This window comes from Lygodium microphyllum, chromosome 8, assembly GCF_053477565.2.
Source record: "Lygodium microphyllum isolate KBCC chromosome 8, Lygodium_microphyllum_v1.1.10, whole genome shotgun sequence".
In the NCBI taxonomy this organism is placed as follows: Eukaryota; Viridiplantae; Streptophyta; class Polypodiopsida; order Schizaeales; family Lygodiaceae; genus Lygodium; species Lygodium microphyllum.
The window spans coordinates 77,728,399-78,016,756 of NC_141142.1; the positions used below are offsets into that span (position 1 = coordinate 77,728,399).

The following is a 288,358-nucleotide window of genomic DNA, read 5'->3' on the forward strand; positions in this document are numbered from 1 at the left end:
TTCCACACTTAGATGGGAAATTGCATATAATAAAGGTGAATGGATACAAGAAATATGAATCTAGAATCATGATGGTAGTAAAAAACACTTGGATGAGGGAAGAAGAAACCATCGAGATACCTTGTATGGACAACGAAGAAGGTCCCCTTGGATATTTGCTCAAGTTTATGCCCAACGAGCATGAATTTGCTATTGGACTAGGGGGTGGCTAACTATATGAGGCCTTTTCCCAAGAGCCTATGTAGGACTAGGGATAGAATGGTGACACATGGATAAGCCCTAAAAGGCAAAGAAGGGACCGGTTTTGTGTTTTGGCAAGACAAATAAGGATGGTCTTAGCAATTACAGTTCTTATGCTTTGTAGAAGAGAGTTCTAGGGTTTTCTCCCATGACTAGAAATAGTTTTCCATGATCCATGAATACCTATTGGAAGAGTTCTAAGGGATTTAGGCTTGGTACAAAGACCATGTCTAGTATACTAGTTCAAGACTTGATATCTTGGCAATGAAAGAATGTGTATCACACCATTTTACATGATAGCATGGTAGGTTAGACCAAAGATCAATGACCTTGTGTCAACCCCACTTTTTGGTCTACGAGATAGAAGACAAGCCACATGCCGTGTTGTGGAGGCTCTGTTTTCCTACAATGGCTACCCTACATCCCACCATTGCCAACCAATGCATGTCAGGTGATGTCCTACGACTACTCCTTCCTACATCCACTTTGTCCTACATGAACGTCTATTGTGCCAGCTCCACATCTGTTGTACCTATGCCTACTATGCACAACATCAACCTATGTGAGCTTGCATCTCCAATAGCTCCTACGCCTTGATGGAAGGTTTGAAGATAACTGAGATGTATCAGGCTCTTGATGTTTTGGGTCTTGACATGAACCTGGAGGAACTTGTAGTGGAAGAATATATGGTGCCTTGCACTGAAGAGATGGCTCTCATCCTTCCTGAGGTTCGACCATTTGTCAAACACATCAATCTTCTCCATGAGCAATCTCCGACTGCCCCTGAGGCCCCTAATTTAGGTGATTCTTTGTAGTACTCCTATGCCCAGGTGGCTTCTCCTTTACAGGATTCGCAAGAACCAAATTGGAAATAATTGCTTGAGTTTGCAAATTCTCTATTAGAAGAGTATGGCGAGCACAATCATCAAGTTATTCCTGCCTACGTGGAGGAAGAGATTTTGGATACACATGTGAATGCTCAAGAGGTTGTTTGCTCCTTTCTACTTTCCATGAACGAGGTGTCATTCTTTTCTTCACTAGTTGGATATCTTTTCTCACTAGGATCCTTTTGTGGCTAACATCTCTTCTTCAAGCTGAGTATATGGGGGAGATTTTTGGTGGTCCATGTGGTTTCTATGAGCTTGTGCTTCATTCTTCTCCTTGAAACAAGATTTTCACTCCCTCTTCTTCGAGAAATAGTTGGTGCACATTGTTCATGGCATCCCATGGCAGATTTCCAAGGCTTTCTCAAATATGCATACCCAATGTGGGTGAAAGTGGAGTGTTGCTCGACGGTTTATTAGGCCCTTCTAAAGGATGCTATGGCTACAATGGGTTATGTATGGGTGCCCCCCCTCTAAATGCAACTAATAGAAATCGAATGTGCATGCTATGGGACACAACCAGAAAAAGACCTAAATGGTTGTGCCTCAATCATAGTGGTATGAAGCCTCTTTGATTTCACCTCAAGTTGGTGCCTCGTTGGATCAACCTATGGATAAAGATCAAAGCACACCCGCCCATTCTGAGTAGCAAATTGTTCGACCTACCCAGTCTAAGGTCAAGCAACCTACACCTCCATCCGCACGGATGGACAAAAGCTCGACAAAATAAAGGTAAAGAGAAGGTCCTTATGCCCACAGTACCTATTGATCCTTCTTCATCGTAGGACCCCCTTCACACTTATTCACATCATTGAGACAAGTCTTGTCATGCACCTTTTGTTCAAGTTCCTACCACCCCCAAGGATACTCAACCCCCCAAATAATAACAATCACAACATAGTGCTTGCGATCCTCCAACCTAGCTTGCTTTCGATGCTATCTGTCAAGTCATCACACCTTGGGATCGAAAGTATCCAAGCTGTGCTTCCCACCTTGCAAATGGGCCTTTCTCCTCCAGCTAAATATCAAAGGCCCAACCCCTTCGCTATGCTAGGAGACTTCTTTGATGATGGTGTATTGGAGACATTTGCAACAAAGGCTCATGTTCCTGCGGCCAAATCCCACCATTGCTTGATCCTTTCTATCTGTCTAGTTCTAGGGTGCCTTTTTCACTCTCTTAGTTTTACACTTGCTAAATCCATTGTATTTGGTTCATATATGATGGCCTGGTGCTGCCCTATACTTTGTAACATTGTTATCTTGTACTTTTTTCCATAGTTAAAATAATTACTCATTACAAAGAGAGAGAGAGAGAGAGAGTGAGAGTAGGTCTTGTAATCCTGTACCTTTTTCACTTTTTAATACAATTACCTTTTACGAAAAGAAAAGAAAAAGAGAGAGTAGATCTTGTTCAACATGTTGATCTTCTCCATAGAGAGGATTTAGCTCCTTGACATATGACAATCTCTTCTACTTCTTTGCCATGACTTTTGTATCTTTCCTATGATCCAACTTTTGTACTCCTATGATTATATATGATATAGTCTAAATACTCATTACAAAGAGAGAAAGAAAGAAAGATATATTAACCTCTACGTAAGGCCAATGTGGCCTATGAGACAAAATCCAGAGTACATCCATGTCTAATGGCATCTCATCAATAAGGTAAAGATAACATTAAAAATAAGTAGGTGGCCTATAAAACCATGCTGAGAATAACTATACAATGGGACTATACTAGGGTTGAACCATGTGTAGTGTTGTCCCATCGGTAGAAAACAAAAGAAAATGAGAACCAAATCTGATAAAACCATGTATAAAAATGTGGTGGAGACTATAGGCTAAAGCTAATCTCAAGAAAAGGAGTACCATATCTGATAGAACCATGTACGAAAATGTGGTGGAGACTATAGGCTACAGCTAATCTCAAGATCTACACATGATCTCAACTATAATGCGGTTCCTAGCAGCTTCATTGATATCCCTAGTGGTGAGTCTTCAGTGTCTCGTGATAATGGCTCTGATCCTGCGGCCTCCTCGGATGTGGTCCTAGTAGATGAGGTCGTCGTGCTTGACAAAGGAAAATGGCTCTATCCAATGTGACTCCACAGCGTGGCATTTAAAGTGTCTGGCAGGATGGCTCCATCTCTACCAAGCTAGTGGTGTCAATAAGCTCTCTGTGTGGGTCCCTCTAGATGAGTTGGCCTCCTATCTCGCAGTAGTATTGTGTCGTGCCTCTGGAGCTCCTAGAGAAAAAGACCTAGGCATCTCTGGTCCTCCTACGGCCTATTTCATCTATGTCGATCTCTTTGAACATGATATTATCATGCATATAAAAGTCACTCTATCTATCTCTAGTGCGTGCACTGAAATTTCCTACTAATAATGTCCCCAATGCTAGCATATCTCATTATATCCTCGCAAAGTATATCAAAAGGAGATCCATACTGTGTTTCATAGTTAGAGCTTGCAAGAGGAAAGTAGCATATTGCAATGCATCACTTGCACTATCCTTTTGAGGTCTTCCTGGTATAGTATGGCCACACCTCCAGAACACCTAGTGATTCCTGGTTTTCTAGCTACTAGACGAAATGCACTTTCCCACCTATATCCCTGCACGTCTAGTAATCAGCTACCTTTACATTGGTGTGTTTCTATGTGCATTGCTATATCTATGTTTCGGAAGCTATCTTCAAAGTAACCAGCATCCAAACGTAGGGCTCCATTACAATTCCATATTGACATCTGAAGTGTCGCATAGGCCTCGTACTATCATGAAGTCCTTTTGTCAGTAATGATGACTCGTCCATCCCTATAAACAGCCCATTTTCCCTCTTTGCAAGCCTCCAATACTTGGGCATGTGGTCCTAATCCAAAGTTACAAAGGTCCAAAAACTACAAAGGGAGTGGACCATGAAAGGGAAACCCAATGACTCATTGCGAATTGGATGGTTTTCGAGCTTGATTTTTACATATCACTCAGATAATCCCAGCCAAATAACTTTCCTGTCCAAGAGCAAGCCTGGGTGTCCAAATAGAAAACCACCCATCATGGCTAACCCCTTGTGATGCTGCTACAAGTCAAATTCTCATCCATCTGTAAACCCATCGTTGGAAGTTGTCTTCTCTTGCATCGATAAATACGTTTGCTGAAGCATTAGTGAAAAGAAATGATATCTAAGATCAACAATCTCCATCTAGGAAAGCCCTGTCTAGGTGCAACAAAGCATACTCTAACAGAGACATCATATTTAAAAAGCTGCTTTTCAGACTGTACAGTTTAATCCCAGAAGGCTGATAGTTAAAGAAGGCATTTGTTTTCTTTTGTCCTTTGAGTAAATATTCTACTTGAGCAATGTAATTACAAAAACACAGAGTGAAATGTGGTACTCTGATAAATTACAGGGCGAGATTCCCAGAAAAGCTTGTAGTCTGGTAAGAAGCTCAACATGGATGCAAGATAATTACTCCACAAATGTCTCATAGATGGTTTTACAATCTCTTGGGGCAAAGAATATTCGACATGAAGTTGTAGACCTGTCTGGACATCCGCATACTTCATACTTCTGGCATACTTCAAGGATCCTGTGAGGCACTTCAGCTCTCGGGTCTCTTGTACAGAGTCTTTATCATGGACAACTGGAATTTGGAGCCCATAATGAAGTCTACCTAAAAAGACCTGGGAGGACAGTTCAGGCATATTGTTTTACCGTCTTTGAATCATTTGTTTTCGGCAGATGCAGCTTAGGGTTTAGGATGCCTCCATATTTTTTAGACTGTATGTCTGCCCACTGAGAGTTGCTCGCTTCATCCGTATGAGTAATTCCTTCTGTGCAAAGCATCTATTTTCTTGCACCATAGTAAAGCTCCATGTAATCTAAAGCAGGCCGGTTCCATGACCAATCTTGTTCCATAACTTGTTTGCAAAGACTGTTAAACCAGTCTCGAGCATTATACCATGAGGAAAGAGCTCTGTATGGATCATACATTTTTATTTCAGCTAAAGCAAAGATTGATACTCAACAACTAAAATATCAACAAAAAAAAGCAGTAGAAAGTAAGAAAAGAAAGTTATTGATGTACCTGTTCAAGGCATAATCAACTCCAGGTGCATCTGTGCCATCAAAGCTAAAACCATTTGGCTCAATGCCTTGGAATAAACCACGATCCCTATCGTGATCCACATCAAAAACAGTGTCATTCAGCCCTGCAAAAAGAAGAGATCATCAATTCTATTGCTTTGCTGGTAAATGCATGGATACATGGTGATCCATCTCTGGTTGTGTCCCTCTCTTTCAATTGCATTGCATCACTTGCATGCACACACAATGCTCTCTCCCTTCTCCCCTAATTAACCACCTTTCCTTACCCCACCATCATCCTGCTGTCTATTTTATACATATCAGCACCAAATCTGGTTTATCACACTTGCTCTCTTTTCTCCGTGAAGTTTAGCACATTGTCTCTCTCATCCCATTGGCTGAGGACAGACCAGCAGATGGACAGATATTCCAATGGAGGACATGATATGCCAGCTCTCTAGCAAAGAGCCCAAGGAAGAAGAGCATTACATAAGCATATATACAGTGTGCTATGACATATGGAGAAGGTAAGGTATTATTGCCTCTTCTGTGAGGGCTTAAACCTCTCTGCTGTGTCATGAAGTATGAGGACCAAAGATGTGTGGGGTTTTTCATCCTGAAGCTCTAAAGGCACTGCCCAGCACTAATACAAGATAGGAGACCAGCTCACCCAAAGGAAACCAGGCAGAGAGCGCAAAATCACACTAGACAAGGCCATTGCACTTTATTGAGCACAACTTTGACCACCTGGTCCAACTAAGGAGCCCATATCATAGTCAGATTGGAGCCATCATTGCAAGGCACAAGAGACTCACCCCTCGACACATCAATTGAGTGGCCCTGGACCACATCATAGCCGGGAGCATGTGCTGACCTTGAGATTTATATTAGGATTTCCCAATTCTGGATAGTGCCCAATGTAATTTGTGTGGTGTGGACACTTATTAAAGTGTCAATGTAGAGTGTGTACACCTAGTGTCTTAGGACATTAAAGTAGTGACGCTAGGCTCTAAAGTAAATAAACCTAGCTCTAGTTAGTTGGTGGAAGTGTGGTTAGGTCAACCTTAGACCTAAACCTTAGTTGCACTTTCATCTTTCTTTTCAGTTCAGCAAGTACACTCTTGTTCAGCTCACACACTGTCTACTCTCTTGTTTCTCTCTCCTCCATACCTAGCAACTTGCTCTCACATTTGGTACTAGAGCACTCCATCCACATCGTCACCGGTTTCGATAGCCGAGGAGGAGCTAAGACTGTCAAGCCACCCAAGAAGGAGGAACTCGGACAGTGCCACCAGTTCAGCCAGCTGCTGCTCCACTATGCATGCTGCCTGCCTGCGCAGCTCCCAGCACCCTGTCCGCTAGCCTGCTCCTGCCTGGACTGTCTTAGCCTGCTGTGCACCCTACACAGCTGAGACAACGCCAGCGCCTCACCCAGTCCACCTCTGCCCAGCAGCTGTGCCACCTGTCATCTGCTCTATTGTGCTGCCTGCTGGCAGCCTTTGTACTGTGCTGCCCGTGCAGCACATGCCTGCTGCCCTAGTCTCAGCACCACCCAGTGCTGCCCCTCCTGCCTACTCTACCTAGGCTGCCGGTTGTAGATCTGCCATCTGCACCCTCCACCACTAGCTTGTACACAGTGTGCCCTCCCTGTCTGCCATCACAACGCTGCCCCAGTACAGCCGCCAATTGGCCGTCTGCCGTCCTTACTCCTGTGCGCCACCACTACAGCCCTCGTATCAACCAACACACTTCCAGAGGAGGAATACACGCTTAGAAATTTCGGTCCAGGATACTATGGATCCATTGGATATAGTCCCGGGTCCATACATGGACATGGAAAAAGATGCACTAGAAGATCATGGTAACTTGCACCGATGAGATGGCTTCGCCCCACCTTGATGTCCAGCCATCTGTCAAATGTAGCAAGCATCTCCACGAGGACTCTATTGCTGCTTCTAAGGCCCCAAACCTAGGTGACTCTCCACCTTGCTCATACGCTCAGGTGGCTTCCGCTTCATAGGAGTTGCAAGAACCAAATTGGGAACAATTGCTCAAGTTCATGAATCGAGCTATCCCTGCCTATGCACAAGAGGAGGTTTTGGATACACAAGCACCCACTCAAGAGGTTCTTCATTCCTTCTCAACTTTTCATGAGGCGTGATTCTCTTCTTCACCGGTTGGATTCCCGTGCTTACCAACATCCGTCAATGGCTGGCTGACCTCCATTCTTCACGCTAAGTGTGTGGAGATCTTTACTAGCCTGGGCGGATTTTATGAGGTCATGCTTCTCTCTGCTTTGACCTAGGATTTCCTCCCCCAAGAGTGGCCCCACTTCTTTGAGATACAATTGGTGCATATTGTCTCGTGACGTCCATGACAGAATTTCAATGTTTGCTAAAGCACCAATGTCCACTGTGGTTGGAAGTGGAGGATTGCACGGCTATCTATTGGACCCTTCTAAAGGATCCAATGGCTGCCAACAGCCATGTGTTGGTACCCCCCAGTCTAAAGGTAGCCAGCAGAAACAGAGTATGCATGATGTGGGATAATGCCAAGAAATAACCCAGTTGGTTGTGCCTCAATTGTACGGGCGTGCGGCCTCTTTGCTTCTAGCTCAAGCGGGGTACTTTTGCTAGACATGGTTTCTCCTACGGTCAACTAAATCACTTCATAGCCAAATGTCCAAATTGCAAGAGTACCTTGGTGAATCGGCCCATGGATAGAGACCAACACACGCCCCCTCACACCTACCCCCCACCGGGGAGCAATTGTGCCGAGCAACAAATTATTTAGCCCAACCCGCAAGCAAGCTACTCCTCCAGATTTGGAAACACCAAGATCGACGCAATAAAGAACAAGCAAAGGAGACTTCATGTCCGTAGTACTTGCTGCCCCTTCTTCTTAGAACCCCCTCCGCACCTGTTCGCGTCGCCGAGACAAATCCTCGAATGTGCCTACTACTCAAGTTCCTACTATTGCCAAGGACCTCCCACCCCCAATAGAGCAACAGCAATAGCAACAATCGACTCAGCCATCACCACACATCCAAAACCCTCCAGCTCAGCTAGCCTTTGATGCTACCAATAGAGTCATCACTCCATGGGATCACAAGTATCCACGTTCTAACTCCCACTCTGCAGAAGCACCTTCCTCCTCACAAGCCAACCATCAAAGACCCAATCCTTTGCGGTGTTGGGAGACTTCTTTGAAGATGGTATACTCGAAACATTGGCAACGAAGGCCCAAGCCCATGCGACAAAATCCCATCAAACCTCTTGATCCTTTGTGTCAATCTAGTCTTGAAGTGCCTTTTGCACTCTCGTCTTTTGTTTTGCTGAATCCATTGTATCTGATGGCTTAGAGCCTCCCTACACTTTGTAATCTCATTATCCTGTACTTTTTGTTAAATCAAAGATGGCAGCTATCAGCTTAGCACACACAGTGTGAACAATAGAGAGAGTGAGAGTGTAGACACGGCTCCACACTTAATTAGATTCAAAGTGTGTAAGTGAAAGTACAAAAGTACAACCCTTGCACTTTAGGGTTGTGTAAGTGCCTTAAGGTCCATTCACACACGAAATTGTGTAATGTGTGATAAGTGACCGAAACTGTGTAACGTAAATAGACAAATAAGAGGTAATATGAATAGGGACAAAACAATTTCTTACAGAGAGTAAAAAGTGCCCCAGTGTCCTACCGCGGATCACCGACACTCCTATGTGAGCATAGGCATGAGTAAAACCCAACAAACCCCCCCGGAGTGAAGAGTGATCAATATATAAGAATCATCCACTAGAGCATATCCAATTTAAAGCATTGCGAAATACTTCAAATTTGTCGCGAGAAAAAGCTTTGATGAAGATGTCTACCAAATTGATGTTGGAGGATAGTAGACAAGGCTGGTATCCCCTGCATGTAGCCTCTCTCTAATAAAGTGATAATGTATCTCTATGTGTTTCATGCGCGCATGAAACTGGGTTCCGTGCCACTGCAATGGCACTCTAACTGTCAATAAAAAAAGGAGTAGGCTCTGTGAGACAGATACATCAAGTTCAGCCAACAAATGTCTCAACCATACACATTGAATTGTAGTAGTGAAAGCTGCCTTGTATTCAGCTTCACAAGACAATGTGGCAGCAATGGATTGTTTCTTGCTAAGCCAAGAAATGGAAGAAAAGCCCAAAAAGAAACAATTTCCACTTGTAGAGTGTCGAGAATCAAAATCTCCAACCCAATCGAAATCATTGTAAGCATATAACTGCAATGGCACCCCCTTGGCATAAAGCGATCCAAGAGTCCTAGTGCTCTACAAGTAACAAAAAACACGCTTCACAGCTTGCCAATGTGACATGTGTAGGCTGTCCATATATCTGCTTATCGCTGAAATTGCAAACTAAATATGTGGTCTTGTGTTGCATAAATAAATGAGACATCCAACTGCTGGAGCATATGTATGAGGGTCAAACATGTCACTATCATCATGCAAGGACTGTTTAAGTCCAGTCTCCATTGGTGTGCTTACTGGTTTGCAATCTTGAAAGCCAAATCTCTCAAGGACTTTATCAATCATAGAAACAAGGGATGGGGGACGGGAACGGGGTCGGGAACAAGGGTCGGCCAAAACCAAGGAACAGGGACGGCGGCGGGGGGGGGGGGGGGGGGGGGGGGGGCGTAACGGCATATTTAAAAAATGCATTTTCACATATAAAACAGTTTTCAGCTCATCACATTGGACTCTACTACAATGAAATAAATAAAAAAGCACAGTTTGAGCTTTAAAAACATCATTTTTCATTGAATTTTATCAGCATATTACATAACGAACATGAGATGGGCAAATGACAAATACAAACCATATACAAAATGAACTTTAGCATTGAATTAGCCCAAATCTAGAGGAAATTATCATCATCTGCAACAAAATGAGCATCTACAAGCTGTGGCAATAGGTCATAACATCATATAGGTAGCTAGCAACTGGATACCAAACTATAACCAGTCATAAGCCTAGAACCAACATACAAAATGAACTCTATCAAGGAATAAGGCCAAATCTAAAGGAAATCATCATCATCTCCAACAAAATGCGCATCTGCAGCTCTTGAAGTGCTAGCCTCATGATCATGGGTACCATGCATAGTCTCCATAAAACGAGTATCTCCTCCTCCTGCTCCATCTCCCATTGGGTAAATGCATCGGCATGTGATGTAACACTTCTACAAAGCATTCTAAAGTTGGCACTCACAAAGACCAAGTCATTTGCTTTTTCTACTCCAAGGCAATTCCTCTTCTTTGAAGTAATATGACTGAATATGCTCCATAATTGCTCCAAGCAAGAGGAGCTTAAGATACGAACAATCAACTTCTGCAACTCTGGCCCATCTGATCCAAAATCCTCCCACCACAACGGTGCCCCATCCTTGCATCGGTCATGTAGAGCATCCACACAACCATAAGAGTTTTTTGCTCATCTATAGAGAGCAAGCTGATCTCTAATTTTGCGCCTAGTGTTAACATCAGGCACTATGCGCTCAAGAATTTACCTCCAATGGAGATTGACCTCAGCATCATTTTCATGATCCTTACCCTGAAACTCAGGATCAAAACAAATGTAGCTGAATGCAAAGGTGAGCTATAGGCATTCCACCTCTCAATACGCAAATCATGTATCTCCTCATATTGCTCAGCATCAAGCACTAAATCTTTTAACTTTTCAATCATCCTATCCATCGCCTCATACACTTTGCCAATACATGGCTGCATACCATCAACAAGTCTCAACAACTATACAATAGGCGCAACCATTGCATCAATTTTTTTTACATTATCCCAAAATTCATTGCTCTCTGCATTTTCTCTACATGTCATGCCCACAAGAGTGATTGCCAATGAAGAAGTACTAAACTCGTCCCTGACAAACAACTGTCTCACTGCACCCATGCATTCTTTGAGGCATCCCAACATCAAAAAGTTGTAGGCAAACCATGTATCTGGATACTTCAACAACATCTTTTTTAACCTTTTGGTAAACTCATAGCGAAGGTATTGGTGATTTAAAATAAAAGTAACCATTTGATTTGCATCATATATCACAGGGTGAACCCATGATAACTCACCAATATCCTTCAAAAGGTTATTCAAGCAATGTGCCATGCAATAAGAAAATGTGATATGCTTATACACTCCCTGAACAATGGACCTACTGCCCTATTTGTGGGCTCACCATCAACCACAAAGCCAACCACCAAATGTGGCCCAACAATCTCAATGGCAAAAATCCACTTTGTTTCAAGTCGATCTGCAAACTTCCTAGTCCCTGAAGCATCATGGGATGACATTAAATACATCTCCTCTCGAGAATAAGCTACAATGCCATGTATAGATCTCTTTCTCATGTCACTCCACCCATCAACAATAAGTGTGACACCATTTTTCTCCTAATCTCTCTTTATGCTTGCTACAGCTTGCTCCACAGCACCCTTTTCTTTATCGAGCAAGGTAGTGCGTAGAGTCTCAAAAGAGGGGGCCACATAGTTAGGCCCATACTCTCCAACCTTCTTCAACATGGCTCTAAATTACTCCAACCTAGGGATATAAAATAATAAACACAATAATTATCATGATGACATGATTTTAGAATAAGTTATAAGTTTATATTATATAAGTTATAAATTTAAAAATTATATTATTTAAGGGATAAAAAATGTAAATAGTAAAGACTCAAGCATATCAATTTGTCAAGACTCAAAACCTGGCTGTATGAAAGGCAATATGGTCATGGTGAAAAAAACGAGCCACTGCTGAATCTATCTCCTCTTTTTTTATTAGGTTCCAACTTTCCTCAAGAGAAGTCTGGCGTCTAATGGTCGAGGACGAAGGCACTGATGGTGAATATGGACTCAATCCAGCCACTCCATGTGGTGTGGATACCACACTCACTACTGTAGATGAAGCTCTAGGCCTATCAGTTGCTGCTACTGCCGCTAACACAAGTGTAGCTAGATCAACCACAACTCGTGCACGCCTCAATGCAAATAGAGCCTCTTGTTTAACCACACGATCTAGAAGCTCCCTTCTCTTCTCCGACGTGACATTGAAACAAAATTGCACTTCCAATCTTGACTCATGCAATAAATGGGCCCTTATTTTATTTGCACCACTCGTACGCCGATATGGACACAGCTTGCATGACCAAGGGCGTTATCCATCTCCACTTGATGGGCGTTCAGTATTTACCTCATCCCATTACGACCATGTGTCAGAGCGTCTGCCTCTTCCTCCGACCCGACAAGCCGGTCATGAAGAAGCCATGTTGGTTGCAAAATTGCTCACTGTGGTACTCGGTGTCAGAGGGGTTTTTGTCGAAAGGTCCTATCCACCATGGATCAGAGATAGAAGAAAGTAGAGATAGGAGATGAAAGAGAAGAAAATTAATAGACAAGAGACAAACACGATAAAGACAAAGCACAATGAATCAAATCAATATGTATTGATAGAACCTGAAATCCCTTGTATGGCACTACTCAAAAGGAATCTCCAAGCATTAGATCTCCTAGAGCTCCCACGTAGACCAAAAACGTGGATCAAACAACAGCTTTCTCTCTGCTGCTCAGAACCCAAATCTGATAGCTCCGTTGGCTCCGAAAGGGGGGGTGAGACCCTAGGACACCTGACCCAAAATCTCCTGGTTCACTCCTTCCTGTTCAAAGTGTTGTTTTCAACCTATCAACTCCAATCACGACGCGCGCGATTTCGCCCATCTTTCTTTTTTATGAAAAATCCCAAAAGTGGCTGAAAAAGCAACTTGCTTTTTGCATGCCATCCTAATCTAGAAGCTTTCCTAACTTTTTAGGATTTTTACAATAAATAATATCAAAAATAGGCTAAAATTGTCCAAAACTCTAGTATTTTTGGACTATCCATGCCAGGGACACTAGTACTAATGACTCACATCACATTGACTCTCTACATCAATTAGAAATTCGGATGATGATGCACTCCAGATTTTTTCACACTATGCCTGCGTAGTGCCACGACATTCATCCCCTTTGAACCTACACATCCTCCGGTATGTGCCAAAATCCTAGTTGTCACCAGATTTTGAGTCCTCATCATCCTCTACAACCATATCCATTGCTTCTTCATCTTCCATATCTTCATGGCTAGCCCCTATATCATGGTCACTATTTTCTTAGAATTCTGGCAACTCATAGGTAGTAGATTCCCGCCTTTTGAATAATTTGATTCTTTTCCCTACTATTGGAAGTTTTATGGCTGTCCCATCCAGCTCATTTAATGCATAAGTAGCATTATCAAACACCTATCTTACCACATAGGGTCCAAACCATCTTTTGGAAACTTTACCCATGGCACTATGCTGGTTATCTAAACTGCTATCATAAACCAATACCCAATCCCCATCTTGTATGGTTCTTGGCCTCAACCTATGTCTTTTGTTAAACCATTTCTTGTTCTGTATCCTTGTTGCCCTTAACTTTGCAACCGCTGCCTCTATGTTTTCTAACTTTCTTTCCAACTGTCTAATGCGTAAGGCCAATAACCCCTTTTGATTCAACTCCTCTTCCCAAGGTAGCACACTTGATGTGAGTGTCATCTCTTCTATCGGCATGATAGGTTTTTGACCATACATCAATTCAGCAAGCATATATCCTGTAACGGCACTATGAGTTGTTCTATCAATCCACAAAGCATAAGGGAGCAATCGTGGCCACTCTTTTACCTTCTCTCCACATGCTTTCGACGATACCTCCACAATAGGTGGATGACCTCTTTCACTTTTTCCATTTCCCTCAGGGTTATAAGCTGAAGTTAAAGCAAGATTTATCCCCAACCATGCAAAGAAATCATGAGCTTCATCTGCATCCACCTCACCCCTATCTGCTGTAATTTTTCCCACACAGGCATACCAGCAAAAAGTCTCTTCTAAGAGGAAAGTACACACTACATTTGTTGTCTTAGTACGTAGAGCTCTCCCTTCTACTTGATTAGTCAAGTCTTCAAGAGCAAATACAAGATATCTCATTTGCCAAAGACCTATAGGCATCGTAACTAAATCCACCACCCACTTAAAATGAAGAGACAATGGATATGTAGGCTGCAATCCATCCCGATGTCTCACAGATGAATACATTTGACATGTCGTACCTGTTTCCACAAAGTGAGCAACATTCTTATACATATCCTGCCACCAATATCTTTCTTTGATCTTTGCAAAAGTATCCCAACCACCTCTATGGCCAGCCCACAAGCTTTCATGAAATTCTTGCATAACATTTACTTGTGAGGCTTTGTCACCCAAAACCCACAATGGCATATCCTATTTCTTTTTATCATGTTTCCATAAGTATCCATCTTTTAAGAAAAACCCATAGGCTTTCCTCTTGATCCTGTTAAACTCCTCATCTAACCATTCATCTCTCTTTGTTAATGTACTGAGGTATTGACCAATTCTCAGCCACTCTCCTGCATATTTGTCTTCTGGTCTTCCAAAAGCACTTCTACACAAGATACAAAACATCTAAAGTGTCTTCTCTTTGTTGTCCAAGCTTCTGTTAATGTTGTAGCAACTCTTTGCATTGCTAAATTCACTCTTACAACATCATTTTCAGCCACAAGAAATTCATCTTCTTCCTCCTCATCCATCATCCCATCTTCATTCTCATAGCGTGCCCGAGATAACATGTGTGCCACTGGGTTATCTCTTCCTGCAATATGCTGAAATTCAGGGTTCAAAGATTTTATGTATGCAATCCACCAGAGCATAGCAATGTCCCGGGTAGCACAACTAGAAATCATACCCAATATCGCGGTCTCAATGACTACACGAGCACCCATAAAATACTCCTTATCACATTTAAGTGCTGTCATAATTCCCCATAATTCTCTTTTTACTTGTGGATACCTTCTCTATCGTTCAGCCAATACTTTAGCACCAAAGCAAATTGCATATCTTTGCCCCTCCTCATCATCTTACCCAATTGCCCATCCAATCCCGATTGGGCTTGTATCAACAGTAATAATGATAGACTTTCCATGTGCATAATCATCCTTTCTCAATGTAGGAGCAAATTTCGGCTGCTTCAATTTCTTCATTGCTTTCTGATGCTTCCTTTCCCAATGAAACCTTTGACCTTTCCTCAAGAGCTGATATAGAGCATCAACTACATGTGCAAAGTGAGGGATCCAAATCAAATAGAACACACATGCTCCCAAGAATCTACGCACCTCTGATACATTCGTGCATACATCTTGCATTCTATCAATCCCATATATTTTTGCTGGTGATGATCTTCGCCCCTAGGGCTCACACATATGCTCAACAATCAAAACCTCTTCAACTCCAAAGACAGACTTTTGTCCAAAAAGAGTTAAATGCACCTCTTCTAGACGCGTCAAAATCCTCTCACAATCCACAATATGGTCTGCAACAAACTGTCTGCACCCATGAGCATCCATCTCTTCATTCTTTTCATCCACTCCATACCCTTTGATTGGAACATCATCCAAGAAGGGCATTGTCAATTGTGGTATAAAATCCCTGAGTACCCTATTCATAGCATTTGTCATGTGTGCCACTAAGTTTTTTGCACCCTACGGGAGAGCACATCCGTACTAACCCCAAGGGAGTCTTCATGGTTGTAATATCCCTACTCTCAACTACAAGCTGAAACTAATTATACCTCGAGTAAAGATCACCCAAAGAATAGATTGCTCTGCCTGCAAAAGCCTCTACAAATTCATCAACCACACTACCTATACCCACATTTCTTATGGTCACTTTACGGTTGCATGTCTTGAATAAATCTCAAAGCCCCTTTTTTTTTGCATAGTAAACCAATGATTTGAGTATGAGGCTGAAGAGAGCTCCAAGATCTTCATGAGAATCTTTTCATTTAGCAAATCCATTAGCTTTGGCAAGTAAGCTTTAGGCACTAGAATAGGCCTCAAGTTCCATGGTACATGTGGCACAGTAAATATTACCATAGGAGAGACAACGTTTACATCCACACAACCTATTTCAGTTGGCTGAAATACAAATGCCTTTCCATGCCTAGTCAACATTTGCATAAAACAGTCTATTTCAACAAGCAAAAGATACCCTCCTACACCAACTTTCAATTCATGTAATGTTTCAAATGTAAACTGATGACCTATATCTTTAGGATCCCATAAGCGTGGCTGCCTTGACACTTTTTCATACAGACCCTCACTTTTTGGTGAAAGCAGCAAAGCAATTGGTTTCACCTTTTTGTCAACTGTCTTTTACTTTGTCTCCACAAGTGCTTCAGCTCATTGTAATCCTTCTTGTTGAGCAAACAATGCTATAACATCATACATGTCCAAAGAACATACTGACAACACTCTATTTTCAACCTCATTTCCTACATGTATAGTTACTGAAATTTCAGCCATAGTGTCATTAATATTCAGCCCATAAAGATGCCTGAAATGCCTTCATTTTCAACTAGCAGTCCCAATGCTCTCAGTTCCTTAGTAACCCGTTTCATAGATATGCGTTCAGTCTTGCACATAGCTTCCATAGGCTTAAACCAACATGAACTGTTTGCTGTAAACTGAGAATAACCAATAGCAAATACATGCTTCATTCCACCAAGAGGCGAGTACATCCTCTGAACAGCACTACTATAGCCCCGCATTACAGCAGTGCTTAATGAAAATGCTGGTCTTTGAATTCCCTTGCATTTGGAGCCAAAGGAGACTCTCGAAGCGTATCCCGATTTCTAGGATGATTAACACAAACAGTAAGAAATTGGACTGCTTTTCTCCCATCCTTGCTTCTGACTCTTGCATAAGCATAACCATCATCAAGCACCTTTGTTTCCATATGCACTCCTGTAATATAGGGCTATCACAAAATCACTACATATAAGGAATTATCTTGCACAAAGAAGTGTTGCTCTTCTTGTACATCACCAATCGTCACTTTTACATTAGGACATGCAGCATAAAGCTCTCCTAAAGAATTATTTGCAGCCCTCATACGCCAACCATGATCAGTGTCCACAGTCCATACACCATTTTCATGCAATCTACGCTCAATGACATTAATCTTAGACCCATGGTCAAATAAAGCAACACAAGGAGTTTCACATTCTTCTATTTTCACTACCATTTCAGCGGTAGCCCTGGCCTAATGATTTCTTGTATAATGACTTCAAGGAATAAATCCTAGAGTCTCTTCCCCATATTGTTGCATCTGCCTTACTCCACCATGCATATTTCTACAAGACAATGCATTTTCAGTCGCTTTCTTCTATTTTTCACATCCTGTCCACTGATTAGTAGCATCCTGCATAGATAATTCAATACTTACTTCATACTCATATTTGGCCCGAATACCCAACAAACCAGTTTTCTCTTCAAATTGCAGCAATGCACTAGTGGTATCACTAAGAAACTGATGCTTCCTCTTAATTATTTCAATGATATCATGAAATTCCCGCTTGGTAATATCAAGCACCTCTCCCAAGGTGAATTCCACCCGACTGTTTAGGATCCGTTCTTCAAGAACCTTCTTAAGATCTGTGGCTATCTCAATGTCAGACTACAACTTATATCCTGGCTGCTTGCCCTTCTTTTTGCCCTCTTGTTTGCTATCATGTTCTTGCTCCTGACTGACCTCTTCCATAACATGCTCGAGAGGTGGCTGATTTGCAACTTTAGGCTGATCCATGCTTCTTCTTGTCATTCTTTTAGATGTCCCTGCATTATCTTCATCTCTTTTTCATTTTTCTTCCACAAGTACATCCGTGTTTTGTACATTTACTAAATATGCATACACTGAATATGCATCTACCGGTGATTCCCAACCAGTTATGCCACGAATGTCTTACCCTGCATGAGACATTTCACTATCAGCGACCTTTCTCTTTTCAACTACATGTAAAGCATGTGTCCATATTTTAGCCTTTGGACCAACCATTACTTTTGGCCATGCATTCTATCCAACTGTAGACCAAAAGTAGAAGCATGTACAACCACATAAGCATTTCGGACAGCCAAGTCTTCCAACAACTTTTGCATACCTCCCTTTTCAAAATTCAAAGCAAGAGGTAATCTTGTTTCTTATGCATGGATCTTGCCATCTTTCCAAAAGATGAGTTGTCGTGCCAAGGCTTCCTAATAGACAGCACCATTCTTTCTCTCATACTATAAACTATCACACCACATACATCTTTTTCCTAGCTTAGAGGTTGCTGTTCGTCCCCTTTTCTCTAGTCCTTTTCCATCCAATTTTGCGACCTTTAATTGAAGATCCCGCATGCCTTTGACCAATTCATATAATACATCTTCCCTAACTGTGGGAACAATAGCAGGTACAACCATAGGTTTAGCCATAGAAGTGGGTGGCTTATTAGATACATCAACTGTTTTGCCCATAACAGTGGGCAAGCTAGAGACATGCAATCTTTCTCTTCTTCTATGTTTTTTCACAAGTGCAGTAACAGCTTCCTTGACATGCCTCCAATCTGTTTTAAGACATGTCTCTATAGTCTAATCCTCTAGCAAATCATCAAGTTTTTCTTGAAGCTCAAGATCTGCTGCTTGTAAAAACAATTCAATTTTCTAACTTTCAAGAGCTTGTTGTTCTGCAAGATCTAACTCCTCAAATCGACTTTCAAATTCTCTTAACAATTATGTAGCCACAAGACCCTTATTGGGTTGTAAAACCCACTCCTGAAAAGTTTTACGCATAATCAAACTAGTGACTTCAATGTAAAATTCTTCCCTAAGTGTCTTCTTGAAAGCTACCTAATCAACATCCTGCATATACAATTCAGTAATTCGCGCTTTTAATTCATGTACAGTGATCCAAATAAAATATTGGCTCCATGCAAGTTGAGCCACTCCAAAGAATTCCATCTTTTGAGCATAGGTATGTACATATACAGATACATTCTTGCCATACTTGTAGAGCATTCATCACAACAGTTTCTGTTTGAGCAAAAGCCTACATCACTTATTGTTGTTGTTGTACCTGCATAAGTATATTCGTATTCTACACCAACTACTACAAAACATCACTAGAAAACGTGCACGAAGGTTCTCCCATCTTATCTTTCCTTCTGATGACCTTTCACGTTGGGTTCACCAATGTTGGAGGGGCTTTTGTCGAAAGATCATATCCATCGGGAATCAGAGATAGAGGAAGTAGAGATAGGAGATTGAAGAGAAGAAAAAGAATAGACAAGAGGTAAATGTGATAAAAACAAAGCATAATGAATCAAATCAATATGTATTGATAGAACCTGAAATCCCTTGTTTGGCACTACTCAGAAGCAATCTCCAAGCATAAGATCTTCTGGAACTCCCTCGTAGACCAAAAACGTGGATCAAACAACAGCTTTCTCTCTGCTGCTCAAAACCCAAATCTGATGGCTCTATTGGCTCCGAAAGAGGGGTAAAACCTCAAGACATCTGTCCCAGAATCTCTTGGTTCACTCCTCCTTCCCTTTCAAAGTGATCTTTTTAGCATGTCAACTCCGATCGCAATGCGTCCGATTTCACCCATCTTTCTTTTTTATGAAAAATTCCAAAACTGGCTAAAAAAGCAACTTGCTTTTTGCATGCCATCCTAATCTAGAAGCTTTCCTAACTTTTTAGGATTTTTACAATAAATAATATCAAAATCATGCTAAAATTGTCCAAAAACTAATATTTTTGGACTATCCATGCAACGGACACTAGCACTAATGACTCAGATCACATTGACTCTCTACATCAATAAGAAAGTCGGATGATGATGCACTCCAGATTTTTTCACACTGTGCCCGCGTAGTGGCACGACATTGGGTGCTCGATGTAGGGAGACTGGGAGCCCAAGCTACAGGGAATAAGAAGGAAGAGAAGATGATGATGATAATAATGAAGAAGAGGAGGAGGAGGAGACAAGAGAGAAAGAAAAAGAAGAAGAAGAAGAAGGGCTGCGGGACAGGCTGTAGGACGAGAGCAGCACGGCGGCAAGCTACGGGCAAGCTGCAAGGCGGGCAGGTAGACGGGCTGCGAGGGGAGTAGGATTTGGATGAGCGAGTCCGGCAAGAAGGGCAACATGGATGCAAAAGACGCAGAAGGAAAGAAAGACACTGGAGAGTCCAAAAGCGAGGGACGGTGTTCTCTCTCTCTCGAGAGTCCCGTCCCCATGGGACCCTAGGACGAGGGGACAGTCGTCCCCTTATGACACTTCTAAACGGGGACGTCCCCCGTTCCGCCTCCACGTTCCACACAGGCGTCCCGGCATCCCAAGGGCCTGGGACAGACGTCCCCTGTTACTACGTTACCAATATATCTAAATTGTGACAATCCATTGCCTCTAATAATGCAAAAGCTCCAAATCTGACATTTCGAAAGTTTGTTGCGAATTTTTCTTAAATGCTCAAATTTGATCAGCATGTATCGTTGTGAGCAAAAGGTCATCCACATAAAGATAACTGACCAGCAAGGATCCCCCCTCTTTGCATACGTAAAGAGTAGACTCTAATGGGCTATTAAGGAACCCTTGGCTAAAGAAAAAGGCATCAATTTTGACATATCAAGCTCGTGGAGCTTCCTTTAAACCATACAAAGCCTTTTTCAGCTTGCATACCAAGTGTTCGGATCCTTCAACTACAAAACCTATGGGCTGCTAAACAGACACTTATTCCTAAAGTTCCCCATATAAGAATGCAGTTTTAATGTCAAGCTAGTGCACAATCCAACCATAATGGGCAGCCAATGCAACCATACACCTAATAGTAGTCATATGGCATGTAGGAGCAAATGTCTCTTTATAATCAATGCCTTTCTTTTACACAGCTATTTGCCACTACAACGGCCTTGTACTTATCAATGGATCCATTCGCTTTTCATTTCAACTTATAGACCCATTCAATACTAATGGCTTTCTTTCCAACAAGCAATGTAACTAAATCCCATACTTGATTCTTCATGATAGAATCAAATTCAGCTTACATTGCTGCCATCCAATGCACACTTTGTTGTGCATTCTCAAAAGAAACAAGCTCATCATCATCAAGTGTGTTTGCTACCATAACAAACTCCATAGTATTAGCATGATCATGTAGACCTACTTGCCTTCAAGTACGACCAACAAGAGGAGCATCCAAATGACTGTCTTGTAGCATCTGCAAGCACTCTGATACCGCACATCAATATGTTTGGTACATGCATGAAACATGGCATTCTTAGCCAAGCATGCAGCACTCTAGCTATCACATCCAAGTATAGGTGTTTTGGTGGGCAGCCCAAAATCCTTGACCAAACAAGCAAGCCAAACAACTTCTTTCAAAGCTTCAGTGGATGAAATATATTCAATATCAGTGGTAGAAAGTGCTACTATCTTTTATAATCTAGAGCACCAAGAAATGTCCCCACCAGTCAAGGTAAATATGTACCCGCTAGTAGACTTATGAGTATCCAAGTCATCTACCATGTCTGCATCACAATATCCCTACAGATCTAACGTATCCTTTCCATAACAAATGCATTTTATTTGTGTGCCTTTAAGGTACCGAAAGATACATTCATGCTCACAACTCCCACTGCACGAGCAATGTCAGGCCTAGTGGCAACCATAGCATACACAAGTGACCCACAAGCTGAAGCAAAAGAAACACCCCATCATAGAGCTGGCTACCTTATCATCTTTTTGGCAATCTCCTTTGCTAAGCTTAAGGTATGGTGGTAAAAGAACACCAAATGGCTTAGCATCTACCATAGAAAACCGATCAAGTACTTTGCTGATATACTTTTCTTGTGAGAGAAATAAGAGTTGTTGCTCTCTATCTCTCGTCACATGCATGCCCAAAAGCATGCCCAAAATGTGTTCAGTTGCACCCCAAGTCCTTCATGGAAAAGGCTGAATTCAGTTGTCTTTTTAGTGCATTAACCTAGCTTTTATGCTTACTAGCAATAAGCATATTATCCACATAAAGCACAATGATTATAAGGCTTTTTCATGTGTGATGTACGTGAGGACATCTGTGAGGAAATCACCGAAGTCAACCCGACTTCTTTATATATAAGTAGTGATTTGCATTGCTTCTTTTAAACCCATGTGAGAGCATGAAGGCATTAAATTCTTTATACCACTATCTTGGAGCGTGTTTTAACCATACAAGCTTCTCTCAAGCCTACACACCAAATGCTCCTTCCCACGCATAACAAACCCCTATGGTTGTTTCATATACAGCTCTTCTTCTAAATTACCATGCAGAAATGCAGTTTTAACATCCATCTGATCAAGTTCAAGATCCATAGTTGCTACAATAGCAAACAATGCCCGAAGAATGGTCATTTTGACAAGTGAAAAGACTTCCTGAAAGTCAGTCCCCTCTTTTTGTCTATAACCCTTAGCCACAAGCCTGGCTTTGTATTTAGGTTTGCCATCCACACACTTGATTCTCTAAACCCATTTGTTAGGAATAGCTTTCCTATCTCTCAGCAATGGAACAAAATCCCAAGTATCATTCTAATACAAAGATTTCATTTCTTCGTGCATAGCTAGCTCCCACTTTTTCTTTAATTCACATGATAATGCCTCTATATTTGTGAGAGTCTCACCTTCATCTGAGAGTAAAATGCAGTCCAAAGAGCGATCAAACCACTGTATAGCCTCTTGACATGTGTAGACCTCACCCGATGATCTGCGTTATCAGGTAATGGATCCACATCCAAAGGAATGTCAATGACCTCATTATTTGGCTGCTGAACTGCTTTTTCAAGTTGCTGTAATATATTTTCAGGCTACTGTAATTCACTTTCAACATGCTGATTTTGTTGGCCAGGCTGATTTTCAGCATCTCTTTGCTACCCATTTTCATCTGGCTCAATAATGATACGCTAATTATCAAAACCAGCATCAAGTGGAGCTAAATTTTCACTGGCTGATGGCAGTTTAAGTGGCTGATCATGCTAAAATGTCATTTTCTTTTTGTCTAAATCACTAGACATGGCACTTTTCAGCAGCTTTGACTCATTAAATACCACATTTCGGTTGCGTGGTACCTTTTTCATGCTTGGAACCCAAACTCCATAACCCATTTCACCTTCATCTCCATAACCCATGAAGATGCCTCTGTGGGATTTCATGTCAAGTTTGATTTTGCTATCAACATGTACATGTATATAGCATTCGCAGCCAAAGACCCTTAAGTGGTCATATGAAGCAGGTTTGCCAGATCAAACCTCTTCAAGGATGCCACTTTCAAGTGCACAATGTGGAGATCGGTTGCAAATATGCACCGTAGTTTTAAGTGTCTCTCCCCAAAATAATTGTGGGAGATTAGTTGTGGTCAGCATGCACTGAATCTTCTCACATAAAGTGTGATTCATTCACTTAGCCACACCATTAGATGACGGATTATAAGGAGCTATAAGCTCCTGTTTAATCGCATTGACATCATAAAACTTATTGAATTCTTTAGATACATACTCTCCCCCATTGTCTGTTCTTATATATTTCAGTTTTAAATCCTTTTGAGTACTAACAAATGCATAAAACCTTATTTAAGTAACTATAGGTAGGACTCTTCTAGAAGCTCCTGCCTGTCGCGCTGCTACCCCGCCATCGCGCCCAACTTTCCCCCACATTCCCCCGCTCTATTACCCCTCATTGCGCGCTGCGTCTCCCCCTCCCGCCAGGCAATCCTCCTCCTTGCGCTTCCCCCACCGCCAGAAAACAACATCTGCCCCTCCTTGCCATCGCCCCCCCCCCCCCCCCCCCCCCCAAGTTGCTCCCTCCATCTACAACAACACTCCCCCCCTCCGGTAGCACAACAATGTGATTGGTAGGTTCTCAACAAGGATGCGCAATGCAAACCTCTAGTCAGACGCCAGTGCATTCTGCAAGTGCCCCCCAATCAAACACCTTGCATATCGTCCTCTTTGAGGAACAGCTCTTAACCGTCCATGCCACAAAGATGGAGCTGAAAGAAATAGTGATCTTTGGTCAAGTCGTAGGACACTCCCCATCTAGGGTCCAGCTTTAGAATTGGCTTCACTCCATGCTACACATTGGCACAGCACAGATCGTGGAGGTAGTTCTCATAGGTCAAGGGATCTTAATGGTTCCGACTCACCTCGGCGCACGCAGCCCGTGAGCTAGTGGATAGCTCACCTTATGCCTCCATCAAGGGGGTCATCTACATGGTTCCCTGGTACAGTGGCTTCACAATGGAGGAATTCGCACTCCACAACACGTTTCTTAGACATCTGGTCACCTTACTATTCCCCGGACTAGCGGTAGAGTATCGTCCGTTAGTGGAGGACTTTGGACGGCTCTTCGGCATAGTGCTTCCTACCTCCTTTGTGGATGCAGTGACAGCCGCAGGAGTCCCAAAGGTATGAGTGGTTGTGGAAGATACAAAGAACATACCAAAGTTTCTAGAGATTGAGGCAAGCGCACACTCCTTCAGGCAACAGGTTATTGTGACTGGGCAGCCAAGCAAATGCCTACAATGCCACAACTTTGCACATCATGCAGCAAATTGCACGCACTTTGGAGCCAAGGTGGCTCCACCGACAGGCCCACAGGTGGACACTGACGGCTTTACACAGGTCCAGCGACGACAACAGAGAGGGAGACGGTAGGGGGGACCTCAGTCACCCCTCCCCCCCAAGCTCGTTGCACCCGGTAGGATCACAGACCTCCACATCCACACCGACGAAGGCATCACAGGCTTCCTCACCCGAGATCCCAAAGCCCCCACACCCACCCCCCTCCCCTCATGGATCCCCCCCCCCCTCGACCCTAGCCTACAACCTCCCCCTCCTAGGACCATCGGACCCCCCCCCCACACCTACCTCATACATACGATCAGCCCACCATCCCTCGATCTTCCTCCTCCCCACCATCTCCCCCGCCAATCAGTACCCCTGATCCTCACCCAGTACAAGTGACCCCGCCCATCCCCCCCCCCTTCCCACAAGAGGTGACGAGTCTCATACACCTATATCCTCCCCTCACCAGCAACCTAGCCCCCCCCTCCCCACACAACCACCAGCACATTTGTCCCTGCCGCCCATCACACTTTCCCGAGACAGGCACAACTGCTACCACACGACTTCTTCCGCAGTGGTCCATGGTCCTACTTGAGAGTTGTGGAGCGCAGAGAGTTTCCACTACCTCTCGAGGTGGGGATCTTCGTGGTCCGCAAGTCAAGGAGCGGCAAGGTCCATTTACTAGCACCACCGGATGGACCAAACTATGCGTTCTCCCTTCAAACCTCTCATTCAAGAGACTAGATGATAACACACATAAGGGAGGAGCTGAAGGGCTAAGTGGCAAACCACATCTCCCAGTGGATGGGAGAAGGAGAACTAGCACTCTTTTCCCAGCAGTGGCCACGTTGCATGAGGGACATTAACTCGTGGGCTGGAGCCGAGAGGTCCCACATCTGAGAATTATTTTTGGAGCCCCTTCACAGTGGAGAGCACCGATGGATGTGATTGAGTGGCCCCTAGCATAGGCTACCCGTTTCTACCAGTGTGCAGAGTCACACCTCTCAACCTGGCTAATACATGCCCTGATGGTACCGCCTAGAGCATCTATTACCCCCATGGTCCACCCAAGGGCCACCATGGGGGAATGGAGTTCGCCTTCTAGACTGCAGCAAAGCGTATTCGCATGCCCCATAGCTCTTCTTCTTCATCAACAGCTTCCACACCGAACAAATGCATGTTCGATCAGTTAGAGGCTTCCCTATGAGTCTACATTTAGCACCCTGGAATGTGATTAGCCTCCACTGCAGTGGGACACGTGATTCCAAGAAGTTGATTGTTCAGCAGGAGTTACAGCTTACCTCTGCCGGACGGATCGACATCTTATTTCTACAAGAGCACAAGCTCACCCCCCCTAGGCCCATCGAGTAGGGAAGATACTCCCAGGTAGTTCACACACCTATTGGGAGTACTCCATCGATGCCCATGGCAAGAGTAGAGACGTATGCACCTCTATTGACCGGAACCTCACTGCCTGTGTACGTGACCGCGGGACGATTGTGGCAAGGAGGGTCCTATGCATCAGATTGGATATTGGGGACTCGTGCCTTGGAGTCCTCAATGTTTATGCCCCTACTGAGGTCAAGGCACGCAGCAGATTCTGGGTGGAGATCGCAGCAGGACTCCCGGAAGTGGACTCCTGGATTGTTGGAGGAGACTTCAATAACTTGGAGGCCTTAGAGGACCAGCAAGGCAGAATAGGGCCTTGGCACTCTAGAGATCCTTTTCCTAACAGTCAGGTACAGGAATTGCATTCCACTGGGCTGGAACATTCCATGTCAGTTGTCCCACAATTCTGTACTTCAACCACGGACACACGATCCTGTCGAATCCCGGACTCAATCTACAAGAGGGAAAAGGTGAGGAGGTAGATTGAGCAGCTCTGGACTAGGGAGTGGGACAGGAGGGACCGGATCGCAGAGGAGTTTGCAGAGGTCCTACCCGAGTCGAGCAAGATCTGCCAAGAGGCAACCCTACAAGCCAGGCAGCAAAGCTAGGAGGAGGAGAGAACACTCCGGCGAGACCTAGCAGCCATGCAAAGACTACTCCAGGAGGCACCAAGGGATCCCACTCTCCACACACAGGAGGTGCGCGCACGGGCAGCCCTCACCGGTATCTAGGACAGGCACTCGAAGTTTTCCTTTCGTACCTCAACGACCTTTGGGCACGGAAGGGGAACACGATGTGCAGGGAGTTTTTCCAGGTGCATCAACCTTGCACCTCAGGAGATCAAATTCGCAACCTCTGTGATCAATATGGGAGAATTCGCTCTAGCCCAGATGAGGTGATGGAGATTGCCACTAACTACTACAAACACCTTTTTCAGCAAGAGGCAGTCTTAGCTAGAGGACGGTGCTGTAGATAGCAGGTCTGGGACCACATTCTATCCCTCGTCGCACAGGAGACGGGACGCTCCCTCCTAGACCCCTTCACAGAGAAGGAATTAGAGGAGGCTTTCCATGCATAGGACGGGCAGAAATGCCCGAGAGAGGATGGTCTTTTTAAGGCCTTTTTCATTACCTACTAGGAGGTGGTGAAGGACCCCCTACTGCTGGCCTTTCAAGAGATCTTCAGCTCAGGACAAATGCCAGGGAGTCTATCAGCAGGTCTTATCAGTCTCCTCCCCAAAGTGGGAGACAGGTTGGAGCTGTCCTAGTGAAGACCAATCACCTCGTTGTCAGTGATCTATAAGACACTCGCCAAGATGATCGGTAGGCAACTCCGCCCCGTACTTCCACGCATCATTCATGACACATAGACAGGTTTTGTCCAAGATAGGAGCATCCTAGACAATGTCTTCACCTTCTTCAAGGCAACTAAGTGGGCCTAGCACAGTGGTCAGGGACTGGTTGTACTTCTTCTAGACTTCAATAAAGCCTATGGCAGGGTTGATGGGGACTTCTTAGAGGGCACCATGGTGAGGTTGGGCTTCCCTGAGGCATGGATCCGTGGGGTTTCTGCACTTTACAGATTGGCTACCAGCAGGGTTCACATAGGTGACAAGAGGAGGGAGGAGTTTCGGCTGGAGAGATCAGTCCCGGCAGGGCTGTCCTCTTGCCCCGTATCTGTTCCTACTCTTTGCAGAGGCGATGTCCTACTTCCTCCAGTCACGTATGAGCGGGCTACGTAGCCTTCGACTTCCAATGAGGGAGGAGACGGAGTTGTTGGATTCAAAGTATGCAGATGATACCGCCCTTCATATAGAGGATGATGAGTTGATGCTAGAGAGAGTGAGACTAGTTTCTGCAGGTGCATTGGCCTTCAAGTGGGAGGTTGTTGGGATAAAGACCAATGGCCTATATCCGGATGGGAACCCCTTATATATCTATATACTATACAATTAATTATATTTAAGTGAAGATAACAAAGAACAAGGATATCATTCATTGTACCCACAAAACTCTCATGTCCTCTATGTGCGTGTGTGTGTGTGTGTGTGTGTCTCTCATCTCATCATTGCTTCCCTCTCATCTATATGGCCATGTGATTTTAAGAAGGTGTCTACATGGCTTAAGGTGTAGAGTGAGGAATGATGTTGAAATGGAGGTGGAGCATACACTAATTAGATAAAGGAGAAGGAAATAGATCTGTAGACCGTGATTAATGCTTTCACAAATGACATGTAGAATGTATGCATTGACTTTTCTTCTATTTCATGGGGAGGTTGGTTTTCTTACGGACCTGGACTCTAACACGGAGTGGGGCGTTCACTTGGAATTCAAATGGGTGTGCAGAGGATAGACCATCTGATACCTAGGATTCCAGGTGGAACTCGATATCACTCCTGCCCAGTAGTTTCTTCTAGTTCTCGACTCTATAAGACCTACTAGAGTACTACCCGACTCTCCTTAGCGGGCCGAGCCCTAGTGGTCAACGAGGTCCTCCTGGTGACAGCTTGGTACACTGCCTCGTATTGGTGCTTCTCCTCGTCTTGTGTAGTTCAACTTCGTTGCCTAGTGCAGAATTTTCTCTAGGCTGGCTCAAACGGTTCCAAGGATTCTCGGGCCAAGGTGGCGTGGGTGACCATCATCCGACATCGGTCTGAGAGAGGGTTTGGGAAGATAGACCCAGAGTTCCAAAGCCTGGCTCATTTGGGCAAGCTAGTAGTCTGCGGGCTCACACAAGGAGGGTAGACCTGGAAGGTCCTTCTGCAGGAGGGCCTCCAAGAGTGCAAACCGAGGCTTGGTAGTGATTAGAGGTCATCCTTGAGATGGATCTTCATGACGGCCCCAATCACGCCACCCAAATCCTCCTTCCTTCGCAGCCTACTTCCTGTGTGGCGGCAGGGCCTTTGTAAGGCCCTAATTTAGAGCCCCCCAGGATGCCAAGACAAGATAGACGGCTAGCCGGTGGTCTGGAATCCCCAGGTCTTCACCGTGCAAGATGGGGGGCGTTTGGACCTTGACACAAGGTAGTAGGATGAGGAGATCGTTGGCCTTCCTTGGAGGAGGATTCGTGTGGTTGGTCTCCAAGGAAAGACTTGGCGTCTCGACCCTTATGTATTCTGGGAGGAGTTTCGAGAGTGGTGCCTCTGGATATGAGAGAGCGGGCCACTTGATGAGTTGGAGTGGGACCCTGGAGAGTGGCTATGGCCGGCCATTGTGGTCGCCAAGAAGCCACTGAGGTTCTTGGAGTACACAGCAAGGATTAGCAGGCATGTACTGATGCAGGAGGACATGGACTGGGAGCCTTCGCGCAGCAGATACTGGCCGGAGCACAGCATCACAGATGCCTTCCATCGGACTTCCTCGTGCCACCTATGGGACAGCTAGAGGTTGAGGAGGGTATCGTATTTCCTATGGCTTTTGGCACATGAAGGTCTGACGGTTGGGAGTTGGCTGGCCTAGATACAGTAGGATAAAGGGTGTAAACGCTATCTACTATAGCTTTTAGAAGCTCCAAAGCAATGCCTTTGGTCTTGTGAGGCGGCACAGCTCGTGTGGAAAGGAGCCTGCTGCATTCTCCGCCGTCTGGCATCCAGCCTTGGATGTATCTCGTGGGGAGCCTTCTGTTGGTATGCAATCAACCAGGATCGTCACCTTTTGTATGAGGCCAAGATGCAAGACACAATTTTCATCATTAAGGCTGGGTCTTGCGCAGTGGTCGGTCTAGAGGCTTTACCCGGCCGCCAAGTACAAAAGCCCACAACAGACTGCTCTGAGAGGTATGGGAGATCGTAGGGAGTCTTACAGGATGGCACATCTGGAAGACACGCTATCAGGAGGTTTTTGGCGGGGAGTGCCTTCAAGTACACAGGACTTTGCCAAAGCTTTGGACTTTCATCATCCACTCCCTCCGCACTCAGTGGAACCAGCTCATCAGGAGCTCCATTTTCACTTTTTGTGCACCTGGGGCGGCCAGGACCTGTTTTTCTTGATGCTGGTAGGCAGCCCCAAACGGCAATACATCCCCTCTCCATAGCTTCTTGTCCCCATCCCCCCCCCAAACCGCCTTGAGAGGCTTATATACATGATGTATTCGTGACTTTGCATTAGCTCCAACTAGTCTGTTGAGCATGAGCACTCCGTTGTAATCACCCTTTTGAGTAATATAATTAGCCACATTTTACTTGAAAAAGAAAATGCATAAAAACTTTTAAAAGCATCCAATGCCTCACTTTTCTGCTTAAGCAAGTAAACCCATAGCTTTCTAGAATAGCCATCAATAAAAGACGCAAAATAACAGAAACCACTATGAGTTTTTATTGGCATGATATATACATCAGAATGGACTAAATCCAAGATACATGCCTTCCTAGAGGCTCCATGAGAGTATGAACTCTTTGCATGTTTTCCCAAAACAAAGTCATCACAAAAGTCAAGCTTTGATTTTTTCAAATCAACTCTTCCAAGTGAGGAAAGTGCTTGTAAGCCCTTTTGGCTCATCTGTCCAAGACGCTTGTGTCGTAGCTCCAGGGAGTGCCTTGCAGTGAAGATAATATAGAGTTCCCTTTTTATCGCCTCTAGTGACTAGCATGGATTCTTTCTATATCTTCCACATTCCACCACCAAAGATAGTGAAGTAACCCCTGATGTCTAACTGTCCTACAAAAAGCAAGCTCTTCTTAATGCCAGGTTCATACCTCACATCATGACGAGTCAATTCCTAGCCATTTTCAAGAGCCAAGTGCATGGTACCTACTCCTTCAATATCACATGTATGGTGTGAAGACATATCCTAACACAAAAACACAAATAACACCATATGACAAAGCACAGACTGATAGAAGAACTGAGTTAGGGTTAGGGTAACTCAGAGACAATAAACATAGAGAATGAATGAAGTGATATGACTATTGAATATACAATGCTCATGGAGCAAACACACTATGTAGTGAATAAATAATGTACCTCAAATTCCTGTATCCCAAGGATCAATCCAGGGGTAATGAGCTAGAGAGTATGTCGTACTTCGAACGGATCACAAATCACAACAAGTCAACCTTCGAATATCGAACACCAATTAACGTAGCCAAGGAAGGCTGAATCTAATAATGCAGACAGGAATGTAGGATAGAGAAAGACTAAAAAACGCAGGTGAGAAGAGAGAAAGACAAAACGCAAGTGAGGAGAGAGAAAGACAAAACGTTGGCTACAAGAGAGAGAAAACAACAAACACAATTTGCAGAAGAGAAAAAGACTAAACACGTAAGAAAAACTAGATGATTCGGAATCCACGTCCTCCTAATCTACACACTCTGGATGTGTCAATAATGCATCCACCTTGGTCAAACACCCATATCATCAACTCTTCGCTCATCATTGACATTTGCATTTGTCCACCTAGATCATAGATCAAAATAATTGACATCCGCACAGTTCTAGCACCACACTAAGGACCTCAACCTAGGTCATAGGCTTGAGGGTAGCTTCAAGGCTTTTGAATCTTCAAATACATACTTGAAATACATCTAGCAACATAGACATAGCAACATGCTTGCTCTTTCAAAATCCATGGTATAGGAAGCTGCTTCTGCTAACCATTTTTATGCATATCCACAATGTAAGCATCACTAACATCCACTACACTCTGAGCATCACTGAAAATATTGAAGCATCTCTAAATTTCCTATCAAGGCACCTAACAAGACATCCAAAACATTCACCACCTGTGGAGCTTCATATCCAACATCCCCAATAGGCATTGCCTCTACCTCATGAACTATCTCATAAACTACAACTTTCTCTTGCAAATCATGTGTATCTCAATCTCCCTCCTCTGAGTTCCTGCATCAAGTAATGCATAATAGCGAGTATCAAGGTTAAATATAGTGAGTAGTAACCCTTATTCAAAGCTCATGGATAATTCAATGTATTGCTAATGTACAACTAATCCTAAAAGCATAATGAAATCAGCTCCAAAGAATGTGTAGTGGGCTAGAAACAGGTGCTAGACTGTTGTAGACAACAATGGCCAACTTGGACCACAATGTCCTCCACTTCCAAGGTGTGGGCAACAAGCTGAAATACTTGAAATCTGCAAAAACGAGATTAAGGTTGAATGGAGGGCAACATACCTATTTATAGAAAGTTTGGGTCCTCCCAAGTAGATCTGTACTTATAGGATACAGACACTCTCTAAGAACACATTTCTTTTTAAATAAATAAGGTTTCTTCCTTAATTAAGCATGTTTTGGGACTATTTAAGTGAAGCTAATGCATTTTTAGCTCAACATTCCCTCTCAGGCCTAACAAAGGTACCACGAGAAGTAGATCAACCAAGCTTTTTTCTTTTTTATTTATCTTTTACCCCATGGCATCCCACCCCAAAGCAACCAAAGCATCGGACAAAGGGTGCACGTCAACTATCCACTGGCCTACTAAGACTACAGAGGCGATGTTTATCTTACCAAGGGAGCCCAAGTGATCACCCCATAGAGGCCAAGGCATCGGAAAAGGGGAACTACCTAGTGGCCTACCAAGTCATGCAAAGGTGGACGGAATCAGCTATGGACTTTTTTTTTGTTTTTCTTTTAAGGGCTTTGTAGTTTTGATAGATTTAACATTAAGTAAGGGCTTCAAATCAATTTTCGTCCTATTGAGTATCCATGCCTTAAACGGGAGAGTGATAAGGAATGGTCAAACCCAAGACCTTCATAAAACAAGCATACTATCCCTACCATTACTGGGTATCAATGAAAAAGAAAAATGACTAAGGTGTGGGTGACACAAATATAGCAAAGATATGAAGTAAGCAAGCTAGAGAGAACTGCCTTGGAGATTGTCATGTGTAATGCCATGAATATGGTGGATCCAGAGTTTACCACTCCAATAGATCAAAAAGGGATAAATGTGTATAGATGCATGTTTACATTAACAAAATACCAATGCATGGGGTGATGCAAAGGGAGATGCAAGATATCATGCTCACGCAAAATTAAATGCAACAGTGCCACTTGGACACTGCCCTCACAGGGGAATTGTTCACTTGCCCAAATATCCTTTTATAATCATGTCATCTTAATAGTGCGGATGAAGTTACAAATATCCATAAGTACAATACAAAAGAATAAATGAATGAATGAATGAATGTCTAAAAACTGTAAGCATCATCACTCTCACTATCAAGGGAAGTAGCCGCTCCCTCTCAAAATTGGAAGGGAAATCAAGAGGGAAGCACCCTCTCCCCGTTAATCTAAAGAAGTAGGGGAGGGTATACCCAAGCCGATCAAAAACTGGCCGGTTAACTACTTTGGTCAAAATGTCTACAAAATTGTCAGATAAAGACACAAACTCTAGGCACATAGTGCCTAGCTCAACTTGCTCTTTGGAAAAAGTGGAAGTGGACTCCCATATGCCACGTCTGTGGTGTGATGATCAGATTGCCCACAAGGGCAATGGCACTTTGGTTGCTACAATAGACAACAGTGGGAGAGTCACAAGAGAAGTGAAGTGCCGCCAGTAAGCTCCTCAAGTAGATGGCCTTAGTGATGCCATCGAAGAGAGCCCTATACTCAACCTGGACCGCCAAGGAAACCGCCACTATCACTTACTTACAGCTAGACCAAGAAATGGGAGTCGTAGATAGCCGCCATGGAAACACTGGATGTCCGGATCTCTTGCCCAATTAGAATCAGTATACCCCTACAAACATAAACCAAAACCATAAGTAAGGCCATAAGATTAAATACAACGTAAATAATGCAACACACAAAGACATGCAATCCAATGTGGCATCCTAGGTGCCATCAAATACTGACTGAGAATGTTGACTGAGTAAGCTAAGTCTGGCCTAGTATGAATTAACCAAAGAAGTTTTCCTACAACAAACCTATAGGTATGCGCATCGAAGGGCTGTCCTAGGGTATCCTTTGACAAGTGGACAGTAGGATCGAGAGGCATGGCCATTGGCCGTGTCTGGCTGTGTCTAATCCATAGTGAACTGTTTCACGAGCTGAAGTGCGTACTTTTGCTGTGACACAAAAATACAACTCCTAGATCGAACTACCTCCATCCTCAAGAAATAAGACAACAAACCGAGGTCTGTCATCTCAAATGTAGCACTGAGCTTTGCCTTGATTTCAGCTATGGCAGCAGAATATAAGCTTGTGATGAGTAAGTCATCAACGTGTAGCAGGATGTAGCTGACTCTCTCTGCAGTGGATCGAACATGTAAGTTTGGGTCATAAGGGGTAGAATGGTATCCATGAATCTGTAAGAACTCGTCCATCCTATGGAACCAAGACCGCGGTGCTTGCTTCAGCCCATAAAGAGCTTTCTGCAAGCAGAATACCTTATCCCTCAGATTCGCAGAAAGAAATCTCGGTGGCTACTCCACATAGACTTTCTCCTCCAGATAACCATTCAAGAAGGCACTTTTCACATCCATCTAATGTATCGGCCAACCGTGGTGAGCGGCTAGCGCCAGTAATAACTAAAAATATCTCAATCGCGCAGTAGATATGAAGGTCTCTTTATAATCAATACAATGCTTTTGTCAAAACCCTTGCACGACAAGGTGAGCCTTGTACTTGTCTAAAGTCCCATCAGCCTTTAGCTTGGTTCTAAAAATCCAGTTCGTCCTGATGACTTTCTTGTGACTCGGATAATCCACCAATGTCCAAGTCTCATTTCGGTCAATACTCTGTAGCTCCTTCATGATGGCATCTCGCCATTAAGCGTGTTGAAGAGCCACCTATCATGTATCCAGCTCAAAATACGCTATGTAATCAGCTATAAATAGCGACATGAATGATGCCTGAGGTTCAAGCCGGACACATCTTCTAGGTCCCTCCAAAGTGGAATCCGGTGGTAAGATCTCCGAATCTCGCATGGTTTGCTCGTACGAGCGAGGTAACGGGTCTCACGGAGGAAATCTGGGAGCTAAAGAATCCGTAGGTAGATCAGAAGCGGTTAGAAGACCAGGCTCACTAGGCACAATCTCCAATGATGTGAAAGGAGGAATCGGATCGGAATCCGGTGCAAAGGACTACACGAAATCTCTCTCGTCAAAGATGACGTCCCTCCTAACGATCACCTTGTTCGTCCGAAGATCAAACAAATGGTAGGCTTTCGCTTCAGAGAAATATGCGACAAAGATAAGGAGATCAGCTCAGGACAGTAAGCTTACCTATTTTATCATTAGGCGCGCCTGCACGCATGCCCGTGCGTATGTATGTGTGTGTGTATACACGACACCCGAAGACTCTGAAGTGGAATATAATAGGCCGAGAGTCAAAGATTCCCTCATATCGGGTCTTCTGAGAAAGAGCCACAGTCAAGCACCAGTTTAGCTTGCACAACATAGTGTTAGCAGCCTCAACCCAAAGGCGCTTAGGGAGCTCTGCTACAAACAACATAGAGTGTGCCATTTCCATGACTGTCCTATTCCATCGCTCTACAACTCCATTTTGAGAGGGGAAGTTGGTAGAGCTGATTTGGAAAGCGGTGCCATGTTGTTGTAGAAACTTAGAAAACTCATAGAAAATGAACTCACCAACGTTATCATTCCTCATGCAACCAACACAACGACCTGTCTGGTTATGAACCAGCACCACCCAAGCAGAGAAATATGTGAAAGCATCTAATTTATGCTTGAGGAAGTACACCCACGCTATCAAAAAGAAGTACAATGCGCCGTTCAAGACAGCACAGGATATGGACCCACAAAGATCGACATGAATCAATCTAAGAGGCACCTCAACTCTATGTGTAGATTGCTGAGGAAATGGGGTGCAGTGCTACTTCTCGAGCTGACATGCTCTACAAACATCTCGAGCTAGCTTCAGGTGAGGAAGGCCCTTAACCATCTCACGGCAAGACAACTCATAAAGAGAGTCATAGCCTCACCGTGAGCAATGACTAAACTAGTCTCAGAGTCAAGGACCTCGACTGTGGTCATTGTAAAGAAAACTACTCGCCCCAAGCGCAAAGCTATTGAACAGATAACAAGTTCACCCCTAGCTGAGAGACATGGTATACATTGTCCAAAGAAGCCAGATTTGAACCCTTGTCAGTGAAAAAACTGACACAACCTCAAGCTTGGTGGATCTTGACCGAGGAGTTGTTTCCTACGTAGATCCACCGATTACAAGGGCTTCGGCACGGAAGATATCCTCTATAGAAGTCATGTGATGTGTAGCTCCACTGTCCACAATGCAAACACATGTTGATGTGCTCGATTGTGACAAGCGGGTCTCTGCAGTAACCTTATCCGGAGGCAACTCACAGATGTGGACGAGACTCGCATCAAATGTCTCTATGAAGATGATGTGGGCCTCTGCAGACCAATTAGAGAAGCCCTCTAGAATTGAGGGCATTATCAATTGAGATGGCTGACCGATGGCACTGTAGATCTGACATTTCCACATCCCCTTGCCATCACTCTGCCTTTCCTGAGGGGGGGTTGCCCCGGTCGAGAGACGGGGGTCCGTGACTTGGGTTTTGGTACTATGCCTCTTGCCTTTGATCGACACTCATCGTCAAAATGGCCAGCCTTTTGACAATGTTTACAATACCTATTCTTCATAGATACACTCTACCACCCAAGTTTGAGTTGAGACTGGGAGTTTCCTTGTGATTTCCCTACTTGTTTTTTATTTTGATTTTGATTTTGATTTTAAGTTTGATTTGACCCTTCCCTTGCTACCCCTTTTGAGAATGAGCAACAAGAGCCCTTGTGAGAAATTATTCATATAAACTGATCAAAGAATGTGAATAATGCAATAGCTGATATTCAAATTCATAGAATGTAGATAAATTGAGCGGAAAAACCACTTGCTACACAAAATTGAAGTATTTACGTGGCAGCTTGTTAAGAAACAATGTGACCTGATCGTCAAACAACTTAGAAGTCCCTGTAGTGGAGAATTCAGCAAGGAGACGCCGATACTGAGCGAACTTAACTTTCAAGTCATCCCGGCCCGAAATTTTGAAGTTCTGAAGTTATGGTCAAGATTTATTCGACGGGTCCTATCCCGAGCCGCATAACAATCAATCAAGTGTGTCTATCGCTTTGTCACTACATCAAAATGTTGAAGCTGAGAATGAAACTCAAGCAATAAGCCCTGCATCAGCTCGACAATAGCGGAGGGATTCCTAGCCTTCCATGAGTGAATGACCTCGTATGGAACAAGTGTGGGATCGGGTAAGGGTTCCAATCCCTACACAAGATCCCATAGGTTTTGTGAGTCAAGGACATGTCTTATCAAGTTCGATCAAGTTGTAAAGTTTGATCCATTAAAACGAGTCTTGTCACTGAATGCATCCTTGGCGGAAGATGAGGTAGAACCATGAGGTGTCGAGAATGTGGGGTAAGATGGATGTGGGGAATAAGATGTTGGTGGCAGTAGTGGTGGAGGTGTTTGATAAGGAAGAGGAGAAAGAGATGGATAGGCAGAAATGTGGTGAGTATCCAACGAGTGTCAATTGATGCGGAGACACTGGAACACAAATGTTTCCATAAGGTGTCGGTGGAGGTGGAGGTGGAGGTGGAGGTGGAGGTGGAGGCACTGAGACACGTAACCTATCCAAATGTCAGCTAGAACACAGCATAATGACCATAGGGTCCACTAGGTAATGCCATAGAGGCAAACTGTGGCACTAACTGATCCACACATGAGAGAGACTGGGAAAAAAACCTAAACTGCAATGATCCCGAAAGTGTGTGAGGAAAAGGTGGAACGCCATCTAGCTGAGGAAGAGATGAGGTCCTAACGATTGTGCCTAAGTTTGAAGAACCCCTCGGTGTGGTGAATGAAAACACATGATCCTACATGAGAGGCAACATGCAATGCACTTAATGGAGGCTGAAAGGATGTGGCAATGGAATAAGAGGGTGGGATGGGAGGAAGATTAAATGGATTTATTGATAGATGTAGATGTGGAAAATAATGTGGGTCTCTTTTGTCCATTAAATACATTAAATTGAAATAATCATGATGAAGATGTGCCTACTTCATTTTGACCTTTAAAAACAAAATTGTTTGAAGGGAAAGAAGAGGAAGAAGTACTCACAGTTTCTTGTTTCAACTGCTTACCTAGTCTTGAGTTCATTAAAAAATATGTCTTCCTCATTAAACCAGAATTTTTTTGCATATGTCCTTTATCGTGAAAATCATCCATACAATAGAAGGGGAATCATCTCATTAACAGAATTGAAATGGTAGACATGCCTGACACCCGAGAGAATAAGTATAAAGGCAATGGAGTGTACTCTATGCCAATTTCCGCTTGCAGATGGCCGGTCCTAAGTAGTGATTCCACCCTTCTTGCATGGACAGTAGATCGGTGCACCGAATCTAAAGGGTGAAGTTCAGACTTACCTTCTATCTGTTGCTAGACTCTATGCATCAAAATGAGATCCTGTCAAACTACAGTAATCTCGTAAGGTCATGGAACTCCATGGTAGTCCAATGTTTGTCTCGCCATGTGTCGGGAGCTTGTGAAGCAAGTTGTGAGGCCCAATCCAACTCGTTCCTCAATGGATTTAGCTCGGATGTGAGAAGTGGTGTGGAAATAGTGTTCGAAGTCATTTGCCCTTCTGTTGTTATTGCATCTTGTGTAGAGCTTTTAGATCAAGGCCTAGGTCTCTCTCAAAGAACTCAGATCTAATACCATATGAAAAAAATACCCTAACACAGAAACACAAATAACACAGTACGACAAAGCACAGACTTGTAGAAGAACACAGTTAGGGTTAGGATAACTCAAAGACAATGAACACAGAGAATGAATGAATGATATGGCTATTGAATATACAATGCTCATGCAGCAAACACACTATCTAGTGAATGAATATTGTATCTCGAACTCATATATCTCAAGGATCAAGGCAGGGGTAATGAGTTAGAGAGTGTGTCGAACTCCGAATGGATCATGAATCGTAGCAAGGCAACCTCTAGATGTCGAACACCAGTACACGCAACCAAGGAAGATTGAATCTAATGCAGACAGCAGTGCAAGAGAAAGAAAGACTAAAGAATGCAAGTGAGGAGAGAGAAAGACTAAAAACGTTGGCTATAGAAGAGAGAAAACAGCAAACGCACGCTGCAAGAGTGAGACTAAAAACGCAAGAAAAACTAGCAGTAGCAGTCAGCATGCTGAAATCAATATAGATACTCACTCTAGGATTTGGACAAAGAGCCGAGATTATTCCCACTTTGTGGTAGATGGAAGAGACTGCAATGTAACATTGAGTGTGTGAGTAGGAGAGATGCATTTCTTTGTACTATGGATTCAGGCATGTTAATCCATTTAGGACTGCATATGGTGTGGTATTATAGCTTGCTGAACAGGCTGTTTACTCAATTGTTGTATTAGATGCCTTATTCTTCAATTTATCATTGTAGTCCTATATAAGCATTAATTTACCTCAAGGACCTTTCTCTAAGAAGATTATTTAAAGATTTTTCTCTTATGGAGAGAAACAAGCAAGTGACATGGAAAGGAAATGAACATAGTGAAGATGATAAAGAAAGATTGTGGTATGTGCTCTCAGGCTGAAAATGGGCCATTAAAGCCTAGAAAAATAGGGCCCATGTGTCAAGATACCAAAATCACTAAATTCAGTGTATTCCATTAGTTCCTATTTTGGTTTACATTTACAAGCCAAAAAGAAATAGAGAATGTCCAAAGAAGATCAAGAGTTTCAGACTCTTTTAGATGCAAAACTGTCAGCTTTACAGACTTCTCATAATACAGTGGAATCACAAGCTTCCCAGATTAAGCAGTTGCAGGACCAAGTGGCACAGTCACAGTCCATTCCTCCAAGTCCCAATGTTCCTATTATTCCTTCTATCTTTAAGTAGGATTTGGCAGTTCTCTAAAGATAGTCCACATTGTATCATTTAGTAGCGTCTAGGTGCCACCCTAGACAATGAAGTGACTTGTGTGCCTATAAATAGGGCATATGCATTCATCCATCTTCACTCCACACTTACTCTCTCATTTATTCTTCATCATTTCCCCATCACACCTTCAGTCTTAGCCTTCTTACCACTACTATCCACACCCCTACCCTTGCAGATACCTCAGTTCATGGTACTGTCCAGCTGTTCATGACCCCATACCAGCATGTGATTTCATTCCTACCCTAGCAGATACCTCAGTTCATGGTACCGTCCAGCTGTTCATGACACCATACCAGCAGGCAGTTTTTTTTTGGAGGTCTTTTTCACATCACCATTAGCTCCAAACACTCCAGATTGCCACATTTTGAATCCACACAGCCTAGAAGCTTGTTGTTCGTCATCTTCACTGCTGCTTTTGCTGGTTTCACTCCTTCCTAGACTGGTATAGCAATCATCTTCATCATTATTGTGTATTTCCAGCTCCTACTGCCACCCCAGCACCCAGTGACAGTTCCCAGCCATCAGCCACTTTACGATGCTACATTTGCAGCAGATTCAGGCCCTCTACAGGAGATTAAACCCTTTTTATCATCCCTACACTAGATACCTTCGTTTTTGTGTTTCCTTCAGTTTTGAAGGGCTGCCCAGCAGTCGCCTGTTTGCAGCCACTTACATGGAGAGATCTTCATCAGATATTCTTGCATTACTTCTCCATTGGCTGCCCAGCAGTCACACTTGATAGCAACCATCATTTTGGAGGGATTTCAGCATATCCTTCATCTCCCACAGCTCCTAAGGACTACGCTTCGCTCCCTCTTCCAATGTCTACTCCGACATTCACTACCTAAAGGACTCTGTTTCGCTCCCTCCATAGTGTAGCACTTGTCATCAAACCTTCTACACAAAGGACCACGTTTCGCTCCCTTCACAGTGCAAGTCCCTTCCAAGTGCTGCCACTTGATCAGCCAGGACATTGCAGTCATTTCCAAGCTCAACTCCATTGTATTATCATGACTCATGACTCGGTGTTTCTCATTCTTCATTCATCTTTTTCTTCGAAGTTTTTGAGTTTCTTTGTCTTAGTGCTTGCCATACACAATGTGTTTTTCCCCGCAAACCCTACAGTCTCTCGACATGCTATCAAAGCATACCGTTCTGTCTTGCAACACCATGAACACGAGACTAAAGTACCCTGACAATACTGACAATCACCTGGTATGGAGCAGGACATGCTTAAGACATCAATATCTTCCTCTATAGGCACTGAAAAATTCCAGATCCCTAGAAGATTTTAAAATAAAATATTAAATCATGGAGGATGCAAATTCAACCATCAATTATTCCAAGATTACAATCTACTACAAATAATCAGCCAAAACAGTTAGACCAAAATTTCATCAGCCTTGCCTTAAAAAGAAAGACTCAGACAACCTCACTTGCTGCACACAGCACCATCAGCAGTTTTATCTACTGAAAATAAGGTTTGCCGATTGGATTAGGCCTGGCCTTGTGAAAACAAAGATGCTACAACTTTTCCTAGGAAAAAATAACATTTTAGAAGAGTCCTCTAATGATAATGATGGTAGCAAATGAACTTTCCCTGATCAAAAGAGCCCAAGCTACTTTGCTTTGGGTAGAGGAAGACTAGAGAAGCAGAAATCAGCAAATATGATGGAGGTTGCTTTGGGATGGATCTTGGCAGCTTCCTTGCCACTTAAAATAGACCTTAACTAAACTACATTCTTTTGTCCAGCTCGCCTTTGAGTTTTTCAAGAGTTTTTAGCTTTTCACAACACTTTTCATGCACAACAATTTTTATAGAAAAAATTGCTTACATGATGTCCAAGGAAAAAATGATTACATACTAGCTATACAAGGACTAAGGTGCTTTTGTAGACCATCAACTCCAAGTTTTGGAATCATTGAAAAATGTGCTTTGCAAAATACAATTTCATGCTTGAGTGGACATTCAACCACAATAGTTAAATGAGCCTACTCATATATCTAGGTTGCACTGTCATCCATGATTAATGCTCTTGCCTAGTCATCATTAGAAACCCTAATCTTGGATGTGCAAGAAAAGGTTATATCCACATCTCAAATATAGCAAGAAAAAGATCCAAAGTGTCTCATATGCATGTGTGTGCATGAATGCAACCTGCAGGGTGAAAATCTCTGCTTCAGCGTCTTAATTATCTCATGGTTCAATACTGATCACTAAAAACATGGTTCCACATGTTCAAGTCCAATCACTAATTATGCTGCATTCAAGACCCATCATTACATAACAAAGGCTTCTTAAGGTCTTGTGCATCACACAACTCACTCCAATGTTTTGTATCTCAAGCAATTATCCATAATCACTGGTAGGGCTTGCATTTCCAGGTGATTCAAAACTACTCTATCCATAGTTCCTCTAATGAACAGTTGTATTGCTTGCTCATCCTGCTTATCTTTTATCCACAGTGGATTGAACATATCCTTGGAATACCTCCTCTATGAGAAATCTATGCATATCCAATAAATTTTGGATTGCTTGTTCAATCTTCTGATCCTGGGTTAGTAATTCCTTTCTAAGCCATAGAAGGTAACATGGACTCTTCCAAGCAGTCATACATACCCTGCACTACATCACCTACTTAAAAGAGGAGACATTGGTTGTGCATGGTTTAGGGATCATGCCAGTTGCCACCCATTCATCAAGGTTGGACATCACTTGGATAGACATTGAGAGAATGTGGCTTGCACTTGGGCCATCACTCGTATCTAGTTTCCTCAAAATGGCATCATTCTTAGACTAGGATACATGGATGTGCACAGGTCCTTTGGGATGCAATGTAGCCAACAGGAACTGACCTTGCAACAGCTGCAGATCAAGATAAAGAGAAACTCTGAAGAACCAAAGCAAGACGTGATGATATCAAAGATACTAGACAGAGGAAGAGACAATGGAGCACTGCACAGGTCCTTTGGGATGCAATGTAGCCAACAGGAACTGACCTTGCAACAGCTGCAGATCAAGATAAAGAGAAACTCTGAAGAACCAAAGCAAGACGTGATGATATCAAAGATACTAGACAGAGGAAGAGACAATGGAGCACTACAAATGGAGTTCTCCTGCCTACTTCAACACACCAGATCGCTCCTCATTAGCCTCTTGCAGGGTGCACCCACTACAACTAGACTGCCTTGAGAGGCTTTTTGGTTGGTAACCCCTTTTTATTTTTTTCAAGAAAAGTGAATTCTATTAAAAACACCTCAGAGAGAATTCAGCTGAGGTAATATACTAAGTACAAGGAACTCTCAAAAGAGTCTCTAAGTACATTGCAAATAGAACAGTTGTGTGAACAACTAATCTGGTGGGTTATAATGCCAAAAGTGTGTGTCTAAGGGGCCACATGGAAAAAAGTGTATGAGTCCCAAATCCGCAAGAAGGCCTCTCTCCTCATCAGCCTTTCGGAACCTCCCTGCATCCTGCCCCATGTCATGCAAAGAGTGTGGATAATCTCTATCAAATCCTTGAAAGGGTCTCTATTGTGGATACATCCTGGAGGTCTATAGCATGTCTGCACCTCATTGTCCAAATGTACCAAGCTATAATACTAGCAATCAGCTCCCATCTATAACAGTGTCCCCAGGTCTACTGTTCCTGCAAGTAATCTGGAGTGGGGATCCTGCTCAGATGCTGTCCAATAATGAGGAAAGATGGGCTTCCCTGAATCATTTTTTCACTACTACACTGCTGTCAAGCCCTAGATAACTCATGTTTTCCTTGTGAGTAATATAGTCATCCATTGTGTCTCACTCAAACCAATAAATAGATAATACATGAGAAAAATGACTCTATATATGCTTGATTCCTTGTAAATGAGAGAATGATTAACTAATCATGCACTTTATACTTGTTGGTCGCCCAGACCAACTTCAGATTAGCGACATCCTCCCCTCCAAATATTCCAAGAGGTGCTGATGGAGTTCCAGACATACCAAGATTGAGGGCATGCTACAGCTGCCAAATAATAGTGGAGAACCTATTGGGCAGAAAGGATCAGAAATGTGATTAAAATATACAAACAAGCCATGAATACACTTGGCTCAAAAGTGAGAATGAACACAAGGTCAAATGCCATTGGAGCAGCTTGCACATAGGAAGGTAGCATTTATACACTGAACTTATTAATGCTTAAGAAGGTAAGAAATTTTACCTCCTGTCCTTCGCACTACAGGGATAGCTCCATAGCGCATTGCTATCAATTGTGTTAATCCACATGGTTCAAACATGGATGGTATAAGGATAAAGTCTGCTGCTGCATATATCTTCAATCAAATAGAAATGTTGAAGATCAGATTTGTCAAACATTTTCTATGACAAGAAACAAGCTATACAGCCTGAAAGAATTGGAAAGTGTAAAAGCTTACCAAATGAGAAAGAGGCTCATCATAGTGCAGGCACAACCGTGCTGATTCTCCTCGTGAATTATGTAACTGATTTGCTAAATTGTTGAAATCATTTTGTATCCGAGGATCAGGAGCAGAACCGAGTAAAACAACCTGGAATGGCTTCAAATTTTAGAATTATGCATGCAAGAGATGTGTAGGGCTTCAAGAAAATAAAAATGTGGCCTAAGACACTACACAGGACATCAAACTTGCTCCTGCCAGTGTATGACAGCTTTCTACAATTATAAAACAACTTGTAAGAACATCAAGCTGCGCAAAACATCCACAACACAACTTGCACAATCAAGCAATTGAATCTAAGACACGCAGAAAGAGGACTGCAACAATTTGTTGATATCTCAGATAAGACAACACAAGCCATTAAGATCACCAATACCTAACTATTGTTAACCAGAACAGCAGTAAAGTTATGAAGCAAGCAAACCTGGCCCAAGAAGTGAAATTTCTATTTAAAGTCATCATAGTGGAAATTATAACTGAGATAAACTTACAAAGTACAAGATCCCACAACATACACTGAAAAGAGGGCAAAGGAATCATGGGACAACCTATCTTGGGCTATCTGCTCAAAGCAGATGTCAAGTACAAGGCTAATAAAAATAGCCACTCTAGCAGGCCGTAGTGCTAGATCATGTAAGGAGCCCCTAAATGAAAGGAGGAGCTAGACTGCCAAGTACATAGAAAGGCCTCTCAGGCTCTTGCTCATGCAGTTGAGATCTCCCTAGATGATCATCATTTATCATGCCATGGAGCCAGCTAGCCAGGTGAAGAGCCTATAGATAATATCATAATGTTCTGCCACAAATCTTCTCTTATCTATCTATATGTTTGAAAATATGAGAGTTTACTTTTGAACTCAGGTAGGAAATAAGAGTTATCATGAAATGTTTGCTATGACAAGATATTAGACACTCAAGGCAGGAAATGAGACAAGTGAGGAGGGCTGATGGATCCATTGCACGCATGCATCTGTGCACACACCCTCTTTTTCTTTTTTCTGGTAAAATAGACAATTTTATATCGATGTTGGATATACAAATGGATGAGCACTAAAAAATAGTCTAGCCAATAAGTATCAAAAGCACTCATCAAAAAGCCCTATCCAATCTTCTAGTGGTTATACATCGAAGAGAGATTGGTGCAAAGCTCTTCGAACATATAGTTGCTACGAGTTCAAAAAAAACGACGAAACAGTAATATGTTTCAGAGTCACAAATCAGAATTTTGGCCTGAGGCCAAAATGTCAAAATGTGGACCAAAATTTATGTGAAATTTAACAAATATTTTTGTATTATACATGTATTAAGGACTAATATCATTTTTAACTTTAATTTTTGCACAAAAAACACTTGAAATTCCTAAAGTGTGACATTATAAGAGATTTGATGAGCCCAGACTACCAAAGACAGTAAGACCACAATACATGAGTTTCAAGACCTTTCAATATCACTACTCAATATAAAAGACTACCGTGATGTCATATCAACTCAAAAAAACAAGTTAGAGGCCCAAGTCAAGACTCATGAGTTTATAGTGAACAAGTTGTGAACAGTGAACATTGAATTATCATGTCCATAATGTAAATGCATCATCTAACGATCCAAGAAATTAATCACAATCAACTACAAAGTACTACAAGAATGAGTATGATCTATCACCTAAAGACATCATCTAAATGCATCATCCCTTCTACTCCTCCATGCTATCATTCACATGCTTTCACTGTTGAACCATTAAATTTAAGGAATGTATTGATCTCAAATTTACATGCATTAATGCCTGATTTAGACTCCTTAAAACATCTCCAAAAAGCAATTAAAAGCTTTCGAGGAATAAATGGATCTATTATGCATATAAGGACATATGCCCAAAAAATCTCTATAAATGAGTATTTTGTGGCAAGCCTCTCCAATCTATCCAGATGTTGCTCCAGATTTGAGCACAACAGGCATCGATCTGTCCTGTCTGCTATCACCTGAAGAATCCTGATCCCAGGGAACTCTTCTACCCTAGATAGTAAATGGTCAGAGCTCCAGAAGCTTGTTTCTGTCTGATAGGATCCACTATGCTTACTACGCTGGGGAGATCTCAATAAAAAAATGGAAGTCAAGCTACCTCATCTGTCCAATTGAGCCTCTGGATAATCCCATTCCGTGTTAGCTTCTGGGTCTATCAAAAGCTTAACTGATTCCTGCTAGTTGATTTGTCCCTGCCACTGAGTGAAGACCTGCTATGACAAAACACACTCTTGAACATCACCAAGCTATCCTCTGCATAGAGGATTGTACTGCCAACAATGTATGTACACAGCATCTAAAAAGCTCTCATAATCCCTGCAAAGGTGCAGTGCACATAGCACAGTTGGGGGTTCTCTCAAAAGTAAGATAGTGAAAGGAGAAAACGTTCCCCTTTGGGACTATAAAGAGTTAACCCAGAGCTGTTGTCTCTCCAAAGGGTAAGCCATTATCTATAAGGCCTACATGATGGAGTAAGCTAGCCTGCACACCTGTCTAACTGACATCCACTACTGAAAAGGGAACCATGCTACTGCAAATAACATGGTATGGCTTCTCTTCTAGACATCTGAAATCACTAGCATTGTTCCTCAAGGAAGCTGGTCCATGAAGTCCCCATCAACCCTGTATTTGATTTCCTTTAACTAGAAGGGCATTACCATTCTCTGCTTGCCGTGAGTGCAAAAGGTAAAGATGATGTCAAAGCTGAATCTAGGACATAGCTCCTAAGGATATTTGGTAATGCCGGTGCACTGTGCCACTCTAGACTGGACGGGGCTTGGTAGGCCATGGGCAGAAAGGTGATACAATAAGAGGCGCTTAGCTTTTGTCCCACCAGAAGACAGAAATCTTGTTGAAGGGCTTCTTTATATCCTCCTAATAAGCCATTAAGGGACCCACTCTCAAAAAGGCATTTTTCTCTTGCCTCTTCTCAAAAGCTCTTGAAGGTCTCCAACTCCAAGCGGCTCAAGAAAAATCTGTCTTAATTGTGGGTGATAAATTCTTGGCATGAGCTTTCAAAAACTCCATTTCACTCGATTCTGGACAAAGGTGCCTCCTCCTAAAAGAGATTATGACAAATCTATGTGGATATCCCCATAATCTGATCTCAGATGTGCTCCATCTGAGTAGGACCTTTTATTTGAGATTTCCAACAGCCCCTGCCCATCACACCACGTTTGCTACCCCCCGCCCCCCCCCCCCGCCTGATCCCTCGCGCCAGCCCGCCTGCCCCCTCCCGTCAGCCTGCCGCCTGTCCCCTCCTCTCTGCCCCACCTGATCCTACCCACCGGCCTGCTCCTGCCCGTCGCCATCGCCTGCTCCCTCTCGCCCACCCACCTGTGCCTAGCTGCCGCCAGCCCGCCCGTCGCCTGCTCCTACCCTGCAGTGCCTGCCCCACCTGTTCCTGGCCGCTGCCAACCCACCCATTGCCTACTGCAGGGTGCCCCCACCTGAGTGTGGACTATCTTTGTCAAACCCCCCCCCCCCCCCCCGGTCTGTCCACCTGGCCGCTCCCCCCCGCCTCAACAGTTCGCTGTTTCCCCCCCCCCCCCCCCCCCCGGCGCCCTAATAGCCCGCTGCCCCCCCTCCCCCTTGGCGTGCTGCCTCCGTCTGCAGTGTGTCAAAACAGAAGCGGTCTCCCCCCTCGCCATTGATCCCCCACCCTCCAAGTTGCTCCCTCGATCTGCAGCAACTTCCCCCCCTCAGGTAGCACCGCAAGATGCTTGGTAGTCCTCGAAGAAGGGACGCGCAATGGAAACCTCTGGTCAGACGCCAACGCACTCAGCGAATGCCCCCCAGTCAAACACCTTGCGCGTTGTCCTCTCTGAGGAGCAGCTCTTAGCCGTCCGAGCTAAGGAGCTGCAGCTGAAGGAAACAGTGATTTATGGTCAGGTAGTAGGACATTCCCCAGCCACGGCCCAACTTTGGGACTGGCTTCACTCCACGCTGAACATCGGCACAGCGCAGATCGTAGAGGCGGTCCTAATGGGCCAAGGGATCTTCATGGTCTGGCTCAATTCGGCGGACACAGCTCGCGAGTTACTCGCCAGTTCACCATATGCGTCCACGAAGGGGGTCATATACATGGTCCCTTGGTACAGCCGCTTTACTGTGGAGGTGTTTGCACTCCACAACAGGTTTCTCCGGCACCCGGTCACCCTTCTTTTCCCCGGCCTGGCGATAGAGTATCGCCAGTTGGTGGAAGACTTTGGTCGGCTCTTCGGCACTATCCTTTCCACGTCCTTCGTGGATGCAGTGACAACGGCAAGAGTCCCAAAGGTACGAGTGGCAGTGAAAGAGGTCAAGAATATTCCACAGTTCCTAGAGATCGAGGCGGGCGGGCACTCCTTTAGGCAGCAGGTCATTGTGACGGGGCAGCCAGGGTAGTGCCTGCACTGCCACGACTTTGGGCATCAACAGAGAGGGAGATTTTGGGGGCGGGGGGGGGGGGGGGGGGGGGGGGGGGGGGGCGGGGCCAGCGTCTTAGAACTTGCCTTGGCAGCAAGGAGTAGGAGAGCGTGTGACGCCCCCTCGGCAGAGCACTCCACAGCCCCCCCCCTGCAAGACCACAGCCCCCCACATCCACCACCCGCACCACAGACTACCTCTCCTAAGTCCCCACAACCCCCACACCCACCCCCCTCCACATCCCATGCCCCCCCCCCCAACTGACCTTGGCCCACACCCCCGACTTCCAAGACCACCATCCCCCCCCCCCCAACACCCGCAATGTACTTCCGTCCATCCCACCATCCCTCGATCATCGTCCCCCCACCACCTCCCATACCGAGCATCCCCCCTGATCCGCACCTCGTTCAGGCGATCCCCCCCAGACCCACCCCCCTCCTCCCACAAGAGGTGATGAGCCACACAAGCCTACATCCTCTTCACACCACCAGTCCTCCCCCTCCCATATAACCACCAGCTCATCCACCCCTGCCGCCCGTCACACGTTCCTGAGACAAGCACACCTGTTGCCACAGGAGTTCTTCCGGAGTGGCCCATGGTTCTACTTGAGAGTTGCGGAGCGCAGAGAGTTCCCACTACCTCTAGAGGTGGGGATCTTCGTGGTTTGTAAGTGAAGGAGGGGCAAGGTCCATCTTCTAGCACCATTGGATGGACCAAACTATGCTTTTTTTCTTTAGTACTCTCACTTAGGGGAGTGGACGACGACACAGATAGAAGAAGAGTTGAAAAGTCAGGTGGCGGACCACACCTCCGAGTGGATGGGAGAAGAAGGACTAGCATTGTTTGCACAGCAGTGGCCTGGTTGCATGATGGACATTATCTGGTGGGCTGGTGCCGAGGTCCCTCACCTGAGCATTATCTTTCGAGCCCCTCCATAGTGGAGGACTAGGAGGGATGTGATCGAGTGACCCCTGGCACAAGTGGCCCGTTTCTACCAGTGCACAGTCTCGACTCTCCGCATGGCTGATAGATGCATTGATAGTACCACCTAGAACTTCTATCACCCCTATGGTCCGGCCAAGGGCCACCATGGGGGAATGGAGCTCGCCAACCAGACCGGCGGCAAAGCGCACCTGCATGCCTCATAGCTCCTCCTCATCATCAGCAGCCTCCACACCGAACAGATGCCTGTTCGGGCAGTCATAGGTTTCCCTATGAGCTTGCACCTTGCATCCTGGAATGTGAATAGCCTCCACTACAGTGGGGCACGTGGTTCCAAGAAATTGATTGTTAGACAGGAGCTGCAGCCTGCCCTTGCCATACGGATCGACATCTTACTTCTACAAGAGCACAAGCTCATCCTCACCCAAGCCCAGCGGGTAGGGAAGGTACTCCCAGGCAGCTCGCACACTTACTGAGAGCACGCCATAGGTGCCCACGGTAGGAGTGGAGGCGTGTGCACCTCTATTGGTCCGAGTCTTACCGCTTGTGTTCGAGACCACGGGACGATAGTGGCAGGGAGGGTGCTATGGATCAAATTGGATATTGGGGACTCGTGCCTTGGAGTCCTTAATATCTATGCCTCTACGGAGGTTAGGGCACATAGCAGGTTCTGGGTGGAGATCGCGGAAGGACTCCCAAAGGTGGACTCCTGAATTGTTGGAGGAGATTTAACAACCTGGAGGCTTTGGAGGACCAGCAGGGCAGAGGGAGAAACTACCCGGGCATGGTCGGGGAGGAGCAGGAGGCATGGGAGATGTTTCTACCGGCAGTAGGAGCACGCGATGCCTAGAGAGACCCTGCCTTCCACAGGAGGGAGAGGTCGCTGGACTTCTCTTAGGGATACAGGTGGCTAGGTGGAGTCCTGCTGGAGCGGTTGGACAAGTTTTATGTGGGAGAGTGGAGAGGCTCTCGCGGAGGCCAGATTGGGCAGTTGGCAGACACCACGTTGTTCGATCATTGCCCGGTTCTCCTGATACTAGATCCCCCAGCATCTGCCCTAGATACACGATCTTGTCGGATCCCTGACTCGATCTACAAGAAGGGAGGAGGTGACGAGATAGGTAGAGAAGATTTGGACTAGAGAGTGGAACAGGAGGGGCCAGATCGCAGAGAAGGTTGCAGAGGCCCTAGCTGAGTCGAGCAGAATCTACAAAGAGGCAGCCATACAAGCCAGGCAACAGAGCTGGGAGGAGGAGAGAGCACTCTGGCGGGACCTTGCAGCCACACAGAGATTATTACAGGTGGCACCAGGGGATCCCACTCTCCACCCACAGGAGGTGCGTGCGAGAGCAGCCATTGCTGGCCTAAAGGACAAGCGCTCTGAGTTCTCTTTCCGCACCTCAGCAGCTTTCTGGGCACAGAAGGGGGACACGATGTGCAAGGAGTTTTTTCAGGTGCACAAGCCTCGCACCTTAGGAGAGCAGATACGCAGCCTCGGAGATCAGTATGGGAGGACCCGTTCTAGCCCAGACGAGGTAATGGAGATTGCCACCGACTATTATAGTCGCCTCTTCCAGCAGGAGACAGCCTCAGCTAGAGGACAGCGATGTAGATAGCAGGTCTGGGATAACATCCCATCCCTCATCACAGAGGAGATGGGACGCTCCCTCCTAGCCCCCTTCACAGAGAAGGAACTAGAGGAGGCTTTCCATACACAAGACGGGTAGAAATGCCTAGGAGAGAATGGCATCTCTAAGGCTTTCTTCACTACCTTCTGGGAAGTGATGAAGGACCCCCTACTGTTGGCCTTTCAGGAGATTTTCACTTCAGGACAAATGCCAGGGAGTCTATCGCAAGCCTTATCAGTCTTCTCCCCAAAGGGGGAGACCGGTCGGAGCTTTCCCAATGGAGACCGATCACCTTATTGTCAGTGGCCTATGAGGCACTGGGAAAGATGATTGGTAGACGACTACGCCCCTTGCTTCCAAACATCATCCATGACACACAGACATGCTTTGTCCAGGATAGGAGCATCCTGGACAATGTATTCACCTTCTTTGAGGCGACAGAGTGTGCCCAGTACAGTGGGTAGAGACTGGCGGTACTACTCTTGGATTTTGAAAAAGCCTATGACATGGTGGACTGGGATTTCCTAGAGGGCAGCATGGTGAGGTTGGGTTTCCCCCAGGCTTGGATTTCCAGGGTCTCCACACTTTACAGATCGGCCACCAGTAGGGTTCTCATAGGAGGGAGGCGAGGGGAGGAGTTTCGGCTGGAGAGATCGGTCCAACAGGGCTGCCCCCTGGCCCCGTACCTGTTCCTTCTCTTTGCAGAGGCGATGTCTCACTTCCTCAGGTCACGTGTGAGCGGTTTACGTGGCCTCCGACTTCCAATAAGAGAGGAGACCGAGTTGTTAGACTCAAAGTATGCAGATGATACAGCGCTCTACATAGAGGACGACGAGTTGATGCTAGAGAGAGTGAGGTTGGCTCTTGAGGTGTTCTGTTCTGCAGTGGGAGCGAAAATCAACTAGCGAAAGTCGGTTGGTTTCCTCACAGACCCAGACTCTAGCACGGAGTGGAGCGTCCACCTGGGATTTAGATGGGTGAGCAGAGGATAGACCGTCCGATACCTAGGGTTCCAGGTATCACCCTTCCTACGTAGCTTGCTCTGTGTGTGGCAGGGCCTCCGTAAGGCCCTTATCCAGAGCCCCCCCCGGCTGCCAGGAGGAGATAGACCATCAGCCGGTGATTTGGAACCCCCAGGTCAAGGACCGGGAAGGGGCACAAATTGGCGAGCGCCCCCATATCCAGTGGGCTAGTTGGGAGGCTAGCCCGGCTCGTACCATCAGGACATGGCAGGAGGTGTATAGGATGGTGGACAAGGAGGTACTGAAGCAAGCATCAGGCTGCCAACGAGGAGTGGAGCTGAGGAGAAGGGAGATAGACGCAGCGATACCTCAGGAGTGGCTTGCTCCCCCAATCCGAGAGCCGATAGAGCTCGGGGAGGTATGGGCCGCTAGGTTTTTACCAACAGGCATCCCCCTACAGGTGGCAGGAAGAGTGGGTGGCGCTCCACCTGGGACCTTTTTCACATTGCACTAGGGGGGGCGTCTGGCTCTTGACAAAGGGCAACAGGATGAGGGGATAGTTGTCCTTTCATGGAAGACATGGCGGCTGGACCCTTTGGTCTTTTGGCAGGAGCTCAGGGGAAGACATGGCGGCTGGACCCTTTGGTCTTTTGGCAGGAGCTCAGGGAGTGGCACCTCTGGATCTGGGAAGGAAGCCCACTTGAGGAGCTGGAGTGGGATCCGAGAGAGTGGCTTTGGCCGGCCACTGCGGTCGCCACGAAGCCACGAAGGTTCCTGGAGTACACCGCCAGGATTGGCAGACACGTACTAATGCAGGAGGACATGGATTGGGCGCCATCACGTAGCAGGCACTGGGCGGAGCACAGCATCACGAAGCCGTTCTGACGGACCTTCTGGCGCTGCCTATAGGACAGCTGGAGACCGAGGAGGATATCGTACTTTTTAGGGTTGGTGGCACATGGAGGCTTGGCGGTGGGAAGCTGGCTTTGCCCAGATGCAAAAGGAGGGAGTTTGTAAGTGTTGCACACAACAGTCGATGGAAACCCCAAAGCACTGCCTTTGGTCGTGTGAGGCGGAACAGCTCGTGTGGAGAGGAGTATGCCGCATCTTGTGCCGCATAGCACCCAGCCTTGGATGTATCTCTTGGGGTGCATTTTGCTGGCAAGCGGTCAGCCAGGGCCATCACCTTCTGTATGAGGCCGGGATGCAGAACACGATATTCATGATCGAGGCAAGGTCGTGCGCAGTCATGGGTTTAGAGGCTCTACCGCGGAGAGAGACTTTCAGTACATGCGACCCTAGCGGAACTCTGGACCTCCATCATCCACTCCCTTCGAGGCCGAAGGGATCAGGTGCAGGGCAAGTCCAAGGCTCGTCAGGAGCTCCGAGGTCATTTCATGCACACTTGGGGCGGCTAGGACCTGTTCTTCGTGATGCAGGCAGGCAACCCCAGATGGCAATACACCCCCCCTCCATGCCTTCTTGCCCCTATCCCCCCCAGACCGCCTTGAGAGGCTTGTATATATGATGTATCTATGACTTTCACCAGCTCCAGCTTGGTCTGTTGAGCATGAGCACTTCTTTGTATTCAGGTTTTTTTCTGAAGTAATATAATTAGCCACACTTTATTTGCAAAAAAAAAAAAACATGTGCTCCATCTGCACTTTTTCAGGATTCTGCCATAATCCCTGAAGTGGCACGGGCCATGAGTTTGGTCCTTTCCTACATGGCAATGACACTGCAATCTGGAACAGATCATCTGATCAGAACTACAAGGACTGTTCTAGCTTAATCTTCTGCAGTTGAAACTTCCCTAGCATTGATTGCCTGAAACGTCGAATAGCTCGTGATGGTCTCTTCAACAAGCCAAGTATAAAAGTGTTTATGCAGATCCATCCCTGCCACACAAACTATCTCTTGATATCTTCATTCAACCATTGGTCCAATACAATTTGATCAATATCTCTTAGAATGCACATACAAGAAAGCACACAGACTCAGCTTAGCAAACATCTAACATGGCTGCCCTTGCAGCAAACTAGCTCCTGCCCATCACGTTACGAACGCTGCCCCCACATCACGCCTCCGCTGCCATCGCACCCACCCAGCGCCTCCATCGCACTCACCTAGAGCTCCCCCCCGCCTTCCTCAGCATTCGCCCCTCCTCCCGCCACCCAGCCATCTTTCTCCCTCCGCCCTGCGATGCTTTGCTGTAGGCACGCTACGCCCACCCCCATCCCGCCAGCTCTCGATAGCTCCCCCCTCTTCCGCCAGCGCCTCCTTTATCCCCCCTCCATCACGCTCACCCAGAGTTCCCCCCCCCCCCCCGCCCCGCCTCCCTCAGCATTCGCCCCCTACTCCTCCCACCACCCAGCCGTCCCTCTCCCTCCGCCCTGCGCTGCTTTGCAGCAGGCGCGCTGCCCCCACCATCCTCCCGCCCAGCTAACCAGGACTTACTGCATGGCCCGAAGAGTGTAATTGCCCCCCCCCCCCCCCCCCCGCCAATGCCATTGCTCCCTCCACTTGTAGCAACACCCCCCCCCTTTTTCGACAGCATAATAACGGGATTGGTAGGTCCTCAATAGGGTCGCGCAATGGAAACCCCTGGTCAAACGCCGGTGCATTCTACCGAGTGCCCCCCAGTCAAACACCTTGCGCATTGTCCTCTCTGAGGAACAGCTCTTGGCCGTCCGTGCCACAGAACTGGAGCTTAAAGAAACGGAGATTTTTGGTCAGGTAATAAGACACTCTCCATCCAAGGCCCAACTTCGGGATTGGCTTCACTCTACGCTGTGCATTGGCACAACGCAAATCGTGGAGGAAGTCCTCATGGGCCAAGGGATCTTCATGGTTCGTCTCACCTCTACGGACACAGCTCGTGAGTTAGTGGAGAGCTCGCCCTATGCCTCCACGAAGAGGATCATTCACATGGTTCCTTGGTACATCGGTTTCACAATGGAATCGTTTGAGCTCCACAACAAATTTCTTGGACACCCAGTCACTTTACTTTTCCCCAGACTAGCGGTAGAGTATAGCCAATTAGTGGAGGACTTTGGACAGCTCTTCCGCACAGTTCTTCCTGCCTAGTTCGCAGATGTAGTGACAGCTACAGGAGTCCCCAAGGTACGAGTGGCCGTGAAAGACACAAAGAGTATACCCAAGTTCTTGGAGGTTGAGGCAGGAGGTCACTCCTTTAGGCAGCAACTCACTATGACCGGGCAACCAGGGCAATGCCTGCGCTGCCATGACTTCGGGCATCAGGCAACAAACTGTACGCGCTTCGGAGCCAAGGCGGCTCCGCCGACTGGCCCGCAAGTGGATGCTGACGGCTTCACACGGGTCCAGAGGCAACAAAGAGGGAGACGACAGGGAGGGCGCAACCAGCTCCTCACACGCAGCCTCAACAACAGGGAGCAGGAGGGTGAGCGACGCCCCCTCGACAGAGCACTCCGCATCCCCCCCTGCCCGCCCCACCCGGTAGGACCGCAGCCCGCTACATCCACCACCCATGCCACAGGCTACCCCACCTGAGAACCCACAGCCCCCACACCCATCCCCCCCCCCCCCCCCCAACCAGGATGAGCCCATTGCATGCAAACCATTTGTTTTGAATATTATTGTTCTTTGTAGAATACAATTGCCATTTTTCAAGATCGTACATACAATTGTATCGAATCGGGAGTTTTCATGGTGCACTTCTAGAATCCTTTCAATTGATTTCTTGTTGAGCACAAAAAGGCCTCTCTTTACATGCAAATGTTTTATTGTTTTGTGATGTATTTTTACATCACTAGATTATGCAACATATTGAAAGTGAACACGTCAACAATGCTAGATTTTGTCAAGTGGAGTGAATGATCTATTGTTTCAAAACATTAAAGGATTATCAAGAATTGATTGTCAGTAGTCCAATGTTCTGTTCACAATTTCCTTTTTGTTTGGGATACTACATTTGACATATTGGTAACACTCAGAAGCTATAGTTGCACCAGATTTGTGCAATGATGCAAGAATGAGGTTTAAGTTTGCTCCGCGTATGGCAAGGCCTCTGTAAGGCCCTAATCCAAAGCCTCCCAGGCTGCCAGGAGGAGATAGATCGTCAGTCGATAATCTGGAACCCCTAGGTCACAAATCGAGAAGAGGCACAGATTGGCGAGCGCCCCCACATCCAGTAGGCTGGCTGGGAGGCTGGCCTGGCTCATATCATCCGGATATGGTAGGAGGTGTACAAGATGGTGGACGAGGAGGTGCTGCAACAAGTATTTGGCTGCCAGAGAGGAGAAGAGCTGAGGAGAAGTGATAGACGCAGCAATACCTCATGAGGGGCTTGCTCCCCCGAGACAAGAGCCGATAGAGCCCGGGGAGATATTGGCCGCTAGGTTTTCACCAACAGGCATCCCTCTACAGGTGGCAGGTAGAGTGGGCGGCGCTCCACCTGGGACCCTCTTCACTGTACAAGAGGGGGGGCATCTGGCCTTCAGGGGAAGACATGGTGGCGGCTGGACCCTTTTTTCTTCTGGCAGGAGCTCAGGGAGTGACACCTCTGGATCTGGAAGGCCAGGCCACTTGATGAGCTGGAGTGGGACCCAGAAGAGTGGCTATGGCCGGCCACAACAGTCGCTAAGAAGCCAACGAGGTTCCTGGAGTACACAGCAATGATTGGCAGACACGTACTAATGGAGGAGGATATGGATTGGACGCCGTCTCATAGCAGGCACTGGGTGGACCACGGCATCACGAAGCCTTTCTGACGGACCTTCTGACGCCGCCTTTGAGATAGTTGGAGGCCGAGAAGAGTATCATATTTCATATGGCTAGTGACACATGGAGGCTTGGCGGTGGAAAGTTGGCTTGTCCAAATGTAGGAGGGAGGTTGTATGCATTGCACACAGCAGCCTCTGGAAACACCAAAGCACTGCCTTTGGTCGTGTGAGGCGGTGCAGCTCGTGTGGAGAGGTGCATGCCGCATCCTTCGCCGTATAGCACCCAACCTTGGATGTATCTCATGGGGAGCTTTCTGCTAGCAGGTAGTTAGCCACGGCCGCCACCTTCTGTATGAGGCCGGGATGTAAGACACGATATTCATTATCGAGGCAGAGTCGAGCGCAGTGGTCGGTTTGGAGACTCTACCCATCCGCCAAGTTCTGGAGCCCACAGCAGACCACTCTGAGGTATGGGAGATCATAGGGAGTCTTACTGGTTGGCACATCTGGAAGGTGCGGTGTCAGGAGGCTTTCGGCGGAGAGAGACTTTCAGTACAGACGACCTTAGCAGAGCTCTAGACCTCCGTCATCCACTCCCTCCACAACCGATGGGATCAGGTGTGCAAAACGACTCCAGGGCTTGTCAGGAGCTCCGATGTCATTTCATGCGCACTTGGGGCGGCCAGGACCTGTTTTTCGTGATGCAGGTAGGCAGCCCCAAATGGCGATACACCCCCCCCCCCCCCCAATGGCTGCTTGCCCCCATCCCCCCCAGACCGCCTTGAGAGGCTTGTATATATGATATACTTGTGACTTTCATCTACTCCAACTAGTCTGTTGAGCATGAGCACTCCTTGTAATCAGTTTTTCTGAGTAATATAATCAGCCACATTTTACTTGCAAAAAAAAAAAAAAAGTAAACATCTAACATAGTAACTAACTAGAGAGAAGTTACAATTGCCATGTGTAGCTCGTGGCACATTTGCAAAAATGAATAGCAGCTATACTCAGAGAACAGCTATCCAGTTTACCACAACCCATATAGTTACCTGACCACCATGTTCCAGTGTCTTCCAAATAGCATGCTTGATAAGATGAATCCCTTTTTGTACAGTCAAACGTGTGATGATGCCTACCAATGGTCGATCAGCTTGTGCTAAGCCTAGTCTTCTTTGCAGCTCTCCTTTTGAAGCTCTTTTTCCTTCTACAACATCTTCTGATGTGTATGGTACCTGTAAGATAAGCAATAGATGTCAAAGCCAAACTGAAAACACAACTCTTAAAAATTAATTTACTCTGCATATTTGACACACAAATATCAGTACTTGTCATGCATCCCTATGTAAATAGTAGCCGAGGAGGTATTCTTACAGCAATATAAGGATCATTGTAAGGATCCCAGATATCCAGATCAATGCCATTTCTGATGCCATGAAACTTGTACAGGTAAGGGGCAATGGCTGGATTTCCTGATACTTCTTTTGCATACGTTTCTGAAACCTGCAAAACTGACCATCTCAGATCAAATATTATAACAATATGGAAAATCCCTGTATAAAAATGCAAAGCAACAAATCGTGTGGGAAATGCAAGTGGAAAAACATTTCTTACTGTTGTTGCCTTGTCAGTATGGGCCATGGCTTTCCCAATAAGTGCTGTTCCAAATTCAAGATTATGTATGGTGAAAACAATTCGTGCATTGGACAAGCCAGATTGCTTATAATGTTCCCGAAATAGCCAGGCAACAGGAGCACTCGACCAATCATGACAGTGAATGATGTCCTAATAAAGCCAAACTAAGCATTAATAGCCAGACAAAGATGTTAACACTCTTGTAGCATCTAACTCAGCACAATTCAATAAAGCAAAGAGTAATTATATTTTCATAGGTACTACATTTGAACAGGCAATAGTTTCACAATTCTTGATATCACCATTTTAGACTGTATAAGACAGACTTTGATACACCTTCCCCATCGATATCCCATCCAAAGTTCACACTTGCAAAATGATCTCGGTGGAGAAAATTAGAAGTGGTATATAACTTTTACTTCTCGGTGCTCACATTGTTGGCACTTAATCTCTCACTTGAATATCTTGAAGATGTGGACCAAATACATTTTTCAATCCCAGACATTGAGTTGTGTGCCTCTTTTAGGTCAACCTGTCAGTTTGGCAACCTCTCTTTAGTCATTCTACCACCATCCTTCCAGACTTCACAGTTCCAGCACCCATACTGTAGCTACATGCTTTGGCATGTGCAGGGATTGACTTACATCATCATCCTTCATCATACGTGCTACTTTCTTCATGACCTTCATCTTGCTCTTCAGAGTTGTACATTTATCCGATTGAACAATTAATAAATGCTGCATGTTATAACAATGCTAATTTCCTTCCTTCTTTATGAGAGAGAGATTTCACAGGAAACTGCTTTCAACATCAAGCCACGAGAAGATGTCGCGTCCAGTTGATAGCAATATGACTTTATTTCCTGTGATAACACATATCATCACACCTTTTGTCCTAGACGTCAAAGATGGCCATTAGTTCTGTTTGGTTTTCTTGGATCCCACACTAAAACATACAAAATGTACCTAATTTGCTCCCATCAACTTCAATGTTTTTGAGATATAATGTTTTGGATACATCATACCCTAAAGGATTACGCTGCACTATTGAACTGTATCACTTACGTCATTTACTGCTTCTATTTCCTTTGTTTCCATGGTCAGTCATGTCATGAACTATTGTACCACTTTTTCATATCATAGATCCATTGGATATAGAGTTCTTAGACATCCTGGAAAATTGGACATCCTAGAGAAGTTAGGACTCCTATCGACACCTTGAGCTCAAAGAGTTACCTAAGATGCAAGATGACCTGCAGGTCTGGAATGAACAACTTTGCTGAATCCATAGATCTGGAGCCAAATACGAAAAAGGACATCATTGCCCCATTTCATGAAAACACACTCTGGAATCTAGGCCACTTCTGAAGTGTTTCCTATCACACAATATATACATGCTCCTGTCAATCATTTCCAAACCCTAACTAAGAAAAAATTCTTCCCCACATATTGCTTTGTATATGATGAAAAATAGACCAGTATCTCTCAAATGGTGAAAAATGAAAATTTGAGAGATCCCTTAAATACTGAAGAACTGCCTTTTGAGGCATCTCTCAAATGGTGAAAATTGAAACTGTTGAACTATGAAGTTATAGAGGGCATTCGGACTGCTCCCCTACAAAATCTATTAAGTATCATGACTTTGCAACAGGAGACCTGATTTGGGGTGTCTTCTTAGCATCAATATCATGCTTATCACCTTGCCAAACTTTGTTTCATCCTTTCTCACCCAGGCAACCTGATTTCCATCACTGATCAGCTTTGTTTTCACCTTTCTAATGCCACCCAGCCATTTGTGCTGATTCAGCAGTCTGTCCGCATCAGGATTGCATCCCATCCCTAGTGACATATGAGATGGGATGATCACTCCTCCCTTTCAATGAGGATGAGCTCTTCCATGCTTTCCAGTTGTACGACGGGCTGAAATGCCTAGGAGAGGACAGTCTATCTAGGGCTTGCTTCTTTGCCTACTCGGAGGAGGTGAAGGACCCCCTCTACAATCATTTCAGGAGATCTTCAATTCAAGATAGATGCCAGGCAGCATGTCAGCAGTTTGGAAGTGGCCAGCACTTCTTCATACAATGAATTAGCCTCCTGCCGGAGATCAAGAGGACGCCAAACTGTAAAACAAAGAATCTCTCGCCATGAGGCAATCAAATGAGTAAGTAGGAATGACTCTGAAGTTTTAAAAGGCTGTGTTGAATTCACCACATGCCACCAAGATGCTCGGATAACCGTGCAACCATGGGAGATACCATTCTCTTGAAGGAAAAATTTCACAACATCAGTCCAAGGATGACTCTGCACACAGAGAGCTTGCAAAAGTGTCAAAATCAGAGCTATCATATGAAAGTTGACATCCAACAAAGCAGCTCCCCCCAACCATTTAGGAGTAGTAACATGCTGCCAAGATATCTACACCTCATCCAAATGATTGACTTTCTTTCTCCACAACAAAAAGCAGATGGGCTGCACCAATTCCAAGAGGGACTTCTTGGTCCAATGGAGCAAGGGTAAAAAATAGTAGGCCATACTAATCATGATAGGTTGAGCCACTTTGAGCTGCACATGAAGAGGCCAGCCTTGAGATTTCCAATACATAAAGCCCTCATGAATACAGAAGGACATCCAATCAAGCGATGCTCTAGAAGGCACGTCCACACCAATGGGATAGCCCAAGTGCCAAGTAATATCAATTTTAGAAATAACAACTCTCTCCCAACCCAATACTTGCAAATCAATCTCCATACAAGAAATCAATGTAGATTTTTGAACATTCATATAAAGGCCCGAGGCTAAACCAAACATACACCAAGTAGCCATAGCCCAATTTACGTAGGTCTGGTCAACCTTAAGAAACATAAAGGAATCATCTGCTAATAATTGACCTAGAAGTTGAGGACCACTTGGAATAGGTAAACCAACAATCTCCCCATCATCAGCCATCCTATCCCACAAAGAGAGCATCAGGTGACTGACCAATGCAAACAATGGAGGACTAAGAGGACATCCTTGATGAAGAGAACGAGATGAGGCAATCTCATCTATGACTCCCCCATTAAGCGCAACATGTGCCACTACACCTTGGTTGATAGTGTCAACAAGAGTACTCTTGTGGGGACCAAAGCCCATGCTAGTCATCAATTGCTGCATGAAAGACCAGCTGACAATAAATCTCCCCTACAAGAGAGGCTTGCACTTGCCCTAGAGTATCGGTGTGACATGCCTCATCATTTAATAGCATTCATTGCAGCCATAATCTAATACGGAGAATCAAAGGAGTCCTTTCGTAAAATAAAAGATGGTTGCCCTCTCATGGAAGGCAGCAATCGATTATAATACAACTTCTATCCCCATGACAGCCACCACAAGATCACCATCCGGTAAAGCACTTGCTTTTCCTTCATTCTCCATGCATAATCATTCATGAGATTATTCGTAGTAGCAAGCATATACAAGAAAGACTCATTGGACTGCGAGCAAGGTGCACACACATCTTGTTGAGACATCTCACCTTGGTACATGTCCCCCTGCCCTGGCAAAGGAGGAGAACCACCTGCTGCAAGGGTTCCAAAACAGCCGTATCTTTAGGATCCAACACTTGTTAGCGAGATCAGGTCCTGGTCGGGCAGCCAGTCGGACTGCCCAGTCAGACTGCCACGTGGCAGTCCGACCTGCTTCAGGACAGTCGGCTGCATTTAATGCAGTCGGCTGCATTTAATGCAGTCGGCTGCATTTAATGCAGCCGACCTGCATTTATTGGGCGCCTGTTTTTTTGGCTATTTATAGCCGATTTTTTTCCAGCAGTCTACTCCACTTCTGTACGCAGGTTCCAGGCTGGAGATACGTGCAGATTCTGTCTCTGTTCGCAGATTTCAGACAAGAGATCGTGCAGACTGCAGCGGACTTCAAGGTGAACAACAGGTTGCATCGTCGAGGTGGAGACACGCAGTCCAGCGCACTGCGCCCGTGTATATATCTGCATATCTTTGTATACAGCACACTTTATACAGCAGATCTTCATCTTCCACTGTCTCTTTCTCTCTCCTCTCTCTGAGTTCTCTCTCTTTCAGTCTTATGCTTCTGCACCGCTGCACTCTGACAACACTATCTTACAATGCTTGCCTACTTCAACACCTTCAGCATCCTCCGGAATATCCTCAGCTCGAGACTCCGAATCCGAATCCAAAGCATCCTTACTTTCTAGCCCAGCCAAGTGCTGATCAAGAAAATCCATATCAATGCTACAAGTGGTGTCCATTTCTGCACTGATGCAGCACTGTGCAGGTGTGTCTCATGTCCAATAAACACCATCCACCCATCTCTACATTTTTTCCTGAGCTATCACACTGCAGGCTGGGCACGAAGCAGCAAGGCACAGGGTAGACTGCCTGTGAGCTGCAGGTGCCTGATTGGGCAGCAGGGCAGGCACAAAAAGGTGCAGGGAACCAGAGGATGCTGGACAGACGGCTGTATGGACTCAGGACGAGCAGGACAGCCTGTACTATTTCCTGCGGATGGCACCCTACAGGGCAGGACTGCAGATAGCCCACGGACAGGACTCTGCCCAACAGGTGACCTACATGGCAGGCAGGCAGCACACAGGCCTGCAGGGGTTACCCTCTGTCTCTGTCAAGGATACTCTGTGTCACATGCAGTGCAGCTGCAGCTGTTTGAAGACCTGAATTTCTTGGACAGTGCCTCATGTTTGAAAAATCCCAATAATCCTCAGCAGTGGTAGAAGCAGCTGATGTTAGAGCTGCCCAGACAACAGGCAAAGCAAAATGTGTGGGCGGCAGCGCACTGGCCTGCAGGGGTCACCCTCTGTCTCTGTCAAGGATACTCTGTGTCACATGCAGTGCAGCTGCAGCCGTTTGAAGACCTGAATTTCTTGGACAGTGCCTCATGTTTGAGAAATCCCAATAATCCTCAGCAGTGGTAGGAGGAGCTGATGTTAGAGCTGCCCAGACAACAGGCAAAGCAAAATGTGTGGGCACAGGCCAGGACTGGACCATCACAGCCTGCAGGCATGTCCTGTGTACCTGCACATGATCTGTGTGATCAAGTGCTCTCTCTCTCACACGATTTCTGCTGCTCGCTGGCTAGGGTGTCCTTCCATTCTCTTTTTTCTTTCATAATAGGTAATTGTACTAATTACAAAAAAAGTACAGTATAAAATTTCTGCTGAGCTTTCTTCGGCCGACTCCCTTCTGAAGCACGAGAGGTCTGTCTTCGTTTTTCCACCCAGCCACGATTAGGAGAATTCAGGAACCGTGCGTGTCTAGCATGTTGCCAGCTGTCAATTTCTTAGGAGTTATACTAATTAATAACTCTCTTTCGAATTGCCTTGTTCCTATTTCCATTCCTAAGCCCCCCAAACCCCGTATGGGCGCCCAAGGCTCCCGGACGGTCATCTCTCGTGCTGTTTCCCCATAAGTTACATTTATTAATGTAACATTTCCTCCCCCTTAAGAATCGGTTTCATCCTCGAAAACGGTACTTGGGAGGTCCAACTGTATTTTGGGAAACCTTTTCCTTAAAGTACTTACTCACTCCCATGTTGAGCTTTCTTCTGAACAATCTTTCCATTTCACCAAATATTCTTGATAAATAGTATTCCTTGTTCGTCTCTTACGAACATTTAAAATTCTTTCTAGTTCATGTGGAATAGATTGGTCGCCCAATAGCTCCTCAATGTTATCATTTAAGATTAGATTATCCATATCACCCAGCTTCTTTCTTAGCTTGCTTACATGGAAAACTGGATGTGTTTTACTACCAGCAGGCAGTTGGAGCTTGTAAGCATGTTTCCCCATCCTCTTAAGTATTGTGAAAGGACCACAATACCTAGGTAAAAGCTTTGGACATCGTCCCGTTTTCATGGTTTCAGTTGTTTAGGCACCTTAAGATAGACTAATTCCCCTTCCTCAAACAAGATGTCTCTTCGGTGAGGATCTACATAAGCTCTAGCTCGGTCTTGAGCTTTGTTAATATTTTCTTGAGTAAATTTTAACATACTATTCATATCCTCCAAAAAATCCTTTGCTACTTGAACCCTTTCCTTATGCAGTCCTACTACATGAAGAGCTCTGGGCTAAAACCCATACATGAGCATAAATGGACTATATCCAGTGGAAGAGAGTTTGGCACTATTATATGCAAACTCTGCTATCGGTAAATACTCTTCCCAATTAGTTTTCCTTTCTTACATATGCTCTCAACATATCTTTAAGGATTTGGTTAACCCTTTCAATTTACGGGTGCTCCGCCGTGCTCATGCTAAGTTTAGTATCCAACTTCCTAAATACAGCGCGCCAAAATTGACTTGCAAATTTTCTATCCCAATCAGAAACTATATTTGCCGGAAGGCCATACAATCGGTATATGTTCTCTATGAACAATCTAGCCAATTTTGGTGTTTTAACATCAGTTGAAGTTGGAATAAACCTAGCCATTTGGGTTAACCTATCCACAATCACCCACACAAAGTCGAGCCCCCTCTGTGTCCTAGGTAATGCGATAATAAAGTCCATGGAAATACTCTCCCATTTTCCCGAAGGAATCTCTAATGGATGGAGAAATCCTCCCATTTTCAATCTTTTAGCTTTATTAACCTGGCATTTATTACATTTGACCACATAGTCAAGGACGTCCTTATTCATTCCACGCCAATAGAACTACCTTTTAATAAGACTATAAGTCTTATTAACTCCTGGATGTCCCGCATTAGGGGTATCATGACACTCAAAGAGTATCTGGCGCCTTATTTCTTCATCTTTCAGGACACATACCCTACCCTTGTAGAGTAAATAACCATTATCAATGGTAAAATTCTTCCACTTGAATCCCATTTAAGCAACCCCTCATGCTCCATTTCCTTGTTGAACATCCTCAGATGTTCCTTCATCAATGGAGGCCCTTATTGCTTCCCATATGTTGGAATATGCCGGATCAACCTGGCATTTCCCTTTTAAGGATTCAAGCAAATCGGAAGTGAACTGAGTAAAACTCAATTCATTAATGATGGGCATTCTGCTGAGCACATCAGCCACTATATTGTACTTTCCTTTTCTATACCTTATCTCATAGTCGAACTCTTGGAGAAGTTTGGCCCATTTGGCTTTACGCCCTTGTAGATCCGGTTGGTCATTAAGCCACTTAATGCTTTCATGATCCGACAAAATCAAAAGTTTGGCACCATACAGATAGTGCCTCCATTTTCTCATTGCATGTACTATTGCATACAGCTCCCTCTCATAAATAGAATAATTCCATTTTGCACGGTCTAATTTCTTGCTTTCAAAAGCAACTGGTCAACCTTCTTATAATAAGACCGCGTCTACTGCCCTATCACTGGCATCAGCTTCAACCACGAATGGTTTATTGGGATCCACAATTAATAATACTGGAGCTGTAGCAATAGCTACCTTAAGTTTTTTAAAACTTTCGTTTTGGTCTGTTCCCCAATTAAAGCTCTTCCCTTTCCCTTTAAGTTGGTTCGTCATTGGAACGCCTATCTTGGCATAATCTTGAATGAATCTACAATAAAATCCAGTTAAACCTAGGAAGATCTGTAGCTCTTCCAGGTTCCTTGAAGATGGCCATTCAATAATTGCCCTTACTTTTTCTGGATCCATCTCGATTCCCTCTTTCGAGATAATATGCCTCAAATATTTGACCTCTTGTGCGAAGAATTCACATTTAGTTTTCTTCACATAAAGAGAATGGATTCTTAACAATTGAAATACTAACCCTAAGTGTTCCAAATGTTCTTCTCTTGATTTACTAAAAATCAAGATATCATCCAAAAAGACTACTACAAAGCGTCCTAGATAGGGCCGTAACACACTATTCATTAGCTTCATAAATGTAGCTGGTGAATTTGTGAGGCCAAAAGGTATCACCAAAAAATCATAATTCTCGTATCTAGTACGAAATGTGGTCTTAGGAACATCCTGGGCCTTACTTCTTGATAGCCTAATCTTAAGTCAATCTTTGTGAAGAATTTTGCTCCTTGTAATTTATCAAAAAGATCTTCCATTCTGGGCATTGGAAATTTATTCTTCACCATTATTTTATTAAGTGCTCTATAATCAACACAAAGTCGCATAGAACCATCTTTTTTCTTTACCAATAAAATTGGCGAAGCCCAAGGTGAATTGTTGGGTTGTATAAATCCTTTATCAAGGTAATCCTTAATTTGTCTTTCCACTTCTTGGTGTTGTGTTTCACTTAGCCTATAAGGTGGTTTAGAAACAGGGTGTATATCCCTATCTATGTCCATTGGGTGATTTATATCACCCCTATCTGGTGGAAGGCCACTTGGTAAATCAGAAGGAAACACATCTTTAAATTCATCTAACAAACCACTTAATTCATTATTCACATTCAACTCACAAACATAAGAAAATTGTTGCTTTATATTACAAGAAGTAAAAGTGTCCTATACAGGAAAAGACCATAACATATATACCTCACAAATTTCCTTCTTTATTAGCTTCTGAACTTCAAAGGAACACATCAAAGGGTTATCAGATACTTCATGTTCACCTTGAATTACAAAAGTCTTACCATCCCTTTCAAATTCTAGTGTATTATGATGATGACTACGCTGTAAGGATGATTCCAATCCCCATAGCCACTCCCTCCCTAAAGTAATATCGGCTCTTTCCATATTCATAATTTGGAAATCAAGCTTATCTTTATATCCTTGGATCTCGATTTCCAAATTGGATACTATTGTATCCCATATTTTATTATCCTGACCTTGCATCATACGAACAACATATTGATGCTCACTCTGTTGTTGGGGAAGTTTCAACTTTTTGACAAGTGCATAATTTATGAAGTTGTGGGTGGCAGAGTCATCAATCATGACTCTAATCCTCTTTCCAACTATCAATCCATACACTCTAACTAAATCGTGTGGCCCGAAGGTAGGCTGCCACATAGAAGTTGACATACAACACCTGTGTTGTACATCCTTGTGCAAGACCTCTAAATATTTATACTTTTCATGCCCCTTTAATTCTAGGGTCTGCACTACATAGATTTGTTTCTCTTTTCCCTTGCCTTTGTCCTTATCCTTTCCTTTATCTTCCCCCTTCTTTCTTTGAGGGCAATTCCAAGCAGCATGGTTAGGGGATAGGCAAATGAAACACAGCCTTTTTTTTTTCCTTATCAAAGTCATCTTGACTTAGCTTCGGCCTTACATATTGTTTCTTTTCAAAGGGTTGTTTCTTACCCTTAAGGAATGGCATTTTCCTTTTGGATTTGCCTACAAATTTTGAGGTCTCAAATTCCTTAGTCTTGGGCTCCGTATCAGTGAGACTAGTGAGTGCACCTGGACGCATATTATCTTCATTGATTAATGCAAATTTAATTGCCTCTTCAAGCATCTTGGGTGAACTCCTTTTCACTTCCTTTTTACAGGCCTTATCTAGTCCCCTTATGAATCCTCTTGTCTTTTGAAATTCATCTATTCCTTCCAATTTGAGGATTATCTCATGATATTCCTCGAGATATATCAGCAAAGGTCTTCTGTTTTGTCTGACAAAATCCCAATCTTCCCAATTTCTTTCCATTTCATTTTCAAGAAGGAATTCTTTCAAAAAGACCGATTCAAATTGAGCCCAAGTTTCAGGTATTTTATTTGCCTCCTTTAAAGTTCTCCACCATTTATATGCTTTTGGCCCCAAAGTTAAACTGGCCTCCAGCACTTGGAGATGTGGTGCAGTATTCTTTAATTTGTGCAAATCCTCCCATTTTTGGAGGAAGTTAAAGATAGTATCTTTATTTCTATCTTTTTCCTCCCCATGAAACTAAGGGGATTTCATATCTTTTAACACTGGTTGTGTGTAGGTCGCGTGGGAACAAAGCTTGTCGGCAAGAGCGCTGGATTAGCATGTGACTAAACACCACAACCGTCGCGTGGGAACAAGGCCGTGGCCGGAATTATGATTAATGTGGCCCATATTGACGCAAGACGTGGCCGAAACGACTAGAGGCGAGACATGATCGTTTTGGCGGAACGTGGCCCGACTACAGTCGCCAACACAGGAAGTGGCGATTGGTGTGGCCCGACTGCAATCGCCAACGCAAGACGTGATCGAAGTGGCTCTGATACCAGTATTAAATTTCTACTGAGCTTTCTTCGGTCGACACCCTTCTAAAGCACGAGAGGTCTGTCTTCGTTTCTCCACCCAACCACACTTAGGAGAATTCAGGAACCATGCGTGTCTAGCATGTTGTCAGCTGTCAATTTCTTAGGAGTTATACTAATTAATAACTCTCTTTCGAATTGCCTTGTTCCTATTTCCATTCCTAAGTCCCCCCAAAACCCGTACAGGCACCCAAGGCTCCCAGACGGTCATCTCTCGTGTTGTTTCCCCATAAGTTGCATTTATTAATGTAACATACAGGATGCAGGATGGCTCTAGGCCATCATGCATAACCTCGCCTTACAAAAGTTCAAATAACTAAAAGAGTACAAAAGTCACAGCAAGCAACAGAGATTGCCGTATGCCAAGGGACCAAGTCCTCCCTGGAAAGGAGATCAATGTACTGAATAGGGTCAAGCTGTCAATGTAGAAAACCTTTCAACTTGGCAAGGTGAGTTTGCATCCCAGATGCAAAATCAAAAACAAAAGCATTCCAAGTTGTCCAATTTTCCAACCACCCCAGAAACAAAAGAACGAAAATAGAATCTTCATATGTGATTGTGCCAAAGCAGGGTATTTGGGCCACCAATCAAAGGGGCATAGTCATGTGTCAAGCACATCCCACCAAATAGCAAATAATAGGGACCAAATTTTCTAAGTCTGAAAGAAAACGGTGGCAAGAAGTCTTTGCAATTGTGAGGTAGAAAAAAGAAGTCTCATTTGAGATGTGGCATTTTGCAAGTGCCAGCAGCCCATCAAACATGACATGCCAAAGGAAGACTTTACTTTGGTACAATCTCTTATTGAAGCAACCCTCTATGATAGTTATTTTCCACCAATGCCGAGATTTGTGCATGCGCCACACAATATTGCCCTTAGTGACTAGCCAATAGTAGTCCTTAATCATAAGATGGTTTACTTGATTAGCCCAAGCCTTTTCCAACTAGAGTCAACCTGCCAAGTCCCATTCCTACCACAGTCGATCAAGAATGAGGATAGGGAAGGGCTCTTTAGGCTGCAGTGTCGTCGAAAGATGGTTCTGCAAGTCCCTATAACCTTGAGGGATGTGAAGAAGCCTCTTGGTAGTGTGAAAAGGCATCAACCCCTAGCAAGCCCCCAAAGTGGTATTAGAAACCAAAGATAAGCCTAGTCGTGCTATGCAATTTAATTTAGGGTGAGCCTCTTGCTTCCCATCCCACAAAATCAGCTTGGACACTACTAGCAATTCCATCTAAAAGAGTTAGCAGCCAAACGATCCTCAAGTGGGTGCCACTCAACCTTTTGAAGAACCAACTTCCATGAGCACACGAGCTAGGCGAGCAAGAAGGAAGAGGATAGGAAAAGGGGGGCAGAGAGAAGAGAAACTCAAAAAAACAAGAAGAACACGGTGACGATACGCCAAATCATGCCATGAGAAGAAAAGTTAATACAATGCAGCTGAAGCTCAGAAGATCAATAGCATTGTCCTGTCTGAATCCAAGGGCAGCACTTCTGGGGAATTTGCACAGTGAAAGGAGCGAAACGTAGTCCTCCGGGGAATGAGCTATCAAAATAATCAGTGGAAGGTGAAGGACAATTGTAGAGAGAGCGAACCACAATCCTCTGATGCCATCGGAGATAAAGAAGATGATCACCAGCTGGCTGTCGAGGGAGCGAACCGCAGTTCTCAAACACCGCGGAGTTGGCCACTTTGCAAAACACAAATGTCAGATGCCTCCTATCTGCCAAACACAAAGATAGATGCTGACACCAACAGGTGAAGACTGACACCTATGTAGGAAACCTGACGCCAAGCTTGACAGTGATGATGCCAAGATACGTAAAGCCCTCTAAATTGCCAAACATAGATAGTAAGGTGACGTCAGATGAAAAAAAGATGATGCTTGCTAGTGGAGATGCTCCGGAGATGCAAAACACAAAAAGAACATGTCGCTAGATGTGGGAGAGATGACCCCAAGCAAGAGATGGTGGAAGAAGGCAACAAACTACGATGTCGTCCAATAGGGGTGTGGGTAGCAACGGCATGAGGAGAGAAGAGTGTCGAAGTGACGGAAAAAGAGGAGTGAAGAATGACTAAAGTGATGGTGGTGACAGAAGAAGGTGGTGATGAATGAATGAAATGACTACCAATTTATAGGCATAAGCTGTCTAGGGTGGCGCACCCCTGAGTGGACACCCCACTGAAAAAGTAGCCAAAATGTGGACTCCAACCCTTTTTGGGGCTGTCAGTGCGAAACCCTAAATGAAGTGTGTACACTGAAGAAGTGGTTTCTCAACACCTTCCAAAAAGGGATGAACAAAGAGGAGCGAAGAGAGAGGCAATGAAGATACAAAGAATCCTGATGATCTAAGATGTCCACCTAAAAGGTAACCTATAGTAAGGAACAGTAGAGGGGATGAGTTGGAGAACCTGACTCCACCTCAAGAGAGAAGCCACTAGCTCCGAAACCCCATGCTGGAAGGGATTCGAAGGTTGAGTTACCAAGTTGCGGCTAACCTCCAAGGCCCTAATCTAGGTGGTGCTTAAAGATCTTGGGTATCAATAGGTGAAATGACTACTCAAAGATAGCCATCCCAAAAGAGTAAAAGGTTGGGTGACGAACTTCATGTGATGAGGAGGTAGCCCCCCTCAAGGTGGAGGTGCAAGGGTGCCCCCTCTGAGGGCAAAAAGGGTACACACCCCTCTAAATTCCCCTCTACGAGAAAGGGAATATAAAAACTCATGAATCACGGACTCCGAATCATCCGATGACAAAGGAAGTGTTATTGATCATGCCAAAGAAGGTGTCTAGGGTATCGAAGATGTTGAAGAACTCCCAGAGGTGGCCTCTTGAACCTGAGTAGTTGAGGATGGGGAAAGGGAAGGCTCATGCGGAGCTAAGGGTAGGCAACAGTCACTATCTCGCAGTGGAGTGGACTGTGGAGCCAAAGTAATGGAAGGTGTCGAACAGCCATTGTCTCGTGAAGGATCAAACTGTCGAAGGAACAATATCCAACAATCATTGTCTCTTAGGGGAGCAGACTGCAGAACCGCGAGTTGTCCAGGTGGCATTCATGAAACCCTAGAAGAAGTAGAAGCAACCTCAGTAGCGCATTGCGATGGTCACACGAGGATGCCGGGGTACTCATCAATCCTCTTGTGGCTCAAAAGGACTTGGTGCACATCGGATGTGTCTTATCGCCATGAGCATAAAAAGCTGAAAGCTAGTGCATCATAAACTATGTGGCCTAGAAGAGAGAGGTGGCACAACGAGTGCTTGGGGGTAGACACATATACACCGAGGGAGTAGGGAGCAAAGGTCCATGTCAGCAAGCATCGGTGCAGGTGTCGATGATGCCAAAAGAGGAGCACCCAATGGTTTATCCATCTGCCTTTGAAGAATTCATAGCACTGGATGTCAATCTGTAAATGGAAGGGTGGATGTGTTGAAAAATGACAACCAGCTATGGAGAAGAGAAAAGAGAGACAATGAGAGTGTGTTGAAGCAAAAGAGTAGAGTATACTTGTTGAACTAAAAGAATGAGAATGAAAGGTACAAGATAGGTCTAAGATAGACCTAGCACTAACTCAACTTGAGTTAACTAACTCAGACTCTAACTCTAAGAGTGGTAACACAACTTATAACTTTAGTTGTGTTCACATTAAGAATTGAAAAAGAGCTAAAGATTAAAACATTGAACACTACCCATAGAATTGGCAAATTCTAACACCCCCCTCTAGTGCCAATGTGGTAAAGTACACGAATGATCAATCCCCAAAGGATAGCAAGTTTAACGACTTGCGAAAAGCCTCAAACTTCTCATGAGGTAGTGCCTTGGTGAAAATGTCTACAACACTTTTTGTGTAGAAACATATATCAAGCTGATCTCTTCTGCATAGCATCTCTCTCTAACATATTGGTAATGCACCTCAATATGTTTCGTGCGAGCATGAACCACAGGATTTCGTGCCACTGCAATAGCACTCTAACTGTCAAAAAGAATGGGTGTAGGACCCTACAATGGTAAATGTAGATCAGCCAACAATTTGTGCAACCATACACATTCCATGTTGCCATGAAGGCTCCCCTGTACTCGGCCCTCATAGGACCCCCCAATGGTAAATGTAGATCAGCCAACAATTTGTCCAACCATACACATTCCACTTTTGACATGAAAACTGCCCTGTGCTCAACCTCACAAGACAAGGTAGCCACTATAGGTTGTTTCTTGCTTAGCCAAGAATTGCATGAACGGCCCAAAAAGAAGCAATGTCCACTACTAGACTCTACCTAGTGTTTGTACCACCAGCCCAATCTGAATCACTTATGTTAATAGCTATCATCATGAGATTATCAATGGGTTGAAGCCTCCTAGACCATTGTTATGAGAGCACTAGACTGTGCTCGAGAGACTAGACTAGATGCAAGATTTGTTACAAGAATTCTGATTTCAAGATAATCCCATATAGGGGCACAAGTTACAATGATAACTTAACAAGATACGGGAAATCCCACAACCCGAGACCGTAGGTATAGACAACAAGACTCGATAGGATATGAAGGATTCCACAACTCCGGACCGTAGGTATGGATACAAGATATTAGAATTACAAGATCTCCCTCCACGGTGATGAACAAGAAAGAAGACAATACTAGACAAGATCGCGTACTACAAGATTACAAGGTGACAAGATGATAAGAGTATAATAGATGACAAGACAAGACTAGATACCATGACTAGACAAGAACTAGAACTAGAACTCAAAGTTTCTTACTTGGTGGTCTCGACTCCTTGAGCTCCTAAGATTGGCATTGGCAAGATTGAGAAGCTCTATGGCGAGCCCCTTCTTTTATAGGTATTGGAGGGCGGCTAAAGATCTCTAGAATGTTCCATGATGACGTCATCGATGATGCAAGCAATGACATCACATATCTTCTAGAAGATTCTATGATGACATGGCAAGGGTGGATTCGTATGGTTGGCTCGAGGATGTCCTGTTAAGGGTGCATTCGCATGGAGTGTCGATTCATATGGCATGAGCAAGAATTAACCCATACACTTGATCATGCCATGTCCATGACATCACCCCCTCCTCTAACAGCGAGTTCTACGAGGAGCGGCTTGGTGGTTTGGTCCAACTTTCGTTGGATTCCTCTTGCGAAATTCTTTAACTTTGAGAGATGCTCTTTGGAGATATTCTACAAGTTCCCAAGTGCGATCATTGGTATCATATCCTTTCAAGTGAACAAGGTATTCCAATTGACCTCGAGAGATTCTCGAGTCTAAGACATGCTCGACCTCAAATTCTTCATGATCTTCAATCTGGACAACTGGTGGGGGATTAGATCTCTCCCCCCTCAGTGGTGAGCTATGGTATGGCTCAAGCAAGGAAACATGAAAGACTGGGTTGATCTTCATGGTGCTGGGAAGTTGGAGTCGGTAAGCAACTGGGTTGATCTGGGCTATGAGTGAAGGGCCCAAATCTCTAGTGGTCTAGCTTGGTGGAGGGCCTTGTTGTCCAGAGGTTATGCCTGAGTAACCATACTTTATCACTTTGTATGCTAGATGTTAGAGACGATGTTGGCCCACATAGTGCTTGTACTAATTCTGAGCCTTTTGGATTTGTTGCTTGAGTTCTTGGTATATATCTGCTAGATGTTGAGCTTTATCTCAGGCGACAGGGTTCTTTACTTGATTGGAGAGATGTACATCCATCCTTGGATGCTGGCCATAGTTTGCAAAGAAAGGAGTTTGATTAGTAGATGCATGGATGCTATTATCATAAACAAACAATAAAAAGGACAAGGGCTCAAACCAATCATTTTGATGGTAATTGATGGTGCAACGGAGATATTGTTCCAAGACTTAATTTATCCATTTTGTTTGGCCATCAATCTATGGATGATTGGCTATGGATAACTAGCTTGGACTCTAAGGAGGTTGCAAAGGCTCTTCCAAAAACTAGATATAAATTGGGGACCCCGATCACTAATGATGTCGTCCGAGAGTCCATGTAATCTCAAAATGTATCTGAGGAAGAGTCTAGTGGTAGCTGCACCTATGATGGTCTTGGTGGTAGGGATGAAATGTGTAATTTTTGTGAACCTATCTACCACAATAAGAATAGCATCATATTTGTCTGATTTGGGAAGATCTGTTATGAAATCCATGGACAGAGAAGACCAGGGTCGCACTGGAATGGGTTGCAAGAGGCCATGTGGTTTGTGATGAGGTACCTTGGCCCTATTGTAGGTATCACATCATTTTATATATTCCTTAATTTCTTTCCACATCAGGGACCACCAAAAATGTCTTGAAATAAGCTCTAAGGTCTTACTAACTCCAAAGCGTCCTATTTTAGGATGTCATGGCGTTGTTGAAGTACCTAAAGTCTCAACTTTCCTAGAGGGATGTAAAGTAGATCCTTATAGTATAACAATCAATTAGTTTCCTAAAACTCACAAACTTCATTTCCTTTTCCCTCTTGATTTTTTTTCTTGACATTGTTAGCCAAATCATTATGTGGCAACGCTTCATGGATTAACTAGATCAAGGTAGGGTCGTCTTGATGACAACTGAAGATGGCTACTAGCTAGAGGTGCTTTGACTTGAGTAGTATTGCTCATTGTTGATCAAAAGTTTCTTTTCCCTTCTTAGGTGCCAGGTAGGATCTTCTTGATAAAGCATCTGATTGGCATTGTTGGCGTCTTGGGCGACACGTGATGACAAAGTCAAACCTAGATAAAAAGTTACTCAATGGGATTCTCTTCAATTGAGGATGCAGATTGTCATAAAGTATTCTAAATTTTTGTAATCTGTATAGACGATAACTTTATGGGCTGCATCCTCTAGATGAGGACGCCAAGTATCAAAGGCATCTACAATGGAAAGGAGTTCTCTATCATGGAGCTCATAGTTTATCTCCTTCCGTCAGTGGAATGCCTCTAGATGCATATGGCCATCATCTCCATGTTGGGACAAGATGGCTCCTAAGGCATACTCTAATGCATCAATCTCCAAGAAAAATGGCTTGGTAGGATCTGGGTGGACTAGGAGTAGTTCATCACGGATAGCCTGTAGATGGGTCCAAGAGGTGGTTAAGCCCCCTCATGGAGTTCTATAGCACAATCATATGATCTGTGTTCGGGCAAGAGATCCATATTCTTTTTTTCAAAGACATCTTGGAATTCTTGATACTGGCTTGGTAGCTTGCCTGACTCATCCTTACTAGATTCTTGAGTTGGTATATGATCTATCATGTAGGTCAGTTTCTACCTCGCAGTGTGCATAAAGGCTTTGGCTCCTAGATATACCAACTTTTCTTGATTTTCACGACGTGCAATCTTTTCCTTACCCCAATCAGTTTCTGGGTTGTGTTCTTTAGTCAAGACATCCCAAGGATGATTGGATTTGTGGGACTGGATATGACATTAGAGCATACACGAGATTTGTGATCACCAAGAGTTACCACGAGTGGTCGTGTTTCCTTGATAGTATCTCCAAATGCTGGAGATCTTCCATCCACGACTTGAGCTAGTGCAAGATTGATCTTTTGGAGTACTAAAATCTGGTATCTATTCACAAAGCCATCATCAATGAAACATGCAAAGGCTGCGAAGTCAACCACGGCTTTGACAAAAAGGATCTTTCTCAACAGCAATCATCTAGACTGTGACAAGAAAAGCTTCCATGGGTGTGGCTAGGATCAAAAGACCCTTTCTTATATCAAGGTCCGGTTGTTGTACGATGTCATTTACAACCGGACATCCTTGTTTTCCTACCCGAGGATGGCTGCAGTAACTCTTGGGTTTCTTACCCTCTTATTTGGGCAATTTAGGGTGATGTGTCCAGGGTTTTCACAATATAGACATAGATAATTCTCTCTTCGTCTTTGCTTTTCTTGTGGGGTCAAGGGCTAGAATTTGGTATTATCTATTTGCATCAGTTCGGTCTTAGTTTCTTCTCTGATTGGGGCTAGGTTCCATTGGTGAGGCCTTAATTCTTCTCACTTTTCTTGCTTCCTCTCGAACAATCTATTATCACACTGGATGGCTTGCATGATATAATCATTGAGTGTTTTTTCCTCAACCATAGTGAGCATGAAGTCCTTGATGTTATCTCGAAGACCCCATCTGAATTGGCTGATAAAATACTCCTCATGCCAAGTGAGGTCACAGATTAATTGCCTATTCACATGCATAAGCAAAGGCAGGGCAGTTACCTTGTCGTAGCTTCTGAAGTTTTATTTTTGCTACTCGACCAGTGTCTATATCTCCAAATGTGGAAGTGAGCTCGCAAAGAAATGTCTCATAGTTGTGAAATATTGGCATATTCTTTTCCAAGATTGGGACGAACCATGATAAAGCTTGACCACAAAGCAAAGTCCCAATGAATACCGCCTTGGAAGCATCATCTCGATATCTATCCGGTTAAATGCGAATAAAGAGCTTTACTTGTTGCAAGAATCTCCTGAACTTCAAATGGTCACCACTGAACTTCTCTGGCATGTTGATCTTGGGTTCCCTTGTTGGGGTTGATAAACACGCAAAATCATCTGACCACTTCCTTTGTTATTCTGCAAGTCTTAAATCTAGTCTTGCATCTCTTAAAGCGTAGGGCCTAGATGCATAGGATGTTCTACTTGAAGTTGTGCTTGTCATTTATTCAATTTTTAAATTTGTTGTTGGAGGTTTTGAAGGCAAGCCACGATTCTCTCAAGGGTTGCCTCCATGGTGCTCAATAGGGCTAGAAAGTAGTCTTGCAAACTATTATGGGAGCATTAGACTGTGCTCGAGAGACTAGACTAGATGCAAGATTTGTTACAAGAATTCTGATTTCAAGATAATCCCACGTAGGGGCACAAGGTACAATGATAACTTAACAAGATACGGGAAATCCCACAACCCGGAATTGTAGATATAGACATCATGACTTGATAGGATATGAAGGATCCCACAACCTAGGACTGTAGGTAAGGATACAAGATATTAGAATTACAAGATCTCCCTTGACGGGGATAAACAAGATACAAGACAGTACTAGACAAGATCTCGTACTACGAGATTACAAGGTGACAAGACATTCGAGTATAATAGATGACAAGATAAAACCAGATACTATGGCTAGACAAGAACTAGAATTGGAACTCAAAGTTACTTGCTTGGAGGTCTCAACTCCTTGAGCTCCCAAGGTTGGCATTTGCAAGACTCAGGAGCTCTATGGTGAGCCCCTCCTTTTAAAGGTGTTAGAGGGCGGCTAAACATCTTCCAAAATATTCCATAATGACATTATCGATGATGCAAGCAATGACATGGCATATCTTCTAAAAGATTATACGATGACATGGCAAGGCTGGGTTCGGGTGGTTGGCTCGAAGATGTCCTGTTAAGGATGCGTTCGCATAGGGTGTGAATTCATATGGCATGAGTAAAAATTGATCTGTAGACTTGATCATGGCATGTCCGCGACAACCATGATATTGCAAGTCTTTCCCCCCTCGGAAATAACAATGCATGTGATTGAGTATCTTGCAAGTACCTAAAGATCCGCTTAACAGTTTGCCAATGTATGGTCCATGAGGAAAACAAACACTTCCTAGAAGTGATGTGCTTTGAAGCTCCACCGTCAAAATACCGTGTTTGTTGCATTTCAACAGCATTAAATGCTGAATCAGCCATTGAAGAATCATAACTCCAAGTCATAAATACATAGTTGTCCACAAAGTTGACCGAAGCATCACCATCAATAGATTTGTTGGTTGACGTCTCTTGGACAGCCAAACTGGAGTCCTTTTTCTTCTCTCTAGCTAATCTCTTACGGCATTCATCAATATAGTGACCTGGCTTCTTGCAATAATGATATTTCCCCTTTTTTTTAGACTTTTCTATGTCTTGGACAGCCTTATTTGATGGCTGTCCAGCATCACCCTTTTGCTAATTTTTTACATTTTGCTTGACTTTTCCTTTGCCTTTGAACTTGGAAAACATAGCCACATCTCCTAAACACAATGCAATATTCTTTCAAGTCTATTCTTCTTGCAACAAGAGACCTTCCAACTCCATAAATGTGAGGGGCTATGCCCCTCTACTCAAAGACAATATCAAAGAGATATGAAAGCCAATATACGACTCTGGAAGAGAGTTCAATGCAATGTTTACCAATTCAACATCTTCAATGATTTCATCCACATTGAGCTTTTGCTCCCACAAATCCTGTATGTGAGTAAGGTGCTCTATCATGCTATCACCCTCGTCCATGTTCACATTGGCCAACTCTCTACCAAGATAAGATATTATGGCCTCATTACGTGCTGCAAACATACACTCAAGTACATCCAATGCTGATTTTGAGGTCTTACAAGACCGAATGTGTGGAATGATCGATCTTTTCACTGACAAGGCAATCAAAGAAAGTGCCTGTGCATCTTTTGAGTCCCATCTCCTTTGATCCTTGTAGGAGGGGAAGGAGAGGCAACAATACCAACAGCCTGTCCTCTAGCATTACACTTAGGTGTTTGAGGTGCAAGACCTCCTAGTCACTGCAAATCACTTGGTCCCACAAGTCCTTCACTACAAGAAGGTTGCGAACAATAAAACTCCACAATGGGTAGTTTGATCCATCAAGTTTGTCCTCCTGACTGAGGACACCAAGGATGTTACTGTGGTCATTAGTCCCCTGACGTGTCATGCTATCAGTAATGGACAATAATCTACAGCCATATACTTCTCTCTTCAAGTATAGATTGTACTACTCAGAGTACCAAAAATCCCCTCAAGATTATGCAACAAGTACCCAGTTGTCACACAAATGCCAAAGTGTGCACAATTTGACCCAAATCAGCACTTAGCCAAGAAATAACAATAATGCACTGTTGTACAACACCTCCCTTGGAATGTGTGTCCTCAAAAGTACAAATTATAGCAAGTTAATGCTAATTCTTACCAAATTTAGTGAATTTTTCAAAAAATTTCTGCTCAATCTTACTATAATAGCAATTAAATATTGTTCTACCACTTGTTTACTGCCTTGGAATGCATGTCAAGCAAAAGCACTAAATTTCTTCCTAAAATTTCAAAGAAATTGAAGAAATTTGTACCTTAAAGCTTGAATTTTTGCAGTAATGTCACATCGAGGTGTGTACCAATAGCAAACAACAGCTGCAATCTGTCAAAAGATGGCGTACCAATAAGATAGTAGGATTTGCGGGGAGGAACACGGCGTGAACTCGGCAAACATGGAGAAGAGAAGAGAAGAGAAGAGAGAAGAAACTCTGATGAACGGAATGATGAAGTTCTGAATCATGGCATGAATGTGATACAAGGGAACAAGGGTGCCGTAGCACAAGGAAGATGACGATGACAGCCACGAACAACAAACCACAATGTCCTCCTAGAGGGGTGTGAGAATAGTGGAGAGACTGGAGAGAAGAGATGATGAACTGAATGAATTAGCCGTGAGGAATGAATGAGAGAGTGGCCTACCTAGACTGGCGCCCCCCTTTTTGGGACTACAAACCCTAAATGCAAACTCTAAACGCAAAACGCAAAAACGCAAAAACACAACCTTCAGGTGAAGAGTGAAGGATTTCTCAACAACCCCTCTCAGGCCCAAAAAGGGGAACAAGAGAAGAGTGAGCTGGAGATGGAATGCTACATGTTGAAGAATGCTCATGCAACAGGTGCCACTTGGACAGTGTCCCTCGTGGAAAAATTGTTCACTTGCCCAAGCCCCCTAGTACAAAGATGATGAAATCATGCAATGCATAGGAGGAATGTCGGACTTTGTGTGGTGCCGAGAACCATAAGGATATGCCCATACTCGATCTCAGAAGGTGGCTCCATGCTGACCAAGGAACGAAGAAGATCCATACCACCTAAAAGAAGACCTTTGAATGTAGCCAGGAGACTGGATGAGTTGTAGAACCCGAAACTCAACGTCGGGAGAAAAGCCACTAGCTTCGTAACTCCATGCTAGAAGGAATACGAAGGCCTAATCATCAAGTTGCTGCTGAAGACCCAAGGGCCCCAATCTAGGTAGATCCTCTAGATCCTGGGTATGAGTAGAGGAAATGACTGCTCAAAGGAGAGCCACTCCTCGAAAGTGAAAGGTGGTGGTATGTGAAGAACTTCATGGCACATAGAATCCCTCTTTGAATTGGAAGGAGTAGAAGTAGAAGCCTCCTGTAAACCGAAGAAGAACTGGAAGTCCCCCTCTGAGGATCAAGTAAGAAAATCCCCCTCTGAATCCCAATCTAAGAGAGAAAGGGAATCCAACTACTCATGGCTCACGAACTGCGAAGCATCTGAGAACGAAGGAAGTGCCACCAATCGTGCCGAAGAAGGTATCTGGGACTCACAAGAAGAAGCCGGAAAGTACCTAGAAGTGGCCTCTCAAACCTGAGTGGAAGAGGGTGGGGAAGAGGGTGGGGAAACAGTCACAAGCTCTCAGGAAAGTGGACTGTGGAGAAGATGTGGGCTATGGAAGCCACTATACTTGGAAGTGGATGGGGAAACCTCCGCGCTGTGGGGTGGTCTCCAAGAGGGCTTATCACCTCGTAAGGTATTAGACTCAGTTGAAGGGCAATCTTTCGGGGGAGACGCCATGGTACCAGTGTGGTAAACTGGATAAGGGAGGGTGGGAGGGAGAAGAAGGATATCTCCCAATGCATGGCAGAAATGATAGAGAAATCAAATGTTGATGCCAAACCCGCCACCGGTCTTTGTCTTCTCTGATGAGGAGGAAAGAGAAAGACTAAATACGCAGGTTGCAGGAGAGAGAAAGATTGAAAATGCAGGAAAAACCAGCAGCAGCATGCAACATGCTGAAATCAGCTCTGAACAATGTGATAGGCTGGAAACAGGCGGCAGACTGTTGTAGACAGCAATGGCCAGCTTGGATGAAATACCTAAAATCTGCAAAAACGAGATTGTTTTCTGAATGGAGAGTGATCAGCAACAGTCGCTCTACTATAAATAGCTGCAAACTGTGGGTGGAAGGCTGGAAACAAGCGCCAGACTACAGGTGACAGCAAGGGACACCTGAGACTGCAATGTTCTCCACGAAAGGGGTGTGGGCAGCAAGCTGAAAACACTTGAAACCTGCAAAAACGAGATGTTAATGCAGCGAAAAAAAAAAGAAGTGAATGCCAAACCCGCCACCGGTCTTTGCCTTCACTAGAGTGGAGAATCTTTGCCACTGTTTGAGCAATATCCGGCGCTAATACCATGTCAAAAGATGACGTACCAGCAAGACAGTAGGGATTGCGAGGAGGAACACGGAGTGAGCTCGGCAAACATGGAGAAGAGAAGGGAAGAGAGAAGAAGCTCTGATGAATGGAATGATAAAGTTCTGAATCATGGCATGAATGTGATACAAGGGAACAAGGGTGCCGTAGCACAAGGAAGATGATGATGACAGCCACGAACCACGGACCACAATATCCTCCTAGACGGGTGTGGGGGTAGTGGAGAGGCTGGAGAGAAGAGGTGACAGACTGAATGAATCAGTTGTAAGGAATGAATGAGAGAGTGGCCTATCTAGACTGGTGCCCCTTTTTGGGGTTGCAAACCCTAAATGCAAACTCTAAACACAAAACACAGAAACACAAAAACGCAACCTTCGGGTGAAGGGTGAAGGGTTTCTCAATACAACCTGCCTCGTGATGCATGCCAAAGCCTCTAGGACAAAAAGCCCCAAACTTCCTGCACAAGTGTCGATGAAATTGTGCAATGTCAGTGTTTCAAATGAAGATTCACATATGGGACTACAATTCAATCAAAAGCCCCAAATTTTTTGGTAGGAATGTCAAAGAAATTGTGAAATTTCTTCGAATTGGTTATCAATTTGAACTCTGGAAGCAAAAATTGACAAAAGCGCCAAATTTTGGGTAGCACAAGCTGAGAATCAAAAAGAGATTGCCAAAATGGATAGGAAATTGCAGAAATTTCGAAAAAAACCTAAATCTGAAAATTAGGGCTTCCGCACTTTTTAGGGCTTGCAGCAAATCACAAGCAAGGTTGAGAATATGGCGGGTAGAGGTGAGAAAATAAGGGGCAGAGTTGAAAACAGCAATAGCTCCTCCAAAACAATAGCTCCTCGGGCTCCGTGCCGGACTGCACATAGGGCTGCGTGTAGAGCTGTGCGCAGGCTGAAAACAACAACAGCTCGTCCTCTTCTTCCTCAAGCAGAGAGCTAGCTGACAACAACAAGACCTTAAGCGGGGCAACACTGGCTAATGGCGTCTGAACTAAATCCGCACATAGGACCTTGCTCTGATATCAAATGTTGAAAAATGACAGCCAGCTATGGAAGAGAGAAAAGAAAGACAATGAGAGTGTACCAAAGCAAAAGAGTAGAGTGTACTTGCTGAACTAAATGAACGAGAATGAGAGGTACAAGATAGATCTAAGAAAGACCTAGCTCTAACTCAACTAGAGTTAATTGACTCTAACTCTAACTCTAACTCTAAGAGTGGTGACACAACTTATAACTTTATTTGTGTTCACACTAAGAATTGAAAAAGAGCTGAAGACTAAAACATTGGGTACTGCCCATAGAATTGGCAAATTCTAACACGGTGAGAGAGGAAAAGAAGGGTATCTCTGTCTCCTGGAAAAGAAGTGGTCAATGATATATGCTCTAGAAAGAGCTGTCTTGAATCCCATATGCACAATGAGGAGAGTGGAACAACCCAATTTCTATAAAGTATTACACTTGATTATCACTTTCATATGGAATGAATACAATGTCATGATGCTTTGTACTTTTAGTTAAGTGTTTTGTCATTGTCGATCTTACACAAGATTGTGTTTATGAGTCCAAGCTCCCATCTTGGAACCTAATTCACTTGTGTAACAGTTTGTTTCTACTCGTCCATGTCATTATGAGTTTGGTCTTCATCTTTCATCCACCATAGCTTGTGTCATGCTCTAGATCTGCATTGTTTAACATGGTATCAAAGCATAGCTGAGCATGGCAGAGCTCCATTTTGCTCTCATCTAGCTCAGCTTGAGTTCAATTCAGCTCACGACAAGTCCAAGACCTCATCTCCCACTCCTTCTCCACTTAATCTTGTGGCAGCCATAGCCAACAATACCCTGCTTGCTTGAAGCTCTCATATCTCTCTCTACCGGCCAAATTTTACCGAGCTTTCTTCTGGACAAATGTTCCTCCGCTACTAAAGCTTCTCTGTATCACTTGAAACATCAACATTGCCCTTCCACAAGCTCAGCATTATCAATTTTCTCAGGCTCTGTTCTATGTTTGCTATAGCCAGATCTATACCTCTGATTGAGCTTCTTGATCTCCACCTACAAAGCATAACTTCACTTGCTCTCTTCTAGAAAGTTGTTTCTTGACTGAAGCTGCCTCCTCCCATCACATTAGAAGCAAACATTAAGCTCTACAAGACCAAGCATTGTCAAAAAACGTGAACCAGGCGTAGAAATCGCAGGCAGGGAATCAACGTCATTCAACAACCAACACGTCATGCAATCATCCTCAAGATCATATGGCTTTTGTAGAGCTTGAAGAGAGCTACATTTCCATAAAAAAACTTTTGAGAATGATCCACCGTTGCTCAAAATTTAAAAAAAAACAGACCTGGGTCTAACTCCTAATCCAAGAAGCCATAGCCAAAGCTTACAAGTGTAAACAAGGATCCATATGAGAACCTTGTGTCCACTCTAAGTAATGTTCCCAATCTCTCACTCAAGGATATTGAGCACTCACTGCTTGATGAAGAAAGCAAATTTAAAAGCAAAGATGTAAAAGAGAACAGCTCAAGGAAAAATCTTCTATACACCAAAGGAGCTACTGGACCCAAAGGAAGAGGTCGTGGATTCAACACCGACAACAGAAGTCGGATGCAATGTCATTATTGTGGTAAGACTGGCCATATTGCCAATGAATGTTTTCACAAGAAAAAAGCACAGTAGATGTAGAATGACCACCACCAAGGTCAATTCATGAATGAAGAAGAAGAAGAAGAAGATACTTCCGCTACCATCAACAACTCTGACAAATTGTTTTAAGGAATGTGTTCCCATAGTGGAATGCTTTGAAACAACCCTTGCCAAAGATGTAAAGTCTCAAGCTTTAACTTGACTAGGCTGCCTAAGAGCTAGTCTCCCAGGCCATGTTATCTGTAGGGGGGGGCACAAGCCAACAGGTGTAGGGACTCATCATTTGAGGAGGGGTGTTGAAAAATAGACAAATGATGTATGCTCCAGGAAGAGCTGTCTTGAATCCCATATGCACAGTGAGGAGAGTGGAACAACCCAATTTCTATAAAGCATTGTACTTTATTATCACTTTCATATGGAATGAATACAATGTCATGATGCTTTGTACTTTCAGTTAAGTGTCTTATCATTGTCGATCTTACACAAAATTGTGTTTATGAGTCCAAGCTTCCATCTTGGAACCTAATTCACTTGTGTAACAGTTTATCTCTACTCATCCATGTCATTATGAGTTTGGTCTTCATCTTTCATCCACCATAGCTTGTGTCATGCTCTAGATCCGCATTGTTTAATAATGTGGCTATGCTTTCAAAGTTCAAAGACAAAGGAAAAGTCAAACAAAATGTAAAAAATCAGCAAAAGGGTGATGTTGGACAGCCATCAAATAAGGTTGTCCAAGACACAGAAAAGACTAAAAAGAAGGGAAAATGCCATTATTGCAAGAAGTCTGGTCACTATATCGATAAATGCAGAAAGAGATTGGCCAAAGAGAAGAAAAAGAACTCCGGTTTGGCTGTCCAAGAAACATCAGCCAGCAAATCTATTGATGATGATACTTCAGCCAACTTTATAGAGGAGGACTATGCATCTCTCATGCATTTATGATTCTTCAATGACTAATTCAGCATTTAATGTTGCTGAAACACAGCAAACATGATATTTTAATAGTGGGGCGTCAAAGCACATCACTTCCAGGAAGTGTTTGTTTACCTCTTTGCATTCAGCCCCTGCTAGGAAGCGTGTTACATGTGCGAACAGCAACAGTTATGATGTATGTGGCATTGGGACAGTCACTATTACCGCTGCAGATGGTTGTGATTTCATGCTTCTAGACGTCTTGTTTGTACCTGGCATTACAAAGAACTTGTTGTCTATCTCTGCTTTTAATAAGCATGGCTTTCAGGTCATCTTTGAGGATGACAAATGCATTGTTAGAGACAGAGAGATGGATTATGCACTTAGGCTGTCCGACACCCTGCATAAGGGTCTATTTTTATTGGATACATATGACGGACAATCTCATGATGCTTTAGCAGTCACTACTCTTTCGCCCGCTATGCAAAATGCGGAGCTATGGCATGCCCACTATGGACACATGAGCTTTAGGAGTTTGATGACTCTTTAAAGGTGTTATATGATAGATGCATTGCCTCCAATGGAGACTCCACCCTCCTCATGCATGTGAGGGATGTATTTTGGGCAACATACATAGCTTTGCCTTCAAAGTATTCACTCTGATGTTTGTGGTCCCATGAGGACACATACACTTGGAGACCATTAGTACTTTGTTACATTTATTGATGATTACTCTTGGTATACATGGGTGTATGGGCTGAAGGCAAAATCCGATGTATTCATGCATTTCAAACATCTTGTTGCAAAGCTTGAAGTGAAAACTAACTTAAAAGTACAAACACTTCACACAGATAGAGGGGGGAAGTACATGTCTTGTGCTTTTGAGACATATTTGCTTGATCATGGCATTACACATCAAGCCACTGTTAGAATGACTCCTCAACAAAATGGTATTGCTGAAAGGAAGAATCGGACTCTTATGAAGATGACTCGTTGTATGCTAAAAAGCAAGGGGCTACCTCATAAATTTTGGCTAGAAGGCCTTCAGTGTGCAAATCATGTGTTGAATTATGCACCTACTAAGGCACTGAAGACGATCACACCGTTCAAAGCTTGGCATGGCAAGAAACCCAAAGTGGACTACTTTCGGGTGTTTAGTTCCATAGCCTATGCACATGTTCCAAAAGAGCTTCGTGGAAAGCTTGATGACAAGGCTGTAAAATGCATATTTATTGGCTACAGTTCGGAAAGCAAGGGCTATCGCTTGTATGACCCAAGTACGAAGAAAGTCTTTGTCAGTAGGGATGTCCTATTTGCTGAAAATGCTGCATTTTCACATGATCAGTTTCAAATGCTAGCCACCCATGACATTGGTGATGTCTTTGAGGGTCTTTTGCCACTTGCTTTGGAGTCTGTGCGTGCTGTAAATGGCAGGACAGACTTAATACAGCAAGTTGTTGCTGCACCATATGCTCCCGAACAGCAAGGTATCGATGATGGTTTGCCACAAGCAATGGAAGAAGCAGTACAGCATGAAAGGGCTGCTATAAATGCAGCCAAAACAGTCCCAAGATGGATATTACAGACTCTCCAAGAGAGTAAAATGGATGCTCCTATACCTCAATGCACTAGAAGGGCTGCCAAAAATGTAGCAAATGATGCGGGGGGCACATTTAATTGATTTTACAGAAGTAGATGATTGTGATGAGCATGTGTTTATAAGCTCACTATTGGATGCTGATGAGCCTACTTCCTTGGACGAAGTTAACAAGATGTGCATTGGATACACGCCATGCAAGATGAGTTAGACTCTATTGCCACTAACTCTATATGGGATCTTGTGGATTTACCACCTAGCAAGAAGGCCATTGGCACAAAATGGGTTTTTAAACTCAAACGCAAGGCTAATGGTACAATTGACAGGTACAAAGCACGGTTAGTAGCAAAAGGCTATGCACAAAAGAAGGGCATAGATTATGAAGAAACTTTTGCTCCTACATCCCGTATGAGTACGCTAAGATGTGTGATTGCTATGGCTAAAAATTATAGCTAGAAATTACATCAATTGGACATTAAGACAGCATTCTTGAATGGGGATTTGCATGAGGATGTTTATGTGTCACAACCTCCGAGGTTTGTGGTTAAAGAGAAATAGCACATAGTATACAAGCTGCATAAAGCTCTTTATGGTCTCAAACAGACTCCTCGTGCATGGTACTCCAAAATTAATGCTTATTTGCCTAACAAAGGGTTCAAAAATAGTCCAATTGCTCCCACTCTACACATTAAGAATGAGGGGGGGGACTTGCTGATTACCATGATGTAGATAACATGTTACTCACTGGACCTACAGAAGAAAAAATTGCAAATTTTAAGGCTGAATTAAAACATGCATTTACTATGTCAGATATGGGCTGCCTACACTATTATTTGGGAATTCAATTTACCCAAAATCAGTATGGTATTATCATGTCACGGTCACAATATGTGGATAAGCTGTTACATATGTCTAATGTTGCAATTTACAACCAGGCTATTGGCTGTCTTATTTATCTTTGCAACACATGCCCTGGCATTTAGTATGCAGTATCTCACGTGAGCATGTATATGCATAGCCCACGGACCATACATTGACAAGCTGTTAAGCGGATCTTCACATATTTGCAAGATACTCAATCACATGCATTATTATTTCCTTGGGGGGGGGGGGGGGGGGGGGGGGGGAGGGGGAGGGACTTGCACTTACAAGCTTACAGTGATTCAGATTGGGGTGGTGATGCAGACACTAGGCAGTCTACTAGTGGATACTATTTCTTTCTAGGCCGTTCATGCATTTCATGGCTAAGTAAGAAACAGCCTACAATGCCTACCTCGTCTTGTGACGCTAAGTACAGGGAGCAGCCTTCACGAAAACAAAGGAATGTGTATGGTTGCGCAGATTGTTGGTTGATCTACATTTACCACTGGAGGGTCCTACACCCATTCTTTCGGATAGTCAAAAAGCCATTGCAATAGCACGAAATCCAGTGTTTCATACTCACATGAAACACATAGAGGTGCATTACCATTATGTCAAATAGAGATGCTATGCAGGAGAGATCAGCTTGATGTATGTACCCACATAGAAAAATGTTGCAGACATTTTCACCAAGGCACTACCACGCAAGAAGTTTGAGGCTTTTCGAAAGTCCTTAAACTTATTACCCTTTGGTGATTGATCATCCTTGTACTTCATCACATTGGCACTGCAGGGGATGGTTAGAATTTGCTGATTCAATGGGCAGCGCCCAATGTAATTTGTGTAATGTGGACACTTATTAAAGTGTCAATGTAAGGTGTGTACACCTAGTGTCTTAGAAACTTAAAGTAGTGACACTAGGCTCTAGAGTAAAATAAACCTAACTCTAGTTAGTTGGTGGAAGGCTGGTTAGGTCAACCCTTGACCTAAACATAAGTTGTACTTTCACTCTTATCTTTCATTCTAGCAAGTACACTCTTCTCTTTTTGCTTCAGCTCACTCTCTTGCTGTCATTGTCTCTCCTCTCTCTCTCCATAGCTGGCTGCCATTTTCCAACAGGATTTACTATAAAAATGCACTTTGTGCATCACAAACACCCAAGTGTAGCATTATTCATTTTGGTCACCTTAACCGTTGTACACTCTTTCAATTATTAATTGTCACCGCTCCTTTTTGTGATTGAGAATCATTGTGCATCAATTAATTATTTCATTATCTTTCATTCTTTATCAACTAACTACACAACCACTCCACACTTGGACCAACAGCTTTTGGCAATAGATCAAGTGCACCTCAAATCCTCTATAAATAGGAGTGCATGTCAGTGCATCCCTTTAATTCCAAAAATTCAGCCAGCTACCTATCAGCCCTCTCATCGTCCCCTGCTGTCTACACCCCTCATTAGTGGATACCTCAGTTCGTGGTGCTTCCCGAAGTCTTGGCAGCTGCCCAGCTGTCCCTGTAGTCATTCCACCCAGGCAACCTGATATGGGGAGTCTTCTCAGCATTGCTATCATCCCTATTACCTCGTCTAGATGTGTTTCATCCTTCCTCACCCGGGAAACCTGATTTCACTGATGAGCTGTGTTTTCACCTTGCTGATGCCATCCAGCTTTTCATGTTGATTCAGCAGTCTGCCCACATCAAGGACTTTACATTTGCTGCTGTTCCAGGCTGCCCAGCACCTGTTGACACTCCTACAACAATTGCCTACTGCCTCAGTCCGCACCTGGATTTACTTCCAGAGCTCATCTACACGAGCTGTACCTATGTTTTACTGCATGGCAGGCTGCCCAATTGGTCCCCATCCTTCTATAGCTAATTCAGACAACTGACACCATCATTGACCCAAATTGATCTGTGTTTTGCTGCCTCTGGTCTGCCTACATGGTAGTGGCCTTCCTCATGAATCATCAAACATATTCAGACTGCTGCTGCATTTCGTGATCCATTCAGAGCATAACTCACTCTTGGAGATGTAATCGGCATCTCCAATTCCTCCAGCTCACCTCATCTGTGGTCCCACAAAACAGGTTTCATGCCCATTGTATCATATTCAGCATATACTTTGATTATTCATTCATTCATCACTCTGACTTTTGAGTTATCTTCATCTTGAGTTCAACTCTTCATGTGTTAGTCATACACTCTTAAGTTCTCCATCTCTGTTCAAGAATTTCTTTGGAAATCCTTCTTCTTGGGGCAAAAGAATGAATCCCCATACAATGGTGCTGTCTAGAATTATACGAAGCAAGCCTTTATGCCACATGATATCATATCATCAAAGTTCTCACTATTGCTTATAGTTGTCGTTAACATCTTTCAATAAATTATCAACCTTCAACATCTAGAGTAGATGGATCCCGTAAAGGCCCATATCTAACCCCAAATCCTCCAAATATCTAGTAGAAATGTAAAAGTTACATGGCGCAGTAGTGAAAAGAATTTGAGCAAGAGATAGAGAAAGAGAGTACACAGTAGATAAGAGGAGAACAAAAAATTTCTTTAACTCCAAATATGCTGATACAAAGATGGCTCTGTCCACCCATGTGCTTCCAATGTGAAGCTTAGATGACAATCCAGACAGAAGATAGGTAGAGAGCTTAAGGCTAGCTAGAATAACTTTGATTGGGTGAAAGGATGAATCATGAAAGTTGTGAAGGGGTCTACCTTTTATACCCTATGAAGGGGGTCATGATGGATGACCTTCCATATGTACCTGTGTCTATTGACCTTCCGTGTGCACATAAGTCTGTTGACCTTTCACATGCACGTGTCTATTGACCTTCCATACGCACCTCCACTAGTTGCCCAAGGAATATTCCCTACCCCTAATCAAGAGCTACTTCTATAGCCCTCAAACCCAAAATAGGGGTCCCTGATAACTTCCTTGCTCCGCAACTCGATACAGTGTGCATCAAGTTGCTATCATCTTTCACTACTCTGTCTAACCCAAAGGTTAGACCCGCAACAGTCACCTTTTGGCCATCCGATCACATAGACCTCATCTAACATACAAGTCAGGACCCAGCAATGTCTAGGCTCACACATGGCTTCTCCTCATAATTGGGGCCTTACAATTTTGAGCACCATGGATCATTGGTGGCACCTTCCAAGGGTGGGCATTGAGCATATATAAACCCCCCCCCCCCCCCTCAATGTCCACCCACAAGTGAACTAACTCCTTGGCCCAATGCCGAGTCTCTGAAGATGAACTTGAAGCAAATCCTTTGAAAGTGCTTTGGTGAAGATATCTGCTCCATTCTCCTATGTTGAACATTAGACCAACTCCACTATCCCATCCTCGATCAAATCACGGACATAGTGATACTGGATCTCTATATGTTTTGTGTGTACATGAAAGATTGGATTATTGGCAATGGTGATGCAACTCTAATTGTCACACCTTAGCACGGACAGGTCTTCATCCTGCACTTTCATATGCCATAAGATCCTCCTTAACCATATTGCTTCACATGCAGCAAAACAAGCTGCCTTGTACTTTGCTTCAATAGAAGACAATGCCACTATTGGTTGCTTCTAACTGATCCAATAAGCCTATGGAAAAACAATTACCAGAAATTGACTTTTTGGAATCACTATCTCCTGCCCAATCTGAGTCACAGTACCCCACAAGAGAAGTACCGGAATTGTATGTGATATCATAGTCAAGAGTTCCCTTCAAGTATTTGAGCACTCACATCCCAGCCTTTCAATGACTCTCACGAGATTTGCTTGAAAACCTTCTCAAAACTCCAACAGCAAAACTAATATCTGGCCTAGTGTTGCACAAGTAGATCAAGTTGCTGACCAATCTCTTGTACCTCCCAATGTCTGCTAGTGATGATGTATCCTCAACAGATAACTTTGCATTAATCTCCATAGGTGTAGCTATCTCCTTGCACTCAATCATACCAAATGCTTTCAAGATCTCCCATGCATACTTCTTCTAAGAGATGAAGATCTTTCCTAGCTCTTACCAAACATCAATCCCCAAACAATAGTGCAACAAGGCCAAGTCTGTCATTCTAAACTTGGAGCTCAAAGCTTTTCTAGTTTGGTTGATCATATCTTCATAGTCACCTATAATTAGAAGGCCATCCACATATAGAACAATAACTACAGACTTTTCACCATCCCTGTAGACATACAAGTTAGCATCTGAGGCACGTTTTTTGAAGTTTAAGCTTAAAAAGAACTTATCTATCCACTAATACCATGCTCTAATGGCTCGTTTCAGCCCATACAATGCCTTCTTCAGCTTAAACACTTTATTCTCAGAATTGGGGGCCTCAAACCTTGGTGGCTAAACCAAGTACACCTCCTCCTTTAGGTCACCATTCAAGAACGTTGATTTAATATGCATTTGGTAAACTGGGCACTTATTGTAGGCATAAACTGCAAGTATTGTGCGAATAGTGGTCATTCTGGTAGTTGGAGCAAATGAATCTTAAAAATCAAACCCTTCAACCTGTGAAATTCCCTGTGCAACGAATCTGGCTTTGTATCTTTCTAAGGTTCCATCTGTTGGGAAACCCTTCACATGCAGTTTGTGTTCTGCGTTTTGCGTGTAGGGTTTCGCGTTTTGCGTTTAGGGTTTCACAGTGGACAGCCCCAAAAAGGGGTTGGGCGCCCATAGTGGGACGCCACCCTAGACAACCAACACCCTCCCTCCGGGCGTTACCCTAGATAGTCTCTTGCCTATTTATAGGCTGCCTCTATCACTCATTCTTTACGGCTGATTCATTCAGTCCGTCACCTCTTCTCTCCAACCTCTCCGCTGCCCTCACACCCCTTTAGGACATTGTGGTTCGTGCTTCGTGGCTGTCTTCATCATCTTCCTTGTGCTAAGGCACCCTTGTTCCCTTGTATCACATTCACTCCATGATTCAGAACTTCATCATTCCATTCATCAGAGTTTCTTCTCTCTTCTCTTCTCTTCTCCATGTTTGTCGAGTTCACTCCGTGTTCCTCCCCACAAACCCTATTGTCTTACTAGTGTTGAGCTAAAATATGCATTACTTGCTGATTAGCCTCTTAAACAGGCCCAAAACACACTAAAAATGCTCTTTTAGAGTAAAACCCTAAAACAAGGAGCGGTTTGAGAGAGTTCAGTAAAAACCCTAAAACAAGGAGCGGTTTGAGAAAGTTTAGTGGAAACCCTAATTTTTGGGGCGCCCTTCCACATCTATAAATAGACAGGCTGCCCCCATTCAGCAATCATCCTTGTTTTGCAGGTTACACCAGCCCACACACCCTCTGCTGCTGTTGGCGCCCAGTTTCCAACCTGCAGGCTGCTTCCATCTGCTGTCCAGCCATCATCGACTGCAGCCACATCATCTTCAGCCTGTCCATTGCTGTGAGCGACAACTCATAGCTGCTGGCGACTGCTCCAAACTGTCCCAGACTGCTGTTCAGCCTGCTGTCCATCATCTCCAGGGTCAGCCAGCCTGCGTTTTCAGCATTGCAGACCCTGACACTCTCAGACACTGTTTCAACCTGCTGTTTACAGCAGATTGTGCACAGTTTCCAGCCCCCAATCGGTGGTACACTGCTGTCTTTACCAGTTTCCAGCCTCTAGACTGTTGCATTTTGGTGACCAGCCTGCTGCCATTCACTATTTAGCACTCCTACATTCCGACTGGTGGTCACAGACTTGGGATCTGTCTTCGGTGGACGTCACACTCCGACATTGCTCTGCCCTTGAGCACACTGTACACTCTTACATTCATTTACAGCATTAATTCACTTCAGAGTTGTGTTCTCTCTCTCCCTTCTTCTGTTTGTGTTTGAGTTTTTGAGTTCTGAGTTTTGCGTTTAGGGTTTGAGTTTTGTCCTTTGTGTCTGTGTCTTTGTGTTTCTGTCGTGGTCGTACACTCTGTGTGTCCTCAGTGCAAACCCTAGAAGTCTTCTTAACTTGGTATCAAAGCCGGTGCTCTTGTAAAGAGTATCCTGCGGATATTGTTGAGAGCTAGTCTTTGTGCAAGGCACACAATACGACTCGTAACCGAATCACAATGTCCAAGATACCTTCTTCTCCAGTTTCTATGATGTCTTATCAAGCTTCTCCATCATTGGAGGCCCTGAGATGGCATTATAGACTCGGTGAGGAGAACAACACTCCACCTTCACCAGATTTCACTAACATGACAGAGGAGGATTTTGAGGAGTACTATCGCAACAAGTACGGTGATGTTTACACCCCTCCTACCAGTTTTGCTACCACATTCGGACCGGTTGGTGAGACTGGCCACCTCTCCAATCATGGAGGACATACGGCATTCGGAACGTCTGGCAATCCATCTTCATCATCTCCGCCAGGTCCAATGTCAAGTTTGTACAATTCTTCTGTGTTGCATGAATCAAAACCCTTGCATGTTTCTTCTTTTGAGCTACAAGATCCGGATAGCTTTGCGTATGTGAACTTCAATAGAGGAGGCTCACGAAGCAGACGGAATTCAAGTACATCTACAACTTCTGTTTCATTTGAGCATATCACACACACTTCTCACTTCCCTCCCATCCCACCCTCTTCTATATCACATCTTGATCATCTCTCATCATCTTTCCAAAATCTTGGATTACACTCCACATCTGCATCACACACCCTAGGGGTTGGATCTACCATCTCCGCTCCTAGCATCTTTTCCTTCTCCACCCCATTCTCTACCTCTTTGCACCATGGTACTTCGTTAGGCAGAATGCCACCCTTTAACACAATGCCTCTCACCTTTCAGCAAAGGAGCACACCCATCACTCCTGGGTCGACTGTGATGGGCATCCCCCTCACTATCCCCAGCTTCACATCTCCCATGACCACTCATATGCAGGGGTTTCCATCCTCAGCTTATGGTGTGTCTTCACACTCTCCTTGGGTTACACCTACGTAGGGATTCCCATCATCTACTCACCGTGTTCCTGTCCCACCTCCTTGGGTTCTTCATATGGCTACCATGCCCATGCCTAGTCAACCCATCCCTACCTATGGATCCACCTTACACACTACACACATGCCTGGTGCCACTCTAGGGCCCATTCCCAAGTGTACTCCACTCCCCCATCCTACCCCCACTACACTTTTTCACACTATCCATCTCCGAGCACTATCACTCCTGTTGCAATGGCCAAGAATGCCTTCACGGATAAGACACGTTTTAACGGGTCAAATTTCACTACTTGGTCGAATTTCATGCAACAAGTGCTCGAGTCTCAGGGTCTTTGGGACCTCGTCATTGGTCTAGAGCCTATGCCGAGCTCACCCTAACTACATCCGTCAATGGAGAGTCCGCAATGCTACAACCAATGTTGAGCTGATGCAGGGATTGCTTCCTGAGTTTCACTCTCAATTGCAGCACTTCCCGCTCGTGTCAGAGCGTTGGAGTCACCTTCTCGACCGCTATGCGGCTCGTGATCATACTCAACACATCAATCTTGACTTTGAGCTTCAAGAGTTCCCTCTTAAGAAAGGGGATGATCTAAAAGTCAAGCTGCACGACTATAGACGGTTACTTGCCGAGTTCGCCACTATTGGCTAACTATAGGCGGTTACTTGCCGAGTTCGCCACTATTGGCTCTCCAAAGTCAGATGACGATCAGGTTACATTCTTCTTGAATAAGTTACCTGCAAAATACTTCAATTTCATTCAACACATCATCTCCCAACCTCGATTGCCAACCTTCTACGAGTTTGAGTACCAATTCTTACGTTACGCAAGGCTGCATGATCAAGTCCACAAGAAATAATCATCACAGCCTTATTCAGAGCAGAGGGGATTGGTTGCTTCTTCTTCGGGAGAAAAAACCACCAATGGCAAGAACTCGCTAGATGCGAAGGCAAGCCAATCAAAGGGTGACTTCTCTTCCTCCGATGGAACCAAAGAATCAAGACCTATCTGGCAACAACTCCCTAAGAAAAATTGGTCTTGCACACACTGCCAGAGAGCAGGCCATGTGGACAAGGAGTGTCACTCCAAGGCCCAAGGTCTTCCACCTAAAAGGCCTTAGCAGACCACTACGACTTCATAGTCCAGTGGGGCTATGCCTTCCACTGTTGCCCCATCTGCTCCTCCAACCCCCATAGCGATTGCTGGACATGTGGCACACGGACAGCCTCAGCAGCCATTCTTCTCTACTCCTGAAGGATTGGCTGATTGGTCTGCAGGTTCCGATCCCGTTGCACTTCATGTATCTATCTCACCTTCCTCCCCACCTCGTCAGGCGTTGCCTTGGCAGAGCCCTGCTACTGAACGTACGCGATGGTGGCCACCTTCTTGGACTAGCATGTCTCTAGGTCCTTTCGGATACCCTAGGTCAGTCTAGGATTCATTTTTCGCACTCTTAGAGTCGGGCCCATAGGATTTTTGTCTCTACATTTTAAGTCTTCCACTGCATTTACTCACACACATATACACATTTGCATCTTTGCACTTGTTCCTTCAGTTAGCCTCGCGGCTGCCAAAACGGACCGGCCGTTTCAAACCGAAACGGAAACGGTAGAACGGCATTTCAGCATCCTGTGGTCCATTTCGCGGCACTCCAACTCCCGCCGCCGCCGCCTCCTCCTCCTCCTCCTCCTCTTTCTCTTCTTTTTCTTCTTCTTCTTTCTCTTCCTCTTCCTCTTCTTCTTCTTCTTCTTCTCTAGTACAGTGCTCAATGCTCATGGACTTTGAAGTTTTAACAAATTATTTACATGATATAGATACATATATCATTGTATCTTGATTTCACTTATTATGCATCTTGATTCTTGTTCCATTGTTCTTGATATCAGTCTCCACTGTTCTTGATGTCAGTCTTCACTGCTCTTTAGATCATAGATGATTCATAGGTCATAAATTATAATTCATTTTGTTGCCGTAAGTTTTGAAAATTGAGTCTTAATTGTGTTAAGCTGTCTTAAGTTTCAACCATTGAGTCTTGACTCTTCAATTCTCACTTGTGAGTCGTGACATGTGTAATGAATCATGATTGCAATCATACGAAATGGACTCAAAAGTGTTGTATGAAATTTGGGTACATGTTATTGTAGGCATTGATATATTTACATATCCACATAATACTGTATTTATTTTAGTGTACAATCAGAAACGCCATTTCCCCGTTTCCAAAATTTGGCCGAAACTCCAAAACTCCAGTTTTTCCCGTTTCCGTTTCCATGGGACTGTACCTTCACTGTCAGATGGGAGAGGATCGAGGTGCAGCTGAAGTGCAGTAGACAGTGTGAGAGTGAGAGACAGAGTTGAGCACGACACCCAATGCAATAGTACTGAATAGAGTGTAAGATGAAAGTACAAATGATAACCCTTATACCTTAGGGTTATAAGGGGCTGTTCACACCCGAACACAGTAAGTGCCCGTAAGTGTGCACCACAAGCACATACAAAATAGTACACATAATCTGGGGGAAAAAAACCTCTCCTACCGAGAGTAAAAAGTGCCCCAGTGTCCTAGTGATCACCCGCACACTCCCATATGAGCGTAGGCGTAAGTAAGGCGTGTGAGATACCCAACAAACCCCCCTGGAGTGAAGAGTGATCAAGTGTACAAGGATCATCCGCCACCAAAGGGCGTCAAATTCAAAGCATCGCGAAATGCTTCAAATTTGTCTCGTGGAAGAGCTTTGGTGAAGATGTCTGCCACATTACTGGTGGTAGGACAGTAGACAAGGCTGATATCACCTGCATGTAGCCTCTCTCTGACAAAGTGGTAGTGAATCTCTATGTGTTTCGTGCGAGCATGAAACACAGGGTTCCGTGCCACTGCAATGGCACTCTGACTGTCAGTATATAAAGGAGTAGGCTCCGTAACAGATACATCCAAATCAGCAAGTAAGCGTCTAAGCCATACGCACTCAACTGCAGTAGTGAAGGCTGCCTTGTACTCAGCTTCACATGACGACGTGGCAACAGTGGATTGTTTCTTGCTAAGCCAAGAAATGCATGACGAGCCAAGAAAGAAACAATTGCCACTAGTGGAGTGACGAGTATCAAAATCACCAGCCCAATCAGAGTCACTGTAAGCATGTAACTGCAGTGGTCCCCCCCCTTGGCATAAAGCAATCCAAGAGCTCTAGTACCCTGCAAGTAACGAAACACACGCTTCACAGCTTGCCAATGCGACATACGAGGCTGATGCATGTACCTGCTCAAAACTGAAACGGAAAACTGTATGTCTGGCCGAGTGTGGCATAGATAGATGAGACATCCCACTGCTGGAGCATAAGTATGGATATCAAACAAATCACTGTCATCATGTAATGACAGTTTGAGCCCAGGTTCCATGGGTGTACAAACTGGCTTGCAATCCTGTAAGCCAAACTTCTCAAGAAGTTGCCCAATGTACCTTGATTGACATAATCCAATGCCTCTAGCATCATGTACAAACTGGATGCCCAAGTAATAGTGCAAAATACCCAAGTCAGACATGTCAAAAGTTTGCTGTAAATTATTTTTGAATGCTGAAATCTGATCAGCATGTGTTCCAGTGAGCAAAAGGTCATCTACATATAGACACAAAATCAGCATGGATCCCCCTTCTTTATGTACATAAAGGGTAGACTCAGATGGGCTGTTTACAAACCCCTGACTAAGCAAGAAGGCATCTATCTTTGCGTACCAAGCTCGTGGAGCTTGTTTCAAACCATATAGAGCTTTTTTCAGCTTGCATACTAAATTTTCTGAGCCTTCAACTGCAAAACCAATGGGCTGCTGTACATACACTTCTTCCTGAAGTTCCCCATGTAAGAATGCAGTCTTTATATCCAGCTGATGCACTTTCCAACCAAAATGTGCAGCCAAGGCAATCATAGACCGAATGGTCGTCATACGGGAGGTAGGAGCAAAGGTCTCCTCATAGTCAATGCCCTTTTTCTGTGCGTAGCCTTTAGCTACCAGCCGTGCCTTGTACTTATCTATGGATCCATCTGCATTCCTTTTCAATTTGTAGACCCATTTCGTACCAATGGCACGCTTGCCAACTGGCAAAGACACCAAATCCCAAGTATGATTTTTATGAATAGAATCCAATTCAGCTTGCATGGCTGCCATCCAATGCACACTATGTCGTGCATCCTCAAAACATTCAGGCTCCTCATTATCATGAGTACATGCTGCCATAACCAACTCCATGGAATGTGCTGAATCATGCAGTTGAGTTTGCCTTCGAGTACGACCAGCCAAGGGTGTTTCCAAATGACTATCTCTCATAGTCTGCGTGTACCATCTAGGCACCTGTCTTGCTTCCTGACTGTGTACAAGTTCCTGCTGAATTTCAGTTTCAGCAATGTGCTGATTTACTGCATGTTCCATAGGAGCAGCTGGCTGAACATTGGGTTCATTTGCTGAAGTACCAGCTGAATCACCAAATGTGATGGGCAGCAGCCCTTCAAAGACATCACGGGCAGCCTGATATGTATCAAAACCAGCCAAGGATAATTCTGATTTTTCATCAAATACAACATCCCTGCTGACAAAAACCTTCTTGGTCACGGGATCATAGAGTCTGTAGCCTTTGCTTTCGCTGCTATATCCCATAAAGATGCATTTTACAGCCTTGTTGTCCAACTTCTTTCGAAGTACCTGTGGAATATGGGCATATGCAAGACACCCAAAAGTACGGAAGTGGCCAACAGAAGGTTTGCGGCTGTGCCAAGCCTCAAAAGGTGTGACGGTTTTCAAGGCCTTGGTAGGGCATCTGTTCAAAATGTGGCAAGCGCTCATGACGGCTTCCATCCAAAAACTATGAGGCAAACTCTTTGCCTTCAGCATACATCTGGCCATCTCCATGAGTGACCGATTTTTCCTCTCTGCTACCCCATTCTGCTGTGGAGTATATGCAGTAGTGTACTGATGGATAATGCCCTTCTGCTGCAAATAAGAATTCAGCATAGAGGACATGTATTCCCCCCCTCGGTCCGAACGGAGAGTCTTAATCTTGCAACCAGACTGAGTTTCCACAAGTGCACTGAAAGCCAAAAATGCATCATACACTTCTGACTTCTTTTTCAAGCAGTAGACCCAGCACAAACGTGTAAAGTCATCAATAAATGTTACAAAATAGTAACAACCACCCAATGACTGTGTCTGCATGGGCCCACAAACATCCGAATGCACAAGCTGCAATCTGGCTGTTGCTCTAAAAGCAACATCACGGGGAAAAGAGAAACGATGCATTTTCCCCAAAATGCAACCTTCGCATAAATGCTCAGGAGGTCTCTCCAAGAGAGGTAATCCATCCAACATCTGAGTACGCTGTAATAGCATCAAGCTGCCATAGTTTACATGCCCCAAACGAGCATGCCATAACTCTGCCTCTAACATAGCAGGAGTAAGAGTGGATGTCAAATATGCAGACTGATCTACCGAAAGAGCATCCAACTCATATAACCCATGACACAGAGAACCTGTCAAGACCAATGTCATGTGTTCCTTGTCACGGACCATGCAACGGTCATCATCAAAGGTGACCTGCAAACCACAACGTGCCATAGAAGAAATGGAAAGCAGATTCTTCTTAATGCCAGGCACATACAAAGCATCCTGTAGGCGGAGAATAGAGCCATCAATGGCTGTAAGCTGAATCTCCCCAATACCACGAACAGGGTATGATGCATTATTAGCACACTGAACAGACTTCCCAACGGGAGGTGCACCAAGAGAAGCAAACAAATCTCTACGAGATGTGATATGCCGTGAAGCACCACTGTCAAAGAACCAAGTGTCAGCATCTTCTGTAGAGCTAAATGCTCTATCAGCCCAAGAGACATCATAACTGCAAGTGTAAAAACAATAGTCCCTGTCTGCAACAAAGGACGCGGACTCACTAGCAGTGGAAGGAGCTGCAGAAACAGACATCCCTGACTCCTTCTTCTTCTCTTTGGCGATGCGCTTCCTGCACTCAGTGATGTAGTGGCCAGGCTTCTTGCAGTAATGGCATTTTCCTTTCTTGGCTTGCGTGCCCCCCTGTTTCTGACTTGTCTGTGAAGTGTTACTACTACCAGAACTCTGCGAAGCATTTTTCCCTTGGCTGTTTTTACCCTTCTGCCTTGACATAAAAGCCTGCTCAGAGGCTATACCATCCACACCACTGTTCCGTCTAGTTTGCTCTTCCTCTAGAAGCAAACTGACAAGCTGAATGAAAGTGATGGGCTCTTTCGAAATCCTCATAGTGAGGTTCAAGGCAGTATGAAAAGCCAAGTAAGAGGGAGCCAGTGAATTCAATGTCGTAGAAATCAGCTGCGCATCTGAGTAGTACTCATCCACATTCATGAGTTGCTCCCGCAAGTCCTGAATTTTGTTGAGATGATCCTGCATAGAATCACCCTCATTCATCTTTAGAGTCTCTAGCTCTTTTTTCAAGAAAGAGATGCGAGTCTCATTCTTTCCTGCAAACATCTGCTCCAATATCAACCAAGCTTCTTGTGAAGAAGCTGCTGAACGAATATGAGGAATGATAGAACGCTGAACTGCCAATGCAATCAGCGACATAGCCTGTGCATCCCGTGTATCCCAAGTTTTCTGAGCTGCAGTTCTTGGGGGAAGTGGCTGAGCGGGGTGAGGTGGAGGGGGCTGAGGTTGCCCTCTTGCACGTCCTCCTGGAGGAGGAGTAGCGGGAGCCACAACTCCCGGTCGTGCTTCCTCTCCACTGACATAATCCCACAAATTTTTTGCCACTAATACATTCTTCATCATAAAAGACCAAAGGGAATAATTGTTCCCATCCAATCGGTCTTCCTTGGACACATAGGTGAATACATCTCCTCCCTGATTTGCCATTATTTCCCAAAAGGCAATAGAGCAATGTCAATGCAGTACTAGCTGGAAATCTGCAAATTTCTAGAAATTGCAGCAAACACAAGTCTGCAATTAATGTGCAAAGGGTACTCTGTCAAAAAAAAAACTGTCACTGATGCACGCTTCCCAAGGTGCAATTAGTGCTCAGCAGCACTAAAACATCAAAAGCCCCAAAATTTTCTGCCCAAAATTTCTGTCACAAATGTCTGTTACAAAAGCCCCAAAATGTGCATTCAATGTGTCACAGACAGACACAGCACGTTTCCCAATGCTGAAAACTGAACCTGCTGTTCAGCACGTTTCCCAATGCTGAACCTGAATCTGTTGCACGAACTCCTGTGTAACAGAAAAGTGCAGAATGTTACCTCTGCGTGTTGACGACGGGCACGATTCCCGAGGTAATGACTGCTGGGTACAGTCGGGCTGACGCACAGGTACAGGCGTGCAGGATGGCGCGTCAGGACACAGGCGGCACGTCAGGGCACCAGTGGCGGGACAGGGCGTCAGATGGCGGGCAGACGGGAGCAGCTCGTCTGGCGGGACAGGGCGTCAGATGGCGAAGTGGGCAGGACGTTGACTGGCGGGCCAACGTAGAAGGCAGCGACGTGGACAGGGCGGGCGACGGGCTGCTGACGTGGAGTTTTTAAAAAACGGCGACAAGCGGGCTGTAATGTCAGACTTGCGGGCTGGCGAGGACTGCACTGTTGGACAGCGCGCTGGCATACGTCAGCGCCTGCAGCTGAATGTCAGACGTGGACCTGGTGCTGCTCGCGAGCTGCTGACGGACGACTACAACTGTTGACGTGGACGACTGTTGACGGGCAGGACTGAGCTGCAAGTGACGTGGCTGCTGACGAAGGTACAGGCTGAACGTGCTGTACCAGACAGGTACTGACGAGCTGTCAGTGCTGACGCAAGTCCTCGGGAACCGAACAGAGCTGCTGACCAGCTCTGATACCAAATGTCAGATGGGAGAGGATCGAGGTGCAGCTGAAGTGCAGTAGACAGTGTGAGAGTGAGAGACAGAGTTGAGCACGACACCCAATGCAATAGTACTGAATAGAGTGTAAGATGAAAGTACAAATGATAACCCTTATACCTTAGGGTTATAAGGGGCTGTTCACACCCGAACACAGTAAGTGCCCGTAAGTGTGCACCACAAGCACATACAAAATAGTACACATAATCTGGGGGAAAAAAACCTCTCCTACCGAGAGTAAAAAGTGCCCCAGTGTCCTAGTGATCACCCGCACACTCCCATATGAGCGTAGGCGTAAGTAAGGCGTGTGAGATACCCAACATTCACTTCTTGTTTCTTGTATGCATTTAGCTCTTCTTTTAATGCTAAATTTCCATCCTGCATGCATATATAGTGTTTTTCATTCCATCCTTCATCATATCCAATTCTGGTGATACTTGCATTAAAGCAAGTACATTAACCATGTCGAGCGTTGGCTAACCATTGATTTAGGAGACAATAATTTTGAGATTTAACTTCCTCTTTCAATGCTTGCATGAGATTCAATTACCCAACAATAATGGAGTATTTAACTTTACAAGTTGAAACAAGAGTGAGGGCACTCAATGTCTTATCCCAAGAGATCGATATATCATTGTTGTGAAGCAGGGATACCCACTTTAAAGAAAACGAAAGTGGTGAGGTTCCAGCTTTCCTTGATTACACAGGAGGTGTAGGATTCATTAAGTCTTGGATGGACCTGATCTCCAATTTATTGTACATAAAGACTAAAGTATTCCCATATCAAATTTAGTTGAGATTTGGCCCTAGGGCTTCTACAAAAATTGGATGCCCCACAAGAGTTTTCTACACAAAGGCCCCTTGGCTGGAGGCTTGATCCATCCTAGTAAAAGCATTGTACATTAACTCGTATCAGATTGATTTGAGCGGATTCTGCAATACTAGATTTGGACAATACAAATGCACAATAGAAGCTCACATACATGATGAAAGCTAATTCAAAGACTTGGTTTTTGGAAAGGATTAAAGGTTGTTTGTCTTTGATATTTTTGTTGTAGTATTGCTTTTCTTAAAAGCAAGGCCTGCATATTCTTAGAAAGTCCTTTAAAGCGGTAGTAAGATGGTTTAAGCCTTGAGACTGCCAAGAAGTTGTGGGCCAAAGTCTGTCTCTGATTTTGAGGCTCGTGATTTTTGCAGCCTTTGCAGTGGGTGTGACGAGGATCCTATTTTGGCCTATCCAACTTATTGAGAAGGTTGTTTTCCGGAAAGTGTGTTGTCCTATCAACAACAAATCCTAACATTCCTCTAAAACTAGGTTACTTCCATCATTCGTTACAAAATCAATGTGTCCTAAGTTTCATCTAAAACTAGCTTACTTCCATCATTCATAAATTTAGCAAACATAGAAAATTATTAAGACTCATAAATGTCATTTTAGCTAAAATCTAGGTTTATTTCCTGAATGTGATTTCTTCATGGCAATCATTACTGAAAACTATGATACAGCACATGTACAAAAGCAGGAGATTTTAATGCATATTCAACAAATGGTAATGCAGAATGTGCATGACCACAATGTTCTTACAGGATGGCGTCCAGTTCTCAAAAGATACTCGAGTGCTGCATGACAGAAAAATCCAAACCGATTCCCATCATCTCGACGACCATAAATGCAACCAGCCCAAAACATTCTGCACATGGACCAGGAAAACTTAATGATGCTTGAAGAGGACACCACAATTTACTCCTGCATTTTGGAAACTGTGAGAAGCTTCATATTACAATCTGCCTATCATTTCTTAAAAGCACACTACTCATGAATTATTCACGACCCTCTTCATTGTCGGTGTTTATAGAGAGTATCAACATATTTTACTCATAGGTTAACAAAAGGAAAAAAGAATACCCATTATCTGGTTCAAGAAAGTGCACTGTTAAACCTTCCACACTTCCATTCCAAATTTTGATCCTGCTGCCCCCCCAGAAGAAATCAGCTTTCTCTTGCAGATCATGTATCTGATGAGCACAGAAATTGAGTCATTCTGTAAATAGATTGCCCGAGTGTTTTCTATTTTCCTATACAAGCAATTTAACAAAGAACTTCATCACCAAACCCAATTTGGAATTACATCCTCAGATCTGTAAGCAGATCCTCAGACATAAACAAATCTCAAGAAACATAGCAGTTTACCAATGTGGATAATCTCTGCAGGCAGATGACCAGATCCTCAAACATGAAAACAGACTGACAGTTGTTTTTTTTTTTTCGATTTCCTGAGACACTGAACTTTCTCGATAATAGTATGACGATCAAATAGAGAGAATCCTTAACAAAATTCTACAGTGCCTTATGGTCTTAAGTCTTAAGCCAGATCTGGCATGTTCAGGCTTCATTCATGCATTTCTGAGGACAAACTATAGCAGGAAACTCATAACAGCACCACCAAAAGAAACAGATTCCCCTGGAATGGCTGCAAGCTAAAATTGTCTACTTCCTCCAGCCAGTTTTGGGACATACAAAATTATGCAACATGATAGCTGGAAGATAACTTGTGTTTTTGCATTAGCAGCCAAGCTAAAGATCTTAAGCAAGGCGGCCATGTGACATCATACATAGCACTGCAAATCAGGCACCTCAAAGTAATTCAAACACCCCTAACCCCAACTATAGGTCACACTGTAGCATCATACATGGTACTACAAATAAAACTTCTCAATGTGATTGAAACACCCCTGGCCAGAACTATTTGCAGTGGTCACTTAAAAATACAACTTACATGTTCATATTTCAGGCAGTCATATTTGGGTAGCACGATCTCAACATGGTGGCCCAGATCTTGTATAGCTCTTGAAAGGCTGGTCACAACATCGCCAAGGCCACCAACCTGCCAGTGTTACATGACTGTCCGTGAGGAATTTCTACATCTAACAATTTCTGCTGTAAACACTTGATTCTACATCTAACAACCTCTGCTAGTTAAATATTAACAACCTCTGCTAGTTAAATATTAACAACCTCTGCTAGTTAAATATTAACAATCTCTGCTAGTTAAATAATTGTTCCCCATTGTGATGCTGAAAAGAAACAGAACCAGAGCCACCCCAAAGCATTAACACATGCAAGAAACTCCAAATCCACAGATAAACACCCCTCACTACAACTCGATAGATAACTGAAAAGGGGCAGTGCTCATATGGAATGAAAATACAACCTCCTTGTAGCTCAAAGTTGGGTACATCATAGACTTTTGGCCAAGATCAGTAGAACGCATTGTATTATGGGCGTGTTCAAAATACAGTTCACTGAGGAATTGACTTGATACCAACAACTCTGGGAGGAAATTTCCTGGGCAAAGACACACCTCAGTCACCATAAACACAAAGAAACTCTCTGTTGTAGACATAATAGCCCCTTCATATTCATAGTCTTTGTCCAAAAAAATCACTCTCTCAACCCAAGGCTCACACACCAATAGCATCAGCATTACACTCCTTGCAATCTTCTGACATAGTATGCAAGTAGAAGCTCTCGAAAAATCCTTTAGACCTCACACGCACGCTCTCAATGTTGCTGGGCCTTTGATGCAAGGATGCGTGGTCTTCTCTTCCACTTCTATCACCTTCCTCTTCTTGTCTTCCCAGCCTCTCCTCTATCTTCCACTTCAGTTTATTCTCTTCCTATTCTTTGTGCTTGCAGCCACCTCAGCCTTCCTTACTTGTCTGTTACTTTATGGAAAAATGGCAACTGAGCTAAAGCTAACTAAATATGATTTAACTAGAAATACCAGTCCATAAATGATAAAGGTACACATGAACTCTGTCTTGTGAATGCTAGCTTCCATCAGACATTGAATTTGATTCACACTTTCTCCTCACAGTAAGTGTGTTCCCAGATTGACTATTGTAACATAAGGATTTTTGCCCCCTTATTATCAAGATTTAAAGTTTGACTCTATATTTCCATTTTGTTCTTACAATGACTGTGGTTTCCAAATTGATTACTGCAATGTCATATGAATTTTGACAATGCCAACAGCGAATTGACTATTGCAATGTCAGAGGAGTTTCACCCACCCGTTATCAAAATTCACAGTTTGACTCTAGATTACCACTTTATTCTTACAATACTGTGGTTTCCAATTGGATTACTGAAATCATAGGAAATTTGACAATGCCAACCGCAAGATTTTAACCACTAGTTGGGAGTTCCAATAAAATCTTAGGCTACCTGGCTGAGTGGCATTATCAGATATAGTGGGTTAAAACAAGAATTTCTTGAAAAGTAGTCCATTTCAAAAGCACGAGGTTGAAATGGAGACATAGAAGACATAAGGGTCAATTTGGGCATCTGACTAAAAAAATAGGATCTGAGTATGTAAGGTTTACCAAGTCCAAATCCACCTGAGCCCAATGGCAGTAATTAAAAGAAAAAAGACGAATATTCTCTTACACAGATCAAATGTGAAGGTTTGTGCATGTCTCTATGCTTGACTAATATCAACACCAAAGCTAACAACTGCAAAAGGGAATTGTACTACTGCAGAATGGACCTCCACATAATTATGACTGGATGGTGAAACATGTGCATGAGCATGTAACATGTACTGAAAGAAGCAATCCAAGAGGATGTGCCACTGAAACAATTGCTTAAGTTTGCCTGATGAAAAACACACAAGGCTGCAACAACATGGGCATACCCTGTACAAGTACCTTTGCAATCGGTGCCATCTCTACACAGATATGTGTCACCTTCATAGGAGGCTCTTTTGCAATTCCACCAACTACAGGAACGTGATAGTCCAGGGCATTGTTATTGTCATACAACCCTCCAGTCTCATCACCCCTTTCCGAAAATACAAAATCCATCATATAAGCATCCAGTGGAACTCTAACTGCAACACGAGACCAGATATTATTCATTAATCCCAGAATAGTGACCCCAGTTACCACAAAAGATATCTTATTGGGTTAAAATCAGTATGTTCAAAATATTGGTTTCACATGGTGGAAAATTTACTCGTTGCCTTCAAAACTGTAGTAGAGTTTCCTGCTGGTAGCAATTTGACAGGAGAAAGGCAGCCAACCCTATGGGTCCAACGATTAAAAGATGCCCTTAACCATACATCTGGCTTTCCATTTAGAACAGTATTTGATGGGTTATAAAATAAAGTCACAGCTTTCCCAGCCTGAACATCAGTTGGGTCAGTATAAAAGATATGAGCTTGAGACTTGCATAGGATGCTTTTGGTTTTATCCTTTAACTTCTGTTTCATCTCTTTGGTATGCTCGGCCTGCATAGCCATAAAATGTTTGTAAGATTATACAGCTCAAAAGTCTTACATAAGATGACATGCAGATATCTTCCAAAAGTCTGCACAAGCATACAAAAAACTTTCTCAGGATGCAGTGCTTTAGCACAACCATTTTACTGGCTAAATGCAAGCACTTATCAAGAAATTCTTCAAAATAACAAACACCAATATAAAAAGTTTGAACTTACTGTACCCAGTACAATGGCCTTTCAGATATTCATTTTGAAACTTCTAGTGGCTGTGCCTGCCAAGTTACTTTTTCAACACAGAAGCAAGAAGCATAGGACTGCAGCCAACAGCCCTGCCTCTATTTCATGTGGAGCTTCGAAATGGCCTTCAAGTGAGTCTGTGCCATATCTGGTTTGTATGCAGTATATTGTATCCGACTCAGGAGGGAGGAGGACGCAGCTTCACTTTTCTAGAGGTCACCCATATGCATAGGAATTAGGCTCTACTCATGCATCAGATTCTACAAGACCCCCTATTATACTTGTTTCCCCAGGTCTTGCCCCAGAGTATTGGCACTTGCTATGGACTTATTTAAATACCCTTCTTAAAGAAGATGGAACTTGCCTTGCCAATACCTTGTGTGAGAGTGTCAACCTTTGCAGAAGAGGACTTCTCCTTTTTTGAAACTTCTTTGTGACCTAGAAAGCTAGTGAAGCAATGGTTGACATCCACTCCAACTAATGTCTTCAATCTCATAATTTGGATACATGGCAAGTGGCCACCCACACTTTGGCCAAGCTTTGTGAGGCAATGGAGTAGTTATGAAGGTGAGAGAAGATACCGCACAACAACAGGACTAAGACACCGGATGAACAAAGATGTGCTGTTTAAAGGATATAAGAGATAAGATGTTGTCAAGTGCTCCAGAAAGGGCAAGTAAAGAAAGAAAGAGAATACAAAACAAGTTGGTGGCCTAAACATATAGCAACATCATAATTTTCACTGCACACTTAAAGTATATACGCTGTGAGCTTTGTGCATCATTAGGCCATAGTAACATGGGGCAGGTTTTGGGAATGGGGACGGGCAAGAATTGCCATCCTCTGTCACCATGAGAAGGGCTTTAACATGGGATGGGCTTGGGTCGGTATGCGGACAGGATGGGATTGGGAGGGGAAGCTAGAAAATGGTCATCCCATGTTACCATGCATTAGGCTTTATTGCATTGACTAAGATTTATCGTACAGTTTACAAGTCAAACATTAACTAAAGACATAGTCATGGGACAGATGAGACAGGAATTGTGAAAAGGGGATGAGGGATGGGCAAGAACTTCCATCCGTTGGGACTATATAAGCATATGAAATGGGAACAACAGGAATAAGCCACCACAGTGGATGTTCCTTAACCCAAACATGGCCGTTCCTTGTGACTACTATTAGAGGCCCTAACTCAATCAAAAAGCTGACAACCGCTACACAATGACACAAAGTAAGACGTGATGCATGAAATGAGATGTCTATCCTTTGATTTCAGCCCTAGAAGACACTGGATGGAGGATAGAGAAGATGATCTGACTGAGGAGAGAGGAGACAGAAAACTGTGACAACAAATGTGGCTGGAGAGGAAAGATCTGCTACAGCAAGATGATGATCATGATAGCAAGGAGGAGGAGGAGGACAATCACGATTATAAGTAGAGTGGAGGCTAAGGCTATAAATAGCCTAATACTCAGTAATCTGGTTGACTGGCAGTCAAAAATGGGCCAACTGCAACAAATGCAGCCTAAAATGGCGACCTACTTGTACGCTGCAGAACTAGCCAGAAAGTGTCCACCCTCCCCAAAGGAATGCCCACCCTTCTGGAATATGTCTGCCCAGGTCAGAAATGTGCCACCCAGCATGAATGAAATGTAGTGAGTGTTGTTCGCTCCTGACAATAGCCACATAGAGTGTTGGACACACTCAGAATGCTATGGCTAGATCTGGAAGAGCAGAGGACAAATCTTAATAGCCCTAATCTCCATCTAATATGCCTAGGGTGAACACTGCTAACATAGACAAAGCATTGATGGACACACAAAGTGTCAAAGCTCCAAATGTCCTCGCCACAACTAGAAGATGGACACAGAAAACCAAGAAAACATGTCAAATAACACCCCCTTTCAGATCCTGTATGCAGCTAAAGGCCAAAGAAGCAAAAAAGTTGTAACATCAAAAGGGGAACGACTTGAATAAGAGGAACTGAATGCCATGAACAACCATGAAAGCAACTCCAAATATCTACAATGGATCCAAAGGTAGAAGAAGATCCAATGGGAGATTGGAAAATTTCCACATCGATGGCATCCATCAAACATGAGATCCAGCCTAAGAGTATGGCCCCCTCTCCAAATGAACTTCTAAAGAAACGGGTCGCCTGAACATCAGCATGTCAAAAGATGACATACCAATGAGACAGTAGGGTTGGCGGGAAAGAACTCGGAGTGAACTCGGCAAACATGGAGAAGAGAAGAGAAGAGAGAAGAAACTCTGATGAATGGAATGATGAAGATCTAAATCATGGAGTGAATGTGATACAAGGGAACAAGGGTGCCGTAGCACAAGAAAGATGATGAAGACAGCCACGAACCACAAACCGCAATGTCCTCCTGAAGGGGTGTGAGGGTAGTGGAGAGGCTCGAGAGAAGAGGTGACGGACTGAATGAATCAGCCGTGAGGAATAAATGAGAGAGTGGCCTATAAATAGGCATAGTCAGTCTAGGATGGCGCCCCTTTTTGGGGCTACAAACCCTAAACGCAAAACGCAGAAACGCAAAAATGCAAACTGCAGGTGAAGGGTGAAGGGTTTCTCGACACCCCCTCTCAGGCCCAAAAAGGGAAACAAGAGAAGAGTGAGGTGGAGATGCAATGCTACATGCTGAAGAATGCTCACGCAGCAGGTGCCACTTGGACAGTGTCCCTCATAGGGAAAATGTTCACATTGCCCAAGCACTCTAGTAGAAAGATGATGAAAACATGCAATGCATAGGAGGAATGTCGGACTTTGTGTGGTGCCAAGAACCATAAGGATATGCCCGTACTCGATCTCGGGAGAGAAGCCACTAGCTCCATGCATGCATGCTGAAAGGAATACGAAGACCTCGTCACCAAGTCGCGGCTAAACCTCCGAGTCCCAATCTAGGTGGTACCTGAAGATCCTGGGTATCAGTAGAAGAGATGACTGGTCGAAGACAGCCACCCCAAGAAAGTAAAGGATGGGTGAAGAACTGCATGTGGAGTAGGTTCCCCCTCTGAGATGGAAGGTGAAGGGGCCCCCGCTGAGGTTGAAGAAGAAGTAGATGCCCCCTCTAAGGGCAAAGAAATAACATCCCCCTCTGAATCCCCCTTTGAAGTAGATAGGGAATCCAAAAACTCATGGATCATGGACTCTGAAATGTCTGATGACGAAGGAAGTGCCGCCGGTCGGGCCAAAGAAGGTATCTGGGGTGCCAAAGAGCTCTCAGAGATAGCCTCTCGAACTTGAGTAGTCGAGGGTGGGAAAGGGTGGGGCTCAAAATGAGCAAGAGGTGGGCAACAATTGTTGTCTCTCAGTGGAGCAGACTGGGTAGCCAAAGAAGAGGAAGGAGTCGAGCAGCCACTGTCTCTCGAAGGAGCGGACTGAAAATAAGTGGGAGAAGACTGCCGCTGGCATTGCGACGATCTCCAGGAGGTCGTAGCGCCAATTGATCCTCCATGTGCTCAAAAGGACTTATTGCGCATCGGATGCGTCTTATTGCCTTGAGCATAGTACTCTGATAGCCGATGTAGAACGATCTCTGTGGCCCAAAAAGGAGAGGTGGCACAAGGAGTGCCTGGTGAAAGACACGTACTCCGGGGGGTGGGGAGCAAAGGTCGAAGTCGGCAAGCATCGATGGTGTGTCCGGTGATGCTATAGTAGAAGCACTAAGTAGTCTAGTCATTTGTTGGTAAAGAAGCCATGGATACCAGCGTGCCTTACTGAAGAAGGAAGAAGTCAGCCACCATGAACCACGAACCGCAATGTCCGCCTCAAGGGGTGTGAGGGCAGTGTGAAGCACGAACCGCAATGTCCGCCTCAAGGGGTGGGAGGGTAGTGGAAGGGCTGGAGGTGAGCTACCAGTGGAGGGAGGATGTGACCAGTAGTAAGAGGTTGCAACCAATAGAAAAACGCGGGTGAGGAGAGAGAAAGACTAAAAACGTAGGCAGCAGGTGAGATGAAGACTAAAAGCACAGACAGGACAGCCTGCAAGAGAGAGAAAGACTAAAAACGCAAAAAAAACAGCAGCAGCAGTCAATATGCTGAAATCAGCTCCGAACAATGTGTGATAGGCTGGAAACAGGCGCCAGACTATTGTAGACAGCAATGCCCAGCTTGGACCGCGATGTCCTCCGCATCCGAGGTGTGCGCAACAAGCTGAAATGCTTGAAATTTGCAGAAACGAGATTGTTTTCTGAATGGAGAGTTGTTAGATTACGGGAACAGATTTCTTGAGACTGATGGAAGCACGAGTGTTCTTCACCTCCCAGCCACGCCTAGATAAGTGCTGGCCCTCAAGCTTATCTCTTTGCCAGCCGTCAACTTGCTGGAGTCCTACTATTTCTGGACTCCCTTAACCTCTAGGCTCCCCTTAACCCCGTTCGGGCGCCCAAGAGCCCGGACGGTCTTTCTCGTGCATGTTCCCCTAAATTTACCTTAATGTAACATTAAATATTCCTTTTAATGTCACATTCCACACTTATGACCTTAATGTGACATTAAATATCACTTTTAATGTCACATTAATGTCACATTTCCTTCCCCTCAAGAATCGGTTTCGTCCTCGAAAACGATACTTGGAAGGTCTAACTGTAAATCGGGAAACCTTTTCTTTAAAATACTTACTCGCTCCCATGTTGAGCTTTCTTCTGAACAATCTTTCCACTTAACCAAACATTCTTGATAAATAGTATTCCTCGTTCGTCTATTACGAACATTTAATATTTTTTCTGGTTCATGTGGATTAGATTGGTCATAGAATAACTCCTCAATATCATCATTTAAGATTAGATTATCCAAATCACCCAGCTTCTTCCTTAATTTGTTTACATGAAAAACTGGATGTATTTTACTACCAGCAGGTAGTTGGAGCTTGTAAGCCAATTCTCCCACCCTTTTAAGTATTATGAAAGGACCACAATACCTTGGTGAAAGCTTTGGACAATGTCCCTTTTTCATAGTTTTAGTTTGTTCAGGCACCTTAAGATAGACCAATTCTCCTTCTTCAAAGGAGATGTCTCTTCGGTGAGGATCTGCATATGCTCTAGCTCGACTTTGAGCCTTTTTAATATTTTCTTGAGCAAATTTTAACATACTATTCATATCCTCCAAAAAGTCTTTAGCTGCCTGAACCTTTTCCTTATGCAGTCCTACTGCAAAAGGAGCTCTGGGCTGAAACCCATACATCAACATAAATGGACTATATCCAGTGGAAGAGTGTTTGGCACTGTTATATGCAAACTCTGCTATCGGTAAATACACTTCCCAATTAGTTTGCCTTTTGCTTACATATGCCCTAAGCATATCTTCAAGAATTTGGTTAACCCTTTCAGTTTGCCCATCTGTTTGCGGATGATCCGCCGTACTCATGCTAAGTTTAGTATCCAATTTCCTAAATACCGCACGCCAAAAATGGCTATCGAATTTTCTATCCCGATCAGAAATTATATTTGCCGGAAGGCCATACAATCGGTATATGTTCTCTACGAACAATCTAGCCAATTCTGGTGTTTTAACATCAGTTGAAGTTGGAATAAACCTAGCCATTTTGGTTAACCTATCCACAATTACCCACACAGAGTCGTGCCCCCTCTGTGTTCTAGGTAAAGCAACAATAAAATCCATGGAGATACTCTCCCATTTTCCCGAAGGAATTTCTAATGGATGGAGAAGTCCTCCCATTTTTAATTTTTCAGCTTTATTAACCTGGCATTTATTACATTTGACCACATAGTCAAGGACGTCCTTATTCATTCCAGGCCAATAGAACTGCCTTTTAATAAGACTATAAGTCTTATTAACTCCTGGATGTCCCGCACTAGGGGTATCATGACACTCAAAGAGTATCTGGCGCCTTATTTCTATATCTTTCGGGACACATACCCTACCCTTGTAGAGTAAATAACCATTATCAATGGTAAAATTCTTCCACTTGAATCCAGTTTGAGCAACCCCTGATGCTCCATTTCCTAGTTGAACATCCTCAGATATTCCTTCCTCAGTAGAAGCACTTTCATTTGGATCCCCATTTTTTATTGCTTCCCATATGTTGAAATATGCCGGATCAACCTGGCATTTCCCTTTTAAAGATTCAAGCAAGCTGGAAGTGAACTGAGTAAAACTCAATTCATTAATGATGGGCATTCTGCTGAGTGCATCAGCTACTATATTATACTTTCCTTTTCTATATCTTATTTCATAGTCGAACTCTTGGAGGAGTTCGGCCCATCTGGCTTTACGCCCATGTAAATCTGGTTGATCATTAAGCCACTTAATGCTTTCATGATCCGATAAAATCAAAAGTTTGGCACCATACAAATAATGCCTCCATTTCTTCATTGCATGTACTATTGCATACAGCTCCCTCTCATAAACAGAATAATTCTGTTTTGCACGATCTAATTTCTTGCTTTCAAAAGCAACTGGTCGACCTTCTTGTAATAAGACCGCGCCTATTGCCTTGTCACTGGCATCAGCTTCAACCACAAATGGTTTATTGGGATCCACTATTAATAATACTGGAGCTGTAGCAATAGCTACCTTAAGTTTTTGAAAACTTTCACTTTGGTCTGTTCCCCAATTAAAACTTTTCCCTTTCCCTTTAAGTTGGTCTGTCATTGGAACAGCTATTTTGGCATAATCTCGAATGAATCTACGATAAAATCCAGATAAACCTAGGAAGATCTGCAGCTCTTCCAGGTTCCGTGGAGGTGGCCATTCAATAATTGCCCTTACTTTTTCTGGATCCATGTTGATTCCCTCTTTCGAGATTATATGCCCTAAATATTTGACCTCTTGTGCAAAGAATTCACATTTAGTTTTCTTCGCATAAAGGGAATGTGTTCTTAACAGTTGGAATACTAATAATAAGTGTTCCAAATGTTCTTCTCTTGATTTACTAAAGATCAAGATATCATCCAAAAAGACTACTACAAAATGTCCTAGATAGGGCCGTAAAACACTATTCATCAGCTTCATAAAGGTAGCTAGTGCATTAGTAAGACCAAAAGGCATCACCAAAAAATCATAATGCCTGTATCTAGTACGAAATGCCGTTTTGGAAATATCTTGTGCCTTAATTCTTATTTGGTGATAACCTGATCTTAAGTCTATCTTTGTGAAGAATTTTGCCCCTTGCAATTGATCAAAAAGATCTTCCATTCTGGGCATAGGAAATTTATTCTTCACCGTTATTTTATTAAGTGCTCTATAGTCAACACAAAGTCGCATAGAACCATCTTTTTTCTTTACCAATAAAATTGGTGAAGCCCAAGGTGAATTACTGGGTTGAATAAACCCTTTATCCAGGTAATCCTTAATTTGTTTTTCAACTTCTTGATGCTGTGTTTCACTTAACCTATATGGTGGTTTTGAAATTGGGTGTGTATCCTTATTTATATCAATTGGGTGATTTATTTCACCCCTATCTGGTGGAAGGCCACTTGGTAAATCAGAAGGAAACACATCTTTAAAATCATCTAACAAACGATTCAATTCATTATTAACATTCAATTCGCAAACATAGGAAAATTGTTGCTTTATATTACAGAAAGTAAAAGTACTCTGTACAGGAAGAGACCATAGCATATATACCTCACAAACTTCCTTCTTTATCAGCTTCTGAACTTCAGTAGAACACAGCAAAGGATTATCAGATACTTCATGTTCACCTTGAATGACAAAAGTCTTACCATCCCTTTCAAATTCCAGTGTATTATGGTGATAGCTACGTTTTAAGGATGGTTCCAATCCCCATAGCCACTCCCTCCCTAGAGCAATGTCAGCTCTTTCCATGTTCATTATTTGGAAATCAAGCTTATCTTTATATCCTTGAATCTCGATTTCCAAATTGGATACCATTGTATCCCATATTTTATTGTCTTGGCCTTGCATCATACGCACAACGTATTGATGCTCACTGTTTTGTTGGGGAAGTTTCAATTTTTTGACAAGTGCATAATTTATAAAATTATGTGTGGCAGAGTCATCAATCATGACTCTAACCCGTTTTCCAGCTATCAATCCATGTACTCTAAGTAAATCATGTGGCCCAAAGGTAGGCTGCCACAAAAAAGTTGACATACAACACTTATGTTGTACATCCATGTGCAAGACCTCTAAAGATTTATACTTTTCATGGCCCTTTAATTCTAAGGTCTGCACTACATGGATTTGTTTTTCTTTTCCCTTGCCCTTGTCCTTTTCTTTGTCTTCCCCCTTTTTCTTTTGAGGGCAATTCCAAGCAGCATGGTTAGGGGATGGGCAATTAAAACACAATTTTTGTTTTTTGGCCTTATCAAAGTCATCAGGACTTAGCTTTGGCCTCATATATGGTTTCTTTTCAAAAGGTTGTTTTTTACCCTTGAAAAATGGCATTTTTCTTTTAAATTTGCCCACAAATTTTGAGGTTTCTAATTCCTTAGACTTGGGCTCCATATCAGTGAGACTGGTGAGTGTACCTGGACGCGTACTATCTTCATAAATTAATGCAAATTTAATTGCCTCTTCAAGCGTCTTAGGTAAACTCCGTTTTACTTCCTTTTTACAGGCTTTATCCAATCCCCTAATGAATCCTCTTGTTTTTTGGAATTCATCAATTCCTTCGAGTTTGAGGATTATCTCACGATATTCCTCCAGATATGTCAGTAGGGGCCGTCCCTTTTGTCTAACGTAATCCCAATCTTCCTAGTTTCTTTCCATTTCATTTTCAGGAAGAAATTCTTTTAAAAAGACAGATTCAAATTGAGCCCAAGTTTCAGGTATTTTATTCGTCTCCTTTAAAGTTCGCCACCACTTATATGCTTTGGGCCCCAAAGTTAAACTGGCCTCCAATGCTTGGAGATGTGGTGGGGTGTTTTTTAATTTATGTAAATCTTCCCATTTTTGGAGGAAATTAAAGATTGTATCTTTATTCCTATCTTTTTCCTCCCCGTAAAATTGAGGTGGTTTCATATCCTTTAAAACCGGATTATCCCTCAATTTATGGTAGGTTTGGGGTTCCTTAGGATCTCGCATAGTCACATCTAAATCTTTCGATGAAGATGGGACATCCGAGATTTCTATCTTATTCTTATCTCTTTCCAACAATAAAGTTAGTTGAGATTTTATTTCAGTAAGTGTTTGAGTTAAAAACTCCATTTGAACCCCCTGAGTTTGCACACGAGCAGAAAGATCATCAAATTGCTCTCTCGTGGCAAAAAATTCTTCCCATTGTTCTTCTTGTATGTCTGGTTCATGGGGATTTGCCATAGGTTGATCCCCGGAACTAGAACTTTCCATTACCCTTTCTTTCCCTTTTTCTGCCATTAATACACTAGAATTGGAAAGCAAAAATAAGAAATTTGCATACAAGATAAAATACTTCCCTGATTTTAATGGCAGACTGTGACTTCAGTTGTATGAAGGCTGTAGCTTCAGTTGTATATGAAGTTTTCTGCCTGTCTCACAGCAATCGCAATCTTATCCGCCTCAGGAGCAGTCCTATCCGTCAACAGCAATCTGATACTGGCAGCTCCACTTCTGATCTGTTTCTCACGGCTGCTGGCAGCTTCACATCTGAGCTGGTTGATCCTCGCGAATGCTGGCGACTCCACTCCTGGTCCTCGCGGATGCTGGCGGCTACACGCCTGGTCTGGTCGGTCTTCGCGCTGGTCTTTACGTTTTTTTTTATTTTTCTCTGCCCGTTTCTGCCCGTAACGTTTTCTGCCACGGGTCCCGTAACGTTAGACCAATGATAAATGTCACTTACGTGACGTGGCGCTGCACTTCTAATGTGACGAGTCTTCTCCGTTTTCTTCACGGCTTCGTCAATTCTCACGCAACGGGACAGGGCAGAAGTGACGGCACGCGACGGGACAGGGCAGATGACACGCTTTCACTCGCGACGGAACAGGACACTTCTGACTGATGGCCCGCTTCTTGACTGACGGCCTGACAGATTCTTGTTTGATCAGAAACATAGGCTCTGATACCAATGTTAGATTACGGGAACAGATTTCTTGAGACTGATGGAAGCACGAGTGTTCTTCACCTCCCAGCCACGCCTAGATAAGTGCTGGCCCTCAAGCTTATCTCTTTGCCAGCCGTCAACTTGCTGGAGTCCTACTATTTCTGGACTCCCTTAACCTCTAGGCTCCCCTTAACCCCGTTCGGGCGCCCAAGAGCCCGGACGGTCTTTCTCGTGCATGTTCCCCTAAATTTACCTTAATGTAACATTAAATATTCCTTTTAATGTCACATTCCACACTTATGACCTTAATGTGACATTAAATATCACTTTTAATGTCACATTAATGTCACAAGAGTGATCAGCAATAGTCGCTCTGCTGTAAACAGCTGCAAACTGCGGGTGGAAGGCTGGAAACACGTGCCAGATTGTAAATGACAGCAAGGGACAGCTGAGACTGTGATGTCCTCCGCGAAAGAGGTGTGGGCAGCAAGCTGAAAACACCTGAAATCTACAAAAACGAGATTTTGATGTAGTGAAAGAAGAAGAGAAGTGAATGCCGAACCCGCCACTGGTCTTTGCCTTCACTAGAGTGGAGGATCTTCGCTGCTAGGTGAGCAGATCTAGCTTTGATACCATGTCAAAAGATGACGTACCAATGAGATAGTAGGGTTGGCAGGGAAGAACTCGGAGTGAACTCAGCAAACATGGAGAAGAGAAGAGAAGAGAGAAGAAACTCTAATGAATGAAATGATGAAGATCTGAATCATGGAGTGAATGTGATACAAGGGAACAAGGGTGCCATAGCACAAGGAAGATGATGAAGACAGCTACGAACCACGAACTGCAATGTCCTCCTTAAGGGGTGCGAGGGTAGTGGAGAGACTGGAGAGAAGAGGTGACGGATTGAATGAATCAGCCGTGAGGAATGAATGAGAGAGTGGCCTATAAATAGACATAGTCAGTCTAGGATGGTGCCCCTTTTGGGGCTGCAAACCCTAAACGCAAAACTTAGAAACGCAAAAATGCAAACTACGGGTGAAGGGTGAAGGGTTTCTCAACACCGCATGGAGTGGAGAGGCCTCAAAAGAGTCACACAATGGATATTCAATCAAGAATGGATGAGCCAAGTCACTTGTCTAATAGGAAAATGATAGCAAGGAGCTATCAAAGGTTTCAAAGAGCACTCTTTCCAAGGATGGACATTAGAGACCAAAAGGCATCATGTGGGCATGCTAGCAGCAAGGGAGGGTGGCTCAAAGAAGCAAGAACAAAGCTACTACACAATGAAAAGACCCTATAAAGGGGGTTCGAGGAAACCACCAAAGGAGACGGTAGGGGATGGAATGAAACTTGTGGGATGGATGGTAGCTTGCCACATGCATGGGTATCTATGTATCTTCTCTCGTGTCCAATGGAGGTTCATCTCTAGTTGCAACTCTTTCGGCTCAGCCTAAAGAGATGCAACAAAAACTCACCAAGCTTTGTACTCCCTATTTTCCACTTGTACCCATGGCCAAGGGTACACTTTGTCTTTGGTTCCATCCGCATCCCTTCAAAGTACATACAAATTCATGCTGCAAGGGGAAGACATATGCTTGGTGGGCAGGGTTACACCCTAAACCCGAATCATAAGCAACATTTCATTCTGTTTTTCAAAAGCATTTTATGGCCGACAATAGATTCAGAACTTCCCTAAGTTGCTTATGCTTGACATGGGAAAGGAGTCATTGGATGCGTATTCACAAAAGTTCAAGGACCTTCTCCACAAGACAAAGGCCTTGGATGATCCATAGGTACTGCATTGCCTCTTTACTTTGTGTTTCCGCTGGAGTACCAAAAATGAGGTCCTACACAACCCTCTCCACTCATGAGAGAATGTCTACAAGTATACCAAAAACTTAGATAATACTTTGGCGGTGAGCAAAGGTAGCCAATCAATGAGTGGTTCCCATCAAGCCTCCACAACCTCTATGCCAAACAAAGCCCCCACTCCAGCAGCTCGTAATGTCCAGTTCTAATACATGGAAGATGAAAGGCAACAAGGGCAAGATGACTTGTAGCGAGCATCGTACCAAGCATCGTTTCGCATGCCATCAAACTAGCCACTTCCCCTGGAGATAAAGAGAGTTTGTAGAATAAGAAGGCAATGACTAAAAAATTCAAAGCTTCCATAAACAATGTGAAAATCCCAAGTAAATTTCTTAAGTTGTCAACAAAGGATCACTATGTTAATGCAAATAGATACCCAAATTGTCACATAGACAAGACCATGGTTGGCCCCCATGATCTTCTTAAGTCCACTAGTCTCATTGGCTATGCCAACCTATGACAGTTTTGTTTGACAACTCTAATGACAATTTTCTTTCTTGTCATTCGGTGTGAGCCTTCCAACTCCATACAGGACTTGCTGACCATGCTGATCAAGTTTAATATACAAAAACCCCCAGTCTGGCCTACTCAAATCAATTGGTGCCACAATTGGATCTTATGATTCAGCGATACCATGAAGCCTTGGACTTCTACCTAATAAGTCTTGGCCACACCAATGTCATCCTTTGCATGTTGTGGTTTATGATAGATCGTCCTCTCTTAGAATAGACTATAAAACTTACATAGTATCTTTTCAACTTGATGGTCACTTTCGTATGTTTAAGGATCATCCACCCTCTGAGACCATAGAATCTAATGTAAACATAACACTAGAAGGGGTTGCAAATCGCACAGGATCATTCAAACAAGGTTCCAAGAACTGGCAACATGTCCGAAAGGAGTGTGGGCAGCAATGAGCAATGAGAGGGCTGAATGGTGGCTGGCTGGAATGAAGGGACTACACAAACACATGAAACCTATTCATAGAGAAGTAGGGTGCATTTGTCTTGCTGTCAAAAATAAACCCATTTATTTTTGGTAATTTAATTGCTTTTTGGGCCTGCTTTTAGGAGATTAAACTAGTGGTCAATGCACCATAAATATGAGGATGTGCAGACCCTGATATTAGAGGCTCAATAGTAGTCATATAGATAGATTTACGGTGGTGATTGATATAGAGGGGGTCATCAATCATTTCTATTTGCGAAAAATGGCTTTTGCATCGAGCTTTGACCCCTCGGTCTACCTTGGATGGTGATTCCATGTCAAAGTTCTTTGTCTTGGACATTTCCGTGGCAGAAAGGAAGGCCAACATCTCCAACAATATGTCTAGCTTGATCATTCAATGCTCTTGAGAATGATGGACTTCCCTAATGTCCTCTACAGCCATTTTGATTCTCCTTTGCTGCATGTTTGGACACGAAGCAAGGATGCCCCTATCCTATGGTCTGCAGAGTGGTGCTCCTATATCACAAGCCAAAAAGGAATTGTGAGAGTGGAGGTTGGGCATGCCTATGCCTAATGTACATCTATATGATGCAATGGACCCTCTGGGATGCTTACTATATGCATTTGGCAGTTGACAAATCCTAAACGCAATCATGATGTGCTTCTACAAGGTTGTTCATGAAAGGCACTGAGACTCAACTATTTCCACTTTCTATGATCAAGGTTTGAGTATGATTGACATCGACTTAGGTGCTTTCTCTGAGGCACATCTGGTACTAGGTGGAGTGCTAGATTATCCATGGTAGATTCTTTGTTAGTGTTGTATGTACTGTGATGTTCCAAGTTTCTGATAAACTCACTAATGTGGTATGGGACATGGTGGCGGTCCCTAAAAGCTTGTATGTTCCCATCATTGTATATTTTATTGCATTGATCATTCATAGTGAACATTTCATGCATGTTGAGCACTTTCAGGCTGGGCACCACTTAGGACAGCTAGAGTGGGATACTTTCATCCTGTATGACTTCACTTATCGGTTGACCGAACCACTGTAGAGCACTTGTATGCATGGAGTGAGGGAGACTAGAGGCACTGCTGGTTATACATGTTGATACTCGTGTGCTTTATACTAATCATTCTCATGCTTTCAATTATGGATTCCACTGACCATTCATCATTCACTCTTGGAGTTCTTGTGTTCTTCTTTCACTGTTCATTGTCTCAATGTTTATGCTTTGTGTTTCCTCGCTTTCATACATTTGCACATTCTCACAACTCTCTAAGTGCATCGTTGTATGCGAGTGCCACCCACCCATTGATGCTTCATATGGACAATCTTACGAATTCACGAATGTAACATGGGATGCGTCTACAAGGTGCCAAACTTTTCATGGCCCAAGCCTATGCTCATGATTCTTCTTTTATGCCAAAAAATGATCCTCTATATGTCCAAATTTTGATGGACATGTTCTACTTTTGGCTTGGCTATGGGGATTGCACATTAATTTTGCAAAATCCTAGCGTTTGCCTCATGTAAGAATCATTGGGCTATTACCTTGGCAGCCATGTGTGTCAATCTGAAAACCAAGGCATATAGGCATTGGATTATGGACCACTGGAAAGTGGTATTGGATCACTCCAACAGGAAAATTCCAGGTTATCCTAATTCCAGTCATTTGATACAAGATTGGAAGCAAGTCTTGTCTCATGTCCAATGGTCAAGTAGGCCTCCTTTATAAAGTGATTCTCTGCAAGAAGAAAGCATAGATTGGAGAGCTATGTTTGAAGAACCATTGGTAATTCAAAAGCCGGACAAAGCTAAAATTGGGAAACAGATACAATGATGATGTGGTTGACAAGGAGGGTCAGGTATTATCTTCCCAACAGCATGTCAAGCTCATGCACTTGGCATGCATCATAGACCCATTTGGCAAAAAATCAGCCTTAATTAGCAAGCTTTTTTGGCCAGTGCCTATTGTGGTCGAAACAACAGAATTGGTATGCCTATAGGTCGAATATTTTAGAATGCCTATTATGGTCAAATGCAATGCATTGGGATGCTGTCCAGTCACTTTGGAAAAATGTCCTCCATAAAAACATATAGGTGTATTGTACCTCTCTGGATTGGTAAGAACGGGAATGATTTGTGGCACTTGAATAAATCAAATCCAATCTCAATAAAGTTTGAAAAACAAATTGCATTGAAGCAAAGGTTTTTCTTTCAAAGACGCATTGTGGGAGTATTCCTGTGGGACAAAAACTGGCAAAGTGTAATATTGCTTCCTCCTATTGCTACTGATGCTTACATGTGAATGACACAGTTCTGCATCTTCTTTGGTCACACCCAGAAACCAAAGCATTTTTGGGGTCTTTTTCAACATTTGCAAGCCAAATTTTCTGCTTCAAAGATTTGGAATATTATTTTGCCTGTTTGGAAGGCTCTCTAGGGGGAACTCTCCTTATTCCCTCTCTTTCATGGATCAGATATTGAAGTCTGGACTATTCTGACTCATAGGAATCATGCTTTTATGGGTGCTCAGTCATTTAAACCTTGCACCTACTCTAGACTTCATTACAACAATCATTGCATAATTCTTGCCCACTGTTTCCAGGTTTTTGGAATAGACTTTATAATGAAGTCTATTCACCTTGTACATTCTTGACTCTATGAGTTAATGAGCAGTGGTTTCACCAAAAGTAATAATAATTGTGCATGCACAGTTGCAGGTTGTAAGACCCAATTACTAATGAGTGGTCATGACATGAAGGCCCATTTAGAAATCAAGATATCTAACTATCTTCCCTCTGCTCAGCCATCTGAAGCCAACATGGACTCCCTAGTCCATACTAGCATCAAAAGCTGCAAGAAACTAATTGACTTGTACAGTTGAACTTCACTCCTACCACCATACAAAACACCTTGACGCACAAAACACCTCCAAGGCTAAGGACAACCTCTTCTACATCACATGTGCTTCTCTACAAGGTAGATCCTGCCATCTACATACTCTACCAATAGCTCTAGGCCCCTCCACCCCATGGCTCTCCTTGAAATGATGAAGAAACACGATCCAGTCTTCATCACATTGAAATTCAAACAATCAAAATCATTTCTATGGATTCCATTACACAAGAGCATTGTTTGTCTCATATGCATCATATAGGAATATGATCTACCACATCCTAATTTCTCCAGTCATATGCCCAACAGGAGTCATGTTAGATATGCTCAATGCCCCACCCTCATAAGGTGCCACCAATGATCCACCACGTGCACGAGAAGAAGCCATGTGTGAGCATGGATATCGGGTGGGTCCTGACTTGTATGTCAGATGAGGTCTATGTGATTGGATGGCAAAAAGGTGACATTTGTGGATCTAGCCTTTGGGTTAAATAGAGTGCTTATGCCGATACCAACTCGAGGCACAATGCATCGAGTTGTGGGGCTAGGGGGTCTCTAGGGGGCTAGTAGCCTCCTTGATGAGGGTTCAAGGGCAGCGCCCCCCAACTCGACAGTAAAGAGAACTAGCTAACTAGGGAAGGTTTATAATATGGTCAGACATGCCGACCAAACTACCTTCCCAACCTATAAAAGGAAGACCCCTCTAAAGCCACGTCAATCTATCTTTCATCAAGTCAAAGTTCTTCCAACTACCCTTAAGGACCTATCATCTATCTGGATCACCATTTAGGTTCACAGTGGAAGCACACTGGTGGACAAAGCCATATTTGTATCAGTTCATTTGAAATTAAAGCAATCTCTGTTCTTCTCATGATTATTGTCTGTTCTCTACTCCTTGCTCAAATTCTATCCGTTATGCCATGTAATTTCTACAAGTCCCATAGGAATGGATCCATCAAATCCCGATCTGACATGTCTATCACATCATCTCAATTTTGTCCCATCATAGACTATCCATAGAGAGCTATGTCCAAAGTAATCCATGACATGTTTACCACTCAAAATGTAAATAAACCATGTCTCACCATACTAGCACATGGATTAATACTTTATGTTTTTGCATTCGATACATGGGTGGCACCCCTTACTTTATGTTTTTGCATTCGATACATGGGTGGCATTATTTCCCTTAACCATGATCTCCTTGAGGGCTAGGAAAACCCCTTACTGAAGAAACTCCACGTGATCCTCAAAGAAAATCAATTGAGATTATCCTTCCCAAGGCACTTCTCTTTAGAGAGTGCCTGATCTTTATCCATACCTCTTCAGTGGCAAAACCCATAAGATTATTGCTCATGTCTGTACATTGAAGCTACAGCCTCTAGCATCCTTGGTTCATAATGTTGGAGCTAGCTATCATGAGGCCCTTTTAATTAACATCTCTCAACCAGGGAGTTCCGCACTGTTGTCACAGTAGCCTTTACATAATCTAGTCTCTGTTGGGCAAGTGTTCTCTGAAAGGTCTCAGTAAGTCTGATAAACCAAATGCTCACCACCTGCAAAGTTGCAAATAAATAGAAGATAGCTAGTCATAATGTTCCCAAAAATGACAGTCCATCCTCCATAGGGAGAGTGCCAAAGCCACTCAACATCTCCAATCACAACTAATTAATGATACTTGGAAGTACCACCCGGACTTTCATATAGAACCACAAAGAGCAGTTTCAAAAGGCACACAATCCCACAAGAAGCTACCACCCAGACTTTCAGATAGAACCACAAGGAGCAATTTCAAAAGGCACATAATCCCACAATAGTTTTTTCAGTATATACTTCTCAATCACAGGTTCCATGAGATAAGGAGTAGTTGATTTGAAATGGTGACAGACAAAACTGATGTTACTGGCAAAAAGATAAGAAGATATGTTCTATATGAAGTTTTTGTAATGGACTCTGCTTAAATGAATAATAACCATGTTTGAAAATGGCATGATTTTAAGGAATAAACCTCTAGTATATAACTAACAAATACAACACTCTTATCATTACAGAAGTAATGAATAAGATGTCTAGTACACCACGAGTAAAACAAACGTAAAATAACTACAAAGCATCAAAAGGAAAGGTAAAAATCTCACTTTCAGATGAATCGAAAACAAAGACTTCAACTAACCTTTCTAATTGCTGCCTCTTCCTTTACACGTCTTTCTTCTTGCAGCATTGAGTAAACCTTTTCTTCCATCTCTTCCCAGTAAAGATCATTGGGTACACCTTTGGGAACTAGTGCGTGAAAATCCTGATATGAGTTATTGTCATACGTCAACGCATGCTCCGTGGGACCATCAGCCAATACCCAATTCAGAACATACGCATTTCTGGGCACCTCAACTTTGCAAGAATTGAAGTAGATTCATCAATATCAGCAATTCCCCAAAATGTGAATTGAATGTTAATGAAATAAACCATCATGACATCTATTTAACTGTATAATGAGAACAAAAGAGATATACTAAAAAGCACATTATCCATAAACATCCATACTTTAATTTACCAAGATGCCTACATGTCTATCAAAAGATAGTTCGTCTGTATTAGAATCTGTTGTTAGCTGCTGTTGTTGAATTTTTACCAAGAAGGAACATTGTTATCTTCATGAAAGATGAAGGAAACTATACTTCAATTGCACTATCATAACTTCTGAGAAGTTAAAATGCTTTCTTCATGTTGTGCATAATCAAAAGTAATGTATGATTAAAATTTGGCACAATGAAACAACAATGCATAGAGATATAAAGCATTGTTCCTGTATAAACTGCTGTAGAATCAAGTGACATGTGAGAACAATTGCACAATGACAAGGTGATCAAGAGATTTCAATGACTGCATACTTTAACTTAAAAATGAGAGCACAACTATGTTGAAGAACACACATACCATTGATGGTCCACCAATCACCCTGTTGATCACTGAAAAAAGACAGTTTTCCAACAATTGACACCATATCCTGCCAGTTGTTGTAGCCCCCATGGATCCATACTTCTTTACTAAAAGATAAAGGTCTATTTGCACGATTATAAAAGAGCTTCACTACATCTCCTCCTTGGAATTCTGAGGGTTCAAAGTACCATAAACCATCAACAAATTTAACTGCCTTCTGTAGAATACGGCTTGTCATCTCACGCTGGTCATTCACACGCTTCCTTGCTTCTGATCTGTCAACCTCTTCTGCAGCTTTCCTTTCTGCCAAATTGCGTTCCTCCAGAAGTCGCTTCTCTTCCAGTGCCTTCTGAGTAGCAAATCTTTCTACTTCTTTCCTTTCTTCTTCAATCAAAAGGTCTTCAAAGTCATCCTTCTGCATGCCTCCTACTACTAGCACACCAAAATCTTGGTTTGAATTGTTTTCATAAAGATTACAACCATCAAAAAAAACAAAATCAAATTTGTAAGCCTCGTTTGGGACATGCAACTGGCAAGACCACCAGTCTCCAGGTAAGTCTGTTTGTTTTAAATCAATCACAAAAGACTTCCATCTCCAGTCATTAAATGCACCCATCACTTTTATACTTGGCTGCTCAGCCAAAGTAGTGTTACTACGATTCATAAATATTTCAAGATCTTCCCCTGCCTTTGGAGTTTCTGGATACAAGAACATTTTGAGTCCCTGAAGAGAAGATTTCTCATAGAGACTTCTCAAATCTAAACTGCGCTTCTCAGCCTCAAGTTGTTGTACTCTCTCATTCTTGTCATGTGCTGCCAACTCTGCTAAGATTGCACCCTGAGATGCAGAAAGGCTTGAATCAATTTCCTCTGCTTGACCTTCATTGCCACTGCTGAAGCCATCCAATAAAACAGATTGTGTGGGAGAAGGGCCTTCAACGTCTGCGGACCCTTCATCTTCAAAGGCGGAAGGGTCAATTTCTGAAGGATTGATATCTGAGGAAGTAATACCTTCTCCACTTTGTAAAGTCTGAAGTTCACTCCCTCTTTTTCCCTTCAACAAAGAAATGTCCGCATAATTTTCAACCGAGACCTCGTCCGAATCAGTTCCCTCTGAGCTTAAGGATACTGTATGCAAGTAAGTACTATTTACAGGAGCTTTGTCAAGCATTGTACTAGTATAACCCTGATCCATGGAATCCTGGCCTGGTAAATCATCAGATACAATATCTGTACCTGTTTTGTCATTGCTATACTCCTGAATTTCTGCAGTAATAGCATCTGCTGGCCAGATCTTTTCTGAGGATCTTTTACTAGTTTGCTTGTGTTTCTTTGCAACCGATCGTTTTCGAGCTCTTGCACGAATACCTGTCACTTAAGAAGAATCAAGAAAGTGGCTACCCTTGTGGAATAAGAAAGAAGCAGCATATTATTGGATATAATTGAAAAATTGATTGCAGAGTGGTACATCCCTTAACACAGCACTTTTACTCATCAATTTCATTGACCAATGGTTTTATGAACTGTTTCTTTCCTAGATGCAGACTAGCAAGTGCATATGGACCTTCTACAAGATGTGACAGAAGTTCCTTCCTGCCAGTGCCAAGAAATTGATTACTGTTAATGTCTTGACCAAAAATAGCATTCTTATATCACCACATTTGGTAAAATTGTTTATTTTTCCTTCTCGAGTCTTAATTCCTGCCAGAAGCTATGCTCAGGCTCCAGACAGAATAGGGATGAAAGGCTGTGGATTGTCCGTCAGCACTTTGAGCTAAAAATTATAGCATTTTACAAAACGCTACCTTTGTTGAAGATGCTCAGTGTAGACTAAATAGATACCTTCAGTATGAAGCGTTTTCTTAATGGTTTTAGGAAAATTGTAAAAACCCTAGCTTCAAACAGTAGCGTCTCTTAAGGCTGCCCCTAAAGCTTCACACAGAAGCAATTTTGTTGCACTGGCTTTAAATAAATCAAGCCAATTAAGCAAGTCTTAGTAGAGTCGAGAGACTCCTTTTAGACATTTAATTTTCACATGTAGAATCTAGCCTATCAACATCTGGAAGATATCATCAGGAAGAAAAGGCACCTGGTCTACCTGAGTCGTGGCATAAGAATTCACTATTTTTGCCCGGAATCTGCATAAGAAACCATACGTTAGCAGTCGATCATAGGAACAGAAGAGCTATCGGTTACATTCAAAGCTGAGTAGACAACAAGTATGTCTGATCGAGGCTCAGACGACCACATATGGCGCTCAAGACCCTCTTACATGACGGCAGCTGACATTAGAGGAGGATCAAGTTGCTAAATTTCCCACCAGACCTGCCAGCGTTTTTGGCTTGGGGTGATTGTAGGTCCTGTAGGTCCTAGCCTTCACCTCCAGTATTCACCTTGTTTAAGTTGCTATCCTTATGAAGCGTATTTGAAGTTGACACAAGACAATCGTACATCACAATTTCCGACAATGCAATAGACCCTGCTCTCCTTTCATACGTTTATGTTCATACGGCTAGTAGCTACTTAGCGAAGTTGTCATCTGCATGAAGCAGCAATGTGAGTTCTGTACTCGTGGTGACGCAGATAAGCCTCCTTCTTTAGATGAAGCACCGGCAATTCGAGTATTAATGACGTTATGCTTCTTACACTAGCACAAACTGCGTTTCAAGTCAACAATTCATTGAGATGTAGTTCACTCACGATGCAGTTTGCGGGATAGCTCGAGGATGGACTGTCCGAAGCGATAGCTCGAGGTGGCAAGCAAGATGAGCTGAGGAAAGGGGGGGAGCATACTGTGGCAGCGGCTGCCATGGATGATCGACCAAAAGCTAATCCGATCATATGTGAAAGAGAGAGAGAGAGAGAGAGAGAGAGAGAGAGAGAGAGAGCGAGCGAGCGATGAGCTTTAGCTCAATTTTTTACAACATGGATTCCGAACTCCCGATTTCCAAATAATCTCTCGCTCGCGCTCGCTCGCTCTCTCTCTCTCTCTCTCCCCCTACACGACAGAAAAGTTTCAAAGAGAGGCTGGATTTGCCTGCACGTGAATGGTTCCCCCGCGGCTCCATACGTGTGCGCATCCAATCTGTAGTTTTAGGTAGAACAGTAGAATGCTTTCACACGCACATAGCCCGCGACCAGACGGTTCACAGACCGTTCACACGTGTATTTACGGATGGAGGAACGTGGAGCTTCCAAACTTCCATGGCATGGCCGCTGGTCCGTGGTCAATGTCTCACGCAGGCATTATTCTAGACAGATGTTCTGATCCAGTATTTGGAAGGTAACCTTTTTTTATTCTAAGACAATGACTCCAGACTCAAGTGGCATAAATTTTGGGTATAGCATTTGGAAGAGGCCTTTGTTTATTCTTAGACTATGACTCAAAACTTAAAAAGTCTAAGTATCAAGTAGCATCAATTTTGGGGTACACTTTACGTGTTGGATAGCTCATTAATGTCACTTTTTTATTACCACATTAGATATGGTTTACTTTATAATTAACAATCTATCATGCTTTATCATTTCGGTTACGGATTTGGCATATAATTGAATCATAGGAATGATTCTGAACCTAGTCGTGCCTCCCAAATCTAAATTCAAATTTCCTCCTAAAGACACACACTTCAATATCTTAAATGCTTTTGTCACAAATAGACTCTCTCTCTCTCTCTCTCTCTCTCTCTCTCTCTCTCTCTCTCTCTCTATGTGTGTGTGTGCACGCTCTTGCCTCTCTCGTTGTGCAATGGAATGACAGGCATCTGTATAGAGGACTACAATAGTGACAACGGGAATGTAGGTGATGGGTGAGCAACCTTAGTGATGACCAATGAGGGGGGGATGGAATGCAAGTGGCCTTGGTGGTGGGAATGTAAGCGGCCTTGGCAAGCAAGACAACAAGTGCGCAACACGTGAGGCAAGAAACGCCATGCAAGCACACGATCAAAGGGGGAGAGAGAGAGAGAGAGAGAGAGAGAGAGTGTGTGTGTGTGTGTGTGTGTGTGTGTGTGTGCACGCACGTGCGTGCGCACGCATGTGTGATATTTTAACGAAAAACATTTAAGGATTCTAAGTTGCACTTGAAGAAGAGAAAAAAATTAGAGAGAGAGGAGAAAAGGAGAGGAGAGAGAGAGAGAGAGAGAGAGAGAGAGGAAAGCGGGGGAGAGAGAAAGAGAGTGCATGTGTGTGCGAAGAAAAATGGGCAAGAGAGTATGTGCGTCTGAAAAAATGAGAGAGAGAGAGAGAGAGAGAGAGAAATGCACACAAAGAGAGGAAGAGAGAGAGAGAAAGAAGAAAAAGAGGAGAGAGAGAGAGGGGGGAGGAGAAGAAGAAGAAGAAAAGAGAATAAAAAATAGGGGAAAGAGAGAGAGAGGAGAGGAGAAAAAGAAAAGAGAGCGTGGGCACAAAAAGAGAGGAGAGAGAGAGGGGGGAAAGGAGAATAAAGAAAAGAAAAGAAAAAAACAATGGAGAGAGAGAGAGAGAGAGAGAAGAGAGGAGAGAAAACAAAAGAAGAAATGTAGGGGAGAGAGAGGATGTGTGTGTGTGTATGCATGCAAGAGGAGAGAGATAAGAAAAGGGGGAGAGAGAGAGAGAGAGAGAACAAAAGAAAAAAAGAGGGGGAGCGAGTGAGAGAGAGAGGGGGAGATGTGAGAGAGAGAGAGAGAGGAAAGAAAAAAATAGGGGAGAGAGATGAGAGAGAGGGGGAGTAGAAAGGGGGAAAGGGAGTGGAGAAAAAGAAGAAGCAAAGAAACAAATATTAAGATTTTATGAGGCCAAATCAACCTATGAAACAAAATCATGTACAATGTTGATCATCACTAGACATCCAAGTGTAACTACCAAAAGATGGTCAATGCTATATTGTGAAAAAAAGCTAAGGTGATGTACAAGACAAAATAATGCTCTAGTTATACAAACAATACACATTGACTTCAATATGACCATGACTCCCCCTTCATAAACCTCTCCCAAACTGAGAGGAACTTGGTCATGCAACATGACCTTTGCTAGTTGTACATACAACACAAATGGATTTCACCTCAGCATCCTCTTTCCGCTAAAGATGTTGCACTACACTAATCACTTTACGAAGACTATAGAAAATGGCTTCATTATGAGACCTAGATACCTAGATATAACATGCCACATGAGATGTGAATAGCCATTGGCTAGCTCATAGTATCCTCTCATTAGCTTGAGATTGAGATTGGGAGGGAAACCCACATCCCCAAAGTTGAGCGGATCTACAAACTATGCCAGTAGGAAGTGTAGAGCAAGGAGCACTATATCTACAAATGCAAAGCCTATAGCATAGTTCAAGTTAGATAACCCATGCTATTTGGAGGAGACACATCAAGATGTCATTGTAGACCATCCTGTGACTCAAAGACCAAAACAATATCAATAGTCTAAAGCATAATAGAGACTAATATACATGCTATCTCTATCACATCACCTCCTCCTCGTGTGATGTGGTCTTCTATATCTTCAATGTAGAGTCCAAAGAGCATAGGGGAGGGGACTCCAACGGGGCTAGAGACCATGTTTGAAAGACCTCCTACGCATCTCACATGGCCTACCACCCTCTTATATAGTGCATACATGTTGTAGATCATGTCTGATGGGATCCCCAATACTTGCAACCTTCACAGTAGTCTATCTTGTGGAATTGTATTAAAGACATTGTGAAAATCCACAAAGTAGCAATAAAGCCTCTTCTTCCTAAAATTCCATCGCTACTCCATATATCTTAGCCAATGTGTAGCCCACCATGATGGTCATGTAATTACCAAGATATAGGGGATCTTCAAACTTATGGGTAGGCACGATGGTATACATGGTCCACTCATCTAGGAAGCCTTTTGCTAGAGCCCTATTGAACATAAAAGCAAGGAGAGGAGCCGAAATGTCCACTATTGTTAACCTAGTGCAAGTTTAACAAAGTAAACAACGATCAAGATCCTATATGAAACTTAAAAGAAGGGAAATTGACTAGGAAAGTGCGAGTAAAGACATGAAAAGTTCTTTTTTTTAAATAAAAACTTTCATGTTTGAGAAGCAAGTACGCAACTAAGACTAGAAGCCTGAGATAGAAGTTGCCAAAGTCCAAAAGGCTGGAAATAGCAAAGGCCCTAGAAACATACAAAATTGTAAAAATTATTATTAGAACTCCTTGAATCTTTAAATTACTCTAAGCACCGGGCTCACTCCTGTGCGACTTCTAATTCAAATTTAATATGCACTTAAAAGTAATAGAGATGATTAAGCTACGAAAAATTAAGTGAGGAGATCTAAAGGGGTCACTAGTGGCCTTAAGGATGTGCATGGATGGAGTCTTTTGCCACAAGCACTTTCAAATAATAGGCCCTACCCAATTGTAAAAAGGATGCCTATATTTAAAGTGCAAAAACCTTAATCTAAGGCTAGAAATACACAAGTTGATCTTCTTCTCTTTCTCGTGATTCTTCCTGATCACAATTTCTCTATTGTTGAGATATCGAGCTCCACTCATGATACGCCAGGGTGACCGTTGTGTATTTATGTCACCGACTTGTCAGTTGCAAACGCGGTTGGTACACCGCCCATGAATAATAGCTACATGACAGCTATCCTTATCTACTCTAGTTCGTGGCTCAGTTAGTATGCCACCTTAGTTAGTTGAGTTTGGTGTGAGACCCATATATAGGGTTCTTCTATTTCTTTGTATGAGAGTTCTTTTTGGCTTACACAACTAAGAAGAGGAAAACTATTTTCAGCCTCCACCCTTGTGTGTATTCCCCCATTGTGCAAGCAAGAAAGCTACAAGTGAGACTCCTTCCTTCTCTTCCACAATCTTGACATGGTATCAGAGCCTTGTTCGTGGTAAGAAGCTCAAGAAAGCAAGCCAAGCTCGCGATGTTCTGGTAAGAGGAGCAGTGTTGCTTTCATTTTCTGTTTTGGAAGCAGATCTCTGCAGGTAGCACAGCCAGAAAGTGCATGAGTGCATTGTCTCAGGTTGAGACGGCCTTCGCGGTGAAGCAAGAGGGCAGTATATGCTGCAGGTGAGGGCTTTAGCCCTCGTCGACCTTGTTTTTTTGATTTGAGGCCATTTCGGGGCCTATTTTGGAGGCGGAAGTTTTCTACATGCACTCAGGAAAAGGCCCTGTTTTATGCTGTGCGACCACTGTTCTACAGGTCGGTGAACAGTTACCACAGAAATTGCATCGTATACTTGTGTGTAGAGACATTGGGAGTTACAGAATCATCATTGGTTCATGTTTATGCAAAATCGTCACTAGGAAGTGACTGTGTGGTCAAATACCACTTTCGCCAGTTTTGCAGATTTTCCCTTGTGAGGGTGAAGTTGCGTTTTTTGCAGTGACAGAATTTTTTGCAGTGTTCTGTAATGGCGTCTGATTCTCTTTTACAGATTGTCACTGAAAAGCTTGACAAGAACAACTTCCAAGCATGGAAGTTTAGAATGACGAATTTCCTTATGGGAAAAGGATATTGGGAATTTGTTGCAGGAAATGAAGAAGAACCAGTTCTTCCTGATGTTCCCAATCAACAGCAAATGCAGGCATTCAAAGCATGGCATGAGAGAGCCAGAAAAGTTATGTACTGGCTGTCTATCAGCATTTCAGACTCTATGATTGTGCATATTCAAGATGCAAGTACGCCAAAGGAGGCATGGGATACTTTGTCAAAAATGTATAGCACAAATACGCAAGTCAGGAAAATGCAGCTCAAGCAAGAGTTGCACAATGTGCAAAGAGAAAGTATGAGCATCAATGACTACCACATGAAGGTGAAGAAGATTGCAGATGCACTTGCTTCCATTGGGTCGCCAGTGGAAGATGATGATTTAGTCTCAGTGACCTTGAATGGTCTAGGAAAGGATTATGCACAGTTCCGAACATCCATTTCCGTCCGTGAAAGATTTCCTGATTTTGAGGAGTTGATTGCTCTTCTAATTTCTGAGAAGCAGAGAAATGGTGGTGCATCTTCTTCAGGAGGAACTTCAAAAGAAGCTGTCTTCTACTCAAATGCTGGAAGAGGTAGAGGCAGAGGTAGAGGAGGCCGATATGGAGGCTGTGGTAGAAATCAGAATATGCAGCAAACTTAAGAAAACCAGTCCTATGGAGGAGGACGTGGTAATACTAGAGGCAGGGGGAGCCAAAGAGGTCGTGGTGGATGGCAAAGAGGCCAAAATGCAAACAGTAATGTTGAATGCTACTACTATGGTAAATGGGTCATATGGCTAAAGACTGCTATAAAAAGCAGAATGACATCATGAATGGAAAACTGCAACAAGGGAATTATGCATCTTCTAGTAGACAGGGTGATGACAGAAATGAGCATTTGTTTATGGTGCAGCACATGAACAATTCTGTGACAAGTGCAGAAGAAAGCAACGATGTATGGTATGTTGACTCAGGTGCATCAAACCATATGACAGGTCATGCAGAATGGATGGAGGATGCAAGGAAAATGGAAAAACCAGGATTTGTGGAGACTGGTGATGATACTGCACATCCTATTGTGCAGATTGGAAAAATTCCTTTGTCTATGTAGGATGGGAAAAAGAAATACCTGTCCGATGTATTTCATGTCCCGAATATCACCAAGAATCTGGTTTCTGTTGGTCAAATGGTTGAGCAGGGCTTGCAGGTCAAATTTAATTCTCATGGATGCTTTGTTGAGGATATGAAAAATAAAGGTCGCTTGATAGCAAAAGGAAAGAAGAAGGGCAGAATGTTTACGTTGGATGCAAACATGCCTGAATTGAGTGCAGCAATGTTTGCACATGGGACCGGTGTAGTTGCAGATATTGATATCTCGCATAAACGCATTGGTCATGTTAATGTACAGCGAATTAAATCAATGCAGGCCCAAAATATTGTTGCAGGATTGCCCAAATTCAAGGTTACAGAAATGCATAAGGTATGTGAAGCCTGTCAGTTTGGAAAACAAGCAAAGAAACCATTTCCTAGACATGTTCAAGAGAGTGAGAAGCTATTGGAATTAATCCACTCTGATGTGTGGACTACTAAAGCTGCATCTCTTGGAGGCTGTCATTATTTTGTCATTTTGATTGATGACTATAGCAGAAAAGTTTGGGTGTATTTTATGAAAAAGAAAAGTGAAGTTTTTGGGCACTTCAAAACTCTTAAAGCTATGGTTGAAAAAGAAACAGACATGTAGATAAAATGCCTAAGGTCAGATGGAGGGGGAGAGTACCTCTCAAATGAGTTTGCAAGGTTCCTGCAGGAGCATGGCATAAAGCAGCAATATTCATGCAGTCATACCCCATAACAAAATGGAATTGCAGAAAGGAAAAACAGGCATATTGGAGAGGTATCTCGTGCCATGCTCAATGAAAAAGACTTGCCAGATTTTTATTGGGCTGAAGCAGTTGTTACAGCAGTCTACATAATGAACAGGACTCCCACTGCAGCAATACATGGAATGACTCCAGAGGAGAGGTATACTGGTAGGAAACCAGATATTTCTCATTTGAAATTTTTTGGTTGCATTGCCTATGTACATGTGCCAGATGAGTTGAGATCCAAGTTGGATCCAAAAGCTGAGAAGTGCATCTTTATTGGTTACTCTCTGCAGCAAAAAGGATATAGATACTATAACCCTTCTACTCGTAAGTTTACAGTGAGCAAAGATGTTGTTTTTGATGAGATGAGTAGCTGGTATAAACCAGTAAATGTGATTGATGATGTAGATGCATAAAATGGTAATGCTACACAGAATTCACAGCAGCAGTCACAAAATATTAGTGGACCTGGAGCGTCCTCTAGCAGTGGTTCACATTCTTCGCCATGGACAGGCAGATTGAGATCAGGAGAATCTTCTCAAAGTAATGCAGATAGTGGTATGCAGGTATCACGAAAAGGAAAAGAGAAGGTTGATCAGCCCATGTTTGATGTGAATGCAGGTCACTCTTATGTGGATGGTGAATCCAGTGGCTCAGAACAGAGCATTGATAATGAGTTGGGTATTCCTTCTATTGTTACACCTGGAGTAAGGAAGACCAGGGATGTTTTGAGAGCACCTGGGAGTGAACCTACTTTGCGCAGGTCTACGAGAGCTAGGTATCCTGTGGATAGGCTGAAATATGATGGATTTACAGCCATTCACTATGCATATATGGTCAAAGTGATATAGGAACCAGAACCCACTTCTTTTGAGCAAGCCATGGGAAAAGAAAAATGGGAGAAAGCCATGGATGAAGAAATGGATGCCTTGGAAGCAAATGCTACATGGGAATTGGTACCTTTGTCTAAAGGTAAAAATGCAATTGGCTGTAAGTGGGTTTATAAGGTGAAGCACAATGCAGATGGTTCTGTGAACAGATACAAGGCAAGATTAGTAGTCAAGGGGTATGCACAAACATATGGCATTGACTATGAAGAAACATTCAGTCCGGTTGCAAGGATGGCAACCGTAAGAGTAGTCATTACTATGGCTGCATCAAAGGGATGGTCTTTACATCAGATGGATGTAAAGAATGCCTTCTTGCATGGTGATTTGCAAGAAGAGGTCTATATGGAGCAGCCACCAGGTTATGTGCATGCTGTTCATCCTGAGTTTGTTTGCAGGTTGAAGAAAGCCTTGTATGGCTTGAAGCAAGCACCTAGAGCATGGTTTGACAAGATAGGACAGTATCTTGTCACTATTGGCTTTCAGATTTCCAAGGCAGATTTCTCACTTTATGTGAGAAAAACAGAGAAAGGTATTATGCTACTTGTCATTTATGTTGATGATTTGATTATGACAGGTGACAGTGATGAAGATATCCTTCATGTGAAAATGCTATTGAAGCAGAAGTTTGAGATGAAGGATTTGGGAGAGCTGCGTTATTTCTTGGGCATTGAGGTGATTAGATCACCAAGTGGGATACAGCTCTTGCAGAGGTAGTATGGATTGGACATGCTGTCCAAATATGGGATGACACGTTGTAAGCCTATTTCAGTTCCTTTGGAGCAGAATGTGAAGCTGAGCACAGATGCAGGTGAGCTTCTAGAAGACCCTACTATGTACAGAAGCATAGTAGGAAGTTTGATTTATATGACTATTACCAGGCCAGATTTGAGCTATGCTGTTGGATTGGTAAGTCAGTTTATGCAGGCTCCAAGGAAACCACATTTGGATGCGGCTAGATGCATACTCAGGTATGTGAAGTCCACATTGCAGTATGGACTATTTTATGAGACTGGGGTTCAGATACAGTTGCATGGATATACTGATGCTGATTGGGCTGGTAGCATTTCTGATAGACGATCTACCAGTGGATATGTGTTCTCTTTTGGAAGTGCTGCAGTCACTTGGAGCAGCAAGAAACAGCCTACAGTTGCCTTATCCAGCACAAAGGCTGAGTATAGGGGCACAGCAATGGCTGCATGTGAGGTAGCTTGGTTGCATAAGCTACTTTATGATATGCATCAACCTACAGATGGGCCAGTTGTCATTTATTGTGACAACATGAGTAGTATACACTTGGCAAATAACCCAGTCTATCATGCTAGGACAAAGCACATTGAGGTGCATTATCACTATGTGCGGGAGAGGGTTTTACTAGGTCTTATTGATCTAGTTTATGTCAGCACAGAGGATCAGGTAGCTGACATATTCACGAAGGCATTGGGCGCAGAGAATTTGCGCAAGTTCAGAGACCTGCTTGGTGTGCAGGAATTGGGATTGAGCTCGAGGGGGAGTGTTGAGATATCGAACTCCACTCCTGATACGCCAGGGCGACCATTGTGTATTTATGTCACCGACTTGTCAGTTGCAGACGCGGTTGGTACACCGCCCATGAATAATAGCTACATGATAGCTATCCTTATCTACTCTAGTTCGTGGCTCAGTTAGTATGCCACCTTAGTTAAGTGAGTTTGGTTTGAGACCCATATATAGGGTTCTTCTATTTCTTTGTATGAGAGTTCTTTTTGGCTTACACAACTAAGAATAGGAAAACTATTTTCAGCCTCCACCCTTGTGTGTATTTCCCCATTGTGCAAGCAAGAAAGCTACAAGTGAGACTCCTTCCTTCTCTCCCATAATCTTGACATCTATTGCATGCTAGTTTGAAGCATTGAGAATGAGGAGTGTTTTTTCTCTTGCAGGCAAGTGTGTTCTCCTCTTGCCTTTGGCAATAGCTTCTCCATCCAATCTCCTCTCCTTCTTAGGACCTAGAGAGAGAGAGAGAGAGAGAGAGAGAGAGAGGTCTTGCTTGGCTTGGAGGGACAAGCAAGGAGTTGCAATCTTGTGCAAGCTCATTGGCTCGAGGCATGTGGAGCTTCATGGACGTGCAAAAGATAGGATTGTTAGAGCTTGGGCGCTCTTCGACACACTTCCTAGACTACAGCCATCAATGAGTCTTCAACTTGTTTTAATTGTCGATTTAAATTGTTCTGCATTGCTTGGTATAATTGCAGATTTTTGTTTGTGGCAATCCAAGTGGGTAGAAGTATGTTGTTGGAGAGCTCACAAGTGAGAGGCTATGAGCGATCAGTTGATAGAGAGTTGTTAACCCTCAAACGAACAAGGTGGAAAAGCTGGAAAATCTAAAGCAGAAGACAAGGCCAAGGCAAAAGTGAAACAGAAGACGAAGTGCGCCAAGAAGAATCTGGAAACACAAGAAGTGCAGAAAAGTCCTAAATCAAGGCAAAAGGTGCATGAGAAAAAGCGCGAGTCTATACTGTTGTAAAAAAGCGCAAGGCGCACCATGGTTTATTTTAACAGTGACGGGCTCTCACCCGTGCAATTTGTAAGTGTAGACGGGCGATGGAAAGGAAGCTAGAAAGATAGGAGGACAATGGGAAAAAGGGCATTGGCCATGGCTGGCCATGTAAAAAAGGAGATAAGGGGATGACCGCCCAAAAGGGATTTAGGGTTTTGTATATAAAGTTGAAAAGTGAATGAGAAGCTCATTCTTGTGTGTGGCCAAAACTAGCTCTCTTCTTCTTCTCCTTCTTCTTGTTCTTGCTTGCTTGAGCTTATGCTTGAGAGAGGGAGTGTGAGAGCTTGAGGGAGTGAGTGTGTAAGGGTGAGGGACCGGGGAGGAGAAGCTCTCCATCTTCTCCTCTCTTCTTCTCTTCTCTTCTCTTCTCTTCTCTTCTCTTCTCTTCTCTTCTCTTGCTCACGGCAATGGATCTCGGAGTGTGGAGCTTGAGGATGGGACTTACTTGAAGCTTGCACTTGGATCGTGGAGCTATCGAAGTGTGCGGGAGAGGAGGTAACTCGATCGGTATGGAGGTAAGCTCGCTACACTCGTAGATATGGATGGCACGTCGGCTATGTGAGAGGTAGCCATTAGTGCTCCGCTTGGAATGCTTGAAGCAATAAGCGGTCGGTGGGTCTTGGTGGTTAAGCGAGAGCTCCCACATTTTGGTTCCGTTGCCGAGACCAACGGATTCACCTTGAGCGCTTGCGCACTTCGAATCGAGCATTGAAGTAAGGGTTTTCCCCGAATCGGTGCTTGAGGTAGATAGGTAGAAAGCGAGGGAGTTTGAAGAGGTATTCAGTCTCCTTAGCAAGTAGGTTTTTGGCTTTTTGGATTTGGGAACTCATGTTGGAGTAGTGTAGGTATTTTTCTTGTGATTCGGATGCATTAGGGTAGGAAAAAACGAACAAAAACAAAGGAAAATAAGCAATAGGGTTTCTGTTGCCATAACAGGGCATAAGGATCTGATTTGTTTACCGATTTGCATTTTGGAGTTTATTTGTTATTCCAGGTATATATAACTCTTCCCCTCCACCCATAGCTTTGATTTGGAGGTGCGTATGATAGGCTGTGGCCTAAGTCGTGTGATTTGAGTGATTTATTGTTACGCCGACCAGAATCACTCCACGTTCAGCTAGTCTGAGTGACTGTGATTCTGGGCCGAATCCCAGAATCGGCCCTCGGTCCACTACCACTCGAACGCCAACCACTCGACTCGAACGTGTCGAAATTCGGCCCTCAACCCACTCGACTTGGACACCTACCACTCAGCCCGTCCGAATCGACCATTTGGACCAACTTGGCATTGGCCCCACTTGACTTGGCTCTCGACTGTTTAGCCTCGGCCAAACCACTCGACCCTCAGACCGGTCAATTCGGCCCACTACCGTTCGGCCGCTCGGCTCTCGGACAACCACAATTCGAACTAGTCAAATTTGACATTCGGACTAGTTACATTCGGTCCTCGGCCCATTCGGACGGGCCGAATTGGACATTCGGCCCCTGCAATTCGGACTTGTTGGATCGAATTTGGATTTTTTTTCAAATTTTTAACTTGTAACCCTTAAAACCGATGAGAGACCGTATGAAGCCGAAAGCACATCATAGATCTATCAATGGGCTGAAATCTAGAGCAAGTAGTTCAAAACTTGGCTACGAACGGTCTTTCAAATCGCACATGGTGTTTACCATAACGGCCTTGCGGGCCGGGGGGGACTGCCCCTCCCCCCCCCCTCTGCACCTCCCCCAAGTAGGTTGGAGAGAAAATGCATGCCGTGATAGGTCCTTCAAATTAGATCCTATTATAATCATGGCTCTACACAAGCATGGATTCTCACCTGCAAAAGAGCAAGTAAAAGCCCATACCCGAACAAAGACAAACAGAGACCCTAGAATCTCAATGGGCTAATCTAGCCAACAAGGGCAAAAAGGCCACACCACAAAAACATGTATCGGATGTATTCGGACTGCCTCTAGTCAAAGGGAAAGGCAACAACATCAAGCTACAACTGCAAGGATGACTAGACACGATAGTCCTGATGATAGATGCTCCTTGAACAACACTGCACAAATGATCCAAGACATCAGTGAAGAATCCACATCTGGTTGTGCAGTTAGGGACTCAAGGGCATGCATTAAAAGGCTTAAATTTATAAGCCAAGACCCGGAAGATGAAGACATAGTACCACCTGCTTATCTTAGGGTCAAACTCACCGCAAAAAGAGAGCACTGTGTCAACGCGCTTATCGCTGAAGGAGCCGATTTTAATATCTTGACCTATGAAGCATGGACTCTACTAGGCCAACCAGAGCTCACACCGACTAATGCAACTATTAGTCCAAACGGGGGACACCCACAAGCACTCATAGGAAAGTGCAGAATCCTTGTAACTATTGAAACTGAAAGCTTGCCTGTCCTATTCCATGTTCCTCCAAATAGTGCTAGTTGTGGAAAGGAAACCCTCCTTGGACGACCCTTCAAAAGGGCAATCAAGTGTGAGGTCGACTATATTGCACAAAGGATACACTTGACGCTACCGGGTGTGAGCATAATCACAACCTTTAGTAAGGGTAACCTCATCAAACCTCAAGGGAAAGACAAGGAACATTTCGACATGCCAAGCAAGCCTAGTGATGAGAGCAAGGACTTGTTGAAAGAGTTGCTACAAGCGCATGTTGAATAGAGAGAACCGGTGAGTGAGGCCAGGCTTGAAACAAGAAGGTCGGGAGACAATGCCAAGGGTAGGCTTTGTACTTAGAAACATCGTAGAAGACCACGAAAGAAGCCGAAGCCTTATAGACGAAGGCACTGATGGAGAGCTAGTACAACACCGCAATGGATATCCAAAGCGTCGCTACGTGCTCAAGGGTATTACGCAGGTAACTGATGGATTTGGGTACCAAAACCCCCTACTAAACCACCTCTATTAAATGAAGGCTAGATTGCATCAAAAGTAAAGAAGCATAGGAGAAAATCTAAGAGAAAATCTTCTCGGGGTAAGAAACCAAACATGAGTATTAGAAAGGAAGAGCCTAGCATGCTTAATAAGCAGATGTTAGATGTAGCCATTGAGCGTGCACAAAGACCACTAGTGCTCAAGGTGCTTTTGACTTCCCAAGAGGATCGTGAGCACCATAGGCACAATGCTGCTCATAAGAAGGTTGATTGCTCAACAAAGCAAATGGCACAATCGTCTAACAGCCGTGAGCAAATATTTCAGCCAGTGCCAAGTCCACCTAAGAGTCCCAGATCTCCTACACCCTCTTTCCCTTGACAGACACAGGAAGCACAACATCAGTCATCAAGTGCAGTTGCTCAATCCTAATCTCTATCTCCATCTAAGCTTCCAAATGTCCAAGAGGTGGGACATGACACCACCCGTAGCTCTCGGCCCAAGGATATGCATGTGCAATCTATTGTGACTAGATCAACTGAGGCTCGATCTGCACGAGTGAATGCTCAAAGGGCAACAAAAGACACAACCACTTCCGATTTGCTTGAGGACCTGACACTGCATTCTACTAATAGCCAGTCCACTAAACCAGCTACTACTACTTCCAATCAGGGATCACAGCAGTCACAGCCTTTGGCCGTGATGACACCCCTTGCGGAATATGTCCTTAGCAATTCACCTATGGAAGAGGTGTCGCAACCAACATCCTTGACACCTCCAGCACTTCTAAAGCACCTAAAGCCTAGGCCTGAGGAGAAATATCTCAAAGAGGTGGCCAAGGAGAGGGCGCATCTGACCAATCAACCTAGCAAGGCTATTCAGCAGGCCACAGCCATGCCCCATGAGGACACACTAGAGAAAGAGAATGCTGAGGCCCAACCAAACACATCGAGGATTGACCTCATTCAGGGTCCTGAGTTCTTAAAGGAGACACTGCAACTGCCCCAGAAAAAGAGGAAAAAACAACGGAAACAACGGCAGTTGCAAGTGGTGGTAGACGCCAATAAGATCGAGACCAAGAGCACTGAAGAGTTGATGAATAAAACATCAAGCCCATCCACCAATGAACCCATTGTCATCTCTCCTAACAACGGTGAAACCTCAGATGCATCCATGTGTTCTGATAAGTTAGAGCAACCATTACCATCAACGGTTGCTTGCAACACTCAATCCACCGACAACAGAACTCGCATTGACCAATCAAGAGTGAATACAACACTATCACAACAGAGTGACAAGACTATACTGGTTGCATCCTAGGAGAACCATGTCACAATAGCAGTAAGGCTGTAGGAGAAACGTGGAAACCCCGAGAGCATAAGCAATCCTAGCGTTGACCAATCTTGCTCATCTAGGCCTAAGCCCCCAGCTATGCTAAAGCCTAGGGAAACTCCTAGAACCTTGCATGAGATAGCAACCGAGCAAGCCCTCGTTGAACATAGAAGTGTCGCAGAATGCTTAACTAAGTTGGATGCTAAACCCAAAGTATTCGCATGTGTCTATGTCCTTGCGAATATGGGGCAGCTTGGGGAATACTTTCCATTTCCCCTATCCTAGGAAAAGCAAGAACATCGTGATGAGCACTATGACAGGCTCCTGCATGAACGCATACGACTCACCTCTAACGAGGAGACCGACGAACTACGCTTAACTGTAACATTCAATTATGTGCTCTGCCAACCAAATCTCTTAGAGATAGAGCAACTAAAGTGACAATCAGAGGGTCGAAGTCAATTTGAAAACTGTTGGTTTGAAAACTATGTTGCAATGGCCAAACTAGGAGCCCAGATTATGACACCAGTCTTAAAGGAGTGATTGGCTGAATGGCGTTCTCAAAAAGACCCAACTTATATGGCACCAACTTCCTTTCAAGTGCTGACTGCCATTTGGAGGTACAGACTTAGCTAGAACTAGCCGAGAGGACTCTTTGGCTGATAAGGTTCTCACTGAGGAGGAGTTACATGTTGCTAGTAGACTCTGACAAGGTACCATGCTACTCGATGTTGCAAAATATCTATCGTTATTGAGTAAGCTGCCACGAGTACTAGATGCATGTGCCACACTCTAGTATAATCCTGAGTTCTACAATTGGTTTTTATCCTCATGAAGTGACATGGATTTGTAAATATGTACATAAATAAACAATGAGTTTTGTGGCCTTGTATAGATAATATCAACACACAAAAGCAATGATAGTCAAGCGTAGGGAGAGGAGTTGGGTTTGACAGGCTGAGCTCCTCAGGTCCTCCTCTCACCACACATCTAGAAGTTGTGTGACCATTCCCGCCTCTAAGTGGAGGGTATGCAACCCTCATTACCGCCATAGGAAGCCCTGACCAACATCTCTGATGGCGTAGATGGGGTGCCATCCCCTTCTATACACCTTTTCCCTTTCCGATCTATCCTTTCGGGACAAGCCCTGCTCCACTCCATGACAACCAGTCCATGCAACTTAGCTTAAGCCAAGATCTGCTATAGCTGGAATACACCCCACAGTTGAAGTAAGACGAATATCATCACAGGGGCCATCCCTCTACAACGAACACTGCATGCCTCACCTCAACGCACTCCTCCTCACATGCGCTTGATAATCCATTGTTTAATCCCTTTCATGCAAATAATTATACCCTGCCTCAAAGCCTAACCTTTGTTCACATTTTGCAGATTTCCCCACAATAACCGTCATGGAGCACACAATGCAGCTGGCATGCAAGGAAGCTCTCCTCCATAGAAGGGAGGATAAGGCACTAGCGCCCCCACCAGAATGCTACGTGCCTACTCTAAAGAGGTACGTGCCGAAAAGAGGCCCCAAGAGACACTGCCCAGGACGCAGGATGAAAACTCCCCAAGCCAAGAGGACGAAGACTCAAGGGAGCACCTGGGGTGTGGCAACATCGGCTATGTAGGCCCCCACCAGACGCTCGAGCACTAAGTGCTCGAAAGAGGAGAAGGTAGCTAGAGACAAGTCAGAATTTGATGAATTGTTTAAAAGCATTCTTGAAATAGTTACGGCCAGGGACTACACCATTCAGGTCCCGGTCAATATCTTCCCCGGCCAGCCTAACAGCAGCCCACAATCGGCACAGTCGTCTGAGCACCCAAATTCACCACGCCTCATACAAATAGAATAGGCCCTATGTGTATAAGCTGCTTGCCGAATGGCATTTTGCCATGACTTTTTGTCCTTAAGTGGTTAAAGGAGCGGGCTGTATAAACCTCCCTTACCTACTATTAATATATGTCACGTCTTTAACAAGTGCCGAGGATATACATCGCAGTCAGTACCATAGGATTTTGATAAAGTAATATATTTTTGTGTTGCATCTGTTCATTATAATTGATGCATGTGACTTGCATATACTCTCACAAAGTGTCAAGTGGATGCACGATGACGCAGGTCTTTGTACGAAAGTGTTCAATGCCTAAGTCACTGCAAGATCACCAACCTCACAAAGAGCCATGACGAAGCCACACCGCCGAAAGCGAAAATCACCCTTGCCGATCACCCACATCGCATGGCCCAAAGCATGATCAATGGCCACTCTCTCTTTCTAGATACCTGGCACTCACGACAGTCGTTACCTCAATCGTACCAACATCACACGGTACAAAGAGGTTTTGCAAAACCTCCAGTGTATCTCTCCATCTCAACAACTGTTTCTCTAGCAACGAGGCTAGGGCACAATCATCGCTGTAATATCCATTTCCAAAATCTTCGAATATCGACATTTTCCAACCCATTGAAAGACTAATAGCCTCAACATATTGCAATGGTTATACTCAAGTTATTCTAAAAAAGAGAGAGAGAGAGAAAAAACAAAGAAAAAAAAGAAAAGAAAAGAAAAAAAGCACTCACAATCATAGCATGATACCTAGGGGTCCTCAAATTTGGAAAGCCCAGTGACCTTGGTCGGCTGGCTTCGTCCCTAGTCCTGTAGCCCTCTACACATTCCCCACAATTGTTCAGGGCACATCAAGGGCAGGAGATACCTAGGGAACTTGTCTCGCCTATGTTAGACATGTCACCCTGGCCCAATTGCACGATTCCTTTTTGCACTTTGCCTTAGTATCATTGCAATAGATCGTGGTAAGCATCGAACGACTGGCCATAAAAAGTACACCGTACTCGTCGAGCAAGTCCAATAACTACTAGCTACCGAAAGTACGATGTCCTTGTGTTCAATTATGCTACATCATGCTGTCACAATGCAAAGGATGTCTCATATACCTTCCTGTGTACTTCTCCTCAACACAAACAACTTTGCTCCATCCACATGTTATTACAAGGAACCAGCCCACGGTCTTCTAACTACGTAATATCTAAGTATGCACGAGTACTCACATAATATTTGCACCGAAATATATACATAGTTTCGGTCCTCAAGTGCAAGACAATACTCTCAGCTTACTAGAGTTTCGAGTTGTCTCCCAAACTAATCAAACTATGTCTTGTGGACGATAAGAAGACTAGCATACCCCCAAGGAGAGACCACATATGAGAGGTTTTCAATCGTAGGTACTGAAGACTCCATCAAATGCATCGTCAACTCTTCATCATCACTCAATTCTGACCTCTTGACTATTCCTATTATGCAAGCCCACCAAACAATCGGCCTGTGCAGGATCCCCACAAACCACCACTTGTACCAGCCCCCAGCGCAATTCCCAGTAATGAGTAGATCTACCCCTAACTCCAACCACCCTACCACTAGCCACCCACGCCAACAACATGGTCCCAATGACCTTCATCTGCCCACCACCAGAAATCCTCCAAGGCAACCACAGACATCCTTGCCATCCACGTCTTCGATGCATGCTAAAGCCTGCTACCTCGACGGTGAGTACCATGGGACTAGCATTCGTCTAGGAGGGGGGTAATGTTAACCCTTAAACGAATGAGGTGGAAAAGCTGAAAAATCTAAATTAGAAGACAAGGCCAAGGCAAAAGTGAAACGGAAGACAAAGGCATGCCAAGAAGAATCTAGAAACACAGGAAGTGCAAAAAAGTTCTAAATCAAGGAAAAAGGTGCGTGAGAAAAAATGCGAGTCTATACTATTGTAAAAAAGCGCAATGCGCACCATGGTTTATTTTAAAAGTGTCGGGCTCTCACCCGTGCAATTTGTAAATGTAGACGGGCGGTGGAAAGGAAGCTAGGAAGATAGGAGGACAATGGGAAAAAGGGCCTACGCCATGGACGACCATGTAAAAAAGGGGATAAGGGGATGACCACCCAAAAGAGATTTAGGGTTTTGTATATAAAGTTGAAAAGTGAATGAGAACCTCATTCTTGTGTGTGGCCAAAACTAGCTCTCTTCTTCTTCTCCTTCTTCTTGTTCTTGCTTGCTTGAGCTTGTGCTTGAGAGAGGGAGTGTGAGAGCGTGAGGAAGTGAGTGTGTGAGGGTGAGGGACCGGGGAGGAGAAGCTCTCCATCTTCTCCTCTCTTCTTCTCTTCTCGTCTCTTGTCTTGTCTTGCTTGCGGCAATGGATCTTGGAGCGTGGAGCTTGAGGATGGAGCTTGCTTGAAGCTTGCACTTGGATCGTGGAGCTACCGGAGTGCATGGGAGAGGAGGTAACTTGATCGGCATGGAGGTAAGCTCACTAGACCCGTAGATATGGATGGTGCATTGGCTATGTGAGAGGAAGCCATTAGTGCTCCGCTTGGAACACTTGAAGCAATAAGCAGTCCGTGGGTCTTGGCGGTTGAGCGAGAGCTCCCACAAGAGTGCATGATCTGATATGCATCTTTCTATCTAAATCCAGCAAGTAGGTGATATTGAGCTACATTTTGGGTCTATCAACATTGGGACCAAATGCAATCTCATTTGCTTGATCTTTTGACCATCCATTGTAAGAGGAATATGCCAGGCTTGAGTGAGATAGGCTTTTTCACAATGATGAGCTCGATGTGGAAACCTTGTGCATCATAGATTAGGAAGATGGGTTGGAAGGAACCACTTCAAAGTGCTTCTATTTTGTATTTTGATAAATTAGGATTTCATATGTGCTTCATTAGATTAGGATTTCTCATTCTTTGATTAATTAAAAATAAAAAAACTTCAAATATTGCATTATCACTTGTCAAGTAATCATCAGTTTATGCATTCTAATGACCAACATGTGTTTTAAATTTTTTACATGCTTAAAAGAAGAGAAAATTTAGAAAAGTGTAGGTTTCTTACTATTGTTGGCTAATTATTATTATTATTTTCATGTGAGAATCTAAGCATATCATGGGCGAAGTGTTGGATGGCAACTAGCTTGTTGCAATCTAATATAGGCAACCCAAAAACTCTCTCTCTCTCTCTCTCTCTCTCTCTCTCTCTCTCTATATATATATATATAGCAACACAAGGAGTTGTTTGTTTGTTGATCTAATTACCATCAAAAAATGGGCCAAAGATCAATGTTAGATTACTAGTTATACTTTGAGAATTTTTATTTTTCATGGTCTTAGTGAATGCATACATGAGGTATAGTACCTACAACTACTAGAGACCGTAGTCTTGCAATGATTGTGAGAGTTTGATCAAATTTGGGAGGGCTAATAATTGCATGTAATTTGTTGTTTAAAAAAAAATTTGAAACGTTCTAACCTTTTTTGGAATTTCAATGCCATGGAATGAACAACTCATGGAAATCGGCATGACTATGTTTCGCTAGTCATCAATAGTGTTAGTAGGTTACATAATGAGATATTTGTTTTGCATGAATTCAACGATATTGACTACTATAATTTCCTAATTTTTTGTTGTGAGTTCTCTAAATTTTTGGTTTTATACATAAGCACAAGTGTTGAGAAAGAATTTTGTCAAACTAGGAGCCAAACTAGCTAGTCGACGATGGGACTAGCTACAGAGTGTGACTGCCCAAGACTCTTGTTGTTGTGCTACATTTGATTTGCCAATCAATATTTGCTGCCAAAGTAGGTCCAGAACTACAAATCACTATGTTTTCAAGTGTTTGAACCATGATGTTCAATGGGTTTTACAATTAGAACAAGTGGTCTTTCAATGGGTAATGACTAGCTCCTTTGTAGATGCATTCTTGACATAGCTTGAGGAGTTTTGGATTGGGCTCATTAAGGGAAGTTGTTTCAATTTTTTTTCTCCACAATTTACTGATTTAAAGGTGAATTTGGTTGGTGGAGGGCTTTCCCCTAGCTGTATGCACACTCGGGGTCTTTTTGGGACACCAGTAAGCTTATAGGTTGGGACCCTAATGGTACATAATTTGACTATATTAGTTTCCTAACAACAAGAATCACTTTGGGTCATGAGTTGCATGTTTTCAATGGAAAATTGTAAGTTTTGAACTAGCTTTAAACCTCTCATACTTAGTGACGCGAATGAACATGATAAGGATATTATCAATGGTTGCTTAGACCTAGTCTAGGTCAACAACTTGCTTTTTTAATATTAGAGTGGGTTGAGACATTTGCGACTCAACTATTTACTAATTTTTGCTAAAAAAGTTTGAGTCATTTGCTGAAATCTGCTTGAGCACCTAAGGGGGTAGCTAAGGAAGGTGGAATCAATTAATCTCCAATTAGTAAAACTAGACATGGAGGGCATTGCACCATGGTTGCCATAGTAATACCTTGGGCTTCTAGTTGGCATCTCAACCACTTGGAGAGACTTGCAAAGACCAACTTTCATTGTGAATAAGACATTGGATTATCACTTGTCACCTCATAGTGTAGAGACCTTCATCTTCATACAATGCTTGCACTTGCTCTGCAAAGATAGAGGCTGTATCTTGGAAGTCCTATGGTACATGCAAGGGAAGCACATATGGATAGAATACCATTCTTGGAGTGACTTTTTTTCCCTTCTTAGATACAACTTGGTGGGCTTATTGTTGGGCACAACCATCAATTTTGACTTGTGAGCATTCTTGAATTCATCACCCTTATTGACATACCTAGTTTGACCCACATAGAGAGGGGACTACCTTGGCACACCATCACATTGAACCCATCTCCAAGGGGAACATAAAGGCTCAATACCTCAAGTTGGGCACTATCTCAAGTTGTGCTTCAAGCTATCCTCCTTACCTTGGGTTAGATACATCCCAATACCGTGAGTTTACATCAAAGCGAATTTTGGGGCCATACCAACATAGAATAGTGTTAGATATACCAATCCTAATCAAATTAAGGACCATAGTACCACTAGCATCTCCAACTTGCCAAGAGGATCAACCTTCACTCACCAAGGGTGGTATAGACTCGCAAGAGGATCAACCATTTTGATGATCTTGAGTGATATACACTCGCATACCTTGAGTACATATTTGAGCACCTCGTGACTCATAACCCTTGACTTATATAGTGAGTACATGGACTCATACACGTGCTTGATTGCATGATCCAAGGGGTCACAACATCCGACCTTGATGAGATAATTATTACCGAGCACTCTCGAGGTACTCTACCTACCCACCACTCAAGACCATCTTTGTTGCCCTTTAGGAAAATTTGCATCGTTGAACCCGCGGCATTGCCTTGTTGCCCTAACTACCATGCCCATCAACCCAAACTACCATGCCCATCAACCCAAACTGCACTCGCTCGAGGCAACCACTGCGCCAGCACTCAAGGATCGTGATCATATTGGCCACGTCTCACTTTCCATCAAGCTAAAAGCAATGAGAAAATCTTGTATCACAAGAAAACTGCTCGGGGTCCCAGGAACATAGAATAGTGTTAAAAAACACATTGAGGTAATCTACCAACCATGGCCACTCGAGGCCATCGCCACCCCCTCCACATGCTGCTTGAGGCCAACCCGCTCCTTATGCCACTCGAGGCCATCATCAGCCACCGAGAGCCACTCAAGACCATAATCCCCACAACCCTCCCCTCGAGGCAATCTGCCTCTTGAGGCATTGCCCTCGCGCACTCGAGACCAGCCCAGCCCACTCGAAGTAGTCTTTTTCGCTTCCCATTCGAATTAATAGTTGGCCGCAACACCCCCAGTTGAAGCAATAGCAGTCTTCACCTTTACACGAGGCAATTGCACGGCCAGCTTGAGAAAACACGGGAATAGCCTCACTTGAGGTGCCCCACACGGGTACTTGGGGTGATTTCCACCCACATAGCCGGCTCCACTCGAGGCATGATCCGATGTGATCTCCAACCATGGCACTCGAGGCAATTGTCCTCCAAAGTGATCTCCACCCACACACACGAAACTCGAGGTAATGTTGGCACATCTGCCACTCGACCTGATCGCCATGCAAGCTCCTCAACGTGATTGACTCGAGGCAAGACTCAAGGCAATCCGCTTGATTGAGAGGATCACCGCCTCTCCGTGAGCACATGTCTCGAGGTGATCGCGGCCTTGATTTAAGCACCACAAGTCTAAGTTGAAATAAGAGTATCACCCAAATGCTTAGAGGCACGACAAATTGATACAAAACATTGACCTCAAGTCGTTTTGGCCGAAGCCTCAAAGGTCGAAAGCAAGCCAAAGAGAAAAGTAAGAAGCAAACGGTCTCATTCTTAATTAGTAGCAGAACATAGCATCCATCCATCTTCATCTCCACACCTAAGTAGGAGCATCTTGTGATTCTTATAGAGGAACTATATACTAGGCCAGGAAGCTTAGTCTTTAGCAAACCTAGCACCACGACAAGGATCTCCAATGCCTTGCAACTCTTTGGACCATCACAAAGGATTGTCAAGATAACTTGGGATTAGAGGAAATAGGTACTTGTCAAAACTCTTGTTTCAATTGAGCTTTAAAAAGCTTTATCTTGCTGATGGCTTACATCTTGATAAAGCTTCAAAACTCTTGCTCTAGTGTGCTAGAATTTTAAAAAGTATCCTTCTCATCATACATCAACTAGATCTCATCGCTCAAGTAAACCTTAGCACTTGAGCCTAAAGTTTGAGATTGACTTTCTTAAAGACCTTGAAATACAAACATTACCCTTGCAAACTAGGATTGCGTAGTTCATCTACAACTTCAGAGTAGAACTCTATTTCCAAAAGATTGGACTATCTCAATTGATTGGGGATTGCAATCATGTCCTTTTTGAGTGGATGAATGTATTGACAAACTTTTTCTAGAACCATCACTACAAGATATAGACCTTATACCGACGTTTAAAGCGACGAAAATACAAACAACAAAATTTGCCCCCATCATCGCAAAAAGCGTCGTTATTGACGGCGCCATAGAAACGTCGCTATTGGCGTCGCTATATGCGTCGCAACCAGTAAATTTGCGACGCACATAGCGACGCCAATAGCGACGCGAGCAGTAAAATTGCGACGCAAATAGCGACGGTAACAGGGAAATTTTTCTTTTGTGGCAGGGCAGCCCTACCACATATAGCACCGTGTGCTGTATGAGAGCCATACAAAATAGTTTCTACACTACTGCATACAAAGCGCTTGCAAACAAAAAGAATGTATACTGAAATCATAAAACTGATACATGAAATAAATACATGATCGCATAAAATGGGATTGGTACAATCATGAAAGGATATCACTAATACATAGAAAATGTCTACATAGATCAGGCGACTAAAAACTAAAGGTGTGTGAGCTCCAAGGATCCAAGGGCGAGCTACAAATCCTTGTCCCCCGAAAGCTCGTCCCGCCGTAAAGGAGCATCGAATGGATTCTGTAGAAAAAGAAACAACACATCAATCCACCATACAATAATGCATTCAAATATCTCATGGTAACTACGGACAAGAAAGATGAGTGACTTATAGGGCCGCCGCGTCTATACAATCGGTCGATCAATGCATTGAGACCGTGCCTCTCTGCATATCGAGTCTCAAGGCCTTGCGGATCGCGATTTGTAATGGAGTGCTACAAAGAAAACAAAATGCTAACTATTAGAAACATGATTGTCAGTACAAAGAATATTTCAAAAAAACAAACAAACAAAACAAAAGAGAAACTTACAAAGTCCTCCAAATATGTCCTGTGGCCGCCACTCCCAAGATGATGGACCACTCTGGCCTCGAGTCGTGCCCTCGCCGCCTCCCGTTGCTGACTCCAACGCCCTGGCGAATCTGTAGCCTCCTCCCTCAGTCAGCGCCAGTCGTCTGCATCTAACCACTCGGGCTTTGCAGCCCCACTCTTGATTGCCTTGCATGCGTCGGATCGTCTATGTGACATGTATGCACGCATGCAATCCATCATCCAGCCCATAGAGAATCTATCTACTGCAGCTGGCACCGGAAACTCCTCGTGCAAGGATGCTACTATGTAGTCCTTGCTCCCCTCCGGTATGTTCTTCCAATGATCCAGAACGTTGTGCCGAAAAACTTGTTGGCACAACTCTCTCATGCGAGCCATCACCCTCCCCTCATCATTCATGATGATGGCTCCTGACCTACTATCAACCAGGTATCCATAACCCCTAGGAGTCTGCCTAAGATGGGTCCTCTCCCATCTCCGTCCACGCTCCTGGGCATATCCAGGAGACCCCTCTACATCCGGTGTACCGACGGGGGTAACCTCTCTCGGAGTGGCACTCAAAGGGGTGCCACCTGCTAACGGCTGTGCAAAAGCCGGAGTAATTGGAGTAGACGTCCCCACATGTGTGACAAATCCTGGAGGTGACGCAGCTCCAGTTGAACGACAAGACGGAGACACCACATCCGTGTCTCCACAGCAGCATCCCCTTGATCTCGATGCAGTCCCTTCCTCTGGCCCAAGTCGTGAGTGTCGAGATCGTCTGCTCGAAGCTGAAGCATCTGATCGCGCTGAAGCAGATCTAGCAGAGCGCCCTGACGAAGAATGAGACAGCTCTTGGTCTGCCATCTCTCTGAATCTCGCGAGCTGGTCTGGAGACATGCATGCCATCATGTCCTGAAACTCCTCATCGCTCATCCCTCGACTCATTCTGAAAATGTCACCTGCACAGATAAAAAATGGTGTTAGAATAATCAATTTAAACTATACAAAGCACAGAAATATAAATCATTTTTAAAAAATCCATCTTAAAATGCATATCTTATGTACCTTTATGGAAGATCTAAACAACGAATTGAGTAATATAATTCTCCAAGAATGAAGTATCCTATGGTCCCATGTTAATCTCCTGACACAACTCTGCATACACTGGAAGGTCGATAGACATGTCATCACAAAAGAATGAGTATACCTCGTTCTCAAAAAATTCTTGGACTCCTGTATTTCCATCATTGTTAGCCGATGCGGGCTCCAAGCTTGCGGCGGCCTCCATCCCTTGTAATATCGACCCCTCTATTTGCATATTATCTTTATCTATGCCCGGAATATCGCTTTGATCATATACTCTTGCACTTCGAGGAGTTGAAGGTATAACATACCACCATCGAGGTTGTCGGGGGTTTGGATAGAAGATTACCAGTTCACAAACACGTACAAAGCAAGTTCAAACCATTGTGACACAAATCATGTCGTATTACAATTAGCAAGCAAATGACTCTATGCACCTGTTCACAATGGGCCGGCAACACAAAGGTGTCGCACAAATCCGTCTATTTTTTTTCAGAATCTATTTCAAGAAATCCAGATGGATCTCGTCGAACTGTTGCTCCAGCTCCTCCAAGTACCACTTTGAACCACTGCACATCGAATAGTATCATGGAGAAGCTACGGTAATCCACCGTAATAATACTTTGCAAGTTCCCAAAATACTCCATCTCATCCACAACCGTGTTCGGATTCGTTGCTCGTCGCCGGCTCTCTTGCTCAAACCTTGCCATGACACCACAGTCCATTGTGGAGCGCATTTTGTCAATACGCTCCACGTGAAAATGCCGTCCGTGCGACCTCGTTGCACTATATATTTTGTACTGTACATTGAAACACTCAAATTAGATGTCGCATATAAAATTTAGATACGACATATTCTAAACCCCTCATCACCTTTGGACTACATCTCCTCGAGAACTCCCACTTCTCCATTGAGACATCTGTTCCTTCGCTGGATGCTGTGGTCAAGGCTCCATGCAACCATCGTGTTGACATAAACCGCGGCATCTCCTCCATGCCTTCCGGTTATCGAATTGGTTGATGACGCGTATTGCGTCGGAATTCAGCTCGCGCTTCCTCTCGATCTTGCCTTGCAATCTGGTACTTGGCGAGCCACGTCTCCATGGAGGCATGGTGCAACATACAAAAGCAATTCACCTTCTCTTCCATTGAGGCATCCATTCTTTTTTCTACCCCATTTCCAACCACCACATCTCCAGTCAGTCTATCATCATCCTTCAGCGTCCATAGCATTTCATTGTCTGATTCCACCGTTGGTAGCCATTGTGAGATATGTACTAACGCCTCTGACACCAACTAACCTTCTGCCATGCTACCTTCTAGCCGAGCTTGTTGTCGCACAAAGCCTTTCAGGGTTTTCATGAAGCGCTCTAGGAAGAACATCCATCGCGTATGGACAGGTCCAGTAATCTCCACTTCGTCCACAAGATGCACAAGAAGGTGGACTTGTATCGTGAGCATGCTAGTGGGCAGATATTTCTCAAAGAGACAGACCGTCTCCACTACTCCCCTCCTCGCGGATTCAATAGAGGGCGTCTTAATCTCTTTCTGTGAGATCCATTGCACCAAAGTCGACAACTTGTAAATGGCCCCGCAAATTTCTGGAGTAAGGCATCCTGCGATCGCGATCGGTAGGACAAACTGCCACAAATGAGAAAGCATTATGAATAATGGCCACTTTTCAAATTGCAAAATGCCCACGCTAATTACAATCCATTCTGTTCACAAACCTGACATATCTTATGTCAATCATGGGATTTTAGCCCCGACAATTGGCAATCTTTAGAAAATGTAGACCTGAGAGAATGCATCATACCCGTCGGAGTGCGGATAGACTTGATTACTTGCTTCACAATGAGCTCTTCTTTGGTGGACAAAACCCAAGGAGCGCGAGGAAGTTGCACTCCCCCTTCAGCACTCCACTGCGGCCAAAGCGCCTCCATCTTACCTACCTCCTTCAAACCCATTCGTGACCCTATAGTGTCTCTCTTTCCTGTGATGTGGTCCCATAGTAAGCTACCCACATTCTTGAAAATATGCACGGGATTGACCTGTAAGTGGGTCCAATATGGCAACTCGTAGAAAATTGAGAACCGTCTCATTCCATTTGGATGTGATTCCGGGTTTACCATTTTCAGCTCGTACCAGCTTGCGGCGTTCATACGTGTTAGAGGTCGTCCAAGAAAACCTTCCTTAAGTTCATGATCCTCCGGCAAGAAAGCGGCGTGTCCTTGATATACCATCTTCTTCATGGTTCGTGACCTTCGGGAGTCTAACTGTGGCCCACACAATGGACATGCATGATAACCTGAGGTAACCAGACCTGTAAGGCGAGCCACGATCTAGTGAATACTTGATTGAATGAGATAAAATATAGATATTACCAGCGAGAACGGAGGTCTGCTCACCTAAGCACTCTCCCAATCCAGAAAAGTCATGCATCGTCCACATGAGAATGGCTCGAATGTTGGCTGACCGCCGATCATCGCGCCTGCTCATATCTTGCACAGTGACCCCCTCCTCCCACAAAATCTTAAGCTCATCGACTAATGGACGAAGATACACGTCCATATTTTTTACTTTGTAGCGGCCCGGGACGAGCAAGCTAAGGATGATTTGTCCTTTCTTCATAGAAAGCCATGGATGGATGTTGTGGTTGACAAGCACTATAGGCCACACATTGTAAGAAGTCGAGCGCAGACCGAATGGGTTCACACCATCCATGACGAGACTGAGCCGAAGATTCCTTGGCTCTCGCGCAAAGCTTGGGAAGGTAGAGTCAATGTGGCTCCATGCGCGCGAATCCGTTGATATTCATTGAACTCCATCCATGGACCTATTCCGCACATGCCACGTTGTCAAGCTTGCCATGCCAGACGTGCGAAACATGTGGTTTATGCGGGGGATGAGCAGAAAGTGTCTGAGAACTTTTTGAGGGATGGTTTGCCCTTGCAAGTCCTGTCGATACCTGTGAGCACCACACTTTGGACATGTCTCCATAGTCTCGTATTCATCTCGAAATAGTATGCAGTCGTTGATACATGCATGGATGTTATTGTAGTCCATGGCAAGCTTCCGTAAAACATGTCGTGCATCATCACGAGACTCAGGCATGGTATTTGCAGGTGGTAATATATGATATTTCAATAACCTGAAAAAAATCATAATACACCTTGAAAAAGCACAAATGTTTGCAATAATACTGTCAAAAAAAATAATCAATGAAGCCTATGTGCAAGGTACCTGAATAACTCGGTCACACTCGTATCACTCCAACCGTATTTTGCTTGCACACTTAAGAGTGCAAGTAATGTCTTCAACTGAGATACTCGGCACCCATCATATAATGGTATGGATGCTTCCTTTCTAAGCGGGTCAGATGTCTCGACATCTATGGGAATCAATGCATCGATCATTGCCTCCATCTCAGGCTCCAAGATTGTAGGTAGGTCGGGAAGGTTGTTGTCTCCTCTGGCATTGACGGTATAGATGGGCCTTGCGAGTGGTGGATTGGCTCTTGCAATCCATCCATCGCACGTCCACGAACTCTTCTAATTGGCCGCAAAGGGTGCACTCCCCCTTGGGTCGAGACATCACCCCCTTGGATAGAAAATTTGCCAACAAGACCCAATCTTATTGTGTATGGTTTTCAATTAGCTTGCAGGTACAATGCATGATTAATATTAACTTCAAATTACCGTTTGCTAAAAATTCGCAATCGCCTGATCAATGATCTCAGATTGAAACTCGCCAAATCATCATACGTGTTCTATAGACAATCGGCGTTTTCGTCTAATTTCCAACTTGCATTGAGAGCAAGGACATGGAACACGTTGATTAAGATACGTCTCACGATCTTAAACAATAATACCTTCTTCGTTTTCCATCTTGTCTACATTACAGCAAACGAGGCTTAAAGGGATAGCTTTATGGAGATGTACGTCAAGTTGCAAGTTGACCATAAATCTTGCATTGTACATAGTAGTTGAGAGATTTATTGATGTTATATCTCGGCCCTGTATCATGCTCAAGGATTTGCTTGTCCCGGTAGATAATTATTCGTTATTGTAAAAAACTGCACTAGAGGGCTTTGAGTATAAGTAATCCATTTGTGAGCATCATTGAGGATCTCTTAGTCTAATAATAAATCAGTCTCAACAAAAAGCATCTTAGAAATGTGGTTTTTTTGTCCTAGAATCGCGTATTAAAATTAATGCCATCTATGAAATTTATCAACTATAGTAATAAAATTTATTTCAATCAATTCTACTCATAGTCATAAGACCTGAGAGGAAATATCTTATACTCAATTTAAGGGATTCTTCTTCTATAACAATACTTTTGGGTTCATTTTGATGAAGTACCGTAATGACCATTAGCTAGGGTATCATTTTCTTTTAGTCCTTCCGTTGACTAGTTGGCATGATTTCTAATTTGTTATGCCTATAAAGTTAATATAAAAACAATGAATTATGCATATCACAATTAGATCCCCTACTTGGACATTATGAAGAACATGACCAATTTTAAGCCATCTTAAAGAGTCACCAATGTACGTGGCCCATGGCAAAGCACATTGCATACCATTATCGATAAGTCTATTATCGTGCATCTTAAATCTCCTAATTAGACTTTATAAACGGTATGACTAATTTTTAGCCCTCTTAAGGAGTCGATGTAATGGTACCCATAAAAAAAGTAAAGTGGATACCATTACCATAATCATGGATATGCTATCATTCCAATATATGTTATCTTTCTCTTTCTCTCCCTCTCCCTCCCTCTCTTTCTCTTTCTCTCATATTTCCTCTCCCTCTCACAATATATCTTAACACTCTCCAAAAGCAAAAGGGAGAGGGAGAGAGAGAATGCACTCTCCCTCCCTCTCCCTCTCTTTCTCTTTCTCTCCCTCTCTCATTTCCTCCCTCTCCCTCTCCCTCTTTCTCTCCCTCTCTCTCTCTTCCTCTCTCTCCCTCTCCCTCTCTTTCTCTCCTTCTCTCTCATTTCCTCTCCTAAACAAGCAAAAAAGAAAGTGATTTAAACCTTTAATAAGCAAAAGAGAGAGGGAGAGAGAGAATGCACTCTCCCTCCCTCTCCCTCTCTTTCTCTTTCTCTCCCTCTCTCATTTCCTTCCCCTCCCTCTCCCTCTCTTTCTCTCTTTCTCTCTCATTTTCTCTCCTAAATAAGCAAAAAAGAAAGTGATTCAAACATTAAACAAGCAAAAGGGAGAGGGAGAGAGAGAATGCACTCTCCCTCCCTCTCCCTCTCCCTCTCCCTCTCTTTTTCTTTCTCTCCCTCTCTCATTTCCTTCCCCTCCCTCTCCCTCTCCCTCTCTTTCTCTCCCTCTCTTTCTCTCTTTCTCTCTCATTTCCTCTCCTAAACAAGCAAAAAATAAAGTGATTTAAACATTAAACAAGCAAAAGGGAGAGGGAGAGAGAGAATGCACTCTCCCTCCCTCTCCCTCTCCCTCTCCCTCTCTTTCTCTCCCTCTCTTTCTCTCTTTCTCTCTCATTTCCTCTTCTAAACAAGCAAAAAAAAAGTGATTTAAACATTAAACAAGCAAAAGAGAGAGGGAGAGAGAGAATGCACACTCTCTCCCTCTCCCTCTCTTTCTCTTTCTCTCCCTCTCCCTCTCTTTCTCTCTCATTTCCTCTCCTAAACAAGCAAAAGAGAAAGTGATTTAAACCTTAAACAAGCAAAAGAAAGAGAGAGGGAGACTCACCGATGAGATATGGCGAGCGTGGGGTGGCTCCTCTTTGCGATGAAGGCTCCTCCTCTCCTTCGCGAACAACGGCGGCAAGTCTTCTTCCTTTCCTTCTCTCACGATGGTTGCTCTCTCCCTCGCTCTCGCTTTCAAAACACACAAGCCGCAAACACGAAATGAAAACCGTGCTCGGTTTCAGCCGCTTTTTTTCCCTATGGAGCGTTGCTATTTGCTCGCTATTAGCGATGCCAATAGCGACGCCGCTATTCGCCGTTGCTAATCGGCGTCGCTACTAGCTCAAATCCTTGTAGTGCATCCAGTTGACTAGTTGAGAGGAAAGCAAAAAAGGAGAGTTGGAGTGGAAGCATGTGAGGAGAAGCAAGAGTGAAGCAGAGCTATGGAGGTCAAAGCTTGAGAGCAAGAGAGAGAGGCATAGTATGTGTAAACTTCAATTGTCACAATGTGTGACCAAACTTTCCTTATTCAAAAGTCATCAAAAAAATAAAGGATAAGTGATAGTAATGGGTTGGCTGTCACCTATAATATCCAGGTGTGCGGCCACTATACATGTAGTAAATGTCGACAATGTAGGCACACGTGCCTTTATTCCCCAACAACCTCCCACTTAAAGACAAAGGTGCCTCGAGTGAGGAGTGAAAGGGAAAAAAAAAAGAGAAAAGTACAAAATATACATAGAGTACAACACGATGAAGAATAGATATCATCTCATCTTATGCTCATCGTCTTCTTAAGAAAGGCAAAACATTCTGATAAGAGACTTTTAGTGAGTATATATGTAGGATTTTTGTTAGTCGAGATCTTGACAAGCTCAACGGACTTATCCTCTACCACTTCTCTGATAAAGTGATAGTGCACCTCAACATGCTTGATTTTCACATGAATGATCGGATTATGGTACAAACTGAATGGTACTCATAGAATCTGAATGCAATGTAGAAGTAACAATAATACCAATGTTTACTACCAAATGATAGGCCCTTCTTGCAAGCCTCAATGTGACTACGGTATACTCTATCTTAGTAGTAGATAAGGTCATTCATTTATGCACCCTGGACATCTAAGAAGCATCACCTTTAGCAAAAGTGGAGACAACCGAGAGGTGGACTTCCTACTATTTGCATGTCCTACATTGTTAGAGTCAGTGTAACCCATGACTATAGTATCCTAGCTACCATAGCAAATGCACATTTTTGGAATGCATTTCAAGTATCTCATGGTATTATTCATAGTGTCTCAATGTCACAGACCAAGTATCCCCATATAACATGCCGCAACTCCCATTGCAAATGCTAGGTCTGGGTGAGAGGCTATCATAGTATACTTCAAACTACCCACTGTAGATGCATACAGGAACTTGGCTATCTTGATATTCTCATCATCGGTCTAGGGACAATCATCCTGACTAATCTTCACATGAAAACGTAAAGGATAGCCAATAGACTTACAACCCTGCATATGGAACTACTCAAGTATCTTGTGGATATACTCCTTTTGTGATATGTAGATATGTGCATACCAAGAATGTGCATAGCATGTGCAAAATCTTCATCTCAAAGTTCTTCTTAAGCTAAGTGTTCAAAGCATCTAGCTCATCATGAGCACTCCCAGTAATCAACATATCATCCACATATAGTACCAAAATGATAAGATTGCTATCACGGGCCTTTTGCATGTAAAGACATCGATCCATATTATTGTGAGAATACTCCTTTAAATGCACGAAAGCATTGAACTTGTGGTACCATTCTCTAAGTACTTGCTTAAGTATATAGAGGCTCTTCCTCAACTTGTGCATGAGATATTCCTTGGCATTTTCCACAAAGCCCTTAGGCTATTGCATATAAATCTTATCATGCAAGTCCTCATGCAAAAAAGCCATTTTCATATCCACATGATAGAGACCCAAACCTAACTATGCAACCAAGGCCAATACCTGTCATCTTGACCATAGGTGAAATGAATTCATTGAACTCAACTCCACACTCCTACATAAAATCCTTTGCGATCAATCTAGCTTTATAAGCTAGCTTAGGGCAACTAGGGGTGCTCTTTAGCTTATGCACCCACATGGATGGCAATGGAATGGCAATGTATGTTTACCATCTCACAAGGAAACCTAGTCTTACATATAATAGAAATGTTTTGAAGGGCCAATCCTCCTAGTTGCAGGAGTTGATCCCAGAAATGAAGATGGGGAAGGGTTTTTTTATTCTTTTGCAATGAGTTAAACTTAGATTACAAAACTCTCTTCCAATAATTGAAATTATCTCTACACATAGCCTCCTCATAGATTAGTAGCTCAATAGAGTCTCACACCATGCCATAGTCCATAGAGGGCTCAAAACGATTAGGAGGACATCTAGCTCTAGTAGATCATCTCAAGACTGGTTGTGGTGTCTAGACATCCTATCCTTCCTATCCATGTCTAGGTTGTACTGTAGTAGGATACTTCTCCTAGAAGATCACCTGTATACCTCAATGACATGCTTAGGCTACTTATGCATATTTTCTTCATCAAAGACAATATCATGGCTGTAGATAACCTTTTGAGCTTGCAGATCCCATAGGCAATATCCCATCTCATCTACATCCTTATATTCAAGAAAGATGCATTTCACTGACTTAAGATCTAGATTATTGTGTTTATCCTTGGGAATATGGAAGAGAACTTCATATCCAAAATGAGCATATGATAGAGGTTTGCTAGACCATACCTCCTCTGCAACCTGACAACCAATGGTAGTACATGGAGATCTATTAATCAAGTGTATGGTAGTAGAGACTACCTCAACCCAAAAGTGTTGTGTTAAACCTATCTGACTAAGCATACTACATACTTTTTCTTGTATGGTCTTGTTTATGCTCTCTACAATACCATTCTAGGGTAGGATGTAAGGGGGAGTCAATTGAAACTTAATACCCCGCTCATCATAAAACTGCTCAAATGCTTTTGAGATGTACTCACTATTATCAAACCTTAGGCATTTCAACATAAGCCTAAGTTGGTTCTCAACAAGAGCAACCCAATGCTAAAATGTAGCTAAGACATCCGATTTTTACTTGATTTGATAAGCCCATATCTTATACAAATGATTATCAATAAAAGTCACAAAATACGTCACACCACCTTGGCAGGGCATGGGACTACATACATTAAATGCACAAGAGCTAGAGGCTCACCCATGCATGTAATGCCAGACTTGTTATGAAAATTATGTGTATGCTTTTCATAAAAACAATGGTCATAAGAATCAAAACATGAATAGTCAAGAGGTGAAAGATATTGCCAATGACTAAGAACTTTCATTCCCTTACGAGAGATGCACTTAGGGCAATGATGCCATAAAGATACATGACATATGTCAGATATAACAAATACATAGTCAACAGACCCAAAAAGAAGCATAGAGACCGCTAGCCTTAGCACCTCATGTAAAAACCATATTACCATGGGTAATTTTCCATACAAAATCTCCAAATGAGACATGATACCCTATATCATCCAACTATCCAATAGATAGAAGGCTTTTGGTCAAAGCCGGTACATGATATACGTTCTCCAAAACAAAAGAGTTGTTTGCAACAAATTACAACATAAAATCACCAATGCCAATGGTATCCAAAGCCGTGTCATCTCCCAATGTCATAGATCTTGTGGTGCTACAATAGGTACGAGACCACTCATGATATAGGATAATATAGAAAGAAGCCCCCAAATCAAGTAGCCAACATTGGAAACACATAGGCGGAGTATTAATTAATTGAATAGCATTGAAGAACAAAGTTTCTAAGACATAATCATTATAAACTCAAGTTTTACTATATTTATTTTTTCAATCTTCACATTGGACTTGCTAGGGAAAATGTTGCAATCATCAGACTTATCCTATACTTTGCTCTTGCCCTTGCACTTATCATTGCACATCTTATGGCATTGCAGCTTGATATGACCTTACTTCCCACAATAGTGACATGTCAATGAGGACTTATGACAGTGAGACTTAGATATTGCCCACGTGACTAAGATCGAGACCTTTGTGAGTCTCTACCACAACAATCAATACTACTCTCACCATCGTTGGTGTGCAAATCGGATGCTATATGTGCACGTAGTGAACTCCGAAAGGTCCCCAAGCATAAAGAACTCTACAAAAGCTTCATTAAAGTAAGAAAAGAGTTTGCATGACTTGAGACAAAAAGACAAATTGGGTGCAATCTCCCCCATGCCTTGTGTGAGCGCTTCACAAGGCATGTATTTATAAATTTATTAGTCTCCAAGCTCAAAAATACCCCAATTTACAATTAGCATGCTTTTGGCTTTTGTGTTTGCTTTTGCCCAAATAAAGAGTAAAGCATTTGGGCGTCCCAAAAGTTGGGGTTGTGCCCAAATACAATGTCAAATAATGAAATATTTAATCGAGCGCTTATGCACATACAAAATAATAAATGTTTGTCAAGTGCTTTAATAAATAAGTGTGCCTAAATAAATATTGACGCCACGCCTTCAATGATAAGGCATATGCCCATCAAAATAATAATTCTTCTAGGTAATCTGAATACACGCCATCGCCCGGTGCTTCCCAATGCCATCGCTACCTACTCTACACATCAATTGAAGCATTCATAATTATTAGAAAATAATAAGATAAAACCCACAAAAGTGAATACCTATCAGTCTTCATCTACAAAATAATTAAATAGGTTGGAACTATATCCTAACCCTAATTTAATACGAGTGCACTCTAAACTCATAAATGTCCACTAATTTAAATATGTATTTTACGAAATCACCTACCGTGGAATCATCCATGTGCAAATCAAATTAACTTGATGCCTGAAAAGGATAGGCGTCCCCATCAACTTCTCACACAAGGAATCCACCTTGTGTATAAGCCCTGGCAAATAAATATAGTTTTATGGAATCCATCGCAAAACCTCATGGAATCCACCATGGAATATGTCTATAGTTTTACGAAATCCACCAAAAAACCTCACAGAATCCACTGTGGAATATGCCTCTTGGCATCATACCCTCGGGGTGGGATAGCAATTGTCCTCAATTACTATTAGCTCAATGTGGAGCGAGCAGTGAGGCGTAAGCACTTAGGTCGTAGGCATGCATCCATTGGATTTCTTCAACACGATGATTTTTAAACTTAACCAAATATCTAGAATATCTATAGCCAGTTTTAGTGGTCATAAAGTCAGTGTCTAGAATAGTTTCAGGTTTAAGTATTTCAATTTCTTCTTCTAACAAATGAGGGTTTTCATAGACAAGGTGAACAGGTAATTGGCCTCTAAAAGGTCGTAATAAACTGATATGAAAAGTATTATATATGTTTCAGTGTTGGGGTAGTTCTAATTTAAATGCATTGTCATTGATCTTGTGAATTATTTTGAAAGGTCCATAAAATCTAGGTGCTAATTTAGCAACAGGGTGTTTCTCAACACTTTGCAATCTTCTCTTTTCAATGCATAACCAAACATAATCATCAACATTGAAACTCATGGATTTTCTTTTCTTATTAGCTTGTTTAGTGTATGATTACTGGGCTTTCGCAATCATGTCTTTAACTTTAGCAAAAATAGTAGCTCCGTAGTGGCAATATCATCAGCAGCTTTAACTTTGTTTGACAATTATGTAACAGGTGTAGGTAATCTATGTCCATAAATGATTTCAAAATGTGCTTTTTGAGTAGCTGTGTGGGGTGTATTATTGTATGCAAATTGAAGTAGATGCAAGTGTGTATATGATGTTTGTGGTTTTGAAATTATGTATGCATGTAAGAGATCTAGAATTGTATTGTTAGTAGCTTCTGTTAGTAGCTTCTGTTTGCCCATTGGTTTTAGGATGAAATACAGATGAAAAATCAATCTTAGTACCTAAATCGCTAATGCGCGTCGCTATAGCCTCATATCCTTGTAGTGGTCGCCATCTTCTATATCAAAAGTGAATGCACAGATTTTGTCTAGCAATGAAATACCTATAATAAAAATAAAAATAATGGTAAGTAAATGCGAATAACACAATATTTCATCCAAGCAAGACCTATGTCAATTAAATCAAGGCATTCAAAGTAGTAAAAAAGAATTTACCTGAATGTGAGATCTGATTGATTGACCCTGCACTCTTATCAAAATGTGTTATTTTAACTTGCCAAGACTCACCCAATAGCTGTCTCATCCATTCCTTGGATGGACACTTGCATTGATAAGTAATCTTTGTTTTCTTCATAACATCATATGAACCAAACAAATGTGTAAACAATGAGAATGGAATAAACCAACTAACATACATATCTTTGGAGCCTATGGTCAGTTTCATAGCACTATTGATGTCAGATTTTATCTTGGACTTACAAGCTCCTGACAACTCCAAGCTACCAATCAACCATTAACCACTAGATATGCTGCAAATATGCATTGACCATTTTCACCATATTCTTGTCTCATCTTTGTGCTCTATTACATCAATGTTCTTTGTTCTTTGTTGTCATAAATGCTATGTGGTATTCTCTCATGGTTCTATGGTGTTATCTTTGAGTTTTGTGCTTGTTTCTTGAATCAGGAAGGATCACTTTCTGGAATGCCTATAGAAATAAACTATATTTTCTCATACAAAAATGTAGCTAGTAGGGAAGAATAATCCCTATTAACTAGCGAGACAAACTGGATAGGAGGAGGAGCGTGAGGCGCCATTTAGATGGAAAACACACACACCCCACAACATAGACAATCAGAAAGAATGCCTGGAAAACAACCAAAGGGCTATAAAAAAAAATCAATAAAAAAGAAGAACACACATACATAAACGTAGCTAACCCCTTTACCACCCCAAACAAGCCACATCCTAGAAAAATTTCGGCATGACCTCTACACATATGTGATCGAAAACTTCATGCGATGCAACAAACAGGCACCTAAATCCCCGTATCAGGCAAGAAAGAAAGAAAACTACACACCGTTCCCGTAATCGTAACACATAGACAAATCATAATACCATAAAAATATACCTTAAGACTGGACCATAACCTTGACCATCAGTGTCAACTAAAAGACTTTTACGTACCCATCCCATGAAGCTATTTATTAAAAAGGGAAAAAAAATGCAATGAGGGAAAATTATTTGAATGAAGGGTTCATTTAAAGAAATTATTAACAATGGGTGACATTTTATTAGGTTATAAACCTTAATAAAAAAATGGCGGTTCCTTCTTAAAATTTTAATTACAAATTATTAGGGTGAAACGGTGCTTTATCGCAACCCGGACTATGATTCCCAGACTGGGTCTCTAAATGCAAATTTCTTAATTAAAAATTAATAGTGATGTGGAGCACTTTTTTGGCAGCGCGTGCTTTTTCGTGACGACTGGTTTATTTTTATTAACAAATTAAGGTGCCTCTTAAGCGCACGTAGCACGTGCAAAGTGAATGATTGGTTGATTTTAAAATTATTAAATTGTGTGTTTAGCGCGAATGCGCGTGGAAAAGGTGGGCAAATAAATAGTTTATTTTAGCAATTAATTGTGATTAAGGGAGTAATAAAAATAAATAAAGCTCACAAAATAAATACCTAGTAGTGGTGTGTATGCAATGGTCTGAAGGCGCACAGAGTAATCCCCTAAAAGTAATGAATCCAGTCAAACAAAAACAAAGACCATTGACAGAAAAAAAATAAAGCACCTTAGTATTTTTGTGGATTTTTATTTTATTTTTATTTTTGTATTTTATTTTAGGTGTGTTTGTTTTGTGTAGATTGTTTGGTTTGGTTAAATTTTTTGTTATTTTTATTTATTTTACTATTTTTAAAAAATTTAAATATAAATAATTAAGTCAGGATATATAACATATGGATATGTTATGAAGCGTAAGAATGGATTTTCAGCTATTTAGCAAGTGTCCACAATGTATGTTAATTCAGTCATGATTTTCAACGGATTTTTTTTAGGCTTTAAAATAAATTTATATGAAGTATAATATTAAATTTAGGGTTTTTTTATTTAAAATAATATTTTTGCATATTATGAAAACATTTTTTAATTAAAAAATTAGTGGAAAAAGGGCCATGGGATGTGTGGAATTTTTTGGGATTTTTCTAAATTTATTTCTGTATTTTGACTACTTTTTAATGAATTTTACTCATTTTATGTAAATTTGAATTAATTTTCAAATTTTTATTTTTTGTAATTTTTTTGTTTTAATTTTCACCTTAAAAATGTGCCAAACAATGTCAAAAATATTGACAAAGTTTGAAATTTTTTTCTGTAATTTTTTTTTAAATTTTAAATGAATTTTTTCCGAATCAACTAAATCAATGAAATGAGGTAAATCAGGGTAGTTGGTTAAGTGAGGTCAAGTCAGGTCAATTAAGTCGGGTTAGGCTAGGTAGGTCAGTTAAGTCGGGGTAAGTCAAGTTTGGTCTAGTTAGGTTAGTCAGGGTTGATTAGGTTAGTCTGAGTTAGTCTAGTCTAGTGAGGTTAGGTAAGTTAGGTTTGTCTAGGGTGGTTAGTCTAGTTAGGGTAGTTAGGCAAGTCCTAACCATATGTGGTTAGACCAACTAACCAGGGTTAGTTAGTGGGTGGGTCAACTTAACTTGGGTTAAGTTAGTGGGAGGGTCAACTAACTGTGGGTAAGTTAGTGGGGGGGGTAGTCAACTAACCATGGTTAAGTTAGTAGGGGATAGTCAACTAACCATGGTTAAGTGAGTAGGGTTAGTGAGTAAGGTTAACTAACTTTATGAGATTAGTGGGGTGGGAACTAACCCTAGTTAGGTTAGTAACTAACAAGGGTTAGTAAATGACTAACTTAGGGGGTTAACTAACTGTGGTGAGGTTAGGGGGGGGGGCCAACTAACTATGGTTAAGTTAGTAGGGCGTAAACTAACTAGGGGTTAGGTTAGTGGGTGAATTAACTGTAGTTAATTAAGAAATAACTGTAGTTAATTAATCGATTAACTAATTGTGGTTAAGTAAGAACTAATTGTAGTTGGGTTAAGACTAACCAGGAGGTGGTGGAGGAAGGAGGAGGAAGAGGAAGTGGAGGGTGGAGAGGAAGGAGGTGGAGTTGGTGGTGGGGGGAGGAGGAGGAGGAGGAAGTGGAGGCACAGGCGGCCGGTGGGAGGAGGCGACATTGGAGGCGGTTGCTGCGGGCGATGTTGGAGGAAGGGGCGGGCGTTGCAGGCGCAGACGGGCATGGTCGACAGCAGGGGCGATCGAGGCGGCGTTCAACGGGTGGCGGCGGGTCCAACGGGCGACCGAGGGCGTGTTGCAGGTGGCGTTGACAGAAGCCAGAGGTGGCGAACGGGCGGCGTCCGAGGACAGCAGGGGCGATCGAGGCGGCGTTCGAGGGGGGGGGAGAGAAGAAGGAGGAGGAGGAGGAGAAGAAAAAGAAAGGGGAGGAGGAGAAAGGAAGGAGGAAGGGGAGGAGAAGCGGTTCACAACGGCTCAGGTAGGTTTTGTTTTTTTTTTGTTTTTTTTCTTTTTCCTTTTTTCCTTCTTGTGGTTTTTTTTTCTTTTTCTTTTTCTGTTTTCTTCTGTTTGTTTTTTTCCTTTTTTTAAGGATTAGGTTGTGTTGTTGTTGTTTTTTTTTTTGGTGGTTGTATTTTTATTTGTTTAAAAAAAAAAGAAAAATAAATACATAATAATAAAAAAGAAAGCTAGAGGGGCAAGAAACACCCCTCGGCGCGCATGCATGCGTGGGCAGGGCTAAAAAAATTTGCAGTGACGGGGTCAAACGGGCAAGGACGGTGAGCACTAGCCACGGACGCCACGGGGGCGTCCCGAGATGCAAAAAACCAATAACAGGCGCGTTCACGCATGAGGCGAGAAACGCAGTGAACGAGAAAAATGAATAAAAATTAACAAAATCCAAACCATTCATCAGATCAAAAATTCGTAAAAAGGAAAAATGTGCTAGGAGACGAGGGGAAAATGTTGGAAACAAGCAACACTGGGTCCGGGGCAAAATTAGGGTGTTCACATGGGAAAAACACAAAAAACAAACTCGAAAACACATACGGGCATTAATAGCGAAAAATTTGTGCATCGGAACGAAGTGCAAAAAGAAGGAAAAGTGTGTAGAACAATGTGTCCGACAACTCTTTTATGAGAAAACACAGTTTCGAGCGAGATAGGATGCATTCACATGGGAAAAACCCAAAAAATAGACTCGAAAATTAATACGGGAAGAACCGGGCGTCAGAATAGAGGACAATAAAGAGGAAAAATGTTTAGAAGAAAGGGATTCACAAGGCTGGCACATCAAAACTCAGTTTGGGGAAAATTAAGAGGGGTTCACATGGAAAAAACACAAAAAATGCATCCGAAAACACTCAGAAAAATTAATAACTAAAAATTCGATAGTCAGAAGAGGGGGGAGGAAGAAGGAAAAAGTGGGGGAAAGGTTGGCAAGACATGATTGTCAAATCAAATTGGAATTACGGTGAAAATAGGGTAGGTTCACATGGAAAAATGTGAAAAATAGGTACGAAAAAGGCCCGAAAACCCGTAAAAATTAATAGCAGATGAACCGTGCATCGGAATGAGTAAGAAGAAAAAATATCAAGGGGAATGGATATGATAGGCTTGACATATCAGATCAGGGTTCGGAAGCAATAAATATGTGTTCACATGGGAAAGTGTTCCATTTACGGGAATGGATTCAAAAATTAATAACTTAAGAACCGTCGGTCGGAATAGGGGTCGGTAAAAAGAAAAAATAGACAATTCAAGGGGACAAACAGGGCTATAAGGTTGGATTGGGATTCTGGTTGACGTAGGGTACATTCACATGAGAGAAGCACAAAACCAAGAATAAGGACAAACGGTCAAGGAACAACCCCGAGGACAGGGTAAAATAGAATGGAAGGGTGGGGAAGGGACCCCATCAGGGTAAAATGAAGTCATGACATAAATGTATGATCATAACAGCGTATATATGCATGGGGATATGCAACATGGACGTGTAGGGACGCGTCTCCACACTTAAAACCTTAACAAGAAGGGTAAACCAAACATCAAGGACTTGGTACCTCACATCAAACCAACCACGACGTCCCCACACTTAAGACATGACCGGTATTGAGAAACAGAAGGTGTAGGGTTAGAAAAACTTGGCCCATATTGCCAAGGAGGAATGTCGGCTATCGAGGTTGCATCTAGTGGCGTTGTGTCGGCTGGAGGAGGTAACAAGGTGTCTTTGTAGTACACGACCTTTGTGATTCGTGGTAGGGACCATGCAGCAACACCCAGGGAGGTAGCTGGTTGAAGGAAACTCAACTCACGATCACTCAAATGAAATAAAAGAACAAGCACTCGCCCCATTACTAATATCACTCAAGGAAATAATGATGAAAACTCAGAGCTCACACCTGGTTTAGGAATCAACAAGGAAATGGTGTGAAGAGAGTATACCAGGGTGCACAATTGATGGTGCATCACTGCGTCCAACCCCGTCTGGCATAGGTGCAAGGAGAAAGGCCAGGGAGCCTTGTAGTGCAGTGTATAGAACAGAGTGATGTGTTCTGTGCTGATGGCAAAAACCGAGCCCATGGGTGCATAGGAAAACGGAAACATACCTTACTCCAAAGGTCGTAACGTTTCTCAATCCTCACCTCTCGGTAATTGATTGAAGAAACACCAGTCACACTCAGCCCACCCTGTCTCGCGCTTTGTTGAAAGATACAGAGGGCGGCCCTTTCCTGAAACCCATTGATGTAATCCTCACTGTCACTTGTGCAGAGGTTGTATGCCTTGTGCCCAATTGATGGTGCAACAGTGCATCCCACCCTGTGGTGGCATACAGTGCAAGAAGGAAGGCCAGGGAGCCTTGTAGTCCAGTGTATAGAACAGATCATGCATTGTGCATTGAGAGGCCCATCCAGTGTGTGCAACACTCCGTTCACACAGCTTCACCTCTCATTTGATTTGAAGGGAAAGACTGGTCACTCACCCCACCCTCTGTCTCACTCTCTAATAGATACCGAGGGCAGCCCATACTCACGTCCCCATCCTGTTAGGATGAAAGCTCGCATCACTCAAGGGGTTGGTGATGAAGATCATGTTGGCTGTTGTTGTCTTCAGGATCTTGAAGATGAGGCGTACCCATGGAGGCAACCTACAAATCTTATACTTCAATGATTTGTAAGAAGAGTCGTCTGTTAAGAAGGGCAGACGGACTGATATTGTAGAGACAATGCACCAAGGGAGGTGGCTTCAAATTACTTGCTGGAAAGGTTTTGCTGGTGAGTCAGCTATCCTGAACTGCGGGGTGTTACCACCTTTTCCACAGCCAGTTTCCCACCCAAGGGTGTTTCCATCTTTTCTTGGAAGGAGGCCTGTTATGACAGGGAATTTCTTCCTTTTCTCCCATAACAGTTTCGTTGTTTTTTTTTCATTAAGAAAGAGAATGGTAGAAATACCATGTGTCAGGACCAACCTCGCCACCATTGTTGGATCAGACAAGAAGAGAACAATGTCGGATTGAGATGTTTCTATGAGGGGGTAGTAGAACGAGACCGCCTCATGAGAAGAATCATAATGGCTATCAGAAGCACAACAAGAAGGACAGTGCGACGCCCAAAAGGAAAGGGGTAGGTCGATTGTGATTGCTAAGATCCCCAGGGAGGGAAGTACTTCTTCAGGCGATAGCCATTGATCTGGAAAGGATTATCAGAGGCATCAACGGTCTGTACTACCTCAACAGAACCTTTAGGATTGACAGCAAGTACCTTGTACATGCCCATCCACCGTTGTTGGAGCTTGCCAGGAAACTTGCCAAATCTCGAATCATAGGCTTAACCAAGATCACCTTCTTTGAACTCCTTGTGCTTGATGAAACTGTCATGATAGGCCTTACATCGCGCTTGAGTAGTTTTCATGCATTGTAGGGCCATCCCTCGTATCTCATCCAAGCATTCCAAGTGCAGGAGACGGCGTTGAAGTGACTCACTATCTCCCAAGCGTTCTTTAACTGCCACTCGCAAAGAGGGCAATTCCAGCTCAACAATGAAGACAGCTTCTGTACCATACACTAGCTGGAAAGGGGTCTGTCCTGTAGTTGCCTTATGGGAGATTCTGTACGCCTAGAGGGCCTCTGTAAATCGATCATCCCAGTCGCGACGATATGCAGCAATCGTCCTTGTCAGAATTGAGCAAAGGATGCAATTGGTGACTTCAACTTGGCCATTGGCTCTAGGGTAATAGGGAGTGAACTTGCGATGGTGGATCTTATACAATTCCGTCAACTCCTCCATGATTTTGTTAAGGAAATGAGTACCTCTGTCACTTACCAGCTCGAGGGGACTGCCAAAATGAGTGATAATATTCTCATACATGAACAGGGCTACGCTATTACCATCGTCCCGCCTCACGACTTTAGCTTCACACCACTTTGTGACATAATCTGTACATACTAAGATGTAACTGTTCTGCTTTGGTCTGGTAGGTGGATCAATGGGACTCACAAAATCAATCCCCCACTTCTCAAACGGCTTTAGGGGAAGAATGGGTTGCAGTGGTATGGCACTTGTTTTGGTAGGTTTCCCCATTCGCTGGCAAGCATCACATCTCTTATAGTAATCATATGCATCCTTGTGGAGGGTCGGCCACCAGTATCCTGCCAACAGAGCCTTCCTAGCTGTTGCTTCTTCTGTGAAGTGTCCACCACCTGGTTTTTCATGGCATGCTTTCAATACTATTTCGATATCATCCCCTGCAACACATCTTCGTAGCACTTCATTTTTGCCTTTCTTGTATAGGGCTTCGCCTAGCAAGGTGTAGGGGGCTAATTCTAACAGAAGCTTCTTCTTCTTACGGCTTGAGATGCCAGGAGAATACTGTTGAGTTGCCAAGAGGTTGGCTATGTTTGCATACCAGGGAGTAACTGTTTCAACTAGAAACAAGGAAGCATTAGGAAGGTCTGGATCATCCTGTTCCTCTTCTTCTGTTTGAGGGATCCATGATAGATGATTGGCTAGGACATGGGAATGACCAGGCTTAGTTACCACTTCGAAGTCGAACTCTTGGAATAGGAGCAACCATCTCATCAGTCGCCCTTTAACATCTGCTTTGTTCATGAGGAAGGACTGGGCTTCATGATCCACATAGAACTTGAAATGCGTTGACAATAGATAGTGTCGAAACTTCTCCAGTGCAAATACCATTGCCAAGCACTCAAGCTCTGTCACTGTGTAGTTCCATTCCTTATCAGCGACCTTCCGACTTGCATAATAAATGGGTTGATCTAATTTAGAGGGGTCCTTTTGATATAGGACAGCACCTAGCCCTTCAACTGATGCATCTGTGTGCACATGGAACTCCTTCGTCCAATCAGGAGGCTGCAAAATAGGTGCTTGGATAAGGCACTGCTTTAGGATATTAAAGGCCTCTTCATAGTCATCAGTCCAAAGGAAGTCAACTTCTTTCCTTAGGACCTTGTGCAGAGGGGCTGCCTTAGTTGCAAAATGTGCAATAAATCTTCTGTAGTAGCCCACATGGCCAAGAAATCCTCTTAATTGCTTGAGGTTTGTTGGTGCTATTAAGGCGGCAATCTTTTCAATCTTTGCCAGGTTTGTTGCAATCCCTTGTGCAGAGACAATATGGCTCAACAGAACTCCTGAGGAGACGCCAAACACACATTTTTCAGGGTTGAGAGAAATCCCATACTCGCGGCATCTGTCAAAACATTGCTCTAGGTGTCCCCAGTGCTTACGGATCAAGCTATAGACACAAAAGTCATCAAGATACACCTCAATGAAATCATGCAAATGATTCTGGAAGGCAGCCATCATTACTCATTGGAAGGTGGCAGGAGCATTATAGCCTGAATGGCATCGCTCTATAGGCATAGGTTCTCCCATTCTGTGGTGAAGGTTGTTTTGGATTGGTCCTCTTCTGCAATTTGGACTTGGTTATATCCGTTGAATCCATCCAAGAGGGAATACAGCTCATGGCCTACCACTGTGTCCAACAGTTGGGGAAATGATCCTTCTTTGTCTTCAAATTGAGCTTTCGTAATTCCATACATATTCGAAGTTTCTCGTTCTTCTTGGGTACTACCACAATGGGTGAAACCCATTCATTGTTAGCCACAGGATAAATGAACTCTGCTTCAAGAAGTTTCAATAATTCAACCTTCACCAGAGCAGAGTAATTAGGATTCATACGTCTTTGTCTTTGACTTACAGGTTTGGCATTAGGCTCTAGGTCAATATAATGTTGGCATACTGTGGGATCAATCCCCTTTAGGTCTTTGTATGACCAAGCAAACATGTCTAAGTTCTCTTTGAGTAGGTCTCACAGGACCACTAGTTCTTCTTCTGGAAGATTGAGACCCATTTCAGGTGACGTTCAGTACCATCAGTATCCAAGAACGTTACTTGTCTTTCACATTCTACTTCGCGTATAAATGTCCCATGGATTGCTTCTGGATAGAGGTCTAATTCTTTCAAGAGAGTAGTATCCTCGTTTGATGTCCCGCTGGAACCAGTGTCCTCTTTCTGAACAGATGACTCGTTTGTCTGTTTAGGTTGCTGAAAGAGTATCAGAGATTTGTTTGCTTCTGTTTGAGTGGTGATTCCTTCAGGACTCAAGGATTCATCTTCCGAGGATGCGTCCAGGAATGTCACATAGCATGGACATGCTAGTAGAGGCCGTGGCTTTGATGACTCTGGCTTCTGTTGATGGGGGGCATCATCATCATCTTTTCTTTGGACTGAACGGTTAGGGCAACAGGAGCCACTGGTGAACTTAACTTTTATGCCTTTAATCCATTGCTTATACAGATTCTGTATACTTTGTGGTCCATTGATCAACCCAAATGGAACCATAGTCATTCCATCCAACACCCGGAGATCTTTGGCCTCTGAGGTCTCTGTAGGGACATCAATAAGATTATCCTCTATTAGAGGGAATTCTTCATCTGCACTTTCATAGCTTGCTTCATTTTCTTCCTCATCATTTTTATCCTCTTTCTCTAGAGGCTCTGTCTCTGCTTCTATAGAAGCTCTGTAGAAGAAGAACAGATCTTCTGCCTTTGCATCTGCTTTTTCTTCTGTTACAGCTTCTGACTTTGCTTCTGGCTCTGTATTCGCTTTGTCTCTGTTTTGTAGCCGCTCTGTTTCTGCTCTGCCTCTGTACTGTCTCTGCTCTGTAGCTGTACTGTCTCTGCTCTGTCTCTGCGACTGCCATGTAATAGGGAGAACAGTACATCCATGCTTCTATTTCACTGTCAGAGGTGATTTTAGAAGTTAATTCTAGTTGAGACAGGAGGTATTTACCCATGGACAAGGATTTTACTTCCCTTGGTAGTTGGCTTATAGTGCCCACTATTAGGGACTGTGCCTTTGTTTTCTTAGAAAAGATTTGTTTAACAGCCTCTTTATCTCCTGATATACCATCTGTTACCTCGTTAGAGGAGTCAGTTATGACTTCAATGGATGTGGATCCATTGCTTTTTTGCGATCCATATAGCTTTAACACCGCTTTGTTGGGTCCTCTGCCTAGGGTTAGGGTTCCTTTGAGTAGTCCGTCATGGCTCTTGCTTCAAAAAGCCAAGGTCTTCCTAACAGTAGAGGGTATGAGGTTCCATAAGAATTTGGTTTGACCTCTAGGTATGTCAGCCAATAGTCTCTTCCTGCAAGGGTTGTTTTTATGTATGGGAGGATGCCCAATGGTTTGACTCGACTTTGATCTGCCAATTTGATAAGCCACTGTATAGGTTGAATTCCTTGCAACCCTAAGTCCTTCATTGTGACATCCGTCATTATGTTTACTATGGAGCCTCCATCAATCAATGCATCTGAAATAAAGCATCCTTCTATCCATACACTAATCTCTGGGGTTCCAGGATCTAGGAAGGCATTAGCCACATCTACTTCCTTTACAGGCTCCGGGGCCTTATTGGTCTTGGTCTCTGTTGAAGGAGCGATCCTTAGTCCACGCCTTCTTATCAAGATGCTTTTGAATCTCTTTCGGCAGCTGGGAGATAGCATCAGCAACTGTCGGAATGTTAAGTTTGGTTGAAAAGTGTCTAGGTCTTTGACCAAGTCATAATCTTTGATAGGATCCACAGGCTTCTCCAACCGGCTGGGGAATGGGACTACACCCATTTTCATCTTTCTTTTTTCTTCTAACAATTGCAACATCGGCACTTCCTCTGTTTCTGGAAGTGCTTATATATCATCCATCTCCTGGGCCTTTGGTCCTGTCTCTGGGACTGTTTCTGTAGCTCTCTGTGGCACTACAGTGCTCTGTACTGTACTATTCTGTTCTGTACTGCTCTGTCCCTCTGTTGGTAGATTGAACTTCACAGTCTTGGCAGAAGAGTTATTTTCATTCTGAACCACTGGTTCCTTCTTCTTGGTGGGCATAACAATGGCAACTTCCAACTCTACCAAATTAGAGGCAGGCTCTTGTACCTTCCGTTGGCTATCAGTGGCATTGGCCTTTACAGGGGTTGGACTTGGACAGTCCTTTGCAGTGTGGCCTTCACCTTTGCATCGACTGCATAAGGGCTTGTAGTCCACAGATTGCCTAGGGTTTGGACAATTTGGGGAGATATGTCCCTTTTCTCCACACCTATAACATTCCACCTCTGATCGTTGACCACCGCTAGATTGTCGGCCTCTGTAACTTTGAGAGGGAAACCTCCTTGGACCAAAATTAGGACCAAAATCCCTAGGCTTTGGTCCAATATCCTGTGTTGTTATTTTGGATTCTAGCAAGTTGAATCTTGCATTTTCATCCTTCTGTCTTCATTCATGCATTTCTAAATTCAGAGAGCAAATATCCTCTGTATAGTTCTTTCGCAAACAGTAGGAACAAAAAGCTCTGGGAATGGTTGGTTTTCGGGTACATTCAATGGCTAAATGCCCCTCTTGATGACACTTTCCGCACCATGTATTAGAGTACATCACATCTCTTCCAGCTCTCGCAGGAGTGGATATATTGGTGGTATTCACCTTCAGCGTCTGTAGCTGCTCTGTAATCACATCCATAAGCTCTTTCTCGATACTTGTAACTGAGTTGGATAAGTAATCCTTCAGATTTTCACCTCCTGAAGTGCTTGTAGTGGGATTTTGGGAAGCGTCTGTAATTACTGCATACACTAGTTGGGTCGATCCAGAAGGTCCTCTGTTCTGACTCTGATTCAGAGCCTCTGTTGAGACTTGGGGTTGTTGATTCCAGTTGGTAGGATTACACTGTTGTTGAGTCGCCATTGGAGAAACTGTTTGAGGCCATTGTTGTTGTGGTTGAACCATCATTTGAGGCACTGTTGTCTGCGGTGACCACACTGGATTAGGTGCATTATACTGCGGCATTGTTTGCATCTGGGGATAGGGGTAGGAAACTGTCCCTGAAACTGCATTTGGTGGGTATACCATTCTTGGCATGGGAGGAGGTAAGACACTGGGAGTCATTGACAGCCTTGCTTCAACTTCATCATACAATCTTGCACCTTCCACTGCAGCTTGCAGATTGACTGGTCTTCTCAATTCCACGAACTTGCAAACTTTTGGTTGTAGGCCCTTGAGAAACACTCCTTTTTGGATTCCTTCATCCAAATGATGGTTAGTCCATCTCTTCAGGATGGATTCCATTCGCGAGACATAAGCGTCTACTCTTTCTCCAAAGGACTGACTTAGGTTCATGAACTCCTCTCGCATCCGCTCTTCAAAACCTTCATGCTTGAATTTAGTGAGGAAGGCCAACTTCAGGTCATCCCATGTGCCAAAAGTTCCTGCTGCTTGTCTCTCATACCACTGAAACGCCGCGCCCTTGAAAGTGGCGGGGAAGATTGCTAACCAATGCTCAGGGATTCTGGCATTGTTAGCCACATATGCTACCATGAATTCTACTACATGAAGATCAGGGTCTTCATTGTACTCTTCCTTAAAAACTGGCAATGGAACTACATTTGTTGCCCTATCATCAATATTTCCAGGACGGATCTGGCTAGGAAGGGGACCTTGAGTCGCCATGGGGACTTCTGTAAAGAGTGCTTTTAGGGCGTGAAGGGAGGCTTCTGCTGCAAGCTTGTTCTCAGCTTTGATTTTTGCCTTCTCTCTTCTCACGTACCTCTCTGCCATTGTGGGATGAACTTCTTATGGAAAGTGGCTTTGATAATGAGAATTTCCAACTCTTCAATGGAAGAAGGAACTTTGCAAACATCCATTGAATTCTCCTCTTCTTGGCAATGCCATTTCCTTCATTTTCAGCCTCTTCTAATGCTTGTTGATGGCAAGATTCCCTAGCTGCACACCAAAAACATGGGGCCCCAAGAGGAACACCAAGGAAAAGGGGATTCTCTTGCAAGAAAATCTATCTTGTAACATCAACAAGCTTTTATTTCATTCTTTTGATTATCAAAACAAAGAAAACAACAATTCTTCACGTAGCATCATAGTAGATTTCTCCCATGGATTTGATAGAATCAACCATAATCTTCAACATCTTCATAGAATCCATCAATATAACAAAGAACACAAAAGAATACACCATCTTTTAATGGAAATCAATCTTATAATATTCTTCTTCAATGTCCTCATAGTTCTCTCTCTCAATCTCTCATATACAATTACACTGTTTTGATAGAATTGACTATCTCTGGCTCTCTCTCTCTCTCTCTCTCTCTCTCTCTCTCTCCATTAATATTACATCATATCCTCACTACAATAATCGCATAATAACTCTCAATAATCCTTCTGAGGTCGTGGATGCACCTCCCAAGAGGTATGTCTGATATGAAGAGTCACCAGAGCCACTACAGTGTCTTTTCACAGCTCACTACTGTCGCTATCACTCGGTCTTCTCTTTAGTCTTCAGCAGCTGCTTCTTCCACTTGTTTTAGCTCTTTTGAACTTAGATTCATCCTTTTCAAAGGTTAGAAAACTTTCCCAAAGTCACACATACATTCTACAAAACACTTACAGAAGGTCTATAGAACAGTTACAGTACAGTACCAGAGCAACTACAATACTGTTATAGTACAGAGACAGAGCAGAGACAGAGGCTCTACAGAGAGTTATAGAAGGTCATCAGAACCTCATAACTTATACTCAAATCATTCCAAACTATCAAAAACTATTCAATAAGCTTTCAAAAGATCTTAATCTTCATCAATAATCAATCTATGCTTTATATAGAAAAAAATCAGAACAAAACAAAAGCTATATAGAAGGTATACATAACCTTAACAGAATCTATCAGAACATCACAGAGCTTCATATCTCCACTAAGAATCATCATGAACTTCCAAAACATAATTAATATCATCCAAAACACTCTCAAATACTTCCATTAACAACCATACATCACTCTAAATCCATCAAAAATCAATCATTCAGACCTCAAAAACAACAAAAATCAGTCAAAAATTCAGTCTTTTTCCACTCTCAACATGAGGTCCTTCGCGATCTGATAGCACAGAAAGGGGTTCTTCACTGCTAGGAATACATTGGTATTAACGGTTCTCGTCACGAGATAGCCTGTAGAGCCCGTTCATTCTAAGAACTTCACCTTTGTGCGAGATGGTAAGCGATTGAAAGCCCTTGATCTTAGCTTCGCTCTGATACCACTGGTGCGCTAATCGAATGTTGTATGTGCGCGTAGTGAACTCCAAAAGGTCCCCAAGAATAAAGAACTCTACAAAAGCTTCATTAAAGCAAAAAAAGAGTTTGCATGACTTGAGAGAAAAAGACAAATTGGGTGCGATCTCCCCCTATGCCTTATGCGTGCTTCACAAGGCATGTATTTATAAATTTATTAATCTCCAAGCTAGAAAATAGCCCAATTTACGATTAGCATGCTTTTGGCTTTTGCATTTGCTTTTGCCCAAATAAAGAGTAAAGCGTTTGGGCATCCCAAAAGTCGGGTTATGCCCAAATACAATGTCAAATAATGAAATATTTAACCGAGAGCCTATGCACATACAAAATAATAAATGTTTGTCAAGCGCTTTAATAAATAAGTGTGCCTAAATAAATACTGACGCCATGTCTTTAATGATAAGGCGCGTATCCATCGAAATAATAATTCTTCTAGATAATCTGAATACACACCATCACCTGTGCTTCCCAATGCCACTCCTGCCTGCTCTACACATCAATTGAAGCATTTACATCTGTTAAAAAATACTAAGATAAAACCCACAAAAGTGAATACCTAGAAGTCTTCAACTACAAAATAATTAAATAGGTTGGAACTCTGTCCTAACCTTAATTTAATACGAGTGCACTCTAAACTCATAAATGTCCATTAATTTAAATATGTATTTTGTGGAACCACCCACGTGCACATTAAATTAACCTGACACCAAAAATGTAAAAAATAGGCACGAAAAGGGCCCGAAAACCCGCAAAAGTTAATAACGAACCAACTGTGCATCGGAATGATACGGAGTAAGAAGGAAAAATGTCAGGAGGAATGGTTAGGACAAGGCTGGCACATCAGATCAGGTTTCCAAATCAATAAAGGTACATTCACATGGAAAACCGGCCAATTGACGACAATTGATTAAAAAATTAATAACTTTAGAATCGTCTGTCGGAACAGGGGTTAGTAAAAAGAAAAAATGGGTAATTCGAAGGGATGAACACGGTTGTAGGTTGGATGTGATTCTCTTTGAACATAGGGTGCGTTTGCATGGAAAAATCACAAAACAAAGAATAAAGGCAAACGATCAAGAAACAGATCCGGAGGACATGGTGAAATAGAACAGAAAAGCGGGGAAGGAATATCATCAAGGTAAAATGAAGTCCCCACACTTAAAACCTTAGCATGAAGGGTAAATAGAACAACAAGGACCTAGTATCACACATCAGATCAACCATGAACATCCCCACACTTAAGACATATTCGTTATTGAGAAATAGAAGGTGTAGGGTTAGAAAAACTTGGCCCATATTACTGAGGAGGAATATCGACTATTGAGGTTGTGTCTTGTATCGTTGTCGGTTGTAGGAGGTACCAAGGTGTGTTTACAAAATACATCCAACGTGGCAGGAACCACGTGACAGCACCCAGGGAGGTCGCTGGTTGAAGGAATCACAGGAAATTCATCGATGACGAGGGATATTACACTCTCATGATCACGCAAATGGAATGAAAAAACAATCACTCATCCCATTACTAACATCACTCGAGGAAATAATGATGGAACCCAGATCTCACACTCGATTTAGGAATCAACAAGGGGATGGTGCGGAGAGAGTATGCCAGGGTGCACAATTGATGGTGCATTAGTGCGTCCAACCCCGTGTGGCATAGGTGCAAGCAGGAAGGCCAGGGAGCCTTGCAGTGCATGTATCGAACAGAGTGACGTGTCCTGTGCTGATGGTAGAGACCCATCCCGTGGGTGCAGAGGGAAACACAAACGTACCTAACTCCAATGATCGTAACGTCCCTCAATCCTCACCTCTCAATAATTGATTGAAGAAACACCAGTCACACTTAGCCCACCCATTGTCTCACGCTCTGTTGAAAGATACAGAGGGCAACCCATTCCTGAAACCCATTGATGTAATCCTCACCGTTACTTGTACAGAGCTTGTATGCCTTGTGTGCAATTGATGGTGCAACTGTGCATCCCGCCCTGTGCTGGCATACAGTGCAGGAAGGAAGGTCAGGGAGCCTTATGGTGCAGTGCACAGAAACAAATCGTGCGTTGTGCATTGAGAGGCCCATCCCGTGTGTGCAACACTCAATTCACACATTTCACCTCTCATTTGATTTGAAGGCAAAAACTTGTCACTCACCCTACCCTCTGTCTCACGCTCTGTTGATAGATATATAGGGCAGCCCATACTCGCATCCCCATCCTGTTAGGATGAAAGCTCACATCACTCTAGGGGCTAGTGATGAAGATCATGTCGGCTATTGTTATCATCAGGATTTTAAAGACGAGGCGTACCCAGGGAGGTAGTCTACCAATCTCATACTTCAATGATTTGTAAGAAAGGTCGTCCGTTAAAAAGGACAGACGGACTGATATTGCAGAGACATCACACCAAGGGAGGTGGCTTCAAATTACTTACTGGAAAGGTTATGCTGGTGAGTCAGCTATCCTGAACTGCGGGGTGTTACCACCTTTTCCACTGTCAGCTTCCCGCCCAAGGGTGTTTCCACATTTTCTTGGAACGAGGCCTGTTATGACAGGGAATTTCTTCCTTTTCTCCCATAACAAGTTTGTTTGTTTTTTTCTTTTTTCTTTTTTCTTCTTTCTTTTATTTTTCCTTTTTTTTCATGAAGAAAGAGAATGGTAGAAATACCATGTATCATGACCAACCTCGCCACCGGTGTTGGATTAGACAAGAAGAGAATAAGGTCGGGTTGAGATGTTTTTGCGACGGGCTAGCAGAACGAGATCGCCTCATGAGGAGAATCATAAGGGCTATTAGAAGCACGACGAGAAGGACAATGCAACGCCCAAAAGGGGAAGGGTAGGTTGACTGTGATTGTCAAGATTCCCAGGGAGGGAAGTACTTTTTTAGACGATAGTGTTGAGATATCGAGCTCCACTCGTGATACACCAGGGTGACCGTTGTGTATTTATGTCACCGACTTGTCAGTTGTTGCAGACGCGGTTGGTACACTGCCCATGAATAATAGCTACATGATAGCTATCCTTATCTACTCTAGTTCGTGGCTCAGTTAGTATGCCACCTTAGTTAGTTGAGTTTGGTTTGAGACCCATATATAGGGTTCTTCTATTTCTTTATACGAGAGTTCTTTTGGCTTACACAACTAAGAAGAGGAAAATTGTTTTTCAGCCTCCACCCTTGTGTGTATTCCCCCATTGTGCAAGCAAGAAAGCTTCAAGTGAGACTCCTTCCTTCTCTCCCACAATCTTGATATGGTATCAGAGCCTTGTTCATGGTAAGGAGCTCAAGAGAGCAAGCCAAGCTCGCGGTGTTCTGGTAAGAGGAGCAGTGTTGCTTTCATTTTCTGTTTTGGGAGCAGATCTCTGCAGGTAGCACAGCCGGAAAGTGCAGGAGTGCATTGTCTCAGGTTGAGACGCCCTTCGCGGTGAAGCAAGAGGGCAGTATATGCTGCGGGAGAGGGCTTTAGCCCTATGCGACCTTGTTTTTTTGATTTGAGGCCATTTCGGGGCCTATTTTGGAGGCTAAAGTTTTCTACACGCACTCAGGAAAAGGCCCAGTTTTATGCTGTGCGGCCACTGTTCTACAGGTCGGTGAAAAGTTACTGTAGAAATTGCATTGTATGCCTGTGCGCAGAGACATTGGGAGTTACAGAATCATCCCTGTTGCCTGTTGATGCAAAATCGTCACTAGGAAGTGACCGTGTGGTCAAATACCACTTTCATCAGTTTTGCAGATTTGCCCTTGTGAGGCTGAAGCTGTGTTCTTTGCAGTGACAGAATTTTTTGCAGTGTTCTGTAATGGCGTCTGATTCTCTTTCACAGATTGTCACTGAAAAGCTTGACAAGAACAACTTCCAAGCATGGAAGTTTAGAATGACAAATTTCCTTATGGGAAAAGGATATTGGGAATTTGTTGCAGGAAATGAAGAAGAACCAGTTCTTCCTGATGTTCCCAATCAACAGCAAATGCAGGCATTCAAAACATGGCATGAGAGAGCCAGGAAAGTTATGTATTGACTATCTATCAGTATTTCAGACTCTATGATTGTGCATATTCAGGATGCAAGTACGCCAAAGGAGGCATGGGATACTTTGTCAAAAATGTATAGCACAAATACGCAAGCCAGGAAAATGCAGCTCAAGCAAGAGTTGCATAATGTGCAAAGAGAAAGTATGAGCATCAATGACTACCACATGAAGGTGAAGAAGATTGCAGATGCACTTGCTTCCATTGGGTCGCCAGTGGAAGATGATGATTTAGTTTCCGTGACCTTGAATGGTCTAGGAAAGGATTATGCACAGTTTCGAACATCCATTTCCATCCGTGAAAGATTTCCTGATTTTGAGGAGTTGATTGCTCTTCTAATTTCTGAGGAGCAGAGAAATGGTGGTGCATCTTCTTCAGGAGGAACTTCAAAAGAAGCTGTCTTCTACTCAAATGCTGGAAGAGGTAGAGGCAGAGGTAGAGGAGGCCGATTTGGAGGCCGTGGCAGAAATCAGAATATGCAGCAAACTCAAGAAAACCAGTCCTATGGAGGAGGACGTGGTAATACTAGAGGCAGGGGGAGCCAAAGAGGTCGTGGTGGATGGCAAAGAGGCCAAAATGCAAACAGTAATGTTGAATGCTACTACTGTGGTAAAATGGGTCATATGGCTAAAGACTGCTATAAAAAGCAGAATGACATCATGAATGGAAAACTGCAACAAGGGAATTATGCATCTTCTAGTAGACAGGGTGATGACAGAAATGAGCACTTGTTTGTGGTGCAGCACATGAACAATTCTGTGACAAGTGCAGAAGAAAGCAATGATGTATGGTATGTTGACTCAAGTGCATCAAACCACATGACAGGTCATGCAGAATGGATGGAGGATGCAAGAAAAATGGAAAAACCAGGATTTGTGGAGGCTGGTGATGATACTGCACATCTTATTGTGTAGATTGGAAAAATTCCCTTGTCTATGCAGGATGGGAAAAAGAAATACCTGTCCGATGTATTTCATGTCCCGAATATCACCAAGAATCTGGTTTCTGTTGGTCAAATGGTTGAGCAGGGCTTGCAGGTCAGATTTAATCCTCATGGATGCTTTGTTGAGGATATGAAAAATAAAGGTCGCTTGATAGCAAAAGGAAAGAAGAAGGGCAGAATGTTTACATTGGATGCAGACATGTCTGAATTGAGTGCAGCAATGTTTGCACATGGGACCGGTGTAGTTGCAGATATTGATATCTGGCATAAACGCATTGGTCATGTTAATGTACAACGACTTAAATCAATGCAGGCCCAAAATATTGTTGCAGGTTTGCCAAAATTCAAGGTTGCAGAAATGCATAAGGTATGTGAAGCCTGTCAGTTTGGAAAACAGGCAAGGAAACCATTTCCTAGACATGTTCAAGAGAGTAAGAAGCCATTGGAATTAATCCACTCTGATGTGTGGACAACTAAAGCTGCATCTCTTGGAGGCTGTCATTATTTTGTCAGTTTTATTGATGACTATAGCAGAAAAGTTTGGGTGTATTTTATGAAAAAGAAAAGTGAAGTTTTTGGGCATTTCAAAACTCTTAAAGCGATGGTTGAAAAAGAAACAGGCATGCAAATAAAATGCCTAAGGTCAGATGGAGGGGGAGAGTACCTCTCAAATGAGTTTGCAAGGTTCCTACAGGAGCATGGCATAAAGCAGCAATATTCATGCAGTCATACACCACAACAAAATGGAATTGCAGAAAGGAAAAACAGGCATATTGGAGAGGTATCTCGTGCCATGCTCAATGAAAAAGACTTGCCAGATTTTTATTGGGCTGAAGCAGTTGCTACAGCAGTCTACATAATGAACAGGACTCCCACTGTAGCAATACATGGAATGACTCTAGAGGAGAGGTATACTGGTAGGAAACCAGATATTTCTCATTTGAAAATTTTTGGTTGCATTGCCTATGTACATGTGCCAGATGAGTTGAGATCCAAGTTGGATCCAAAAGCTGAGAAGTGCATCTTTATTGGTTACTCTCTGCAGCAAAAAGGGTATAGATGCTATAACCCTTCTACTCTAAGTTTACAGTCAGCAGAGATGTTGTTTTTGATGAGATGAGTAGCTGGTATAAACCAGTAAATGTGATTGATGATGTAGATGCACAAAATGGTAATGGTACACAGAATTCACAGCAGGAGTCACAAAATATTAGTGGACCTGGAGCGTCCTCTAGCAGTGGTTCACATTCTTCGCCATGGACAGGCAGATTGAGATCAGGAGAATCTTCTCAAAGTAATGCAGATAGTGGTATGCAGGTATCACGAAAAGGAAAAGAGAAGGTTGATCAGCCCATGTTTGATGTGAATGCAGGTCACTCTTATGTGGATGGTGAATCCAGTGGCTCAGAATAGAGCATTGATGATGAGTTGGGTATTCCTTCTATTGTTACACCTGGAGTAAGGAAGACCAGGGATGTTTTGAGAGCACCTGGGAGTGAATCTACTTTGTACAGGTCTACGAGAGCTAGGTATCCTGTGGATAGGCAGAAATATGATGGATTTACAGCCATTCACTATGCATATATGGTGAAAGTGATACAGGAACCAGAACCCACTTCTTTTGAGCAAGCCATGGAAAAAGAAAAATGGGAGAAAGCCATGGATGAAGAAATGGATGCCTTGGAAGCAAATGCTACATGGGAATTGGTTCCTTTGCCTAAAGGTAAAAATGCAATTGGCTGTAAGTGGGTTTATAAGGTGAAGCACAATGCAGATGGTTCTGTGAACAGATATAAGGCAAGATTAGTAGTCAAGGGGTATGCACAAACGTATGGCATTGACTATGAAGAAACATTCAGTCCGGTTGCAAGGATGGCAACCGTAAGAGCAGTCATTGCTATGGCTGCATCAAAGGGATGGTCTTTACATCAGATGGATGTAAAGAATGCCTTCTTGCATGGTGATTTGCAAGAAGAGGTCTATATGGAGCAGCCACCAGGTTATGTGCATGATGTTCATCCTGAGTTTGTCTGCAGGTTGAAGAAAGCCTTGTATGGCTTGAAGCAAGCACCTAGAGCATGGTCTGACAAGATAGGACAGTATCTTGTCACTATTGGCTTTCAGATTTCCAAGGCAGATTTCTCACTTTATGTGAGAAAAACAGAGAAAGGTATTATGCTGCTTGTCATTTATGTTGATGATTTGATTATGACAGGTGACAGTGATGAAGATATCCTTCATGTAAAAATGCTATTGAAGCAGAAGTTTGAGATGAAGGATTTGGGAGAGCTGCGTTATTTCTTGGGCATTGAGGTGATTAGATCACCAAGTGGGATACAACTCTTGCAGAGGCAGTATGGATTGGACATATTGTCCAAATATGGGATGACAGGCTGTAAGCCTATTTCAGTTCCTTTGGAGCAGAATGTGAAGCTGAGCACAGATACAGGTGAGCTTCTAGAAGACCCTACTATGTACAGATGCATAGTAGGAAGTTTGATTTATATGACTATTACCAGGCCAGATTTGAGCTATGCTGTTGGATTGGTAAGTCAGTTTATGCAGGCTCCAAGGAAACCGCATTTAGATGCGGCTAGACGCATACTCAGGTATGTGAAGTCCACATTGCAGTATGGACTATTTTATGAGACTGGGGTTCAGATACAGTTGCATGGATACACTGATGCTGATTGGGCTGGTAGTATTTCTGATAGATGATCTACCAGTGGATATGTGTTCTCTTTTGGGAGTGCTGCAGTCAGTTGGAGCAGCAAGAAACAGCCTACAGTTGCCTTGTCGAGCACAGAGGTTGAGTACAGGGGTGCAGGAATAGCTGCATGTGAGGTAGCTTGGTTGCATAAGCTACTTTATGATATGCATCAGTCTACAGATGGGCCAGTTGTCATTTATTGTGACAACATGAGTAGTATACACTTAGCAAATAACCTAATCTATCATGCTAGAACAAAGCACATTGAGGTGCATTATCACTATGTGCGAGAGAGGGTTTTACTAGGTCTTATTGATCTAGTTTATGTCAGCACAGAGGATCAGGTAGTTGACATATTCACGAAGGCATTGGGCGCAGAGAAGCTGCGCAAGTTTAGAGACCTACTTGGTGTGCAGGAATTGGGATTGAGCTCGAGGGGGAGTGTTGAGATATCGAGCTCCACTCGTGATACGCCAGGGCGACCGTTGTGTGTTTATGTCACCGACTTGTCAGTTGTTGCAGACGCGGTTGGTACACCGCCCATGAATAATAGCTACATGATAGCTATCCTTATCTACTCTAGTTCGTGGCTCAGTTAGTATGCCACCTTAGTTAGTTGAGTTTGGTTTGAGACCCATATATAGGGTTCTTCTATTTCTTTGTACGAGAGTTCTTTTGGCTTACACAACTAAGAAGAGGAAAATTGTTTTTCAGCCTCCACCCTTGTGTGTATTCCCTCATTATGCAAGCAAGAAAGCTTCAAGTGAGACTCCTTCCTTCTCTCCCACAATCTTGACAGATAGCCATTGATCAGGAAAGGATCATCAGAGGCATCAACGGTCTGCACCTAAATAGAGCCGTTCGGATTGATAGCAAGTACCTTGTATGGGCCCATCCACCGTTGTTGAAGCTTGCCAAACCTTGAATCATAGGCCATGACAAGATCACCTTTTTTGAACTCATTGTGCTTGATGAAACTGTCATGATAGGCCTTGCGTCGCAGTTGAGTAGTTTCCATGCACTATAGGGCCATCCGCCATATCTTATCCAAGCATTCCAAGTGCAAGGGGCAGCGTTGCAGTGACTCATCATCTCCCAAGCATTCTTTAACTGCCACTCGCAAGGAGGGCAATTCCAGCTCAACAGGGAAGATGGCTTCTGTACCATAAACTAACTGGAAAGGGGTCTGTCATGTAGCTACCTTATGGGAAGTTCTGTATGCCCAAAGCGCCTTTGTAAGTCGATCGTTCCAATCGTGACAATGTGCGACAATCGTTCTTGTTAAGATCGAGCAGAGGATGCGATTGGTGACTTCAACTTGGCCGTTGGCTCTAGGTAATAAGGAGTGGATTTGTGATAGCGGATCTTATACAGCTCTGTCAGCTCCTCCATGATTTTGTTAAGAAAATGAGTACCTCTGTCACTTACCGGCTCAAGGAAACTGCCAAAACGGGTGATAATATTCTCGTACATAAATAGAGCTACGCTGTTACCATCGTCCTGCTTTAGAGCTTTAGCTTCACACCACTTTGTGACATAATCCGTACATACTAAGATGTATCTGTTATGCTTCCGTCTGGTGGGTGGATCAATGGGATCCACGAAATCAATCCCCCACTTCTTGAACGGCTTTAGGGGAAGAATAGGTTGCAATGGCATGGCACTTGTTTTGGTGGGTTTCCCCATTCGCTGACAAGCATTACATCTCTTGCAGTAATCATATGCATCCTTGTGGAGGGTCGGCCATCAGTATCCTACTAACAAAGCCTTCCTGGCTGTCGCTTCCCCTGCGAAGTGTCCACCACATGGTTTGTCATGGCATGCTTTCAATACGATGCCGATTTCATCCCTTGCAACACATCTTCACAATATTTCATCTTTGCCTCTCTTGTACAATGCACCACCTAGCAAGGTGTAGGGGGCTGATTCTCACATAAGCTTCTTCTTCTCACGGCTTGAGATGCCAGGAGGATACTGTTGAGTTTCCAGAAGGTTGGCTACGTCTGCATACCAAGGAGTAACTGTTTCAACTAGAAACAAGAAAGCATCAAGAAGGTTTGGGTCATCCTGTTCCTCTTCTGCAGTTTGAGGGATCCGTGATAGATGATTGGCTAGGACATAGGAACGGCCAAGTTTAGTGACACTTCGAAATCAAACTCTTGGAAAAGGAGTAACCATCTCATCAATCGTCCTTTAACATCTGCTTTGTTCATCAGGAAGGACAGGGCTTCATGATCCATGTAAAACTTGAAATGCGTTGACAGTAGATAGTGTCGAAACTTTTCTAGTGCAAACACCATTGCCAAGCACTCAAGCTCTGTCACTCTGTAGTTCCATTCCCTATCAGTGACCTTTCGGCTTGTATAATAAATTGGTTGATCTAATTTAGAGGGGCCCTTTTGACATAGGACAACACCTAGCCCTTCAACTGATGCATCTGTGTGCACATGGAACTCCTTTGTCCAGTCAGGAGGTTCTAAGATAGGTGCCTGGATAAGGCACTATTTTAGGGTATTAAAGGCTTCTTCATAGTCATCAGTCCAAAGGAAATCCGCATCTTTCCTTAGGGGTTTGTGTAGAGGGGCCACCTTGGTTGCAAAATGTGCAATAAATCTTCTATAGTAGCCCACATGGCCAAGAAATCCTCTCAATTGCTTGAGGCTTATTGGTGCTGTCAAGGTGGCAATCTTCTCAATCTTCATCAGGTCTGTTGCAATCCCTTGTGCAGGGACAATATGGCCCAGAAGAACTCCTGATGAGATGCCAAAGACACATTTGTCGGGGTTGAGAGAAATCCCATACTCTCGGCATCCGTCAAAACATTGCTCTAGGTGTCCCCAGTGCTCTCAGATTAAGCTATAGACACAAAAGTCATCAAGATACACCTCAATGAAATCATGCAAATGATTTTGGAAGGCAGCCATCATTGCTCGTTGGAAAGTGGCAGGAGCATTACAGAGCCCAAACGGCATCACTCTATAGGCATAGATCCCCATTTTGTGGCGAAGGTTATTTTGGATTGGTCCTCTTCTGCAATTTGGACTTGGTTATATCCGCTGAATCCATCCAAGAGGGAATACAGCTCATGGCCTAGGGAAATGATCCTTCTTCGTCTTTGAATTGAGCTTCTGAAAGTCCACACATATTCAAAGTTTTCCATTTTTCTTGGGTACTACCACAATGGGCGAAACCCATTCACTGTTAGCTACATGATAAATGAACTCGGCTTCAAGAAGTTTCAATAATTCAGCCTTCACCAAAGCAGAGTATTTAGGATTCATACGCCTTTGTCTTTGCCTTACAGGTTTGGCATCAGGCTCTAGGTCAATGTGATGTTGACATACTGTGGGATCAATCCCTTTTAGGTCTTTATACAACCAAGCAAACACATCTAAGTTCTCCTTTAATAAGTCTCGCAGGACCACTAATTCTTCTTCTGGAAGATTGAGACCCACTTTCAGGTGATGTTCAGTACCGTCAGTATCCAAGAATGTTACTTGCCTTTCACCTTCCGCTTCGCGAATGAATGTCCCACGAATTGCTTTTGGATAGAGGTCTGACTCTTTCAAGGAAATAGTGTCCTCATTTGATGTTCCACTAGAACCAGTGTCCTCCTTTTGAACAAATGACTCATTTGTTTGTTGAGGTTGCTGAAAGGGTATCAGAGTTTTGTTTGCTTTTGTGTGAGTGGTAATTTCTTCTAAACTTAGGTATTCATCTTCAGAGGATGCGTTCAGGAATGTCACATAGCACGGACCTTCTAGAGGCCGTGGCTTTGATAGCTCTGGCTTCTGTTGGTGGCAGGGGGCATCATCATCGTCGTCTTTTCTCTGGACTGAATAGCTAGGGCGACAGGAGCCATTAGTGAACTTAATTTTTATGCCTTTAATCCATTGCTTATACAGATTTTGCATACTTTGTGGTCCATTGGCCAACCCAAATGGAACCATGGTCATTCCATCCAACATCCCTAGATCTTCGGTCTTTGAGGTCTCTGTAGGGACGTCAACAAGATCATCTGTTATTAGAGAAAATTCTGCATCTGCACTTTCATAACCTGCTTCGTTTTCTTCCTCATCATTTTCATCCTCCTCCTCTGGAGGCTCTGTCTCTGCTTCTGTAGAGGCTCTGTAGGAAAAGAACAGATCTTCTGCCTCTGCATCTGCTTTTGCTTCTGTTTCTGCTCTGTCTCTGTTCTGCATCTGCTCTGTCTCTGTTGTGCTACTGCTCTGTATCTATTCTGTCTCTGTGACTGTCATGTAACAAGGAGAACAGTACATCCGTGCTTCTATTTCAGTGTTAGAGGTGATTTCAGAAGTTAATTCTAGTTGAGGCAGGAGGTATTCTCCCATGGACAAGGATTTTACTTCCCTTGGCAGTTGGCTTATAGTGCCCACTATTAGGGACTGTGCCTCTGTTTTCTTAGGAAAGATCTGCTTAATAGCCTCTTCATCTCCTGATGTACCATCTGTTACCTCGTTGGAGGAGTCAGTTATGACTTTGATGGATGTGGATCCATTGCCTTTTTGCGATGCATACAACTTCAACACCACTTTGTTGGGTCCTCTGCCTAGGGTTAGGGTTCCTTTGAACCAGTCCATCTTGGCTCTTGCTTCAAAAAGCCAAGGTCTTTCCAACATTAGAGGGTATGAGGTCCCATAAGAATTTGGTTTGACCACCAAATATGCCAGCCAATAGTCTCTTCCTGCAAGGGTTGTTTTGACGTATGGGAGGATGCCCAACGGTTTAATTCTGCTTTGGTCTGCCAATCTGATAAGCCACTATGTATGTTGAATTCCTTGCAACCCTAAATCCTTCATTGTCACATTTGTCATTATGTTTACTGATGAGCCTCCATCAATCAATGCATCTAAAATAAAGCATCCTTCTATCCACACACTAATCTCTGGGGTTCCAGGATCTAGGAAGACGTTAGCCACATCTACTTCTTTTACAGGCTCTGGGGCTTTATTGGTTTTGGTCATTGTTGAAGGAACAATCCTTAGTCCACGTCTTCTTGTCAAGATGCTTTTGAATTTCTTTCGGTAGCTAGAAGACAACATCAGAAACTGTCGGAATGTTAAGTTTGATTTAAAAGTGCCTAGGTCGTTTACCAAGTCATAATCTTTGATAGGATCCACAGGCTTCTCCAGCCTGCTCGGGAATGGGGCTACACCCATTTTCATCTTTCCTTTTTCTTGTAATAATTGCAGCATCGGTACTTCCTCTGTTTTTGGAGGTGCTTCTGTATCATCTATCTGTTGGACCTCTGGTCCTGTTTCTGAGACTGTCTCTATAACTCTTTGTGGCACTGCAGTGCTCTGTACTACACTGTTCTATTCTGTACTACTCCATCCCTCTGTTGGTAGGTTGAACTTCACAGTCTTGGAAGGAGAGTTATTTTCATTCTGAACAACTGGTTCCTTCTTCTTGGTATGCGTGACAGCAACAACTTCCAACTCTACCAAATTGGAGGTAGGCTCTTGTACCTTCTATTGGCTATTAGTGGCATTGGCCTTTATAGGGGCTGGACTTAGACAGTTCTTTGCAGTGTGGCCTTCACCTTTGCATCCACTGCATAAGGGCTTGTAATCCACAGATCGTCTAGGGTTTGGACAATTTGGGGAGATATGTCCCTTTTCTCCACACCTGTAACATTCCACCTTTGATCTCTGACCACCGCCAGCCTGTCGTCCTCTGTAACTTTGAGAGGGAAACCTCCTTGGATCGAAATTAGGACTAAATTCTCTAGGCTTTGGTCCAATATCCTGTGTTGTAATTTTGGATTCTAGCAAGTTGAATCTTGCATTTTCATCCTTCTGTCTTCGTTCATGCATCTCTTTCAGAGAGCAAATATCCTCTGTATGGTTCTTTCACAAACAGTAGGAACAAAAGGCTCTGGGAATGGTTGGTTTTCGGGTACATTCAGTGGCTAAATGTCCCGCTTGATGACACTTTCCACACTATGTATTAGAGCGCATCACATCTCTTCCAGCTCCCGTAGGAGTGGATATATTGGCGGTATTCACCTTCAGCATCTATAACTGCTCTATAATCACAACCATAAGCTCTTTCTTGATACTTGCAACTGAGTTGGATAAGTACTCCTTTAGATTTTCACCTCCTGAAGTACTTGTAGTGGGATTTTGGGAAGCTTCTGTAATTACTGCATACGCTGGTTGGGTTGATTCAGAAGGTCCTCTGTTCTGGCTCTGATGCTGAGACTTGGGATTGTTGATTCTAGTTGGTAGGATTCCATTCTTGTTGAGTCGCCATTGGAGGAACTGTTTGAGACCACTGTTGTTGTGGTTGAACCATCATTTGAGGCATTGTCGTCTGTGGTAACCATAGTAGATTAGGTGCATTATACTGCAGCACTGTTTGCATCTGGGGATAGGGGTAGGGAACTGTCCCTGGAACTACATTTGGTCGGTATACCATTCCTGGCATGGGAGGAGGTAAGACTCCTCTTCCTGGAGTCATTGACAGCCTTGCTTCAACTTCGTCATACAATCTTGCACCTTCCACTGCAGCTTACAGATTGACTGGTCTTCTCAATTCAACAAACTTGTGAACTTCTGGTTGTAGGCCTCTAAGAAACACTCCTTTCTGGATACCTTCGTCCAAATGATGGTTAGTCCATCTCTTCAGGATGGATTCTATTCGCTAGATATAAGCTTCTACTCTTTCTCCAGAGGAATGACTTAGGTTCATGAACTCCTCTCACATCCACTCTTCAAAACCTTCACGCCTGAATTTAGTGAGGAAGGCCAACTTCAGATCGTCCCAAGTGCCAAAAGTTCATGTTGCTTATCTCTCATACCACTGAAACGCTACACCCTTGAAAGTGGCAGGGAATATTGCTTACCAATGCTCAGGGGTTTTGGCATTGTTAGCCGCACACGCTACCATAAATTCGGCTACATGAAGATCAAGGTCTTCATTCTACTCTCCCTTAAAAACTGGCAATGGGACTACATTTGCTAGCCTGTCATCAATATTTCTAGGATGAATCCAACTAGGAAGGGGACCTTGAGTTGCCATGGGGACTTTTGTAAAGAGTGCTTTTAGGGTGTCAAAGGAGGCTTCTGCTACGAGCTCGTTCTCAGCTTTGATTTTTGCCTTCTCTCTTTTCACGTACCTTTGGACTCGTTCTAACGCTTGCCTGTTGATTGCATCATTCATCAGGGGATTGTCTCTAACCAGTCCGTTTGTACTCAACAGGATAGTATCAGAGAGGGCTTCACTCTCTGAGGGATTCTCTGGCCAACATCTTCAACATCTCTGATATCAGCTTTCAAGCCACTACAGAGGGGGAGATATTCCATTCTGAAAGTATCAAAACTCATTCTTCTTAGGATCGTTGTTGTGTCATTATAATAATGCCAGCTTCTGAGGGTTTCAACAGTGTATGTTGTGAAAAACACTCTGTCTACCAACTTCCAGTGGGTTGCTAATTGGACAAACAGAAGATTATCAGTGCACCAAGCATCCCACGTATCTTGCTATTGAGTATCCACGAACAAATTCCAACTCTTTTCCTTCTTGTTTTCGTGAACCTCCACAAACCACGATTCCTGAAGCTTCTTCACAATCTTCCACTTGATGATGTCTGAAAACTTCTCAATGAATGCCAAATCTTCCATGGACGGTCATTCTCTCTATTTCTGCTCTTCTGTTTGTTTCCAAACAATTTTCCACCAAGATGCAAGTTTTTGCTGCTTCAACAGGAAGAGAAATAGTCCACCACATAAAGCATGCATCATGATGGTAATATGTTTCCGCCATTGTGGGATGAACTTCTTGTGAAAAGTGGCTTTGATAATGAGAATATCCAACTCTTCAGTGGAAAAAGGAACTTTGCAAACATCTATTGAATTCTCCTCTTCTTGGAAATGCCATTTCCTTCATTTTCAGCCTCTTCTGATGCTTGTTGATGGCAAGTTTCCTCGGCTGCGCACAAAAAACATGGAGCCCCAAGAGGAACACTAAGGAAAAGGGGATTCTATTGCAAGAAAATCTATCTTGTAACATCAACTAGCTTTTATTTCATTCTTTTGATGACTAAAACAAAGAAAACAGCAATTCTTCACGCAACATCATAGTAGATATCTCCCACGGATTTAATAGAATCAACCATAATCTTCAACATCTTCATAGAATACTTCAATAGAAAAAAGAACACAAAAGAATACACCATTTTTGAATGGAAATAAATCACATAGTATTCATCTTCAATGTCTTCATCTCTCTCAATCTCTAATATACAGTTACACTGTTTTGATAGAATTGGCTATCTCTGGTCTCTCTCTCTCTCTCTCTCTCTCTCTCTCTCTCTCTATCAATAGTACATCATCTCCTCACTACAATACTCTCATAATGACTCTCAATAATCCTTCTTAGGTCGTGGATACACCTCCCAAGAGGTATGTCTGATGTGAAGAGGCACCAGAGCCACTACAGTGTCTCTTTATAGCTCACTACTGTCACAGTCACTTCAGTCTTCTCTTTAGTCTTTAGCAGTTGCTTCTTCCATTTTTTTTAGCTCTTTTGAACTTAGATTCATCCTTTCCAAAAGTTAGAAAACTTTTCCAAAGTCACACGTACATTCTATAGAACACTTACAAAAGATCTACAGAACAGTACAGAACAGAACCAGAGGAGATATAGAACAGTTACAGAGCAGAGACAGAGGCTCTACATAAGGTTTACAGAAGGCCATCAGAACCTCGTAACTCATACTAAAACCATTCCAAACTATCAAAAACTATTCAATAAGCTTCCAAAAGATTTCAATCTTCATCAATCATCAATCCATGCCTTATACAGAAGAAAATCAGAACAAAACAGAAGCTATACAGAAGGTATACATAACCAATCAGAACCTCAACAAAACCTATCAGAACATCACAGAGCTTCATATTTCCACTAAGAATCATCATGATATTCCAAAACATAATAAATATAATCCAAAACACTCTCAAACACTTCCATTATCAACCATATATCACTCTAAATCCATCAAAAATCAATCATTCAGACCTCAAAAACAACAAAAATAAGTCAAAATTCAGTATTTTTCCACTCTCAACAAGGCTACATCCTTGGTCAAATTAGTGGACTAATCTAAAACATCATTTTTAAATGTAAGATAAAGATTTGTAAGCATCTCTTAAATTCCCATTTTAGTTGTTTTGTTGTAATCAGCTGAAAATCTACATTATCCCTGATCTCCTCTAAGTGTGTAAGTTGTCCATGCATCACAAATTTTATGTACAGTTGAGAGAAATCCATGGCAATTTTTCCCAATTGTTTCAGTCAGTCTCAACCCAAGACAACATCAACGGGTCCCATATCAAGTGCAATCAAGTCCACAATTGCCTTATAATTTGTAACCAAGCTGAGTGGTACCTTAGAGCATATGTGAGTGTTGATTTTCTCATTTCCATTAGCCACCTACACCTTAAGGGGCTACTATAATTCTATGGGAAAGCATTTCAAATGTTCAAGGGATTATTTATTTACAAAACTATGCATGCTGTTACTATCAATAAGAATAAATGCATGCTTCACATTAGTGTTTCCTTGTATGCATAATGTACTTGGGCTTTTAGAGCCCGTCCATGCATTTATAGATATAGAGAAAATGGAAATAGTGGCATGTGGGATGTCATATGTTCAGTCCCGTCCATCTCATGAGGAAGACAACCTTCAAGGTCAAAGGGGAATCCTTCCGAGGATTCAAAGAACTGCTCATGGTCAAGGTCCTCCTCATAATCATTATTTTCAGCATGGGACATAGGAGACATAGCATTTGGGTCCTCATCCTCATGTTCATAATCTTCCAAGGTGTACATACTATGAAACTTGACAGTGCTTGTCCTATAAAGGCATTGAGAAGCATGATCAACTGTATGTTTGTCCCCACATTTGAAACATAAACCCTTAGCTTTTCTTTCCTTAACCACTTTCGGTGGGATAAATTTCTGGCCACTTGGGATTGATGCATTGTGTGGTCTATCTTCATCATACTTAGTGTCTCCCTTTGGGGTGGCTATTATTCCAAAACTGCACAATTTTCTATCAGCATTAAAAGAAGTTGGAAAAGTAAGTATTTTGGGGATAGCACTAGGCATGTTATTGCTATGATAAATCCCACCATATTGGCTCTACCTTATGGGGGTTCTTTACTGTCCAAAACTAGGTTATAAATTGTCACTCTTGTTGTACTTCTAGTCATATCTTTCAACCAACTCTATGCCTCAAACAAGATAGATGGCTTTTGAGCCATTACATTTGAAAGGCTTGGTTCTAGCCCATAAATATACTTATGCAAATTTGCATCATCACTAACAAGCTCTACATACATTGTCAAGTTCATGAATTGATTTGTATACTTCTGTATGGTGAGATTATGCTGCTCAACTTGGTACCATCTTCTTGCCAACCGTTCCTTCTCTACTAGGGACACAAATACCCACAATATATGCATCTTAAAGTCATCCCAATCACAGAATTGATGATTTTTCATTTGTATGTAAGGCCAGCATGTATGGACAAAGCCCTTTAAATGAAGAGAGGAGAAAATGATCTTTGCCTCATTGGTGCATGGATAGATGTAAAAATAAGCCTCTAGCTTAGAGTTCCACTCTTCCAAGTCAGCTAGGGATGGGGATTGTCCATTAAACTTGGTAAAAATGATTTTGTCATGTAGCTCATTAGTGCCTTTTTGCCCATACATTCCATGTGGGCCATGATGCCCATGCATATGCTGTCCCATGAGGGCCATCCTAGCCAAATTATTCATAAGGGCCTTGATGCCCATGATTACCATATGGGGCATGCTGCCCATACATCCCATGCTACCCAAACTAAACATTAGGGCCTTTCTACCCAAAAGTACCATACGCATGTTGCCCATGAGTGCCATGTTGTCCATAAGTACTTTATGGAGTGTGCTATCTATGATTTTGGGCAGGTATATAGTTGCCATTTCTAGTGGCCACAATTGTCCCATGGAAGAGCTACAAAAAAGGGGGATGGAAGAAAGGCTCATCATGTCTTGTTGAGGGTTCACCCATCTCATGGGTGCTGAAGGGAATACCGCATGTCCCCATGACGCCTTGTTGGCCATGCACGATCTCCAAGGGAGGGGGCCGATTGGCCTCAAGATTGGGCCAATGCTCCTTTTCTTTCATCAAGGGGGCTACCAATGTTGAGATAAGAGTGGTCATTTTCTCCACCAAGCTAGCTATCATGGCCATCATCTCTCTATGTCTCTCAGCATGATGATTCTCATGTTGGCACAATGTGTGATTAAGCATAGAGTAATGGTCCAATTCAAGGGGCATTTCTTCACGCATATCCTCATAGTCCTCTTGGGTGGAGCTAGGGTCATTCATTGATGCCTGAGAATCCCTGATTTCATATTGAAACTCCTCCTAGGCCTTTGCTTTGCATCTTTGTCCTACCACGCTGAGTGCTATTCAAACAGACCCTCTAACACAAAATTTGAGATATCTTTAGCTAGGGAGCTCCATCAAGGAACTTTCTTATTTAAATGGAGGGCAAAGTGCCCTCTATGAGCCTATGCAAAAAATTTTATCATAGAAAATCTTTAGAATTGGATGTGAGCAATTGGCTGTGAGCAACTCTTTGTGTGTGTAGAGAAGGGGATTGCAGCCTTTGTCCCACATGACCACTGCACACAAAAGTGGTTGTAACTCTCCAATGGGAGCTCTTTGACTCTATCCAAAGGGGACAAATCCCTCTTCAAAATAAGCTATGGAGTTTTACCTCACTCCTCCAAATCCCTTTTGCTGTAATAGGTTTTTCGGAGTAGTCCTAGAATGCTTACACACTATCTCACAATGTGCCTTGGTCCAAAACAACATTATTTGACCTTTTTATGATGGAAAAGCCTTATACAACTAATAGTAACATATACATAGTCTCCGGAGCATACCATAGCATCTATACATGGCCTTTGACTACCTGCAATGATTTGGCAAACTCAATAAGAGTCCCAAGTAACATACATTTAATTCATTGTCAATACATGTGTGAGATACGTACCATACACATTTCCAATGTTCTTCCAATGGTCTTTGGGGTAGGGATAGATTGTACCTACACTTGCAAGCAAGTTCTTGGGGCTTCAGATTCACTAGTAGTAATAAGGAGACATCAGTTGCATGCAAGAAATGTATGAAAATACCCCTTATCTACCCCCTATTTAAGGGACCTTACCTTATAAAATGTATCTTTCTTCCCTTATATAACCCCCCTTGCTTACACTCAAGTGGTACCATACGGTAAACCGTAGTGGACCCCCCGGGGTTATGCACCCATTAGGGGTCATTAATGGTGGGGGGTCACTCAAATATTGGCTTGCCATCTTGCAAGGCATCGGCCTTGATTACATCAGCCCCGAAAGAGACATGACAAGAGTATTCTAAGCTAATCAACTAGCATGAAATGCATATCTTGGAAATAAACTTTCAGTTTTGATGAGATGTAGGGGTATAATAAAAAAATTGGATGGGGAAGGCTATTACGTTAGCAATTCAGTGACTCACTAATGCTTTGCTAAAGAGAGGGATTAATTGAATCACATACATGAATGCATTCATTAGTCTTGGGCCACTTTGATATCATGTTAGCTTACTTGAATCTATTGGTCTGTTTCTTCGAATATGGCTTTGGATGCTTCTAACTTAAGAGTGGCTTGTAATAACTTTAATAGCATATGCCACTCTTGTTCGTATAGAGTCTGGAATGGGGATAACTTGATTGTTGTTCGTAGGTTGCATTATAAGAAAATTCCACACGAGGTAGATGTTCAATCCACCATCTCAATTCTTTGTCACATCGGGATTTTAGAATACCTTCAATGATGTGATTCATATCTCAATCTAGCCATCAATCTATGGATGAGAGATGGATGATAAGTAGTATTGAATTATAGGTGAGTTTTGATAGCTTGGAATAAATAAGTCCAAAACTTTGAGGTAAATCTATTATCCTTTTTAGTCCATGAATTCTAAATATTGCCTCAATAAAGAATCGTGCATTATTAAATAGTTTCTAAGTGGACTTGAAATGAATCAAGTGAGAAACTTCAGTTAGTCTTTCTGCCACTATCATGATAGAGTCATATCCACCAATCATAGCATAGTATATCTCTTTCATTCTTGCCAATGATAGCTCTTGCAAGTTGTGTTAAATGATTTTTTGTATATGAGATATCTAGCAATTGGTTTAGCATGGAATTCCATAAGATCTTAGCTTTAACTTCCTAACCTTTTAAAATATAGAGGCAATCTTGTTAATGAAGACACCCATTTCTTATGTGAGTCCTTTATGTTGGCCTACTCTTCATTTGAGCTTCTACCTTAGAGTATCTCATTCATGAGTGGCTCATACTCTTTGTCATGGGGAATGTATTGGCATACAAGCTCTAAGATAGGGTTATCGAGTATGTATAATCCATTAGTGTTATTAAAACGAATGCTTTTCGGCTTAAGGCATCTACAACTACATTATCCTCTTTGGGTCAATACTGAATCTCATTATTTTAGTATTCACTTTCTTATTTAATTGCTCTAGAGTATTAAACCTTCCCCTCTTAGATAGCATAATTTCAACAACATAATACACATTTTATTATGCCAAAAAAAGGGATATCTGAGTACAATAGGATTTCAATAATTGACTTTGTGTGTTTGCACATGTATAAATTTATATTTCTCTATTATTTCTTAGGCTCTCTAAGCTATAGTCTATCGAGGTATCCCTTGATGACATATCCTTTTTGGGTGTATCTCCCATGTACTACAATATAGTCAAGAGTATGACTCACGTGACTTGATCATATAGATTGATGCAAGTTATTGTCTCCCCATGTCAATGGCTACAATATGAGTAGTTCTTTGTCCTTTGAATAGGAAATAACAAACTAGCTTTAGTTCTTTCAGTTCTTTTACCCGTCAAATTCTCATTAGATCCATTAAAATGTTTCTAACATGGTCTAGATGAACTATGAAGAAGTTGCAATGTATTCTTCATAGCATTCCTTGAGCATAAGCAATCTAAGGATTAGAGTAGTCTAAGGGGAATATTCTCAAGGATTCTATATTTGTGGATTTGCAAGAAAGATGGTACACTATTCTGAATATCATAAATTGATAAAAGGCATGATCAACATCCTCTAATTGGGTACTTCTCAAGTGTTCTTATAAGATATTTTCCTATTGAAGATCATTGTATTTATAACCTCTAATTAACTTAAATTCTTCTAGTCATCTCAAGAACTTAAGGTGAGCTCCTACGTCTTTGAGAAGGCTTGTATCTAGATAGAAGTAAGCACAAGCATTCCTCCATGTCACATTCTAGCTATAGCCTCTGTGTACACTAAAATAGGTCCTAGGGCATGCATTTTTTAAGATACTCATAATACATGCTTGGAATTTCAACATAAGAAATTGACAAGTCATCACATATACGATCTTGAAGATCAACTATATGTGATGGATCTCATCACTTAGCTAGTCTAAATAACCTAGTCATTAAGTACATATATATCCCATAAGTTCTTGTATAAGTAGCAATGTTTTCTTCATTACTACAATATGGTTTACAAAAATTGTTGAGTTAAAATTTATTGACATTTTGCTTGTAGGATCTAGAAAACTATGGTGGAATTCATGGAATGAGGAAACAAAGGCAAATTAGAATGAAGCTATAACTAGGTTTATTACCAAGTTTGTGGTGAGGCAAACTCTTGAGAATCTATGGATCTTTGGAAAGAATGTTTCTAGAAGAGAATGAGGAAGTGTCTAAACTTGTTGCCTAATTTCAAGAGAGATAGATAGAGGTTACACATGTAATGGAGCAAACTCCCGTCATGTTCTTGAAAATGACAAATATACTTCTTTACTCAGATATGAAATCAAGGAAAAGATCTTGATAAAAGACCTTGACTGATTTGAGGATGGAGTTAAAATAGCTAAGAAAAGCAGAAGAAGTTGTAAATAAGATTGAAGAAGTCAAGAAATTTTCCTACATGTGTAATTTAGATGCCCAACATGGTTGACATTGCTATAGGAAATGTAGAGCAGCAAGCTATAAATCCTTCTAGGATATCTGAAAGACTTGAAAATGATATATAACAAGGTTATAGGAAGCTCAATAATGATGTAATTCAAAAATTGAAAGAATAGTTGGCAAATCTAAATTTAAACATGAAAAAATTGCAAGGTAGGAAACCTCCATTGTGATTAGGACTTAGGGGATGGGAGAACTTCGAATGTTTCAACTATTAGGAAAAATGACATATTTACCCTAATTGTCCATATCCAAGAAGAATAAGAGAGGACATGTATCCCATGCTACAAATGGAATGCTAGGCAAAATGTTAAGTAACAACAAGAACATCAAGAATCTAAATCTACTATACAACAATTGGAAAGAATTTCTGATGAAGGCCCATTTGGTATGAATCTAATTGAAACCACCATGTCTAATGATGGAAAAAATAGAGATGTCCTAGTTAACAATAGAGCCAAAGAGAGGGATACTGAAACTAAACTTCAAAGGACAATAAGAATTAAGAGAGAAAAATGTGTTGCAAATGAGTCAAAAACTAGCAAGAAGGTTATACAAAGATGGAAAATTCAAATGGGGGATTTTTCCTTGGGAGTGAATTGGGTTTGTTACAACCTACTTGAAGGTCTTAAAAGTAAGAAGGATGATGTTATGTATAGATAACTACTTCAAATGATCTCATCCTTTAGGAGAATGGTATGGGCAGGTTAGTATAAAAAAAGGAAGGATAAGAGCTGAGCATGTGGAGATTGTATACCAGTCAAATGTGAAAGGCATTATACCTATAAGATGCATGGTTATATGGAAGGAAAATTGATCAAGTTTATGTAGATGGTGGTGCAAAAGTCTCTGTAAAATAAGCATTCAAGAGATAATGTTGCAATTTCATCTTTAAATTATTGGGAAGTCAATGTTTAATGTTTGAATGACTAAAAACTCAAAGGTAAAGTATTTGGAGTTATTAAAACCTTGGAGATTAATATTAGAGGCTAGAGGACATGCTTGGACTTTCATGTTGTGCGTGCATTAAGGACCATTATGTTCATTAGAGTTTGTGAGATTTAGGTGGGTGGAGAGGAGTACAATTACTTTTCTTCACCGAGAAATGAGGGGTGAGGTTAAGGACCTTAACTAATTAAGGAAATGTGCTTGCATTTCACATGATGCATGGGCACTCAGTAGACTAGGCTAGGCATAAATCCTTCCAATGCATTCATCTTTTCATGTATTAAATCAATTGTTTAACTATAGACATTGATTTCATTTTGCATTTTTTTCAAAGCAAGGTTGGTTGAGGTTTTGGTACATCAACGAGGCATATTTTTAGTAGGAGCACCAGATGAGAAGGTTTCAAAGAAGATGAAGATATTGATGAAGGCCCATAAGTGCAATTAACTAAATTTAACTTGTATAGTTTAAAAAAAAGGAAATATGAATAATTTAAAATGGATTGTTTAACATTGAAACTGGATAAAACTAATTTTGTAGATGCATTTGTCTCAAAAAATTTAGTTATTCTATAAATTTTAGGTATATTAATTCAATACTAGGAGTGTATTAGGCCTAATCCACAAGGAATAGAGAAGAGCATACTTTTTAACAATAAAATAATAGAAGGAAAAAGAAATTCAAATTTATCTTTTGAGTAAAAACAAAGGGGCTAAAAAGAATTAACTTTTTTGGGAGAGAAGGCACACTTAACAAAGGTAAAGTCAAATTAGACTACTTTTTTAAATTAAAAAAGAGAGAAAGAGAAAAAGTATATCAAACTCTCTTTTTATCTCCTCCACCCGCCCTCACCCTCCCCTCCAAAACCAAAAAAGAAAAATCTATAATAAACCTTTCCCTTTGCGCAATAAATCCATGATTCTCCATGCTGTGATATAGGAGGAACCCTCAGAGCTATGAGATGTCAAGATCACAATGATTCTAATGGTACTATCTATTCTTGATGAGGTAGAACAGATTGTGTACAACATCCTTTGGGATATTCAAGAGTGGCTCCCTATTTTTGCTATTCACTCTTTCACATCAACTAAGCATCTCATGTTACATCACTTGTAAATTTGTTTACACCTACTATATTTGCCAAGCCACTTATTTAAGCCTTTAGTTTAACCTACAAGCCTTGGGAGATGATTTGAGTACCAAAATAACTATGGATTATCTTCCAAAAACTTGAGCTATACTTGCAAATCATATCCTAAATTTGGAGTTGGTAATATCCCAAAGACTATTTACAATGGCCTAGAAGAGACATAGAGAGAACACTCGTGCACCCATCATTAATACACCCATCACTAAAGTTGAGGTGTATCCTACTACTAAAATGCAACCTAAGGAGGCTATGGAACCCATGCAACATGAGATAACAAGAGTTGCATATCAAACCAAAGTCACAATGGTTCCATACAATGATGCATGGATGGATAAGGATAACTAAGTTTGGATAAATTATGATAAATTAAGTTTATATCATGTATTATTTTAAATTTATTATTTTTGCTTTAATTCATATGTGGAATCACAAGCATATTAATAATAATATAAAAATAAAGATGAGAGTATTAAAAAGGCATGTAGAATTAGTTTCTTGGCTCTAAAAATTATACTAGTTGAGAACTTACTTGGCAATTGTCACACTCTATGAGCTTGGCATTAGGACCATTGGACATGTCTTTATTATTTCAAGACGCTTGATGTACATGAAATCCATGTTGAGGGTAAAGCTGTCTATAGACGCCCGTGTATTACTACACTGACAATACCTACATACATGTACACTGTAGGTGATGGATGCCCATAATTGTCACTTCATTCTTTATTATTTCAATGATATTTGAATCAAGGGAAGGTAGGTCACAAATTGCGACTATTGGAGTTCCCACATCTTGTGTGTGTCTCTCTCTCTCTTTCCTCTTGCTTCTTCCACCATAGCTCTTGATTTTTCTCACATGCTTCCACTCCCCCCAAGGCTCACTCACTTCAATTGATATTAAAGCCAACTATTTGAGGAGCTTCTTCATTTTTTAATTCAGTCCAAATTCAAAGCTTGAACTCAAGGTTTCATGGCAGCCATTGTTTATTTCTCTCTAGAGTTGAGCTTGAGCCTATTACAGTGAGATAGTGGGCTTCATTATGACATGTACATGCTCTCTTGATATTTATTGGATGCAGTTATCCTATCATGGGTTGGTTTGATCTCTTGTGTTGGACCTATACTCATGTCTGTTAGCATGTTATCAATGGTATTTATATGCTTTTGGGTTCTGTATTGAGCTTTTACTTAGTGGGTTATGCATCTAGCAGTTCTCTTCATTTATCCTTGAGACCTACCATATGTGTGACATATATACCTATTGCATGTATGGTTTCTAACACACTACAGTTGTGACAATTTTTAGTGTCAGTTGTTTCAGGCTTCTTCTTTCTTGGTTGCTCACTATTGGTTGTTGGCATATTGCTGCAATTTATTATAGTAGCCTGTCATTTCAGTTCTATGCATTCTATTTGAGGGTAATTACCTTGACTTGACAATCTTTTGCATACAATCTGTGGACAACTCATTACTTTGGTAGTATCTTCTATCTCCTACTTGATTTAGGAGTGGTTTTGGGGCTGATTTGTAGGGTATTAAAGCAGCCTGTCTTACCCTTCTATGTACTTTCTTGGTCTCATTATGTTTAGTGGTTCTTGTGATAATGTTATCTTCAATATTGAGAAACTAGATGGGACCAATTACAACTATTGGGTGACCTAGATATGGAAGCTTGTCTTGCCATTTTGTGTACTTGATTGGTCTCATTATGGCTAGTGGTTCTCATGATAATGCTATCTTCAATATTGAGAAAGTGGATGGAAACAATTACAGCTATTGGAAGGCCCAAATATTGCAAGTTTTAGTGTGAAAATTACATATTACACCACTCAGAAATGGGGATGCGAAACCCGAAAACATTGCACCAAGGATTGGGATGAACTTAATGAGTTATACAAGTCCACAATCATTTTATCACTCTAAGAAAGATCACAACAATGTTGTAACTAGAAATTAGACAACATATGAGCTTTACACACAAATTAAGAATCTTTTTGACAAGGAGAGTCCTGCATCTCAAATGTATTAGCTAAAATAGTTGATGTATCTTCGCATGGAGGAAGGGACTTATATGTATGCACACTTGAATGAGTTTCACTCCATCATCGGCCATGCTTTGTAGGAGATTGAGTTCAAGGCCCATTCAAGGATACTTTGCATCCTTTATTTATGCTTGGTACTCTACCTAAGTCGTAGGACACTTTCCATACGATTCCTTGTGCTAAGGATGGGCTGAAATTGTATGCTGTTGAGAGTTCCCTCCTACTAGAAGAGGTTAAAAAAAAGAACGTGGATGCTTCCCATATGTCCCATGCATTGATTATGAGATGTCGGTAGGATGGAAATGGTCATGGTAGACACTCTAATAGGTCTCAGTCTAGGACACATAGACAAGCTCACAGTAAGTCCCGTGGTCATAAGTCTGTGGTCTTACTTGTCATTATTGTGGGAAAGCAGGTTATATTCGGCCAAATTTCCATAAAATGCACGAAGACAAGTGCAAAGAAAAGGGAAAGGGTAAAGTGCAGGATAAGAATGGTGATCACGCATTGTGCCTAGAAAATCTAGTATTAAGATTCAGGAGATTAATGTGGTGCAACCTAATGTATATTTGATAATCTTATCTTAGCAACTTCTTCTTTGGATGCTTCATAGTTGACTAATGCTTTGTCGGGATATATTCAGTGTTGATTGATAGATTCAGGGGCTTCCTTTCATGTGATCCCTCATAGAGAGTGGTTTCACTCCTATCACAGTATTACTAGATATGTCCGTTTGGGTAATGACCAAGCATTGAAGATTGTTAGTATTGGTGATGTCCAACTGCATTTTGATTCGTGCATCATATTCACTCTTTATGATATACATGTACCGACTCTCACAAAGAGCCTTATCTCTTCTGGCACCTTGGATGATGCAGGTTATTAACAGTATTTTGTGAAGGCTAAATTCAAAGAAGGTTGCGAAGCAAAGTCAAACCACAAGTGATTTGATTGTGATTAGATTAGCATAGCCTTGGTATGTTTAAACTAAGGTACAAGTATCCAATGAGAATTGACCATGTTAGAGCCCACTAAGTGGATAAGATGCCCAAGAAAGGGTGCAAACCCTAATTCACCATGGTGGAAACCCTAAAACGTAAAAAGGGTGTGCAAACCCAAACCCTATTTTGTGTTTATATAAGGGTGAAAGGTCTAAGTTGTAATGAACCTTTTGGCACATCCATGCTGTGGAAGCTTTATCAATGCAACCATTCAATCTTCTTATTCTATCATCTTGCTTTCATTGTTAAGAGTGAATTATAGAGAGTGAGTGAGAGGTGTGTTGAGCAAGGAACTAGGAAAAGGTGAAGCTCTGCATCGCCTTCATGATTTTCTCTTCTTCTCTACTCTACCTTCTTGACTCATTGGTGTGTTTGGTGGTGGATACGAAGGAGTGGCACATTGGATTGTGTTGATTGTGGTCATGGAACCATCTTTGAGTCTTCAAGCTTTCAAACTACAATGTGAAAAGGTAAGGTTATGAGTTCACTACACCTCAAAGCTAGTCTTATGGTTAGTTAGAGTGGAGTGTTGAGAGACAAGGTGAGAGAATGTCACTTAATTGAGTTATAGCTTCTGAAAAAATAGAGGTCCACCATCCAAAGTCTCAAATGTTTGTGCATTTGGATTAATATTTTGGTTCCATTGCTATAGGACAAAGAATAGTGCATCTATCAAGGTTCTCACACTCCTACCATGTGGTTGAATAGGAGGCTTCTGCATGGATATGGATGGGATTATCATCAGCATTTGTGGCTAGCATTCCAAAACCCATTGGCTAGGATAGGAAAACCAAATTGGAAGGAACTAGTTTGTTGGATAGCCATTAAAGAGATTGGATTTGTTAGATTAGAGAAAAAAACACAAAAACCCTAAACTCAAAACACAACCACAAAATGCAAAACTCAAAACTCAAGCACGTTTTGTTGGACCTCTTGTGTGGTTTTCTTACAATTTAAAGGTGCATTTGGATTTGTTTGAAATCTAATCTGACTTATATCTCACTCTTATGGTCTTCATGACAATCATTAGGATTGGGTGAAGGGGTATAGCTTATTCCTGAGATCTTCTCATCAACCCTTAGGGTTGGTGAAGGGGGGCAAGAAGAAGAAAAAGGTAAAGAAGAAGTAGTGGAGGTGAAGAAGAAGAAGAAGAAGAAGAAGAAGAAAGAGAAGAAGAGAAAGCGTAGAAGACGAAAGAGAGAAGATGTAGTGAAGAAGAGGGAGAAGAGGTTGAAGAAGAAGAAGGATATAGAATAATAAGCGAAGGTAGAAGAAGAGAATAAGATGGTATGAAGAAGAAAAAGGAGGAGAAGAGATTGAAGAAAAAGAAAGGGAGAATAATAATAAAAAGTGTAAGAAGGTGAAGGAGAAGGAGAAGGTAGAAGGTAGAAGAAGAGAAAATGGAGTGAAGAAGAGGGAGAAGAGGTTGAAGAAGAACAAGAAGGAGAAGAGGTTGAGGAAGAAGAAAAAAGAGAAGAGGAGTAATGAGTAGAATAGAAGAAGGCAGAGTGAAGAAGAAGAGAATGAGAAGAAGACAAATAATATTTGTTTTTTATTTGTTTTAAAAAAAAGATAATTGATGTGAGGATATATATATATATATATATCACTCTCTTTCTGTGTGTGTGTGTGCGTGCACGCATGTGCTCCCTCTCTCTCTCTCTCTCTCTCTCTCTCTCTCTCTCTCTCTCTCTCTCTCTCTCTCTCTCTCTCTCTCTCTCTCGGTGATGGTGGCTTGAAAGTCGATGGCGAGATGTGGTGAGATTCGATAGGTGAGCTAGTAATGTGACATCGACTAGCAACAAGGTATGTTGTCATTTTTCTTTTCTTTTCTTTCTTCCTTTTTTCAAAATTTCTTCTCACTCCCTAACATACATGCACACCTTCACACACACACACACACACACACACACACACACACACACACACACACACACACACACACACACACACACACACACACACACACACACACACACACACACACACACACACACACACACACACACACACACACACACACACACACACACACACACACACACACACACACACACACACACACACACACACACACACACACACACACACACACACACACACACACACACACACACACACACACACACACACACACACACACACACACACACACACACACACACACACACACACACACACACACACACACACACACACACACACACACACACACACACACACACACACACACACACACACACACACACCACATTAAGTTACACACACTCCTCTCTCCACCCCCACTCACACACAAACACCACATTCACAAGCACATACCCATCACCCATACTTGCAAACCACTATTCCACACCCCTCTTTTCCACACAACTGATCCTAAACTCACATGCATTCATGCATACCTGCACACACATACACTAACACACACAAACAAATACATACTAAAACACACATGGTAAAATACGTACACACATTAGCACACATACACACACTTACAAGCACAACCTCACTCCCCTTTGATCCTGCTCACACGCACATATTGATACACTCACATGCACATAAATCCAACCCTTCATACACACACAAGCAAGCCGTCATGCATACAAATCCACAAACATTCCCACTCACTCACACACACACACACACAATTACACACATACACATACATGAAAATCCTCACAAACACATTAATTCCCATGTGGCTATCTTCAATACCCAAAACCGATTCACACACCTCCCACCAATACCTGCACGTTCACACAAATTAAAACTCACACACATCTATTCCCTCTATAAACACACTCACACTTTTTCACTAACATGCCCCTACACATACACCCTTACTAATATATACACACACTCTTTCACATCACGTTCTCACTCACACACTAACACAAACCTTCATATGCACACATTAGACTACACACTAGGACTTACACACACACACACTCGCCCTCACACACAATAAACTAACCACACACACACAAGTACATAAATCCCACTCATCCACTAACAACACACTCACTCACCTAAAACAAATCCACACCCTACACATTTATTCTTGTAGACCCGCATATCACCTCTAGACCTCATTCACGCATTACCTCACCCTTACAACTTGCACTAGGCATCTAGGTCACATTGCCCTTGCACCACTTGCACCACTTAGGTCACTTGCAGTTGCACCACCTCACAACTTGCACTACCTAGATCACTTTGCATTTGCACCACCTAGGTCACTTGCAGTTGCACCACCTCACAACTTACACCACCTAGATCACTTTGCACTTGCACCCTCTAAGTCACAATGCACTTGCACCACCCACTTGCACCACTTAGGCTTCTGCATGCACTACCTACCTAGGACTTGCACCACTTGCACCACTTGCCACCCTTACAATACCACACACACGTTACTCCCACATGCACCCAAGTACATCTAGGCACCTGCATGGTCTTGTCTACCATTTATTACACCTACATTCATCTCAATGTTTGGTCTTGTAATGTGTAAGGGGGGTAGTCTTATGTTATGCTTCCACATGTGCAATTGAAAGTATGATTTTACCACCATACCCTCTTTTGTGTTGACAAACAAAGTATCTTAATTGTCTTCAGAACTTGTATTTTTATCAACTATCCTTGCAACAAACATCTAGGGTGCCTTCAAAATCAAAAACAACAACCTTGTGTCAAGAAAATTTAGAAACACCTTCTCACATCATACAACCTGATCCATAGAAAAATATAGCACTCCATGGCCTTAGCTCAAATATCAACTTGACCTTTTTGTATGCTCTTGCAAACAACAAAGTGATTCCCTCTCCTCCCCAAGAGTGGTGGACCCTTAGCCCCCCCCAATCTTATCCAAACAAGGTCCAACCCTAAATCTTCACTTGTCACAAGTTCAATCCTAGAAACCACATCCCTCAAGAATCCCATTGATCGAGTAATCAACCTAGTCAACAAGAAAACCTTAGGTTGCCAACCTAACACAATGGATAAGGCCATGTTTGTAGACTCTCTTCCATGAGGTGTCCGAGTGTCCTTAGATAGCTACCAACAAGTTACGTGCTTTAATCATGCTCGACTCTCCCCTTTTGGTCTAGAGGAAAAACTTTTGGTCCCTAAAGATCAAGGAATTGATACTTTTAGCAAGATTCTCAAACACACCAAGGACACAAAGTCTCAAACATACCATGGACACAAAGTAAGAACTTTTAAACACGCAATCCAAACTAGATGGAATGAAGAACATGTTGTTGAATGCGAGAACATCTAGATCAACCATTGGCACCCTAATATACCTCGTTCAATGTAGGCTCTTTGAGCACACAGATCTACTCACTATGGGAGAACATATGGCTTAAACATTGCTGACTAGGATGGTTAACACACTTTGCCAATGAGACCAAGCTAAAGTACCCCTAGTGGTCAAGCGAATTGATAAGTATCATATTAGAGATTTAAGGGATTCATAGAGGCACGCTATGGGCATAATCTATTTGCCCAACTCATGGACATCAAGCAACAAGACAAAGAGAGTATGCAATACTATGTATCTAGATTGCAAGGACTATATAAGCGAATCCCATTAGCAGAAAGAACAGCTACTAATAATGTGGTTACGATGACTTTCATCAAGAATACCCACAATAAAAAGATCTATGAGGCACTAGCTAGCAATTCCATACTAGATCAAGGATGTATTAGCTGAATCAATTCAAATAGAGGACCTACACAAGGAAAGAACTCAAGATAAGAAACGTAAAGGCCTAGAATCCAAATCCCAATCCAATAAAGAAAAACTAGAAATCAACACCATACAAACTCTAAATCTCATGGTTAATGTAATGAAACAACAACAAGAGCTCTTGAAAATGATCGACTTTTTCAGGTAGACTCAACCGTGTGGTCAAATTGTGCACTGCGTACATTGCAACAATGATAATTTATAGTGGCATGTGCTCTTTTCAAAGCTCAAGGCTACCACCAAGGTAATGCCTCCATTTGTATTCCCAAATGATCTCCCACCTCCTCTGTCACTTTTCTTTGGATTTCGGCCATAGTTGCTCTTGATAGGTCCAAGTGCCAACCGTTCTATCTGCAATCTTCACTTTCATTCCCCCACCCAACTACACCATCTCATGTCAAGTTTGATTCTCCATCCCCTTTCACTCTACTTGCACAACCACTTCTTGCAGAGACGTTTTCACTGCCTCTTTTTGAATCACCATCTCCATCTATTACTCCAGTGGGTTACTCCAATTCGACTCTCTAATTAACACCTTTGCAAATTTTTTTGTTGTGGTCGACCTTAGCCTTGCTGACAATGAGGACTTGAACTTGCTACTCGATGGACTCCCACATGGGAGGAGCATGAGCATCTCTATTTGCAAGTGTCTCTTGCTGCAAGCTAAATATGTCAAGACCCTTCCTTAAAAGCATCTTACTTCCTCCCTATTCATCTCTTCTTCTACTCTCATGACCAAATGTGATGATGTCACTATGCTTGCAGATCTTACAGCCAAACGTACAACTTCTAGTCCTTTCTTATACCATTAGTATGGCCATCAACTCAAGATCACTCATACTAGTAGCCATCTCATGACCATTGCTGAGCAATGGCATGCCATTAGTAACCTACGAGCTGATCCTACCTATCATTCTAATGTTTCACTCCATGCTATCATTTTGGCTTGCGAACTTGAAGTGCCATTCATTTTGCACCACCACCCATTGTTCCATAACATTCTTACTGAGAAGAAACTCCATGCGGCTAGTCTCTTTGTTGGTCCTTGTCTACTCACATATCTTACCTCTTATTTGTGCAATTTGACTACGCACCCATTTGACCACGATACATTTTCTGAAATGGAGTATAGCCCCAACATTTACAGTTGGTGTGGCTATCTACATTTTCATCATCTTCACCCTCCATCTAGGTGTCTTTGGATTTTCTATGTACATAATCCATCTTGTTTGTCTTTTTCTTTTCGTTAGTGTTGCCCTGACATCTTTCATCGCCCTTTGATTGTTGCACATGCAAGCTCAAAAGCTTGTTAGTCCTTTCTATTTTCAAGGGGGAAATTGGGCTGATCAATTTTAGCATTAAAATCAATTTTGGCATTAATATTCTGTTAAATAGGCAAAGGTATGGTTTGACTATTTTTTATGTTGGTTAACTAAAAATTTATCAAGATGTGGTCTTATTTTTTGATGAAGCAAATGTCATATTCCCAATTTGAAATGTCTACATTGGTGGCTATCAAGGATTATCATTATGAGGACATGGGAGTATTCATTATGGAGCAATGCAAGGAGTTTGGTCTAGAGACTAGCATATGAAGTTTTTGAGCAGTGAGGTTTTGCCAACTTACCAACTTGGAAAATATTGTCAATAGATATTATAATATTGGGGAGTTGGTGGCTAAATGTAGGCTAAATGACTATATTAGAGCAACCGATGAGCCTATTGACTTTGTTCAAAACTATGATCCTAAGACTAGAACAAGTAGGATGAGTTATTGGGTAGAAAAACAACAGAGAATTGGCGAGGAGGCACTCACTCCCCAACTGATTGAACAAGCCTTAGGTCTTGGACAAGGGTCAAGAAAGCATGGTAAACCCACTAAAACTTTGTTAGTGGACCAAAAGTGGGTTGGTAACCCTAATGTCACTTCGAATGGATTGTTGCTCTCTACCATTTTGAGGAGAAGGGTCTTAGGGCCACTGCACAAGTTTTCCACCACTTGTTCACCTATAACAAAACTAGCATGCATGTATGAAGAATACCCCAAGGGCTTCATGGAAGATATCTTATTGGATCAATTACTTAATGAAGATTTGAATAAGTTTTGGTTGGATCGGTTGTGTGAGTCTCTCACCAAGGTACATGAGACTCTTTCTAAAATTTTTGATGTGAAGCTCACTACTTTTGAGGCCAAATTGTGCATGATCAATTATGGTGGTGCACTTAGTCAGGTCATCACCACAACCTTGGCATTCTCCAAATGAACCATTACTGGTGGCTCCCATAGTGGTAGGGGTGGATCCAAGGAAAGACAAAAGACTAAGAGAAGAACGAGTGCCAAGTTCTCAAAAGCTCCTTTCTGGTTGGCTCAAGCAGATGAGCCAACTAGAAAGTAAAAAAGGAATATTCCAAATGGAGCACCATGTGGCCACCCAAGAATCTTTGAAGAAATTTGTTTTGAAGGGAAAGGAGGACTTGAACACACCCATGCAGAAGATCAATGTGTTGAAAAGGGGTAAACAACATGAAGATCTTACACGGACTTTTGGCACACATAAAAGCAACAACTTGTTGAGACTTCAACTAATTCAAAAGAATGCACAAGGAAATCGATAGATTTGGGTGTTCTTGTTCCATTAGAGCTCTTATGTGAGGAGCTAAAATAGGAAAAAGAATTGGCACTTTAAAAAATTTGGAAGTGCAAAAAAATTATGATGCAGAAAGAATGGCTCATCGGGAGTTTTTGAGGTACTCGGCCCAACAACTACATGACCTACAAACCCACATTGTAGAGAACAACAAGGAGATGGAGGGGTTGAGATGATAGTTGCAAGAAGTTGAGATCATGAGGAAAAGAAAGCAATTTCCCATGATTAGATTGCAGATCTTATGGTCCTCAATTAGAGGAAGAAAAGGCAAGGATTGTAGCTCTTACTAGAGAGTTAGTAGAAGCATATCAAACTCAGATGCAAATGAAAATAGCCTTCACCACATTACAATCTACAATCAGAACAAGTCTAACTATCACTATTAGATAAGTTGAAGAGAGAACCAATAGATCTTATGAAGAGAAACTATAGCAACTACTCATAGACTTGGCAAAATCCCTTCATAAGGAACATCAGTTTAAACTTCATGCAACTACCTATAAACATACACTATCATTACAACCAGGGCTCTATCAACAAGCCATTTGCACCATGTGATCCAAAAGCATAGATCATGTGGAGAACCTCAAACATCACTTTGGAATTGCTACATCTGCCTTGGCCACCATTGACCAAGGGGAGGATCTTACATTATTGATTTCGGATCCAACTAGAAGTCAAATGATTGATCACTTGTGTGATATGGGCTATAATGATCAATAATTGAGAGATGTAGGAGTGGTGCAAGCCACATCCATTGAGCTGCATGACATAAAACATGAGTCACTTGTTGAAGACCCCATTGGAGTAGAGCTTCTTAAGGATATAGTTCCTTCTTTTGATTACATGGACCCCTAGGATTTTGTTGAATAGGAGGAGGGAGCTATGGAGAAAATTCAAGAACCACCACCAATACTAAACATGGCACTTGAGGCCCAAGAGCGCTTTGATAGGATGTTTCAAGTCATTCGAGCTAATAATCAAGATGTGCAGAGTATCCCATTGACATGCAAGGTGTCAGGGCACAAAGAGAGAATCTAGATGTGCCCATTAAGATCTATCATGAGAAGTAGAAGAAGGATGAGACCATCATTTTTTAATTCAATGTCTATAAATATGCCAAATTCAGAACACCCATACCACTTAGTACAGTGCAAAAGCTCATCAAAGTTGGAGAGAACATAGCTAGGAAGTGGTTGAAGAACCAGGATAGATCAGCTTTCAAAGCAACTTGTAAGATTTCCAAGGCGAAAAACATGAGGGACTATCTCATTGAAAAGCCATGAGAGTGTGGAACCTTCAACTAGAATGGAGATATCCTATCCTCGAAGCAAATGAAATAGACTATTTTTCCTTTTGCTACTCAAATTGGAAGACAGATGTGCTCCATTAACCTTATCCAAGAAGGTATGGAAGTGACTATGATGTGAGAAGCATAGTAGATATAACTTTCCCAAAATTCCTTATATCAATGCTCTGCATGAGAGTGAAATCTATCACTTCCAGTTGTGTGATCTCCTACCCTCTTTCAATAGTTTCCTTGAACTATACTCAAATTGCCTAGATCTTGCATTCATAGTTACTTGCAATCATCTTTGCTTGCTGTTTTGAGCAAAGTTTGTCTTTCACACACCTTGAAAAATGAGAGCCAAAGCTCCATGATTAGTTAAGTGGACTTATGCTTCACTACATCTAGGGGTCCTCAAGTTATGTGCATCCAACGACTTTGGTCCCCAACTGGCTCCATCTCTAATTTCCTAGCTCTTTCCTCACTATACAGTCTCATGGCACATCAAGGGCAAGGCACATTGGACTTGCTCAAATGACCTATCACCTTATGTTTTGCGCCACACAATAACAGTTCACCAACTAGGTCCTCAAGTGTGGGACAATACTTTAGGCTTTCCTGGAGTCTGTCTAGAGTTCTCAACCTATCTCCTCGTTGTACTTGTACATGCACAAATGATTACACAAGTTATACACACCCCTTAAGGAGAGCACAAGTTGTCTTACAAGACTTTTGTGGATGCATTCATTTGAAGAACTAAAGACCCATCAACATCAGTGGCCTCTACATCCTCATCCTTCCATGCTTCATTTCTCTTCTTCTACTATGTCGTCATTGATCCTTCATACTACCATCATTTTCCATCATTGAGCCACATCTTTTGGACATCATCTATAGTATCAGGAGGAGCATCATTTTCTTTAGTACCAAGTCTTCATCATTAGACATATCATTCTTTGTCAGCAAAAGTTCTTCATCTATAGCATTTATTTCTCTATCAACAGCATTCCACATCCACCTTTGACGTGAGTGCTATGGAATTGGCACTTGTCTTAGAGGGGGATAATGTTAACCGTTTTTGTGAGGGCTAAAGTCAAAGAAGGTGTCAAAGCACAAGTATTGGATTTGTGAGACGGTGGATTATTATTTTGTGAAGATTCATTATATTGTTTTGGGCTACTTGTGTATTATTGTTGTGCTTCATGGACATTAGATTATTATGGTTGTATTATTTTTTTGAGAGCCGAGCTCACTCCTGTGCGTAATCTATTTATCACCCACATTTGTATTTGTCACACCAACATGTATTACATGGGTTGCGCATATGAATTTGTGATTAGATTAGCATAGGCTTGACCTATTTAGACTAAGGTACAAGTATGCAATGAGGATTGATCACGTTAGAGCCCACTAAGTGGATAGGACATCCAAGAGAGGGTGCAAACCCTAATTCATAATGGTGGAAACTCTATGTGGGAGCTTTCACTCAACTGCCAAGACCCACGGACCACTTATTGTTTTAAGTGTTCCAAGTGAGCTCTAATGGCTATCTCTCACCTAGCCGACGCGCCGTCGATCCTACGAGTGTAGTGAGCTTATCTTAATGCCAATATGAGTTGCCTCCTCTCTCGCGCACTCCGGTAGCTCCACGATCCTAGATGCAAGCTCAAGCATCCTCAAGCCTCCTCCACCTCCAAGCTCCATCCTCCATAGCCATGCGCGCAAGAAGAGAGAAGAGAAGAGAAGAAGAGAAGAGGAGATGGTGAAGAGCTTCACCCTCTTGATCCCTCACTCTCGCACACTCACTCCCTCACACACTCACACCCCCTCTCTCAAGAGCACACACAAGCAAGAAGAAGATGAGAAGGAGAGAAGAAGAAGAAGACTCTTGTTGCCACACACCAAAAGAATGAGCTCATATTCACTTTTTGAACTTTATATATACAAACCCTGAAATCCCATGGGTACCCATTCCTTTTTTACATGACCGGCAATTGTGGCAAGGTCTTTTTTCCATTTCCCTCTTCTAGCCTTATGCCTCTAGCCTACACCCATCTAATATTTTACAATTGGCATAGGAGGGAGCCTAGCACTCTTTTACAAGAGTTTTTCGAATTTTTTGAGGTGCCTTTTCATTTAAAGTTGCGCTTTTTGCCCGGTTCATCTTTAGAGGCCCCCTGCGTGTCTTTGCTCTTTTTCCATCTTCCTTTTGCTTTTTCCTTCATTTTTCCGCCATCTCGACTTGGGGTTAACATTACCCCCCTCCTAGATGGGTACCAGTCCTATGGCATTTCGCGTTGGGTTGGTGTAAGGGTGAGGGCCACATGTAAACTCAGGTGCTTGTGGAAGCTTAAGAATGATGTTTGTCGGAGCAGCTAACTGGATGTCATGGGTTGACGAGGGCCTTCGAAGTTGGTGGTTTGGCGCTTTTGGGGTGCCTGGAGGAGAAGGTGTGGTGCTCTACCTAAGGGGGGTGCTTCCTCAGCGTGTTGGTGCGTTGTGCTCATGCTAGTGGAATGGGGAGGTGGGTCTAACCGCAGGCGAGCCTGGGTGATGTCCCACACTTAAGGACCCCATTTGTGCCAAGGGGGGTGCGGTGCCAGTGGCTTAGGGTGACAGGTCTAACCGGAGGTGAGTGTTACCTCCCTAGGTGTGTCCTGCCCTTGATGGGCCCTAAGCGTGAAGTGGGGGAGTAAAAAGGGGTAGGGGGTTGGGAGTGGAGCCGGCCGACCGAAGCCACCAGACACGCCTAACTTAAGAACCCCTAGGTACAGTGACTGTGCTTTTTTGTGGTGATAATTGCTTCTAAAAGTGGGTGATGTTGACCAGTTGGTTTTTTTTTTTTTTGGAATGAATGACAGGTAGGCCTAATCCTCTTCATCTGAACGAGGGGGGGAAGGAGGGTGGATGGATTTGCGCAAAAATTGGTGGCTTTTCATGTACCCTTTCAGGTTCATGCAGACGTGGAGAGAGGTGGTGGAAAGGAAGGGGTGATTACACCTAGTGAATTGGCTGTCACTCATGTCCTCTAGGAGAGCTAGGCAAAAGGAAGGTAGTAGGCTAGCTCTCATCATTAAGCGGGCTATAGCGCAGCTATCAATAGCATTGGGATCAAAAAAGAGGGGAGGCAAGCCATTTTCTTGCAGTGTCGGATCTTGCTTGAGTAGGAGCTTAAGAAGCCTAAGATAATTACACGTAGTCATGAAAGCAGGATCGGGGCAGGAGGAGAATTCCACGAGGAAGCGCGTCATGGAGTCGGTTAGGCTTTCTAAATAAAAAAGTAGAGCATTTTTGAAGGAGGTGGCGTTGGAATTGTAGATGATGGGGAAGTCATGTCTCCCATGGAGGGTGGCGAAAAAATCCACTCCTATTCTACGAGGATATGCCATGAATGTGAGGTCATTCCTCTCGTAGGGTAGGGTGTTGCAAAATGCCATCTAGGTGAGCATGTTAACATTGCAGATTTGCCTTCTCTAGAGGGGTTGGCAGTTGTAGCCCCTTACAGTGTGTGGCACTTCGAACACTTTGTCCTGCCAAAATTCTGCTTCCTCCGTGCCCCACAGGGTGGGGGTCTTTGCCCTGTCATCTAGCCATTTTTGGCCCAGTCGGCTGCCAACCGCGATCACCTCCTCCATTACTTTGATCGGCAGGACCCTTCTTAGGCTGTTAGGCATAAGGAAGCTGAAAGAGAAAGGGTCCTTTTCGATTTCCTGCCGTTCCCAGACCACTAGCTCCGCTCGAAATTGCGTTGGGAGGTCATCGGGGCATGGTGGGAGGGATGCGGATGGCCACACGACTGGCTTGGCCTGCAGCCACCTTCTGGCTTCTTCCATCAACTTTTTCTATCATTCCTTAAGCGTGACTTGTCTGTCCAGGGGCGGGTCAAGTGGTTGCTATTCCTAAATGTGCGGCGAGGGGGGTTGTGGGATCACATCTTCACTGAATCTGTTCATGTCGACTTCGAGTTCGGCCTCCTCTCCCTGTCGGTTTCCCTGTGGTGCTCTCTCTTCAAATCCTAGGGCATCCACTTCCTGGGGGGTTAGGCCGGCCAGCAGTAGGTATTTCCGTTGCTCATCCAGGCTTAGCCTAACCTTCGCAGGTTGAGGTGGCATTTGCAGTCCTGTGCGTAGGGCTCTGCGTGCAATGCTGAGCTTTCTTTGTGCTACCTCCAACGTCTCTCCTTCCTCTGAGGGGGTAGTGTCCATGATGGTGCCGAGGAAGGCTCTTTGTTGGGCACCGAAGGCCACTTTGGTGGCTTCTGCCTTGCTCTCTGCAATGATCTTTTTCTTTTCTACTAGAGCAAGGTGCCCTGCCAGTGTCTTCACCCTCTTTTCATTATGCACTGCCCACTCCTCTACTTTTTTGTTCATTTCCTCCATGCTCTCCCCTTGCTTCAGGGTCAGTATCATGAGCCTTTGCTCTTGGTCCTCCAATTCCCTGATCAGCCTCTCCTGTTCTTCTCTTTCAGAGTTCGACTGATCGGTTAGGCGCTCAATCTCTTCTTGCTGCTCCTCCATGTCCTGCTTTCTTTTCTCATCCTTGGCATTGAGCTTAGCCATGAGCTCTTCAACTTTAGCAATTTTTGTAATGAGCTCATGGTGTTGCATTATCAAGAGCTTATGTTCTCTTTGCATCTTCACCAGCTCTCCTGTGTTTCATTCTCGAGCTGCTGCCTCCAGTGCTCTTCTCTGTCATCCTTAGCCTTCATTTCCTGCTTGAGATCTGCGATCTCCCTTTGTTGCATGGCTATCATCCTTGTTTTCTCAAGCTGGAAGGTGGCTATTGATTCCTTCTTAGCTGCCAACTCAGCCACTGCTACCTTTCATTCCTCCTTAGCTCTCTCCAACTGCGAGAGTAGCTCGGCGACGTATTCATCGTAATTAGCTAGTGGCGTCATTGTTGTTTGGATGGGTGTTGTTGAGGCCTCTACCTTTTGTCGTTTAGGATCTTGCCTAGACTCTGCGTCTGTGGCCGGCTGCTTTTGTCCTGTAGCTGTAGGTTCAGTGCTCGTCCCCTGGGCTATCTCCTTGTTAATGAAATACTGCATCCATGCCATAAGATTTGATACGTCTGTATTGGTGGGGATGCTAGGAGTGATGGTGGTTGGCTCGATGGGAGGCACCAATAGAGTAGGAATTGGATGGATTGGGGCCTTGCCCTTGCCCTCAGTGACGGTGGGCGGCACAATCTCCGGCACTTGTGTGCTTGACCTAGGCCTTTCTTCTCTATGTGGGCTCAAACTCCCCAGTTCATCATCTCCGCATTGTCGTTTGATGGACCGGCATGTAGCTTCAACCAGGTCCTCTTCCTCCTTCCTTCTTAGTTCTTCCTCTTCTTCATCAGCCTTTCTTCGCCTCTCCTCTTCTGCTTTTCTCTGCTCTTCCTTCTTTTTCTCTTTCTCTTCCTTTTCCTTTCTTTTTCTCTCCTCTGCCTCCTGCTTTGATGCCTTCTTAGCCTTCTGTAATTGCTCATTTTCCTTTTCTTCTTCCTGTTTTTTCTTCTTCTCCCTCTCCTTGGCCTCCCTAAGGGACTCTCTCTTGGCCTTCTCTAAGTCCTCTTTCTCTTTACTGTGGCCCTCATCATCCTTTTTCTTTTTCTTTTGCGATGCCTTCTTTTCGGTCTCCTTGACCTGCTTTTTGCTTTTCTGTTCTTCCCCTTCTTCCTCGGTCTCAGTCCTATCACTAGACCTCTCCTGGTGTTGATGAGGAGGTGCGGGTGTTTCCCCTTCCCCCTCTTCTGCCTGCTACGCCTCCTTCATGGCCTCTTGGATAAGCGCCGTTAAGACACCTCCATACCCGATGTAAGAGGCCTTTCTTCCTCTATGTAGTCTTGGAGGCTAGAGACCCTCCATTTGGTTGCTGGCACACTTCCTAAAGCCAATGCTCTAACTACCTGGTCAATAGTTTTTCGTACATACCCATTCCAGTCAACTTCTTCCAGAGTGTGGGCCGCTATGTTCTCCAACACAGGCATGTTGATTTGATGCATTAGGGAGTTGTAGCGCTAGCTGGAGAAGAGGACATGTACGAGCTTTACTTGCAGCCTAGCTTCTGCATCGGGGATGTCTAGGATGCTGATGCCGTCATTGGTGAGCACCTCCTCCTTTTTCATTTTCAGCATCACATAGACATCCCTCTTCTGTTTTCTCTCCATCTTTGGCTCCAATCCCAACGCCTTCTCCACCAAGGCTGGGTCTAGATGGACTTGGACCTGCTTGGCATTTTCTCCTCTACCCATCGTCACTGTGCCGCATTCTTGGTCTGGGTCGTATGATCTGAGGAACTCTACAGACTTTTGGTGGTCCGACTCCTGTGAGAATTTTTCAAGGTACTTGCTGAGGTTACATTGCTCGACCACCCTCCTAGCTGCTTCCTCCCTAGCCACCACAACTTCTATGTTGCGGATGGTTCAAAACTTAAGTTGGCCGAAGGCGCGGGTTTTTAGGTAAATGCGATATTGCTCTCTTTCCTCGTCTGTGAATGGGAGTCGGTGGGCGCGGTCTTGCTGTGACATCTTTTGTTCCTGTCATAAATCTAATTTTCATTAGTGTTTGCGGCATAATAATTCGCTGAAAAAGAAAAACTCTATGCTTTTGAATGAATTCATTAAGATCCAATGTAGATTCTCCTTTTCAGACTTTGACTTTTTTCCTTCAAAATTTCCATGCCCTTTTCCTACCCCATTCGTTTTTCATAATATATGTCTATGTGTTTCACTGACTTTGATTTGATTAATTGATTCTGATTTGATTCACCTTACCCCCTCCCCTTCTAGCTTGAGAAGAATCCTTCCTAGGATTTAGGGTCAGAAGGTTAAGAGCTTTCGGCATGGGGGTGTAGGGGTTACGTGTGAAGGAGCCAAGTATAGAAATTGGGATTGTATTCCAAATGAGCTTCGTGGTCCAAGTCAAAGGGTCTAATCCCCACTTGGGTGATGTATGTGAGAACATTTGTTAGGAAGTCGCCAGAGTTGACTCGGCTAGCACTGTGTAACTCTTCCTCCGTCAACAAGCGGTCGAGGTAGGGGTGTCCCTTGATGTGTTCTTCTATAGGACAGCCCCGAAGAGTGGTTAACACTTGATTTGAGGTTGGCGTGACATATGTGGGGTCGTACTCTACTATTTTGATAGCGCGGCGCTGCTCGTGTTGGTCATTATTCGGCATCCTTCAACTTCCCATTGCAACCTAAGAGTGTACCAATGCCTTAAGAACTGGGATTCCGTCTCAGCAAGTCTTGACAGCTCTGCAACTTCTTGGTCAGTGATGGCAGAAGTGGTTCGCTGATCATACGATGTGATGAGGCGTTGTTTGATTGCTTGCTCTTTGGAGATCTCAGTGTTGAGCAATTCAGCGGAGGTAGCAGCTTTTGCAAATGCGAATTCAAATGTTTCCCAAGAACAAGGTATCGTTCAAACTTTGGTTGTGAAGGATTCGTCCAATCGGCCTAAGTCCAGTCGATCGTAGCTCAGAGCTAGTGACACAAAAGTGGCATCCAGTCACTCAATTCAATCCACCATGTCGTCCCCTGTTTCTTCAGCTAAATCAGCTACTAGTGTGAGAAAGGATTTCCTCTCATAAGAGGGTCTAAGGCTTGCGGGTGGTTGAGATTTGGTAGGACTTGAGCCCTTGGCAACGAAAAGTTGTGGTTGTGAGTGTACTTGAGCTTGCGATTGGGTCATTGGGACTATGGATGGGGTAGCAACAGTGCTGCTTTCAGGATGGAGTTGGGAAGTCAGATCGACTTTGGCAGGTGATGACTCTTGTGACATTGGCTGTTGCTTGGATCGATAGGCTTGGGTGACTCTCTTGGGTTCACGCATGGATGAACTTGATGGTTGCGGGTCAGGGAAGCTCTGCGGCTTGTTGTTTTGAGGTTTTACGATTTTTGGGATGACCAAGATTGAGGCTGGCGTACGAGTGGTGCCTTTGGCTGTGTGGGCCTTAGGTATCCATATCCAAGCATTGCCTTCATAGTAGCCTTGTGCGTGCAAGAGGGATTTGGGGACCCATCTTTGACTAATTACACGTCTATTCCTGTAACTGTGTTTGGGCCTCTTAGGTTTAGAGTTTCTGGTCTTATGAGGGTAGGAGCGTCGACTCCGAGGCAGCTGTTGCGGCTACTTAGGCATCCATTGAAGGCGAGGCTGTGGGGCCTTAGCTTTGGCTGCTATGGGTTGCGGTCTATGAAATGCGGGGAGTGGCGGCCGCGCACTACCCCCCTCCTTAGACTTGACTACATATGTTTCTATCGGTGGCTGTGTGGCTCGGGATGAGGTCGCGCAGCCCTTGTTGAAAGCTGTAACAATGCGAACGTTGCCTATTGCAAGGTGGATGCGCTGCGACGCATAATCAACATTGCAATGAGCCTGCTTTTTGAAAGTTCGCCCCGCAGCGACTCCATGCCCGTGTCTTTAGTGTCTGGCAACACGTAAAAAATCAGTGGTATAGTCACAGACTCAATAGAGACGGCGGCTTTGCACTTGCCCAGAAGTGCGTATAAGTGGGCCCCATATGGGCTTAATTTGGCAGTGGTGGGTTGAAGTTGTGGTTTGCCAAGTTGGGTCCAATGATTGTGAGTTAAGACATTGCAGTCTGCTCCCTCGTCGATCAGGGCATTAAAAGCGCATGTTTGGTTGGCAGTGACCGTGATATGGAGGTATGCAGGCTCTACGGCTTCCTCATCCTCATCGTCGATTTCAGTGATTGTGGCTATTCGTACTTTGACAGGCAGTTCTAACATCGGTGGCTCATGCAAAGGATGCGTAGGAGGGTAGTACTTCTTGACACGATTGCCATTGAAGAAGCCTATTCCTTCACCATCGAGGGTCTCAAGTTTGATATTGCCTGTTCGGCTGATTGCACGAACTTTGAAGGGTCCAAGACCTCTAAATTTCATTTTTTGCTTATGCCCCTTAACTGAGTAGAGGAGCACTAAGTCACCCTATTCGAACTCGCGTTGCTTGATGTGCTGGTCAAACCACCTCTTGTGTTGGGCTTTCTCACAAATCAGCGCATGGGTGGCTAGAAGACGAGTCTCCGAGAGGCATTCAAGTTCAACTAGACATTGTGTCCATGCCTCCTTCCCTTTCCATCGTTCTTGAAGCGCTATTCTCAGGCTAGGAACGAAGAATACTAATGGTAGAATCGCTTCTGTTCCATATGTCAGCCTAAAGGGGGTTTGACCGACAACCGTTTTATAAGCTATTCAGTAAGCCCACAAAGTTGCCATCAGCTTGTTGTCCCAGTCGCTGCGTGAAGCAGAGACAACCTTGGTTAGGACATTGACAAGAATCTTATTCGTTGATTTGGCTTGGCCGTTTGCCTGAGGGTAGTATGGCGAGGATTTGCGATGGATGATGAGGAAGGTGGACAGGAGATGCGCGATCACTTCATTGATGAAGTGCGTGCCTTGGTCGCGCTGACTAGTTCGATGGGGCAGCCGAATCGTGAAATCACTTGCTCCCATAAGAACTTAACAGTCGTTCTAGCGTCGTTTTTTTGTGTTGCTCTCACTTCTGCCCATTTCGTGAGGTAATTCGTGGCCACAATGATGTACTTGGCATGCGAATACTGTGCCACAGGACTGATGGGTCCAATGAAATCAATTCCCCATTTTTTGAAGGGTTATCGAGCAATAACTGGGGTTAATTCCATTTGATCCTTGCAAATTGGAACCTTCGTCCGCTGGCACTCGTCACAGTGCTTGACAAATCGTGTTGTATCGCGAAAAAGTGTGGGCCACCACAGTTGAGACTACAGCACCTTTCGTGCTGTCGTATCTCCGCTAAAGTGCCCTCCGAAAATGCCGCTGTACGCTTCTGAGAGCACATCGTGCATCTCATATTCGCATACACATTTGCGCAAGCATCCATCTTGCCCCAGCCTATAGAGTTGGCCTGCAATCAGCTGATAAGGCTGGATCTTAAGGATTAATCGCCTAAGTCGGGCTTTTCCTATCGGTCGTTCAGGCAGTTCGTGCTCAAGCACTTGGACTACGTCATCTGCCCAATATGGCATTAGATCAGCCTTAAATAGATATCTCGCTGGAAAGGTTAAACAGATGGGCGTCGGGTAATTCATCAACAACACCTTGTCCAACAACTTCTTCGGTGGGAATGGGTGACATGTAATCAGCCATGTAATGCTGCTTTCCCTTTCGTACCACCACGGAGAAGTCAAACTCTAGAAGAAGAAGGAGCCATCGAGCTATGCGTCCTGTAGCGCAAGGTTTGTTTACTAGATAGAGCAAGGCTTGATGATCCACGAAGAAGGTAAAGGGCGTGGCCAAAAGATAATGCTGGAATTTCTTCACAGCGAATACCATGGCTAATCCCTCTCTTTCCATCGTCGAGTAGTTCATTTCCGTCTCAGTGAGTTGTCTGCTAGCAAAGCTCACTGGATAGTCTAAATTGTGTTCGCTAGGTTGGCAGAACACTACCCCCACGGCAATCTTAGAAGCATCGATATGCACGTGGAAAGTAATGGTCCAATTTGGGGCTCGTAGGATTGGTGCTGTGGTTAGAGCCTTCTTCAACTCTTCGTATGCCCGTTGGCATGCTTCGGTCCATTCGAAGACAATAAGTAGCTTGTACAGGGGTCTGGCAATCAACGCATAATTCAGTACAAACCGTTGATAGTATCCAGTATGGCCTAGGAAGCATTGAACTCCCTTGTAGTTGTTTGGGGGTGGAAGGTCAACAATGACCCTGAACTTCGAGAAGTCAGTGGCAATGCCGTTCTTTGACACCACATGCCCTAGGATGCATCCATGCTTCACCCAAAACTAGCACTTTAAGGGGTTCTAGGAGAGACGATATAAGCAACACTGCTTGAAGACTGCTCGGAGTTTGTCTAGGTGTTCGATCCAGGTCGAGTGGACACAGAGGTCGTCAACAAAGACTTCTAACTCCTTGCGAAGCATGTCCTTAAAGATGGTGCACATGAGGCGTTGGAAAGTGGCAGGGGCATTAGTCAACCCGAAGGGCATGACTATGTAAGCAAAGACGCCCCACTCAGTGGCAAAGACTGTCTTATACATGTCTGTAGGATGCACTTGCACCTGGTTGTACTTTGAGAAGCCATCCAGAAAATTGTAGGCTTCCTTGCCTATCACTCTCTCAAGCATGTGCTCCGTGTACGGCAATAGATAGTTGTCCCTCTTGGTAGCATCGTTCACCTTCTTGTAATTGACGCACACTCGGATTTTTCCATTCTTCTTCATCACGATGACTATGGGCGATACCCAGTCTGTGTGCTCAATTTCGTAAATGAATCCCGCTCTCATCAGCTTATCAATCTCTTCTTTGACAGCATGAGCGTGTTTTGGATTCATAGAGTACGATTGCTGCTTGACCGACGTTGCGTCTGGCGTCATGGGTATCTTGTGAGTCATGACACTTGGATCCACCCCCTTAAGCTCTTCTAAGGACTAAGCGAACACGTCTATGTACTCTCGCAAGAGAGCGACAAGACTCGTTTCTTCTTCATCAGTCAAGTCATCAACAATGAAGACTGGTCGGGGTGTTTCCCCTTCCTGGGATAGGTCCATCTCCTTGACCTTGGCTGGTCCCTCGATTGGTTCTCTCGTCTGCGCTTGACGTTTGGCACCTAACAAAACTACTATCCTATCCCCTTTTTTGAATTTCGTAAATCATTTAGGGAGGTCCTGCCGTTTTCGCTGTTCTTCTGTTCGTGCATCCCTGGGTTGTTTTGCCTTTTCCTGCCTTAATCGTCTGCACCTCACGTGGACGGGTAGGTTCCCCTTGGTGCGTCTGGTTGTGGACGGCCTAGGGATTTCTGGATCACTGGAGCCCCAAGAGGAACACCAAGGAAAAGGGAATTCTCTTGCAAGAAAATCTATCTTGTAACATCAACAAGCTTGTTTATCATATTTTATATGATCACAATGAAGAAAAGAACACTAGGCACAACAAATCTTCATGCAGTATCATGTAAATCTCCCACGGTTTTTAATAGAATCAACCATATTCTTCAATATCTTCACAAAATCCATCAATGGAACAAAGAAAACAAAGAAATACACCATCTTTGAATGGAAATACATCACATAGTATTCATCTTCAATATCTTCATAGTCTTCTCTCTCAATCTCTCATATACAATCACTCTGTTTCAGTAGAATTGGCTATCTCTGACTCTCTCTCTCACACTCCATCAATAATACTTCATATCCTCACTACAATCTCTCAAAATTACTCTCAATAATCACTCTTAGGTCGTGGATACCCCTCCTAAGAGGTATGTCTGATATGAAAGGTCACCAGAGCCACTACAGTGTCTCTTCATAGCTCACTACTGTCACTTTACTCTAGTCTTCTCTTGAGTCTTCAACATCTACTTCTTCCACTTCTTTTAGCTCTTTTGCACTTGTATTCACCTCTTTCCAAGGCTAGAAAACTTTTCCAAAGTCACACATACATTCCACAGAACACTTACAGAACAGTCTACAGAACAGTACCAGAACAGTTACAGTACAGAAACAGAACAGAAACAGAAGCTCTACAGAAGACCTACAGAAGGTTACAGAAGGTTATCAAAACCTCATAACTCACTCTTAAACCATTTCAAACTCTCACAAACCATTCAATAAGCTTTCACAATATCTCATTCTTCATCAATCAATACTCCATCCCTCCTTACAGAAGACAATCAGAACAAAAACAGACCAAAACAGAACAAAACAGAAGGTATACAGAACCATTCAGAACCTATCAGAACATCACAGAACCACCAACAAACATCATAATCTTCCAAAACACAATCAATATCATCCAAAACACTCTCAATCCACTTCCTAATCAATCAATCATCCCTTAAAATCAACCATTCAGCTCTCAAAAACAACAAAAATCATCCAAAAAACAAGTCATTTCAACACTCAACATATCCCCACACTTAATAAGGAAGCGTCCTCGCGACCCAGGAAAAAGGTAATACAAGTTCAAGGAAAAGCTTCACTTTGATCTTCAATATCTTTTCAAAAAGAATCCATCCACCACGACCCCAACTTATAACCTGTCTCTGATATAAAAATACAAAGAAAGGAAAACTCTTTTTACATTAACACCTCTTATCAAACTAAAAATCATCACAAATTTGTAAAGGATATAAGAGTTTGCTTCTTCTTCATCATCTTCATCTTCTTCAACTCTCCAACCACGACCCCATCTCGACAAATCTCCAAAACATAGCTCGTACACAAGATCCAATACGTTCGTTTGACATACATGAACTCACAACACTAATACACAACACAACCATCTGAATGACTTCTTCAAAAAGAAGAGTTTGGCATTAAAAAGCTTGCACCATACATTGGAAAGGTATCAATGAAGATGATCCCTTTTAAAAGATTGATGTTGTCTGAATCGATCCATAGATAAGGATTCATCTACAAAGTTTTTAGGAGGATTTTGGAAAAATTGGAGACAGCACATCCTTTCCAATAGGACCAAGTATCTGCTAGGCAAACAGAGGGCATGAAAATACAGTATCTCCAACTGTTGGGAATCAATGCTAACATTGACATTCATGCACAGTTTTGGAATAGGCTTTGAATCAGTATGGGAATGCCTATGCATATACGCCAGGTACCAAGCAAAGTGAGCAGTTAATCTCACTGAGGGATCTGCAGACTGTGAATATTGTTGGGCAAAATGAACATAGTTTTGATAAGCTTGACTTGAAACTGTCCATTCCCCTGGAATTACTGGCCAATTAATCTACAGTCCTGTAAGGCAATCATCCGAACTCCATCCCCTTCTTCTAGAAATCTGAGTATCAAAACCGTCACAGTCACTAACCAACTGAGGTGGTTGAGATATGGAAGTGTTAGGAGAGGGTAATGGAATAAGGGAAAGTGGATGTAGGGAAGGATAGGAAAAATCATAAAAGGAAGAAAAGGTTAAAGAAGGAGTGGCAGAAATTTGTAAGGAATCACTAAGGAATGGTGTTAATTGATAAATAGGAAATGTAGAAGGAACATTAATGAGGGGTGAAGGACAGGGTGGAGAAGGGGAAAATACCCTATCCTCAATAAAGGAACAGTAAGTGAAAATGGGAATTTGAGGGAAATTGGAAGGTTGGAAAAGAAGTGGTAAAATTACTGTGGAATGAGTTTGACAAAGGGAAAAATATATAGCATAACGGTGAGCCAATTGTTGAAAAGAAAGGAGGGTAGGAACAGAAGGTCCCAAAAGAGATCGTCTCTGATAGGCATCAAAGAAGGTAGCATCAAATGGATTATGTTTGGAAAGATAGGTTAAGAGATCCATCCTCAGTTGGTTAGTACTCTGTACAAAGGTAGGAGCTGTGTTTTGTCTTTGATTGAGGACCACCGAATCAATCATGGGATGCCACGAATTATCCTGACAATCAGCTACTTTGGAGGAATAATTCTGGAACATATCAGCTATGCGCAACTCCAAATGATTGACATATAGAACAGCCTGTAAGACCACATCCCCCACATACCATGCCATATCTACCTCATCTGGAATTAACAAATCTCCTCGGATATACATGTATGACATTAGCATGGTGTCTGGCGTGACAGAATCTTCAAAGAGCATTCTGACTACCTCTGTCAATAACTTAGCAGACCAAGCCCCACTCCAGCCATCCTCTGGAAAAGGTAAATCCATCGTGGAAAGCTTCATATAGAAGACCAGCTTCTGTAAATGGTAGTGGACAAAGAAAGAATGGTCAGGTAAGACATATTCCTGAAACTGTTCAAAGGTAGACCATAACAAGTCCATTCTGGACTGCAATCTTTCCACTTTGTCTTGGAATAAAGGGCACAAAGTAGCCTGTCTCTGTAAGGCAGCCAAGTCCTGCTGTGAAAGAGAAGGAATTAATGGAACAGGAGGGCTTGGAGGAACAGAGCGGGACTTTGCAAGCTGATCCTGCAACTACTGGATTTGGGAGGCTTGGTTGGCCACTGTGTCATTAGCCATCTGTAAAGCTGAAAGCTTGTCATCTAAAAGAACTTGGAATTCTTTCGCTTCGCTGGACATCCTCTCCTTCTCTGCTGAAAGGCTAGTAACCTGTGACTGAGCCTCGAATAACTGGGTCGTCAATGAAGAAATCTCATCACTTTGAGTGGCAACCAGTTGGGTTTGCTGTTCCATTTGCTTAAATAGATCTGCTAGGGTATCCTTAGTAGAAGCTAATTCAGATGTTGCCTTATGCAACTGGTCTTTGGACTGCATGAGCTCCTCATAGAAAGATGCGTACAGCTGTTGAACACAGGCTGTCACTGACAACTCAATGGAACTTTGAATATCCTTGCAGAGGAAAGGAATGGCATCTCCTGAAACGAGACTGTTCAGGGAAGGAACTGAGATCTCCAAGGATCCTTCTCTATGTGCCCTGAATAGGTTATTGCAAGTGAGATACCCAGGGAGTTCACTGCTAGAAGTAGCAGGGATAGGCACTGAGGGAAGTACAGCAGGGGCTTTATCCGCTACCCTCTTCAAGCGTTTGCGCTGTATGACCAGGGGAGGCGGAGAATCATCATCCTCAATGTCAATAGGTGCTGACTCTTCTGAAGGTGGAGGAGGAGGTACTGGATCTGATGGAGGAGGTGGAGGTACAGTCTTCTGTAAACCTGAATAGGTCAAGAAGGCAGACAAATAGGATCCATAGGTAACATTGGTAACATTACCCCTCGTGACTTTAACAAAATGCTGATCCATCTTAGTAAGGAGGTATGTGCTCCAATCAATGGCAACTCCTTTTAGCACCATCCTGGAAGCTGTGAAAAGCTCTTTGGACAAATAGTGGGATGGCGTTTTGGCAGGCATGAACCTGTCCTGAAGGAACTGGCACATCGTCTTCCAGACGGGATCAGTAATCATAGAAAACGAAACTCCTGAAGAGTTTATCACTTTCTTAACATCAAGGACTTCCCTTGTCTGCTTCTGCAACAGTTTGAGAATCTCTTCATTAGAGAAGAGCTGTCGAGTGGTCACAAAAGGTTCTCCTTTGGAGGGTAAGGACAAAGCCTTCCCTAAGCCTCGAGACGTCAATGTCATAGACATGCCTTGGACTACTCCTGTCTTCTTGCTGTAAGAGGCCAGGAACTCATCACATACGGACGGATCCTCTGGAAGTAATGGAAAAGGAGTGGCCACAAAAGCAGCAAGCCCTGCCTTCGTGAGGGGCTCAAAAGTAAGTAGGGACGAGTAATCCCTACTAACTAGTGGGACGTACTGGATAGGGGGAGGAGCATGAGAAGGCGCCATTCAGATGGTTACACACACACCACAAACACAGACAATCAAAGAGAATGCCTGCAAAGCAACAGACAAAAACCAAGGATAAGAGAATTACCAATCAAGACGTGACACGACCTACTAACCCCAGGCAAACCACATCCTAGAAAAAATTTGACATGACCTTGAGACAAATGCGACCGAAAGCTTCATGCGATGCATCAAACAAACACCCTGAACCCCGTATCAGGCAACAAAATAAAAAACTACATACCGTACCCGTAACCGTAACTAAGACATGAAACCAAAACCATACCATATCCAACACATATCAATACGACATTGGTGATAGAACCAAGACTGGACCATGGAAAATAACACTAATGACTGCGTATACCCATCCCACGAAACGGTTCATTAAAAAGGGGATTAAGTGCAGTGAGGGGGGATTTAAGTTAATGAAGGGTTGATTTTAATCAATTATTAAAAATGGGTGAAGTTTTATTAGGTGATAAACCTTAATAAGAAAACGGCGGTTCCTTATTACAAATGTATTTACCAATTATTAGGTTAAACCGGTGCTTTTATATGAGTCTCGGACTTCGATTTCCGACTGGGTCTCTAAATGCAATTCATTGATTATAAATTAAGGTGATGTGGAGCGCTTTTTTGCCAGCGCGTGCTCATGTGACGGCTGGTTGATTTTAATTTAAAATTTTAGAGTGCCTCTGTAGCGCACGTAGCGCGTGCTAAGTGAACGGCTGGTTTATTTTAATTTAAAAAAATGTGTGTTTAGCGTGAATGCGCGTGCCATGGTGGGTGAATTAAAGAATGTATTTTAACAATTAATTGTGATTAAGGGGGAAAATAAATAACATAACATAAAATAAATACCTGGAAGGGTGTGTATGAAATGCAAGAATGCGCACGGAAGAGTCCCAATAAAGGAAAAGCAAGAAGCACTGATGAAACAACAATGAACACCTTAGCAGATGTGTTAATTTGATTGATGTTGGTTTTTTTTGTATTTATTTATTTTATTTTATTTTATTTTTTAGTTGTAAATTTTTTGTTTTAATGTTTGAATAAATGGAAAATAAGCAAGGGAGGTGAGAGAAATTTTTTTTAGAATGTGTTTAGAATTTTTTACAATTTTTTACCATTTTTAAATGATTTTTCCTATTTTTTTGGCAATTTAAGGGTAATTTTAGGAAAGATGGATTTTTCTAAAATTATAGGAAAGGCAATTCCTAGCAGACAAAGGTCCAAAAATTAACAAAAGACAGAAGGAATTTTTAAAAATTTTTAAAAATTTTTTTAGGGAAAAATGAATGTTGTGATTAATTAAGTCACATTAATCACATTAATCACATAAGTCATAAGTCACTTAAGTCACTTAAGTCACTTAAGTCAGGTTAAGCATGTTAGTCAGGGAAATCTACCTAGGTTAGTTAAGTCTAACTAAGTTAGTTAAGTTGTAACTAAGTTAGGTTAGTTACTAACTTAGGTTAGTGAAGTTGCTAACCTAGGTTAGTTGGTGGAGGTTGGAGGTGGAGGTGTGGAGGTGTGGAGGGAGGTGGAGTCGGCGTTCGGGCGGCGCTGCGGCGGCGTCGGCAGCGGGCGACGGCGGCGGGCGACGGCAGTCCGGTGAGGAGGCGCGAGGGGGCGCTCTCGGCGGCGAGGGAGGACCGGACGGCGACGGCAGCGGCCTCCTGCGACGACGGGGCGGCGTGGCGACGTGGACCAGGCAAGGAGAGGAAGGAGAAGGGGAGGAAGAGGGAAGAGGAGGGGAGGAAGAGGGAAGAAGAAGGAGGAAGAGGGGAGTGGAGGAGGTCGGCAGGAAGAAGGAGAGAAGGAGGGAGAGGGAGAAGAAGGAGGAAGAGGGGAGTGCGATGGCGGGCAGGAGAGAAGGAGGAGAGAGGGAGAAGAAGAGGGCGATGGCGGACAGGGGAGAAGGAGGAGAGAGAAGGGAGAGGAAAGGAAGAAAGAAGAGGGAGGAGAGAAGGAAGAAGGGAGGAGAGAGATGGTGGAGATGGAGGAAGAAAGAAGGAAGGTGGAGAAGGAGAATACGCGCAGAGAGGGAGAGAGAGAGAAAAGAAAAGAAGAAGGGAGAGAGAGAGAAGAGAGAGAAGAGAAGGGACGGTTGGCGGGAGGGGGTATCCATTTTTTTTTGAAATAAATTGTTTTTATTTTTTTTTAAATAAAATGTGGGCGGGCAGGGGTAAAGGAGGATGGGCGGGTTCAAGAGGGAACGGATCCCCGTCCCGCGCACGTGCGCGGGGCGGGGTAAAAAAATTTGCCGTGACGGGATTGAAACGACGCTGGGAGGACGGTACGCGGTACGCGGACACGACCGGGGCGCGTGGAGACGCGTTAAATCGAAAAAGGGCGCGTTCACGCGCAAAACGAGCGCGAGAAAAAACATAAAAATAAAGAAAAATTAATAACTCCCAATCCGGATGTCAAAACGAAATATCGTAAAAAGGAAAAGTAGGCAGGACGACAGGGAGGAAACAGGAAAAATACGGGACGGGGGTTTCGAGAGGGGTAAAGGACGTTCACGTGCAAAAAACACAAAAAACCAACCAAAAACGCAATTTAAAAATTAATATCGAAAGATCAGTGCATCGGAATGAAGTGCAGCAAAAAGGAAAACTGGGCAGAAAGATGTGCCCGACAATCCTATCATGTCAAAACATAATTCCGACTGAGATAAGACGCGGTCACATGGGAAAAACCCAAAAAACAAACCCGAAAATGGGATCGGAAATTAATATCGGACGAACCGTTTACCGGAATGACATGCAATAAGAAGGAAAAATGTCCGCAGGAAGGAGTGGCACAGGGTGATCACGTTAAAACCGCAGTTCCGACGGAAGTAGAAGGGGTTCATATGTGAAAAACTCCAAAAATACTCCCGAAAAGTCATTTAAAAATTAATAAGTAAAAATCGAGAAGTCGAAAAAGGGTGGAGGAAAAAGGAAAAAGGGAGGGGAAGGCACAGGGGACATGGCTGTCAAATCAAATTGGAATTCCGATGCAAATAGGGCAGGTTCACATGGAAAAATGTCAAAAATACACACGAAAAAGTCTTAAAAACCCCGGAAAATTAATAACGGTCAAACCATGTATCAGAATGATGCGGAATAAAAAAGAAAAATGTCAAGGGAAAAGTGGTTGATAGGGCTATGACGTCAGATCACGGTTTCGAAGCAAGAAAAGCGCGTTCACATGGAAAACCGACGAAATTGCACAAAATGCTTCAAAAATTAATAACTCAAAAACCGTGCACCGGAACAGGGGTAGGTAAAAAGGAAAAATTATCAGTTCAATGGGAGAAACAGGGCTATGAGGTTGGATTTGGATTTAAGTGAACGTAGGGTGCATTCACATAGCAGGACCTCAAAATCAGGGAATGAAGGAAAACTGCAAGGGAACAGCCCCAAGGGTGGGTGGAACATAATCGGGCGGGTGGGAAGGGATCCCATTAGGATAAAAGCAAGTCATGGTATACATGCATGAACAAGATAAGGCATATGCAAATGGGTATGCAATGTAGACGCGCAGGGACGCGTCCCCACACTTAAGACCTTAACGGATAGGGTTAACCGAACATTAGGGACCTAGGACCATGCCACAGACCATCCACTAACTTCCCCACACTTAAAACATGAACATCACTAAGAAACAGAAGTTGTAGGGTTAGAAAAACTTGGCCCGTTTCGTCAAGAATCAAGGTTGAGTGTCAACGGCACGTCCAGTGTGGTTGTCGGCGCTAGAGGGACCAAGGCATCTTCTTGGCACACGTTCGTCATGGCAGGGACCACGCGGCAGCACCCAAGGAGGTAGCTAATGGAAGGAATCGTAGGAAATTCGTTGTCGATGAGGGATATTGCACTCAACTCACAGTCACTCAATTTGGAATGAAGGAACAATCACTCGCCCCATGACTAATATCACTCGAGAAAGAATGATTAAAACCCATATCTCATACCCGGTTGAGGAATCAGCAAGGGGCGAATGGTGTAGAAAGAGTATGCCAGGGTGCACAATTGATGGTGCATTAGTGCGTCCAACCCGTCTGGCATAAGTGCAAGGAGGAAGGCAAGGGAGCCTTACAGTGCAGTGTACAGAACAGGGTGATGTGTCTTGTGTTGACGGTAAAGACCCATCCCGTGGGTGCATAGGGAAACGGGAACATACCTGACTCCAAGTGTCGTAACGTCCCTCAATCTCACCTCTCGGTAAATGATTGAAGAAACTCCAGTCACACTCAACCCACCCTCTGTCTCACGCTCTGTTGATAGATACAAGAGGGCAGCCTTTTCCTGAAACCCATTAATGTAATCCTCATAGTCACTTGTGCAAAGGTTGTATGCCTTGTGCGCATTTGATGGTGCAACTGTGCATCCCGCCCTGTGTCGGCATACGGTGCGAGAAGGAAGGCAAGGGAGCCTTATGGTGCAGTGCACAGAACAAATTGTGCTTTATGCTTTGAGAGGCCCATCCCGTGCGTGCAACACTTCATTCACACTTCTCACCTCTCATTCGATTGGAAGGGAAAAGATTGGTCTCTCGCCCCTCCCGCTGTCTCACTCTCTATTGATAATACAGAGGGCAACCATACTCACTTCCCCATCCGGTTAGGATGAAAGCTCACATCACTCAAGGGGTTGTCGATGAAGATCGCGTCATCAGTTGTTGAAGAGGCGTACCCAGGGAGGTAGCCATCAAATCGAACATTGTGTTGAATAGGACATGTCATCTGCTAGAGGACAGGTACTCACTTTGCAGAAAGACCCATGACACAGCGTACCAAGGGAGGCAGCTTCGGAATTGGATCCGAGGGATATCAATCAATGAATCCACTTTCTGGACTGCTGGGTGTTACCACCTTTTCCACAGCCAGCTTCCCGTCCAAGGGTGTTTATCACCTTTTCTTGGAACGAGGCCTGCTATGACAGGGAATTGCTTCCTTTTCTTCTCATAACAGTTTTGTTTGTTTGTTTTTTTTTTCTTCCTTTTTCTTCGTTTTCTTGTTTTCCCCTATTCCCGAGGGTGTTTCCACCTTTTCCCGAAGAATAGGTCGGCATGACAGGGACCTAAGTCCTTTTCTCCCATGACCGATATGTTTTTTTTTTTCCTTTTTTTTTTCTCTTCATATTGAACAAGAAAATGGTAGAAAAACCATATGTCAAGACCAACCTCTCCACTGATGCTGGTGGAAAATAGAGGATAAGAGATCAAGGCTGGAAGGGGGATTTGAGGGGACAGAGGGTTGCGTCCACTTCCTCAGGAGTGTTTGAAGAACGGCTATCAGAAGTAGCATCATAAGAAGTACAATGCCGCACCAACGAGGGAAAAGATCAAGTGTTCGTAATTGTCAAGATCCCCAAGGAGGGAAGTACTTCTTCAGGCGATATCCATTGATCAGAAAGGGATCATCAGAGGCATCAATAGTCTGTATTTGGACAGAGCCATTAGGGTTGACTGCAAGTACCTTATAGGGGCCCATCCACCGCTGTTGGAGCTTGCCAGGAAACTTGCCAAAGCGTGAATCATAGGCTAGGACCAAATCGCCTTCTTTGAACTCCTTGTGCTTGATGAAACTGTCATGGTAAGCCTTACGTCGAGCTTGCGTGGCTTCCATGCACTGTAGAGCCATCCTACGAATTTCATCCAAACATTCCAAGTGCAGGAGACGGCGTTGCAATGAATCATCATCCCCCAACCGCTCTTTGATCGCCACTCTCAAAGAGGGTAGTTCCAGTTCAACAGGAAAAACAACTTCTGTACCATACACCAACTGGAAAGGTGTTTGTCCCGTTGCTGCTTTATGGGAGGTTCTGTACGCCCAGAGGGCCTCTGTAAGTCGATCATCCCAATCACGATGATGTGCGGCAATCGTCCTTGTCAGAATCGAGCAGAGGATGCGATTGGTGACTTCGACTTGGCTGTTGGCTCTGGGGTAATAGGGAGTGGACTTGCGATGGCGGATCTTATACAACTCTGTCAACTCTTCCATGACTTTGTTGAGGAAATGAGTGCCTCTGTCACTTACCAACTCTAAGGGACTGCCAAAACGGGTGATGATATTCTCGTACATAAACAGGGCCACGCTGTTACCATTGTCCCGCTTTAGGGCTTTAGCTTCACACCACTTTGTGACATAATCTGTACATACGAGGATGTATCGGTTCTGTTTCCTTCTAGTGGGAGGATCGATTGGACCTACGAAGTCAATGCCCCACTTCTCAAACGGCTTCAAAGGAAGGATAGGTTGCAGCGGCATGGCACTTGTCTTGGTGGGTTTCCCCATTCTTTGACAAGCATCACATCTTTTACAGTAATCATAGGAATCTTTGTGAATGGTAGGCCACCAATATCCTGCTAGCAGAGCCTTCTTGGCTGTAGCTTCTCCTGCAAAGTGACCTCCACATGGCTCGTCGTGGCAAGCCTTCAAAACAATCCCAATCTCTTCTCCTGCAACACATCTTCTGAGTACTTCATCTTTGCCTTTCTTGTACAGTGCACCACCTAGCAGGGTGTATGGGGCTGATTCTAGCATAAGCTTCTTCCTTTCCCGACTAGAAATACCAGGAGGGTATTGTTGGGTTGCCAGCAGATTGGCAATGTCTGCATACCAGGGAGTTACAGTTTCTACCAAGAATAGGGAAGCATCAGGGAGGTATGGATCATCTCGTTCCTCGTCTGCAGTTTGTGGGATACGCGACAGATGATCAGCCAGGACATGGGAACGACCAGGCTTAGTAATCACCTCAAAGTCGAACTCCTGGAATAAAAGGAGCCATGTCATCATTCGTCCTTTCACATCTGCTTTTTTCATTAAGAAGGACAGGGCCTCATGATCCACATAAAATTTAAAGTGAGTAGATAGGAGGTAATGGCGAAACTTCTCCAGGGCAAACACCATTGCCAAGCACTCCAGCTCTGTCACTGTATAGTTTCGTTCCCTATCAGTGACTTTTCGGCTTGCATAATAGATCGGTTGATCCAGCTTCGAGGAGCCCTTTTGGCAAAGGACTGCGCCTAAGCCTTCAATTGATGCATCAGTGTGTACGTGGAACTCTTTCGTCCAATCAGGAGGTTGCAGGATGGGTGCCTCTATCAGACACTGCTTCAGAGTGTGGAAGGCTTTGTCACATTCTTCTGTCCAAGTAAACTCTGCATCTTTCCTCAGGAGCTTGTGCAAGGAAGTTGCCTTTGTCGCAAAATGGGCTATGAACCTTCTGTAGTAACCCACATGGCCTAGGAATCCCCTCAACTGTTTGAGGTTGGTGGGTGCTGTCAGAGCTGCAATCTTTTCGATCTTTGCAGGGTCTGTTGATATCCCTTGTGCTGAGACAATGTGGCCCAACAAGACTCCAGAAGAGACCCCAAAGATGCATTTGTCGGGGTTGAGGGAAATCCCATACTCCCGGCATCGGTCAAAGCATTGTTCCAAATGTCCCCAGTGTTCACTGATCAAACTATAGACACAGAAGTCATCCAAATATACCTCAATAAAGTCGTGTAGATGATTTTGAAATGCAGCCATCATGACGCGTTGGAAAGTAGCAGGGGCATTGCAGAGCCCAAATGGCATCACTCGGTAAGCGTAGGTCCCCCATTCTGTGGTGAAGGTTGTTTTGGATTGGTCTTCTTCTGCGATCTGGACTTGATTGTATCCGCTGAATCCATCCAAAAGGGAATAAAGCTCATGTCCTGCCACTGTGTCCAACAGTTGGTCTGTGAAAGGGATAGGAAAATGATCCTTCTTCGTCTTGGAATTAAGCTTTCGGAAATCCACACATATTCGCAGTTTGCCATTCTTCTTGGGTACAACCACGATGGGTGAAACCCATTCACTGTTTGCCACTGGATAGATGAACTCGGCTTCCAGAAGCTTCAGCAGCTCCGCTTTCACCAATGTGGAATAATTCGGGTTCATTCGCCTCTGGCGTTACCGTACTGGCTTGGCATCAGGCTCCAAGTCAATATGATGTTGACATATTGTGGGATCAATCCCCTTTAGGTCTTTGTAAGACCACGCAAACACGTCCAAATTCTCTTTCAACAAATTGTACAAAGTTGACAACTCCTCTTCTGGGAGACTGCTACCCACCTTCAAGTGGCGTTCAGTGCCTTCTGAATCCACAAAGGTTAACTGCCTTTCACCTTCTACTTCACGGATGAAGGTCCCGCGGACTGCTTCTGGGTAGAGATCTGACTCCTTCAAGGGAGTGATGTCCTCTTCTGATGTCCCACTAGAACCAACTTCTTCTTTTGGTGGAGACTTAGGTTGCTCCTTAAGACGTTGGAATGGGATTAGAGCCGTTCCGGGTTTGGTTTCAAAGTTAATTACCTCTTGGCTTGAAGACTCATCTTCTGATGATACATCCAGGAACGTCACATAACAGGGACCTACTGATGCCTGTTGGGTTTGTGGGACTGGTGCTTGTTGGCACGGTGCATCATCATCATCTTTCTTTGGCAAGGATAGGTTAGGACGGCATGAGCCACTGCTAAAAAACGGCTTGCTCTTCTTAATCCATTTCTTATAAAGGTTTTGCATATGAGAAGATCCATTTACCAAACCAAATGGTACCATTGCAATTCTGTCCCATAGCATGAGCTCATCGGCTTCTGATGCTTCTGGAACTTCTTCCTCCAATGTATCCTCTTCAGGTGGGATAGACTCTTCTGGCTCACTTTCATAATCTTCTTCGTCCATATCATATCCATCCTCTTCTGTCTCTGTCTCTGCTTCTGCTTCTGTCTCTGTTGATGCTTCTGCTTCTGCTTCTGTAGGAGCTCTGTAACAGAAGAATAGATTCTCTAGTTCCTCTCCTGTCTCTGTCTCTGCTTCTGCTTCTGCTTCTGTCTCTGCTTCTGCTTCTGCTTCTGTAGGAGCTCTGTAACAGAAGAATAGATTCTCTAGTTCCTCTCCTGTCTCTGTCTCTGCTTCTGCTGTGGCCATGTAACAGGGAGAGCAGTACATCCATGCTTCTATCTCACTGTCAGAAGTGATTTCAGAAGTCATGCCTGGTTCAGGCAGGAAGTATTCACCCATTGATAATGGCTTTGCATCTTTTGGAAGTCGGCTTACAGTATCCATTGTTAAGGAACGTGCCACTATTTTCTTAGGAAGGATTTGTTTGACAGCATCTTCGTCTGCTGATGTTCCATCCGTAGCCTCGTTAGGGGAATCAGAAGATAATTCCAAGGAGGTGGATCCATGTCCTTTTTGAGAACCATACAGTTTCAGCACCACTTTGTTGGGTCCTCTACCCAAGGTCAAAGTTCCTTTGAACCAATCAGTCCTTGCTCGGGCTTCAAAAAGCCATGGTCTACCTAGTAACAGAGGATAGGATGTACCATAAGAGTTTGGCTTCACCACCAAATAGGTCAGCCAATAATCTTTTCCAGCCACTATAGTCTTCACATATGGAAGAATGCCCAAAGGCTTGATTCTACTCTGATCCGCCAATCTGATGAGCCATTGGGTTGGTTGCACACCTTGTAAGCCTAGATCCTTCATTGTCACATCTGTCATAATGTTCACTGATGAACCACCATCAATCAGTGCATTTGCAATAAAGCAACCTTCTATCCATACGCCAGTCTCTGGGGTACCCGGATCTAAAAAAGCATTAGCCACGTCCACTTCTTTGACAGGCTCTGGAGCCTTGTTGGACTTTGTCACTGTGGAGGGAGCAATCCTTAAACCACGTCTTTTTGTCAGTATGCTTTTGAATCTTTTCCGGCAACTGGGAGACAACATCAATAATTGTCGGAATGTGAGGTTTGGTTTAAAGGTATCTAGATCTCTAACTAGATCGTATTCTTTAATAGGATCCACTGGCTTTTCTAATCGGTTAGGGAATGGGGCAACACCCATTTTCATTTTCCCTCTTCCTTCCATTAGAGGAATTACAGGAACTTCTTCTGCCACTTGTGGCACTTCCTCCTCTTCTGCCTCCTGGACCTCTGGTCCTGTCTCTGTAACTGTCTCTGTAACTCTCTGTGGCTCTGTAGGGCTCTGTACGGCACTGTTAGGCTCTGTTCTGTTCTGTTCTTCTGGTGGAAGATTAAACTTCACTGTTCTGACAGGAGGGTTATTTTCTTTCTGGGTAGGTGGTTCCTTCTGCTTTGCACGCGTGATGGCAGCAACTTCCAATTCTACCAAATTGGAGGTAGGCTCTTGGGCCTTGGACAGACTATCAGTAGCACTGTTTTTCACAGGGGCTGGGCTTGGACAGTCTTTTGCAGTGTGGCCTTCTCCTTTGCATCGACTGCATAAGGGCTTGTAATCCACCGACCTTCGAGGATTTGGACAATTTGGTGAGATGTGTCCCTTTTCTCCGCATCTGTAACACTCCACTTCTGATCTCTGACCACCGCCAGACTGTCTTCCTCTGTAACTTTGAGAGGGAAATCTTCTGGGTCCGAAATTAGGACCAAACTCTCTAGGCTTGGGTCCAATATCTTGTGTGGTCATTTTGGATTCCAGCAGGTTGAATCTTGCGTCTTCTTCCTTCCTTCTCCTATCATGCATCTCCTTCAGAGAGCAAATGTCCTCTGTATGATTCTTCCGCAAACAGTAGGAACAGAAGGCTCCAGGGATGGTTGGTTTCCGTGTACATTCAGTGGCTAAATGACCTGCCTGATGACACTTACCACACCAAGTATTTGACCGCATCACATCTCTTCTTGATCCTGCAACGTTGGATATGCTAGCGGTATTCACTTTCAACGTCTGTAGTTGTTCTGTAATCACATCCATCAACTCCTTTTTTATGTTTGCAACTGAATTGGATAAATAATCCTTCAAGCTTTCTCCTCCGGACGTACTGGCAGGAGGGTTTTGAGGAGTTTCTGTAATCACTGCATAAACTGGTTGGGTTGGTACAGAGGGGTCTCTGTTCTGGTTCTGATTCAGAGCTCCTGTTTGAACTGTTGGCTGTTGACTCCAGTTGGTAGGGTTCCACTGTTGCTGCTGATTTGGCATTGAGGAAATTGGTTGGGACCATTGTTGTTGTGGTTGAACCATCATTTGAGGCATGGATTGTGGCCACTGTGGATTTGGTGCACTGTACTGTGATACCGGGGGCATCTGTTGGTAGGGGTAGGGAACAGTCCCTGGAACTGCATTTGGTGGGTACATCATTCCTGGCACCAGAGGAGGTAGGACTCCTCTTCCTGTATTCATTGCTAATCTAGCTTCCACTTCATCGTACAGTCTTGCACCTTCTATTGCAGCTTGCAGGGTGGCTGGTCTTTGTAGCTCCACAAACTTACGGACTTCTGGTTGTAATCCTCTGAGAAACACTCCCTTCTGAATGCCATCATCTAGATTATGGTTAGTCCATCTCTTCAGGATGGATTCCATTCGTGAGACATAGGCTTCTACTCTTTCTCCAGAGGACTGACTTAGGTTCATAAATTCCTCTCTCATCCGCTCTTCAAAACCTTCACGCCTGAATTTAGTGAGGAAGGCCAACTTCAGGTCGTCCCATGTGCCAAAAGTTCCTGCTGCTTGTCTCTCATACCACTGAAACGCCGCGCCCTTGAAAGTGGCGGGAAATATCGCTAACCAATGCTCAGGGGTTCTGGCATTGTTAGCTACACATGCTACCATAAACTCTGCTACATGAAGATCGGGGTCTTCATTGTACTCTCCCTTAAAAACTGGCAATGGGACTACATTCGCTGGTCTGTCATCAATATTTCCAGGACGGATCTGGCTTGGAAGTGGACCTCCAGCAGGAGGAGGAAGGGCTTGATGTGCCATTGGGACTTCTGTAAAGAGTTCCGCAAGGGCGTCAAAGGCGGCTTCTGCTTCTAGCTCGCTCTCGGCTCTGATTCTTGCTTTCTCTCTTCTCACGTACCTCTGGACTCGTTCTAACGCTTGCCTTTTTATCGCGTCATTCATCAGGGGGTTGACTCCACTATGTTGTTAGTGCTCCACAGAGGGTTAACAGAAGGCTTCAGTCTCTGGAGGACTCTCTTGCCAACATTTCTTCTACTTCTTTCTTTTCAACGTCCCTGAATTCTGCTTTCATGCCGCTGCACAGAGGAAGGTATTCGGTTCTGAAGGTGTCAAAATGCATACGTCTGAGCATGGTGGTGGTGCCATCATCACAGTAATGCCAGCTTCTGATGGTTTCAACAGTGTATGTTGTGAAAAACACTCTGTCTACCAACTTCCAGTGGGTTGCTAATTGAACAAACAGAAGATTATCAGTACACCAAGCATCCCATGTATCTTGCTGTTGAGCATCCACGAACAAATTCCAACTCTTTTCCTTCTTGTCCCTGTGAACCTCTACAGACCAAGACTCCTGTAGCTTCTTCACAATCTCCCATTTGATGTTGTCTGGAAACTTTTCAATGAATGCCAAATCTTCCATGGATGGTCATTCTCTCTGTTTTTGCTCTTCAGTTTGTTCCCAAACAATTTGCCACCAAGATGCAAGTTTCTGCTGCTTCAACAGGAAGAGGAAACTGTCCACCACATAGAGCATGCATCATGATGGTGATGTGTTTCCGCCATTGTGGGATGAACTTCTTGTGGAAAGTGGCTTTTATTATGAGAAATTCCAACTCTTCAGTGGAAGAAGGAATTTTACAAACATCCATTGAATTCTTCTCTTCTTGGCAATGCCAATTCCTTCATTTTCAGCCTCTTTTGGTGCTTGTTGATGGCAAGTTTCCCCGGCTGCGCACCAAAAACATGGAGCCCCAAGAGGAACACCAAGGAAAAGGGAATTCTCTTGCAAGAAAATCTATCTTGTAACATCAACAAGCTTGTTTATCATATTTTATATGATCACAATGAAGAAAAGAACACTAGGCACAACAAATCTTCATGCAGCATCATGTAAATCTCCCACGGTTTTTAATAGAATCAACCATATTCTTCAATATCTTCACAAAATCCATCAATGGAACAAAGAAAACAAAGAAATACACCATCTTTGAATGGAAATACATCACATAGTATTCATCTTCAATATCTTCATAGTCTTCTCTCTCAATCTCTCATATACAATCACTCTGTTTCAGTAGAATTGGCTATCTCTGACTCTCTCTCTCACACTCCATCAATAATACATCATATCCTCACTACAATCTCTCAAAATTACTCTCAATAATCACTCTTAGGTCGTGGATACCCCTCCCAAGAGGTATGTCTGATATGAAAGGTCACCAGAGCCACTACAGTGTCTCTTCATAGCTCACTACTGTCACTTTACTCTAGTCTTCTCTTGAGTCTTCAGCAGCTACTTCTTCCACTTCTTTCAGCTCTTTTGCACTTGTATTCACCTCTTTCCAAGGCTAGAAAACTTTTCCAAAGTCACACATACATTCCACAGAACACTTACAGAACAGTCTACAGAACAGTACCAGAACAGTTACAGTACAGAAACAGAACAGAAACAGAAGCTCTACAGAAGACCTACAGAAGGTTATCAAAACCTCATAACTCACTCTCAAACCATTTCAAACTCTCACAAACCATTCAATAAGCTTTCACAATATCTCATTCTTCATCAATCAATACTCCATCCCTCCTTACAGAAGACAATCAGAACAAAAACAGACCAAAACAGAACAAAACAGAAGGTATACAGAACCATTCAGAACCTATCAGAACATCACAGAACCACCAACAAACATCATAATCTTCCAAAACACAATCAATATCATCCAAAACACTCTCAATCCACTTCCTAATCAATCAATCATCCCTTAAAATCAACCATTCAGCTCTCAAAAACAACAAAAATCATCCAAAAAACAAGTCATTTCAACACTCAACAATCACTATCCGAACTAACCTCCGATTCAGAGTCGAACCCTCCGTCTTCGCTAGAAGAGGTGGTCTTCCCTGTTAGGCGCAGTTTAGATGGTGATTTAGTCCTAAACACTGATTCGTTCCTAGCTGGGCTAGGCCTACTTGCTCAAGGTCTATGGCTCCTATGTGTTCCAACCAGGCACGATCACATTCCATATGCATGAATCCTTGCTCCATCCTGAAGATACTCTTTTTCTGCGGCTTGGAGTCTACTCGTATTTGCTCTATTTCTTGTCATTCAGTGTCATATTTCACGATATCTACCTCACCGTCACTTTCATCACTGAAGGATTGGCAGTCTTCGTATTCGTCGTTAGAATTCTCTTCATCAGACTACTCATCGTCCCCTAGGGCTTGGTATATCTCTGGTTGTTGGCCAGGAACCAGGGCCTAGTTATATATGAGGTTTAAGTCATGCACTCTGGTCCATTGCCACTTGGATTCATCTAAGAGATCCTGGAGTGGTTTGAGATTTGCAGCTGGATTGCCAGCTAGCTTTTCCATTAGGTATTCCAGTATCTCTTGGAGTTCCCTTTTGTTGATTGGGACTTGGAAGTTGACTGGCTTCGGTTTCCCACGAAGGCTTCTTGACATCATGCAGACTGGTACGGAGGGTGTGTCGTTAGCCTTGCTGATTATTTTGATGGCTTGCTCATACGCCTCATGATCAGAGAACGGCAGGTCAATTGTAGCAAGGACATGCATCCAATCCCGCTCGTCCTCTGGGCATGGGATATACTTGGTCAAGGGCCCATAGGACTTCTTGATTTGAGCATTACCCTTGAGCATAGCAGAGATGGCATCTAAGTTGACTGGTGAGGTCTTCCAGGTGTCCATCTATACTCTCATGGCGTCCGTCCTATTGCCAAGGAAGATCAAGCCGTTACCCCAAACTTCGATGACTCTAGCGTTGCGCATCCAGGGTCAGCCTAATAGGATGTCGTAGTTCACTCCCTTCATGACTATAAAGTCAACGGAGAACTGGACACCTGCGACCTTCACTGGCCAATTCTTAAGAACCCCGAATGGCTTGATTCTCATGCCGTTTGCTAGTGTGACATTAAACCTAGCAGTCTCAACAGGTGGGTTTCCCCAAGTCTGAAGCACTACGTGGCTAAGCACACTAACCCCAGCTCCCTTGTCCACGATTCCCTTTCTCATTGTATCCCCTAGGGCTAAAACCGACAAGACCGCATGCATCTCGGAACCTTCCCAGAAGGCATTGACGTGCAAGGATTTAGGCATAGAGTGCAGCGTCAAACTCGGTATTTGCGTCTCTGCATCATGGTCATGAGGGTCTGCCGTGACTTGCTCTTGTGGCCCTTCAACCCACTGCTTAAGATCTTGCGGTAGGGTGCTGCCTAAGCAGATCTCCTAGGCTAAGTGTTATGGGGGTTGTCACCAATGTCATTAGGAGATCATTGGGTGTTCGTCTCTCTCCTAACCTGGATCACCCTGACCAGTGGCCATGGCTCAACCGCGACCCTGTAGCACCGAGGCTTGGCCTTAGCAGCACTGCTTGTGGTGCAGTTGCTTCTCTCAACTTTGGTTGTGGAGGTGAGGTTGGCGTACTTATGCTAGAGAGATCACCGATCTCGTCCTCTATGATGGGCTCAACGTCTTTTAGATGCTCTTGGATTTCCTTCATCCATTCCTTCACCTTTTCTATGGCCTCTAACTGTCGCTTTGGATGCGGGTATTCCCCTACCTTAGCTCTTCCCTTTGCAGCCGTCTTAGGGGCTGAAGTCTCTGCCTCTGCGTCAGAGACCTTCTTTCTAGCAGGCAGAGTTGTAGCACTCTCCGTTTTTAGTGCGATTTTAGCTTCCGACCTCTTCCTCCTCCATCTACGGCTCTTCTTCCCTATTGAGGCTAAATCGAGATTGCTAGGTCCTGGCAGAGAGATGTCGGCCTACTTCGTTTGGGCACGGGTCATGACCCGCAATGGGATAGGTGTGGCCTTCCCATCGAGGTTCTCGACACCAAACAGCCCCAATGGGATAGATAGCATGTTGGCTGAGCTAGAAGACGGCTTTCGCTTTGGGAAACCGACGAAGAGATAGGTGATTCCACACTCAGCACACCTTTGGTCAGCCTTGTCTCTGTTTTGCTGCTCCCTTTCAGGGCAGCGTGATGAGACGTGACCTAGGTGACCACAAGTCCAACAGGTGATTGGATCATGCGTCTGCCCTCCTAGGCCTTTACCTCATCCTCTTCCTAATGCCATCACCGGTACGAGGCTATAATCCATGAGGACAGCGTTGCCCTCATCGTCATGCGAGATGTAAGGGCATATGTAAGCTTCTTCCTTGTTCGGTTCTTCCACATAGTGGACAGGAGCATCACTCGGTGAATGGGTTATGTAAGGACTAGGTAGTCTAGGAATGCCTGTAGGATTTATTTCCATCCTAGGAACAGCCAGTTTAATGTCATTAGGCGCAGGGAGGGCCAATGGGGCTCCCCTTCCGAAAAATGGCTGCGGCCTGTTCGCTAGGTAAGGCTGGCCGTATGGTTGTGAGTATGGAAGTCTTCTTGGCAATCTACAATGTGCAACGTCATGACCAACCTACCGCAGTTAGCGAAAGGTCTTGACCTAGGGTCTTGACACTCGGCTGGCAAGTGGTTTCCGCCACAGTACACGCATTGGACGTGTGGGTGCGTTGGTCGTCTCAGCATGTCTTGCAACTTGGCGAGTTCCATCTTAATGTCAGCCAAGTCTTGGTTTGTCTCGGTGGTTTTTCCCTTATCCTAGGATGATGAGACTGATCGCTCACTCGAGGCTGACGCTCTCTTTGAGCTTCACGAGTTGGTCTCTTATAAGTTCGCGCTTCAAGAGCTCTGCTCCTTCAGCTGATCGTCAACTCGGATGGCTTCCTCAAAGACCCTAGCTAGCACATCTCGCTGCAAGCTCCAGTTGCTTGCCAAAGCCTTATATAGTTCCTCGTTCTAAATCCCACTGATGAATACAGTTGATACTACTCTTTCAGTCGGCTGCTCTCTAGTAGGGATTCTCTTGAAGAGACTCCGCACATGGGTCACGTAATCGCGAATGTCCTCCTTCTCTTTCTGCTTGACGTTCATCAAGCATACTAGTAGATTATCGAAGTATCCGGGCTCGGCAAATCTCATAATGAAGAGATCCTTGAGGCCATCAAAGTTGGCTCGCTCTGCGGTATCTAAGCTCGTATACCACGTCCTACCCTTGTTGCCCAAGCAAAGCCCGAACGCTTGAGAGCGTTGAGTTAGGTCGTTGAGGCCGTTGGCTTCGCAAACTTGCTCAAACTGCTCAACAAAGCTGTATGGATCGTCATGGGGTTGGTACTTATTGAGTTGCTTGGCAACAATAGGGATTTTAGACTGGCTCTTTGAGCCCTGGTTTGCTCCTATTCCTGCGAGCATCGATGTCGCTAGAGCCATGGCACTTTGCTCTGCAGCTGTGTTATCGAGTAGCCGCTTCATGAGAAGGTCACTCAGCGTTAAGTCTCCTTCTAGTGCTCTCTCATGGTCCGTTCGATTTCTGCCAGTCAGGTTCAGCACCCGCTGCACCTCTCGCAACTCCATGCTTTGCCTTTGGCTCCTAGCTTGCTGATCCCTATTGTATTCAGCCATGCTTTGCAATGCTTTGCGGGCCAGCTTTCTCTCCTCTTCTAGATCTACAATGATAGCATTTGATGTCCTATCGCGGTGCTCATACCGGGCATGAGCGTCGTAACTGTTGAACAGCTGTGCTGAATAGCATCTGGAAAGACTCCTAAGTCGAATTCTTCGTTAGATCTATGGTCTGAACTTTCTTCTGCCATTGTTGAGTTATCGTGCTCCACCAAGCTATCGATCAAGTTCAGTAGACTTGTCAAATCCACTTCGTCGGCACCCCTTGCTGGGTCCTCCGTTTGTGCGTTGATGGTTTGTCTATGTCTTGGGTCCTCTCCTACTGGTGGGTTCCTTGAGTGGTTTATCTGGGTGAGTTCCTTCAGTTATTGAACACAATTCTCAATTTATGGCCACTCAATGTGTGTGTCTTTTCCTATGCACTTGTGCTCAATCAGGCTTTCAATTTTCTTAAGTGTACTTCAAGTGCGGAAATTCAGGGTGAGTGCAGCAACCAATTTCTAGGTGTCTTATGCACTCTTGCTTTGTTTCGGGCCTAATAGGCTTGTTGGTCAATTTTCTGGCCGTCTTGGCAGGGTTTAGGGTTTCTCTAATATGTTGCCTCGTTTGTTTTTGGTCCAATCAGGCTTTACAACTCAGCGGTTTTCATCTAGGTCTCTCAGTCTAGCAACTGCCTACTTCTAGCTCCTAAGCGGTTGCGCCCTATGATTTTGCCTATTCCATGTGCCAGAATCAAGTTTTGAGCATCCTAAGGGCTTTCGACAGTTTATGCTGCTGAGTCCTAGCCAGGTTAGGTCAAATTTCTAAAAATTTGGTAAAAATCTACACTTGGCGCAACTGGTCCAAATTGCAAGAACCGAGTGGGTCACTCGGACGCGGCCGAGGGCGAATTTGGGACTTGGACAGGGTGGGCTCGGACGGGCTGAGGAGCGGATTCGGACGAAGTCGCTCGGACAGATTGGCTCACACGGGCTGAGTGGTCAATTCGGACAAGGTCGCTCGGACGGGCCGAGGGTCGAGTTTGACGCGTGGCAGAGGGCCAAATTGGTCCACGGTCCGAATGGGTCACTCGGACGGGCCGAGTAGGTTTGGGTCGAGTGGGCCGATTAGGGTTTGGGCCGAGTGGGCCGAATGGTAAGGGGTCGAGGGCCGATTTTGGGACTCGGCCCAGAAGTGACCATTCGGACGGGCCGAGCGCGGCGCACATCAACAGCGTGAGTTTGATTTCAATCATTCCTTGTGATTTACTCAATCGTATTAGGCACAAACCTCCAGATCCTACCTAAGGGGGTAAGGAAAGGGATTCACATACCTGGATAGAGTGGTGGTCACGTCGTTGGTGCGATCGAATCGAATCTGTCAATAGCTCTCTCTCTCTCTCTCTCTCTCTCACTGAAATGGTTGCAAATGAATTCTCCCTTGGCCTCTTGGCTCTTATACCCCGTCCCGGGTATGGTACTGGTGCCCCCAATCACTCACTTGCCAATCTTAGGCATCACAAGCAAGCCTTTTGCCATTTTTTGCATGTTTTTTGCCCTGTTTTGCCCTGTTTTGCAACACTAAACCTTACCCTTCTCTAGTGCGATTTCCTAATCTTAACCTACTCTAAAGGCAACAAGAATCGAAAGCAAAACACTGAAATGATTTCTCCATGTTTCCCAATCATCAAACAAACAAAATAACCCAAAATACTTACTTGTTTTGAAGATCAAAAACACCCAAACTTCCTACCTATCTCAAGCTCCGTTTCGGGGATGAATCCCTTACTTCGATGCTCGATATGAGGCGCACAAGTGCTCAAGCTTGAATTTGTTGGTCCCGGCAACAGAACCAAAATGTGGGAGCTTTCACTCAACCGCCAAGACCCACGGACCGCTTATTGTTTCAAGCATTCCAAGCGAGCTCTAATGGCTATCTCTCACCTAGCCAACACGCCGTCGATCCTACGAGTGTAGTGAGCTTACCTTAATGCCGATATGAGTTTCCTCCTCTCTCACGCACTTTAGTAGCTCCACGATCCTAGATGCAAGCTCAAGCATCCTCAAGCCTCCTCCACCTCCAAGCTCCATCCTCCATAGCCGCGCGCGCAAGAAGAGAGAAGAGAAGAGAAGAAGAGAAGAGGAGATGGTGAAGAGCTTCACCCTCTTGATCCCTCACTCTCGCACACTCACTCCCTCACACTCTCACACCTCCTCTCTCAAGAGCACACACAAGCAAGAAGAAGATGAGAAGGAGAGAAGAAGAAGAAGACTCTTGTTGCCACACACCAAAAGAATGAGCTCATATTCACTTTTTGAACTTTATATATACAAACCCTAAAATCCCATGGACACCCATCCCTTTTTTACATGACCGGCCATTGTGGCAAGGTCTTTTTTCCATTTCCCTCTTCTAGCCATATGCCTCTAGCCTACACCCATCTAATATTTTACAATTGGCACAGGAGGGAGCCTAGCACTCTTTTACAAGAGTTTTCTGAATTTTTTGAGGCGCCTTTTCATTTAAAGTTGCGCTTTTTGCCCGGTTCATCTTTAGAGGCCGCCTGAGTGTCTTTGCTCTTTTTCCATCTTCCTTTTGCTTTTTCCTTCATTTTTCCGCCATCTCGACTTGGGGTTAACACTCTAAAACACAAAAAGGGATGCAAACCCTAACCCTAATTTGTATCTATATAAGAATGGGAGGTCTCAGTTGTAATGAACCTTTTGGCACATCCATGCTACAAAATCTCTATCAATACAGCCTTCAATATTTCTATTCTATCATCTTGCTTCGATGGTTAAGAGTGAATGGGAGAGAGATAGAGTGAGAATGAGAGGTGTGATGAGCGAGGGATTGGGAGAATGTAGAGCTCTTCAATCATCTTCCTGATTTTCTCTTCTTCTCTACTAGCTTCTCGGCTCGTTGATGTGCTTGTTGGTGGATCCAAAGGAGCGATAGCATTGGATCATGTTGATCATGGTCATGGAACCATCTACCAGCCTTCAAGATTTTAGACTACAATGTGAAAAGGTAAGTAATGGGGGTGAGTATGCCTCAAAAGCTTTTGAGAAATTTTGCGATGAGACCGAGGTATCAAGCATCACTTCACCATCCCCTACATCCCTCCCAAGAATGGTATTGTCGAAGATGCTTTTTGCTCCCATATAGCCAACTAGACATCCTACATTAGCTAATACTCTGGTGGCCTAGGTCCTGCATATTGTTTAGGATCAGCGTGCTTTGAGATGCTCTACTAGAGCTAAACATCCACCTAAGGGCTTTACTTCCTCCATGGACTATATTATGCTCATGGATGCAGGTTTGCCTCTCTCTTATGATAATGACATGCATAGAGATGATAGTCACTCATGGGACATGGCTATGCATTCAAAATTTGGCTCCTTATAGACTAATTATACATGAGATTTGGTTCCTTTTCCTAGTGGTAAGAAGGCACTACTATGCAAGTGGGTATATAAGTTGAAAATATCCTTGGATGCCCCAAGCCCACTTATAAGGCCATATTGGTAGCCAAGGATTTCTAGTAGGAGTATGGTGTTGATTTTGATGAAGTCTTTTCTCCTATGGTCAATCTTGGTACTAGTATTGGTGCTCAACTAGATTTGGAGCTTTATCAGATGGATGTAAAGAAGGCTTTTTTACATGGGGACTAGCATAATGAGATCCATATGTAGCAAGCCAAGGGCTTTGAAGAAAAAGGTAGGGAACACCTAGTATGCAAGTTGAGAAAGAGACTTTATGGCCTTAAACATGCACCTAAGGAATGGTACCATAAGTTTGATGCTTTTACACATTCACAGTCATAATGTTATGAATCTGTGGCTCATGATAGCAACCTTATGATTTTAGTACTCTATGTGGATGATATGCTTATTGCTGGAAGCTCTCATGATGAGCTAGATGCCTTGAAAACTTTGCTGAAGAAGAGCTTTGAGATGAAGGACATAGGACAGGCCTTGCATATTCTTGGGATGCGCATCATGCACGATCACTCTAAGGGGCTCCTCCATTTGTCACAGAAGGAGTATATCTAGAAAGTCCTTGATCAGTTTCATAGGCAGGATGGTAAGCCTATTGCCTATCCTCTACCTTCTCATGTGAAGATTGGTCAGGGCAATTGTCTATAGTATGAGGAGCATAAGGCTGAGATGGCCAAGATCCCTCATGCATCTACTGTGGGCAATTTGATGTATGCTATTACAACCATTGTCCTAACATAGCATTTGCAATGGGAGTTGTGGCACGTTATATGGCTACACATAGTGATAGCATTGGGATGTAGGCAAGGGTATCATGAGGTACTTGAAGAGCACAACAGCTACATACATATGTTATGGCGGCCAAGATACAAGAGTCATGGGATACACTGACTCCGTTTATATATGACATGCAAATAGTAGGAAGTCCACCTCTAGCTATGTCTTCACCTTTGCTGGAGGTGCTATTTCTTAGATGTCCAAGGAGCAAAAATTCACAGCCCTCTCTATTACCAAGGCTGAATATGTTGCAGTGAAACTTGTAGGGAGTATCTGTGGTTAGGTTATCTAGTGGTAGACCTTGGTATTACTAATGTGGTCCCTATATTGCATTCATATTCTATGAGTGCTATCCAGTTAACCAAGAATTTGGTCTTCAATGCAAAGATAAAAAATGTTGAGGTGCATGACCACTTTATCAAAGAGGTCATTTTGAGAACAAGTCTCTTGACCTTGTCAAGATCTCAACTGACCAAAATCTTACAGATCTACTCATGAAAATTCTCTTAGCAAAGCATTTTTCCTTCCTCAGGAAATGAATGGACATTGGACAAGATGACATCTTCCCTTATCCTATTGTACTTTGTCAATTTCTTCTTGTTTGTTCCTCACTAGGGGCACATTCACCTTTAAGTGGGAGGTTGTTGGGGGTAAAGGCACTTATGCCTAGTCGCTTGTGTATTACTACACTAACAATATCTGCACATCTCTACATTGTAGGTGGTGGGTGCCTATCACTATCACTTCATTATTTATTTTTTCAGTGATATTTGAATAAAGAAAAGGTCAGATCACACATTGTGATTGTTGTAGTTCCCACATCTTGTGTGTCTCTCTCTCTTGTTCTTACTCCTTCTACCATAGTTCTTGCTTCTACTCATATGCTTCCACTCTAGGCCCACTCCCTTCAATCCAAAAGTAGTTCTCACCTAGCCTACTTACACAATGGATTTATATGAGATGGAAGAATACACTTACCTATACTTACCTTTATTGTAGTCCACGAATTGACTTGCCTTGTTCTCAATCCAAATGCATGCTTAGGCACCTTAATTCTTGCTTCCTTATTACTGAGGCGCCCACAATGAGCTTCAGAAGATGAAGGCTTCTCGTCCCACGTCCCTCACCCTCTTACACTCTTGACTTGCATGCTCTTACTCACGAAGCCGGTCACTATGAAATGGGATGGAGAAGAGGAAAACAGCTTTGCACTCCATGATTCTCACTATCTCACAAGCTCTCACACTCCCTCTCCTTCCCTCTCATTTATTGATTATCATTATATATTGCCATCCTTACTTCTAATCTAGATAGTATCCCTCTTTTATCTTTTACTCATGTAGTTTCTCCTCAAATTCCAATTCTACTACTTGCCCATTTATTCTTAATCCTATATCTTCGCCTACTCCTATTGAACCTACTCCTATTGTCCCACCTATTCCCTTTGTTTTTCCAACATAATCCTTTTTTAAGTTTTTACTTTCTTTTCCTTCTTTCCCATCATCATTATCCCTTCAAATATCTTCATTTTATGATTTAGCTTACCCACCTCTTCATTGTTCCCCCCTTATTTCCTTACCATCTCCATCTGACTATATTAACCTTTCTCCACAATCAGTGATGGATACTCCTAGGTATGACGATGATATCTTCCGTCGACGGTAGTGGACATTGAATGGTTCTTTGATATGACCAAAGGAAAATAGGTTGCAAGAAGTCAAGAAAGAAAAATTTTCACACACATGAATACCTTCTTCCATTATTTCCCACCCTATTTATGCATGAAATTTAGGGTTAGGATTTCCCCATGCCCCTTGGGCATCTTTCCCCTTTGTGGCCTTTTGACCAATTATGGGTCTATACTCTAAGCCTTAGTCTTAATCAAATATTTAACAAATACAAACTTTAAGCTCAAAGAGCCATGTGTTCATTACAATTTACATACCAAATAGTAGAATCAATTATACAAATTTGTTTCTTTTTCTAAAAGATTGTAGGTATGTTTCTCATTGAAATTAACATTAACCCCCTTACTAGATAAGTGCAAGTCCCATGCCACTTATGCCAAAGGTATCAAGCTACTTCTAATGAGGGGTGCTAGTAGAAATGAAGGTCCTAGTAGGAAAGATGGTATGTTGATGTGCTAAGGAATTGAGAGGTAAGTTCATTATAGTCATGCTAAAGAACTTGATACTAGGTAAGTTGTCTTGAAGAGGAAAGTAGTGGTTGGCCGATGGTCAAGGTAAGTTGTACCTATTAAGTCACTTGTAATCTTCCTATAGAGTATGCCTACCTTAATTGTGCAATGGTTTGTGTGCATGCATGTGCAATTGGGAGTTGGGTTGAATCCCAACTAAACTTGGAATGTTCTCCCACATTTGAGGATGCAATTGATGTTTAGTTTATGGTGGTGATGTGCTATTCTTAGGAAGATAAGTCATTCAAGCATACCCAAGATGTCTTGCCCTTGATGTGCCTTGAGGTTGTGATATAGGGGATTGGGCCATGGTGTTGCCTTAGGTGCAATAATGAGGGCGCAACATGCTTTCCTATATTTCTTTTTTTTTTCTATTTTTTAATATAATTTGATCATGTATAAGTGACTAAATGAGAAGAGACAGATCACTCAGGGATGGGCTTGAATGTATGCTAAGATATCCCTTGCTGAGAAGATATACTTTTATTGATTTATGTAACTTTAGTCATGACTTTCAATATGATATAATAGATACACTTTTATTGATTTGTTCAATTATAATGATGACTTCAAGTAGAAAGAATGAATGAACATGGTGAACCTATTGTACACCATGTCTTCTAATTAACTAAGTATAGAATATTGCTAGTAGTAGGGCCAAAGATGAATGCAGACCATTGCTCCTTGATCAATACCTCATTTATATCAAAGAACAGAGGTGGTATCCCATGTTTATATGGTGTTGCTAGTTATTGTAGAAGCCTAATGAGGATTCTGAGGCAATTATAAGTGGTGATGGAGAGATCAAGGGAGCCGGTAAATTATTTTACAAAATATCCAAAGGAAGGGACTCATTCAATAGGCTTGAATAGGTAGGTTTTATCAACATGGGTTGCTCTGATGTCGGCAAAGTCTTGGTGGATTCGATGCACTGAGAGGGAGATATTCTATACTCTTTTCAGTTTCTCAGTTTTCCATATTCCTCATTTTCCATTTCAATTTATCATGTAGACCTAGATATAATTTGGTTTTCTTCTATGATGAGAGATGATGATGTGAGTTGTATTAGTTATGATCTCATAGGCCATTTTGGCCTTTTAGGGACGTTAATAGATCTCTCTCTCTCTCTCTCTCTCTCTCTCTATATATATATATATATATATATATATGCACACACTACAGGTGTTCAACCCAAGAAAATGGATTCCCAACCCCAATCATATCTTGGCCTAGCTGAAGGCTAGTATCATGAAGGTGAAGTTCACTGCGATGATACAACAAGTGGTTAGAATGTTTGATAGGATGCAAAAATAAATGGTTCAAGTGGCCACAACAAAGAAGATATGGGAGTTGAACAAAATTATTGGCATGCAAGGCAACAAGAGAATTGCCAAAGAAAAAAGAATAAGAGTATTCAACCATGGTATATGGATAATAGGAGGAATAAGAGAATATGTACAATTGTGGAAAATTGTTAGATCTAACAAACACAAGGCATCGATACAAAGACTCAAAAAGACATTTTTCAAGGATCTCTTACAACATCCTAAATTGAGGGATCTACAACCTTCTATATTGTAATATGATAAATGATTCATGGTCCACACCATAAGTGCATTGTTTTATGTGAAAAGGCCTAAATCAAAAAGTAAATTTTCCTTGAAGAACAGTTGTGGAAAATTGTTAGATCTAACAAACATAAGGCATCGATACAAAGACTCAAAAAGACATTTTTCAAGGATCTCTCACAACATCCTAAATTGAGGGATATTGTAATATGATAAAGGATTCATGGTCTACACCATAAGTGCATTGTTTTATGTGAAAAGGCCTAAATCAAAAAATAAATTTTCCTTGAAGTGTTTGTCCTTGCTTAATAGTGATGATGATGGTATGAAAATACCAGTTATCATGGAAAAGGTTGCAAAAAATATTGGTGTTCACAAAAGAAATATGATTGCTATAAAGAAACAAGAAGGAAAAAGAAAAAGAAACTATAGTAGGGTTTTGTAGGCAAATATGTAAGCTTAATGGCACTAGAGTGAGCATGAAGACAAAAACTTAGCTTAGGTATTATTTTAATAACATTTTTACATGCTTGAATTTTTTTAAATTACATCAAATATATGTAAGAAAATGCATCATTATTTTATTGAGTCATGTGTGATGCTTATACTATGGATTATGCTACTATTGGTTAAACCATCACTTCTATTGACACCATCAATTTTTTTGGAAACATGTTGAAAATAATTATCAATAAACTCCTTATCCCTTATTGTCTCAAGAAAAACCCAAGGAGCTATACAATAGAGTGAAAGCACCTCAATAAGAAGTATGAGAAATAATAGGTATAATATTATAGATATATTAAATCAATACAAAACTAGGTGGATCCCTCATAAAACTACTAAATAGGGAGAGAGCATCACAAACTCTTATTGACTATGACTCACTACTTGAAAATAACAAGAATCAAACCCATATCCTCTACCTCTGCATACAACAAGGAGTCATACATGCACACTATGGGCTGGCTCATAAAGTTTTGTAGTTAAGCCAAGACCTTTGACTAGAAAGGGAGCTAAGGGATACCCCAAACAAAAGATCATGAGTGTGATAGAGTTCAAGGTTGGGGACCATATGCTAGTAGATGATATGGCTATAAGAACATCCTTTATGAATCTAAACGTTTTTTTGAAGACAGAATGTGCCACGAATCCTGCAAAGGTAGAAAAATCTCTTGTAGAGCTTGGCCCTATCCTAGCCTACCTACCCCCTTATAAAAAGGCCACCCCTTGTAATCTCTCTCTATTTTCAATGAAACAACTGAGGAATTTTTTATTGCCTCTATGACTCTTGAATCCAAAGATGTCTTATAACATGTCACAATTTTTTGTAAAATAATGCACTATGGAATACAACTTCGAAATTTTTATTATTTCTATGAGTCCAATTGTGCTATCTTTATGAATTTATAATTAGTATCTCTAGTATGAATTTCCATCTCTATGAACTTTGTCATCTAATTTGTTTCTGTACGGAACTTTCTTTAACCAAACTACTCAGTTTGCTAATTTAACTTGTGTATATAATATGTGCTTTAGAGTGGTTTAAATTAAAGGTATTATGCTAACTTTTCTCTCATTATGTTAACTTATTTTTTGTCTCTCATTGTGCTAAATCATCTCTCATCATGTTGTAGATGCAATTGTGCTAAATCATCTCTCATCATGTTGTAGATGCAATTTCTTGTAGCCTCTTCATCTTCAAGTCCCTATAATACCTCTATGTTCCTAATGACAAAATATGGCTTTACAATGTTTTGAGGAGATGCAAGAGCAAGATATGGTTGTGGATGATGTAACTTTTGTCCTTTTCTTGAAGTCTTTTGGCATTTCACATGCCTAGATAAAGGATGGCGTGTGCATGGTGGTGAAGTTTTTTAGAGTGGGTTTGACAAGGAGCTATCTACGAGTAGTGCGATTGTTGGTATGTATGGTAGATGCGACTCTCTTACAGAAGAAGAACAAGTATTTGATAAGCTATCAGTTGCAAACACATTCTCCTGGAAGGCACTCATGGCTAGATATGTTGACCATGGGCATGGTTAAGAGGCCAATGTCACTTAGCTATGCCTTGAAAGCATGTGTTGCTATAGGAGCAACTGACAAGGGTTAAAAAACTCAGAATAAGATTGTTAGACTGTGGATGTTGGAGGGCAAGATTGTGTTAAGAAATGCTCTTGTGGATAGGTATGCCAAATGTGGTGCACTTGCAAAAACATAAGAGGTCTTGGACTAGCTTCTTGCTTGGGATGTAGTGTCTCACTATCTTGGAATGCACTTATTGCAGAGTATTTTACAGGACTTGAGATAGTATTAAAGTATTAAAGTCCCTCACAACTGTGGAACAATCGCAATAGCAAGCCTAGTTTTCCCCAATCTATTTGATTATGATGTATTCCACACTTGCAAGCATGAAATCTTGTGAGCTCTCATAGAGACATGGATTTTTCTTTTGGCCCACTACAACCACATGCCAATGCAAGGTCTCCAGATTTCAAGCACAAAGTGATAGCAGATGCCTTGTGGTTGGATTGCCGATACATTCATACATATATTATATATATATGTATATATATATAAACTGATCAAAGCATTTCACAACAGAAAGGATTTGTCTTTCCAACAGAAAGGAGTTGTCTTTCCAACAAGACTACTTAGTGCACATGTTATGGGACTAATGAAGGCTTGTGCAAAGCAAAGGGATGTATTGAAGGGCACAAGGCTAGATGAGGACATTTGCAAATAGGTGTTACTTGAAAGAAGCCCCTATGTTGCAAACACTTTAATAACAATGTGTGCTAAATGTGATGCTCTTGCAAAATCACATCAAGTGTTTGACAAACATACTATTCATGAATCATGATGGATTCTCTTGGATTGCACTAATTGCAAGAAATGCAAGAACAAATTCATTATGAGATTTTCAAATTAAAATTATTGGAGAAATATATCATTTATGGCAATGCTTTGGTGAATGTGTATGACAAGTGTAGCACATTGGGAAAGGGACAAGGAGTGTTGGATGAGCTTCTCGTCCTGGATGTAGTCACTTGGAACGGACTAATTGTAGGGTATGCAAAGCATGGCCAAGGTGAGCAAGCATTGAGATGTTTCGATACAACAAAACATGAGGGGCACGATCCCACTACATTAATGGCCTTTACTTTTGGCTTGAAAGCATGCGCCAATGTAAGAGCACAATACAAGGGCTGTTCAAGTCGATAAGCAATTGGGAAACACAAACTTTAATGAGCTTTAATGTGAGGTTTGTTGTCACGATGGAAGAGGTAGTCGTCACTTTTACTCATGGCACCCCCTCTCCTTCCCTATCTTTCATTGGGCCTTTTGTTTTGCATATGCCATGCAGGTTAAGGCCAAATGGGCATTGGGATTGAGACAAAAATAGGCTCTGGTCCAAGTTCCCCCCCCTCTCTCTCTAAGATGTTTGCCATAGCTTGCATCAAGTAGCAGGCCTCTTCCAATCATCCTTTTCTCCTAGTCGTCGAGCAGTAGACTGCATCTCTTCCAGTCGCCATAGCATGTGCCTCCTCCAATTTGCCATAGCCTGCACCTCTTCCAATCATCCTTATCTCCCTAAAACAAGTAGGTGCTAGGCTTGTAATAGATTCTCTCTCTCTCTCTCTCTCTCTCTCTCTCTCTCTCTCTCTCTCTCTCTCTTTGTGTGTGCTTTCTGCCATCGCAGATTATTTCTACCGCAGATGTGTATCATAGAATCTGAGCTATAGTAGTGGTTAATTATAGTAAACATGAATTAACTAATCCCTGACATGAAGGTTTGGAGCAATTTGATTGGTGTTTCATTTTGAAGCTACATGCAGGTCAATTAGATTGAAGATTGAAGGGGTTCTCTAGGCCTGACTCCTCCAGGTTGCCCTCTCTCTCTCTCTCTCTCTCTCCCTCTCTCTCCCTCTCTCTCCCTCTCTCTCTCTCTCTCTCTCTCTCTCTCTCTCTCTCTCTCTCTCTCTCTCTCTTACTTATTCCTGCCATCGTGTCATGTAGGTTTGAAATTTTGGAAGGGGTTCATTGAACATTTTTCAGGTCCGCAGGTTTAAGATTTACCAAAAGTTCAAGATTTGTTATTAGTGATCAAGTCACTAAGGTAATGTGTTTTAGGCATGACGTGTAGTTGAATGTAAAAGATTATTTGTATATTTGTATGTATCAATGACCAAGAATTGTGCCATTGAGTCTCTCGACATGGTGATGCTACTAATCAAGAGGAAATGTGGTGAAGCTCAAAAATAAATCTAAAGTTAACACAAATCAAGATCATACTTTATAAGATGGTGCCTCTACTTTTAAATTTTGTGATTGGAAACTTGCCCTAATTGTGTGAGATATGATATGTACTTTAGTTATATTTGTGATATGTACTTGTAGTAAATGTTATGTAAAAATGAATTGATTATTCTATGCTTTTTATGGTTTCTTTCAAGCTAGAAGTGCACATGCTCCATGGAGAGATCCATATCACCTCAATGTTTGAAAATCTAGAACTTCCACTAATATTTCTTAGGTATGTTAGAATATGACCCACTTTTCTAACCTACTAACATGAGATTTAAAGTATGTGTTTATGTGCTAGCGGTATTGAGACATACGCACCGATTGGGCACAAATGGGGTGGGAATGGTAGTGTCTAACCAGCCTGAGAGAGTATAGATATAGATGGTTGTGTGGTTTATAAGAGAGGCATTTGTGTTTATTATGTAGAATCGACAAGAGGGGTGGGTGGAATGGTGGTGTGTAACCAGCCTAAGAGAGTATAGATATAGATGGTTGTGTGGTTTATAAAAGAGGCCTTTGTGTTTATTATGTAGAATCGACAAGAGGGGTGGGTGGATTGGCACGATGCCACGCTTGTAGACTTCCCGCCAAGCACATCATTTGTTATGTGTATGATTTGTAAATGGCATCTATTCTAGTCCATAACTATCGCACCTGTAATGATCCATGCCTGCATGGCCACCTGCACAGAAGCCTCCACCTAGCCCTGCATTACCACTACCCATCTCCTTCCTCCATCAAGCTCCACTCCTCCTCTCTTACCTACCACTCTTGAGATGCTCTGCTCCTGCTGCCCCAGCAAGAAGCTTCGCAGTAGCACCAACATGCGTAAGCTTGACTTCGATGATGCGCCCTCCCTTCGTATGGCCTTGTGCCATTCTGAGGCGAATAAGACTATCCTAAAATTTTCTGCTCAAGGATATGCATACAACCTTCTAGCTACTGAAGTGGCACGGGTGAAGCCAAATTCGAAGAGGAAGGCACATGCCACCTCTTCTATGAGCCCCAGCGGCTTCTCCCACATGCCCAGGCCATAGCTCCTTGACTGTGAAGGACGATTGTGCTAACATTGTTGAGGTCTTTAAAAGGTGTCAGCACTCCAAGAAAAAGGAAGGGCCAAAGACTTTGATTTAACAGAGAAGGATAGAGGCGACAGTGCCATGATGCACCCATACAGTAGAGAAGCTAGCAATGGTAAAAATTCATGCAGTGTAGATTGCCTTGCCTTGGTTCTTGTCATGAACTCAAGCTCAAGGCCTTCAGCAATGGTTTCCCTCTCTCAAGATTCAATGGTTGAGGCTATTGATGCCCCAATCCTTTACCAGGATCCTTTCCCTTCTTTTTTGATGCCCTCACTAGTAGAGTGCATGGAAGTAAGAGAAAGAGTATGGAGGTTGCACGGGCCCCTTGAGGAGTATGCCAAGCATAGAAGTGCTAGAATCACTACTCCACAGGTGATGGATTTGGAATATTTGAAGTAGCTGAACACTTATGTCAAGGGGCAGCAAATGCATCTAAAGGGAACATCAAAACAACAGGTTGCTATGGATGGTCTGCACCCTAGGGAATGATGCACTGTACTTGACTCACTTATTGGAACCATTCTCTCTCAGAACACCACAGATATGAATTCCAAGTGGGCATTTGCCTCATTGAAATGAAGGTTCCCAACTTTGGAAGAGGTGAGACATCCCCTTTCTCCCTAGCTAACTAGTGTCTTGATGCGCTATTATGTTGTTAGTATATAGGGCACTCTTTTGTTGTTTGTGCCAATTTTTCCTACACAAGCATGGGTTTTGCATCTACTATCAGAACACCACTACAATGCACTGAAAGATAATGGTCCAGCAGGCTGCACTTCGCTCTATTAGATCTACTTCGACGCGATCAAATGCTTCAACTTCGAGTAGACGAGGTCAACCCTCCAGACTTGGGCCACACGGAGGGAGTGCTTCAGGGTTAGGGGGATGCTGCAGAGATACGGATGTAGTGAGCCCGCGGTCGGCTCGGGATATAGGTGCTACTCCTCGCTTTCATGGTGATTTCAAAGAGCATGGCTCAGGTGGTTGCTGTGGAGGCACGGACGCGGTGTCTTCCTCTCGTCGTTCTACTGGAGTTGCGTCATCTCCGAGATTTGTCACACCTGTAGGGACGTCTACTCCAATCACTCCGGCTTTTGCTCAGCCTTCCGTACGTGGCACCCCTATGGGTGCTACTCGGATAGATACTACCTTGGTCGGTACACCAGATGTACAGGGGTCTCCTGGATATGCCCAGGAGTGTGGTCGCATGTGGGAGAGGAGCCATCTTATGCATACCCCAGAGGGGTATGCCTACCTTGTAGATGATAGGTCAGGAGCCATCATCATAAATGATGAGGGGAGGAGGGTGATAGCTCGCATGAGAGAGTTGTGCCAACAATTTTTTTGGCACAACGTCTTGGATCATTGGAAAAACATACCGGAGGGGAGCAAGGACTACATAGTAGCATCCTTGCATGAGGAGTTTTCGGTACCAGCCGCAACAGATAGGTTTTCTATGGGCTAGATGATGGAGTGTATGCATGCATATATGTCAAACAAATGATCGGATGCATGCAAGGCACTCAAGAGTGGGGCCGCAAAGCCCGAGTGCCTAGATGTGGATGACTGGGGCCGACTGAGAGAGGAGGCTACAGATTCTCCAGGACATTGGAGACAATAGGGCAAGGCGGCGAGGGCATGACTAGAGGGTGGAGTGGTCCATCATCTTGGGAGTGGCGACCACATGACATATCTGGAGAACTTTGTAAGTTTTTCTTTTATTTTGCTTGCTTATTTTTTTGCAATATCCTTTGTACTAACAATCTTGTTTCTAACAATTAGTATTTTGTTTCCTTTGTAGTACTCCATTATAAATCGCGATCCAACTGGCCTTGAGACTCAATATGCAAAGAGGCACGGTCTCACTGCATTGATCGACCGATTGTATGGACGCGGCGGCACTGTAAGTCACTCATCTTTCTTGTCCATAGTTCAGTGTTTAATTAGAATGCATTATTATATGGTGGACTGATGTGTAGTTTTTTCTTTTTTTGTAGAGTCCGTTCGATGCTCCTTTGCGGCGAGACGAGCTTTCGGATGGCGATGATCTATAGCTCGCCCTTGGATCCCTAGAGCTCCCACACCCTTCTTTTTTGGTCACGCGATTTGTGTAGACATTTTCTATGTAGTAGTGATATCTTGCCATGATTGTACCAGTCGCTTTCATTATGTGATCATGTATTTATTTCATGTATCAGTGTTATGATTTAAGTTCACTTTGTCTTTATTTACACGAGCATTGTACACAGTGCAAAACCTATTTTGTATGGCCCAAATAAAGCACATAGTGCTATATATGGCTACCCTACCACAAAAAAAAATTCCCTGTTACCGTCGCTATTAGTATTGCAAATTTACTTCATGCATCGTTATTGACATTGTTATTAGCGTCGCAAAGTGTCGTTATCAGCGTTGTTATTTGCATCGTTATCAGCATCGCAAATACCGATGCAAATAGTGACGCTAATAATGACCCTAATACCGACCGTTCTATAACGTCACCAATAATGACGCTTTTTGCGACGACAGGAGCAAATTTCTTTACTTACATTTTCATCGCTTTTAACGTCGGTATAAGGCCTATATCTTATACTGATAGCTTTGGTTGTTCTTTTTCTCATTTGTAGATGTGCTATGAATGAAATATGAACTCAAGAACTTTTCGTCTCATTTTGTGGTTGTTGATGCTCTACTTTTGTGTGATGGTGAGAGGCATTATTCTTCTTGTTGTGGTTAGTTCTCTAGTGTTTGGTCATGCATTGATGGATTTTCCACTTGATTTTGGCTCTTAGGTGAAGTCATATATCCTAACCGACACTCTTTGTAGTCTTCTCTTTGGGTTGTGAGGTGTGTTTCCATACTTCATCGCTTGTGTGACAACACCTTGTGGATAGACATTAAATCCATCGGCAAGAGTGAGGTTGAAATGAATGGTCTAGTTGGAGGGTTTCCCCAGGTGTCGAGTACATTTTCATAACTACACTAACTCCAACTCCAATATCAATGGTTCCTTTCCTAATAGAGTCCATGAGGGCTTCTATTAGGAGTATTGCATGATGTTTTTCTCCCTTCCAAAAGTTGTTGACTCCCAAGGCTCCTAGGGTAGGTGTGGTTGAACAAGATTGTGGATCTTAGGAGTATTTCATGATGTTTTTCTCCCTTCCAAAAGTTGTTGACTCCCAAGGCTCCTAGGGTAGGTATGGTTGAACAAGGTTGTGGATCTTAGGTTAATAGTGTAGATTCTAGTCCATCCATCCAACTCATGAATATGGGTTTCCTTTCTTCAAGTGGAATTGAAACTTTTGTGGATGTAAAGGTTGAGATTATATTGGGATCCATTTCTTGATAGTGAAATCTATGTTGTTTGAAATTATGATCTTTTGCTTGTGTGCATAGGTTGGCCAAAATAGAGCAGATTAGTAGTGGAGTTCCCAACATTCAAGGGGTTGAGTAGATAAAGACTTTTATGAATATTTAGAGAGGCTGAGAAGATTGATGTTATCTAATATGAACTCAAATAGTAGTTCTTTCTATGCTAATTTAACCCACCCCTAACCATATCGATCATTGCCAATTATTGCTTAGGGTCAAGATATTGTTCCTTCTTTACTATAGCAACTTTCTCTCTTTGAGATGCTGTAATTGTGCTTTCTAAACTTGATATAGGAGATATGCCCTAATGAGTAGTCAAGACTTGGCTTTTTGATTTTGAGTTCATTGTTCTTTCATTGTTTCTTAGCATTCTTCTTGCTTGTTGTCGACATGTTTATTGTGGTTGATTCCTTGATGGTTATTTAAGCTTTGTTACTTTGTATTCTAGTAATATTGTTGATTGGAAAGGGAAGGTCATCTTTGTCCTTGATCATTTTGATATCAAAGAGACTCAAGGGCATCAAGGATACAATCACCTTGGTACTACTAGATTTTCATCTTATGTAATCTGACACATGTGTGTGATCCCACATCAAGGCACCATTGGTCTACTTTGTTCTCTTTAGACTATTTGTGCCTCTGTGAATAGCAGAAGGACATGCTGTTTCAATAAACTATTGTTTCCCTAGCTTGGATCATTCCTCGTCCTCTTCCTCATCCTAACATCATAATGGGCACAATCCTATATTCCATCAAGATGGGGTGACCCTCTTCATCATATCGAATAAAGGGATTGGTGTACTCCTATTATGCCAAAGTGTTGTACCTTCTTCTAATGCCATAACAATCAAGACACATTACTCTACCATATTCAGCAACATAGAACTATTGCCCATCAAATATCATGTTGTTCATTATCACCATAAATCATTTCAGGGAATAACCAAAGAACAATAGGATCAATCATCAGTCGCCATTTCAGGGCAATGTCTCTCATCGTATTTCATTCTTGATCATACAACCACACCCCGAATACAATTGCTTGACGTTTTTAGACCTAGGCCTTGAGTTTCAGGTGAAACATCATACGAAAGATGAAGGCTTCTTCATACATGCTGATCCAGAAGATCACATGCACACTAATTCTAAGGTGTAAAATAGTGCTAAATATACGGTGGAATTCAAGTCCTAGCACCTGGCACAACCCGATGGATGACTAGGCCAATCATGATTGGAACCCACAAGCATGTAGATATCTAACTAAAAACATGAAAACTAGATATGATGAATGAACTACTTAGAGAACACAATTATGCCTTGCCAGAGGCCTTGCAACCCTTGACAAGCCACACTAAGCTACCATGAGTAGAGCCCCTCTAGGATACTCATAGCCCTCTTGTTCAGTTGCATAATTAGTTCTATGAGTCAATAGAATGCTCAAAAGATGGCATAAACAAAACAAAAAGTACAACCAAACTAACAACTAAGAGGATCTAGGAGTATAGAGAATGATGTCTATGCATGAAGACATCTTCTATACCATAGCATCAGCATCATGATCCTCAACAGTATCATGATCCATGACAGTAAAATCCTGATGAACTATGTGAATCACTTCATGAATAACAGAATCACCATCATGAGATTGAATATCTCTATGTTGCAACAAAGAAGCCACATACTCTTCACTTTTTCTTTTTGCATCCAAAGCCTTCTCCAACTTGTCATTCACATCCATGCATTTAGTCTCCAATTTTGCCACTTTCAACCTCAAAGCATCTCTCTCATGCACCACATCCTCATAATTTGCTGACACAAAAACATTTTTAAGCATATGATAAGGTCTAGAAATCATTCCATCAAACTTATCAACAACCATTTACCATGCAGTTTTGACATCATCTAGGAATGTCTTCCTAGTATTCTCAAACTCAAATTTTAATATCATCGAAGCATCCACCTCAACTTCTATATTGTTCAAAATTTGTTTTTCAACTTCCTGTAATGGCTGAAATCTTTCCAAAAGCAATTTATAATCAACCTGAAGTCCAACATATTTTTCCATAAAAATCAGCATCTCATCCAAACATTTAGTTCTAAGTTCATTAGTCCACTTCTCAAATAATGCAGTAGACATCTTGTTTCTATCCAGCAACTGCTGCATCTCTGCAATTTTCCCCCCAAGTTCAGATTGCAATGTTTCATACTCAAACTGCTTTTGCTGCAACTTCTAAGACAACTCCTCAATTGTGTTTTTCTAAACAGACAACTGATCATTCAAGTCACTAACCCGAACTACAGTCTGAGCATTCTACTTATCATATTCCTGAAAATAATTCATGAATTCCTGCGTAACCCCCACAGCATTAGAGAGACTATCAATATGACTATCATGCATCTGAGAATGAACTAAAATAGAAGGTATATCTCCTTCATTTTCAGTCACATGTTGATCACCAAGTACATTTTCAGAATGGTTTTGAAATTCAAGAGAAACATCCTACATTTTCCCATCGGACATAGGCATACTCCTAAGACATATCCTACTAATCTTTTGCTTTTTCTTTGCATAAAGATTGCCTTCCATTCTAGAAGTAGTATAAGCTTGTTTGCCAACATTAAGTACATTCTCAATTCCTTCATCCTTATTATTTCCCTTGACAAATTCTAAAGCAACCTGCTTGGCATAGGCCTCATCGTACCCCACTTGCCTCAAATCACAATAAATAAAACGTTTCTCAAGATCACCATCAAAAAAATCATGAACATTATGAACACTTTTACCCTCATGAGAAGTACCAATTTTAACCTCTATTTCCACTGCATCATCTATCAAAGATGTAACATCCAACTTCAACAAATATTCAGCAGTAAGTTTGGGATACAACTCCCATGCATTTGTTGTTGTTGAACTGCATTTCCAACCATATTGAGCTGCTTCTAATACTCTTGTATAATACCATCAACATCTATTTTAAAAATTGGAACCACAGAAGGATTTGCTTGAATAAATAATTCCTCCTCATCATCTTCCACGTCATCTGCTAGGTTAATAGTTTGGGCTACTACAAGTCTAGAGGAACTCTTCAAAATAACCTTATTCACTGTGGATAACCTAATTTCCTTAAGTCCTCTTGGGATGCACACATAATCATTTCCCCAATCCTACTTGAGTTTAGCTAGTCTAAAACCACGATCTTCCCAAAAGCATTGTATAGGAATCCCCAATTTCTGACATTCTCAAGACCACAAAACTGACCCTAAACTCCAAGTTAGCTACTTGAATTTGTTGATTTCTAAGAATACCCAAAGGTTGTAACCTCCTTTGATCTGCCATCTGGACTTGAAATGGGGCTGGTAATAGCTCCTCTTGCTTAGTTGCCAAATATGTATATTCAAGAAGTATGTTAACTCATGAACCTCCATCCACCAGAACATCATCATACTTACTACCTACATACTCAACTTGAATGGTAGGTACTTGATAATCCACCACTTCTTGTTGGGTTGGTATCACTGCTTGATAGCCAGGAACTATTTGATGCTAAACTGCTATACTTTCAAGAACTTCTTGTTGCTTCTGTCTGATCTTTAGGACTAAATTTTCCTTAAATCCCAGTATTAGATCCAAAATTTTCTCCTAGGTTAAATGCAAAGAACACTTTGCTAAGGCCTGGAATAGCTCTTCTGAGCCTCCTTGTTGTAGTTTTCCAACAACTGTGCTACCAGGAAATTGCTCCTGATCATTAGGAGACTGATTTCACTATTCAAGAACATACTCTTGATATTCAAGAAACTGCTCCTGCAATTCACATTTCTATAGACCTAAATCCCCTACATCATCAACTTGATCAGCTTCACATTTTTCAGTAAGTTTTTGCATCTTTTTCACCTGCTTTGTTGCCTTTTTCCTTATCTTCTCTTGTTCCTGCCAATCAAGCTTCATACCAACTTGACTTCTAGTTACAGCTAAGACCATTGGTTCCTCTTGAAATTCCTCTATTTCAAGACAATTAGAATAATCACAATGAACATGCATACTTGCAGGATTAATATTGCCTAACACCTCCTTTGCCTCTTCTTGAACCTTCGCTTGTTGAATGGTCCTACAACCAGCAGTTCCTATACCATCAGGGACTTTCCTTTTCTCATCTTGATCAGGTAACTCTATAAGGACTGCTGCAACTAGGGTAGGTGGATGTTGTTGATGAGATGCTCCTTCAAGTCTTCTATCATTGCGGGACTTTGCTATTGGCATTCCTCTCTCAACCCTATGCCTTGCCCAAAGTTCATAGTTTGGTCCAACAAAGTGTCCTTGACCTCCACAATAATGGCATGCTCCCGTTTGAGTAGTTTGCTGCTGTGCCTAAAAATTCCCCCAAGGATGTCTAGCTTGCATGCGTCTAGGTCATCTAAAAGGTCTCTGTGATATGGTGTCAAGAATAATGTGATTTATTGCAGCTAGTTGAATAGGTCTCGGTCTACATCACTGGCATCTATTGTGTCATCCTGACATTAGGATTATACTAACGAGTCCTAGTTTCATGGCCCTTTCCTTCGTACTATCAGAAATACCCAAATCTTTTAGCTTTTTTTAAATCATTTTATCTATCTTGCTATCCTCTGACTTCTTCTTATCTTTATTCTTTACTTTCTTCTATTTGGTCTTGGCTGATCCTGATTTCTTCATTTTCTTCTTATGCCTCCTCCTGCTAGAGTTATCCTCATCAGAGTCACTTGAATCATTATCTGAATCTGAATTGTAATCACTATCCTTATCATCATTATCTATGTATAAATCTGATTATGAATCTGCATCAAAATCCGAGTCCAAAGAGTCCTCATCTTTACTGTTCTTAGATCTAGTGGTACCAAGTCTTTTTTCCACTCTCATAGTTGCCCTAATCAATGTATCCAATGTATCATTCTGACCCATCTCAACATTGGCAATGGAATTCCAAATCTTACCTCTCAAGCCCTTCATAAAGTAGGTGATCTGCATCTCCATTGAAGGTGTATCATCAACATCTTGCCTATTTAACAAGTTCCTGAATTTCTGGGCATAGTCCTCCACTAACATAGTCTTTTGTTTGATCTTCTTGATCTTCCTCAAAATGTCTCCAAGAGTTTTGTCCTTATGAAACATGCCTAAAAATGTTGTTTTTAAAGCATCATATGAATTGAAGGCTACCATACCATAACCGGAAAACCGGTCCATAGCCTTTCCCTGGAAGGTGGCATACACTATTTAGTATCACCATAAATCATTAGTTGAATAACATGAAAGAGAACAACATTAATACTCAGGGAATAACCAAAGAACAATAGGATCAATCATCAACCGCTATTTCAGGGCGTTGTCACTCATCGTATTTCATTCTTGATCATACAACCACACCCCAAATACAACTGCCTGATGTTTACATGTGTGTCCTAGCCTTGAGTGCTCCAAATGAAGGTGGTGTCCACCACAATGAATGCATTATGTATTTTGACAACAAGGTTGGGAATATTCAAGGCCTCTATCATTTTTAAGAGCACTTGTTATTTCTCCCATTAGTCATAAGGCCTTATGTGTCATTAAATTCAACTATGCTATGGCTTACCTAAGATGATTGATGGTTACTTATGGTATTTTTATCTTTGTTTGTCTCTAGATGTAGGCCATCAACCTGGATTGCTTCATCGAACACATCATTGATGCTAGGTCTCATGTAGGTAGTATTACAACCATCAATATTCTTCAAAAACCAAACTTCTATACATGAGAGATAGCTACCAAGGAACTGACTATTAGCATAGAGCTTCATTAGCATAAAGTTTCATGTGATCTTGGCCCTTTTTAAGGTTTAGTGAACTGCAGAAGCAAGGCCTATATGTGATCTATTTCCTCTTTCCCATATGGGTTGAGCTTTTCACTAAAGATGACTATATAGAGGGGCACCTGATAGCCATATAAGGCCTTGAAGGTGGACACTCCAATGTTGGAATGAGTGGAGTTGTTTATAAGCAAACTCAGCACAAGTATAGCCATGAATCCCATACATACTGGACATCGTGACAAAAGTGACTCAAGTTGGTTTCAAGCCACTTGTTGACCCACTCTATTTGACCATTAGTCTTGGGGGTAATAGGTTGTAGATGGAGCCAATTTCATCCCCATGGAGTTGAAAAACTATCTGTCAAAAATGGCTCATGAATTTGGTGTCTTGGTCATGCAGTATGGCATGTGGTAGCCCATGCAACTTGAATACATGTTCCATAAATTGACTAGCCACTTGAGATGCTATAAATTGTGACTTGTGAAAATAAAATGGGTTGCTTTAGTGAGCCTATCAACTACCACTTAAATTCTTTTCCAACCATTCTTGGTCATGGATAGACTGGTGATAAAATCCATCGTAATGTGCGTCCACTTGCCTTTGACATGGGCAATGGATGCAATAGTCCATTTTGTTGTCCTTGTTCTACTAACAAGACATACATTGAGACACAAAGTCCTTAACATCTTTCCATAGGCCTCTCCAATAAAGTTGTTTGGGATGCAACCATAGGTTTTAAACACCCCTAGGTGACCAACAATCGGTGAAGAATGCATCTCTTCTAGGATCCACCTATATAAAAGAGGAAATGTGGGGAATTACAATCCGACCATGTGCCCAAATGAGACCATTTTTCAGCTAATACGAGGAGTCCTCATCCATAGTGCCTTGTTACAATTTCTAATACGAGGAGACCATTTTTCAGCTAATACGAGGAGTCCTCATCCATAGTGCCTTGTTGTAATTTCAAAATGACAGGGCTGAATTCAGCATTGAGCAAGTAGGCCTCTTGAAGTTTATCTATCTAATCACTATGAAGTTCTGCGATTGATGAGGCTTTGCATGTCCACATATGGGAGAGTGAATCAACCACCACATTGTCCTTCCCACCAGTATGAGTGATCTCAAAATCATAGTTTTGCAAAGTTGTCACCCATTGTCTTTACTTAGGAGTCAAATTAGGCTACATTAAGAAGTACAAGAGCACCCGATGCTCACTTTTCACCTTAAATATGTTGATGTATAAATAGTGGTGCCACTTTTTAATATTATGAATGACTGCCAACATCTCCTTATCATAAACATGCGGTTGCCTTTCTTTTTCAACCAATTTTTGGCTCTAAAAGGCTATAACACCATGTTCTTGCAACAAAATAGCCCCAATACCCCTTCCACTAGCATCACACTGTATAGTGAATTCTTTTGTTAAATTAGGACAACACACAAGAATGGGGGCTGAAGTAAGCAATTCTTTTAGTTGTTGGAAGCTGTGATTAGCCAAAGCATCCCAAAAAAAAGGCTCTTTTTTTAGCCTATCCATTAATGATGCTGCAATCATAGCATAATGGTGAATAAATCTTTGATAAAAGGAAGAGAGACCAAGAAAGCCACGTAAATAGTGGTATTAGAGGAGGGTGTGGGCCAATCCCGAATGCACTGCACCTTCTTGGGGTCAGCTTGGATCCTGTTTTCACTCACAATATGGCCCAAATACTCAACCTCAGTCTACATGAAAATACATTTTCTTACCTTAGCAAACAATCTATGCTCTCATAATACATCAAGTACTTGTTGTACATGCTATAAGTGCTCTCTCAATGTCCTATTGTAGATGAGTATATCATCAAAAAAGATAAGCACAAACTAAAAAGGAAGGGATGCAAGATCTTGTTCATAAGACTTTGAAAATTGGCAAGGATGTTTGTTAGCCCAAATGGCATGACAAGAAAGTGATACAACCCCCCCCCCCCCCCCCCCCCCCCCCCCCCCTTGGTCAATCCTGAATGATATTTTGATTTCATCACCTACCCTCATGCATATTTAATGATAGCCAGCAGACCTCAAGTCTATCTTACTGAAGTAGGGGCACACTTAAGCTCATCTAGAAAGTTGTCAATTCTAGGTATGGGGTACCTATTCTTAACTGTAATCTTGTTTAGGTCATGGTAATCAATACACATCCTGAAGGAGACATCCTTTTTCTTGACCAACAAGATAGGAGATGAATAGGGAGAAAAGATAGGATAGATAAACCCCATCTCAATGACCTCTTTAATTTTCTTGGCAACTTCCTCATGCTCACACTTAGAGAGCCTGTAAGGTGGCCTGTTGACTAGTTTGAAGTGGGGTTTCAAGTCAACAGGATGATCTACTTGCCTTTTTGGTGGGAGAACTATAGGTGGCTAAAAGAGGTCCTTATATGCATCCAAAAGATCTCTCAAGGCTTGGAGCCCCAAGAGGATCACCAAGGAAAAGGTGATTCTACTGCAAGAAAATCTATCTTGTAACATCAACCAGCTTTTATTTCATTCTTTTGATGACCAAAACAAAGAAAACAGCAATTCTTCACGCAGCATCATAGTAGATATCTCCCACGAATTTGATAGAATCAACCATAATCTTCAACATCTTCATAGAATACTTCAATAGAACAAAGAACACAAAAGAATACACAATTTTTGAATGGAAATCAATCACATAGTATTCATCTTCAATGTCTTCATAGTTCTCTCTCTCAATATCTAATATACAGTTACACTGTTTTGATAGAATTGGCTATCTCTGGCTCTCTCTCTCTCTCTCTCTATCAATAGTACATCATCTCCTCACTAAAATACTCTCATAATGGCTCTCAATAATCCTTCTTAGGTCGTGGATACACCTCCTAAGAGGTATAACTGATGTGAAGCAACACTAGAGCCACTATAGTGTCTCTTCATAGCTCACTACTGTCACTATCACTTCAATCTTCTCTTCAGTCTTCAGTAGAGCAGCTGCTTCTTCCATTTGTTTTAGCTCTTTTGAACTTAGATTCATCCTTTCCAAAAGTTAGAAAACTTTCCCAAAGTCACACATACATTCTAAAAAACACTTACAGAAGATCTACAGAATAGTATAGAATAGAACTAGAGCAGATACAAAACAATTATAGAGCAGAGACATAAGCTCTACATAAGGGTTACAGAAGGTTACAGAAGTTCATCAGAACCTCATAAATCATACTAAAACCATTTCAAACTATCAAAAACTATTCAATAAGCTTCCAAAAGATTTCAATCTTCATCAATCATCAATCCATGCTTCATAAAAAGAAAATCAGAACAAAATAGAAGCTATACAGAACCAATCAGAACCTCAATAGAACCTATCAGAATATCACAGAGCTTCATATTTCCACTAATAATCATCATGAGCTTCCAAAACATAATCAATATCATCCAAAACACTCTCAAACACTTCCATTATCAACTATAAATCACTCTAAATCCATCAAAAATCAATTATTTAAACCTCAAAAATAATAAAAAGTAGTCGAAAATTCAGTCTTTTTCCACTCTCAACATATCCCCACACTTAGAAATGAAGTGTCCTCGCGACCTAAGGAAAAGAAGAATATAAGCTCACTAAAGAGCTCAATTTTATCTTCCGTAGGATCTTCAATAATCTCGTCAAACCATGACCCCAACTTATCACCTGTATCTCTAGAAAAAACTACTAAAGGAAAACTTCGTTATTCATTAACTCATCTGATAAACAATTAAAAGTCATAACAAATTTGTAAAGGATATAAGAGGTTCTTCTTCAGCTTTCCACCATAGGCGTTCCATCCACCATCAATAGTTTGAAAAGAGCTCTCGAACAAATTATTCAACCACCACGAACTCATCACATACAAATAATTACAACACACACACAAACACAAAACTCAACCATCTGAATGACACCTCCAAAAAGAGAGATATATATCATTAAGAATCATCCAAAATACATTGCAAAGGCATCAATGAAGGTGATCCCTTTTGAAGGCTTGGTGGTTTCGAAAACGATCCATGGAGAAGGACTCATCCACAAATGTCTTGGGAGGATTTTGAAAGAACTGTAGGCAGCACATCCTTTCTAGCAAAACAAGGTATCTATTAGGTAGACATAGGGCATGAAAATAGAGGTCATCCAACTGTTGGGAATCAATGTTCACATTGACATTCATACAAAGCTTTGGAATGGCCTTTTGATCATTATGGGAATGCATGTGCATGTATGCTAGATACCAAGCGAAATGAGCTGTCAATCTCACTAAAGGATCTACAGATTGTGAATATTGGTGAGCAAAATGAAGGTAATTCTGGTATGCTTGACTGGTAGTTATCCAATCCCCTGGAATTAATGGCCAGTTAATTTGTGGTCCTATGGGAGAATCAATTGAGCTCCATCCTCTTCTTCGTGGAATCTGCTAATCAAATCCATCGTACTCACTAACCAACTGAGGGGGTTGAGAAATAGAAGTGGCAAGAGATGGAAGTGGAATAAGTAAAAGAGGATGAAGAGATGGGTAGGAAAAATCATAAAAGAAGGAATAAGATAAAGAAGGAGTGGTTGAAAATTTAAGTGAATCAGTTAGGAAAGGTGTCAATTGATAAACAGGAAAAGTAGAAGGTATATGGATAGATGGAGAAGGGCATGGTGGAGAAGGGGAAAATACTCAATCTTCGATGAAAGAACAATAGGTAAATATAGGAATTTGAGGAAAACCCTGAGGTTGGAAAAGAAGAGATAAGATAGCTGCTGATTTGGTTTGATAAAGGGAAAGATAAGTATCATAGCGATGAGCCATTTGTTGATAGTATAATAGGCTAGGAATAGAGGGACCTAAGACAGACCTTCTCTGATAGGCATCAAAGGATGATGAATCAAATGGATGGTTTTTAGAAAGATAAGCTAGAAGATCCACCCTCAGTTGGTTAGTGCTTTGCACATAAGTAAAAGCTGTATTCTGATGTTGATTTAGGATTACAGAATCAATCATTGAATGCCATGAATTGTCAGGGCAAGTAGCCACTTTTGAAGAATAACACTGGAACATGTCTGCTATCCTCAACTCCAAATAGTTGACATACAAAACAGCTTGCAAAAACACATCTCCCACATACCAGGCCAGATCTACATAATCTGAAATCAACAGATCACCTCGTAGATACATGTAAGACAGCAACATGGTATCCGTCGTCACAGAATCTTCAAAAACCATATGGACCACTTCTGTCAGCAAATCAAAAGACCAGGCCCCACTCCAACCATCCTCTGGAAGAGGGAGATCCATCGTTGAAAGCTTCATATAGAAGGCCAACTTCTGCAACTAATAGTGGACAAAGAAAGAATGGTCCGGAGGAACATACTCCTAAAAGTGCTCAAATGTAAACCATAGCAAAGCCATCCTAGAATGCAATCTTTCCACTTTATCTTGAAACAATGGATACAATGTGGCCTGTCTCTGGAGAACTGCCAAGTCCTGCTGAGAGATAGAAGGAACCATAGGAACATTGGGGCTTCGAGGAACGGACTGTGACTGTGCCAGTTGGTCTTGCAACTGCTTAATCCAAGAAGCTTGTGATTCCACTGTATTATGAGCAGTCTGCAAAGTTGACAATTTTGCATCTAAAAGAGTATGAAACTCTTGAGATTCTTTGGACATTCTCTCTTTCTCCTCCAAGACTCTAGTGACCTCTGACTCAGCTTCTACTAACTGTCTCTTCAAAGAATATATTTCTTCTCTCTGGGTCTCAATCATTTGGGTCTGCTACTCCATCTGCTTAAACAGATTAGCAAGAGTATCTTTAGCAAAGGCTAACTCTGAGGTTACCTTATGTAACTGGTCTTTGGACTGCATCAATTCTTCAGAGAAAGAAGCATACAGCTGTTGAACACAAGCTATCACTAAAAGTTCAATCGAACTCTGGATGTCATTACAAAGGAATGGAATAGCATATCCTGACACTAAACTGTTCAGTGAACGGACTGATATTTCCAAAGAACCCTCTCTATGTGCCCTAAATAAATTGTTACATGTAAGGTAGGCAGGGAGGTCACTGCCAGATGTAGCAGAAATTGTTACTGAGGAAGAACTGAGGGAGTTTTATCTGCCACATGCTTCAATCGCTTCCGCTGAATGACCAATGGAGGAGGGGAATCAAGATCCTCTATGTCATTAGGTTCTGACTCTTCTGAAGGTGGTGGGGGAGGTACTGGATCAGATGGAGGAGGTGGTAACACACCCTTCTTAAGGCCTGAGTATGTCAAGAAAGCATATAAATAGGAGCCATAAGTGACATTTGTGACATTCCCTTTGGTCACTTTGACAAACTGTTGGTCCATCTTCGTAAGCAGGTAAGTACTCCAATCAATGGCCACCCCTTTTAACACCATCCTGAAAGCTGCGAAGAGCTCTTTGGACAAATAATGAGATGGTGTCTTGGCAGGCATAAACCTGTCTTGGAGAAACTGGCAGATTAACTTCCAAAGAGGATCAATGATCATGGAAAAAGATACTCCTAAAGTGTTTATCACTTTCTTGACATCCAGAATCTCTTTGGTCTGCTTCTGTAACAGCTTGATAATCTCATCATTGGAGAACAATTGTCTGGCTGTAACAAAGGGCTCTCCTTTGTAGGGAAGAGACAAAGCCTTCCCTAACCTCGGGGTGTCAACACCATGGAAGCACCACGAACCAGGCCTGACTTCTTACTGTATGACGCAAGAAACTCATCACATAGGGATGAATCATTTGGAATCAATGGGAGTGAAGCAGGCATGAAAGTTACAAGTCCTGCTTTCGCTATAGGCTCAAAAGCCAGTAGGGAAGAATAATCCCTACTGATCAACGGGACATACTGGATAGGAAGAGGACCGTGAGGTGCCATTCAGATGGAAAATACACACACCACAAAACATAGACAATCACAAGGAATGCCTGCAAAACAACCAAAATAGCTATCAAAAATAAATCAAGCAAAAGAAGGACGCACACATAGATGTAACTAACCAATTTACCACCCCAAACAACCCACATCCTAGAAAAAATTGGGCATGACCTCTACACATATGCGACCGAAAACTTCATGCGATGCAACAAGTAGGCACCCAAAACCCCGTATTAGGCAAAAAAAGAAAGAAAAACTTCAAACCGCACCCGTAATCGTAGCACATAAGCAAACCATAATACTATAAAAATATAATCATGACCTAACCATAACTTTGACCAACAATTTCAGCTAAGAGGACTTTACGTGTCCATCCCACAAAGCGTGTTTATTAAAAAGGGGAAAAAAGTGTAGTGAGGGGAAATGGTTTTAATGAAGGGTTCATTTTAAGAAATTATTAACAATGGGTGACATTTTATTAAGTTATAAACCTTAATAAGAAAACAATGGTTCTTTCTTAAAATTTTAATTACAATTTATTAGGGTAAAATGGTGCTTTAACGAAACTCGGACTGCGATTTCCAGACTAGGGTCTCTAAATCAAATTCATTAATTAGAAATTAATAGTGATGTGGAGCGCTTTTTTGCCAGCGCGTGCTTTTTTGTGACGGCTGGTTCATTTTCAATAAAAATTAAGGTGTCTTTGAAGCACACCTAACGCATGCAAAGTGAACGGTTGGTTGATTTTAAATTATTAGAAACTATGTGTTTAGCGAGAGTGCAATAGACTGGTAGAGGTGTGTATGCAATAGACTGAAGGCACACTGAGTAGTCCCAAATGCAAGGAATCCAATCAAAAAAACAAACACCACTAACTAGAAAAAATAAAGCACCTTAGTGTTTTTGTGTTTTTTTTAAAATTGTATTTTAGGTGTGTTTGTATTTTGTATATTGTGTGGATTTTTCTCTTTTTTTTATTTTTTAATGATTAAAACGTGATATAGGACACATGAACATGTTGTGAAGTGTAAGAGTGGGATTTTAGCAATCCAACAAGTGTCAGCAATGTGTTTGAATTTATCCATAACTTTTTAGCTGATTTTTGGAATTTAAAATAAATTTTCATGAGGTGAAGTATTAAATTTAGGTGTTTGACTTCAAATAATACTTTGGCCATTTATGGAAGCATTTCAAATTGAGAATTTATTGTCAAAAGAGGCAAGGGGATTTGTGGAATTTTTTGGAATTTTTTTAGAAATATTTCTAAATTTTTGCTAATTTTTAATGAATTTTACTCATTTTGCATGTATTTTTGGAGTAATTTTGAAGTTTTGAATTGTTTGCAATTTATTTTCTTGAACTCCTACTTTAGAAAATAATGTAAACGATTTTAGCAATGTTGAAAAAAAAAATTAAAAAAATATTTGCAATTTTTTTTGTATTTTAAATGAAGTTTAATGAATTTTTGAAGTTTTTTGGACAAGCGTCCCCCCATCAACTTCTCGCACAAAGAATCCACCTAGTGTACAAGCCCCGACAAATAAATATAATTTTACGAAATCCACCGAAAAACCTCACAGAATCCACCGTGGAATATGCCTTTAGTTTTACGAAATCCACTGTGGAATATGCCTCTTGGCATCAATGGTATCGGTCCCTAACAGTCAGTGCATGAGAAGAGTGGGATGCATCCACATTCTTTATGTTGATCTCTTCATTGAGTAAAGCACCATCTACATCCTGCAATTTCAAGCCATCTTTAGGCATACTGGCACACATGGATGTACGAAAAGTGTCCCATAACTTAAGAAGTCCATTTCTCCATTTTGTAAGATTGAGAAGGGAGCAAGAAGGATCGAGTGGTGGCTATGAGTTGTTGAGACATGATGGCATATAGTGTCTGAATCACTATTACCTTACCTGAAAAATAATGTGTGAGCTAGAGTAAGATATTGGTATGCTCTGATACTATGTAAGAGAATGGAAATATGAATGCAAGAGTGCAAGAAAGAGGAAGAATTGATTAAAAGCTTAATGCATTGCATTGTTGTATAAGTAGTGTTTATATATAAGGATGCCTCATAAAAGAGGTCAATGTGGTAGGTGGAAAAAAGTATCCACTTTGGTAGGTGCTACATGATAAGATGATCATAAATAAAAGTAGGTGGAGAAGATAAACTTTGTGACTTTTGGAGGCTTATATGAGATATTTGAATATTCTTCCAACACTATAGTTTCTTAAGACTTGCAGTACTTACAAAAAGTACTCTTTTGTGAGACATCTTGATAGTTTTCATCCTACTTACCTTCTCTCTATGCATTACAAATGGGTTGTGGATCTAGTGACCATGCCTATGGGATTATGGTAGATGAGATATATTGTGCTTGCATGGGAGGACCTTACAAATCATGTTGATGGCCAAGCTTTGGAGACAGAAGTTACTAGTGCCATATGTAGGTTCTTATCGAAGTATGTGATATATTTATTGTTGTGTGGGCAAGATCACAATCGACAAGGGAGATTTGGATGCTAATGTAGCTAGGGATTTCTCATCTAGGTTGAGGATCAAGTTTACACTTACATTGGCATATAATCCTAAAGGGAACAAAAAAATTGAAAGGGGTCACCCACTAATTATCAAGGCATGCATAGGAAAGATATGCAAGCGGCCATTATTACTTTCATATGCTTTATGGATTGATTAGACTACTCATACTATGATGACATGGTATATGCTAGTAGAGTTTATTTATGGGTAGAAGCTGATCATGCCAATGAAGGAAGTGACTACTACATGGAATGCACTACCATGGGAAGAAGGGATGAGCATAGAACAATTGCTAGCTCCAAGAATTTGTTAGTTAGAGAGGAGACTAAATGATATAGATCTTAGAATAAAGGGACTAAAGGAAGTGAGATTATAAAACAAAGACAAGCTTGATAATAGGCACATACTTCAATCTAAATGAATAGAAGAAGGAGATTGGATACTTGCCAACAATGGCAATAGTTTGGATAATTGACATAGTAATGTTAGGAATATCTCTAAGAGATGGTTTCTTACATTATGAGACATGCATATGATAATGTTGCATATTCTATTTGTGAGCTTTATAAGATAATGTTGAAGATACGTATAGCTAGAAAAAGGATTAGACTATTCAAGAGAAGGCATTCTACTACTTATGAAAAATAATGGTCACACATTGGGACTATTCAAGTAAGCATCAAAAAACAAGAAGAGGAAGACACAACCTTACTCATGATGTTATGTGGCAAATACCAAAGGATATGCGGATTTAGAAGGCGTGGATGTCATGTGGTTCTATATTTAGTAGTTGAAAACTTATGGGAAGTCTCATAGTGACAATATTTTATCTATGTCCATATATGGAAGCAAATCATCTATATTTATACTATTTATGGTCAACTACCATGACTATTGAAGTTTCTTTACACATGTGTGTGAATGAAAAGTGTCAAGTACTTGTTCCTAGATATCAAAGTGGCCAATGTAGTGACCCTCGATTAGACTTGAGAGTTATTTACAAGTGTCAATGCTCCTACAACTGATCTTGTGATTTATGCCACAAAAAACAAGCCTGCTTAGGGTGCTTAGTAAGGTAAGAAAGTTAGGGAAAAAGCATACTATGTGCATGCTAAATCAAGAGAAACCAAGGGTATGGATGGAATGTGATGAAGCTCTTATTGTGATTGAGAGGAGTGATCTAGAATGTTATAGGGACTACTTGAAATTGTCCTAAATAGGACAATAAGGTTGTCTACTATTGTTAATGAGGTGATTACTCTCATCTTTCTTGAATTTGTGGGAGATTATTGCTCTTGGCTATCTTGAATAGAGGCATTTTGTGCAATGTTTTTATTTTCTTTTATTTACTACTGTAGTAGAGTGAAAGCTAGAAATTTTGGGCTTAAAAAAGGGTATTTTAAAGCTTAAGAAGAAGGTATCATTAGTCTTTGTGGGATACATAGGTATAGGACTATTCTAATGCGTGTTTTGGCCTATTTTTTAGCCTTAGACATATTGTTTGTTGATTGATCTCACATGTGGCAAACACTAAATCATAGGGGTTGAGATAAATCGGGTTATTGCTAAGTCATAGCCTTAGTTTTATGGTCTTTATGTGGATGTATATGTTGTACAAAGATTGAGCACAAGGTCTTATGTGATAAATATATTTTACAATTAGGTTTTGTCTATCTCTTGGATTTCTATTGCTTCGTACCTTCTGATCCTATAAATTTACTTCTTTCTATGCAGTAGTGAATTTTTCTTACTTGAGTCCTAGTGGCTTTTGGCCATACACGATAAATACCTCTACATCGTGAGACATATATAATTTTAGACTTGAAACTATAATAATTGATGATATATCTAAGAAGATTGAGAAAATATATTCATTGAAGGATTTAGTGCATACAACACAATTTTAGACATGAAACTATAATAATCGATGATATATCTAAGAAGATTGAGAAAATATATTCAATGATGAAGGATTTAGTGCATACAACAATTAATCTTCCACTATTATCAGTGTAGACTACATCTATACCTACTACGAATGAACAGGCAAGAGCATCACACCTACCAATAGCTACTTAGCATGGAGATTCCATTAGCATGGTCTCATATTGTGCATTAAAGTGCATTTCTATGTGGTTTTTCTCATTTCAATACATGCCTAAGAAGATGGCAATGCTTGCAAAATTTGTCGATAGGGGGTGGTGAGAAGGAAAAAATGAGATTGAATGTGTTGATTTTTTAATCTTTTTCATATGCATATAAGTTAGTTTTTAAAGTATAAGGAAGGTAGTAGCATAGGTTTTCTTGGTGCTATCTTCTATGTCACCACAATACATATGGCGAAGAGCATGAAAAGATATGATTGTGCACATGAAACACGATGTTGTGTTTCCTTTATTTGTGCACTTTAGAGCATTCCACCTTGCATGGAAAGAGCATAAAATCATGGTATCTGAATAAACCTCCTAGATACATAGCAAATGCTTCAAAAACCTGTTGAACTATGTGGAGTGGAAGAGTATCCCTAGTCATAGGTTGATGCGTTTATTCTTGGGGAAAAGATTGTGTGAGGCTATGAAAAGCCTCCTGGAATGATAGATATCAAGAGAGGAGTTTGTTATGATGTCTTATATGTTTCAGATGGTGCATCTTGAGGACAATCCTTGGGGTATAGGAGAGCGATAGGGGCCAGAACAGTTGGTTGGGGGGTGTCCTTTATGTATGTGATTCGAGGTGAGATAGTCACCTACATGCAGAAAACTCTTTTGCTTGGAGTCCGGAAGGGTAATTAGGTGGACTATAATCCAAAATTATATCTACAAACACAACAGCTATAAGAATCATTTATAGTACCTAGGCGCTCTTGGTTGTGTGGCCATGTGGGGTGGTTTGGCATGTTTAGGAGCTCGATTAGAGCCGTTAGAGCCAATGTCAGTTGCCCTATAAGTGATACCATGCTTGAGTTTGGACCACTATGGGAAAGTACCCATGGAGCTGCCTACGAGATTAATTGCCCATGGGGGTTAGAGAAAAGAGAAAGTAAAAGTAATGTTAAGACATCACATTCATCTACGACAACTAATAATTTTAATTTTGGAGAAGAAAAGACTTTGATGACAATGGTCAATGTGTACACAATAAGACATGATTATGACCCAAGGATACATTCAATGCTAGTGTCTGCACAATTAGATACTATAATGAAATTACTAAGATCCATAAATCATTGGATGATGCCTATGTGTGTGGAAAACCATTGTTAGTAAGAAAGGTTCTATTGGGGCCTATCCTTGGTCCTAGTAAAGTGGTGGCAGATGAGAATATACTTGCTAAAGCACCACTAGTAAGTGATGGGATAGATCCCTTGTTGCATAGTATTGGACTCCTCAAATCACTTTATGAGTTGATGGAAAGGGAAGCCCATGGAACAAGTAACTTTTTCCACAGTATTAGAGATGGAAATGAAAGAGAGCAAAATCTCTAGCATGCTGGAACTAGGTCAAGACAAGTATGAAGATCTAGATGACCTAGTGTTGATGGCAAAGAAGAGGATTAAATGCCCTCCTCCTTAAAGGGATTTCCCAGTGTTCAATGGGCTGCTAGATGAGGATTTGATGCTACATTTGAAAAATATGACCTAACTTGCCTTGCGAGTGGGTTTGATGATATAGATCATATGCTTGCATTTTCAAGTACCCTGAAGGGATAGGCCAGGAAATGGTATTGGAGCCTCCCAAGAGGGTCAATTAGAACCTTTGAGGAACTATGAGACAAATTCCTACATAGATATAATAAGAAGGTTCCTATGACTTAGGACATGGGACAACTTGCACAGATTCAACAAGGGTCATCTATCCTAGTCAAAGAGTACATAAGAGCCTTTGATGACATTTTGAAGGTTTGGCAAATGAAAGTTAGTCAATTGCTAGAAGATATGCTTTGTGACCTCTTTATCAATGGGTTGGAAATAAACACATTGTTTTGAGGATGAGAAACTCTAAGTCACTGAAGGAGACAAAGATCCAAGTAGATGATTATGAGAGATATATTTAGAGGTGTTGGGAGAGCTATTAGAGTTTTTCTCACACCCTTGAAATTCATAAGAATTGGTAGCATTTGCTAAATGTTAACAATGTTGGAGGTGCAAATGAGAGGCATACTAGGGAGAATCTTGGCATTAATTATGAAGTTTCCAAGGTCCAAGAACCCTTGCATCCTGGTGCAACCAATCATATGCTCCAAAGCTATGAGCAAAATGGAAATTGGTTTAGACCTAATGGGGGAAGCGGAGTGGTTAAGCAACCCTTGAATGGTCCAAATTTGAAGAAAGATTATGCCAATGAGATGACTCCTCGAAACATATCCAGGATGCATGCTATCAAATGGAGGCTATCTCAATTATTGGAAGCCCAGCTGATAAGAAACCTAGGGTTTATGATGGTAAAGATCCACCTAGGGCTAGATCTAGTAAACGAAGCTGACTTAGAGGTAGTAATAGGCATCAAGTGAGTTGTCATAGATCAATCATGAAAGAATATAAAAGTAAAAGGAGCGGTGACATCCAATTAGGCCATGTAAAGATTAAAAGGTGATGGATTTGGAAGCCTAAACCCTAGCATGATGATAATAGTTCACTAGGTAAAGTATCAATGCCACATAATGAGGGCATTAGACCAAATAAGTCAGATAAAGAGAATGATCTTGGAGGGATCTATGTCCAGAAAGGAGATTTAGCAAGTGATGCTCCTAGGGTGTTGAGGGATGGTAATAAAAAAGAAGGAGAGATCATTAGAAAAGACGT

General features: G+C 42.7%; 1 protein-coding gene across 5 annotated transcripts; it reads right to left on the reverse strand.

Moving 5' to 3' along the window:
- Positions 1 to 4,385: 4,385 nt before the first annotated feature.
- On the reverse strand, positions 4,386 to 130,343 carry SS3 (starch synthase 3). Of its 5 annotated transcripts, XM_087683160.1 has the most exons (17): positions 129,875 to 130,337; positions 129,264 to 129,312; positions 128,411 to 128,542; positions 127,172 to 128,302; positions 126,411 to 126,625; positions 108,049 to 108,322; positions 107,742 to 107,923; positions 105,809 to 105,916; positions 104,938 to 105,047; positions 104,617 to 104,722; positions 58,766 to 58,936; positions 58,526 to 58,654; positions 58,204 to 58,386; positions 44,454 to 44,585; positions 44,240 to 44,351; positions 5,208 to 5,331; positions 4,387 to 5,096 (listed from the first exon to the last, which is right to left on the reverse strand). In XM_087683160.1, exons 1-17 carry the CDS (start codon positions 130,013 to 130,015, stop codon positions 4,967 to 4,969), a joined length of 3,429 nt encoding a protein of 1,142 aa, XP_087539286.1. In that variant the 5' UTR covers positions 130,016 to 130,337; the 3' UTR covers positions 4,387 to 4,966. The 5 variants fall into 5 exon arrangements, with proteins under 5 accessions (XP_087539287.1, XP_087539286.1, XP_087539285.1 ...); XM_087683159.1 differs by having other exon boundaries at positions 127,172 to 128,542; positions 129,273 to 129,312; XM_087683158.1 differs by having other exon boundaries at positions 127,172 to 128,548; positions 129,273 to 129,312.
- Positions 130,344 to 288,358: the final 158,015 nt, after the last annotated feature.

What these genes read in the sequence shown, in the direction of transcription:
- SS3 (XM_087683156.1), bottom strand. Translation starts at nt 130,015, where the DNA reads ATGATCGGATTAGCTTTTGGTCGATCATCCATGGCAGCCGCTGCCACA. An exon ending in CCACGACTCAGGTAGACCAG is followed by an intron (nt 128,543 to 129,263) that starts GTGCCTTTTCTT and finishes CTTAAGTGACAG; the next exon opens with GTATTCGTGCAAGAGCTCGA. An exon ending in AGATGGCACCGATTGCAAAG is followed by an intron (nt 105,917 to 107,741) that starts GTACTTGTACAG and finishes TAACACTGGCAG; the next exon opens with GTTGGTGGCCTTGGCGATGT.